The sequence below is a fragment of the Rhinopithecus roxellana genome, chromosome 13 (genome assembly GCF_007565055.1).
Source record: "Rhinopithecus roxellana isolate Shanxi Qingling chromosome 13, ASM756505v1, whole genome shotgun sequence".
In the NCBI taxonomy this organism is placed as follows: Eukaryota; Metazoa; Chordata; class Mammalia; order Primates; family Cercopithecidae; genus Rhinopithecus; species Rhinopithecus roxellana.
Genome location: NC_044561.1, coordinates 36,691,247 through 36,914,621, shown reverse-complemented (window position 1 = coordinate 36,914,621; position 223,375 = coordinate 36,691,247). Strand labels below are relative to the sequence as shown.

The following is a 223,375-nucleotide window of genomic DNA, read 5'->3' as shown; positions in this document are numbered from 1 at the left end:
AAGGAATACGCAACAAGTTACTTTGAGGCAGATACTTGACACATGATGTATGTCATTGGTTTGATGAAGCATTTTGTTTTATTTGGCACCTGAAGCAACAAAAGAGGGAGAAATATTAGAAATTCCTAAATGTGAGGATAAAGATAAGGCCATGTAATATTTTACAAGGATGGATATTATACTTCAGGACAAGGAACTTTTCGTCTACTGCCTGGGATTTATTTAACTGGTAGATGGAGAGAATGGAGGATTTAGGACAGGAGAAGTCCTGCTTTCTGGAGGAAGGGGCATGAGTCCTACCTGGGGAAGTCTGGGCTGGCCATAGAATGGGTGAAACTGAGGAACCAGACAACTTCCACAGATGAATTCGACCAGAGGATACCTTATGGATCTGAAGTCCTGGGGAATGTTTGGAACACAATTCTTTGTCTTCCTCTCTTAACACCATGCTTGCTTGGCCCTACGCAAGGAGGTAGTTGTAGGTTTAACTTTAAAATCAACATGTCTGTGAAGAATTAAGGGTGCAGCTCAGGACTCAGAAACTTTGTCTCCTTTCCACAAATATGTGCACCAATTTGGGAACACCTCGCTCTCGCTCAGCAGCCACAGCCTAAAGAACCCTCCTCTTATCTGCACTTTCAAACTGCTCACTCTGTGGATTCTCCACGGAAAATACAAGGTCTTCTAGTAGAATGGGCCTTGCTTTTTCAGATATAGTTATGAGGAAAGAAACAACTTTGAACCTGTGCCAAGGAGGAGGAAGCCAGGAAGAAAATGAAGCCTAAAACCAACTCAAGCACCAAACCCAGCATTTGTCTTTGACCTCTAGGAATCAGTCCCCTCAGGTAATGTTGGTGCTAGCAACTGGAAGTAGTAAGATTTCTACATTTACTCAGCTCGGTAGAGATACCTGGCTCCTTGATTGGTGGGAGAAGGGAGGAATGACCCCCAAAATTGTGTAGAAGTTGGGGAGGGTAATAGATGTGTGTGGCAACTATAGTAAAGAAGTCCCTACCTAAGGAGATTGGAGAAAAAATTATCTGGGAATCCCTCAAAATGTAATAAAAATTAGGCCGGGCGCGGTGGCTCACGCCTGTAATCCCAGCACTTTGGGAGGCCGAGGCGGGCGGATCACAAGGTCAGGAGATCGAGACCACAGTGAAACCCCGTCTCTACTAAAAATACAAAAAATTAGCCGGGCGCGGTGGCAGGCGCCTGTAGTCCCAGCTACTCAGGAGGCTGAGCCAGGAGAATGACGTGAACCCGGGAGGCAGAGCTTGCAGTGAGCTGAGATCCCACCACTGCACTCCAGCCTGGGCGTCAGAGCAAGACTCTGTCTCAAAAAAAAAAAAAAAAAAAAATTACATTTTAATGTCAAGTTTCTCCATTTTATAGAAGGTGCAAGATAAGACTGTGCAAATGAGCAGGAAGACATGAAGGTTTGTAAGAAAAAACTGAGTTTTCAATGCCTAGTTAAGGAAAACTGGGTGAAATACTCAGATTTACCTAGGAAATAGAAAAATACAAAATAAGAGGATCGGACATTCACGAAACCTTACAACAAAGCTAGAATTCTGACTCGCTGATGTATCATGCTAGCTGGACTATGAAAGAAATACTTTTGTTTTCCAGGAAAAAGAAAATCATGAGAAGGTGTAATAAGAGGATATCTAGATTTAGTAATGGGTGGGGCATATTCTATGCCACAATAGTCAATGTTTTGGCTTGTTGGAAAGATTCATTCTGTTGATGCTCTACAAGTTTTGCAGGTATGGCATGTCATCCTTTCTGGCTGGTGGAGGAGAGCCTCATAAACAGAGTCAGACTGTGAGGCTGATGAGTAAGGTTGAAAGAAAGAGCTGACTCTTTTCCACAGTTAGTTGGGCATATCCCTGTCACTATGGCAGAGACAAGAGAATCTCTTTCTTCAAGACAATTGTAGGCTATGTTTTTATGAGGGGTGGGAAATTGGGTAGATGTAATTTTCATTGTTCTTGCTAACTTTGCTATAAAAATTAAATTAACAATATTATTCAGTTCACTGCATACTATCAGTATCATTTTGTGAAGTGACTTTCTATTTTATTTATATTTTTCATCTACTTATTTTCTAGTCCATTTATTTTCCCCATCAGAAGTCGTCTGGAGCAACTAGTAAATATCTTTCCAATTCACCTTCTACACATTTATTGAGATATTTGTTTATCCTTGAAAATATATGGTGCTGTTTTATGTGTCTTCAACATTTGTACAAGTGGTATTTTGCTATAAAGTCATAGCAATACAATTCTCGCCTGTCAAGTATCTTTGAAATGATTCCAAACATGTACTCTGCTATGTGAGTGATATATGTTTTGCTGTGATAAGAACTTGAAGTGTATTTCCTCAGCCTCTCAAAAATGTGACGTCTTATCCTACTCCATATGTGAGAACTTGGAGTGATCTTCCCCTGCCCTCAGGAATGTGACACCACACCTTGGCCTTATCATATGCCATATGTGAATTACTGGTTTCAACTACTGGACTTCAAAAAAAAGGAAAAAAAAAAATACACACACACACACACACGCACACACACACACACAATCTGAGAGCTTAAGATCATGTAGTCTACACTCTGTGAGCCACCTCCCTACACATGCTGACTCAGAGCTACACTGTCAGCTGCTTCTTGGAAGACTGAGCCCTCAGCCTTGACAGAGCCACACCTGCGAGCCTTTGAGCTAATCTCTGAAGCCAGCACCAGTCACCTTGCCTGTAATCTAAGATCTCTGCTTTGTCACTCATGACAGTCTCACCTGAGAACCACTTATATAAATATATACCTCAAACTTTAACTGGACTTTTCTTTCTACAGAGGCCTGTTTCCATCCTAATTGAGCAATTAGATTTCAGTCATTTTGGAACACACTCACCATGTGGTCCATGTACCTCATCTATCAGGCATATTCCCTGTGAGATTTGTTCTTCCTATTCTCTGTCTCTTTAAGCATTAGGAACCTAAGGGAAAAAAAAATTCTTCTTCTATGGCGTCTTGGTCCATTTTTTGCTACTGTAACAGAATACCACAAACTGGGTAATTTATAAACAGAGATTCTTTGGCTCACAGTTCTGGAGGCTGTGAAGGCCAACATGAAGGCACTATTGGTTTGGTGATTCTGATTTTAAGATGGTACCTTGAACACTGCATCCTCAGGAGGGGAGGAACACCATATTTTCACATGGTGGAAGGTAGGAGGAAAAAAGACAAACTGGGGTGTAACTTGCCCTTTTATAATGGCTTTAATTCCACCCGACCCTCACGGCCTAATCACTTTTAAAGATCTCACTTCTTGGCTGGGTGTAGTGGCTCATGCCTGTAATCCCAGCATTTTGGGAGGCCAAGGTCAGTGGATCACAAGATCAGGAGTTCAAGAAGAGCCTGGCCGACATGCTGAAATCCCATCTCTACTAAAAATACAAAAATTAGCCAGGCATGATGACAGGCTCCTGTAGTCCCCGCTACTCAGGAGGCTGAGGCAGGAGAATCGCTTGAACCCGGGAGGTGGAGGTTGCAGTGAGCTGAGATTGAGTTCCTGCACTCCTGCCAGGATGACAGAGCAAGCCTCCATTTTTAAAAAAAAAGAAAAGAAAAAAAGATCCTACTTCTTAATACCATTAAAGTGGCAATTAGATTTCAACATGAATTTTGGAGGGGATAGACATTCAAACCATATTATATAGCAATAAACTGCGATTTGTGACATACTTTGATCATCTCTTTATTTCTACCATACAAACCACCCCCCTCTTCCCACATTTTTAAAAATGACATTATTTGTAAGGCATCTACTCATGCGAGGCTATGCCGTCCTCACCTATTGTTTCTCACTATTGCATGCTGCTTTGCTCCATTCAAATACCGCACTCTAGAGGAACTCCCATAGCAGAGTGATTAAGCTCATAGACTTTAATGTAAGACTGTGGGCTTAAATTGTGGCCTTCACTATTTACCAGCAAGTCATGAACATCTCGGGGCTCACTTTCTCATTTATAAAATGGAAGTAATAGTCATGTCTTCCTCATAAGTTTGTTGTAATGATTACATGACTTAATCATATAATAAGCAAAACATTTAGAACAACAAGGGGATATGCTAAATCCTGCATAAAATATTATGATTATTATTTATCTAGTCACACGGTCATCAATATGTAGGCTAACCCTGTGGTCAGTGCTGTAATAAACACCTCTGTCTGAGGACTGACATGTGCATTTCTTGTTTTTCTTTTTCTTTTTTTTTCCTGTGTTTTGTTTTTGAGATGGAGTCTCGCTCTGTCACCCAGGCTGGAGTGCAGTGGTGCAATCTCAGCTCACTTCAACCTCCGCCTCCTGGGTTCAAGCGATTCCGCTGCCTCAGCCTCCCTAGTAGCTGGGAGCATAGGCGTGCACCACCACACCCAGCTAATTTTTGGTATTTTAGTAGAGATGGGGTTTCACCATGTTGGACAGGATTGTCTTGATCTCCTGACATCGTGACCCGCCCACTTCGGCCTCCCAAAGTGCTGGGATTACAGGCGTGAACCACCGCGCCTGGCCATGCCTGGCCGTGCATTTCTTTTAGATCATGGTTCTCAAAGATTTTGCATGTAGGATCTTTTATATTTTTCAGAATTGTTGAGGACCCAATTAACTTCAGTTTATGTATAATCTATCTACCTATATTTATCAAATTAGAAATTAAAATTTAAATTAAAATATATTTATTTGTCAATTTATTTAAAGATAAACCTATTGCATGCTGTCATAAATGATATATTACTTATTTTTAAAAATCTATGTTTTTCAAAACTTTGAGAAGGTTGCCATTGGTTTGATATCATTTTAACATTTATGTTTTAATATAATTTAACATTATAATGTCTGGTTTAGTAGATAGTTGGACTCCCATACCTGCTTCTTTATTCAATCTGTTGAGATATTTTGTTTTGATTGAAGTAGATGAAGAAAGCTGGGACGTATACACATATGTAGTTGGAAGAGGCAGACAATTTCAATTAGCTTTCAGGAAATTCTGTATACTTTTCTTTGAGATAACGCCAAAATTTTGGTAGCATCTTAAAAGTTATTTACAATGTGGACCCTGAAACCATATTGGTAAATCTTTTGTGCTTTATTATGTTAATACTGTTGGTCTATCTTTCATTTTGAGTGGATATTTTATTCTTTCCTAATCTTGTAACCTCATGTACTGGTAGCTGGAAATAGTAGTTCCCTGAGTTATAAATATCTTCCAATGGCTGTTTATTTGTATTATATATATCATAATTATATATCAATTATATAAATAATAAGTTGCTTTTGTTTAAAAATGTCAAATTATTTAAAGATGTTAAATTATTTAACATTGCAAAGAATCAGACGTTAATAGTGGTCCCCTCTGGGTGGTGAGATTATGAATGATTTTCTTTTTTTCTTTATTTTCTTTTATGCATTTTCAAAATTTTCTACAGCCATCATGCATTAGTTATAAAAGTAGACAAAAATAAATATTAACTGAGATTTCTCCATTAGGCTGATGTGTTTTTAAATACATACATAATTCTTCAACACATGCTTTAAGAATTCTTTGCCAGAACCTCCACCTCTATGCTTTACCAATTTCTCAGCATAGAGAGGAAGGAGCTGATCGAGGGCTTGCTTATAAGCAGGGGCGTAGGTGCAAGAGAAACCAGAGAGTGCAACTCATTTGGCATTTTCTACCTGTATAAAACAAGACAAATTTTGTAACCTCTTGTTTCTTTGCCTCAGTTTCCTCAGCCTCATTTTTACTTCACAGGGCATCCAAAGTACTGAAAAAGATACTTAATGTAAAATGCAGCATACAGACCCTGACGTGTTGTATGTACACAGTAAACGCTGCAATGATTATTTAGAGCCATGTCTTAAAAGGTATAGAGATGAAGACTCAGCTGAGGCTGGAAACCATAAATGTGAAGCACAGCAATTGGGCATAACTCTAAGGCCGTCGTCCTAGATATGCTTTAAACATGGGAGCAGTAGTGACAAAAGAAATGATTGGACTTAACATAGAGGATCTGTAAAATGTCCAAAAGAAGCAAGAATCAAAAGTGGCCATGAGGATGTCTGTCACTGAGGTCATTTTGTTTGGATAGAGAAAAAGCTGAAGCTAGGAAAGTGATAGGGAACTGAGGTCAGGGTCAAAGTACTGCAGGTCTCAAGGAGGATAAACTTTTATGAGTTATATTTAAACAATCAGTCAACAGAATGTAATTCAAATATGCCCTTGAAGTGACAAACCAGGCAATAGTCTACTCTCTCTGCCAAGAGTGTTGCCTGTTGAAGGGGGACTTGGCTGTCTTTTACTGGACATAAAGAGGGTCTTACGGGAAATCTATATGCAGGTCTGTCATTTGGGGATAACGGCTTTATTCACTGTTGAACATGGCTACTACATTTTTCCTAGTAATAAGCACGGCTGCATCTATTCAGAACTTCCAAACTCATCATAGTAAATACATTAAGCAGTGAAAGGGCAGGTGTTGATTTCCACAGGGAGAATTAAACATGTTTTTAAAATTAACTTCTTGGTTTATTTCTATTGAATATGGACAGGTTTCTCTCTGTGAAGTTCACACCTCAAGATCTGTCAGCGTTGGGAAAAATCACCAAATTTTTTTTCTCCCCAGTCCTCCTAAGATGAGAACTGATGGAGTTAGAAGAGCATTAGCAAAAGTCACAAAGTCACTTTGTGCTTCTATTTATTAAAAGCAAGTGGAAGTTGCACTGTTTTTGACTGCATTACAAAAGTTAAAAAACAGTACTAGAGAAACGAAAATCAAAGTAATAGTAGAAAAGACTGCAGGATTCTCAGGGTTTATTTCATATCTACCAGGTCACAGAGGAGGAGACAAGGCTGAGAGAGTTCAGTGACTTTGACAACATTACGATTGGAAAAAAAGTCAGAGAATAACGTCAGATTTCCTTGAATCCAGGATCATTGTGATTATTTTTCCACTACACCAATCTGGCACTCTCCCTTTGCCTCACATAATTGCTGATTTGCAAATGTGAGAGAGAGGATACAAACTCTGCTCATTTTTATATTAACAAAGGGTAATACCGTTTTTTAAAATCACTTTTTATTGTGATCCTAAAATTGTCTGGATATGATTTAGCAAAACAATTTTTCAAATATTTTTAAAGAATTTCTTCAAATCTCCTCAACTGTATTTTGCTGAACACTGTTCTTTATTTAACTGATGTATTTAACAACTATTAATTGACTACCTTTTGTGTGTCAAGCCTTCTGGTACATGCCGGAAGTGTACTAATTTGTTCCTGTCCTTACTAGATTCTACACTAGTAGAAGAAACCTGGAAGAAATGAGTATACCAAAATAGTAATAAAAACAACTAAAATTGAACAGTGCTATAGATAAAATGAATAGGATGTAATATTAGAGAATAATTTATCAAGGTTCCATGTATTAGTCCATTCTTGCACTGCTATAAAGAAATACCTGAGACAGAATAATTTATAAAGAAAGGCCTAATTGGCTCACAGTTCCACAGGCTGTACAGGAAGCATGAGTGGGGAGGCCTCAGGAAACTTACAATCATGGAGGAAGGCGAAGGGGAAGCAGACACCTCTTACACTGCCGGAGTAGGAGAAACAGAGAGAGAGCGGGTAGGTGCCACACACTTTTAAACAACCAGATCCTGTGAGAACTCAGTTGGGAGACAGCATCGGGGGATGGTGCTAAACCATTAGAAACTGTCCTCATGATCCAATTCCTTCCCACCAGGTCCCACCTCCAACATTGGGGATTACAGTTTGATATGAGATTTGAGCGGGGACACTGGTCCAAACCATATTACTCCAACATCTAGAGTAGTTGGGGAAGACTCTGAAAAAGTTAAACATGATGAATAAATTGGCCACAGAATAGTTGAAGGCAAACCATTTCAGGTACAGGAATAACATGGACAGAAGTCTAAACACCTTTCTTTATATTTGTTTTTTTTCATTCTTTCTAAAGTGTAAATTATTTGAAAATATGTCCTTCTGTCCATGACTAAATATTGCTAAACCTGGAGCAGGACTGTATTCTTTATTTTTCCATCTATTTTTCTCCACCACCTTCTGAATTATTTGGTTTCCAGGGAGACATCAATGGCGTAAATTCCACATTTATTCTATTTAAATGAATATGTATTGAGCCGTGCCCCATGAATCTGTCCTTTCTGTACACAATGCATTTCAGATAGATTTGAATATTTTGATCAAAGTAATGTAGAGTGCTAGAACAGAGCCCCGAGGACTTTAAGGTCAAAACTTAATAATAGTTCATATGTATAGTGCATGTATGTGTCAGATGTTATACTATGTTATTTATATTTAGTATTTAATTGAGTCCATATAACCAAATCCATGATGTTTTTCAGAAATTAAATAACTTGAAAAGAGTCATGTGGCTGATAATCCCAGAGTTGACCAGAAGTTGTTTTATCATCGATTTATTCAGAATGGAAGGAGATGGTGCACCCAAAGCCCAAGAGCTGTGGCAACTTGCATATGTATTAATATCAACAGAGCTATGAAAAGACGGTGTCAGCTAAAAGTGTCAGCATAGAATAGGGTTAAGAGAGAAATGAATTTTCTCAGTGTAAGTAGTCTGTCTTTCAAGGGAAAGGAGATTATTGTGAACTAGAAGAACTTTTCTGAATTTTCCGTAGTTTAGATGAATAGTCATTTATTTATCCATCATGTATTTACTGCATTCCTATTATAAGAAGGGGTAAGAATTGTAGGAAGTGCTGGAAAGAAAAAACAGAGGAAGAGAAATCCCTCCAACATAAAATGTATATTCTAGTGTGTTTGGGGAACAGACAATACACACCCAAATAATGAAAGATTTTCATGTCACATGACAATAAGTGGTGTTAAGAAGAATAATGAAGAGAAAAGGCATAGGAGTATGGGTAATGTTGTCACAATTTGTATATGGTGGTCAGGGAAGAACTCACTGAAAAAGAGAAGGAGGAAAGACTTTCCTTCTCTACCCTCGTAAGTTTGATAGCTGAGGCTGTGAAATAAACTGAAAACAGTAAAGTTAACAGGAGAAAAAGAATGTACATTTCTTAGTTTTTAGTATTATGTGTGCAGGGACATTGCAGAGAAAAGGTGAATATCCAAAAGAAAAAAAAAAAAAAAATAGAAAGCAGTGAGATTATGGAGCATATATACCATATACAAAGGGATACAATATGTAGGGGAATACAGGGAAACAGAGGGGGGGTAGACAACTTAGGGAAGGATAAATAATTTTTAGGAAAGGTGAGTGGACTTTACAGGAGGAAGGAGTGGGAAATATGACAGCTTGTGAAAAAATTCGTCTGGGTGTGGTGTCAGTCTCTAGTCCCCTCTCCTGTGATGAGTCAGTCTTTCCTGGTTGACGAAACTCCTGTAAAAGTGATTGATGACAAGTGTTTCATATGGAGGATTTATCTTTATGTAGATAAAGGGAGTTCAGCAAATGTATCTCCCTGCCTTTGCTGTTTTTCAAGAGCCTTCAGCTAAAAATAATCCATATACTAAAGCAGTATATTGTGAGGTATCATGTTCAGAATTCCTTCAGTGTGTTTAAGAAAACACCTGAGAGACAAGAGCAAGAAATATGGTTATTTGGTAATCAAGGGAACCCTGGCATTTAAACTTGCAGAACAGGTGTTAGAATTTGGAAGAAACCCAAGACCACAGCACTTGTTTAGACTTTGTACAGAAGTTTTATCCTGACTAAAGTCTAAACAAGTGATCTAAATAAGTATAAAATAACACATCTCATAGATAAGAAAGCATTGTTGGTTATAGTTTAATTTGTAGTATTTTTTTTTTCTTAGTAGTTCATGAAATAATGATAAGGCTTACAATCATTGACATCTTAGATTCAATGAATTATCGTATTAGGAACAGCAGATGGAATTCAGTCAAGGACAATGATTGATTAAAAAAATCATTTCAAATTAAGGCTAATATCTTTTAAGTATAGAAGTAGACACAGTAAAATCATTTGTACTTTAAAGGTTTAAAAAGAGGTCACAACAGGTTGGTACACAATTTCAATCTCATTTCCAGCCCCCTCCTTGGTCAATGTTCTCATACTTCGACTCACCATCGATCTTTATATATTAAAGCAAGGGTGGTAGTTGTGGACACAAGAATGTAGTCATTATCTTCCCATTAACATTAACTAGATGAATTTATGGGATAAGGATGAGCTATACAAGGAAGAGTTTCATTAATTTGGCTTTCAGAATGGCACATTAACGAGCAGAGAGAGAAGTCAGAAAAGTCTTTAAATTCTTCCAAGACTACCAGAGTGATTGACCTTCATTACGGTAGATTCCTATAAAAATATAGATACAGTTTCTCCCTCCAATGATTATTAATTGAGAATTAATTTAGGGATGAAAAAACTTTCCAAATTTGAACAAAAAGAAAGAGAAATCTGAAAACCTATATTATTTAATTTGTTGAATTTCTCTCTTTGAAATAGCTGAAGCAATTAATTAAAGCTCACGTTATTTTGAACTTAGCCAAATATACTTACATTTATATTTGGAAATTATAATTATATCCATGAATATATTAAGCAAATTGCCTAAATGTATTACCTCCTATTTTATAAATTAAAAAACATTTAAAAACATTAAAAAGAGCAAAGAAAATGATCGCCTAAACTCTATCCTCATCTCCACCCCATGACAACTCTCTGTGTAATTTTCTGTGCTCCAGTTCTTAAATAAGCTCTATTATTGTATTTAGTTACAACTTTACCATGTTTACATTTACTTTTTTCCATTTGAGTTTTCACAAATAGTTTTTCCTGCATTATCCCCATAATTATCATTAAAAGTAACTACCTAATATTTTATTATGCTAATGTAGCATAATTTAAATAATAATGTCAATTATTCAACATTTTATTATTTCCAAGTTTTTACTATTACATAAGCTTCTTTGTGTAGAAAGTGTTTTTACTCACTTCTTTTTATTACTTTGAAATGAATTACAAAGAATTACTAGTTCAGGAGGTTTCAGCATTCTAATGGTTCTGCTTAACCTTTGGCAACATTATCCAAAAGCATACTAGTAACATACATTGTCCCCAGAATGTTATATATCTATAAATTGATAAATTTATTTCACTTAACATTACAATCATCTTCCTGCTATATGGGTAATAATGACAGTGATGATGACATCACCACCACTAATAATAAGGTTATCTAGTCTAAAACATGCTGAGGACTCTTTTAAGTAATTTATGTAGAATTTTAATGAACAATTGTAGGTTTTATATTCAAATCAATTTGTGTTTGATTCCTTGCTCTTCTGCTAATTAACACTGTGGCCCGGGCAGGCCATTTAACTTTTTTCAGATAAACTTTTTCAGTCATACCACGCAAATAGTACTAAAAATCTTGCAGAATTTTTGAAAGGATTGGTTTTCTTAACATTTGATTTTTTAAAAATTGCCCTTTTAATCTTTCTAGAATTTATTTTTAATATGTTAAAGTGTGTGCATCTAGTTTTTTCTGAACAATTCATTTATCACATTATTGAGTAAATACTATTCAATTCACCAATATTTAATGTGTACTTCCTTATATTCTAAATTATCATAATCCACTGTGTCTATTTCTGAACCTTCTTCAGTTCACCAATATTTAATGTGTACTTCTTTATATTCTAAATTATCATAATCCATTGTGTCTATTTCTGAACCTTCTATTTTTTCATTGATATAATTTTAAGCCAATATAATAAATAAAATTTCAATGATTATTGCATCAAAATATGTTTAATTCTTTGGTAGACTATAATTTCCTTACTATACTTTCTCCTTAGTTCAGCTACAAATTGGGTTGTTGTCACAGGACCAGGAAAGATTAGGCTCACAGACACTTTGAAGGTTGAGGGGATTATGGGATATTTTGGGCAAAAAGGAAAACAATACAGTAAAGCGAGAGGGGTTCCTGTTAACAGGTCCCCATTTCACAAATAGAATCCCAGGTTACCACAGGGAAGAGGAGGGGGTCTAGGTTCCTTCCCCCTGCAAATGGGGAGAACTTCCCAAGGCTCCACTCTGTCCATCCTCCCAGTGCACAGGCCGGTTGGAGATTCTCTGGGGAACCCTTTTTAAATGGCTGTCTCAAAGTTGTCAAGGCTTTATTGACATGTTCTCAGCGTAGCACAGGTGCAGCAACCTCTGTAAATGAAACGGTTGGGAAGTTTCAGGGGTCCCATTAAAGTTGGCTTGAGCAAACTTTTAGAACTCGAATGAAACACATGTCTGATTGTAGCTACAGAATCAACGGAACTATATTGTAGGATGCCTTATTTGAAATCCATGGGGTATGAGTTCCGAAATATTTATTATATTTTAATACAAAATTTGGAACTATATTTAAATTTTCAAGAATATAAATATTGATCTGTTGAATCAGAATGTGTCATTCAGAGAAAAGAATGAGTAAATTGTCTGACTTACAAATTAAATCCTGATTTAATTGAAATCCATTCAAATGTAATTAAATATACTCTCAGTGTCATGCTGTTTGAATGGAAGATAGCGTTGCATTCTGTAACAAAGATGATTCCATAGATATTTTAAAAACACAAAAGACAAATTTACTGTAGATGAAAGGTCCAAATTACACATTAAAATTTTGATATTTTAGACATGAGTTCACAAAGTTCCACATTTGTTAAATAATGATAATATAATTAATATTGCTAGCGTTTATTTAGGACTTACATGCTATGCGTATTCCCAGTGATTTGTTTGTACTCATGTTATCTTAGAGCAAAGTTATGAGGAAGAAACCATTATTACCTGCATTATACAGCTGAGGAAACAAAGGTTCAGAATAAAATCTAAGAACTTTGTCCCAGATCATACAGAACAAGCATTGGAATTCAGATTTTTTTTCTCTCCAGAGTCTGTGCTCTCAACCATTTTGCCAAAAACAATTAAATCCTTTTACGTTATGACTTTTCTTCTACTTTGCTTAGCAAATGATTTTTATTACTATAGCTTTGTAAATTTAAACTGAAACCCTTTACAGTGTATTGACTATTCAATTGATGGAACATTCTCTATAAAAGATCAAACAGGGTGCTCTTGTTTAGGATTAAAGGCTAACACTAGGAAAAAACAGTGTGTGTAGTAGTGTGAATTTAAAATACAACACACTTTTCAAATAGCTTCTAAAATTAAAAATATGATATATGACTGTAAATTTTTGCCTTCATGTTCACAACGCTTTCTGATTTAATTTCAGAATATGTTTATTTTATGATTTCATAAAAACGTATCAGTAAAGGCCTATAAAAGCTCTAAGATAATAGTTTGACCTTTGTTCTTTCAATACCAAAAGTAAAACAAGCAATACCATCCAGTTTCAATATATAGGCAGGGGGCTGTCCAGCTGGCATTAGCAATTGCAAATGCAGACTTCACCTTTCCAAGGCAAAGAAGGATGGCTGGCTGTGGAAACAAAACATCTTGGAGTAGCCTGTGAGACTGCCTAATCATCTACGAATGTTACTTTGGCACCATCTACTGGACACATTAAATAACAACCAACTCACTGTGGATTTGGGAATATTCAAAGCTATTCCCAGAAATCCCTGTTTCAGATCTACTTCTTTGGAAGCCCTTTTTGTAGTAGCAATCGATATCCTCCTGATAGTCAGAATTAATTTCCCAGCCATAACATTCATTTTCGTCTTTGCCTGTTGATTTACTAGCATGGGGAGCTCCAAGTGGCCATGTGTGGGCTCAGCTTCCAGTTTAATGGAACCATATTAAAGCGTTCCTGGTGGAAGCATTCCTCCCTTGGAAACCAAGATCACTAAATTAGCAGAACCCCAAATCTTGGGGACATTAGGTCTCTGACACAATTCCTTAACTCTGTCATTGTAGTATGAAAGCAACCACAGATAATAGTAACAGAATGAATGAGGCTGTATTACTATAGTAAAAGTTTATTACAAAAAGAGGCAGCAGGCTGGAGGTGGCCTGTGGTCCATATTTTACCAACCTCTGATATACATATGATTTAAATCTCTACAATTTTTAATGACTTGCTCTATGACCTCATATAAGTTTCCGTCTCTAACTGTTCAGTGTTTTTGTTTGTGGGGTGGCAGTCAGATGGATACAGAAAGATAAACAAAGATACTGAATTTGCTAATTGCATTGTTCAATTTGTCTAAATCCCTTATTAATTTGTCTGTATGCTTGCTTTTTCCATTTGCATAGAGCTGTGTAAAATCTTTTCCTGTGATTGTGAATTTGTGTATTTTTCCTTGTGCTTTTGGCAATTTTCCCTTTATGTGTTTTGAGATATGAAGTACATACAACATTAAATTTATTTCAAACTAGTGAATTGAATCTTCAATTATTTTCAAGTGCCCTCTTTATCATGTGTGTAATAATGTTTGCTTTAAAGTCTCTATTTCCTGATATTAATAAAGTTATACCAGATTTTGTTTGTTTGGTTTATGTTTGCATGGTGTATGATTTTGTATGTTGTTACTTTCAATATTTCAGTATCTTTTTCCTTTTCCATTAGTTGGTTTATTGTAAGTCACATACAGTTGGTAGTTGGACTGTTGTTTTCTTTCTGTCTTTTTTTTTTTTTTTTTTTTTTTTTTTTTTTTTTTTTTTTTTTTTTTGAGACAGGATCTCTCTCTTTATCACCCAGGCTGGAATTCAGTGGGGCGAACATGGCTCACTGCAGCCTCGATCTCTCAGGCTCAAGTGATCCTCCCACCTCAACTCCACAAGTAGCTGGCAGGTACTACCACTACAGGCACGCACCACCACGCCTGACTAATTTTTGTGTTTTTTGTAGAGATGGAAGTTTGTAGCTGACATAACAGAGTTAGCTCTAAGAAACAACAGAGGACAAGCTGGCTGAGTACTAAAACTTCAAGATACAAAGGGTGTTTGAGTATTCAGAAGCTAAACTAGACCCATAATGAGAGAGAAAAGGGGACTAGAACTCAAACAACATACCTAGACGGACTTAGTTTCAAGAAGCAAGCTATGGAGTAATTCCCCGGGGGAAAGAAGGTGATACAGAGGAGTCTCAAGAGATCCAACTAGAGAAGAAAGGGAGGAGGTTAGATGTTTCCCAGAAGGAGCCAGAATTTAGGAAACTATCAATAAGTTCTATTTCAAAACTTCAGATAGAAACTATTGATACATTCTCCATCAATACTATAGGTAGTAACTATGAATAAGTTCTCTTTCAAAACTGCAGGGAGGGGCTGGGCACGGTGGCTCATGCCTGTAATCCCAGCACTTTAGGATGCTAAGGCGAGTGGATTGCCTGAGGTCAGTAGCTCGAGAACAGCCTGGCCAACATACTGAAACCCCGTCTCTACTAAAAATACAAAAAATTAGCTGGGCGTGGCGGCGGGTGGCTGTAATCCCAGCTACTCAGGAGGCTGAGGCAGGAGAATCACTTGAACCTGGGAGGCAGAGGTTGCAGTGAGCCGAGCTCGCGCCATTGCATTGCACTCCAGCTGGGCGACAGGAGCGACACTCAGTCTCAAAAAAAAAAAAAAAAAAAAGAAAGAAAAAAAAAAAAGAAAGAAAGAAAAAAAAAAAAGAAAGAAAAACTGTAGGGAGATAATCTATAATAAAAGCAATGAGGGAATGACCCAGTGGGGGACATGAAGCTGCACCACCCAGACCACCTTCAAGGAAGGATTTGTCACCCGGTTGGCGGGATAGGTGCTAGCAGAGAGTCTTTAGTTGCCAAACACTCACAGGATTGTCTCAGCTGCTGAGAACAGTCTGGCCCAAGGCCACACACACTTCTGTGGTGGCCTACAGTAAATGACTGGTAGAGGTTGGGGTATAAAGACCAGACCACTTCAGTCCAAAACAGGATAGCTCTGATTATAAGGAGGCAGTGGCCTCCTTCACTCTTCACCTTTTCCTCTGCCCATTGCTGCTCACATCTCTTCCTTGTCACTGGTGTTGATCCCAGGAGCATTCTCTAGGAAACGTCCTACACGCTAAAGTCCATCACAGAGTCTACTTCCTGTAAACCCAACCTGTGATACACCCCTTAAAGAGTGAGATAGCAATACCAAATGTTTGTATAAAGTATGGACAAATGTGAGGGTGGAAGGATGATAAGATCAGTAGTGTATTCATCTGTCTTCCTCAGAGAAATACAATCAATAGCTTATATGTGTATAAATATAAATCTACTTAGATTAATAAATGTATATTTATTAATATATTTATATTTATTTATGTAAATCTATTATGATATAAATTAACAGGTAAATCTAATATAAATCTCTATTTATATTATAGCTTATATAAATCTAACAGAAATCTACATAAATATAAATCTACTATGTAGATTTAATTATATATAGTATAAATACATTTATATTTATTAATATAAATTCTAAATATAAATCTCACAAATCAGTAAAGAACTTACTTATATAACCAAATACCACCCGTTCCCCCCAAAACCTATGGAAATAAAAAAATTTTTTAAAAAAGAATCCTTTTTGGGATATCCACAGAGTAGAAACAGGAGCAGAGGGAACAACATATTCCTTGTAACATCTCTAGGCCTTTTGTCCTCTTAACCCACTGTACTTAACCATTAGTTCAGTGGCCAAATAAGAAGAGGATAGTCCCCTTGAGAGGAAGAGACCAGCACTCTCAGGGCAAACAGCCTCCACATTTAAAAGCGAATCGCAGTGGCTCACGCCTATAATTCCAGCACTTTGGGAGGACGAGGCGGGCGGATCACGAGGTCAGGAGATCGAGACAATCCTGGCCAACACGGTGAAGCCCTGTCTCTACTAAAAACACAAAAAATTAGCCCGGCGTGGTGGCGGCGCCTGTGGTCCCAGCTATTCGGGAGGCTGAGGCAGGAGAATGGCGGGAACCCGGGAGGCAGAGCTTGCAGTGAGCTGAGATAGCACCACTGCACTCCAGTCTGGGCGACAGCGCGAGACTCTGTCTCAAAAAAAATAAAAATTAAAATTAAAAAAAAGCTAATTCCTCCAAAACCAAACACTACTCTTGGACTTTCTCCTAGGCCTGTTAGTAACCAGTTTATATTTTCTTCCCAGGAAGCCATGAAATGGGACAGAATGCGGAAGCACCATGAACCCAAAAGTGAGTTTCAAGGTAACAGAGAATTGCCCGGACTCTGAGAGATAGGCTCCGGATTTCTAAGGAAATAGTTCTCTAAGAGAATCCACAAAGTATCACCCAAGTGCTTTATGGTATACTGACTTCCCTAACTTGTAAGCGAAGTTAGCAACCCTTTAGATACGTTAGAAATTTTGTAAAGTGAAGGCTACAGTAACCAAAACAGCATGGTACTGGTGCAAAAACAGACACATAGACCAATGGGCCAGAATAGTGAACTCGGAAAAAAGGCCACACACCTGCAACCATCTTTGTTAAGAAACAACAGATGGGCCGGGCTCGGTGGCTCAAGCCTGTAATCCCGGCACTTTGGGAGGCAGAGGTGGGCAGATCACGAGGTCAGGAGATCGAGACCGTCCTGGCTAACACGGTGAAACCTGGTCTCTACTAAAAAATACAAAAAGCTAGCCGGGCGAGGTGGCGGGTGCCTGTATTCCCAGCTACTCGGGAGGCTGAGGCAGGAGAATGGCGTAAACCCTGGAGGCGGAGCTTGCAGTGAGCTGAGATCTGGCCACTGCACCCCAGCCTGGGCGACAGAATGAGACTCCATCTCAAAAAAAAAAAAAAGAAAAGAAAAAAAAAACCCAGATGCTGAAAATGTTGTGGAGAAAAAGGAAAATCTTTACACTGTTGGTGGGAATGTAAATTAGTTCAACCATTCTGAAAGACAGTGTGGCTATTCCTCAAAGATCTAGAAGCAGAACTAACATTTGACCCAGCAAACCCATTACTAGATATATACCCAAAGGAATATAAATCAATCTATTATAAAGATACATGCACGATTATGTTCACTGCAGCACTATTCACAATAGCAAAGACATGGTATCAACCTCAATGCCCATCAATGATAGACTGGATAAAGAAAATGTGGTACATATACAACATGGAATACTATGCAGCCATAAAAACGAATGAGATAATGTTCTTTGCAGGGACATGGATGGAGCTGGAAGCCATTCTCCTCAGCAAACTAATGCAGGAACAGAAAACCACACACCGCATGTTCTCACTTATACATTAGAGCTGAAAGATGAGAAGATATGGACACATGGTGGGGAACAACACACACTGGGGCCTGTCTTGTGTGGATGAGGGAAGGAGAGCATCAGGGAGCTTATGGATGCTGAGCTAAATAGCTAGGTGATGGGTTGTTAGGTGCAGCAAACCACCATGGCACATATTTACCTACGTAACAAAACTGAGCATCCTCCACATGTACCCAGGAAGCTAAAATAAAAGTTAAAGAAAAAAGTTGATGTTAGACTTCATAAAATTCAAAACTTCTGCCCTTCAAACAACACATCAAGAGAATGAAAAGACAAGCAACAGCTAGGAGAAAATATCTGCAAATTACACATCTTATAAAGGACTTATATATCCAGAATATAAAAAGAATTCTCTCAAAACCCAATACTAAGAATACAAACTACCATTTTTTTTAAAGGAGTTGAACAGACCAATGAAAATATATTCAGGTGCCAAAAAAGCCATGAAAAGGTATTTATCATCATTATTCATTAGTAGAATGTAAATTAAAACCACAGTAAGATACCAGTACATACCTATTAAAATGATTGACTTAAAAATAAAAAAGAAATTTTATAAAATGAAACCATTTTGATTACATTTATCTGTTTGATCCATATCCCTAGAATTAGCAACAATATTGATATGCAAATAGTATAGTTTTCTATCAAAAATGTAAATATAAATGGAATAGAAACAAAGGACACTAGCTAAACCCATTGGTGAGTGTGATGCACTTCTTGCAGATCCACCTGGAGTTTTAAAGCCTTGGTGTTGCTGCCCACAGGAGGAGCCCACAGGAGATGGGCAGAGGAAAACCAGCCCAGGGAATCCTTCTGCAAATAACCCAACAGATCACACTGGCAGTTGCTCCTGGATACTTCCTTATTCCTGATATCTGCAAACTCTGGGTCTAGAGTACCTTTATTGCTGCCCCCACTTTTAGGAACAGTGTATTCCATAAATGTATTGGGCTCTTCTTTCTTCTGGAACTTCCTATTGTTTCATATGCCTTATTTTTGGCATATGAAACAACACATATCTATATCTATATATAAAATATATGCATTATATATATTATACACCCACACATATACATATATATGCCAGAAATAAAGCATGTATACTTGTTGTTTTGTATGCCAAATTTTGCCTTATATATGTATGTATGTATACGACTGTTTTATCTGCCACTGTGAACCAGCAACCCTGTAAAAGCCCTGTGCTAATCTTTTCCTCAATAATTAAGGAGTGTTGTGTGTACTTGTGTTTAATCTACAATTTGTGATAGCTAAACTCTTCCTGCCACTTAAGATCATGAGATTGGTTCAAACCCTAAATTCATGTCTTGTGAAAAATTTAAGGGCATCTCCAAGATTTCTAGGAATACTCAGTATAGTCATTGCCATAGCCATTTTTATTTTCAAACTCTTGCTTCTACTAAGTTAATACAAATAATATATTACCACTGTTCCAAACATTGCTTACTGAGATGCCGACTTCAGAGGCTTCCTTATTGTCAACACACACACACACACACACACACACACACACACACACACACACCCCTTATTCACACAAGGCCTTTGCTGGCATTGCTGACTTTACTGATGCTCTGGACAGACGGTCTAGGTTGATATTGCTGGAAATTTGAAACTGAATTTTGAATACTGTCCCGTGGCATTTTCTGCTGACAATGGATCAAGTCTTGCACCATGTTTATAATTGTCTTCTCTCTTGCTCCTCTTTCAGTTTCCCTCAGTTTTTCTTCTTTGTTCTTTCCCACATCATCCTACTAATTTCTATCCAGTCCCGGTACATTTTACATTTCCTGGTTTTTCGCTAATCATTGCCCTCTAGTGGCTTTTCAAGGTATTTTTCTAAACAAAGATTTTACTTGAAAACGCAGATGCTAGTTTTTAAGATTAATCCTTTAATTCTTTTTTTTAACACTTCAATAGAAATAGACTAAGCTGGTTGTAGCAAATTTTTAGATAATATTTTAAAAATGTACTTAAGTTCTTGAGGAATTATAATTATATTAAGTATTTTTTCTACATATTTTGCAAAAGTGACTTTTCTGAAAAAAAATTCTATCAATGAACAATATCAAATAAAAACATCTTCCTTTTGATTAATTAACCTGGCCACATTTCACAGTGATTCATCCTGTTTTGTGTAGTAGAAGAAATCATTTAAAAAGGAGCTCTACTAAGGTTTTTGTTGTTGTTGTTTTGTTTATTTAATGGAACTGGCAACTGACTTTTACTACCCATCTGTGAAATTCTGTGGGCCAAAAAAACCTATTTTATTCTCAATGATCAGGTCTCAGCCAGATACCTGTACACACACAAGTGTGTGATTAAAAACATTTTTTTTAAAGCTGTCCATTGTCACCTCTGAGATACATCTCAAGAAGGGTTCCCTCCTTGAGAGGGAATTTAGGGAGGAGTGCTTAGTTTTTGAAGCAGAACTTCCTATTATTTTGAATCTCGGCTTTTCATCCCTCTGTTCTCCAATCAACAACATCCAATATCCACAGCTAAGGCACACAATAGACATTTTTGTCTAAGGAATTGGTATTCAGGGTGAGCTTGGGGACGGAATATGGACACAGGTGTGATTCACAGAGCTAATGGATGAGATATCGCCAGGCACCACATTACAACATTTCAGTCAACAACCGAACTATGTAACAGCATATATGGTGGTTGACCACATAAGATTATAATACTGCATTTTTATTGTGTTTTTTTAGGTTTAGATATGTTTAAATACACAGATACCACTGTGTTACAGTTGCCTGTGGTATTCAGAACAGTAGCGTGCTGTACAGGGTGGTAGCCTAGGAACAATAAGCTATACCATAGAGCCTAGGTTGGTAGTTAGTCATTCTACCTAGGTTTGTGTAAGTACACTCTGTGATGTTGGTACAACCACTAAATCACCTAATGACACATGTCTCAGAATATATCCCCATGATTAAGTGATAATGACTGTATTTTTGACAAAAAGCATCGTGAGAGAAGAGCAAAGAGTCAAGGAGAGCTATTGATCAGTCCTAAAATATACTGAATGCCCTTGACTGTACCTTTTACTAGAAGTTTGATGTCTACAGCTTCTTGAATTAAGGTTGTCAGAGTGAAGTTTGCTTACTATACAGTTAACTGGTTGTTACTCTCTACTGGATTTGATAAATCAGAAAAAAATTCTGCGCATAAGAATTAGTTGGATTAATAGCGAAACCCTGTTTTTAAGGGTTTTGTTTGTTTGTTTGTTTTTGTTGTCTTGTTTTACAAAATCTCAAAGGAAGTACTTATGGTTAGAATGCAAGACAAGGAGTCTTTTTCTGGGATTAGTGTTTAGCTTGCCTTCACAGTTCTTAGGTCTGAAATGATATGATTTCCTTAGCCTTCTGAAAGCTCCTAAGAAGGACTGATAATTCTATATAATGATTCTGTATTTATCAACTGCTATTTGTCTTTCAGAAAGCTGCAGGATTATAATATAACAATTCTCAGACACATGTAAAACATATATTGCCCTTTTCTATTTCTCACTGCAAAAATGAATTCTGCAAAGTGTTTTAAACATCATGATAGCAGACCAGATGATGAGTCAGAACACGAACATTGTCTTTGCGTAGAGAAAACTGTAGAATAAAGTAAGATGATATGTTGAACACTGAATATCTAGTTATGTCCATCATCACTGCATTCTGGGATATGAATATAGCTGCCTTGGATTTGCTAGGAAGAATTTTAACTCACTATTCCTACTGTATCACATTGTAGCAATGTATCCTTCACAATCTGAATATGCTAGTTAGATAACGGACTTAAAAATTGAGGAAATGAGGTATAGTCCTCTTCTAATCCTGTTTTCTACAGGGTAAAGAAATATTAAAATAGATTCTTGCACAAATAATTTGAATTAAAGGATGATATCAATTATCTGATTCATGCCTAATGGATAAACACAGGCATGGAGATATGGAGAGCTGAACATACTGTAGCATGTCGTTTTGTTAACATTGCAAGCTGTTAAACCACGCTGCTGTGTTAAGTGTTTTCTCATTCTTGGGGAACAAAGCTTTGCTTTTCAGTATTTGTATTGACAGAATATTGGTCCATTTCCAGGTGCCCTCTCATAAGTACAAACAGAACTCTTGAAATAAATGTGCCATAATTCTTGTGGTCTAGAGGGAAAATCATATTTACTAAGCATTTACATGGTACTTAGGACAATCTTAGTACTTTAGCCCCAACGTGGGGATAGATCGTTGTTTCCCACTTTACATGTAAAATTATGCAAATTGTATTGGTCCATGATTCTGTACTTAATATGGGATGGATATAGATTTTAGGTATACACCATTTCTTGAAGAAATATTAAAGGACCTGTTATATAGGGAATTTAGAACTATTAGCATATGGTAATTTCTGAAAATGTTCTAAGTAACCATATAAATCAAATTAAATGCATATGTACCTGCAATCAGATTACTTATCATTACACACTTGACTTAAGTATTAATAAACAATGAATCTTCAGGTGAGTGTTAAGAAGAATTAATACCCAGTTTATTTGATTTAAAGGTACCAAATAGCCCTCAAAAGCTATGGTGACAGGCCTGGCCAACATGGTGAAACCCTGTCTCTACTAAAAATGCAAAAATTAGCTGGGCTTCATGGTGCATGCCTGTAGTCCCAGCTACTCAGGAGGCTGAGGCAGGAGAATCGCTTGAACCTGGGGGGCGGGGGTTGCAGTGAGCCGAGATTATACCACTGCACTCCAGCCTGGGTGACAGAGGAGACTCCATCTCAAAAAAAAAAAAAAAAAAGCTATGGTGACAGAAAAGATTAGTTTACTTTCAGGATATCAGGCTGCCATTAAGATAAGTCATCAGCACTAATGTGATTTTTATGAAATGTTTATTTTTTATGTTTAAATAAATTGTGTCCCAGCATGCCTTTGTATGATTTTAGTTAAAAAAATGAAAATTACAGAAAATATCAGTAGTTTAAATTTACTTTTGAGATAATTTGAAAACAAAATCAATCTTTGTATGGCATTTTTCCCCCACCTGCTTGGTTTGATTTTTATTTTATATCTCATGAATAAAAGTGTTATTTAATAACTTCTTGTCATTTTAAGAACATGACTGTAATTAATTTGCTTCACTCAGCTTCTAAGATAACCACTAGTAGAAACAGAAGAAAATAAAACTCAGCCATGGTAGTATCTTGTCTGGGTCTGGGAGAATTTTCTGCAGACTGCCTGGTTGATGGAAGTAAGTGGCCAATTAGTTCAACTGTGGGAAACAGCAAGTCATCTATAGGGGAACCCACCCTCAATATTTCAATGTAGGTTCTTTCTATTTTTCCCTAAGTGTCTGCCAGTCTGAGAAATAAAGAGAAAGAGTACAAAGAGAGGAATTTTACAGCTGGACCACCAGGGGTGACATCACATATTGGTAGGTCCATGATGCCCATCGCATTTTTTTTATTAGGGATTTTATTAGGGATTCCAAAAGGGGAGGGGGTGTATGAGCAGGGAGTAGGTCACAAAGATCACATGCGTCAAAGGGCAAAAGACAGAGCAAAGATCACATGCTTCTGAGGAAACAGGGCAAGGTCAAAATCAGGAACTCCTGATAAGGGTCCAGCAAAGATCACAAGGCAAAGGGCAAAATTAGAATTACTGATGAGGGTCTATGTTCAGCTGTGCACGTATTGTCTTGATAAACATCTTAAACAACAGAAAACAGGGTTCAAGAGCAGAGAATCGGTCTGACCTCAAATTTACCAGGGCGGGATTTTTTTCCCCACCCTAATAAGCCTGAGAGTACTGCAGGAGATCAGGGCATATCTCAGTCCTTATCTCAACCAAATAGGAGAGCCACTCCCAGAGCAGCCGTTTATAGACCTCCCCCCAGGAATGCAATTCTTTTCTTGGGGACTTAATATTTAATATTCCTTGCTAGGAGAAGAATTTAGTGATACCTCTCCTACTTGCATGTCTGTTTATAGGCTCTCTGCAAGAAGAAAAATACGGCTCTTTTTGCCCGACCCCGCGGGTGGTCAGACCTTATAGTTATCTTCCCTTGTTCCCTAAAATCACTGTTATTCTGTTCTTTTTCAAGGTGCACTGATTTTATATTGGTCAGACACACATGTTTTACCATCAGATTTCATATTGTTCAAGCACACGTTTTACAATCAATTTGTACAGTTAGCACAATCATCACAGGGTCCTGAGGTGACATACATCCTCAGTTTATGAAGATAACAGGATTAAGAGATTAAAGTAAGACAGGCATAAGAAATTATAAGAGTATTATAAGAGAAGTGATAAATATCCATGAAATCTTCACAATTTATGTTTCATCGCCACGGCTCCAGCCGGTCCCTCCATTCGGGGTCCCTGACTTCCCACAACAGCCATCCTCTCTTGATTCTCTGCCACTTTATTCCTGTTTCTAAATTCAAATATCTTTATTGAATAGTAACCTTGACAGCCATTTATCTACTGCCTAGATACTACTTTGTCATGTCAACATCCAAATTTTAAGTGAACTTTTTCTATATTAAATTAAAGACCAAAATTCCTATTGTACAAATGGGATGGAACCAAGGGCTATCTAAAAGTAAATTGGTGGTGGTAGCTTACTATTTTCTGTAAGATGTAATAGGTAAAGCATGAGAAACAGGGAGGGGGTCAGGAAGACCTTCTCTCATGGTGCACACTGGGGATTTTACAGATCCATGTGTGTTATCTGATAGGAATGTTAAAATGCCAGAGGTGAACATAGAAAGAGCTCATTTAATTTCTGCAGAACCCAAACAGATAAAAGCCTTCACAGCAGTGAAAGAGCATATGAACTCAGCCCATGGTCCACACATATCCCTCTGATTCCAGGTAAGAATAGGATTTGTACCCCAGTTGAAATGCGATGGACATAAACTCATTCCTCACTTCATGTAACTGGATAAACACTGCATCTGAGAGAGTTCTCCTCATTTAGTAATGAGTGTACTTATAAAAGAGGGAATATTAAAATGTGTTATACAGCAACAAAGAACAAATCATGATGTTTCAGAGAAGAGGCAAACTCCAAAAATATTTACTTTAAGAAATGTAGTAATGAGCATGTTTATTATTCTCTTCAGGACACAAGATGTTTCAACATTAATTAAATATGAGAAGAAGACTACAAGGAAAGAACAAGTTAATATGAAAGTGAATAAGATGTAACTTAAAAAGAGATGGATGAGAACAAAAGTGTTTCTGTATACCCCATAAGTGGAAAAAAAGGCCAATTTAGAAGAATGAAATGTATTTCAGGTAAAATAAATGAGAAGAATGTCACATTTTAAATATTCTATAAATAAGATGGCAATAGTATTGATAGGGTTTGGATATGTGTCGCTACCCAAATCTCAGGTTGGATTGTAATCCCCACTGTTGGAGGTGGGGCCTGGTGGGAGGTGATTGGATCATGAGCGTGATTTCTTCTGAATGGGTTAGCAACATCCTCCCTTGGTATTCTATAGTGAGTTCTCAGGCGATCTGGTTGTTTAAAAGTGTGTAGTACCTCCCCGCTCTCTCTCTCTTCCTCCTGCTCCTGCCATGTGAGATGCTGGCTCCTGCTTCACCTTCTGCCATGATTGTAAGTTTCCTAAGGCCTCCCCAGAAGCTGAGCAGATGCCAGCATCCTGCTTTCTCTACAGCCTTTGGAACCATTAGCCATTAAACCTATTTTCTTTATATATTATTCAGTTTTTGATACTTATTTATAGCAGTGTGAGGACAAACTAATACAAGTATTGAGAAAAATTATAAAATTATCAAGGTAGAATAATTAATTTGATACAAAGAATAAAAGAATATTCATACTGGCTTCAGACTTCATCTTTGGGACTTTTTTCTTATATATCCATTGATAGTTTTTTTTTTCTTTTGTGAATCACTGGTTAATGTTACTTGCTATTTTTAAAACTAAAAGCTTTTAGCTACCTAACTGATTCATATATGACGGTTCTTATTTAAAAGTTCAAACAATACTGAATTATAGAGGGAAAAATAAGTCTTTTATCTCTGCAGCACTCACAATAATCATAACTCTTTAGATCAAAGCTAACCACTTTCAAATAATATAATAGTAGTACTAAAATGAATCCTTCTGAATCCTTTAACTCTTGGAGATATATGTTGTTGTATAATACATATACCAATCAACAATTTGCACAAAGATGTCTAGTATAGTATTATACACAGAGGTGAAAAATATTCAAATTTCTGAAAATAAAGTAGTAAAACAATTTTATGAAATGTGGTTTCTTTAGACTGCCTTAGCCTAGGGTTTAAAACATGATCATATCAGCTCTCACAATCTCTATCTTGTTCTTGTCCATATCTATTAGTGGAAAAATAGGAGGTGGTCAGCAAAGAATGGGATTCTTAAAATTTAAATATGGAGAAGTTGCATTTTTTATTGATGGGGCCAAGTCTTATGTACAATGATGAAAGTGAATGTATTAGGTCGGGTAAGAGTTGAAATCACTAGAGCAAAGTTTAGGAAATCAAAGTTCCAGTGATTTGGAAGGATCAGCTAGGTCTTACACTTGAAATCACTGAGAATTTTGGCAGGAACAGTGTTGAAAAGACTGACAGTGAGCCAGGTGTTAAATTCAAGACATGAGAGCACTATGAATGGTACAATAAGGAGGCATGGCTGGTGATAGTAACATATCGCAATGGCAGGAAAGAAGGAGCATGATCTGGAAGTAGCAATGTTGAGCAAAGAGGTAATTATCTCTCCTCCAGGCCAAGTTGTATGAGGAGGGTAGAAGAGAAAACAATTACTACTCAAGAAAGCTGCCAGGGAACAAGTGTCTTTAGGAGAGAATCTAGTTTCAGACTAGGAAGGTAAGAAAACAAGTTAAGGACACAGAGGATTTTGCTGTTGAATGACTGTGAGTTCTTAAAACACAGCAGAAAAGCTCCGAAATGGGAAGGGGTGGGATATGAATCTGTATAGGGATGTTCACATACATAATGGTGCCTATGGTATGGGAAATGAGGGATGACCTGTGTTTTTAGTAGTAGTTGAGGTAAATAAAGACAAACAGCATAATAAGATTGATCTTAATGGTCTTAAGGAAAATATTGAGGAAGAAGCTTTGAGTACAGGAGTTGGAGTTGGGAGAAGAGAGAGTGGCGAGTCTCTCACCAGAACACAGAGATATGGGGCTCTCCTTGACCCCTGCTGAAGAAAGCGTGAAGACCAAAGAAAGGGATGTCTTGTCATTACACACCTGTCCCTTTGGAAGGAACTCCCAAGTAATCCAAATGAAAGGTTTTTAGTGAGATAAACAGTGCTTTTGTAATCTTACTTCATCTAAGAAGATTAAACTAGGTTTGAAGCTTTCCAGGTTATGTGGCTTGTGGTAGCTGGGGTCTAGGTGTGAGGGAAGAAGTCCAAGAAATAGCTACCCAGATGGCAACCTTAGAGGAAACCAAAAGCCAACAATAAGCAGAAGTTGTGAATTCTTAGAACAGCTTTACTGTAAATTATTTCCTATGTCTTTTTCAGACTAAGTTTTAAACATATGGGTTTATGGATATAGCATATGATTAAACGGAATTTTTATGTTTAAAATGAAATGAGAGGTAAACAAATTTACAGAATAAGTATTAAAGCTCTATAATTTTACTCGCCCTTTAAATATAGAGAGGGATAGATGTCTATGTAGATATAAACCTCCCAGTTAACAGATATGTATCAAAGAGATTAAAGGCAGGTCAATTTGCAGAAATGCATTTAAATTGTTTAGAGAGCATATAGAAAGTTATTAGAGTTGGTTAATGGAACCTGACAAATAAATCAGTTCCTTCATATTACTGATTTTTAAAAGCAAATAAAACTAATCTGATTGCATTAAAATTCTGAATGTTGGGCTTGGCAGAAATACTGTATGTTGATGAAGTTTAGAAGGGGATGAAGAAAATACTCCTTTCCCTACTCCCATATCTACCTGAGTTCTGAAGGTAAGAGAAATACCCCAAAAGAGTATAGATGGAGGCCAAAACACAATTATTGCTGGTAAAGCTTGGGAGGGGGATGTAGGTGGGTGTGAGATACAAATGACTTCCAATTATTGGATTCCAGAGTTTAAAAAGCTTACTAACCCAGTAAGAATAGTGCTGGTAAGATTTACAGTACAGGGAGCAAAGAATGCCTGCACCTTGAGGCCAACTCACTGCCAGGAAGGCCAAGGAAAGGGGAAGTGCTTTGCCTTTGCCATAATAGAATGATAAGGAGGGCTTTTTTTCCATGTCAGCAGCTGAAGCCTGGGATGTCTCACATTGAGATATAATTTCAGTTATCTATTTCGCTGTAGTAAATTACCCCAAGCCTTATTTATTTATACAAACAAAAAATTATGTCTCATGAGTTGCTCCCTGTGATGTTGATGGGCATCCTGTGGTAATATTCAGCTGGTGGGCTGATTCAGAGGTCCAAAATGGGTTCGCTCACAGGCCTAGCCATAGCAAGAATTGTTGGAAGGCTGGGCTTACCTGGGCTCTTTTCCCTGTCCATGTAGTCTTAGAACTTCTCCACATGGTCCTTCTAGCAAGATAATTGTACTTCTTATGTGAAGACTCAAAACTACAAAGGCAAGTATTCCAAGATACAAAGTAAAAATGTTCATCTCTTAAGTCCTGGGCCCAGGGACTGACATAATATCATTTTGGCTGTATTTTATTTGCCAAAGCAGTCAAAGGGCCCATTTAGGTTCAAGGGGAAGGCATATATACCCCATAAGTACATGAGACGAATGTCAAAGAATTTATGGTCATCTTTAATGGGCCATTGCCTTCCCTATGACCATACACAAAATACATTCAACCCTTCCCATGAGCCTTGTGAAGTTCTCATTGCATTATAGCACCATGCTTAGGCCAGGTTTCAAGGGGCTATCATCTAATTCAGATCCAGGTATGGATGAGGCGTTCTGGCCAGTTGGCCCTGGTTCCTCTGTATCTCATAAGCTGTGAACTAAAAAGACTCTTTCTACCTCCACACAATGGTGAGATGAAGAAAGGTAAGTGCAGTAGAAGCTCCAGTTCAAAAGTGAAGGGAATACAGATGCACCGGCTGTTATTGGTCATTAGTAATTCTGATATTCAGGGTTGGGAACAGGTCTGCTTCCTACAAATGATTCCCCTTGTTTGTTGCTCCTGCCTTCTGTGCTATTGATTCTGACCTCTGGGTCCTCATCCACATAGAATGGCCATGTTTTGCAATCAAATAGCTCAATTGAACAGCTGAGCCACACCCCTGTCACATGTCCAGTAAAGGGGATCAGGGAACTCTCCTGTTTAATCCTTACAGTTTTTGAGGTCTCAACAAAGGGATTTATAGCAACCACATACTTGTGATTTTTATCCTCAGTTTCTTTTAGTGTGCTGGATTTTATATTTGCTGAAGCTATTTCTTTTCTTTTTGAGAATCTTTTGCTTGCAATAACTGGGGATGAAAAAACATTTTCTTTTCAACCCAGCAATTTCTGGGCCCTTTATATTTCTTCTAAATTCCTAAAATATAAATTAAAATGGAACAGTTTCTCTCTCTCTTTCCTAGCCTCTCTCCCCCAACCAATGTTGTACTTAATTACAGGAAGCTAGAAAAAGCCTGGTGGCATTTTTCTCATTCTGTCTGCAAAGCTCTCCAACTAAATAAAAAAGTTTGCTAGATATCCTATTTAACTTCCGTATTACAACAGGGAGCTTTGTGACCAGACTTTCCAATATATAACCATATCCTCAATGTTTTTAGCATCCTCATTATCTCGTGAAGCCCCTTCCAGCTTTAACAGTCTTCTCAAGTCCTTTTCATCTTCTTCTTGCTATCTTCTCCCAGAGCCAATGTGTTTTGGGTTTTTATTGTGGTAACACCTTTATTTCAGGCACCCAATTTTATAGGTTGCAACCAGGGAAGAAGACTTACCATGAGTGATAAGGAATCAGGATTTAATATAGGGTAGACAAATCATAGAAGAATGTTACCACTGCATTTGGTGGTCAGCCTGAAGTTTCTGTAGTTCAGTAGGGCCAGAAGTGGAAACACACACACACAAACACACACACACACACACACATGTGATTGGAGTGACCTAGGACAAACTGGAAACCATACCCACTTCTCAAAATATCCAACCATAATGATGTGAGTGATTTGTATGCGTAGGGGCTGTGTTTACTACAGAACTGTACACATGCCTGCTTCAGGACTCAGAAAAGCTAAACCAGGAGATCCAGGGGATGTGGAGGAGCTGTGGGCTTGCCTGCTGCCCCACACCAACAATGTGAGCCAGCAGACCAGTAACAAAGTTATTTGCGTTACAACACTGCCTGATGCCCTACACAGAACTATAAAACCCAATGGTGGCTGCTTTGGGGCCGCGTTCCAATTATCATTTCTCATATGGGTGGTCCTGGCCTGAAATTACAGAGAAGAGAATTCTGGAAAATGTAGCACTAGCCTAGCTATATTCACACTGTACAAAATCACTGAAAATGTATGTGATTTCTTAGAGACGAGTTAATTCATCCCTAAGTCTAAATTTGTTTCTGTTCTTTTTAAAATCATATTTATTTATGGGGTGCAACATGATGTTTTGATATATGTATACATTGTGGAATGATTAAATCAAGCCGCGTAACACATCCATCATGTACCTATATTTTGTGCTGACAACATTTAAAATCTACTCTGTAAGAAATTTTCAAGTATTCAGTACATTAGTATTAACTGTAGTCATCGTGTTGTACGATAGATCTTGAGTGAAGATCTTAACTGAAACTGTGTACGTACAATTTGACCAATCTTTTTTCATTTCTCCTCTATACCCCCATCACCGTGACCCCTGGTAACCCCCATCCTACTCTTCACTTCTATGAGTTTAACTTTTAGATTCCACACAGAAGTGAGATAATGCAGTATTTTTCTTTCTGTGCCTGGCTTATTTCATTTAATATAGTGTCTTCCAGGCTCATCCATGTTGTTTTAAATAACATTTCTTTCTATGTTACGGTTGAATAACATTCCACTGTGCATGTGTGTGTGAGTACATATATACCACATTTTCTTTGTTCATTCAGCCATTCATGGACACTAAGGTTGATTCCATATTTTGGCTACATTTTTTTCAAATGTTCAGAGCTAATAGGATGCTCATGAATCTCACAGCACTGACCAGCCAATTTAGTCAAAAGCCAATTCCTAGTTGTGAGGGCTGTTATTACAGAACCCAGTATTTAGCATTGCCAAGTCTATTGCAAGAAACATAGCTGTAAATAAGTGAGAAAGAGTAGATGGAAAGTAACCTGGTTTCAGCTCTGACAGAATGTTAGGGCTGTTTAATACCAGGTAATCAGTGCTCATTATATAGATACATAAATTGAAAAATTTAAAGTAATTTAAGGATGTTTCCTAGTAGAAAAATTATTCTGATGAACATATTTACCACATTTTTGGGGAAAATTCACCTAAACATATTCTCTTACTTTTCTGTAAGTGTCATTTGAAACATTGCTACTATCTTACAAAGACTAGACATTTGGAAAGGTGGATGTCTGTCTTTACAATCCAGAAAATGCTCTTAATTTGCATTTTCTGAAATTTCATTGCTGCACTAAAGGTGAGCTTTGTCAAGGAATGTTTCTTCTGTAAGTACAAAGTCATTTTTAACCTGCTGCCTCTATCCTTTGTTATAGATTTGCTTAGGCCTTATCTTAGTCAATTCAGGCTGCTATAACAAATATGCCACAATCTGGCTGGCTTTAACAGTAAACATTTACTTCTTACAGTTCTGAAGGCTGGGAAATCCAAGATCAAGGTGCTGATAGATCTGGTATCTTGTGAGGGCCTACTTCCTGGTTTGCAGATGATAGCCTTATATTTTCACATGGTGGAGATCAGAAAGAGAGAGGAAATAAGCTCTCTTATGTCTCTTCTTTTAAGGACAGTAATCTCATTCGTGGAAGCTCCATTCTCATGACCTAATGACTTTCCAAAGGCCTCACCTCCAAATACCATGACACTGAGTGTAAGGCTTCAACATATCAATTTTGTGGGGACACACTCAGTCTATAGCAGACCTACAAAACTTTCCGGCCTTCATGTTTGTTTCAGCTAGGAAAAACTTCCTCAGCAGATTTCTCAGTTGAAGCCGGATTGCTGTTTCTGGTGTTCATAAATCTAGCAGCCTAGGGAGAACAGATAACTCTGCCATGTGCTACAGTTCCTCCTCCATTTCAAGTACATGTTCACTTAAGACACAGTGGGTATATACACGTCTACCCGTAATAATTATACCACCTTGACTTTCTCCAATAAGACTTGGTATTTCCATTCTTTAGCCAGAGGCCATGTTATATGAATTCTAGAGCAGACTCTTCCTGGTTTCTAGATGCCACAGAGTCACAGAATAAAGCTCTCTACGTAGTAAAACACTTTTTTAACGTAAAGATATTCAATGACTATGGGATGTATAGCCCTTTTTTCAGTATTACATATCAATACCACTTGAAATAGGATTGGTCCATTTTTATAATTGGTAAAGAATATGCATAGTGAAACAGAAATTTCCATGTTACAAGAGCTATCGGTTGAACAAAGATGAGAGAGAAAAGAAAAAAGTGAGAAAAGAAAAAAGAAGAGTGATTTGGATTGTTCATTTTCCTTTATTATTTATTTCTGATTATATATTTACATAAATGTTCAAAAGTATGGATGCTGTTTTATCCTCTTCACCCTGAAGTCTATTGAAAACTAGTAAAATTGGTAAAAGTGTGAATTATATTGTCACAAAGGGCAATCTTTTCATATATATTTTTAAATGAATTGCCAGCACTGTAGATCTTTCACCTCACATTAGAAAAGAGGGGACAGGAATTCAATGCAAAGTTAACTCTTCAAAGTGATTACTTTGTCAGGTTCTTTATAAAATTATTGGTAAGAAGTTATTGAATTGAAAGTATTTTACATCAATCAAATAAAACAAGGAGAAAAACACATTTTAACTGCAACAAAATTTTATTAGTTTAAATGTTTTATGGAAATGAAAAAGCCTATGGAAACAGTACATTATTTGGAAGCTAGAGTAATTAAAACAATGCAGTATTGTTGTAAAGCCAGAGGGTTGAATGGATTAGAATAAAAAACACCGAGACACAAACAAGTAAGGATTTACTATACAACTGAAGAGTCTCTTTAACCAATTGGAGAATAAATGAGGATAGGCCCTTAACTTATACCACACAAAAACATTAATTCTAGGTAGATTAAACATTTACATGTGAAAGATGAAATAACATGCCAGAGGAAAAGCTAGAAATAGTCACATAATTTAATAATAAAAAGCCTTCCTGAGAAAAATCAAACAAGGCATACCCCAAAATAGAGAAAACAGAAAACAGACTTAGACTTGAGTACACACTGTAAATTCTCCAGCTCAAAGATATCTGAACAAAATAGAAAGCAAGTGACAAACAGGGAAACTATATCTGCAAAAATTACAGATGCCAATAATTGTTGCTCTTTCTATATAAGGATCGCTTAAAAGTAATTAAGAAAAACATGAGCCCCTAATAGGAAGAATGGACCAAGAATTTAATTCACATGAATCAGGAAATGATTAATAAACAAGAAAAAAGTCAACCTTATTTTCCTCAGATGTGTTATTTTGTAATAAGGCATATGAAAATGTAAATATCAACAAAGTAGCACACTTATTAGATTGGTGATTAGCAAATATTAAAGACATTAAATATCCAGTGAGGGTAAAACTGTTGGAAAATATCTCATAAACAGCTGGTAGAAATGTAAGTTACCATAATCATTCTGAAGAGAAAACCCAGAAAAGCACTATTAAGCAACTTCTTCTAAGTAAAAGATTAGAAGTGACGGAATTGAGATTTTAACAGAGAGATCTCTACCAGCTAGATTTATGATTTTTACTTTACAAAAAATATTTGTATTAAAGAGTATATTACTTAGAATCCAAATCAAATACCTAAGCAAAAAGAGGGAACGTATTGTAAAACTACTAGGTCTAAAGAAGTCTAGGATGCCTTTATTATTTTCTTTTTTCCTGCTTTCTCTGAATATCAGTGTTAATATATTCTGTAAAGGACTTCATGTTTCATTTATCCACAAGATAAAAACATGGCTACAGACAGCTCTTAGATTTACATTTTCTGAATATAGCCACTCATTCTCTTTCTCTTTTGTATTTTCCAGCAGAATCAAACATGATTGGCCCACTTTGGATTGAGCACCAACACTGATGTATCACTTTTGGCTAGAAGAGGAAGATTGCAAGGAAGACTAGCCTGATGCGGGTCATGTATGCTTAGCTACTTTAGAAATATGTGACCTAAAGAAGTTGTATCCTTTAATCAAAATGGTTGTTATAATGTCAATCATGGTGAGAGAGGGATTGGTTTGTAAATGAGATTATTTAATGTGAAGCAATCCATAATAGATGTGCAGATATAATCAGACTTCTGAACTTCAAAATGAAAGACTAGTCCCTGAACCATGCTTAATTCAGCAATTCCAACTTGTCAGGTGTCTTGTCAGGCAGCTGCTAGGCTCTCTGCTAGGCAACCCTGCCTTACACTGTCGCTTTCTTTCAAATTTCAATACAGTCACTCCCCAATTTCAGATTTCTTTAAGCAAGTTTGCTTAAAGTTTGATTCAATAAAAATTGAATCAAGCAAAAACAAAAAAGTGAAGTATTTAAAAATAGTTAAGAAGGTGACATTTCATTGTCATTCATCTTTGTAAAAGGTAGGTTATTTTTGCATTCAAAATGTATTTGCACTGTTTTGTTTTGGCATGGTACTTCTTTTCTTAAGCACACACTCACTTCATTTCTTTTGTAAAAAAATTTCCTGGGTCTATATTTTCTAAATAGTGCATATTATATCAAGAAAACATATTTTCTAAATAGTGCATATTATATCAAGAAAACATATTTTCTAAATAGTGTATATTATTGAAACTTGGGGAAATAGAGGGCTAAAGTAGGATAATTTAGGTGGTCAAAGAATAAAAATGCAGTTTTATCATAAAATGGTTCTCTTGCACAGAATATTGTAGGAAAGCCTCCATTTCATTTTCCTGAAGTAAGTTTAATAGATCTGATATTTACACTAAGCTAAGGCAGAATATTTGCATAGAGCTTCGTCCTTAGTCTAGTAGGCCCAGGATTATATCTAGGAGACTAGTGACAATGAAATCAGTTCTAGCAAGGGCTAATCATCATTTCTGCTAAGCACATTTTCATTCAAAATCACTTTCCAGTTATTGTAGACCCTGCAGATAAATCTTCAGTACCGCCAGTGTGGTAATAAATATTAAGGGCGCTGGAACCAGTCCCACAAGATTTGTATTCTGGTTTTTATTTGATGAAAAAAGATATGTGTTTTGGGCAACTGAACTGCAATTTCCTCATCTCTATGGCATTATTCTCAAGGCTAATATTTGGAATGCAATAGCCTGAATAAATAGTAGTTACTGTGATTATAAACTTCTTACAGCTTAGTCCCTCATTCATTCACTCATTCATTCACTTTCCTACTCCCAAAATCTAGTAATAAATGTTACTCAATTACTCAGCAATAAACAAAGAAAGCTTGATTAATATTATTTTCATACTATTGCCTGAAAATTTAGTTCTTTGACACAGTTCAGTGAATTCATCTTTAATGTTCTTCAGAAAAGTACACTATGGTATCCTGCACACTTTTTTTTCATGTGGTTCTCAATTACTCCTAGGGTACAGTGGATCAGAATGACTGTCTAAGTTCTACTTGGATGAACTTGGTGAGGGGGAAGAAGCTAGTGTGTAGGTGGCTGGATGTTCTGTGGGTAGAAGGTGGAGGTGGACCTAGTTTGCTGGAAAAACAGGTCTGGGATTTTCATCAAAGTAATGGCCTGTAACTTCACCTCTTCCATTTTCATGTAAAATTCACAGGCTGATCTTTTGGAGCTTCTTATATTGCTATTTTCTGAATGTGATATTTATTTTAATCAGGTTTTACTTGTATGCATTTATTTGAAAGGTGGAAATTGCAGGAAATGGCTGTTCTGATTTGCATCTTCATTAAGAAAAACAAATTACAGTTCCATAGATCCACAGTTTGAAAAAGAGATCCATTAATTTTTTGTGTCCATGGTTTCAAACACTTCCTTCTTATAATTGGATGTCCTGTAAGATGGGTCCCTTTGGAATCACCACTTGTCTTACAACAGGACCCGGCATAAACTTCTTACCATCCTATAGATGGGTTAAAGAATAGACTTCACTGGAGAAGTTTAGAGCAAGACAAGATAAGGCACAGTTTACCATTCTCCATTTATTCCCTCAGAGAAGCTTGCTGAAGCTATGTGCCTGTGGGTTTGTGTGCTGTTGCAGAGGCCACTACTGCCTTGAACGTGAAGACCCTGGGCACATGGGAAGTTTCAGTCCCCACTTCTTGTGGGTAGAACCGTGGAAGCCTCTTGTTCCATTGGAAATCGGGCTTGGATTTTACTTTCCTGGCTAGTAGAAGTGGGAGAAAATCCTCATTTCAGTTATTTCTTTGTCAAGAGCAGACACCTGGGTCATTTTCAGAAAGTCTTGCTCCTTGCAAAAAATGACAGTTTACTTTCCTTAGAGACTCACTCATCTGTTAAAAAAATTAAAGATAGCAGCCAAATTTCTTATATTACTTTAAAGTATGTCATATTTCTTCAGATTTTTCTTACTTAAATTTTATTTAGTTGGCTTTCACATTTCAAAATGTCTTTAACCATATCTTACTTAAATTCCTTGAATTCCCCCAATATTATTTTCCATGTCTGTATTATGCCTTTTATTTTTCTGCCTCTAAACTGGTCATTTAAATAATCTCCTCATTCCGGATGTTTCAAAATACCACTAATTTGTCTAAATTCAAGTTTAATGTGACTACCTGCATAAAACTTACTTTGTTACCTCAGGTGGAAACGGAATCTGCTTCACTGGAACCCCTTACTGAATGCGGTATGTATACTATGTAGAAGGCTGGCATCTCATTCCATGAACTCAGCTAAGGTAAAACCTTCTTTACTTCAACTTACTTTCTGCTTTAAACTCCCATTCCAATGGCTGAAGTGGGAATAAATTAAGTCAGTTGGAATATTCACTTCTTTCATCAAGACTGCATCCTCTGCAGGATTACCTAAAGTCAGAATATAATTACTTATTTTGGTGTAATAAGCCTTCAAGCAGGCATCCGGGAAAACAAACAAAAGAAAAACAAACTCAAAATTGCTTAAGTTGTACTTTTTGAAATCTAAAGATTTTACCTCTTTATATCCTAATGCAATAGTCCATGATCCAATATTTATATTTAATATTAAAAGTAATAAAATTATAAAAGAAAATATAATTGATGTTTTGCCTTAATTTTTGATTGTAAAAGAGTTTTCCAAGCATAATTATAAAAACCCAGAAACCATAAAAAACACTGATGTTTCACTACATATTCATTGTATGAAAATTAAACTCTTCTGTTCTTGAAAGAAAACAAAAAGCAAACTGGAAAATTTTGTGAAACATACACAAAGAACAAACAGTTAGTTTTCTTTCTTAAGACCTTAATAAAAAGGATTTTAAAAACAAGTGAATAAGTACACAGAACTTCTTTTTAAACATAACATATGAAAACCAGACAGTTTCCACTCCTCTTCCTCCAAAAATCCAATTACAACAAATGTAAAGAATTTTTAAAAAACTATAAAATCACAGGAAATGAAAAAATAAACCACAAGATATTAGAACTTCTTTAGGTCTTTAATTAAACAAACCCACCAAAAATCTTTCGTGATCATTTATCCTGTTTGAGTTATGGTACTACTTCTCTGCACCACTTCACAACAAGACATTTGAGTAAGTTGCCTCGTTTTTGCAGTCTTCCCCTTATTTACTTCTATTCTCACTTAAATAACTCCAATCATACTGTTGTCAGAATCAAGACATTCAAAATGTCTTAGGTAAAGGATCTTGGCTAAATTTAATGGTCAATTCTCTTATTTTTTTTGAGACTGATTTTCACTCTGTTGCCCAGGCTGGAGTGCAGTGACACAACCTCGGCTCACTGCAACATCCATCTCCCGGGTTGAAGTGATTCTCCTACCTCAGCCTCCCAAGTAGCTGAGAATACAGGCAAGACCCGGCATGCCCAGATAATTTCTATATTTTTTTGTAGAGATGGAGTTTCACCATGCTGGCCAGGCTGGCCTTGAACTCCTGAGCTGAAGTGACCCACCCGCCTCAGCATCCCAAAGTTCTGGGATTATAGGCATGAGACACTGCACCTGGCCAATGATCAATTTTGCATCCTTACCCTGCCTGACTTGTCAATAGAATATGACACAACTCACCGTTTCTTCCTCCTTAAAACATTTTTTCATTTGGTTTCACAGACATCGCATTCTGTTTGTCATTATACCTTGCTGGCTGTTCCTCATCTCCTTGAGGTACAAATACTGACTGGTAAGACCCAGGGCAATCCTTGGACTCATTTCCTTTCTATCTTCATTCATGTCTTAGGCAATTTCATCCAGTCTCTAGGTTTTAACTACCATGAATATGAAAATAATTCTAGTGCCTATATCTTCAACCTAGGCCTCTCCCCTGAATTCCAGACTTGTGTGTACAAACTCCTGTCTCCTATTAGATGCCTAATATGCAAATCAGAATGAACATGTCCAAAACTCTGCTCCTGATTTTTCTCCAAAACCTGCTCCTACATTGTTTCCTCCATATCAATAAGTAACTTCATTCTTCCAGTTGCTCCGACCAAAAACCTTGGAATCATTGTTGACGCCATTTATTCTTTCTACCTTTTGATCCAAGTAATTATCTTTTCTTGGCTGGCTAACTTCAATAGTCTCAATATTTCTATCCTTGTCACACTCTAACTCTCCACTCCCATTCACAAAGCACTCTCACTAAGAATATATGTCAAAGTCCATACAATAACTTCTAAGGTCCCTTAGTCAACTTCCTCCACCACATTGGCTTCCTTCACTTTCTCCCAGGAATGCTTCCTCCATGGACCTTCGTCTGCTGTTTATTCTGCTTGGAATGCTTTTCCCTCAGCTATCCATACGGCTTACTCTCTCTCCTGCTTTGGCTCTTTAATCTCTAAACCTTTCTCTGCATTATTTCCTCAGCATGTATATTATTAAAATATAACTTTATATTTTATTTATCTTAATTATTCTATCTTCCTGATAGAACGTAAGTTCCATGAGAGCAGGGATATTTATCTTTTTTTTTTTTTTTTTCTCGTACTGCCATATCCCGAGCCCCTATATTCTCAAGGCGACAGAGTGGTAACTAGCAAGTGGCAAGTCATTTTACTTGTACAGGCTTAAAACTTGATGCCACCTTTCTAAGGAAAGATGAAGTACAGAACTTAAGATATGAGAAAGGCCGAGAGTTTGTACAGAAAGCTGTATTCTTCACAGTCAGGTGATTCCCTCTTTTCTGCCCTGGACTTATTTTCTTGAGGAATGAAGCTTGTCTTGCACTCTCATTGTGCTCTGTGTTTACCTATATTACGTTATAGCATTATCCTGATGTCATCTATCTTTCCATCAATACCAGTAGACCAGTAGCTTCTCGAATGTTGGGACCATACGTTTTCAGTAATGTAGCCTCGGCACTAAAATTAGTGTTCAGAATTACATTCATTCATTGTTGATTGATTTGCTTAATGGATATTCTAAGCAGGAAATAAAGAGAAACTGAACAAGGTCACAATGAGGGGCTAATGACTTCCTAGAAATGTACTTGGGAAGTTGTCTAGAATAACTCTTAGGATTCTGATTGACAAGTTCTGATTGCAGAATGAGTCTTCATTGTTTTCCTTGTGATTAATCTCAGAGGTTGGAATAAAGTCAATGAAGACATAGTCAGCTTGGGGTATGTGGCTGGGGTGAGGGTTATTTTCCTATCCAGGATGTTACTCTTCTCATATGAAAATAGAAGCAAAAACAGTATTAGGATTCAAATAGTGTGTTGGACTGATCAACACTATTCACTTAGAGAATGTTTTGATTATGTTTCCCAAACAAGGTAAAGTAGTTGAGCCAACTATTGTTAGATTCAGATTCCTTGCAGTAAAACCTGTTATAAAGGTTTGGGATCAATCTTTCCGAATTTTTAACACAGAGAGTACATTAATTTGCATCTTTATATACTGGTTATATTATCTAATTACAATGTAAGTATGTATGTGTTTTTGTCAATCTGTATATAACCTGTTGGTGTGAAGATGGTATTAGAAGCTCAAAAGAAAATTTTACCAGGAACCAGATAAGAGATTGCTTGCCTTTGCTTGCTATGGTAGGTTCTGCATGTACATGAGGTAATTTTTGTGGTTTGGGAACGATTGATTGTGAATAAATAAACTTAGCCCACAGCTGGGGCATTGTGTGACTTTTTAGAACTCATTTTGACCAGGCAAAATAGAATCTTCACCAAGTACCTCAACAAATGTCAGGGCAAATTGGAAAAACCATACTCACTAAACTTACCTGGGTGAGGTGTGGAAGCAAATAGTATCCTTTGTTAAACAAACAAACAAACAAACAAACAAACAAACAAACAAAGCTTTCTGAGTTCTGTAAAGTAAAATAAGATAGAGATTTATATATTAGTGCTCATTTTCCCCAAAATCAAGCCCGGGCTATTAGTTGACTTTTCTTAATGAGGATTAAATTAATGAGAGACGGATTTATTTCTGAAATAACTGGCTTTACTAGGATGAATAGAAATAGAGATAGAATGTGGAAACTGTAAAGGATCTGAACTTTGACCACACACAAGAGCAGTGGGAGATGATACTCCATTAGTTCTTTATGAATCTATATTCCAGGAGCCAACAGTACTACTGTAACCTTCCTTCCTAAGGAGAGGGAAGATGAGGAATCCAACAGCCAAACCATCCTACAAGAACAGCCATTTAAACATGTGCCCTGAACAATATCCACCATGAGAAATATGGCCAGGCCTTAAGCAAGTACATGGAGATGGACTGAAGCAACTGGTGTCATGTCTATCTTTTTATTCTGTTAACATTCTCAGTAAATGGGCCCATTTCCATTTATTTGAGTGACTAACATCAAGACTGCTTCATTTTGTTGGAAGCATGCAAGTGGTCCAGGAAGGACTGAAATAGCTCTCTGAAGGTCATTGAAGCAAGGTCACTAGACTTGAGCAAATGGTCAATACTGAAACATTGGCTAAAACTGAGTAAATAAGTAAATATTTAGGGAGAAAAATTAGCAATGGAAAATGTTGAATTTGCAGTGCTAATGAGATACCCAAGTGGGTATGTTCAGAAGGCAATGGAGAAAAAGATGTGAACATAGTGTTAGAAGTTTTTGCACCTGGATAATGCTAATAAAAATGTAATAATTCTGAACTCTTTTTTTCTCTTTAAACTCTAAACAGGTAACAAAAAACGTTGTATCAGAATTTTATAATAATCATGCTACAACAAATTGCTTATAAAATTTCGTTTAATGCTGAGATTTCAAAGGTGATACCCTTGTATAAACAGGTACACATTTGAAACAATAACTCAGGATTAGTCACTTCATCAAATTTCAAGGGATTGTTTGGCACACATATCTTTTTGACCAATTTTAATTTTTCTCTTGTTTTGCCACTGCTTGATGCATTGCAGAAACTCATTTAAAAATAAATTAGTGAATATGAGAATATACAAAACATCTGATTTTGTTCTCAAATTCCAAGCTTCTTCTAGTAGCAGCAGTAGATTGGATTTATATGTAACTAAAAATAAATAGATTTCAAGACTGAGGAATTAAAATCAGAAGATTTAAATGATTTTTAATTATGTAGCATTGAGAAAACTGGTAAGTTAAAATTTCATAGGATTGTAGTAGTTTAAAAGTTTAACAGAAGTTTTATATATATTTTTATCAATAAAAGACATCATGCTCAATAGGTGAATCTCCTAGCCATCTGGTTGGTTCAAGTTGGTTGAGTTGTTAAAGTTGATATCTAGATACTCCTGCCTATGCTGGAAGGAGTTACAAGAATTTTTTTTCAGTTCTAACATTTTAGTTCATGTAACAATATTTCAAAATAATTTTCTTAGATGTATGTTTTCCTTAACTGCTAAAGACATTCCTTAATACATATTTCCTAAAATTCCAATCCCAGTGAAATAATTTAGGGCTAAGGTAAACTTCAGAAGAACTAAAGGAAAGGCTGAGGGGAAGTTAATATGTTGTGTAAGATTTATTATTTTCTAATTACTCAGAAACATATTTTTCCCTTTGGCATGATTCTAAGTTGCAAAAGTGTGAATTTTAAAAGAAAAAAATCTTGTATTTTCCAGCCTAAGTATTCAAAAACATGAATTATAGATAAAGCTACTGTATTAGTCTGTTCTTACACTGCTATGAAGAAATGCCTGAGACTGGGTAATTTATAAAAGAAAGAGGTTTAATTGACTCACAGTTCTGCCTTGCTGGGGAGGCCTCAGGAAACTTATGATGATGGTGGAAGGTGAAGAAGAAGCAGGCACCTTCTTCCCAAGGCAGCAGGATGAAGTGAATACCAGCAGGGAAATGCCAGATGCTTACAAAACCATCAGATCTCCTGAGACTCACTCGTTATCATGAGAACAGCATGGGGGAAACCATCCCCATGATCCAATTACCTCCACCTGGTCCTGTCCTTGATATGTAGGGATAATGGAGATTACAATTCAAGGTGAGATTTGGATGGGGACACAGACCCAAACTATATCATTCTGCCCTTGGACCTCACAAATTTCACGTCTTCACATTTCAGAACACAACCATGCCCTTCCAACAGTCCCCAAAGTCTTAACTCATTCCAGCATTAACCCAAAGTTCAAGTCCAAAGTCTCATCTGAGACAAAGCAAGACCCTTCCACCTATGAGCCTGTAAAATCAAAAGCAACTTAGTTACTTCCTAGATACAATGAGGATACAGGCGTTGGGTAAATACACTCATTCCAAATGAGAGAGATTGGTCAAAATAAAGAGGCTACAGGACCCATGCAGGTCTGAAATCCTATAGGGCAGTCATTAAACCTTAAAGTTCCAAAATGATCTCCTTTGACTCCATGTCTCACATCCAAGTCATGCTGATGCAAGAGGTGGGCTCCCATGACCTTGGGCAGCTCTGCCCCTGTGACTTTTCAGGATACAGCCCCCTTCCTGGCTGCTTTCACAGGTTGGTATTGAGTGTCTGCAGTTTTTCAGGTGCATGGCACAAGCTGTCGGCGGACATACCATTCTGGGGTTTGAGGGACAGTAGCCCTCTTCTCATATCTCCACTAGGCAGTGTCCCAGTGAAGACTCCTGTGGGGCTCCAACCCCACATTTCCTTTCTGCACTGCCCTAGCAGAGGTTGCCCATTAGGGCTCTGACCCTGCAGTAAACTTCTGCCTGGACATCCAGGTGTTTCCATACATCCTCTGAAATCTGGGAGGGGGGTCCCCACACTTCAATTCTTGACTTCTGTGCACCCACATGCTCAACACCACATGGAAGCTGCCAGGGCTTGGGGCTTGCAGCCTCTGAAGCGATGGCCTGAGCTGTATGTTGATCCCTTTTAGCCACAGCTAGAATGTAGGGCACCAAGTCCTGAGACTGTGCAAAGCAGCAAGGCCCTGGAACTGGCCCATGAAACCATTTTTTTCCTCCTAGGTGTCTGGGCCTGTGATGGGAGGGGCTGCCATGAAGACTTCTGACATCCCTTGGAGACATTTTCCCATTGTCATGGTGATTAACATTTGGCTCATTCCTTATGCAAATTTCTGCGGTTGGCTTGAATTTCTCTTCAGAAAATTTTTTTTTCTTTTCTGTCTCATCCTCAAGCTGCAAATGTTCAAATGTTTCAAACTTTTATGCTCTGCTTCTCTTTTAAACAATTCCAAACAATATCTTTGTGAATGCATAAAACTGAATGCTTTTAAGAGCACCCAAGTCACATCTTACAATGCTTTGCTGCTTAGAAATTTCTTTCACCAAATACTCTAATTCATCTCTCTCAAGTTCAAAATTCCACAGATCTCTATCTATAGAGAGCATGGACAAAATCCCAACAGTCTCTTTGCTACAGCACAGGAAGAGTGACCTTTACTCCAGTTTCCAACAAGTTCCTCATCTCCACCTGAGACCACCTCGGCCTGGACTTCATTGCCCATATCACTATTAGCATTGTGGTCAAAAGCTATGCCACAAGTCTCTATGAAGTTGCAAGTCTTCCCACATCTTCCTGTCTTCTGAGCCCTCCAAGTCTCTAAGGAGTTCCAAACTTTCCCACATTTTCCTGTCTTCTTCTGAGTCTTTCAAACTGTTCCAACCACTGCCTGTTACCCAGTTCCAAAGTCTCTTCCCCATTTTCCAGTATCCTTATAGCAGTGTCCCACTCCCAGTACCAAATAACTGTATTTGGTACAAATAAATACCTGATACTGGGTAATTAATAAAGGAAATAGGTTTAATTGACTCACAATTCAGCACTGTTGGGGAGGCCTTCAGGAAACCTATAACTAATGGTAGAAGGCAAAGGAGAAGCAGGCACCTTCTTCACAAGGCAGCAGGACGGAGTGTCAGCAGGGGAAATGCCAGATGCTTATGAAACCATGACATCTCATGACACTCACTCATTATTGCAAGAAGAGCATGAGGGAAACTGCCCCCATGATCCAATTACCTCTACCTGGTCCTGCCCTTGACATGAGGGAATAATGGGGATTACAAGTCAAGGTCAGATTTGGGTGTGGACACAGAGCCAAACCGTATCAGCTACAAAAGGAAAATTGTTTTGCATTTTGATTAGATAGAAATAGACTAATATTTATGTTTCAAACGTCACTATATTATATATTTATAACCAAGATTAAAATTCAGTTACTCCCTTCATTAAAAACATATCCTTTTTTTAAAAATAATAAATATCTGTAAAATGCTAGGCAACATGCAAAAGAAACATCCAAGCATGGCTTTTACTATTGAATTGGGTGGTTAATTCCCAACTGAGTTGCATGACTCTTTCAATTAGCTTTAGTAAATACATATTTTCATCACTCTAGTTTGTAATGAGCTATAAACAGAAATGCCCAAATAAACAACACATTTTATTTTTCTTTTAAAATAAATAAACCAAAAATAGGAAACTTGATTTAGACAATAAGCATTACATATCATACATTAATAAAATATTATTCTATTTACTTGCTCATTTTCATGATTTATATATGTTAATATATCATCTCAAAACTTGCTAGCAAAAGAGGTGAATAATACACACTGACATAGCCAACTTATTTTAATGACATACAATTAATACATGAGAAGAGGCAGGTATCCCTATAAATACGCAATTGTATAAAAAGGGAATGATCCAAAAGTTGGTTTCATGAGAATTATCTTTCCTTTGGTATCATTATCATATGTCCTCACTTTATAAAATAAACCTGAAGAAGAGTATGGCTCAGAAACAACATCTTTAGATACTAAAAGAAAGGGGTACTAATGTCTGTTTATTACATCCTCATTAGAAACAATATGCAATCCTTAAATATATGCATGACTTTCTTTCAGGAAATCCACCACTCCACATTGAATCCCAGCCTATTTGTAGTTGAGTGTTGGTTACAGGGGATAATCAAAGGGAGCATGGTGCTTTATCAATGTGTTCAATAAGTGACTTTTGATTAATAGTTTGGTGAAATGTCATCATTGGTACTAATAAAATGACAATAGTCTATTTATTACCAATGGGTCAAAAATATAATGACAAATACAAAAAGTGGTACATTATATTATTTTTAGAAAGCTTTTGTCATTCAAGGCAAAAATTGAACAGCAACCAGAGATAAGTCTTATTACTATATATTTCAAAAGACAAGATAGCCATGACATTGGTTATTTGATGGAATAACATCTTATTTTTTTCATAAGAGAACTAAGATCAGTATAGGTAAGTTTCATTTGTAGGTAATACTAGTATCTTTTCTTCTTCTTAGACTTTCGGAACTTTTGGCTACATTCGTTGCCTCTGTTGTTGTCTGTGCTACTATCACTATCGCTTGTTTGCTTTTGCCTCTTTCGTTTATTCATCTGATAGAAGTCAGAATCACTTGGTTGTTGGTGCGTCCATTTATATGAGGTGGGTCCAGCCTCAAGATCTGGAACGTGATTCAGTGAGGAAGACACGGATGCACTACCAGGAAGTGGAGCTGTCATCTGATAAAGGTCAGAGTCACTTGGTTGTTGGTGAGTCCATTTATATGAGCCGGGTCCAGCCTCAAGATCTGGAACATGATTCAGTGAGGAAGACACGGATGCACTATTAGGAAGTGGAGCTGTCATCTCATAGTAAGGAAGCTGCAGCACTGGATTATATGCATGCCACTGCTGTGAAAACAAAAGACATTCATCTACCAAAGCAAATCCAAAAGATTAAGGAAAAAAGTTAACAGTTTACATGTATTATACAATAGCCATGAATAAACTAAACTGTGTTTTGGTATAAGAAAGATAGTGACCTCTCATATTAGAAAGGTAGGTGTTTCATTAAAGAGTCAATATAAAGAGTTGAGGTTATGTATAGCTCACTACAATACAGATTAGTGCTATCCAATGGAAATAGTTTTTTGTTTGTTTGTTTGTTTGTTTTGAGACAGGGTCTCACTTTGTTGCCCAGGCTGGAGTACAGTGGCGCAATCTTGGCTCACTACAACCTCCACCTTCTGAGTTCAAGCAATTCTTCTGTCTCAGTCTCCCAAGAAGCTGGGACTACAGGCGCCCACCACCACACCCAGCTAATTTTTGTATTTTTAGTGGAGACAGCATTTCACCATATTGGTCAGGCTGGTCTTGATCTCCCAACCTCAGGTGATCCACCCACCTCGGCCACCTAAAGTGCTGGGATCACAGGCGTGAGCCACTGTGCCCAGCCCTCATGTAGTTTTAAATCTAATAACTGCAATACAAAAGTAAAAATAAATAGGTGAAATTAAACAATGTATTTTATTATCCCAATATATCAATTTAAATGATATAATTTTAATATGTAAATGACATAAAATTAATGAGATATTTTACTGTTTCTTCACATGAAGTCTTCAAAATATGAGGTATATTTTATACTTACGGCATATCTCAATCTGAATGCTAAATTTTTCTTGAAAACACCTGATCTGAATTTAGATTACATCAAATTTAGAGTTGAAAAAAATACACTCACATGCCCAAGTTGTTTCAAATATACCTAAAAGTTTTCTGAAAACTGAACCAAGTATCGGTTTTAAATTTTAATTTAAATTAATTAAAATTAAATAAAATTTTAAAACTGAGCGTCCTAGGTGCATATCTGGCTAACTGCCCCCATATTGTATAGCATAGTTATTTATTGTTTAGATAGAGAGATACTTCCTTTAAAAACAAACAAGCTCTTAACTCAAATTTCTAACTATTCAAAGCAGATTAAAGATTAATAGAGATACCATGAACTTGGGTCTCTCTCCTACCCCATCTCTACCCAAAGACAAAAAATGCTCAGATGAAGACATTTAGAGTTTCAGATGAGAACTGATTGTTTACTAATGTTTTACCATAATTAAGAAAAGGTTTTTTTTTGTTTGTTTGTTTGTTTTTACCAGAAGTTTAAAAGTATCATTTTACAGGAAAATTTCTTTCCATTTAAAAATTGAAAATGGATATTTAACAAATCTCAACCTCCCGTATACTTTGGGTATTTGCAAAAATAACAGTATGTGAGTCAGAAGACCTGGGTTAGTCCTACACCTATCACTAACAAGCTGAAAATCTTGGGACTGTTGATTAACAACCCTGGACTTCAATTTCTTATTTATGAGGAATTGAAAAAAATAAGTTCCCCTTTCACAATGAAGTCCATAATTAAGATTTCTGGGTCAAAAGCAATTTTTGGTAGTCTCTGGAAATAATTTAGTTTACTCGACCAATTGAGAACGTTCATATAGTTTTGTCTTTAATTAAAAAGAGAAATTTACTTTCAAAATCCATGTCCAAAAGCAATCTATTTAGGACTGATGACATTACATAAAAATACTTCATTAAGTGAAATTATTCAAATTATTCAATTCTGCAAACTTTTTTTTGGTCTTTTTTTTTTTTTGAGACAGAGTCTTGCTCTATTGGCCAGGCTGGAGCACAATCTTGGCTCACTGCGACCTCCACCTTCTAGGTTCAAGCAATCATGTCTGAGCCTCCTAAGTAGCTGGGGTTACAGGCGTGCACCACCATACCCGGTTACTTTTTTCTATTTTTATGATGGAGAGGGTTTCACTGTGTTGGCCAGGCTGGTCTTGACCTCAACTGATCCTGCCCTGGCCTCCCAAAGTGCTGTGATTACAGGTGTGAACCACCATGTCCGGCCACTGCAAACGTCTTTTAAAATAGTCATTTACATTAGAACTCTCTACTCAAATTTCACTTGGACTGCAGTGTGTCGTCACTGCCATCCACCCCTTTTCTGTTGACACCATGGCCATTTGCTAAGGCATTAGAAGTGAAATTTAGGATGATGGTGCTAGGGCAGGATAACACTGGAGGACAGTGCTGGGACATCTTGTGCCTTCATCCCAGTTTAGATTTGGGCACCATATGTTACAAATAGTCCTTCATGTTCTTCATAGTTTGTATCATATTATATACTGAATAAAATGCATATTAAGCTTACCATCTTCTGAAAGGGAAAATATTCTTGAGGTAAAGAAGTATTATGAATTGGTAAACACTGCATGGGAAAGGAAGATCTGCCCACCACCATTTCTTCATTCCTTTGAGGACATGAAAGAAGAAGTAATAAAATCTTAAAATTCCTCTTACAAATGTTATTTTCTCTTAAGAAAAATGTAAGTTCTTCATAATTACAAAGACAGAGAAGGCAAGCTTATCGGACAGCATTCAGTTAAACAGTAATTAATTACCTTAAACACATACACAAATAATCAGTTATTATTACTGATAACACAGTGACACAGCAATAAATCACTTACTAAATATTGAAGCCTTGATACTTAAAGTCAAATCTGGCTTTCTGATAGAAAACTGCTGGACAGTATTCTATTTATATAAAGACGAATAACACTTAGATATTGAAAGAGCAAAGCAAGTTGTTAGTATTTACAAAGGGTACACTTCAATCTTTTCCAGATATAAAAAAAATTTAAGAAGCTAGAAATTTTCATCAGTTTTTTTAAAATGTAATTTAATTTTTTAAAATTTTACCTTAAGTTCTGGGATACATGCGCAGCACATACAGGTTTGTTACATAGGTATAAGTGTGCCATGGTGGTTTGCTGCATCTAATGACCTGTCCTCTAAGTTCCCTCCCCTCACCCTCATTTATTTTTAAAGATACCTTTACTGTTTAACTATAAAGATTATGCTCTTTCCTAAACCGACTGCTAATGCTAACATGAACACATTTGCTGATGTCTTCCACACGTTAATTAATGAAACACCTAATTTAAAAACTGTACCAAAGTTTCATTTATACATTTATAAATGTTATATGTGCTTCTATGGAGAGGTTACAAATGCTAGCCAGATTCTATGGCTACTCTTAAATAGTCTACTTGTTAATTTTAATGCGAATATTAGTAATTCTTAGGATAGGAAGTGTACCATGAAGAAGGCTAAAATTAGCAGAGGAAGGTGGAGACAAAGATGAGTCAAGGAGAATGACAGGAAGCAGTCAGATGGCTAGGCAGAACCCCACTTACAAGTGGTGAGAGCACTACCATAGAAGTCAGCAGAAGCAAAAACTCCATTAAGAAAAGAATTAGGTGTCTGTTGTTACAGGAGAGTAAACTGGATAAGCACTGGGTCCTCTGAATTGCTGGTCAGAAGGTACCTGATAACCTTCAAAAAGAGCAGCTTCTATATAACAATGAGTTTGAGGCAAGAATGGGAAGAAAGGATGTGAAGGATGAAAGATTTTTCAGTAACAGAAAGAGAAAAATATAACAGCCTGTTAAGGAGAGAGTGCTCAGGAAGACCAGAACGCATGTGGGGAAAGTGACGGCAAGGAACAAGATGAAACGTAGAGCGAGGTTACCGAGTGGGGAAGATAGGACTCAGTAGCAGAAGTGGTGATATTAGCACCATGATGAAAACAGCTGCAGATAAAACCACTGTCTTTCCTCAGGGGATGCAAAGTTGTCTGCATAGAGGACCCACATGTAAATTCGGAAGTCTGATGGGCTGACATGTTTCCCCAAAATTTAAGTCCTAAACCCCAGTATTTCAGAATGTTACCTTATTTGGAAAAAGGGTCATTGCAGATATCATTAGTTAAGATGAGGTCATATTGGAACAGGATGGGTCCCTAATCCAGTATGAGTGGTATCCTGATAAAAAGGGGAAATTTGAAGACAGACTGTTTTACTCCATTTTCTGTTGTTATAACAAACTGGTATTATATAACAAACAGGTACTCTGTTTGTTATGAAGAAAAGAGGTTTATTTTGGCTCGTGGTTCTTCAGGCTGCAGAGTCCAAGATCAGGTAGCTTCTCGTGAAGGTGGCTATGGTTAGCTTCCGGTGAGCTATACTATGTCAAAATATGGCAGAAGTCCTCACAGGCAGGAGGAAGGAGCTCACGAGAGATGGCCAAACTGGTTTTTACAACAGATCTACTTGTGATAACAGACCCATTTCCTCAATAACCAATTAATCCAATAATCCATGAATGAATTAAAATATACATGAGGGCAGAGCCTTCATGACCCAGTCACATCCCAAAGGTCCCACGTCTCCACACTGCGGCACTGGGGACCAAAATTTCAACATATGAACTTTTGAGGGCCACATTCAAACTATAGTACAGATGCCCACAGGAAGAACGCCATGTGAAGATAAAGGTGATCTCTTGGTAATGCTTCCACAAGCTGAAAAACACCAACGACTGACATCAAATCACCAGAAGCTGAGGGAGAGGTATGACACAGATGATTTCTGATAGCTCTCATAAGGAAATGCTGCTGACACCTTTATCTTGGATGTCTAGCCTTCAGAACCATGAGACAATGAACAACTATTGCTCAAGTACTCCGTTTGTGGTACTTTGTTACAGCAGCCCTAGCAAACGAATACAGGAAACATTCATAAAAGCAGAAGGTACAATAAACAAGAAACAGCATAAAAATCCATTTCCAAGGAAGAGCAAAGACTGGTAAAAAAGCACCATTTTTCTCTGCAAATCACTTTGGGGACATGATAACCCATTTTTTTATACTTTCTTTATAATATCAGAAATACTAGAAGAATAAAGTATTATTAATGAAATGTCATATCCAATATATACACATAACTCAGGTTGTCTACTCTAGAATTTGTGATGACTTAGGGTCAGTGTACCAAGCATAACTAGAAAATAACAGAGTTTTCCTGCTATATTCTAGTGCCCATCTAGTCTTTTCTCTTCCATCTAAATCTTACCAATAGTTTGTTCCTTTCTAACTCCTGAGGAAGACGAGATATCTTTTCCCACTTGGTACTAGTAGAAAAAAGAAGCTCTTACATTATATACGTGGCTCGACACACGAGTCTATATAGTGCTTCCCCCACCAAAGTAATAAATCCCCCTTTATGCTAACATTTGCGGAACGTTGTATGCTCAGTCTTTTAAGCACCTTGTGTGAATTATAAAATTCAATTCTCACAGTAACCTTTTAAAGTTTTATCCTCATTTTAGAGATGGGGAACAGAGTGGTAAAATAACATATCCAGTTCTTGTCTGAATTTGCATCTTGCCTCTGCTACTTTATTAACAGTGTTAACAGACTGTTAATAAACTGTGAATTGATGTTAATAAAGTGGCAGAGCCAACATGCAAATTCAGGCAATCCAATTTTACCACCTCCTTTCCTAACTTCTGATTTCACTGATATAGAAAAGTTGGGGTGAATGAAGACGAGGAGCACACTGTTTTGTCTGGGGTGCAATACTGCTCTGAAAGGTAACCCTGCATATTTGACAGTCCCAAGGGGCCACTCTCCTATGTTCAGAGGGTTGATATAACAAAAAGGGATAGAAGGGTCAGCTATTGTTAGTTTACTTGAGAATATTCACTTCTGCTAAAGAAGACAAGAAAAAAAGCAGTATGGATGATATACATGTTTAATGTTTATCATAGACTGTAAACAAGCTGGCAGAGCAATACTTCTCTCTATATATATGATATCTATATAGAGATATGTAGATCTATATCTCTACTCTGAATAGAGTATATCTATTCCTCTCCTCTCTATATAGATATAGATATCTACATCATACATCTATATGATGTATCAGAACATAATATACCCTGACCTATTCTATCAGCCCGTGTAAGTTAACCGGACAGTACCAGAGAGCATGATGAAGCCAGAAGAAGAAATGCAAAGAGAATGCAAAGAGAATGCAAAGAGAAGCACTTTCCCTTTGCAAGAATGCATTGTTTTTGTTATTCATATTTGTTTTTAGTATAGCAAGAGAAATTTAAAAACCAACCAGTGATACATGAAAAAGCCTGAACCACTTAGAGAGGCTGCAGAAGTACTGCAGTCAGCAAGGGGAGGCTGATACAGCAGAGAGAAACAGGGCATGTGTTTATTAGTGTAACCACAACTCAGTTAGTTGGTCCTTCTGCCTGCTTGCACCTTTTCCTAAGTGTGCTAAGTTATCCAATATCTTTCTTCTTGCTTTTCATTGTTTTTAAAATGGATGTAATAAAAGGTGTAATTTGAACATTTTCATTTAGTGTGGGAGCCTTTCAGTTTCATGACCTCTGGGATAGCTTGCCAGATAGTGTACGTGGAGGCTACCATTGCATCAATAAATCAGGCTATACAAAATTCTAGAAGAGTTTGAAAATTAACACAGAGACGTTATTTCAAAGAGTAAAATAATTAATTGAATGGCTAATGTCAGAAGGCTTAGTTTCAAAGCTAGGAATTTATCATCCTGTGACCTTAAGAATTGGTTAACTTTTGCAACTCCATTTACTCAAATGTAAAGCATAAATAACAGTATCTCTATGATCCATGATGAAACCTTGTATGTCTAAATGATTTAACAGCTATGAAAAGCATGTGGAAAACTATAAAAAAAAAAAACTACAAATATAAGTCTCTACCCCCTACTACTGAAAATATTAAGACCGAACTTTAAATGAAAATATTTTCTATCACTTTTCATGGGCTCGGAAAAGCAGATATTCCTTAATTTTATCCTATGCCTAAAAAGTAAAGTTTTACAATAGCCCAAAATATATAAAAACTCCTCTTAGCATAAGAACATATTTGCTTCACATTTAATGAGAAATATTTTAAAAATTACCTGTAGCTGTATGAATTTATCTTAACACAGCTCTCAAAATTTTGGTTAGTTGGTTCAGAAGAGTGAGAACTCCCTTTAAAAGAAACAGAGTAACAGGTTACTTCATGGTGCATTTTTTTTGTTTTGAGTTCTAATATTAAACCATAAAATGACTCAAAATATTTTAGGACATAGTAGTGATTTAAAAATTCTATACTCAGAGAAGATATATGCATATCTGACCTCTCAAATCATATTTACAAATTGTTTACAGTACTATGTATCAATAAATTAAAATCAAGCTTTGTCTAAATCAATGACTGTAAATAAGAATGACACTGACATTGGACTTTGTAAGATACATGATGGTTTGTTCTAGACAGCTGTAAACTAAAAATGGCAAATAAACAAGTGTTATTTGCTTCCAGTGTACAAGGCAGGAGTTTAACCCTCATGGACAAAAGCCAATTCAACCTTATACATGATGTGACAAAACATAATATACCCTGGCCTATTCTACAGACATTAAAAAGTAATGGCAAAATCTCACTTACTTCTGCACCAACCTAATACCAAGCTGTGCAAGTTAACCAGAAAGTACCAGAGAGCGTGATGCAACCATGTATTAAAAAAAAAAATGAAAAAGAAAGGAAGAAAAAAAGAAAAAAAATGCAAAAACATGCACTTTCGCTTTGCAATAAAGCATTGTTTTTGTTATTACTATTTGTTTGCTTTTAGTATAGCAAGAGGAATTTAAAAATCAACAAGTGATAGATCAATAAGCCTGAACCACTTAGAGGAGGCTGCATACATTTTGCAAGAATTAACAGATGGCCTCTGTTAGTCTCCTGAAACATGAAAGGGCTGGCGTAATGTTATCACATTCTCTGGGCAGCTAAATCACGAATGATCTGTTCCTGACATGTGTGCAGGAGAAGTTGCTCAAGTCATTCATGTCAGGAAGTTTTTTCCACCACTAGGAAGGGTAACTCTACAGTTGCCTTTCGCCACTTTGCTCTTACAGGGGCTTAAAATTCTGGGCAACATGTATAGAAAGGTTTCCCCAGATGGACTAATGCCCTCTCTCTATCTTCCAAATAGTACGGATTCAATACCATACATTAGCAGTGACAAGATTAGTAAATACTCTTGCTATATAAATGCTACAGTTGTGTGACCCCAGTTCATTTAGATTTGATCAATTTATAAGGACCAATAGCAACCATCATAGCTACATGCTGGCTGATACTAAAACGAATACCTTACATTTTATTTTTAGAAAAGATGCTATAGGTTTGTCAAGACTAATTAACTATATAACATTATGAATTAGACATGTGTTCTGAGAAAATTTAACAATGACCAGAAGGTACTTTTTTTTTTTTGGTCTTCCACTATATAGGAAACAAATTGCTTACACCTCTGAGAATAGTACCAACCACAAAACACTCTGAAGATTAATCAGTGACAGGACCTACCAAATCGATACTGCACGTTAATTGGTCTTCCATATAAACGAATTCCATTCAGCAAAGCTATGGCATAAGACACCGATTCTGGGTGTTTAAAGCAGACAAATCCAAAAGACTTCGGCTTTCCTTCTCTGTCTTTGCATATAGTCACTTTAGTTAGTGGCCCCGCCTATAAGAAACTTAAAAATTATTTTCTCATAAATCCAAAGATTTTTTCATACTCAAATAATTCAACTTTAGACTAAAGAAATGTGTTAGCAATATCTTTATGTGGCTCTGCTGATAATGTATCTTTCTAATAATAAATATTGCACTTCCTCACACTTTCTTTGTATTTTCTGGCTCACTGGGGAAACATACATGGTGTTAAGAACAGGAAATTCTAGGTAAAAGAAATGGTAGACTATCCTTCTGTTAGGCTTAACAAACCCATTTAGAAAACACATGAATCTAAGATTAAAATAATACTTCGTCTCCATATATATTCACAGTGTTGAATTCAAAAATTAACTGAAATGAGAAATTCAATTTTGGTTGAGTTATCCTCAAAACAGCTGGCAATGTTATATCATAGTTTAAATTTTCTGTCATGAAGATTACATATCTTTACAAGAATAAATAAATTTATTACGCATTTTGATTTGGAAACTCCACTGGTAAATTTCCAAAGGAAAAATGTTTAAATATGTTTAAGACTTTAAGTATATTGCATTATTTGTAAGTGTGAGAAATTAGAGAGGCTCTAAATCTAACAACTGGAGATATTATTTCATGGTGTGTTATTAAAATGGAATAAAATATAAATTATAAATATTCAGATTATGTTGATAGAAAAACCTATAATATGCAATGAAGATTTAAAAACAGAGCCAAATATCATAAAAAATTGTTAATTACAACTAACAAAAAATTACATCACAGCCATGATAATGACGGGAGGAGGCACTTACAAACACAAAAACTGATATAATGCTGAATGGTTCGGACTTTAACAACTGATTATTTTTCTCTGTAGAGTTGCATACATAAAAAATTGCTTTTACTCTAAAGAAAAATATTAATGATCATATTTAAAATAATTCCATGTGTTAAGATTTAGTCTTTTCCTTTCATTCTCTGTGCTCTCCCAGGGATTAACTTCCCTTCCCTTCTGGCTTTCAGGACCACCTCAACAACAAATCTACTTTTCCCGCTATGTCTCTTTCATGGAGACATCTATGTTTTTGTACTTCAATCTCAACATATTTGAAACTGAATTCATTATATTTTCTCTAAATCTCAACTCTAGTATTAAAAGTGTAATGATAATAAATCTGATTTTCTCATTTCCAAGTATAATCAGAAATTTGAAAGAAAACAGTAAAAGGATAAATATACTGTAATATAAACAAAACCAATAAAATTGGTGATTTTTATACTGATATTAAATAGATGTAATCACTATGGGACAGAATATGCTTACGTGATTTGAATTTTGACATAAATTTAGATAATCCAAAGCATTTTTAAAGATAAAATTCAACATGAAGACTTATAGCAACAATCACATTACCTTATAGTATTTTTTAAACCACAATGAAATACATAGTGTGATAGTTGTCAAGTTTTACTGGGTGTTGGAATCCTAAAGTGGAAAAGAAACTCCACTTTGGCAATTCCTTTCAATACCTAGACAAAAATAAGAACTTACGCTTCTACCTGATCTATTAAATAAAATTTACATTTTGCTTAGGTGGAAGAGGGAAATTATAAAAAATGATAAGATAATATATAGTCTTGTGGATCCACACAACTGATATTGATCGAGTCCTGATTAACTAAAAATAACGGTTATTGTATAATGCAGTCCCACCCCAGTCTTTCACTTTCCTTTTTTTTGAGGCACAGAGTGAAAGAAGTCTTCTGGGGAAAAACAACTCTAAGTTTACTTTATATTTCTTTCGGTTTTTGGTGTTTTTTTTTTTTTTAACATAATATAGTAAGTTTTAAATGATACTGAATGAAAAAACTGACATGGATTAGAGCTGATAAAAAAGAGACACATTTACAAAGATGAATTAAAAGGATGAACCTAAAAGTCTTAAAATCAATAATATTTTTCAAATAATAAAAAAAAAAATTAACGTCCAGGAAAGGAAACTGTATTCCTGGAAAGAACCCTCTTTACCAAATTGTATCTATAATCAAAAGAGGGTTGCTTTAGTTGTTTAGAGACAAAAGTAAGTCCTTTCACAACCAAATAACCCGTATGACCCATTCAATCCTGAAAATTTAGTTCTGCAAATGACTCCCTCGGAACCTTCCCTTATTCTGATAGGAGGAAGTAACTATTGATTTCTCTTGATGTTACTCTTATTACTAATTGTTTGGGTGAGGGAGAAAGGACAAGATGGAGGAAGGTGAACAAGAAGGCACAATCCATGTTGCTTCCGGGTTCTTCATCACCAACTTACCCGCGCGTGGAAAAATGCAGATCAACTTGAGCAGGCGCCGCGTGACCTCAATCTGAGGAAACCGAAACTTACCTGGCCACGCCTATGGAGACGCCCCTATCACGCCCTTATCCCGCCCACTGCCCGCCCCCTTCCAGTACCAATGCATAAAAGTCTGCTGCCTGCAGGAGCCGGGGTGACTTCTTCGCCCAGGCATTCGTGGACCGGAGAACCTCACCCGAGAGCGCCGGCGTGACTTCCCTATACCCGAGGACCAGAGAACCTCGCCTGAGAGTGTGTGCATATTTGCAATAAAGGGCTGCCGCTTTCTTATCGTACTTTGGCCTCATGTTTAATTACTTAGCTCTCCTAAATTAAGTTACATTAAATTAAATTAAGACACTAATAACAGCAGTACCATTAGCAGTAGTAGCGGTAGCAAACAGTGAGTTATTATGGCTATCATAATGAGTATATGAGTGATAAATGATTATATAATGAGTGATAAATGAATATATCACTCATAAGTGAGTTAAAATGGCTATCAGCTGTAGCCATTTTACCATTAGGCCATCTATTCCGACAGCCACATTATACTGCAGATCCTATTACTCTCTTTTGACATATAAGGAAACTGAGGCACTGAGGAATTCATTGACAGGCTCAGAGTCACACTGCTGACCTCAGAACTCGCACTCGGAACCACTTTTCTATCTATGTCCCGTTCTCTTTTTATCTGTAATTTTAAGTTCTCCCTTTTAGGAAGATGAAAGGGTGTCTCTTCAATTTGTATTCCCAGCACCCTCCTTAGTATTTGGTAATTCCCGATCATTACATGGTTAGGGGAATGGCTGAATGAGGGTATCTTTCTGGCAAGTGAGACCTAGCTGTATAGGACAATACAGTAAGTGAGCGTGTATACAGGACACAGCAGGCTTAATCCTAGAGGTACGAGGTCTCAAAGTTTCAGAAGGTCCTCTTGGCATGAATGAAAGGGCCTTGGCCAGGGAATCAACTGATCACAGTCACGGTAAGTTGGCTGCAAATCGTCTCAAATCTCACTTCTCATGCTGGAATAAAAATACTCTCCGCATAAAAGCACTTGAAGGAAGAAGCAAGGTGTAAAAGGAAACATTATAAAAGCGTCCCCTCTCCTTTTGCGGGATGTCAGCGTGCTTACTACTTGACGAACAGTGACCAGGCGGTTTTCGGTTCTGCCTCAGCACACCCGAGGCCCAGGCAGCCTCGTGAAAGCCCTTAATCAGAAACTGGGGTTGAGGGAACCCTGTCCCTGCCCACCCCCAGGACTCTGCAGCGGGAATGGGGACGGGGGAACGCTCCATCACTTCACTCCCCAGACGCTCACCTGGAGACAGGTGCGCCAAAGCGAAACCAAATTAAAACCCCTGCTCAGGATGGGGCGGAAGGGGGCCGGGCTCCGGGTGGTCCAGGTGCGCGCTACGCTTCCGGCCCGACGGGCTCCGCCCCTCCGCCGCCCCTTCCCAGAGGACGGTACCTGAAGGAACAGCTCGTACAGAATCTCTTCCCGAACTCGGGCCTCTAAATTCCCCACAAACACGGTCCTGTCGGCCTCCTCCTGAGCAGGGAACATCCTCCGGTCTCGGCCCTAGAATGAAGTAGGAGCTGAGACCCCGCCCCTTCTCCGGCTTTACGGCTCCGCCCGGGTGAGCGGGCGCGGCCGGCGCCGGGAGCGCGCGCCGGGTGCCAGGCGAGGCCTCAGGGCCACGCCCCCAGCGGACGTGGGGAACCGCCCACCGCACGGCTCCCTCGCCTGCCTTAGGGCTGGGTGGTGGGAGAGTGGGTGAGAGTAAGAAAGATGAATGCAGAAAGGGCCTTATCCTTTAGCTCGTGGGGTGGCTTCCTTTTTTTCTGGCACATTAATTGATTTTGGATTTATTCAGTCAACATTTTAAATACAATGACTGTAGAGATTATTTAAATTGTAATAACTTCATTGCAGAAGCTCCCAGGCGAGTGCAGGGAGATTCATTTCTTTGTGTCCGAAGAATAAATGAACAAATCACGAAGATATTAAATTATAAATAATTTTTTTAAAGAATCGATGTTTGCATGGATGTGGATATAACAGAAAACTAGAATTAAAGTTTATTTTCCTAGAAAGTGCTCCCTAGATGAGTTTTTGAAACTGGTCACAGAGGTTTTAAGTGGACTCTGAAAGGAACTTGAGAAAGCGAATACCAAGGGATATACTGGTGAGACTGAGCAAGTTTTGTGTCTAAGCCAGGGTTTTTGAGGATGGCAGCTGGGGCTGTGCTTTGTTTCAGGGTTATACTTTGTATATGGTGTACCAGGCTAGAGGCTTAGTTCTTTCTTGGGGATAATTTTGTTTTTAATAAAACTCTTAAGAACAATAAAATTACAAGAAAGGAGAGAGAAACCTTAGAATCTCAGTACTTTGTTAAATCAACTGTCAACTGTTAACTTGGCTTCCTTTCTGAAGCTACCATACGTCTACATAGGACCTTGAGATCATCCCATGAATATCATATAGGTAATCAGAACATTATTTGACCTTTCGTTTCACATCGTGATAAAATTTCATTTTGAATTGAGGAAGCATGCTTTTATCTGGTCGATGGACCAAAAAAAGTCATCTTTTCTAATGAAAAGGTACACATTTTAGGAAATCCTAATTTCTAATTGATCTTTGACATTACATAGTTTTATTGCTTTGAACAAGTGATTTCTCTTTGGAATTCGGATTCTGTTTCTTAAGGAATGGATTGGACTAAATATAGTTACTTCATTTAATAGGTATTTTCTGAATGCTTAATTCATGGAAAACTAGGGTAAATATAAAAATCTGACCTCCTAAAGCTTATATTTTGGGAAAGACAGCCTTTCTACCCTCACAAATATAATATAAATGCTAGTGACTTCAGTAGTTACCTTCAACTGATATTAAGTCCTGTCTCCATTTTTTTTCCTTTTTCTTTGCTTATCATCAGTATAGTTGTGGTACAGTAAGAAGAAGTTAAGGAAACACTCATATTGTAGGCAAATAAATATATGTTGATCGAATGAATGGATACTTGCAGGTCTCTGTTATGTGTAGACCTCTCGATTTATTTGTATTCATTTGCTTCATAAATCTTATCCAACCAATAGATTTCTTCCTTAAATTCACCTCAGACACTTCTTATATGGGAGCTGCATCTTCAGGTTTCACTTTAAACCATTGCATGTATATGAGTGTGTATGCTACAAACCTTTAACTACACTTGTAATTAGTGTTCATATTATATTGTTCTATTGAAATTTGCATCCTTATTTGTCTACAAGTGTGCATAATTTTGGTGTTATAATATCCTCTTCTGGCTGTACATAAGTTTATAGTGCTTATAATTCTAGAATACTTAGTTAATATTATGAACTCTGAAAGTCAGCTCCTGTAGTTAGCAATTTTTCCAGAATAAGATCTCAATATATCATTTTTCTAATGTAAGCATACTGGGTTCCTTAACTCAAATTGAATGCATGCATGGTAATAAATCTAGTAGTAGGTTAAAAATAATTCACTTCACTTTTAGTATTTCCTGGACCATTAGTCATATATCAGGTTTTAATGGGTTAAATACATGTAACACTCTATAAAGAGCTAACCTTTCTTCATTTATATCAGGATGTCTGATGTCCCTAACTGAATGAACATATAATAAATGAAAATATATGTATATGTACATGTATACCTCTGTATGTCTATATATGTATAATTAGAGCTCCTTTATCTTCTTTTGCCCAGCCAACTCTTTTTTTTTATTTTGAGATGGAGTTTTGCTCTTGTCGCTCAGGCTGGAGTGTAGTGCCGCAATCTCTGCTCACTGCAACCTCTGCCTCCCAGGTTCAAGTGATTCTCCTGCCTCAGCCTCCAAGTGGCTGTAATTACAGACAGGTGTGTGCCACCATGTCGGGCTAATTTTTGTATTTTTAGTGGAGACAGGGTTTCACCATGTTGGCCAGACTGGTCTCAAACTCCTGACCTCAGGTTATCTACCTGTCTTGGCCTCCCAAAGTGCTGGGATTACAGGCGTGAGCCACCATGCCCGGCCTTGCCCAGTCAACTCTTACTCTCTTTTGTAGTTAAGCCCAGGCAACATGTCCTGCAATGCTTCTCTGAACTCTGCCTTCCAAATTAGCTGGCCACTCCACTTGTGTGGTTCCATAGTTCCCTTGGTACACTTCTGTCATGTCCTTCTCACCGGGAACTAGTATACAGTAAATATTTTTCAGTACCTAGGACAATCTCTGACACACCTGTGGGTGTATAATAAATAGCTGTTGAAATAATTAAGATTAAATAAATGAATGTCTTTACTTTGTATCCCCAACAACAAAGTCTGTGCCTGGAAATCAATAGGTACTTAATAAAAGCATAAATGAATGAACAACTGAAATGGAACAACTGAATGAACAAATGAATGAACAACTGAAATGGAAGGAAGGAAGGAAGGAAGGAAGGGAGGGAGGGAGGGAGGGAGGGAGGGAAGGAAGTCGGCCAATTACTATTAAGGGATTTTATTGGATGCTTTTTTTAAATTGAACTCATTTTTGTCTTCACTATTTTAAACTCATATTTTGTCTTTATTCTGATTTTTTCCTAACCATATTTTTGTCAAGTAAATACAGTTTTTAAATTGTTTTACATGTATTAGATGTTTATTATAAATAAATATTTTTAAAATTTAAGGAAATAAAGTAAAAATTACTGACAAATTTATCATGCAGAGATAACTATTTCAGAGGAAAATCTTCCAGACTTTGAAATATATATCACACTTTAGGAAAATAAACTATGCTATATAATACTGTTTTTCAGCTTGCCCTCTGCCTTCTAAAACTGTAATGAAGGCCTTTTACACCAATAAATACTGATATATCTGTATCATTAGTTTTAATCCATAGTAGATACCTAATTAGACTAATCTCTCATTGTTAGATTTTATATTGCTTTCATTTTTTGACTGTTATTGGAATGGTGAGATGAACGTCTTTGCTCATATATTTGTGCACATGTGGGCCATTTGCCACATATAAGGACCTTGGATATGTCTGTAGGAAAGTGTCTTGGATTTCTGTAGGAAGTATCTTTGATGCTTAATTGCTGAATCAAAGGGTAAGACTGTTAAACATTTTGACACACTGACAAATTAATAAAAGGTTGTGACAAAATATATTGTGATAAACAGTGATTTTCCATCTCAATAAACACTAATTAACTTACTTGTAAAGTGCTTGAAGAATGCCTGGTGCATAGGACTCAATAAATTTTAAATCGTCATCATCATCATGAACATCCCCTTTGAGTTAATGTTTATTGTAAGTGTGTATGTAAGCTACCTACAATCATTTTTTATATCCAAGGAGGACTAAACAAGTGCTTAAATAGATTATGTCTTACTAAATTATTAGCATTTTGTAACTTTGTCATCCCCCAATATTTTCCTATTTAATGCAATAAATGTTAATAACCTCATCTTTCTTATATTAGCAGTATGTAAAATACATGATAATGAAGAAGCGTAATTTTAAATTTTGAAACTCTGTATTATACTGCCTGATATGCCAGTATTTTTCAGTATGAACTCTTTAGAATTGTAAAGATGAAAGTAAATGTGCAAGACTCATAATGCTGCATCGAAAGGACAAAGAAAAAAGGAAGTTATAAGTGACGGAGGAAAGATTTGTATTTTAATTTATTAAGTAAAACTTGTTAGGAAAAATTTGTTTTAGGAGGTACGACACATTATCTTTCTTCCCATATTCTGAAATGATGTGGCTTATTTATATCTTTGTTAGAGAGGTGCAACTCTTACAGCTAAGTGCTGTGGAAGGACCTAGATTAGTTTTGGTCTCCAAACAAATTGTAGTGGTGGTATTGTTTTAAAAATGGAAATCTCGTGTAAAACACCAAGAGATCAAACGGTTCAAAATAGTGATGGAATTTCCTCAGCAGTTAAATTTTTGTGATTTTTTTAAAACTAATACCTCATTTTGTTTGTGAATTTTCTCAAATACTTCCCCAGACCTCAGATTAGTTTATGCAGATTTATGACATATAAAAAACACTTCTGTTCTTACTGTGCTTTTGGAGCTTTAGAGAAACTTGAATTTTTGAAAAATGAATTTAATTTTTAAACTTATAATTTACATACTTAGAACAACTCCCAATTTTTCTTGCTTACTGAAAGTCCATTGCTGGTAAGAAAAGAAGATAATTATGAAAACATGTAAAAAGAAAATGCACGCTAATTTTAAAATGGTCATCATATTAAAGACTTTTTTAAATATAATTTTCACCTTTTAGCCTCAAGTGATGAGCCAAAATTTTGAATTTTAAAATAGCCTCTGCTTTGGGGATGTAAAATAACATAAATATGAAAAGCTCATATTTTATACTTGACAGAGCTTGATGGATATGGATTTCATTATTGATTTATGGTATATAAAGATATCTTAGTTTGTAATCAAAGTGAATATAAACCACAACTTTTTCTGACTCTTTCCATTTCTAGCATTTTCTAACATCACATTTGCATATTTTTCCTGACCGCTTCTGAAATCCTGAGGTTAAAAGGATACAGAAAGATGTAATTAGATTTATCATTCCCTTAAATTCAACTTGTGTAGCTGAAGGTTTGTTTGTGACTTATTACAGAGTCTGTAACTTAAAAATCCTTCCCACAACCACAGGCTAAAATGGGAGAAAACAAACTACCTCACCTTTTCAACCAAGAGGGAGGAGCAAAAATCAGTGAACTTTTACAGTAGAACCTGCCAGCCTGTGACGATCCTACCAAAAAGAAACCTCAGTGAGTTACGGAATTTCTTTTTTGGTGAATTGAGTGCTGCTTTTGCTTTTCTCAGATTCCAAATGAGAGTATACATTTTTCTTTGTTTGATGTGCTGGGTAAAGTCTGGTAAGATATTAATAATTTGATTTATCTTTAAAAATTGCATATAAAATAGTGTGGTCTATATTCTGGGATAACGAATGTTATGATATAATGAGATAAAAATATGCTATGATTATTGGTACTAATTATAACAAACATTACTATCAAGAAAACTGTGTGTGTGTACATGTGTTTGTTTAATAAGTTGACATTTTGCATTTTATTTACTTGCCAGATAATTAGTAACTAGAAAACCTTTTTTTTTTTTAAAAGATGTACCTAGAGAATAAATAGAAATACTCAAGAGAAAAAAAATTCAGTAATGGAGAAATTAATTCGGTATTTAAAATTATGCCTTAAATATCTTGTTTCAATTTTATTTGTTTAACCAGCTCTACTTTTGAAGAAAATTCTTACTTGGATAAATTATTGATTGCAAAACAAAATAACCATATACTACAACTTTTGCTCTCATTCAGTATGACAAAAAACAAAGCTGTTTTATGGTAATGAGGTAGACCTTTATTCTGGTTTATTGGTGTATAGTAATAAAGTTTATCGATATTAAGACTATCATTTTCTACTCTATGATAAAGTAGAATTACTTGTTCAACTTGCTAATTTGTTCTGCTTTATGGTAATAACAGTGACAAATTTAAAATTCAACATGAATAGTTTTCCATAGGGGTTTTATGAGAGCAGATTATTTCCTTTATGTTTTAAATTTATTTGAAATTTGTTAATGCATACTTGAATAACTTTAAAAATTAACTAGAAATTAACGTTATTTCTTATGTTTTTAATTGGCTATTTGAGATAACCATAAATTCTGGAAATGTTTGAATTTTATATTTAAATATAGAATCTAAATAATACTGATAGGCAGTTTATACTTTATATTATTACTCTGAAGTTTCTTGATAGGGATTTTATGTTATTATAATGTATAATAGTGGCATCTTAGGTTGAAAGCCAGAGAAATTTGAAGTCTAGGCCCCTAATCTTATGTGTCATTTTTAATACAGTTATAAACATTTTAATATCATAGTTTACATTAAAAACTTATTTGGCAGACTTTATGATATTATTGTTTTGATTAGTATTTAGTCAGTTGCCTACATTTTCAGTTGGGAAAATTCAAACATAATTGCTTTGTATGTTTCTGTCTGCTAATTCTTGTATAATGGTGATTAAAATACAATAGTAGAACTTTTAGATACTAACAGTAGTAAATAGAAAATAAGTGATTTAAAAAGTTTACTGATCCTCAAATTCATTTTTAACTCATGTAGACTCTATGCTTTCTCTCATTTTCCTTGAATCTCTACTTCATTAAAATATTTTGTTGATTTTCAGTAGTTTATTTCATACAAGTGTGTTTTATTTATTACACATGCTCCTTTTTTCTCCACTAGAGATTCTGATATATACCTCCAGGAGGGCATGTTTCATGTTTGTCAACATGAAAATCATTGATTACATCTGCCTTTAATAAAGAAATGACATTCCGAAAAGCAAATTAGTCAGGTGTTTTTAAAACTTGTAAGTAGAATAAAATGGGAGAGAAGAGATAGGTCAAAAAACTGTATACAAATATACAGTACATCTGTGTATCTACATATTCAAATTATATGCACATATGCATATTTATTCTTCGTACAGTTGCCAACTTATTGTAACTATTTACATTGAAATTTTTGTTGTTGCTATTATTATATTGCAAGGGTCAGAAATTCTTTTTTTTCTTTGGACAGGGTCTCATTCTGTCACCCAGGCTGGAATATAGTGTGAAGGTCATGGCTCACTGCAGCCTTGACCTCCTAGTTTCAAGCAATCCTCTGGCTTCAGCCTCCAGGATACAGGCACATACCACCACGCCTGGCTAATTTTGTAATTTTTGGAGAGACAGCGTTTCACTATATTACCCAGGCTGGTCTCCAACTCTTGGGCTCAAGTGATCTGCCCGTCTCAGCCTCCCAAAGTGTTGGGATTATAGGCGTGAGCCACTGAGCCGGCCAGGAAATATTTTTGTAAATGACCAGATAGTAAATATTTTAGGTTTTGTGGGCCATACAGTCTCTTTTGCATCTACTCAGCTTTGTCACCAAAGCAAGAAAGCAGCAGTAGATAATGCATAAACAAGTAAATGTGCATGTGTGCTAATACAACTTTATTTATGGATACTCACATTTGAATTTGTTGTAACTTTCATGTCACCAAATATTATAATTTTGATTTTCTCCCAACCATTTAAACATGTGAAACACATTCTTAGCTTGTCAACCAGACCTGACCACAGGACACAGTTTCCCACTCCTGTGTGCTTTGAAAGAGATATTAAAGATAGATTAATTCAGGTTTCTCATTTCACAGTGGAGGAAAGTGAAATACAGAATAAAATGGAGTTATTTTTGTCAAGTCACACAACTTGGAGTATGTGGTAAAAATGCAAATTCTTATCCATAGGCTGGAGGTGAAGCCCAAGATTAGCAATTCTACTAAGCTCTCAGGTGATGCCCATGGGTACGCAGACCACCTTGGAGTTATAAGGGTAGAGGAAGTTATAGAACCTTAGAAGCCTGTGTGTAGGGCAGTAATCTTTCCAGAACCCATGGGATCCTGAGCTGACTGCCTCAACAAAATCATTATTTTTCTCTAAATTGTGTCAGTATTTTTCTGATATGATCCATGATTAATTTTTCTTGACTTACTAAAATCAGATGCCCTCAAGGAATTTTAATTTATTGTACCAAAATCTCTTTAAACAAGGATCATGTGAAAGAACATGAAATTTGGAACTAAAAGACCCAGTTTCATGTCCTGGTGGCGTGTTATCTTGTGCCAAGTAATTTAACCTCTATGAACCTGTTTCCTCATTTCTAGATGCAGTTAATACCCGTAATACTATCTTACTCTATCGTGAAGCTCAAAGAAGGTAACATGAATGTTGATCTGGTCACATAGAAAGCAATATAAATTAGGTTAGAATAATCCACTGTGTTTTCTTCCGTGTTTATTTTCTCTTTAATTCTTTTAGATAATTTCCAGATATAAGACTTCTCCATATGTGGTTCATGAACTACCATATGAGAATTCTCTGAGTTACCCACTTAAAGAGTGCCAATATATCTACCAAATCAGAATTTCTGGAGATGGCCCCAGGAAACTACATTCTGAAAATTCTGATGTTCCCAGTCATTTTTTTTAACATCCGTTTTTAAAATCATTCTTGAGAATTCCTGGTATAAAGACTTGTTAGACACCCTACTTTATTTTGCTTGTGTAGTCCGATTCATTTTCAACAGCTTTCCTAACATTTGCATAAATGAGTTGCTGACTGAATATCTTGTTTTTTCATTAAAAATTAATCGACGTAGTTGTGGCCTATTATTTCTAGAGTACATAGTAATATTTTGATAGATATAATGCATAGAGATCATATCCAAGTAATTAGTGTATTGATATCTCACACAGTTATTTCTTTGTGTTGAGAACACTCAATATCCTCCTAGCTATTTGAAACTATATATAATTGTTAACTATAGTCATTCTACGTGATGTAGAACACTAGAACTTATTTCTCCTATCTAACTATAATTTTGCATTCTTTCTAAATGTGTGTTTTTGATTGGTTCACAACTACATAATTAATGATATATTTGCCTTTTATTTTGCTTTCTGCCACTAGTGTTCAGGGATTTTAACATTTTACCTACAGTGTTTTGTCTTAACTGGCTCTGTGGCCATAGAAGCCACCGTCTTTGTAGCATAAAGTGGGTCAATTGTTTTGTACTTGGAATTCTGCTGGCCCAAAAGGGTCTTCCTTCATATTACAGATGAATAAACAAAGAGCTAGTGAACTTCTGATAGGGTCTTATTTATGTTACTCAAATGTTTACATAATAACTTGTGCCAAAAATATAGTGCTCATGCTTTTCAGTTGTCACCCAGAAATGTCCTGTGGCTTCTCATTGTGTGCCTGAGATCATTTAATCTCTTTTAACTTCACTTTCTTCATATATAAAATGAAGAAAAGAATAGGAAATATAAAACAACACTGGACTTGCCATGAAGTGATAGCTAAATATAAACTATTATCATATGGTTAATATTGTTGTTATTCACAAATCCATGTTTTTCCAGAAATGAGGAAAGAGATGGAAGGAGGTTTTCATGTAGGATTTTTGGGATGAGAGTGGGGGTTTAGATTATCAGAAAAAAAAGGGTTAAATCTTTCTAAGATGTATAAGGACTGTAGCTTTTTATGACTAAGTTTTAAGGCTCTCTTTTCTTGAGTCAGCAAAACTAGTGGTTTTTTGTTCATTTTGATTACAAACTAAATTGTCTTTATACACCATAAAATCAATAATGAAAACACTGAAAATTGCAAGACAAACTTGTCTCAGCAGCTTGCCCAGCATGAAAAAGCATTTGAAATCAAAGAATGTTGCAGTAACAGGAGACCATTTCTTTCAACTCCTTCTGTTTAAACATGAGGAAACTGAGGCTCAGAGATGAGAGGTAAAATAACTTGCTCAGAGTCGCAAGAGATGTTTGAGAGAGGCTAGAGGTACTTGAGTCAGCTGTTCACGTGCAGGGCACTATGCCTGCCCCTGGACTGTCTGTTTTAATCTCCTTGCTCTCAATTTCACAGACATTGTAACTGTAATGGAAATATGTTTCAGAGAGAATGCTGGACAACCTACAATGATTATTTATAACTTCACCATGTGTCTTTGGTATTTTTAACATTTTTGCTGCTTCTATAATTTGAAACCTAACAAGATTTTCAGTATTACTTCTCAGCTTACCTCTCTGTTGAGGTTACTGTTAGAGTCATTATCTTCCTACATCTTTGGAAATAAAGTACTATATTATGTACCTGCTAGTGAATTTTGAATCACAATAGAGTTACTTAGTCTATTTCTGAGATCCTCAATTTGTTAATTTTTCAAACAGGTACAAAAATTAATACTAATCTTTCTGTTTTAGATATATTCAGTTTTTTGCTGATACCATTCATTTTGGCAATTTTATTTTTAATTAACTGAAGTCTATTAAATCTATTTTCTCTCATTAAAAAACTAAGAAATGAATATTTTAGATATAGAAAACTAAAAAATATTAAAATAGAGACAATAGAAATCACACAGAGAAATACAGATAGAGAACACAATTTAATCAGCATCACTGCAAACTACATTTGTGTTGGTTAATATCTTACCCAATAAATATGTATGTGTGTGTGGGGGGGTATGTGTACAAATATATGCATGTGTTTATAGTGTATTATATATATGCTATATCATGGATGAAATGAGTATTATATAAATATGGGCTGTATATATAGAAATAGATATTTATATGGTTAGTGTGTATGGTTTTCATTATCTTCTTATTGTATTTCATTTTACATAATACATGTTTTCTGATGTTATCCTTAGTTTTCAGAAACATAATTTCTTAAATGCTGTATAGTCCCCATTTTAGAAATACATGATACTTTATTTTTCCAGTCTCTATTTTCCATGGATTTAATTAAATCCTAAATATTCTGTATTGAAATGTTGCGATATACATTGATGTTAGTAGTCAATGAGTATAAAGGTAAAAATGATATGGTAATTTTATTTTAATTAAAATTTATTGATTTTTTTAAGGAGACTAAGCATATGTTAATACATCTATGAGCTCTCTGAACATTTTTAGAAAATGTCGGTTTATATCCCTCACCTGGTGTTCAACTATAGTATTCTTTTTCTTTTTTCTCATTTACAGTTTTGTATATATATATTAGTTCCTTTCCTACCTTATATTGAAAACACTTCCCTAGTTCATTTTTTGTCTTTTGTCTAGTTTATAGTGTTTCTTTATGTACAGATGTTTTAAATGTATGTGCTATGAAACCTGTTGGCTTCATGGTTTCTTCCTTTGTTTTTATGCTGAAAAATTATTCTTCAGTCTGAGATCATATATATATTAACTGTGTCCTTCTTCTAGTTTGTATAATTTTACTTTTACATGGAATACTTTAATATAACTAGCATCAAATAATTATCCTAACATTTTTTATTTAAAAATCCATCACCTTTGACTGCTTTTAATTGCCATAATTATTTTAGCTAAATGGTATATTTCTGGGTGTCCCCATTCTATTTCATTAAACTGTATCAATTTTTGGTTCTGTTTCACAGGCCTCTTTTTAATTGGTTTATTATGTAAACATAATTTTAATCATGGTCCTATTATCTTCAAAATATCATTTATTTTTCTTATACACTTTCTGCCTCTCCTTAGTTATAGTATTGAGATGTTATTTTAGAACTGCACTGCACATATACATTAATTTGAGCAGAATTTACTTCATGATATTAATGCCTATATTCAATCATGATGTATTTCAGTACTGTATTTTTAAAATTTCTTTTTTCATTTTTTCCTTTTTTTCTCTTTTCCTCTTCTTTCTGTTTTCTTTTCCTTCTTTTCTCTCTCTCCTCCCCAATCTTTCCACATCTTTTTTTTTTTAAAACTAGTTAATTTGCAAATCATAGGAACCTAGTTTAAACCAGCTTAAACCCACTCACCCTTCAAAAAATAGGAATTTATTATATCATATAACTGAAAAAATTTGTATTAAATACCACTACATTTATTTATACCACTGCACGTATTAAGCCTAGCATCCATTAGCTATTCTTCCTGGTGGTGTCGCTCCCCCTAACCCCCATGAACAGGGCCCAGTGTGTGTTGTTCTCCCCCATGTGTCCATGTGATCTCAGCATTTAGCTCCCACTTAAAAGTGAGAACGTGTGGCATTTGGTTTTCTGTTTCTGTGTTAATTTGCTAAGGATAATGGCCTTTGGCTCCATTCATGTCCCTGCGAAGGCTATGATCTCATTTATTTTTAAGGCTGCATAGTATTCCATGGTGTATGTGTACCACATTTTCTTTATCCAGTCTATCACTGATGGGCATTCAGGTTGATTCAATGTCTTTGCAACTGTGAATAGTGTGCAGTGAATATGTGTTTTTTTAATAGAACGATTTATATTCCTTTGGGTATATACCCAGTAATCGGATTGCTAAGATGAATAGTTGTTCTGTTTTTTAGCTCTTTGAGGAATTGCCACACTGTCTTCCACAATGGTTGAACTAATTTATGCTCCCACTGACAGCGTATAAGTGTTCCTTTTTCTCCACAACCTTGTCAGTGTTTGTTATTTTTTGACTTTTTAACAGCCATTCTGAATGGTGTGAGATGATATCTCATTCGGTTTTGATTGACATTTATCTACTCATCAGCAATGTTGAGTTTTTTTTTCATGTAATTGTTAGCCACATGTATGTCTTCTTTTGAAAAGTGCTCGTGTCATTTGCCCATTTTTTAATGGAGTTGTTAGTTTTTATTCTTGTAAATTTGTTTAAGTTCCTTATAGATTCTGGATATTAGACCTTTCTCAGATGCATAGTTTGCAGAAATTTTCTCCCATTCTGTAGGTTGTTTAGTCTGTTGATAGTTACTTTTGCTGTGCAGAAGCTCTTAAGTTTAATTAGATCCCACTTATTAGGCCGGGCGCGGTGGCTCAAGCCTGTAATCCCAGCACTTTAGGAGGCCGAGACGGGCGGATCACGAGGTCAGGAGATCGAGACCATCCTGGCTAATATGGTGAAACCCCGTCTCTACTAAAAAATACAAAAAACTAGCCGGGCGACGAGGCGGGCGCCTGTAGTCCCAGCTACTGGGGAGGCTGAGACAGGAGAATGGCGTGAACCCGGGAGGCGGAGCTTGCAGTGAGCTGAGAGCTGGCCACTGCACTCCAGCCTGGGCGGCAGAGCAAGACTCCGTCTCAAAAAAAAAAAAAAAAAAAAAAATCCCACTTATTAATTTTTGTTTTAGTTGCAATTGCCTTTGGTGTTTTTGTCATGAAGTCTTAGCCTGTGTCTGTGTTCTGAATGGCATTGCCTAAGTTGTCTTTCAGGGTTTTTGTAGTGTTGGGTTTTACATTTTATGTTTTTAATCCCTCTTCAGTTAATTTTTGTATGTGATGTAAGGAAAGAGTCCAGTTTCAATCTTCTTTATAAGGCTAATCAGTTATCCCAGCACCACTTATTCAATAGGGAATCCTTCCCTATCGTTTTTGGTAGGTTTGTTGAAGATCAGATAATTGTAGGTGTGCAACCAAATTGTAGTTCTAATTTGATTACACTGTGGTATGAGAGACTTTTTGTTATGATTTCATTTCTTTTGCTTTGCTGAGGAGTGTTTTACTTTCAATTGTGTGTCTGATTTTAGAGTATTTGCCATGTGGCCTTGAGAAAAATGTATATTCTATTGTTTTATGTGGAGCTATCAGGTCCATTTGATCCAGTGCTGAGTCCTGGTACTGGATATCTTTATTAATTTTCTGTCTCAGTAATGTATCTCATATTGTCAGTGGGTTGTTGAAGTCTCCCATTATTATTGTGTGGGATTCTAAGTCCCTTTGAATGTCTCTGAGAAAGAGCATGCTTTACAAACCTGGGTGCTCCTGTGTTGGGTACATACATATTTAGGGTGGGTAGATTTTCTTGTTGAATGGAACCCTCTATGATTATGTAATGTCTTTGATCTTTTTTGTAATGTCTTTTTTGATCTTTGTTGATTTAAAATCTGTTTTGTCAGAAACTAGAATTGCAACCCCTGTTTTTTTTTTCTGTTTTATATTTGCTTGGTAGATTCTTCTCCACCCCTTTATTTTGAACCCATGTTTGTCACTGTATGTGAGATGGGTTTTTTGAAGACAGCATACAAATGGGTCTTGGCACTTTATTCAGTTTGGCACCCTGTGTCTTTTAATTGAGGCATTTAACCCATTGACATGTAAGGTTAGTATTGATATATGTGGATTTGATCCTGTCATCATGATATTAGCTCGTTACTTTGCAGACTTGTTTATGTGGTTGCTTGATAGTGTCAGCGGTCTGTGTACTTCAGTATATTTTTGTAATGGCTGGTAATGATCTTTCCTTTCCCTATCTAGTGCTTTATTCCAGAGCTCTTGTAAGGCAGGTCTGGTGGTAACAAATTCCCTCAGCATTTGCTTGTCTGAAAAAGATCTTCTATCTCTTTTGCTTATGAAGCTTAGTTTGCCCAGATATGAAATTCTAGCCTGGAATTTCTTTTCTTTAAAAATCTTGAATATTGGCTCCCAATCTCTTCTGGCTTGTAGGGTTTCAGCTGAAAGGGCTCTGTTAGTCTGATGGCTCCCCTTTGTAGATGACCTGGTTTTTCTCTCTCACTGCCTTTAACATTTTTCTTTCACTTCAACCTTGTAGAATCTGATGATTATATGTCTTGGGGATGATCTTCTTATAAAGTATCTTACTGGGGTTCTTTGCATTTCCTGAATTTGAACGTTGGCCTCTCTAGGTATGTTGGGGAAATTCTTCTGGATGATATCCTAAAATATATTTTCCAATTTTATTCTATTCTCCCTATCTCTTTCAGGTACACCAATGAGTCATAGATTTATTTGAGATCTTTACATGATCCCATATTTCTCTGAGATTCTTCCTTTTCATTCTTTTCTCTCTACTCTTATCTGCCTGTCTTATTTCAGAAAGGCAGTCTTCTAGCCCTGAGATTCTTTCCTTTGCTTAGTCTATTCTGCTGTTAATACCTGTGATTGCATTATGAAATTCAATCACAAGTAGTGTGTTTTTCAGTTCTAGCCAGTCAGTTACATTATCCTCTATACTGGCTATTTTGTCTGTCAGCACCCGCAACATTTTATCATGATATTTAGCTTACTACTTTTCAAATCTTAATGCTACGTTAGAATATTAAAAAATAATACAGTAGTGTGATAGCAGACACTTTTTATACTTTCTTAATTTTAATGGAAATATGCACTAGTGTTTTATCATTAGTATGATTATTCCAATTGGCATAAAATAAAAAAGCATTTTGTTATTTTATTAAGTTATACTTCTATTCTAACTTGTATTTAAAATAGTATAAATTAATTTTGTGTTATTATGCTCTGTATTTTTGTGATTTGGGAATTTTGCCTTTAGATTGTTGTATGGGTCAGAATGACATATCTAATTTATCTGGGGGGTGTGTGTGTGTGTATTTGTCCTATCTTTATGTTTGACATTAGGGTTATTCTAGCTTTTAAGAATTATTTGTTGAACTTTATATTTTTTCTATTATTTGAAAAAGTTTTGGATCTTTAAGTTTTTAAAAATTAATTTTATTGATGTTTAGTATAAATACAATTTAAATGTACTTTGATTATTTTTTGTTGTTGTTGCTGAGATAGGTTCTTCTTCTGTTGCCCAGGCTGGAGTGCAGTGGTGCTACCATGGCTCACTGAGCCTTGATCTTTTGGGTTCAGGCAATCCTCCTACCTCAGCCTCCTGAGTAGGTAGGACCACAGGTGTACACTACCAGACCTGGTTTATTTTTCACTTTTGTTTTTTGTAGAGACATTGTCTTACTATCTTGCTCAGACTGGTCTTGAACTCCTAGCCTCCAGCAATCCTCCTGCCTTGACCTCTCAGAATTCTGGAATTACAGATGTGAGCCACTGCACCAGGCCTAATGAGTTTTGAAAAAAAAAATAGGTGCATACTTCCTATGGTATATAACAACCATAAAGTCAAGATATAAAACATTTCCTGCACCCTTAAAATTTAGCTTTTTGCAATTAATCCCTTCCACACCTCTGGTTCTATATAACCCAGACCTTCTTTATGACACTATATTAAATATTGCTTTTGTAGAATTTCATATACATGAAAATTTAAAATATGTGCTTTTTTGTTTCTGGAGTCTTGGTGATTCATCAAAGTTTTTGCATGCATAAGAAGTTTATTTCTTTTTATTGCTGGGTAGTATTAATTTATTACAATTTAATTACCCATATACTTCTTGATTAACTTTTTTTTTTTTTTTTTTTTTTTTACAATTTGGTGTCGTTATATAAAAGCAAAACAAAACAAAATAAACACTATGAACTTGTAAATGTAGTCAGGACATGTTTATATTTCTCATGCATTAACATCCACAAGTTAATTTTTGGGATCATATAAGTGCATAGAACATTATAAGAAATTAGCAATAATTGTATCATTTTGTCATTTTCCCCAGCAGTATACAGTGGTTTCAGTTGTTTTACATCCTCATTGGTTGTGTCGGTTTTTAATGTTAGCCATTCTCCTGAGTATGTAATGGTAGATTATTTTAGTTTTAAATCACGTTGTTTTGATGACTAGTGATGTTGGGTATCATTTCTTCAGCTTCTTAGACATTATGCCATCTTTTGTAAAATGTCTTTAACTATTTTGCCAATTGAAACATTGAATTTTCTTATAATACATATACATGTTAGTCTAGATACAAGTGTTTTTCAGATACACAAGTCTGCATATTCATATTCTTAACAATGTCCTTTTAGAAGATACGTATTATCATGTAAAACTCCAATTTATCACTTTTTTCTGTTTCATGCTTACTGTGTATCTTATATGAGAGTCCTTTGCCTATCCCAAGATTGTTAACATTTTCCTTAAATATTATATACATAGCCTGTCCTTTGTCAGAGAATGAGGCTGAATGAAAGCAAGCAGAGCTTAGAGAATGAGAGAAGGATGATGGCTCTAAGTTCTCTTTTATTCTAGACCTGGTTTAGTGCCATTTAAACTAAAGTCTGACCATTCTAGGGATTCTGCTTAATGTTCCTACTGTTTATTAAGGTCTTCCTACTTTGCCTAGTTGGAACTTCAATCTCTCCTAGTCTAATGTAACTTCGAAAATTGTTCAGCTTTCAGCTCTTTGTGGTTCTATCCCATGTATGCAAAGGATCATATCCAGCAACATATGGATCCAGTAACATCCAGATATAAACGACCCCTATGCAGATTTCAGAGCTTTTCTTCTGCCTGGCTCCTTCCTCTCTGGCACTTTGCCTTTCAAATTCTAGTTGTCTCAGACTTCCCAGACTCTGATGTTTCTCCCCAACTTGACAAGACTGCTATGCTCCAATTAATTGAGCCCTTTTTACACAGCAGTCTGGAAACGACCTCCAAGCAGAATGCTATGAGTTTATAGGGTTCAAATAAATTGCTTCCCTTTCAGCAATCACAATTCTGTGTTTTTTGTTGTCCAGTGTCTAATTTTGTTTGCATATGTTTTATCCACTGTTCTCGTTGTTTACAGCAGTAAGGCAAATCTGGGATGAGAGGATGAGATATCTGTAATGACAGGAATTGGATTCTGAATGTTTTGTTTTGTTTTCTTTCAATTGTGGTCAAACACAGAGAAAAAATGATCATTTTAGCCATTTTAAAGTTTATAGGTTAGTGGCATTAACTGCATGCACACTGTCATGCAACCATGATCATCACCCATCGCCAGAATTTTTTAACTTTTCAAACCCAAATTCTGTACCCATCAACTCTATGCCTATTAAATGATTCCTCCTTTCCCCTTTTCCCTAGCCCAGAGCAACCACAGTCCTACTTTCTTTCTCTATAAATTTGACTGCTCTCGGTATCTTATTTAAATTGAATTATATGGTATTTGTCCTTTTATGTCCAGTTTATTTGCACTTGACATAATGTCTTCAAAGTTATTCTTATTGTAGTATGTGTCAATTTCACCTTTTCAAAGCTGAACAATATTCCATTCTAGATATCTACCCGGTTGTGTTTATTCATTCACCTGTTGATGGATACTTGTGTGGCTTCCACCTTTTAGCTATTGCAAATAATGCTTCTATAAACATGGGTATACAAATATCTTTTCCAGTTACTGTTTTCAATTCTTTTGGGTGTATATACAGAAGTGGAATTACTGGATAATACGGTAATTTTATTTTCAGTTTTTGAGGAGCCACCATACCATTTTCCACAGCAGCTACGCCATTTTATATCCCCATCAACAGTGTACAATGGTTCCAATTTCTGTACAGTCCTTACCAACAGTTGTTATTTTCCATTTTGTGTGTGTGTGTGTATTTTTAGCAAGTTATCATAATAGGTAGGAAGTGGCATCTCATTATACGTTTGATTTATGTTTCCCCAATTATTAGTGATAGTGATATTGAGCTTCTTTTCATAAGCTTAGGGAACTTTTGGATATCCTTATTGATATGTCTATTTAAGTTCTTTGCCCAGTTTTGATTGGGTTGTTTGTGTTTTCATTGTTGAGTTATAGAAGTTCATTATAATATTCTGCAATTAATCCCATATCAGATATATGATTAATAAATATTTTCTTATATTCAGTTGGTTGCCTTTTTACTTTGTTGATAATGTCCTTTGATGCATAAAAGTTTTATTTTGATTAAGTCCAATTTACTCATTTATTTGGTTGTCACCTGTGGTTCTGTTCTTGTAGCATTCAAGAAATCAGTGCCAAATCCAACGTATGAAGGTTTCACCTTTGTTTTCTTCTAAGAATTTTTACTGATTCAGCATTTTAATATATTTGTCTCTTGTAACAGATTTTAACTTAGTTAATTTGCTTGATACTAGTGCAGCATTTCTGCTCTCTTTTAGTTACATTTTGCATTGAATATCTTTGTTCGTTCTTTGAGTTTCAATGTATATGTCTTTAAATCTAAACTGAGTCTCTTGTAGATAACATATAGTTTGATCCTGATTTTTATTCATTCTGCCAATATGTTTTCAGTTGGGGGGGTTGTTTAGTCTACTTACATTTAAAATTATCATTGATAGCAAAGCATTTATTTTTACCGCTTTGTTATTAGTTTTCTGTATGTCTTAAAGCTTTTTGTCCCTCATTTCCTCCACTACTGCCTTTCTTTGTGTTTAATCGAATTTTTTTTGGTAGCAGCGTGGTTTGATTCTCTTCTCATTTTCTTAAATATTCCATAGATGTTTGCTTTGTGATTACATTGAGGGATTACAAATAATAGCCAAAAGTCATTATCTTTTTTAAATTGATACTGACTTAACTCCAATACCATAACAAAATTCTCTACTTCTTTACAGTTTCAACCTCCCCTGCTTAGTTTTACTGATGACACAGATTACATCATTATATATTGTGTACTCGTTAACATTAACATGCATTCATAATTATTTTTATGCATTTGTCTTTTAATTCTTGTAGAAAATAAAAAGTAAAGTTACAAAGCAAAACTGTTTTTATTTGTCATATATTTGTCTTTACCAGAGAACCTTATATTTTTATATTTTTGTATGACTTCTAGTTACTTGTCTAGTGTACTTTCATTTAAAGGTGAAGGACTTGCATTAACATTTCATGTAGAGCGGGTCTAGAGGTAAGGAATTCCCAGCTTATGCTCGTGTGGGAGTGTTGGAATGTTTTAATTTCTTCCTCATTTTTAAGGGATAATTTTGTTGGATATGGAATTCTAGGTTGATAGTTTTTCTTTCAACATTTAAAATGTATATTTCCATTGCCTTCTGCCCTGCAAAGTTTCTGCTGAAGAGTCCACTTATAATCTTATCAGGCATTCCTGTAAGTTTTTGTTGTCTAGAATTTTATTTCTCTTTCTGTTCCTAAATCTAGCAGAATTGAATCAATTTAATGTTCAAGAGTTTGACAATACATTAGTTTACCATTTTGTGTATCATTTGATAACTGTTTTGTTGTTGTTGTTATTGTTTGTTTGTTTGTTTTGAGACAGAGTCTTGCTCTATTACCCAGGCTGGAGTGCAGTGGTGTGATCTCGGTCACTGCAGCCTCCACCTCCCAGGTTCAAGCAATTCTCCTGCCTCAGCCTCCCAAGTAGCTGGGATTACAGGCGCCCACTGCCACACCCAGCTAATTTTTGTATTTTTAGTAGAAACGAGGTTTTACCATGTTGGCCAGGCTGGTCACAGGTGACCCACCCAGCTCGGTCTCCCAAAGTGGTGGGATTATAGGCATTAGCCACCGCACCCACTGTATCATGTGATGACTTTTGTTTTTATTCTCTTTACTTGATATTAATGTTGCTGATGAAATCGACAATATGATGTCACAGTGATGCCAAAATAAAATAAAACTCTTAACTTTCAGTGGGATTTGATGTTAAGCAGCTATTACTCACACTTATGGAGTCATATGGGAGTTGGTTAGGTAACCCTGTTTTTCCTGGTTCAGTTCATGTCTGGCTACTTGAATGACTGTCAGTCAGCTGGGGTGACTAGAACCTAGCACACTGGAGAACTTTGCACGGTTACACCTGTCTTTCCTTTTCTAACAGGCCAGACTAGGGATGCTTTTGTGGTGATAGCAGAGGTTAGGATGTCCAAACCCACATGCACAAGCTGATTTTAAACCTCTGCTTGCATTAAGTTTTCTAAGGTTCTATTTTCTAGGGCAAGCCCTACATTTGTGTCCAAATCAAGGAGTGGAACAAGTCACCCCACTTATGATGTAACTAAAATTTCCAAGAGAAATGAGAAGGATTCAGGAGTGGTAAATTGGTGCCATTACTGCACTATAACACACCAACCTATTTTATTTTTATTTTATATAGAATACGTTTAGTTCTCTATTTATTTAAAATTGCCTGTGTACCTCCTTTAAATATCTTGTTACTTTTTAAAAAATGTTTATTTTTATTTTTTGCTTTTTAATAGGCAGGGTACAGAACTGCTCACATATCATATATATTCTTTTCTCTAGTGTAATATCATCATTTTGTTTCATTCTTTCTGCTTTGTATATTTCCATTTTCACTTCTTCTTGTGTATATATATGTACTGTTTGCTATAACTTAATATTTTCTAGTGTGTAGAAATTTATGTGTACTCTTTTACATAGCACAGCATTTAACATTTAAGGTTTTTAATATCTTTTTTAAATCCCTACTTATGTATCTATGAAAGTCAAAAAATAATAATCTTGCAAACCCCTCAGTTGATGAATTTTTGCAACAAGCTTACTTTCCTCTGTATTTTTAACTGACATCTCATCTTGTTAGTATAATTTGGAAATACTGTACAAGAATGATTTTTGATACCACATTCATGTTTTACCCAGTTTCATAAATTTAAAATCAATATCTAATTTTATTCCATACTCACTTTGAATCTTTGTATACCGAAAGTTTCTCTGGATCTTGTCTTTGATAAATCTACATTTATTTAATAGTGACAATGTCAGGGACTTTACTATGCCTTTTATGAGTGGTGTACTTTAGGAAAGGTATAAAATTGTTAGGGCACAAAACATTCCACTTTATGACATTTTTATCTATCTCATGTTTTGTTTTAAAAAAGAGAATTATGAAGTCATTAGAACTTTTATTCCTTCATACAAATAGAGATTTGTAACTTGGATTTTCTGCCTTGATATTTTTAGGATATTTTTCTCTTTCATCGAAATCCAAACCAGTTTCTAGGAAGTCTCTTGGTGAGTCTGATTAACCGATTTTATCTAGATTATGGTGAGCCTTTTCCATGTGCAAATCCCTGTATACATTGATTTCCTTAGTTGTTGTAGCTGCTACTTTCTCTTACCCTCAAATGATTACCACCCCTACCTCAGGGGAACAGCAATCATTTTTAATTTGACTAAGCAGACCCTGTTCTCTATCTGTGTTTCCCTTAATAATTTTAATATCTTTCTTTCTTCAGTTCTTACTATAAGAAGAGCTTTCCATGGTTTGTTATAGCATTTATAATGCAGATTTTAATTTTGCAATTGCATTTTTGCTTTTTCTGAATTGGAATGTTTCATTACTGTGTTTTTCATCCGATCCTATTGCTGTTTTCTTGATTTTTTTTTTTTTTTTTTTTTTTTGAGACGCATCTCGCTCTGTTGCTCAGGCTGGAGTGCAGTGGCACAATCTTGGCTCACTGCAACCTCCACCTCCCTGGTTTAATGGATTCTGCTGCCTCAGCCTCACGAGTAGCTGAGATTACAGGCATGCACCACCATGCCCAGCTAATTTTTGTACTTTTTATTCCTGCTCCGGTTTTTGAGATGTAATTTTTCTTGCATTCTAATGAAAAATACTTTTGTATCTGTTAATAGATAATAGATATCTTTGTTGATTGTATTAGGTGATGATTTATTTCTGTTATATTTATCACCAGGATCCTACTGGTTTATTCTCATTACTCTTTCTAGGGCCAGATAAAATTGACTTTAGCTTGGAGTGGACCAGCACTTTGGATGTATTGATTGGTATTGATATGTATTAAATTCTTGTCAGAATTCCAGGTGGTGGGAAGGTGGATGTATAGATTTCCTACACAATTTGCACAGTGTAGCTTGCTTTCATATTGTATTGTGTTTCAATATATTTCTCTTCCTCATTCTCTGATATTTACAACAAATGAAATAATTTTTCCAAATATCTCTCAGCTGTTAATATAGGAATGGAATGCAAGTCTTACTTCTCCTTCATTGCCTTCCTTATTTTTCTTCATCTAATCAATTGTGACAATATTGTGAATATACTTGAAAATTAGAATTATTGTAGGAAATGCATGTTATCTCAGTATTAAAATAATACATGTTACCTCTTGTTTTGCTATGTTTTTCTGGGATAGATTCTTTAAAGTGGAATTACTGGCATAAAGTGCACTAATACTTTTGTTAATTTTTGGTATGGATTGAAAAATTATTTCCTAAATATTCTTATCAAATTAAAGTGCTAGAAGCAGTATGAACATATACTATCATCTGGAAAAAAACACTGTGGGAATTATTTGCTTATCGTGAAAAAAAATAGAATCACAAAAATCTGTGAAAAAGAAAACAAAAGGCAGTCATCATTTCATCATCTAGCAATGACTCTTACTATAAATCTGGTTTAGTTATTTTATTTTTTGCCCTAGTTCTTTCTAGGGTAGATAGATAAGTATATAGGGCAATATATAGACAGATAGTTAATAGTGATAGAATGCACACATGGATAAAAATACTATAAGGATGAGATTTAAGATGTTTTACATTTTTGTCCTATTATACATAACCCAGTGATTAATGTCTTTACACTTATTACAAATGGTAAGTCATAGAAAGAAAATTAAGAAAAAGATTTGTTAAGTTTATGTGTACAGTAAACACACACATGTAAAATTTCAAAGGAATGTTGTATCAACTTATGATCTCAACATTCATGTTATATTAATATTTATTATTTAATTTTCTAAAACATTTTAAATTTTATGAGGAAAATATTACTTTATTGTTTTGTATTGATGACCAGTTAGGTTAAATTTATTTTATTCTATTGCTTATTATACAAGGACTATTCTGTAAAACTTTTGTTAAAGCTTACTGATCAATTTATCGACTTTGATTAGTACCCATTGCACTTTATTAACAATCTTACTGTTTTCACTCACACCATTATTGTTATATTTTGTACAGATAAAAATCTCTTTTTAAATTTTTAAGCAATCACATTTGTATTTTCCATTACTTTTAGTTCAGAAAATCTTTTTACATAATTAATGCATTACCTTAAACATTGCAGTTGCTCAGTAAATTATGTTGAAGGGCTAATGAAATGAAGTCCTCCCTACACTCCACATTTAATTCTTTTCTTTGCAACAGCAACAGGAGTAAAATATTATCCCAGTACTTAACTTGATTGACATTTTTTTATTTCAGAGAATAAAAGACCATGCCTTGAATTCTCTCATCTAAGTATAAAGGATTCCTTCAGAGATTTATTTATTCCAAGAATAGAGATAATTCTGATGATGTATACAAGGAACAACCTAAACTGTGCTGAGCCACTGTTTGAACACAATAACTCACTTAATGTTAATTTCAACACACAAAAGAAAACAGTCTGGCTTGTTCATGGATACAGACCAATGGGCTCCATCCCATCATGGCTTCAGAACTTCGTAAGCATTTTGCTGAATGAAGAAGATATGAATGTAATTGTAGTTGACTGGAACCGGGGTGCTACAACTTTTATTTATGATAGAGCGGTTAAAAACACCAGAAAAGTTGCTGTGAGTTTGAGTGGGCACATTAAAAATCTTTTGGTAAGTCTTGGAATTTTATGTATTATACATGCTATACAATATACAGTGTGTTACATTCAATACCACAAAGTGATAATAAACGATATACTTTTCCCCATAAGCATTAACAATTACTGGTTTAATATACTAATGTATGCAGCCATCTTTTCTTTGTCTGCCTAAATGAATAATTCTATACCTATAAAAATATCCTGTGTTATTTTTAAAACATTATATTAAAATTTAGTAGTTATTATGTTTTATTTAAAAATCTTCTGAGATTTCTTTTAACTCTACCTATACCAACCTCAGAATAAAATAGTTATCCTATGTGGTGGGTGGGGGAAATAAACTTTACAATTATTACATTCTTCAAGTATCTTTAAAAATATATGGCTAAAATATTGGCATATAATTAAGTGTGAATCTGTAAAAGTAAAGAAAAAATCCTTTTTTCTTTTTCTTTTTTTTTTTTGAGACAGAGTCTCACTCTGTCACCCAAGCTGGAGTGCAGTGGCACGATCTTGGCTCACTGCAGCCTACACCTCCCAAGTTCAAGTGGTTTTCCTGAGTAGCTGGGATTACAGGTGCCCACCACAATGCCCAGCTAATTTTTGTATTTTTAGTAGAGACAAGGTTTCACCATGTTGGCCAGGCTGGTCTCGAACTCCTGACCTCAGGTGATCCGCCCACCTCGGCCTCCCAAATTGGTGAGATTACAGGCAAAAAATCATTTTGAAAAGTAGCATACATCTGTCAACTTTGGAGGCAGACCTCAGATTAATTCAAGTCTGCTCAGGATTTGAATGGATCAAATAAAGTTCAGGCCAGTTCTATGTTATCTGTATTGTGAATGATTTTTGTTTACAAAGTCAACCCTTAGGGAGATCCATGTCGATCCTAAAAGAAAGTAGGTAGTCGTGGGTATTTGAGAGAAGGAAGGGTGCTATCTGGTTTGGGGGCATTATTGGGCTTGAAATTTGAACTTGAGTTGTGTTGTGCTGAACTTTCCAGACTCTGCTAAAAACTGAACAAATAACAACATTTCCAAGAAGCAGTTATGTGTAGTGGCCAGGGGTCAGACTGGATGGGTTCAAAGTATATGTCCATTTTTTATCATCTGTAATTTTGAACAATTACATAGCCTCTCTGTGCTGCATTTCCTTATTTGTAAATATAGAATAACAAAATGTTACAAAAATATTTATATGAATATTGAATTAATATATATGTGCTTAATCAGTGGGTGACATTGAGTCATCGTTGAGTAAGATCAACTTTCATTATTATTTTTACACCCCCAAATTTGGACAAAACAATACCTTTGCTGTAGACAGACAGAGGAGATAATTGATTCAACCATCCCCACCAACAGACTTAATTACATCACTGATTTTTCCTGATGTTACTAGTGTTTTCTCAACTAATGAATGTGTGCCTCAAAGTGTGGAGAATGTGAATGTTAAATAGAAATATTTAGGAAAATTTGTAATATTAGATAAAATTCTAACAGTGCCTTTGCTTACAGAGGCTTCATATTACAGAGGAAGATTTAAATGACCAGCAGCATTGGAGTCTTGAGAGATACTCCCTCCTGGTTTGGGGCATGGCTGTGAGATCTGAAGGAAATCATAACCTTGTGCCTTGAAAGCCTGAGTGTAGTTTTTCATTAGTGGCAAGTGCTCCGCATCTTTCTGTAAGCCATCAGACATGTCACTGTGTGGACTGGACCATGATCTGCCCACAGGTCTCACACTAGCTCCCGAAGAGTGTGGTGGAAGTACACTCTCATGTAGTCTCCTATTTCCCTTCCTGGAGCTGAGACTAAGAGGTATTCAGACGTCGGCCTTGGAAGATTGGACACATCACTCCTTAGCTGGTGATCAGGGGAAGTCACCTAAAATCCATGAAATTAATTTTATCATCTCTGAAGTGAGAATTATTATTCAACTTTTGTGAATCTTCCTGAGGTTTTTGACACAACCTGATCAGATAAAACAAGAAAACAAATTAGCATAAATTTTGGAGTGAGATCTAGGCTTGTGTTTTAGTCCATTTGGGCTGCTATAACAAAATACCATAGGCTAGGTAGCTTATAAACAACAAAAATTTATTTCTCAGAGTTCTGGGGTCTGAGACATCCAAGAAGAAGGCATCAGCAGATTCAGTGTCTGGTGAGGGCCCAGTTCCTGGTTCGCAGATTATGCCTTTTCACTGTGTCCTCACATGGTGGAAGAGTCGAAGGAGATCCCTCAGGTGTCTTCTATCTGGGCACTAATCCCTTTCATGAGGGTTCCACACTCATGACATAATTCTCCCAACCCACAAGAAGGCCTCACCTCCAAATATCATCACCTTGAGGATTAGAATTCCAACATATGAATTTTAGGGAGATACAAACATTCAGTCCACAGCAAATTGGAATCTATCTTTTCGTCTCATGAATCCATGTGGCTTTGGGAAAGTTGTTACTTCTGACACTGTTTCCTTAATAAAATGGGAATTGATCCAATGTTATTTATTTAGCATTTAATAGGTGCTGCTGACAGTTTTAGGCATTAGGATAAAAATGAATAACTCATAATGAAGTTGGAAGTATTAAATATTAACTTTATAAGGTCCATATCGAAGTAGCTAGCAGAAAGTAAACACCTAGTAATGTTGATTATTATAAAATACTTTGCTTATTAATTGTATTTTGCATATACTGTTCTGCATGAGATGATACAATTTTAAAATAAAAATTGATATTGAAAATGAATTAAAAAAATCAAATATTTTAGGCAAAAATTGAACAAAGATATAGTCGTTTTGAAATTGTAAAGTCTCTTTCCCTATATCCTTAAAATGAATTAAGCCAGAAAAAATAATGAATTTTAAAATGTTGATATATGAGGGAGGCATGATTTGTTATTACTTGAAATGAATACTGTAATATTGCCTTTTTAATTGCAGAAGCATGGTGCATCTCTTGACAATTTTCATTTCATAGGTATGAGCTTAGGGGCTCATATTAGTGGATTTGTTGGAAAGATATTTCATGGTCAACTTGGGAGAATAACAGGTAAAATTATTTTTATAAAATTATTACTTTAGCATACTTTTAAGTCTCAGAAGTTACTTTGCTAATTTTTTTTTTCTTTTTTCTTTTTTCTTTTTTTTTTGAGACAGAGTCTCACTCTGTTGTCCAGGCTGGAGTGCAGTGGTGCAATCTTAGCTCACTGCAACCTCTGCCTTCTGGGCTCAAGTGATTCGCCTGCCTCAGCCTCCCGAGTAGCTGGGATTAAAGGCACCTGCTACCACACCGGCTAATTTTTGTTTTTTTAAATAGAGACAGTGTCTCACCATGTTGGCCAGATTGGTCTCGAACTCCTGACTTCAAGAAATCTGCCCACCTCGGCCTTCCAAAGTGCTTGGATTACAGGCGTGAGCCACTGTGCCCAGCCACTTTACTTAAAATTTAGTGGGTACAATAATTACTCAATAGAAATTATTTATACAAACGTTTATTATTTTCTATGTTATATTTAAATATTGGCTTTGTTTTAGTTAGACTCTGAAGTTTTGTTAAGCTCTCAACAGAGCTTAAGTTACCCAAATGGAAATAGGAGAAAAATATCTATTTCTGTAGTCCCGGCTAAATTTTAAGGACATACTATCCTAAGAATACAGTAGTAAATGTGACCTATTGAACAAAAATACTTTATGTATTAGCTAAGAATATAACTATTTACTTAGTTATCACAAACTGATGCATTTCAACTCTCTAAAATTTTTACTTGAATGCTACAAAGGAATCAGGAGTTGTATCCAATTTGAGGGGCTCTGGGTCCCCCTTCATACTTCTATAACAAAGTTACTGCATCCAGAAAACTCGGTCATCTAATAAGGCTGACATGGATTTTCATTCTTTCCTCTATGAGTGGTAGTGATTTTAGGAATAGGAGGATAATATTCCTTTCAACCAATTTACCTTTTTTGTTTTGAAAAAAAAAAAAAAGCAATTATTCATATATATGGCCATAAAAGACTTATAATAACTTTAAGTGTTGATAAAAGAAAATACTGTCTTTAGTTAAGTTTCAAAGAAGGGGGAGAGAGGTGAATAACATATAGATAGTTACCTTTACAAACCTTAAGCATATCCTTACTTAACTCTGTTTAGTTTTAATGTTAACAAACGTGTGAAAACAAATTAACTGAATGAATGTAGGAGGGTCAAGAAGTAGCAGTTTAGCCAGGATTTATTTATACAAAGTTCCCTAGTGCTTAAAGCCCATTCTATTTCAAAAACCACACTTGCTCAATTTGTACTTAAATTGTGTTTACACGTACTAGTCTAGTTTGAATGGCCCCAAATACCAGGCAATCATCAGGGACTAAAAGGCCACCAAACATGGAGGTTCTACATCAGAATAATTTATAGGAAGACAGATGATTCTGTCTCATTCAGTCAAGTGGGTTAAATAAAATGGGGATAATAGAGGTGTTTGAAATGAAAAATATTATATTTTACTTTCAAATATCTTTTTAAGATAATTGTTTCTTCATTGTATAGATGTTCTCAAGAAACTGAATTTTATCTTCTCTCTCCGCTTTTTGACAGTTCCCAGAAAGTCATGAGCCTAGAATTTTTATTTAGAAATTAGGATACCCCAGAAATAATATTCACACTCCATGGAATTTAAAATATATTTTTCTTTTCTTAAGAGTGTGTGAGAAAGTCTTATGAGAAATGGATAAGATAACATGGTTTATCCCATAGCCCAAATTATATTTGGCACCTGTAAAAGCTTTTCAGGTCTACGGATAAATCCGGAGTGAGCTAGTAAGGTACAGAGTTCAAGAAAGAACCAGATGGTATTCATTTTTTTTTCCTTCAGGAGAAATAGTTGTAGTTATTATTAAATGTAAACTACTGTATTACTCCTAATTCAGTCTCACATAAAAATTCTTCAAAAAATCCTACAATATTTTGTTGTGGCTTAACCTGAAAAGTTCTGAAGGTTAGTAGTAGTATTCAAATAATGAAATTACTTGCTGTTCATCCACTTTCATTTGTTTTTAGATATGTTTTTGGATAGGTTTAAACTAAAAGTATAAATGCTTTTTATGTTTATAATGTAGTAATAATGGAAGTATGCAATGTAAGGAGCTCTGTAGACTTGATTAGACTGATAGTTTCTTTCTTGCTTTCCAGGTCTTGACCCTGCTGGGCCAAAGTTCTCCAGAAAACTGCCATATAAAAGATTGGATTACACTGATGCAAAGTTTGTGGATGTCATCCATTCTAACTCCAATGGTAACAAATCAGGATTTGTTACCTAATTATTTGAAAATAAAAAGGAAAATGTAGACCCTGGGCAAGGGGATAGCATAAGAAGAAAAAACATCATGGATAAAATGATTTTAAATCTGTAATTATAGAATGATAATATTTCCTAAGTGATATTTCTTAGGGTTAGTGATTTCCTGCATTGTCAAATGGCACTCTTTGACTTCAGTTTGCCTCCTTCAGGTTTCAAGATGTGTCATATCATCCTAAAACACTGAAATAAATAACTAAGAGTTCATTCTGTTCATGCTGTTGACAACTTTATTGATTTGATCACATTTTCCCCCATGTTTAACGTTCCTGATGTATTTAGGTTACCATTCTACCCACTTATTTTCCTGCTGTGATATATATCAACTAGAACTGAACACAGCATTTCAGCCACAAATAAAGAATAGTCTTCCTTAAATGTAAGGAAATAATTTTTCTGTTGTTTTTAATTATCTTAGCTGAAAATCTCTAACAGGGTTTTGGATTTTTGGCCAGAGTAAAACTGAACAGACACTTTTAAGAAACAGACTGTCTTCATGCCTTTCCTGATTTGAATTTGTTGATACTAATATTTATTGAGCACTTCCTATACATTAAGCAGTGTAGTGTTTTGAGTGCTTGTATGAATTAATTAGTGAATCCTACTAAATTTCCATTAGATAGATAACAACTATCATTCCATTTACAGTTGAGGAAGCTAGAATAAAGGTTGTAAGGTCAGTAAGTGGCAGAGTCAGAATTTGAAATCATATGTTTTGATTCCAGATGATGCGCTTAACCAGTATATTATTATAAACTGAATCAGGAGAGGATATGATGCTCAGATAGAGACAAGGGCAGTGACACTAAGATTGCTCCTCTGAATTAATCTTGTGGTAATCTATACTACCATACTAGGGTGTGTGTGTGTGTGTGTGTGCGTGTGTGTGTGTGTGAAATACGTAATGCCATAGACGCAATTTTTCAACCCCCATGACTACATGTCAATAGATTGAGACTCCAGTGGTAATTCTGCTCCTTATTTGGAATCTATGTTCACCTACTTCTATAAGCAGTCAAAACCAAAGGAGTCATAGTTGTAGTGTTATCCAAACCTCTCATGTCTTTATTATCTCCAACTCTTTATATCAGCTTGGCACATCCACATACAATATACCTATTGGCCAATTAATCTGTAATCTCTTGTATGAATTTTTTCTGAAACTCTAACTTATTGGGGGAACCCACCCCCAATATTTCAACGTAGGTTCTTTCTATTTTCCATAAGTGTTGGCCATCTGAGAAATAAAGAGAGACAGTATAACGAGAAGAATTTTACAGCTGGTCTGCCAGGGGTGACATTACATGTCGGTAGGACTGTGATGCTCGCCTGAACCTCAAACCAGCAAGTTTTTATTAAGGGTTTTAAAAAGGGGAAAGAGGCTGGGTGTCGTGGCTCATGCCTGTAATCCCAGCACTTTGGGAGGTGGAGGCAGGCAGATCACAAGGTCAGGAGATTGAGACCATCCTGGCTAACACAGTGAAACCCCGTCTCTATTAAAAATGCAAAAAATTAGCCAGGCGTGGTGGAGGGTGCCTGTAGACCCAGCTACTTGGGAGGCTGAGGCAGGAGAATGGTGTGGACCCGGGAGGCGGAGCTTGCAGTAAGCCGAGATTGCGCCACTGCACTGCAGCCTGGGCAACAGAGCAAGACTCCATCTCAAAAAAATAAAAGGGGAAAGAGTGTAAGAACAGGGAGTAGGTACAAAGATCACATGCTTCAAAGGGCAAAAAGCAGAACTACCGATAAGGTTCTATGTTCAGTGGAGCACGTTTTTTCTTGACAAACATCTTAAACAACAGAAAATAGGGTTTGAGAGCAGAGAACTGGTCTGACCACAAATTACCAGGGCAGAGTTTTTCCCCACCCTAGTAAGCCTGAGAGTACTGCAGGAGACCAGGGCGTATCTCAGTCCTTATCTCAACCACATAAGACAGACATTCCCAGAGTGGCCGTTTATAGACCTCCCCCCCAGGAATGCATTCCTTTGCCAGAGTATTAATATTCTTTGCTAAGAAAAGAATTTAGCAATATCTCTCCTACTTGCACGTCCATTTATAGGCTCTCTGCAAGAAGAAAAATATGACTCTTTTTGCCCAGCCCCACAGGCAGTCAGAACTTATGGTTGTCTTCCCTTGTTCCCTAAAAGTCACTGTTATTCTGTTCTTTTTCAAGGTGCACTGATTTCATGTTATTCAAACACGCACGTTTTACAATCAATTTATACAGTTAACACAGTTATCACAGTGGTCCTGAGGTGACCTATATCCTCAACTTATGAAGATAACAGGATTAAGGGATTAAAGTAAAGACAGGCATAAGAAATTATGAAAGTATTATTTGGGAACTGATAAATGTCCATGAAATCTTCACAATTTATGTTCCTCTGCCACGGCTCCAGCCGATCCCTCCATTTGGGGTCCCTGACTTCCCACAACACTAACTTCAATTCTGCCTATGGCCTTTTGACTTAGCTCTTCATACTTCTTATTATTTTTGTTTGCATTTTTTACTTATCCTAATGAACTGTCTTGGATTTTCTTATATTCTCAACATCTTTTGATGATGCAACCTATCAGATCTAACCTGCCACTAGAGGCCACATAGTTGGAACATTGGATTGATCTTTATGACTATCACAAATAAGAAACACAGATTTTTGATATTGCATATGTACCTGTCCTGAGAAATTTCTGAATGATATGCGTGGACTCAGCACATACCTGGTGAACTGCCTTTTCCTTGAATACTAGACAATGACCACATCTTCTACTTGCCAATAATCCTCATTTTTACTCAGTTGTGAGTGTTCAAAAAGCCATGTGGCCTTTCAAATTTGTGGATTAGATAATTACGGCATACATTCTTGTTGAGATATTGGGGAAAATTATGAGTCCAATATCCAAAAGATAGATGCTTTTGAAACCCTCATATTGGGTTTGCAAAACATCTCATCTGTTATTCTTGTCTGGAACTCCAAAGGACATTACAGAATCATGAGTAAAGCTGAACAAACCAGCCTTCTTATGGTCTGCAGAAAGCTTCTAGTTATCTGAGTTGCCTCCGCCAAAATCACATTTACTGAGTTTTTGTTTAAGTAGATTCTGAATTGTTAGAGCTCCTAGTTATCTGACAGAAGCAAACAATAGCCTTCTTTGTAGGAAATTCACATAATTCAGTCTCAAATTAATTTTACAAAAACAGTTTAAAATAAATGTTTAGCATCCAAGATAGCCAGGTGCACTTGAAGCAAAAATAATAAAGATTAATCTTCATTTAGATGAATGATAGTGAATTGAAGAAAAGTCCATCATCAAACCATACAAGTTTATTTAAATAAGGTGAATAAGATTGACCAGAGTTACAATTGAGTTCTCATCAGAAACAATGGAATATAGGAAACAACAGAACGGTTGCTTCCATATGGTGAAAGGAAACAACTGCTAAGATAGTATCCCAATCTGTTTCAAGAATAAATGTATTCTGTTTCAGACAAATTTAAACTGTCTGAAACAAAATACATTTATTCTTGAATGTATTTATCATGAGCAGAAAGGTTACTCTTCAGATATTCGTGAGCAGAATGTATTCTTCAGGCAAAAAGAGAATTATTCTTAGATTGTGGCTATTTAGGAAGGAAGAACAATGAACTAGTTAAATCTAAGCATATACTGATGGCATAAAATACTGTTAATAATTTTTTATGGATTTGAAATATAGAGAAAATTAAAATAAGCTAAAATAGCATATGATTTTGGGCGATAAATGAATTTCAAGCTTTCTGTGTTCCTTTCATTGTATAGAAAGAAGGTGAAAATGACCTTCAATAACTGAGGTTCATAAGTATAGTATTCCTGTTGAATCTTTAGGGTATCTAGCAAGAAAAGAATAAAAGAGTACTTCCAGGCTAATGAAGGACAAAAATTGAATAAACTTTTTAACTGCATAATCATAGGGAATAATTTTAATTAACACAATTGATCTCATAGACATTTATAGAACATTACACTTGAGAACTGCAGAATTTACAGTCTTCTGAAACACACATGGATATTTTACCTAAAGTTAACCATATACCGAGCCTTAAAAAAATGCTGAAACATTTCGATATACCTAATGTAAATGACAAGTTAATGGGTGCAGCACACCAACATGGCACATGTATATATATGTAACAAACCCACAGGTAGTGCACAGGTACCATAGAACTTAAAGTATAATAATAATAATAATAATAAAAGAATACGTAAATAAATATAATCAGAGCTATGAGGGCATTAGCCAAATGTAACAAACAAACAAAAAAGAATTGAAAGCAAATAAAAATGTTTGGATCTGGAAAAAAAACAATATTCTCAAACATTTCAAAGTGTAGAAATCATAGAGTAATCTTCTCTATCTTTAATGCACTTAATCCAAATAAATAACAAAAATATAACTGAAATCCATACGTTTTAGAAAGTGAAAAATCACACAAAAATAACTAATGAATACAATAATAAATAATATAAATATGAAATATTTTGAATTGAATATTCACATTATTGCATATTAAAACTTTTTGGATTCAGCAAAAGTCATGTCTAGAAGTTAATGTATAGTTTTGAGTACAGCTATTTTAAAAGGCTGAAAATCAATCACTAATCTAATAATCTTGAAAAATTAAGAATTAAACAATATAAACACACAGAAATGAAGAAAGAAGCAAATATTAAACATACCAAAGAAATTAATGGAATAAAAATTATGAATTGCAGATGCTTTAAAAAGCCAAAATTTGCACTTTAGAAAAGATAAAAATTAATTATTATTTTAAAATTTATTTATATCACTTTTGCCTTCTTTCCATACAATGAAAGGAACATAGAATGCTTGAACTTCATACATCTCTTCTAAAAATAAATTCTTGGAGAGAAAAAACAGAACAAAAAGAGAAGACGCAGCTAGTATCAGTAATTACGTGGTTCTGTTTCCATCAACTGGATTCTGAAGCTGAAAAAAAACCTTGCACTCATGTAAAACACAAAAATTATTTCCTTGTGGTATGCATAAATGTGAAAGAAAAATAAATGGTTTACGATTATTTTTAAAGCCTTCGTAACACTGGGATAATGAATAATATTTTCCCAAAGTACACAAAAATCTCTAACCCAAATGAAAAGATTAAAATGTCAGATTATATAAAAATTGAGAATGTTATAAATATTTGAAGAATGTGAACAGCAAGCCATAAAAAAAAGCAGGAAAAGAGATAAAGACCCACTGTCAGTCAATAATAAAGACAAAGATAACCTAATTAAGAAAAAGGACATTAGGAAGGATACATCTGAATAGGCAATAAATGTATAAAAAGTTCTTAAAGTTAGAAACAAATACAAATTAAAACCCACATAAGAAGCCATATGCTTAAAATTCAAAAGTTTGACAAGAGCATTTATTGGCAAAGATGTGGTATAACTATTCAGCATTGTGTATTAAATCAAAGATACTCATATTCTATAACAATTCCAGTCCTAGGTATATAACCAACTGATGTACCTTCATGTATGCTTTAATATATATGTTCAAAATGTTCATAGTTCAAACACATTAGCCCCAAATTGGAAACAACACAAATGTACCACAATAGGATAATGGAAAAATAAACTGTGATATGTTCATACAATGAAATACTATATGACAATACATTACTGTTTTTACACCTGACAATGTGAATTAATAGCACAAACATAGTAATAATCTAAAAAGCCAGAAACAAAATCATACATAAAATATGAGTAAGTTCATATTTTTTTCAAAGGGGAAATCTAAACTATAGGGTTTTGGGAGTCATCCTTAGAAGGTAAAGAAGAAAAACAGGCTGAGTGCAGTGGCTCACACCTGTAATCCCAGCACTTTGGGAGGCCGAGGCGGGGGGATCACGAGGTCAGGAGTTCGAGACCAGCCTGGCCAGCATGGTGAAACTCCATCTCTGCTAAAAATACCAAAAATTAGCTGGGCATGGTGGCACGTGCCTGTAGTCCCAGCTACTCGGGAGGCTGAGGCAGGAGAATTGCTTGAACTCGGTAGGCAGAGGTCACAGTGAGAGGAGATCATGCCATTGCACTCCAGCCTGAGCGACAGAGTCAGACTCCATCTCAAAAAATAAAATAAAATAAAATAATAACAACAAATGATTTTATTTTAAAAAAGAGGATGGGTTAGCGATTAGGGGACAGAAAGAAACTTGTGGCTGGGTAAGGGCACAATGGGGGCTTCTAGGTGTTATTTCTTTACATGAGTGTGGTAGCCCCATGGCTGTTTGCTTTATAATAATTAGCCTATAGATTTATGTTGAATGTTCTTTTTCTGCATGTGCCTTATATTTTACAATAAAAGGAAAATTAAAAAGTCATAGCTGCTCTCCCCACCCTTCTTGAAACTAAGAGAATGAATGATCTAAACAGACCAAGCTGCCCCCCACCCATCTGATAAAAGGGAAATAACATGCCTGAATCAAGGGCTGCTTGTAAGTTAATGACAAATTTCTTTTTTTCCCCTCTGATTCCTAAGGAGCGCTGTTGGTTTGAGTCTCCTTCAGTGGCAGATTGGAGAAAATGACGGTTGCAAACTGGAAACCCCTAGTCTTGGAACTCCATGTGGAGTTCAAATATGAGGAAATTTCACAGATCTCTAACACTGTTTTTTTTTTTTTCTTATTTTTATAACTCCCCTCTCCCCAGCCTCAGTGTACATGCCCAGTGTTCTAATGTGCTACTAACAACTCATCAGAGGTTCTGTTACATACCAGAACTAAGTCAAGTTGCAGCATCTAAACCCTTACTGTCAGAATCATCTATTTATCTTTGTTTTATACTAAATCTATGATTGATCTCTTTCATGAGTTCACTGTGTTGTAGGAAATCTTTTGTGCCCCAGAATAAAGCATTGTAATCTTATTTGGCAGCACAATTTTGTATCAAATCACAGTCCTGAGTATTCTGGGCTTGCTAGCCCTTTTCACTGTTAAGGCTTCTCTGAGTTATGTGCTGGTAACCGGCTCAGAATCAGTACATTCGCCAGTGCTCCAATGATCTACAGGGCTACACAAGCCCTTGAATCAAAGCTATGAGTTTCATGTCACTCTGACTCAAACTGCTCCAGCCGAGGCAGCTTAGTTTTTAGATTTTTTTCCAGTTAGTGCATCCAGCACCAGCAGATCTTAAAAATTATGACCCAAAGTGAAAGCAAATCATCACACTGATCGAAAGGCTCTGTAGGACTTGGCTTCCTTTGCTCCGAAGCTCCCTGTTACACGTTAGGCTTCAGCCACGCTGGCTTCTTCCCCGAGCATATTCACACAAATATCCACTGGGCTCACCGCCTCACATCCTTCACATTTTTGCTCCACTCCACCTTCTTCAAGTAGCAAATTCCTTAACCAAATAACTTAAACATGCAACTACCACCCTCACTAGACCCTTCCTGTCCTCTTATTCTACTGAACCATTCTCCGTAGCACTTATTATTGTTTGACATACTCTGTATTTACTTGTTTATTATGGTTTCCTTCCACTATAAAATATTTGTCACTGCAAGTAATTTTGCTCTATTTCTTTTTTCACTTATGTGTTCATACCACAAAAAACTGTGACTGACCCATAGTAAACTGGTGACTGGCAAACATGTTAAATTTATGAAATATACTTTTCATGAAGAATTTATAGAAGTAAACCTTATCTTTATAAAAACACTTATTTTCGATTCTAATATTTAAAGAATAACTTTGAATGGATTTTATAGGATATTTTGTTTTATGCAAGCTATTCACCTGATTATATACACATTATGATCCTTGGGTGCTTTTCTTCTCAGGTTTAGGCATTCGAGAGCCCTTGGGACATATAGATTTTTATCCAAATGGAGGAAAGAAACAACCTGGCTGTCCTAAATCAATTTTCTCAGGTATACTGACAGTATTTTTGAATGAATTACATAATATTTGAAATGATGAAAGAAAATAACTTACTTTTCCCCTCTTCATCTGTAGGCAGTGTTTTGATTTCATCATCACTTGCCCATGACTCAGGAGAGTTATTGGTTAACAGTGGTTTAATTTGACCATGCTTAGTTCATAAAGGTTACTAGTAGACATCCATTTGGCCATGGATGAGACCTCTTATATTATATTTTAATAATTTTAGTTCATCATTTTAAACATTAGGAGAAGTTGTAAGTCACTGAGGAAGCACACATAGCTAAAGTATCATATAATAACTTTGATCTCAGGATTTAATCTTAACCATCACAATATTACTGTACAAAGAAATTTAAAATCCCTTGACACTTGATTGTTCTGTACATAAAGATAGCCGCGCAGCTTCCCTGGGTGTGGAATTTGGTTCACGTCAGAGCCATTGCAAGAAATGTTCTCAGGTCCACAACGGCAGCTGGTCAAATAACATGTGACCAAAGGCCTCTGTAGCAAAAGAAGTTTGGTGAAAAGGATGAGGATGTGTAAGGTTGGAAAAGAAAAGGAAGGTAATAAAGTTTTAATGTCACCTGGTTTCATGATCATCTTTGTCATTAGGTGGAAACATTAGGAGTACAGGATTAGAAGGAAAAGATGTGTACACTAGTGATTAAGTATAGTAGCACTGTGTAGAGCTTGTGAAACACTGAAATGAAACATTTTTGCTGTGTTAATTATTACTTTAAAAACTTATTATAAATCTCATGCAAAAGACATACTAAATTTAAGTTTTCATTGGTACTATTTATTTAGTAGTTTGACATAAAACTGTGTATTATAGTCAGTAATATTCATAAGGTACATAGTATTTAGCAAAACTTCATCTGTGTTTTTAAATGCACTTGAACATGGATTAATACATCTACAGTTCTTTGCTTTTTTTTTTTTAACTCTTAAGGAATTAAATTCATTAAATGCAACCACGAGAGAGCAGTTCACTTGTTCATGGCATCTTTGGAAACAAACTGCAATTTTATTTCATTTCCTTGCCATTCATACAAAGATTACAAGACTAGCTTATGTGTGGACTGTGACAGTTTTAAGGAAAAATCATGTCCTTGGCTGGGTAAGAGAGATAATTATAGTTACTATCATTCTTATTTAATATGAATAACATAATTGTTAGTATTTTCTACTGGAAGCTAAACTGTGTACTCTGTTTACTTGTTAATAAATGACCATTTATGGAAAAAATATCTGTAGAGATGTGGTACAGAGTAAATATATCATTCCCTACTAAACATTTTTAATATATTTAATGAGAGGAACATGATCAACTGCCTTTATATGTTCAGTGTAGTGGGCAGATTAGGTGGCTTTATAATGATCCTTGTTTCTGATGTACAAAAATATCTAACTATCATCCAACTATATTTTCACTTAAAGAAAGAAACTTGCACAGTCTTGGCAACACCGAGGTGTGTTTTTGTTTGTTTGTTTGTTTTTGTTTTGTTTTTTGGAGGTCTTAGGAACAAGTGAAGAGGTGTGAGCCATGGTTAGCTTCTCATTTGCTATCAGCAAGTAGACATGAAACATGGTTACATGGTTCACACCTTCTAAATGGATAAAACTTGCTAAGAGCAGTTCAGTATTGCTACTTCTGATAACTAAAACCTGCCAATAGGAAATTATAGAGAAAAAATCCGCATAAAAATATAATATTGAAACTGGAAAGAATTTCAGAGGCTGTTTACTCAGGGTTTTTCAAAGAGAGCACCAGATCCAAGCATGCCATGAGCATGTAAACATCTGGTCAGTATCGTGGCAGAATTCTCCAGAGATGTTTCCAAAGCCCAAGGGGTTCAAGGAATGGGTAGTGATCACAAAGGCTAAATTAAACCAAATTTTGAAGCACGATTAGCACGCATTGAGAACACCCTAGGAGGGGTATGCACCGTTCAGGCATTGCCAATTTGATTTTTCTCATAGACTTTTCTGTCTATAAGACATCATGTGGGATTAGTTTTCTTCAGACCTCCTGTTGTGGATTGCTTTTCTGGTCCCATCCTTCTTCCATGTTATGAGAAAATTGTAAGCCAGAGTGAATATATAAATTACGTAAAGGCATAAGTTAGAACTTGAGTAAAACCTCTGAATTCTTAATTTACTATTCTTTCTACCATATTCAAATCTCAAATTTGGAGGTAGCAATATGGGAACAAAGAAATACGTGAAGCATATAAATATATATTAATATAAAGTTTATTTTATAAGTAATTTTTATCAATATATCAACATATTATAATAAATATTCTACATGTACACATAATATATTTATCTGAAATATGTATATTATATGCACAATATATAGTACATGTAAAGTATACCTATACTGTATATATATAATATATATAACGTATGCACACGCATGCCATATCTGTATGTATTATACGTATTGGAGAATAAGGGAGCTATACTCATGGAGCTATATTGTATGTTTAAGTTTTATGTAGTCAATTTACTCTGCTGAATTTATTAGAAAGAATTACAGGTAAAATTCTGAATTTATAACAGTAAAACTTCTACAAATGGACTATAGCCATATGAATGGAGTATGCTAAGCTCTGATAAGATTTTGAGGGAGCAGATTTATTTGTGAATCCTGAATTTAAGAGTTGTTATTGTAATTAAAATAAATGAAATGCTGCATTATTTGAAAAAATGCTTTTTAAGCTATCAAAATCCACAACGATCATGATGATGATTATACACACTGATCTTTTAGTTACTTTAGTGATTTGACATTTTTGTTATTTGATGGAAATCCAATTTCTAATGTTCTATTTCTCAAATCTCAGGTTATCAAGCCAAGCTACTTAAAGATGTTTTGAAAGAAAGGATGAAAGGAGGACCTGTTAGGACCACTGTGTTTTTGGATACTAGTGGCATATATCCATTCTGTAGTAAGTTAACACTTTTAACAAATAAACAAATTTTTAGTTTTTTTACACTAATCTACATTTGATTCAAAGTATTCTTTGCACCCACTCAAATTCCATCATGTTCGTTCAGGCAAATTTAAAATTTGCTATAGCCCGTGGGACAAATTCAACTAAGGACTTGATCTTTTTTTAGATAAAATGGAGAGACGCTTGGGTAATATTTTCGCAAAGAAACAATCTAGGCTGCACTCCTTCATCCTAAATTTGCATATTGCTCTTTTCACCTCTAGAGTTATTTTGGCATGTAACATATCAAGGAGCCATATATATATATATATATAGAACACCCATTTGGAAATCAAAACTAGATTATTAATATATAAATATGAAAAAGGACAAGAAAGTAGTAATCCTCATAATACATTCAGAGTCAGACAAGAGGAGAAAACTTGTAGAACAAGAGAGAATCTCATAGAAATATAATAAATCATTAGATTTATAAGGAAGTATTAAAGCAAAATTATTCTGTTTGGAAATGAAAAACTAGAAGTGGTTTGCAAATAAAATGAGTCCTTTTATGTGAAGAATCTTATGGAGGAAGTTTTGAATTACTGTCATTAATTTTGATTACTGAGAGATAAGTACTTAAAATAGATTCTCATAAAATATTTTAGGTCATTTTTAATGTCTTCCAGTCACAGTCACTACCAACTTCAATGTATTATTCTCCAAACATTAGTGATATGTCCTATCAAACAGAATTGGAGCTGTCCATTTTTCAAATTAAAAGTTTTATTGAGTTAATCTTATTGAGTTAATTTTAGATTTACATGTAGACATAAGAAATAATACACAGAGACACTGTATATACTTTAGTTTCCTTAAATGATAACATTTTGCAATGCCATAGAGTAGTAGACATTGGTACAATCCACCCATCTTAATCGGATTTCCCTATGCACCTGCCTGTGTGTGTGACTATATGTGTATTTGGCTCCATACAAAATAGTCACATTTATAGGGCTCTGTATCTACCACCACAGTGAAGATGCTGAACAGTTTATCACCCCAAGGAATCTTTGTGTTGTGCCTTTATAACTACATACCCCATCCCCCACCTGTTGGTTTCCAATCCCTGGCATCCATTCATACATTTCTAGAACTTTGTTATTTCAAGATTGTTATATAAAGAGAATCATCCAGCATGTAACCTTTTTAATTGACTTATTTTTTCATTCAGCATAATTCCCTGGAGGTTCATCCCTGTAGCATGTATCAATGATTCACTATACTTTTAGTCACCGAGTAGTATTCCATAGTAATATATCCAGAGATATGATATAGATATCAATATATATTGATCTATCTATCTATCCTTAGAGATAGAGATATATTCCCATGGAATACTACTTGGTGACTAAAAGTATAGTGAATCATTGATACATGCTACAGGGATGAACCTCCAGGGAATTATGCTGAGTGAGATTATATATATATATATATATATATATAGAGAGAGAGAGAGAGAGAGAGAGAGAGAGAAATACATATATCTCTATATTATATATCTATATTATATTAATATACATAATTATATATAATAATATATAATATATATCTATATTGCATCTATATATTATTGATATCTATATAGTAGATCTATTTCTATATATAATATGTAATATATAGATATATCCATGTATATATAATATACATATATAACATCTATATTATATATCATATATAATAGATATATATCTATAGATAAAGATACATTACTATGTACATATATTAATATATTATGTATAACTATATATTACATATATATCTATAGGGATATATATCTATATATAGATACTATATGGAATATACATATACATTTCCATAGATATAGGATGTACCACCATTTGTTTAACCAGTCACCTGTTGAAGAGCAGCTGGGATGTTTTTAGATTTTGGCTATGACAAATAAAGGTGCTTGAATATTGTGTATTAGTTTTTGTGTGAATATGTCTTCATTATCTGTCATAAATTCCCAGGAGTGTTATTGCTGGGACAGAAACTAATTGCACATTTAGCTTTGAAAAAATTTGACCTTTTTTTTTTTGGAGTGACTGTACCTCTTTACTTTATCCCAATTAAAATATAAGTGATCTAATTTTTCTGATTTTTTTTTGAATTTGGTGTCATTATTTTAAAAATTCTTATGCATTCTGACAAGCATACAGTGATACTTCAGTGGTTTTAGTATTCATTGCCCTGATGACTATGAATGTTGACTATTTCTTCTACTTATCATCTTTGCTGAAATGTGTATTCATATCTTTTGGACATTTTTCGATTGGGCTTTTTTTCTAAGCTGTTGACTTTTGATAATTCTTTATATAATTTCTAAACTAGTCCTTGTCAATATTTGATCTACAGATATTTTCTTACAGTTTGTAACTTGTCTTTTTATTCTGTTTCACAAAAGCATTGGCAGAGAAAAAGTATTAGTTTTGATGAGGAGTAAATTGATCATTATTTTCTTTTAGGTATGTATCATGCTTTAGGTGTCAAGTCTAAGAACTCTGTGTTGAGCCCTAGGTCCTGAGAGTTTTCTCCTATAACTTTTTTTCTAAAAATAATATAGTTCTATGTGTTACATTTACATCTGAAATCTATTTCTATTTAGTTTTTTTATAGCTCCAGCATCATTTGTTGACAGGTTCTCTTTTATTAAGTGCTTTTGCATCTTTATCAACAATTGGTTAAAATGTATCTCTGTAGATAGAGATATATAATCTAGATATCAATATGTATCGATATATTTATTGACATATTTTTTGTACCTGTTTGTGTTGGGTCTATATTTTGATCTGTATACTTTTTTCATTTATGTATGTGTTCATTTCTTTTTCTAGTACCACATAGCTTTTAATTAGTGTAGCTATATAGTAAACATTAATATCAAGTAGACTGATTATTTCCTCTTCATTCTTCATCATGATTATTTTAGATCTTCTAGTGCATGTGCATTTCAATATAAATTTTAGCATAACCTTGTCTATATCTGCAAAAATTTGTCTGAGGTTTCAACAGAAATTACATTAAACATATCTTTCAATTTGGGGAGAGCTGATATCTTTACCATGCTGAATATTCTAATTCGTGAATATGATATGTCTTTCCATATACTTTGATTCTTTCATTTCTTCAGTCAGCATTTTATAATTTTCAACATACAGATCCTGTGCATCTTTTGTTATGTGTATACCACATATTCATTTTGGGGAGGAATTCTAAAATGTATTTCTAAATTTTGGTATCTCCACATTCATTGTTATTATATAGAAATGAGATTGCATCTTTTGTGTTGAATTTGTTTCTTGGGACCTTGCTGAATTCATTTATTGTTTCTAGGTTAAAAAAATAGATTCATTGGAATTTTCTATGTAAGCAATTATGTTTTCTGCAAATAAGAATGCCCTTATTTCTTCTATTACAATCTGTTTGCATTTAATTTTTTTAAATCCACTTATTGCAATGGCTAGAACTTCCAGTGCTATTTTGAATAACAGTAGTAAGCACAGATACCTTTGCCTTAGAGAAAAAAAAAATCCAATCTTTTGCCATTAAAGTGTGATGTGACTTATAGTTTTTTTTGTAGGTACACTATGAAATTGAGTTAGTTCCCCTCTATTCCTAACTTGCCAAGAATTTTACCTCATAAATATGTGTTGGATTTTGCCATATGATTTTTATGCATAATTGATATGATCATATAATTTTTTTCTTTAGTTTGTTGATACGTTGAACTACATTAATTGATTCTAGAATGTTGAAAAAGCTTTGCATTCCAGTAATAAATTCTACTTGGTCTTAGTGCATATTTTTAAATACATTGTTGAATTTCAGTTATTAATATTTTGTTGAGAATTTTTCTAAGTCCATAAGAGATATTTGTTAGTAGTGTTCCTTTCTTATTGTCTTTGTCTGGTTTTGGCATAAGAGTAATAGTGTATTCATATTACTATAGCAATACAATGTCATAAAAAAAAGTGAGCAAGTTTTCCCTTCTCTATTGTCTGTTCTGGAAGAGATCATGCAAGATTTCTGTTAATTCTTTAAATGTTTGGCAGAATTTTCCAGTGAAACCATTTGGGTCTGGAGATTTTTTGGGAGGAAGTTTTACTACAAATTTAATTTATTTAATAAATTTAGGACGACTTGGATTATCTATTTCAGCTTGGTTGAAGTTTTGTAGTTTGTAGTTTTTGGGGAATTGGTCCATTTATTTTAAGGTGTTGAATTATGAGCAGCAGGTTTTTAAAATTATCTTTTTAATGATTGCATTATCTTTAATAATGCCTTTTGTTTTATTTCTAACAGTGATTTGTGTCTTGATTCTTTTTATTTTGTCTGTCTTGCTAGACAACACGGTTTATCGATTTTATTGTTTTTTATTCAAGAATCAGATTTTTGTTTAATTTTCTATAATGTTCTTTTATTAAATTTCATTAATTTCTGCTTAATTCTCTCTCTCTCTCTCTCTATATATATATATATATATATATATTTCTACACACACACACATATATATATTTCTACACACACATCTTTTCTTCTACTCTGTTTTGGTTTATTTTGTTCTTTTTCTATTTTCTTGAGGCAGAAACAAACTATTGGCCTGAGATATTTCTTCATTTCTAATGTAAACATTTAGTCTATGAAATTTCCTCTCAGTACTGCTTGAGCTGTGTCTTATGTGTTTTGATATATTGTATCTTTTTTATTCTGTTCTATGTATTTTTTAGAGAACTCTTCTTTGACCATGGGTTATTTATAAGCATGCTGTTTAATTTCCACTGTTTAGAAATTTTCCTTTTGTCTTTCTGTTACTGATCTTTAGTTTAATTTTATTATGGCTGGAAATCAAACTGTATAAATTTTTTAACAACGTCCTGAGGTATTTTTAGTAGTAAAGGATTGATTGCTTTCGGCTCATGCTTCATGGGTACTGGCAATACATGTGTATTCTGCATTTTTGGGTATAATATAATATTTTGTTTGGCTGATCTCAGACATCATCAAGTCACTACAGCATCAACTTAAAGTAAAAGAAAATCTCCTCTAAATTCAACAGGTACAAAGATCTAAATCTTGTTGTCTAATTCATCTAAATCAGATTTGGCTAAAGCTGTGGATATAAGTACTTGGACGTAATTTTTCTTCATCTGTGAACCTGTGAATCTCAGGAATCAAGTTACCTCCTCCTCAAATACAATGATGAGATAGTTATAGGCATTCTTGTTCAAAGAGAAGAAAAGTAGAAGAAAAATAGAGTCAACACTCCATGCAATTTTTAAATTCAGCCAGGCAAGCTCCATTTGATTTAAAGACCTGGGAATAATTCCCTGTGGTTCTTGGCTCTGCTCCCTGGGTTCATGGCTTGATCTCTTAGAGTCCTTCTCTCTCTCTTTCACCCCCTTCTTTTTTAAATGTATAAATGGTAGCATATGCTTGCATCTGAGTAGTTTTTTCATCTTGCTTCTTGTTTGTAGAAATTTTCCAGGACTCAAAACTTTCCCTCATTTTATACTCTGTTGCTTGTAGTCCAAGTTGGCACTATTTATACCACTATAACCTTCACCAAAGTCTGGTGGATCTCTGTATATGTCACAGAGAGTCATTCATTAAAAAAGAGACTCCTCCATATTGTTTCTAGATGATCCTGCCTCTATTATTGGCCTCTGCTGAGATGGCTAAAGGAATCTGAGTTATATGCCTAATATTTTCAAAGACCCTTTTGTGTGACTAAATGCTCTGATTTTAAAAATCTTTCTGAGGGAAAAGGTTGTCCCAGCTATACCTTCAGCTTTTTCTCTAGAGCTTCATTTCCCAATAATAAATTACTTAACTTGAGCATCTTTAGTAAACTCGCTAGGCTGAGGATTTCCCAAATCAGCGAGTCAGGGTTCTTTTTTAATTTAACAGTTTCATCTCAATTTCTGTCTTTCCTCACACAATTCACAATGAGCACCAAGGAGAAATCTGGCCACACTTTCAACCCCTGACTTATAAATCCCCTTGGTTCAATTTCTGATTTCTTCATTTACAATTTCTGCTTTCCAAATAAATTGCAGTACGTAATTCCACTAAGCTACCTGCCACGATGTAGTGAGGATTCTTTTTCTACCAGTTTCCAATAATATATTTCTAATTTCCGTCTGAGTCCTCAACAACGGCAAGATTAACATCCTTATTCATTTCATTAGACATCCATATTTTTCACCAACAGCCTTTTTGCAATGTGGATTTTCTCTGCCATGTTCCTTATTTCCTCCTGTGTCCTTACTAGTACATTTCTACTAACAGTTTATTCAAGGAAATCTAGGTTTTCCTATTATGTTCCTAACAATTCTCCCAGCTTCTTCTCATTTCTAATTTAGAAGCCACTTGTCCACTTGTATATGTTTTTTATAGCTTTATCACATCATTTGTATCAAAATGTATATTGATTTCCTATAATGACCCTAACAAACTACCACAAAATTGGTGGCTTAAAACAACACTAATGTATTATCTTAAAGTTCGGTAGTCCAGAAGTCTAATACAGATGTCACTGTGCTAAAGTCAAGGTGTTAGCAGGTGCATTCCTTTCTGGAGGCTCAGGGGAGAATATACTTTCTTAACTTTTCCAGCTCTAGAAATCGTTTGCATTCCTTGGCTTGTGGCCTTTTCATTCACGTTAGTGGACTGAGTCTTCATGTTATATCATTTTGACCCTTCTTCTGCACCACGTCTCTTTTTCTGATTCTCTTCTTTTGTCTTCCTCTTCCTCTTTTAAGGCCCCTTGTAATTACATTAGGTCCACCTGGGTAATTCAATATAATGTCACTATTTTAAGAACAGCTGGTTAGCAACTCTAATTTTATTTGCAATCTTAATTATCCTTTGCTATATAAGATAACATACTTGTAGGTTCCAGGGATTAGGACAAGGATATATTTGGGGAGGTGGCGCAGGCCATGCAGGAGAGGGACGGCCCGGACCCTGATCGCATAAGGCTGCTCTCGAGCAAGGCTCAGAGCCCTCTGGATGTTGGCAAGGCCACTTCCAAGGCCTGTGCAGCAGGTGGCGCTGGTGGGCTCTTCTGTATCGCTGGAATAATCTATGCTATTTTGCTTTGCATTTGGCTGATCATATATATGGAGATAACTATTGGAGGGGATTCACGGTGAGGTCTGGGGAGTGTTACTCATTCGGTAATGGTACTGCCCACCCCCACTCCAGATCTTGGAAAATGGGGCAATACTCATGAGCTGGAAAGATAGAAGAGAGATCTTACCACATTACCCTCGGAAAATTTGGCCCTGGGCCTGTCCCTACAATATGGGTTAATGGCCAGTGGGGGTATGTGATGGAAACACATAAGGGAAAAAAGGAAATATGGTATTTCCCTAAAGGCAAAAATTCTATGCAAAATTTGTCATGGTTAAGTTCCTAACTTATTTCATATTCTGGGGATTATATAAATGGTGAAAAAATGGTGTGGATAGATGGGAGGTTAATTCTATAAAAAGATTTAAGTTTGTGGGACACAGTAAGACGACAAGGATATTAAATTTGGTGCCCTAAACAAAAATAAAAGTAAAATACTAAACTTAGAAAAAAGAAAAATTGTTGTACATAGTTATATAATCAATGTTAAAGTATAACCTTGCACTTAATAGAGACTGCTGTGCCAGTTCTAAACCTATAACCAATTGTGCTGCTATAATTGTCCCTATGACCATTTCCTCAAAGACCACACAATAGTCCCTTCTAGCACCTGTAACCGCAAGAGCCACCAAGTCTAATATAAGACTTTGTTATGTTAACCATTAAGCTTGCTTATTCCCCAAAAGGGTAACCAAGGAAAGAAGAACAAACTGACCATCTATGAAGAGAACTGTTCTTGATGTACTTCTGAGACTATCCTAATAATCAATATATAATTATGTAATCACCTGATGCTCTGCTGATTGACAATTGTTCTATAATTATGTAATCGCCTGATGCTCTACTAATTGACAATTGTTCTATAAAATACTATATAAGCTTGTAGTAAAAATCATTCGGGGCTGTCAGCCCTTTGCTGGGCTGCAGTCTTGTCTGTGTCTTCTTGTATGTTGTGTCTGGTGTCTTTATTGTCTTTCGCCACCTTGCCTCTCCCCTTTGGGTTACCTTGGACACGCTAGGGCTGGACCCCGGCAGGGAGGCCTACAACAATTACAATATACATACATTATTTATCACTGTTTAGTGATTCCAACATTTAACCATTTCAAGTAAAATGTGGAAACCTCACTTCCATGTAGGCCCGTTTACATTCCCCGCTTTTAATTATCATGATTTTGAATATCAGACTGTGTAATAGTTTTTGTTTCATTCCTCAACATTTACAAAATCAATGAGAAAAAAACCTATTGTATGTACCCATATTTATTCTTTTCCCATTGTTCATTCTTTTTTCATAATGATTCATGATTATTTCAGCAATTCCTTTCTGTATGAAGAAATTACTTCTGACAATCCCTAAGGATAATTCTGCCAGTGAGATTTGTTTGTTACTGTTTCTTTGTCTGAGAATGTCTCTATTTCCCCTTCATTCTCAAAGGACAGTTTTGTTGGATGTAAGATTTGAGGTTGGCAGTTATTTTCTTTTGACCTCTATGACTTTCAGATGTGAAATCCATATGATTCAAATTGGTGTTCTGTAGGTAATGCATCATTTCCTTCTGGCTGCTTTCAAGACTTTTATTTCTTTGTTTTTACTTTTGCAGTTTTATTATGATGTGTCTTGGTTAGAATTTCATGAGGTTTATTATATTTCAGGTTCACTTAGCTTTTTCAATCTGTGTTGTTTTTTTTCCACCAAATTTAGAAAGTTTTCAGCCATCATGTCACAGCCCCATATTCTCTTCTCTGTCTGACACTCTAATAGCACAAATATTACATCTTTTATTATAGTCCCACAGATCCCTGAGGCTTTGTTCATTTATTTTTCTCCATCTTTTTCTCTCTGTCATTAAGATTGATTGGCCCTCAAGTTCACTGATTTTTCTTTTATTATCTCCACTCACTATTGAGTATATCCTGTGAGTTTTGTATCTGCAATTGTATTTTTTGTTTCTGTAATTTTAGAAGTCCAATGCACTATTCATTGCACGATGGAGCCACTTTTGCTTCTGTAATTTCATTTTTTCTTTTACAACTATTTTCTTTGCTGAAGTTTTAATTCTTTTCTCATTTTTTCAAGAGACATGTTAACTTTGAATCATTATTGTGATGGCTCCTTTAAAATAAATGTCAGATAATCTCAGCATTGAATTTATCTCAGGGTTAGCATCAGGTAATTTTCTGAACAATGTTGTGATTTTCTTTGTTCTTGGCATTTTGGGCAATTTTTGATCATATCCTGGACATTGTATCTCTTGTGTCAAAATCTGAGTTCTATTTAAAACTTTTATATTAGCAGGCAGTTCCCCTGTTAGGTGTTGGCTTTAGATATTCTAAGGCTATGATTTTTAGTTGCGTAAAACTTTCAGGGCTATCATATTTTCTCAGCAACTAACTTATTTTTTTGCTTTTTATGCATTTATACATGAATATAGATCTTGCTTCACAAACTTTTATCGGACTCTGTCACAGCTACAAGTTGCCTCATAGAGCCTTTGAATTTTTTTCTTCTTTTCTATCTTCAATATTATATCCTGTAGTATTTTACTTCCATTTCTCATTTAATAATACATATTAATTATAAATAGTATCATCAAATACTTCCTTATATTTACCAATTGCAGTTGTCTACATTTTGTCTTATCCTCTCATTCAACTCCTTCCTTCTGGGTTTAACTATTTTCTTGCTGAGGTATATCCTAGTAGTAGCTTTTCAATAGTAGTCTCTCTCAGTCTTTTTCTTTTTCTTTTTTTGTCTTTCCTGAAAATGTCCTTATCCTTCCCTCACTCAGGAATGAAAAGATAGTTTAGGACAGAATTCTATATTGAAAGTTTATATGCTCAGCACATTGAAAATATGAATTCTCCTGTTTTCAGATACATTTTTTCATTTATCTTCAATCTAATTTTTCCATGAAGATAATCTATCATTTCATCAGACTGAATGTATTCATTGATTTATTTTTTTATATTTGTTATTTTCCAGTCTCAATGGTTTGTTCAAGTCTGGATTAAAAATTAATAAAAAAAACTATTTGTGCTATTTCAAAATAGAGATTCATGTCTATCTTTGATATAGAAAACTCTCAGAAATCAGCTCTTCTTCAAAGTTCCCTTTCAGAGCAAGTCAGATTTTCTTTTTTCAGAACCGTATTACCACAATCCTGAAGCATTTTAATGTATATTTGTGGGGGTCTTTTAACATGTAACTAGTGTAAACTTAAATTTCATGTTACCTGGAGTTTTATTTAATCTCAAGAAACAATTTATGTTTTCACCTAATACACTGAAAAAGTAGGAAGAATTTTCCTAGTTCCTATTTCAATGGTGGGTCAGGGAATTTCAATTATAAGGGTCATGGCTCTGTGCAGGGAGCTCCGTTTCAGCTTTGTCCTTTAACATCATGTCTCCTGTTCCTGCATGGAGGTTGACACTTCAGCCTCCATCTTCATGCCACAACAGTCTCTGAAGTCCCAGAGGGGTCCAGGGCTTCAGTTCTTCTGGCCTTGGTGCTAATTTATCTTTTTCTGCTTTCTGACACTTCCCCTTCCTTTTTCTGAGTTGGTTGCATATTGAAACAAGGATTGTATACGTAGCATTTCCATGTACTTATAGTGGGAGGGTGGCTTAATCTGTAACATCTCAATATTCTATGCTGTCAGAAATCATCTGAGCAAGCCTGAAAGCCCATTTTTATGGGCAAGGTGAATCAAAGTACCTTGCCTAAGGCTGTGAAGTAACTTCAAAGTGAGAAGTGCTTATTTATACCTCTTGTGTCAGAAATGGGGAAAATCCAATTATAAATCCATTGTGTTCTAGGAGATGGGTGCACCAAACTTGGGATAACTCCCATAGTCAAAATTTCCTGTACAGGCCTGGTAACATATAGAACTGAGTTCAGCATCCTTGCCTGTGAAAGATATACTCTACCAAAGTTTAGTAAAGGCAATTTGAATAAGAACTACTATGAACTTACCATATATATATATATATATATATATATACACATACACACACACACACACACATATATATATATATATGTATATATATTTCACAGTCATTCTTGAACAGCCAGTGAAATTAGGAATTACGTTTGGCAAGCAATAGCTGGTACTATTAATCAGATAATTAAGACATCTTATATTTACCTTAGAGCTGCTATCGAAAAGTAAAAGTTGCTTAATTGGCCTAATTTCTGGAAAGTTTTGGTTTTCAGACCAGCTAGTATTTAGGAGCTATTTGTTCAGTACTTCACCATAGCCATTACTGTCTGGCAGGCTTTTTCATCTCTCATGTTTAAGAGTAATCAAAAATTGACAAACAAAAGGTAAAATATATTACCCATTTACCAAATGAGTCCTCTCAATAATATTATTTGTGTATGTAATATGAGCCTAGATTACATATCTATCTATACATACTCACACATATTTATACACACACACACACACATATATATATCTGAATATGTACCAAAACCAAAATATTAAAAAATAATGTGAGTTGCATTCTAAATTTTTATTTTGTAGCCTATTATTTCGTTCTCAGTATAATTGTTCCGGATAAAACTATGATGGATGGCTCTTTTTCACTGAAATTATTAAACCAGCTTGGAATGATGGAAGAGTCAAGGTTTTATAAGTAAGTAAAATTTACTGTTTTCCTCTCTCATATATTCAGTGTTTGCTTTCTTCAGTATCCCATCCAACAGATAATTTAAAGAGTATAGTTTATTTTTAATCCAGAGAGTCTTAAAATGCTAAATATTAAAAGGATCTCATGTGTTATATTCTAATTCCTTTATTTTACAGAGAAAGATAACATATGTTAAAGACGCTCCCTTACTCTAAACAACTAGTGACTTTAAAAGTTATAGGAGTATCAGGAGATGGAAACCATCCTGGCTAACATGGTGAAACCCTGTCTCTACTAAAAATTCCAAAAAATTAGCTGGGCATGGTGGCATATGCCTGTAGTTCCAGCTACTCAGGAGGCTGAGGCAAGATAATCGCTGGAACCCAGGAGGTGGAGGTTGCGGTGAGCCAAGATCATGCCACTGCACTCCAGACTAGGTGACAGAGCAAGAATCCGTCTCCAAAAATAAATGAATAAATAAATAAATAAATAAGTTAAAGAGTAAAAGGCGACTTTGTTTCTTTCTCTCTCTTTTAACTCTCATTGCAGTGTTTTTCCTAACCTTATTGCCATCTAATTCTCTCTAGTTTTCAGGCAGTATCATGTTCACAGTGATGTGAATAAATGTTTAGTGACTTCTGTAAATAGAGTGACACAATTTTAGTGTTTCAGGGAACTATTCCCACCTACAAGGCTCCCAAATAATAGGGGAGGGTTTTGTTTTTTTCTCAATCTTTTATTTAACTCTTTATGTATGTACATATGTATGTGCAAGTGTGTAGACATATTTTTAAGGTTATATAATTATATAAAAGAATGTTCTTGGCTTCAGCTGGTTGAATATATATTTCTGTGTTTAATAAATTCTTAAACTAGAAAATTATTTTTTTCTTAAATAAAAGAATTATATAAACTGGCACACTACTATATAGTTGTGGTTTCCAACCTGCTGTGCTAGACTTCTAACTAGCCATTAAACAATGAAACAATTTTTAAAAGGCTCACAGGCACCATATCTAGTGATTAAAAGAAATATCAAAGTGTATTTTGTTGTGGATAGAGCAATTTGGCGTAAGTTTTGACTGGTTATTGAACACATTAGGATTTCAGGAAGCATGGTTGGTATTTCCAACATTTACTGCTGTCACAGTATAGGTAGTTACAGTGCATGAATTAGCTAATTAACTAAATTATTGTGTGATGGACCTTGGACCTTGAGAATATAGTGACATCCAAACTCTGTGAGCCAGGAGAAAGTCCCCAACTACTTATTTATTTGCACATTCACCAACAATGGCAGTGAAAATGTTTAATGTTACAGTATTATTAGCACAGGTAAAATCTGAAACGATATTAAAATATAAAAAGTAGCCATAGCTCATAACAGTATGTAAACCTTTCAAACATTGGAATCCACAAAGAAAATAAGAAAATAAGTTCTTATAAAAAGAAAGTAAGTTCACCATAACGAAAATATAAAATACCTGTGTACTGAAGTAACATAAAGACCATTCCATCATGGGATTCCATGATTATCCTTAGCAATAATATCCTGGGTTACAAGTCCTGCAAAATTTTTAAAATTTTGAATAAACATATGTTTAATATTAGAGTGTGTAAATGTAATTTTCTTAAAGTTAATAAAGACATTGCAGATGATTTAACAGTTGTATAGGACTGGTAGTGAAAGAGTAACAATTATCTGTTTTCCTTTCCCTTTTTAAACTAACCTTCAGTCACCCAAAGAAGATAAAATAAACAAAAATTCCAATCCAAATTCTTGACTTTGTCAAGACCCTTCTTTTATTGAGAGAAACTTTTTGGCCCTTTTCACCTAATTTTGAACACTGAATGTTTTAAAATAATAACTGACATTATTCCATAATTGTTCATTACTTTAAATTGCTTACAATTATATTTATGTATGTATATACATATACATTCACACAAGATCTATTAATTGTTCTTATCAAAAACATGATTTTTGGCTATTAAATTGATTCAATTACTTATTCAAGTTATTCAGAATCAAACTTATTCAGGTATTTCTCAAAATAATGGGAATCCAAATTGACACAGACAGCATTTTGTTCCCAAGAAAGTCACAGAATACTGGAGACTCATGCATAATTGCAGCATTTAGTAAAATGTTTTATAAAAGAAGATCACTTATTGTACTGTTGGAGCACAGAGAAGAATCAAGGAACTATTTGAAAGCAAAGCAATACAGTCAGGGAACAGAAAGGATGTAACAAAAACCTAGAGATATGAGAGTACCTGATATGGTTTGGCTGTGTGTCCCCATGCAAATCTCACCTTGAATTGTAGTAATCCCCACTTGTCAAGGATTGGACCAGGTTGAGATCATTGAATCATGGGAGTGGTTTCCCCCATACTATTCTTGTTGGTCCTGTAGGTTGCAGAAGACAAGAATTAGGGTTTGAGAACCTTCACCTAGATTTCAGAGGACGTGTGGAAATGCCTGGAGCTCCAAGCAGAAATCTGGTGCAGGGGCAGAGTCCTCATGGAGAACCTCTGCTAGGGCAGTGTGGAAGGGAAATGTGGGATTGGAGCCCTAAACAGAGTTCCCACTGGGGCACCGCCTCGTGGGGCTGTGAAAAAAGGGCTGCATTCCTCCAGACTCCAGATTGGTAGATCCACTGGCAGCTTGCACTGTGCACCTGGAAAACCTGCAGACACCCAACGCTAGCCATGAAAGCAGCTGGAAGAGGGGTGTACCCTGCAAAGCCAAGGGGTGGAGCTGCCCAAGGTCACGGGAGCTCACCTCTTGCATCAGTGTGTCCTGGATGTGAGACATGAGTTAAAGGGGATCATTTTGGAACTTTAAGGTTTAATGACTGTCCTATTGGATTTCAGAATTGGATGGGGCCTGTAGCCCCTTTGTTTCGGCCAATTGCTTTCATTTGGAATGGGTGTATTTACCCAATGCTTGTACCCCCATTGCATCTAGGAAGTAACTAACTTGCTTTTGATTTTACAGGCTCATAGGTGGAAGGGACTAACCTTGTCTCAAATGAGACTTTGGACTTGGACTTTTGGGTTAATATTGGAATGAGTTAAGACTTTGTGGGACTGTCAGAAGGGCATAATTGTGTTTTGAAATGTGAGAAAATGAGATTTGGGAAGACCATGGTGGAATGATATGGTATAGCTCTGTGTTCCTACCCAAATCTCACCTTGAATTGTAATAATCCCCGTGTGTCAAGGGCGGGACCAGGTAGAATCCTGGTTGAATCACAGAGGTGGTTTCCCCCATATTATTCTCTTGATAGTGAGTGAGTTCTCAAGAGATCTCATGGTTTTATATCGGGCTTCTCTATTTGCTCGATTCTCATTCTTCTCTCTCCTGCCACCATACGAAGTAGGTCATGTTGCTTTCCCTTCCACCATGTTTGTAAGTTTCCTGAGGCCTCTCCAGCAATGCAGAACTGTTGAGTCAGTTAAACCTCTTTTCTTCATAAATTACCAAGTCTTTGGTATTTCTCCGTAGCCACATGAGAACAGACTAATACAGTATTCAAATTAAAAAATTGCACATGAACACAGGCCTGGAACAGATGTTTCAAATTTGTTCAGAAGGCAAAGAAACTGTTGGTCTTGAGTTAATTTACAAACATTATATTCTATGTGGAACAGCATGAAATAGTGATTAATTTTATTCAGATACTTGGATTAGTGCATTGTCATGAAGGAATGTAAAATATGGGAACATATACACATGTGTTATAATCTGTCCACCTAATATTGTCTAATGGGTTTACTGTTTTTCTGTTAATAATTATTTGCTAATACAGTCATTCATCATTTAACAATGGGAATATCCTCTGAGAAATGCATGGTTAGGCGATTTTGTCATTGCTTGGACATTATAGAGTGTATTTACACAAATTTAGATGGTATAGCCTGCTACACATGTAGGCTATATGGAGTGTAGTGTAGGTTTATAACCTAGAAGCAATAAGTTACAAACCTGTACAGCATGCTACAGTATTGAATACTGGAAGCAATTGTAACACAATGGTACATATTTGTCTATGTAAAAATATCTAAGCATAGGAAAAGGTACAGTGAAAATACAGTGTCATAATCTTATGGGACCACTATCATATATTAAGTCTTTTGTTTACAAAAACATCATTATGCAGCACATGAGTATACATTTAATTATGTTTTGGGATTTAAATTGTCTTTAAGATGCCACAGGAGTGAAAGAATTTTAAATGATCTTTTATTTTCCTTGGTAAAATGGAAACAGGAATATTTACTCACTGTAGAAAATGTATATTATATAAAATAGGAATCACCTATAATTATACCATCCAGGAATACCTACACTTTGCATTTGGTTTATAATCATTCTTCCCCTTCCTCCTTCTTGTACATGCCCCTATGTGTAGACACATTATTTTTTATTTAGCAAAATTATGATCTGATTGAAATGTGTTCTGCATCCTGATTTTTATACTGAATGTTATTTTTTCTATGATACCAATGATTCATTGGACCAGGCATATTAATATGCCAATATAGGATGCTAAATGGGAAATATTAATATTGGATATTCAAGATATAAAGATGGCTCAGACATATGAGTAATGCAGAGATTAGAGGGAACAAGACATGCGATAGGAGGCTACTGAAGTAGTTACTTTGATAATTCATATGAAAGATAATGTGAGCCTGGATCCAAGTCAGTGGGAATAAAAAAAACAGGCTAAGGGAGATTCTAGAGGTTTTGGGGCTGTAGAACAGACGTGTTGTGTGTTTGCATGGTTAATTGAATAAGTGAACGTTAAGGAAAGAAACCAATCTAGAGTGACTTCGAGTTTTGAGCTTTGTGACTATTTAAAAAGTATAATGCTATTCTATACTGAGCTAAAAGGTACATGGAGAGAATCCAATTTAATCCGTTCATTACAAATTATTGAGTTCTTCTATAGACCAGGATCTGTGCTAGGAATAGGGGATACAATTCTGGACAAAGTAGATATCTGCTGTTATATAAATTAGATGTCTGTAGCGGATAGATTTTTAAAATAATAATAAAAATAAAACAATGACGCCCATCATTCTACTATTCAAACAATTTTTAATGAGCATCTACACTGAGCTAGGCACTGTGTTAATTGCTGGGGATACTGTGGTGAGGAAATCAGTCATAGTCTTACCTTCATTAAGCCTGTAGCATAATGAGACATATAAGGATAGTCAAATAATTATAAAATTATATAAGTAAAATCTGTTCATGAAAACATGTCGACATAAATCATAGTGTATATAGAAAATTAAAATAGGGGATGTAAATTAGTGGGGTGACTAAAAGTTTCTCTATTGATGCTTATATTGGTTGAGTCCTAAATGGTGAACAGGAGTCATTGCCCTCCTGCATTCCAGGCAGAAGGACCAATAAATACAGAAAACCTGAAGCATAGAGAAGCATGACCCACTTCAGGAGCTGAAGGCAGTTTAGTGTGTTTAAGAATAGAGGCTGGGGCCGGGCGTGGTGGCTCACGCTTGTAACATCAGCACTGTGGTAGTCCAAGGTGGGTAGATCACAAGGTCAGGAGTTCGAAGCCATCCTAGCCAATATGGTGAAACCCTGTCTCTACTAAAAATACAAAAATTAGCTGGGTGTGGTGGGACACACCTGTAGTCCCAGATGCTCAGGGGCTGAGGCAGAAGATTCGCTTGAACCTGGGAGTTGCAGTGAGCCGAGTTTGCACCACTGCACTCCAGCCTGGGTGACATAGCGAGACTCCATCTCAAAAAAAAAAAAAAAAAAAAAAAAAAAGAATAGAGACTGGGAAAGCAAGAGAGAAAGGAGAAATCTAGAGAACACTTAGATATATCATAGATATATGAAATTAGAACATAGAAATTAGAACTCAAAGACTGTGTTCCAGAATTTATATTTTGTTCACTGGGCACATGAAAACCACTGAAGTATTTTAGTTGTGGCGGTCAGGTTGAGGCCACAGTTGGATTTTTCTTTTGGAAAAAAAGTTTAACCACAGTGGATTGGAGAGATACAAAGCAAGATGCTGATGCAGGAATATAGACATGACACAATAGTATCCTGGGCTTGAAGGTTTATCGTTGAAATGGAAAAATGAGGGGTTCAAATCAGTTTTGATATTTCAGAGGTAAAGTCAACAGAAATTTCTGATAGATTGAATGTGGAGGTTGAAAGAAGTCTGCTATCAAGGGTGAATCCTATTTATTTGACTTGGGTAATAGGCGGTGGTGCCATTTAATCCTCTGAGACAATGTAAGTTTTAGTTTTAGGTTTTATTGTTGTTTTTGTTTTTGTTTTTTTGTTGGAGAAAGTGTTGGAGAAGATAAGTCATTTAGATTTGGACCTAGTGAACTTCAGGCATCATTACGATATCCAAATGGACTTGGTGAATGACAGTGGATACATGTAACTAAAACTTAGCATACAGGCCTTAGCTGAATGTAGAGATTTTGTAGTCATGAGCAAACTGTTGGTAATTGAAACCACTGGTGTGGGTGTGAGTTCGTATGGGAAGATAACACATTCCTGTCTGGATATGTTGAATTTGAATTATCTCTGAAAAATTTAGATACGTTCATGGAAAAACATTAGTGATATATCTAATGACATTGTAGTCTGTGGAATAGAAAGTGGTAACCCTGCCAGGAGGTAGCAGAGATGGACTTTGAGCAGAATGATCATGTCCTTTTTTTGGTGTCTAGCTGCTGCAAGGAATCAAAAAGAGAGCAGGAAAAAATATGAGATGGCAGGGAGTGCTGGGTGCCCCACTGGTTGCTCTTCAGCTGCTCTCTGTGTGATTGTCACCTTTGATTAACCAAGTTGTTGTTGACTCCAAAGAGAAACTTCCTTAAACTGATTTTTTAAAAAACTTTTCTTTCCTTCACTTCTTTCCTCTTCTTTAAGTCCCTTCCCTTTCTCCTCCTTCTTCTCCTCCACCTCCACCTTCTACTTTTCTTCCTCTTCCTTCATCTCCTCCTCCTACACCTCTCCTTCCTCCTTCCCCTTCTTTTTCTCCCCTTTGCCATCAGTTTTGTCTAGTGAGAAAAAGTGCAATAGAGTAGCTGGAGTTCCTCTTGGGGTTACGAAAGCCCATATTGAGATAAATGACTCCAGGGACCCACATTTCTGGCATGTAGGGATGAGAAATTGAGCAGAGCAGTGAGGAGCATTATTAGCTGTGTGGCTTTGGAAAAGACTTTTATATGCTCTGATGTTCAGTTTTCTTATCTGTAAAATGGTAATACTCATAGTACCTAATAAAAGAGTCTTTCAGGTAGTTAAATGAGGTTAAGTTTGTAAAGCTTAATTATATTGTAAATGCACAGAAAATTGTACTTATTCAACACTATATTTCTGTTTTGAATCTCAGGCCTTTGTAAGTTATTGTTCTAGATCAAAAATATTTGATAAAATATTTTTAAGTTATCCTTTAAGCATCTAGTCTATTTAAGGAAATACGATAATTGTAAGGGGTCTATAAAACACATATAGGATGACTTCTCTAATTCTAGTCAAATGTACAATCTAGACATCTACTCAGAAAGACATATCACTTTTTCCCAAAAGAAGCATTTTCAAAATAGTTCTATAAGGGAATGCATTTATTATTATTTTGCATTTATTATTTACTTCTGTTATAAATTACGGTTTTAATTATTTTAATAAATACCCAATAATATTTTGTTTGACCTTCTCCCTATAGTATTGTTCTCTGTGGCCTCCCTTATTAGGATTATATTGATTTTAGAATTGAATTATGTTTCAAATTATTAATATGCTAAGTGTATCAAATTTTCTCTCTAGAAAGAACAAACCACTTTGTAAACTTCAAGAAGTCAAGATTCTTGCTCAATTTTACAATGACTTTGCAAATATTTCAAGCATTGGTTTGACGTATTTCCAGAGCTCAAATCTGCAGTGTTCCACATGCACATACAAGATCCAGAGTCTCATGTTAAAATCACTTACATATCCAGAAAGGTAAGAAAATTAAATTTTGATTTCAACATGTTATCTTTTAAACTTGAAAATATTGGTTTGTTAAGTAATGGTTTAAGAATTCATGTATTCAAATATCTGTTTATTGTGTATTTCAGACTATATTTTACATAAATATTAGAATCTCAAAAAGGTTTAAAGGTTTTTTTTGGCTTTAATAAAATTTATTTGGGAATCTCATTGTCTAATTAAAGAAAAAATACACACAATCATTTCATAGACACAATAAAGATAAAAAACAAGTAACACCTATGCCTGCCTTAGAAGTTTACCAGTAATTTCTTTCATATACATACATATTAACAGAGTGGTGAGAGTCCTTTTCCACAATTTTTTAGATGAGGGTCATTGTCTAAAACTCTCTAAGAAAACATATGGTGACAGAAGATAGACTTTATCGTGACTTCCAGCAATATCTCCTTTCTCTCAACTTCATTGCTGTTTACTTAGGAAGGCGAAAAGCCCACTTTCATCTGCTGTATGTAATATCCTATGGATCACTTGAGATTCAACCCCAAGAATACACTGACAGGAGTGAGGTTCTCAGATGTTTACTATAACAGCGCGAGGAGAAGCTGACACTTTACGTTGCGTTTTATAGTCACATGTCTTGATTTGTCAGTATGTCACAAATATCTCCATTCCTATTAAAATGTAACACAGTCCTGACTGGGCACCATTTTCTTGAAGGCGATATGCTCTAGAAGTGTTTTTCTTATCACATTTAATATGTTTTTCTCAGTTCTACGTCCTCACAGAGGTTTTCCCACTGTCCTTGTTCCACATGGTATAGATGTACATGTTTGCTGTAGGAGAATCCATATTTCCATTGACAACACCCTGTGAAATCATTAAGAACGATTAAAAATCTCTTTTATAAGTTGGTCATCTGTTAATCTGCATGTATGAGTTGTCCAAACAGTAAGCATCAGCTGAGAGCCTATAGAAATGGGTGTGTAGATTGTTGGGAATCTCTCTTTTTTAGTTGACTGTGGGGTGCTTCCTCTTTATTTCTCTTTATATCCCTGTATTTATATATATTTATTTCCCAGTTATCTTCTTGTCAATGTTGAACATAGTACACAAGAACCTGTGGAGAGTAAAAATAAAAATAATAAATGATAATAATATACATTTAGATGAGGCCTGTATCAATAGAAGAGAGTTGGGAAGTCATTTTATAACTTTTGGTGTGATATTATTTAGTTACTGAAAAGTCAGTAAATCAGATGTTGTTAAAATGGCAAAAATCTAAGAGTAATTGTATTGTTCTGTGCCTTTGATTGAAATACTTACAAAAACACCAAAATATCTGAACATTTTCGGCAGGAACATTAGCAACATCGTTCCCTATGAAAGTACATAGTGGGGAGGGATCATGTCTTGAAGGACCAGAGCTGTAAGATTTTCAATCTTCAACTAATCTCAGTATCTATTATTATCATTATTATTATTGCTTCTCATCACTCTGTCTTTTCCAAAACATCTCATACTTTTAATGGTAAAGGGCTACTGTATTTGGGGACTCCATTATCTGGTCATTACAACAGCATATACAGTTATGGAGTAGGCATATTTTGCTGGATTTTTCTAGAGTTTCTATAAAACACTCTTACAGAGCAATTTTTACTCTATGATTCTGGTAAAAATTCAAGTAGCATGCTGATTAAAATTCACATCTTAGGGAACTTGATGTCAAGAAGGTACTTCTTAGGACAGATAATGCAAATAATTGAGTTGATAGGTATTAAAATATATATCAAATATAAGTGTAAGTTAATATACTAATTATAGTATAAATATAAAATCTAAATTATAAGTATGTAAATTGGCCAAGCATGATGGCTCATACCTGTAATCCCAGCATTTTCAGAGGCCAAGTTGGGAGGATCACTTGAAACCAGGAGTTTGAGACCAACCTGGGCAACAAGGCGAAATCCCATCTCTACAAAAGATTTAAAAAATTAGCTATGCATGGTGGTATGTGTTTCTGTAGTCCCAGCTGCTAAGGAAGCTGAGGTGGGAAAATCACTTGAGCCTGGAGGTCGAGGCGGCAGTGAGCCATAATTGTGCCACTGCACTCTAGCCTGAGCAACAGAGCAGGACACAGTCTCAAAAACAAAACAAAACAAAACAAAAACACTATATATATATATAATCTATTATCTATAATCTGTAACTATACTTATATAATACACAATTATTATAATCTATAATTAAACCATTGACCTAATAGGCTGACATTTTTGCTTATTTTCTTTAGGTTAGTTTATGTATTCATTTATCTATTCAATGTTGTTTCAATTTATTCTATTTTTTAATTATAATTTAAGTTCTGGGATACACATGCAGAACGTGCAGGTTTGTTACATAAGTATACACGTACGATGGTGGTTTGCTGCACCCATCAACCTGTCATCTACATCAGGTATTTCTCCTAATGCTATCCCTTCCCTAGCTCCCCAAGCCCTGACTATTATTTTGAAGATACAAAGCCTCCACTACACATAAGAATGGAAATTATATTTGTAGTCCACTAAGGCTAGGCTGTAAAGGGGCCAGGAGTTTTGCATCACTGTAACAGAGGTTGTTGTCCCCTAGTTGCCTTATTAAAACCTTCTAAATGTAAAGTTGGAGTATAAATAGAGATGTCTAGAAGTTATAGTGCATGCTTTCTTCCTGGGATTTAAATGTAAAGAATTTATATTATCCAGGGATAAAGTTTTCTTCCTATGGTATCATAAATACAAGAGAATTTCCTTCTCAGTCCAGAGGCAGCACACATTGTAAATCTTGGCCAGACATCAGAAATTTAGCTAAAATATTTGCACATAAAACAACATGTAAGCTCAAGATGAGAAAGAGAAATTTAGTTCCATTCATGTGGACAGTAAAAAGAACCAAGGATAATCCACCCTCTGTGTACATGGGCAAATGCCAGGTCAGCTGCCACTTTCATCATTTAAGCAGAAGCGAACAGGAAAAAGACAACAAAACAACAACAAAATGAGGCCTAATGCAGCATAGCAATGCAAGAAGAAGAAGCATAACAATCCAGATTTAGAAATAAGGTTGACTTTTTAAAAGATTTATAACAGGAAACAGAAAAGTTCCATAAAGCATTGCTCAGTGCTCTCAATGGTATTTAAGAAAACAAAAATCCGTATAAGAACTGATGAAGAGTGAGATGATGGGACAACTGATTGCAGTTAAAAGAAGGTTGACTGAGTTAAAAAAAAAAACCAAAAAAAAAAAAAAACCAAAGTTATTTGGTATCAACATCAAAATAGTAAATAATAGATTTGGCCAATAATGTAGAAAATATATTTATTGATAACTTATGGAATAAGGAGATACAAAAATAGAGAAAATAGGGTCTTAGGGTGAAATAACTGAAATGCAATATTTTGGATACCTAATGTTGCTGAAGAGGAGACACAACAGAAGAACTAACTGCAGATGTAATGAAAAAAATTCCCCTTCAACTGAGGAAAAGAAGACATAGATCTCAAATGGAAAGGATGAACGGAAAACTGGAAACTAAAAGAACAAACATTTAGTCCCATTCTTATAAATTTTACTTTAAAACTTTGATGATGAAGAGAACTCTGCAAATATTCAAAAAATTATCAAGGGAGTAGAAGATTCAATGTTGTAGCAATAGCAACTCTTGTTAAATGCACCTACAAGATTCACATGACTCCAGTCAAAATCTAAGGTAGATATTGCATGGTTCTTCCTAATCAGTTTTGAATTACAAATAATAAGATGAGCCAAATGGTCTGAATAATGAACGTAATGTTTACAGCTTTATGAAACAGTGATATTCCAAAACAACAATAAAGATATTTGATACTTGAGGAAGAATATAATGGAATAAATGGAAAATTCCAAAATAGAATTTTGTAGATAAGAATAGCATTACAGAAAATGATGCCGGAATAAATGGCAAGTGAAAAAGACTTTGATATGCATTATATCAAGATTAATTTTAGATATGGTAAAGTAATAAATGTTTACTGGTAAAAAAAAATGGAAGAAAATCTAGGCAAATGTTTATATTTGTACAATAATAAAAGCCAAGACAGAAAACTGAAAGGAAAATATTACGGTTGCCTATAAATATACAAAATTAAAACTGTGTGTCACAAACAGAATTAACAAAATTAAACTGAAAAAACTTTTGTAATGTGTATGACATAGATGGATTTAAATTATTTATATGTAAATAACTTTTACAAAAATATTTTTAAAATACATTCTAGTTGAAACATGGAAAGAAATATCCTTCCAGTTGTTTAAGCCAAGAAACCTGGGTTCATCATAGACTAGTCTTTTTCTTCTCACTCATCATCCAATCATGAAATCTCTTTGTTCCTACCTTCTGAAAATATCCAGAATTCTTCACCACCTGTATTACTACAAACTCATTAAGTTTTATCATCTCTCCTTGAATTATTAAAATAGCCTCTTAAGTGTTCTCTTGCTTTTAGCTTTGTGTCCTATAATTTGTTGTCAGTACAGTGTCCAGAGTGACCCTTTTAAAAGTGGGTTATGTCACACCTCTGCTCAACAATCTCAAAAGTCTTGCCTTCACATTTCAAATAAAAGCCAAAGTCTTCACAATAGCTTACAAACTCCACATGACCTAGCTAGTATCTCCACTGCCTGACACCTCCCAATCTCAATGCCTTGACTACTGTACTTGTACACTTAGCTATATCCTGACAGCCTTCTTTGCTGTTCCTTGAACACACTGGGTAGTATCCTCCTTAGAACCTTTGCAATGGATGTTCCCTCTGCCTAGAAATTTCTTCCCCTTGAAGGGCCAATGGCCAACTTTCTCACTTCCAAGCTTTTGCTCAAATGCCATTTTCTCAATGAAGCCTACTTTTATCATCCTGTTTACTGTTGTGAGCAGCAGCTCTACCACTCTCAATCGTCTTACCTAGAAATTTTTGTTGTTGTTCTGTAGCAGGACGAGCTGCAGACAAAACTCCTCAGACACCAAGTTAAAGAAAGAAGGGGTTTATTCGGCTGGGGGCATCAGCAAGACTCCTGTCTCAAGAGCCAAGCTCCCCAAGTGAGCAATTCCTGTCCCTTTTAAGGGCTCACAACTTTAAGGGGGTGCGCGTGAGAGGGTAGTGATCAATTGAGAAAGCAGGGGGTACGTGACTTGGGGCTGCATGCACCGGTAATTAGATCAGAAGAAAACAGGATAGAGATTTTCACAACGCATTTCTATACAATGTCTGTAATCTATAGATAACATAACCGATTAGGTCAGGGGTCTATCTTTAACTACCAGGCCCAGGGTGTGGCACCAGGCTGTCTGCTTGTGGATTTCATTTCTGCCTTTTAGTGTTTACTTTTTCTTTCTTTGGAGGCAGAAATTGGGCATAAGACAATATGAGGGGTGGTCTTCTCCCTTATTCCCCCACTTTGAGATGCTCACTCAATAGTGGGAGTTCTCACTTTCATTTTTACTACCCATGTCTTCTAGTAAGACAGATCGATAGTGATTCACATAGTACACTTGTGCTGAAGCATTTTGGTGAACTAAGGTAGTGATGAGGCTTTTTATCATTTGAAGAAGTACAGGTAGCAAACAAGGGAGTAAGCAAGTTCCTGTTACTACTATAACTCTTATTATAAGAGTTTTAAATCCTCCTAGCGCTGGGAACCATTTTCCCAGCATGGCCCCAGGATGAAATCCATGCCACACTTGCACAGTCACATGTGCCAGTTTTGTCATATCTCTAACTATGTCTTCAACTACTTGCCCTTGATTATCTATGTGTAGGCAGCAATTAGTAAGGTTAAATTTCTTACAGATGTCTCCTTCAGCTGCTACCAAGTAGTTGAGAGCTAATCTATTTTGATAGATAGCATTTCTCATGTGAGTTTCTTGCCAGACCAGAATAGACAAAACTCTGCTGGTTTTATTAGTGATTATTTTTAAGACAGCTTGTAACCGTATGATTCGGTTGATCATGTAAATGGGGGTCTGGTATCCCCATGAGCTGTCTTGTGCCTAAGTAGCAGGCCTATAATATTGTATGATTCTCTCAGGGTGCCGTTTATCATTTTATCAATTGCCTATAGCTATGCTTCTCTTTTTGCAGGAAGCACAGACAGGGAAGCTCAGGAATTTGCCTGTTTTTATGGACAGTAGGAAGAAAGATGTTTTAATAGTGCCAATAACACAACTACCTGCCCACTGGTCAGGTAATTTGGCATAAGTTATATGTCCACATATCCAGTATAATCCAGTGGGGACTGTCCAGTACCAGTGGGACTCCGAGTGGGTCCACACAGTTTGCAACTTTGGGAATTTACTAAATGGATTTCTCTCTGTGTGATTTGAACTCCAGCAAGTGACTGTTTTCGTGGTACCATTATACAACTTCTGTCTCAGACAACTGAGTCATCCTACTGGGTGAGTGAATTATTTTGCTTCTCTAGCTATGCAATATTGTCCAATAATTGAGGCTTTTAGGACCCAGAAATTATCAGGGTGATTCTTTTGAGCCAGGAATTCATCAGGAACTGGGTCTGTAGGTACTAATTCTCTGGCTTCCCATGGCCATCGATCTCCTACTACAGTTCCTCCACATACATAACATGAAGCAACATTGAGAGACTGGGCTACATGCTTGGCTAATTGCAAAAACAAATTTCTTGTTTTTCCTGGAATTTCTGGTACTGGCACATTTAGTTCATCATAGAAAGTTTGAAACACTGGCTCAGGAGAGATTTTGTAAACTTCTCCTCAAACCAAAATATTTACTCGAGGATCCAGTACGGCCCCATCAATTCCTAAGGTCACATGCTCCTCTTTTTTCCAGCGAGGATCAAGGGAATTGATTATTACTAGCTCTAATGGGTTACATTGTCCCTTAGTACAGGAAGGGCCATTTTTTCCTTTCTGAAGGTGGACTGGATCCTTTTCACTTTTTTTTTTTTTTTTTTTTTATCCAAGTGGCCTAAATGACACAAGACCAGTATTTATGTTTATTTCCACACTGTCCTAATTTATGACAGATGTATTTATTTTCTGCCATATAGTCTCTTTTCTAATTAAGAGAACCACATCTTATTCCTAACTTATTACTATTAATGACAGCACAGGCATCAAATTTTAAGGTAATTTGCTTGGGCACCTCTTTGTCTTCTGTTTTGGCTAACACTTTAGCTCATATCATTTATGAGCTCCCACCCATCCTCAATCCTTAATCTTATTTTAAAAACTGTGGTCATGGGAGGCTCAGATGGGTCATAACACACATCAGGTTGGTCATTTCATGGGCTACATACCTTGCATAGAATAACGTTATACAAGCAAGTTATTTTTACAGTTCCAGTACACTTATAATAACTACAAAATAATAGGACTGTAGCAACCTTTTGTCCTACCTCAGTGACTTGATGTATACACTGGGAACAGTCCTCAGTCTGAGGAAAGTCAGTTGAAGTCCTTACTGCAAAACTCCAAATTTTAAGGAAAATGAGTCCTGCGATGAGTTTCCTCATGCTTTGGCCATGAGTGGACCAGTCAGCTTCCGGATGTTACTGGAGCAGGGCTTGTCGTCTTCTTCAGAGTCACTTTGCAGGGATTGGCGAAGCTGCTCCCATCCATGTACCACTCGCAGTCTACTGATGTTTAAGGATGGTCTTGGAGGTTGGGCCTGCTAGAATAAGCTGAGTCCAAAACCTCTACACAGTTATGTTCAACTGGGCTCTCTGATACTGGGAGCAAGGTGGTGGGGTTTAGGGTGTGGCAAACTTCAATGGTTATGTGGGGATTTTCATATAGCAAGCTTTAGTACTTGGTTATCTAGCACTTGTTAACTAATGATGTCCTTTGGTAGTCATTAAAGTTACCACAGCATGGGGGGCCTTTATATTCAGGTTTTGCCTAAGGGTTAGTTTATCTGCTTCTTGTGCTAACAGGGCCATTGATGCTAGGGCCCTTGGACCTGGGGGCCAGCCTTTGGAAACCCTGTCTAGTTGTTTTGAGAGATAGGCCAGTGGCCTTGGCCAGGGCCCCACAGTCCGGGTTAAAACTCCAACTGCCATTTTTTCTCTTTCTGACACATAGAGTGTCAAGAGTTTTGTCAGGTCAGGTAGCCTCAGGACTGGGGCCGATACGAGTTTTTCTTTTAATTCATGAAAACTCGTTGCTGTTGGTTGTAATAGATGTAGTTTATCTAATCTACATTTTTATTAACTGTAACCCACCAAAATATTGACTCAAATCCTGCAGCTCTTTGATTTCAAGCTGTAGATTGATCTGGTATTCCTAGTGGGACTCCAGTTGTGTCTAAATAGACATGAGAGTTGAAAGACCCATAAGGGGCTTCTATCACTTTACAATGTCTTATGTTTTTTCCTTCTGGTTAATGAAATGCCAGGGTGAAAGGGATAGCCAATTGGACTAAAGTACAAGTGCCACTCCAGTTATTTGGCAGAGTGCCTACTAAAGGTCCACCACAATACCACCACACATCCACTCAGGGATGAACAAGGGCTGACTGATTGATAAGCTCTTGAAAATTCTTAAGGTCACTGCATCCTTTCAGGCCTCCAAGGCACGCTAAGTTTCCCTTCTGTCATGAGAGACATGAAGTGAACTTAATGTTGGGAGACAGAGGCTGGATGGCACTTGGGGGCTGACCCACAGGGTGCCGGACTTTGAGATATAACAGAGAGCTTGGCATGACTTATTACTCCGTGCTGTAGAATCCTGGAAAACAGCTACCATGCAGCCCACACCTGGTCGACTGCAGGACCACCTTAGTGGAAAGGGGACAATCTGGGCCTCTGGCTTGCCATGTGCACAAGCATAACAATTGCTTTTGTTTAACGTGTAGATGGAATACTTGATCCATTTTAACCAGGCATTTGCATCATGGTATCCTGTCTTAACTGCTAAAGTTTGTTCTAAGTCTTTAACTTCTATGATCCTCTAGTAAAATGAATGTATGATTTTAGGAAATTACAAAAACTGGTTGGGGCAGTCCATCCTTGCTCTTTAGTGGTCCACAGAACATTGGACTAACTATGACATGAAAGCTCTACATCGGGGGGCAAGACTCCTGGTTGGCACAGGGGTATTTATCAAAATCTCCCAGGATTAAATGGTCCTAGTTTACTAATGCCCAGTCTGAGGAGAGTCAGGAGGGACAGAGGTACTTTTCTGAAGGAGAAAGCTATCTTTGACTTGGCAAGTCCTTACAGGGTATAACAAGGAAAGCATTAAATGCAATAGTTTGAGGTGAAATTGACTTGGTTATGTTAATAACCAGAATGTCAGCAATAGAACGAGAAAAGAAGAAAGAGTAATAGAATAGATGAAAAGAATTAAATTTTTCTTAGCTTTAGTTTGGTAGGGTTTTCCCCTGGGACTATGGCGCATGACTCTGGAGGGGATGGCACTTTCTTGACTTGGGTGTGATGAGTCCATCCTTTTTTTTTTTTTTTTTCCTGTACAAACAGCAGTCTTGGTGGTTAGCAGGACAAGGTAGGGTCCTTCCCAGGCTGGCTTGAGTTTTTCTTCTTTCCACCCTTTGATGAGAACGTGATCTTCAAGCTGGTGCTGGTTTACCAGAAATTGTAGGGGTGGTACATGTGCTAAAAGACTTTTAGTTTTTGAGAGAAAGGAAAGCAGAAGACAAACCAAGTATATAATTTTTAACAAATTGACCTTTTGTTTTAAATGTGGGGACCTTTGCAGTGGACTTGATAGTCCTTAGTGCCTTTTTACTGAGAAATTTCCTTTAGCACCTATTTTTATTAGTTTTTAAACCAAAGAAAGCTAAATATCATTTTACATTTAACAATGTTTCTCATATGATTTTTATACCAGATAATCTAAATTTTATATTAGTGTGTTATTAATGTTCAACCTAATTTGAATAAAACCTTGTAGACATATTTATCTAATTTTTAATGTTTGACTATAAGGTAAGATTTTTTTTTTTTTTTTTTTTTTGAGATGGAGTCTCGCTCTCTCACTGAGGCTGGAGTGCAGTGGCCGGATCTCAGGTCACTGCAAGCTCCACCTCCCAGGTTCACACCATTCTCCTACCTCAGCCTCCCGAGTAGCTGGGACTACAGGTGCCCGCCACCTTGCCTGGCTAGTTTTTTGTATTTTTTTTAGTAGAGATGGGGTTTCACCGTGTTCGCCAGGATGGTCTCGAACTCCTGACCTCGTGATCCACCCGTCTCGGCCTCCCAAAGTGCTGGGATTACAGGCTTGAGCCACCGCTGCCTGGCCTTATAAGGTAAGATTTTGTAGACACTTTTTAACCTTTTATAATTTTTGCTGAAGAGCAGGTTCGTGCTTTAAGAAAAACCTGCTACGCTTTTACTTTAATGTCCAGTTCACAGAAAAACTGGATGATACTTCTTTAACTTTAGCTAATATGTTTATACACATAATTTTTTTACAATTAACATTTTAAAACTTGTTTAAACCTTCAAAACAATAATTTTTAACTATTTATTTATTTATTTAGCATGATGCCTCCAGCTTTGTTCTTTTTTTTTTTTTTTTAATACTTTTAAGTTCTAGGGTACATGTGCACAAAGTGCAGATTTGTTACATATGTATACATGGGCCATGTTGGTGTGCTGCACCCATTAACTAGTCATTTATATCAGGTATATCTCCTAATGCTATCCCTCCCACCTCTCCCCCATGCCACAATAGGACCTGGTGTGTGATGTTCCCCTTCCTGTGTCCAAGTGATCTCATTGTTCAATTCCCACCTATGAGTGAGAACGTGCGGTATTTGGTTTTCTGTTCTTGCGATAGTTTGCTGAGAATGATGGTTTCCAACTGCATCCATGTACCTACAAAGGACACAAACTCATCCTTTTTTATGACTGCATAGTATTCCATGGTGTATATATGCCGCATTTTCTTAATCCAGTCTGTCACTGATGGACATTTGGGTTGATTCCAAGTCTTTGCTATTGTGAATAGTGCTGCAATAAACATATGTGTTCATGTGTCTTTATAGCAGCATGACTTATAATCCTTTGGGTATATTCCCAGTAATGGGATGGCTGGGTCATATGGTACTTCTAGTTCTAGATCCTTGAGGAATCGCCACACTGTTTTCCACAATGGTTGAACTAGTTTTCCATCCCACCAACAGTGTAAAAGTGTTCCTATTTCTCCACATCCTCTCCAGCACTTGTTGTTTCCTGATTTTTTAATGATTGCTATTGTAACTGGTGTGAGATGGTATCTCATTGTGGTTTTGATTTGCATTTCTCTGATGGTGAGTGATGATGAGCATTTTTTCATATGTCTGTTTGTTGTATGAATGTCTTCTTTTAAGAAGTGTCTGTTCATATCCTTTGCCCACTTTTTGATGGGGTTGTTTTTTTCTTGTAAATTTGATTGAGTTCTTCATGGCTTCTGGATATTAGCCCTTTGTCTGATGAGTAGATTGCAAAAATTTTCTCCTATTCTGTAGGTTGTCTGTTCACTCTGATGGTAGTTTCTTTTGCTGTGCAGAAGCTCTTTAGTTTAATTAGATCCCATTTATCAATTTGGCTTTTGTTGCCATTGCTTTTGGTGTTTTAGACATAAAGTTCTTGCCCATGCCTACTGTCCTGAATGGTACTACCTAGGTTTTCTTCTAGGGTTTTTATGGTATTAGGTCTAACATTTAAGTCTCTAATCCATCCTGAATTAATTTTTGTATAAGGAGTAAGGAAAGGATACAGTTTCAGCTTTCTACATATGGTTAGCCAATTTTCCTAGCACCATTTATTAAATAGGGAATCCTTTCCCCATTTCTTGTTTTTCTCAGCTTTGTCAAAGATCAGATGGCTGTAGATGTGTGGTATTATTTCTGAGGACTCTGTTCTGTTCCATTGATCTATATCTCTGTTTTGTTACCAGTACCATGCTGTTTTGGTTACTGTAGCCTTGTAGTATAGTTTGAAGTCAGGTAGCATGATTCCTCCAGCTTTGTTCTTTTGGCTTAGGATTGTCTTGGCAATGCAGGGTCTCTTTTGGTTCCATATGAACTTTAAAGCAGTTTTTTCCAATTCTGTGAAAGAAAGTCATTGGTAGCTTAATAGGGATGGCATTGAATCTACAAATGGGCAGTATAGCCATTTTCACAATATTGATTCTTCCTATCCATGAGCATGGTATGTTCTTCCATTTGTTTGTGTCCTCTTTTATTTCACTGAGCAGTGGTTTGTAGTTCTCATTGAAAAGGTCCTTTACATCCCTTGTAAGTTGAATTCCTAGGTATTTTATTCTCTTTGAAGTTATTGTGAATGAGAGTTCATTCATGATTTGGCTCTCTGTCTGTTACTGGTGTATAATAATATTTGTGATTTTGCACATTGATTGTGTATCCTGAGACTTTGCTTATCAGCTTAAGGAGATTTTGGGCTGAGACAATGGGGTTTTCTAAATATACAATCGTGTCATCTGCAAACAGGGACAATTTGACGACTTCTTTTCCTAACTGAATACCCTATATTTCTTTCTCTTGCCTGATTGCCCTAGCCAGAACTTCCAACAGTATGTTGAATAGGAGTAGTGAGAGAGGGTATCCCTGTCTTGTGCCAGTTTTCAAAGGGAATGCTTCCCATTTTTGCCCATTCAGTATGATATTGGCTGTGGATTTGTCATAAATAGCTCTTATTATTTTGAGATACGTTCCATCAATACTGAATTTATTGAGAGTTGTTAGCATGAAGGGTTGTTGAATTTTGTCAAAGGCCTTTTCTGCATCTATTGAGATAATCATGTGGTTTTTGTCTTTGGTTCTGTTTATATGCTGGATTATGTTTTTGATTTGCATATGTTGAACCAGCCTTGCATCCCAGGGATGAAGCCCACTTGATCATGATGGATAAGCTTTTTGATGTGCTGCTGGATTCGGTTTGCCAGTATTTTATTGATGATTTTTGCATCGATGTTCATCAGGGATATTGGTCTAAACTTGTCTTTTTTTGTTGTATCTCTGTCAGGCTTTGGTATCAAGATGATGTTGTCCTCGTAAAATGAGTTAGGGAGGATTCCCTCTTTTTCTATTGATTGGAATAGTTTCAGAAGGAATGGTACCAACTCCTCCTTGTACCTCTGGTAGAATTCAGCTGTGAATCCGTCTAGTTCTGGACATTTTTTGGTTGGTAGGCTATTAATTATTGCCTCAATTTCAGAACCTGCTATTGGTCTATTCAGGGATTCAACTTCTTCCTGATTTAGTCTTGGGAGAGTGTAAGTGTCCAGGAAATTATCCATTTCTTCTAGGTTTTCTAGTTTGTTTGTGTAGAGGTGTTTATAATATTTTTAATGTAGGCAAAAATGTACATTCTTATGCTTCCTTATAATCCTTTTACCAAAGGTATATTTTACTTTTCTTATACGCCTTGAACATAAACTGTTTTCTTTTTTTGTTTTTTCAATAGTTTTACATTCAGGAGGCCTAGTCACTTTTAAATTATACAATTTTTTTTGCATGCATTCTTTTTTATAACATTTTTCTCTTTCATGACTTTCACAGACAATTCTTTGACATGCCTTAACTTTCTGACTTATTACAATTATTTCTTTCTTTAAACAACAAGTTAATTTATTTCAGGACAAGAACTTACAATATAATACTGTTTTTATATAAATTCCACCCCCTCTTTTTTTTCCCCCTTTTTCTTTTTTTTCCTTAGGATACTTCTGAACTGGTGAGGGGTGCTTACAATGAGGTTTCCTGTAAAAGTTATTTTTTTTTTTTTTTACTTTGTGGTGTTGTTGTTGTTGTTAGCAAAGCAGTTGCCACTAGAATGCATTTGGACATCCATGGGTTACTGGGTTGAGGATTTTTGATAGGAAGGCCTCAGTGTTTTCGGGATACACCCTTGTTTTCACTGACAACAAAGTGGTATTGGGTTGTTACAGGGTTAAGGAGAACACCTTCAGTTATCAATGATAGGTTTTAAATTTACCTTGGCTTTTAAAGGAATAGGGTACACTTATTTTTTTTCTTAACTACTTGTGTATCTCTCTCTTTCTTTCTCTCTTTCTGTCTCTCTTTGACTTTCCTTTTGCCTCTGTCTCTTCTTCTCTCTGCTTCTCTCCTTCTTTCTCTCTCTCTCTCTCTTTGACTCCTTTATCTGTCTCTTCCTCTCTCTCTCTTTGCCTCATTTCCTCTTTGTGTCTTTCCTTTCTGTCTTTCTGCTTGTCTTTACTTGCCTCTGACAGCTGCTTATGCTGCTGTTCTCTCAACCACTGTTTGTTGGGGGTGAGGGGTCTAAAACCAGCTGTAACCAAGTGTCTATGTATGGGAATTGGTCTGAGTTCCCTGCCTTACAGGTTACCTTGTGCCTTACCTTTGAAACAAGGGGCCTGTCCAGGCTTCCGTCTAATGGTCAACCTACCTCTAATGCTGGCCAGTCTATCTTACACAAAGTTTTAAGTTTTCCTGGTGTCATAGTACTGCATAGTATCCCTTAAATTGTTTTAGTAGCGTGGGCTTATTTGTGCCTGATCTATGCTTCTTCAAGACAAAACACCACTGCTCACACCACACGCACACCACGAAAAAAAAAAAAGAAAGAAGAAAAAAAAAAAAAGAATGGGTAAAAAGGGCACACACACACGCTTTTGCAGTTTGCACCAAACCAAAATCAAAACCACAATCAGAATATCCAGAAATCCAAGCCAGGTCAAAACCAAAACCAAAGTATCAAGCAATTCAAGTCAAGTCAAAAACAAAAACCAACGTTGCAGTACAGGAACACAGTGGGTGATCAGGCCATGCTTCCACTCAAATGGAGTAGGCAAATTCCCATGACCAATCCTGTCAAGCAATTCAAACCAAACCAAAACCAAAGTGCTGATAAAGGCATGCCCTAGGTGATCAGGCCATGCTTCCACTCAAATGGAGTAGGCAAGTTCCTAAGATTGGTCTTGTCAAGCAATTCAAACCAAGTCAAAACCAAAACTAAAACCAAAGTGCTGGTAAAGGCACGCCATGGGTGATCAGGCCAGGCTTCCACTCAAATGGAGTGGGCAAGTTTCAAAGACTAATCTTACCAAGTTTTAGATGTCCAGACTCCAAGTGCCCGTTCCTGTCCAGTGTTCAGCCACTACGTTGATCCTCCATGGGGACCTGACACACACTGCTCTGGAGAGGTGCCCTACTGGGGCAAATGCCTACCCCAGAGCACTCTCAGGATCTGCTTCAATGGGGCTGGTCAGAGTTCTCCGCAGGGATGTTCCAGAGGCCAGGCTTAAGCCGCCTAAGGAGCTGCCTCAGCCATCTGCCATTCACCTGGCTTCCCAGTCAGGGAACCAAGAAATGCAGTAGGACAAGCTGGAGACAAAACTCCTCAGACACCGAGTTAAAGAAGGAAGGGCTTTATTCGGCCGGGGGCATCAGCAAGACTCCTGTCTCAAGAGCCGAGCTCCCTGAGTGAGCAATTCCTGTCCCTTTTAAGGGCTTACAACTCTAAGCGGGTGCACATGAGAGGGTCGTGATCAATTGAGCAAGCAGGGGGTACTTGACTGGGGGCTGCTTGCACCGGTAATTAGATCAGAACAAAACAGGATAGGGATTTTCACAACGCATTTCTATACAATGTCTGTAATCTATAGAAAACATAACCGATTAGGTCAAGGACTGATCTTTAACTACCAGGCCCAGGGTGCCGTGCCAGGCTGACTGCTTGTGGATTTCATTTCTGCCTTTCAGTTTTTACTTTTTCTTTCTTTGGAGGCAGAAATTGGGCGTAAGACAATATGAGCCATGGTCTCCTCCCTTAGTTTTCGTAGGAGTTATTATCGGTACTGTCCTCTGTACTTATGTTTGCTGCTTATTGTTTGTATCTCTGCAGGTAGAAGATAAGCTTCTTGAGGACATTGAGTCTATGTATTTTCTTCAAAGACTTATTTCAAGTGCGTTGAACTGTGCCTGGTACATATTGAGCACTAAATGAATAGTTGTTGAATGAATAAATGCAGAAATAAATACACTGGCATGGAACAATTTTAAAAAGAAAGAAAAAATGATGAATAGACATGTTTTTAAATGCTTAACCCAATAGTATTGAAATATATTAAAATTAAGGCAATGAGACATAATATACCTCTTCCCAAATTGGAAAAGAAGTATTTTGTTGAAGTTATACTGAAATTGCCATCTTGTTTCTCCAATTGTAGGTATGTAAAATTGTATACATATACTGGAAATAAGGGAATAAAATACATTAATAATCCCCACTAATAATAAAATACACTAATATTACAATTTATTGTAATAAATTGTATACTGGATACAGTATACAATTTGGAAATAAGTAAATAAAATACTCTAATAATCCCCAACTGTTAATACTTCTGGCCCTATCCTCTTCTGGAATTTATACTTCACAGACATAACAGAAAGTAACATTTCAGAGTATCAGCTTTGGAACCAGAGTATCCTGGATCAAATTTCAGTTCAGGTAATTACTAGCTTTATCACCTTGAAAATATGATTAACCTGTCTGTGCCTCATTTTCCTTACCTGTAAAATGGGAATAGTTATAGTTTATTTTGCAAAATTGTTAAGAAGATTAAATAATGTAATATTTGTAAAGAATATAATATATTGCCTGGCATATAATAAGTGTTATGCAAATGTTTGTTAAATGAAAGGAAAGATCTAAAATGCACGTATGTCTTTCTATACAAGACATTTACAATTTGACATACTAAAATTATAAATAAATTTCTCAATAGGGTAATTTATAAATGATTAGGGAATAGCTGTAATATTAAATGTTACATAATCATTAAAATTGTAGAATTATCACAACATAATAATGGCTAAGGACAATATTTTCCAAATATATAATAAATATATAAATATTCCATAATTGGAGAACATTAAGTGACTTTTTCTTATAAAAATACCTTGATAAAAAAATTAGAAAAATGTATATGGATACCAAAATTTTGCAGCTTTAGTTTGAGTGCCTTGCACACTTGTTTTAACTCCTGTAGTTATTCAGCTTTAATTGGATTTAGTTCAATCATTTCGAGATTCTTTTAAAAATATTACACTGTTATTTAGATAAATGAGAGCACATATTCACTGAAGAACAGCCAAAAAGCTGTCTTTAATTTAGGGAATAAACTCAGACAAGCCAATATACATTTATAATATTTGTCCTGAAATCTTTATTTTTCTATCTATCTACCTATCATCTATCTATCCAGTTATATTATTTGTCCTGAAATCTTTTTTACATTTTTTAGTCTTTATTTTTATTTTTTATACATGTTTAGAGGGTTCTGGTGCAGATTTCTCACATGAATATATTGTGAAGTGGTGAAGTCTGGGCTATTAGTGTGCCCAAAACCTCAATGGTGAATATTGTAATCAATAGGGTCTGATATCGATGAAATCCCTCAGGTTTTGTTTCTCTGGGAAAGTCTTTATTTCTTCTTCAAGTCTGAAAAATATTTTCCCTGGATATACTACTGTACGGTAAACTTATTTTTCCCTCAGCACTTTAAATATGTTGTGCCACTCTCTCCTGGCCTACAAGGTTTCCACTGAAAGTCTGCTGCCAGGTGGACCGGAGCTCCATTTACATTTTATTTGTTTCTTTTGCTGCTCTTAGGATCCTTTTTTATCCTTGACCTTTGGGAGTTTGATTGTTAAATGCCTCGAGGTAGTCTTTTGGTTAAATCTGCTTGATATTCTATAACTTTCTTGTACTTGGATATTAATACATTTCTCTAGGTTTGGGTGTTATCCCTGGTTTTTGTTATTATCTTGGATCTGTTATTATCCCTTTGAATAAACTTTCTACCCCTATCTCTTTCTCTAACTCCTTTTTAAGGTGAATAAATCTTATGTTGCCCCCTTTAAGGCTATTTTCTAGATCCCATAAGCATGCTACATTGCTTTATATTCTTTTTTCTCTTCTGACTGTATTTTTAAATAGCCTGTCTTTAAGTTCGCTAATTCTTCTTTCTGCTATATCCATTCTGCTATTAAAGGACTGTGATGCTTTTGTTAGTGTGCCAACTGAATTTTTTTAGCACCAGAGATTCTGCTTGATTCTTTTTAATTATTTCAATCTCTTTGTTAATTGTATCTGATAGAATTCTGAATTTCTTCTCTGTGTTATTTTGAATTCCTTTTAGCTTCCTCGACACTGATATTTTGAATTCTTTGTCTAAAAGGTCACATAGTTCTGTTTCTCCAGGATTGTTTACTGGTGCCTTATCTAATTCTTTTATTGATGTCATGTTTTCCTAGATGGTGTTGATGCTAGTAGACACTCTTCGGTGTCTGAGTATTGAAGAGTTAGGTGTTTACTGTAGTCCTCACTTTCTGGGCTTATTTCTGGTCATCCTTCTTAGGAGAGCATTCCAGATATTTTAAAGGAACTGGGTCACAACTTGAGTGTTGTGATCTAAGCTGTTCCTGCTTTAGGGAGCACCCCAGGCCCAGTAATGCTGTGGTTCTTGGAGACTCCTAGAGGTACCACCTTGATGGTCTTGGACAAGATCCTGGAGAAATATCTGGATTACCAGCAGAGACTCTTGTTCTCCTTCCTTATATTTTCCCATACATACAGAGTCTCTCTCTCTCTCTGCTCTGAACCACCTAAATCTGGGGGTGGAGTGACACAAGCACACCTGTGGTTGCCACCACCACTATGACGGTGTTGGGTCAGACCTGAAGCCAGTACAGCACTGGGTCTTGCCAAGAACTACTGTAACCCCTTGCTGTAAACTGCCTATGTCCACTCAAGGCCCTGGTGTTCTACAGTCAGCAGGTGGCCAAGCCATTCAGACCTGTGTTTTTCCTTTTATGGTAGTGAGGTCCCCCAGGCCCTGAGTGGATCCAGAAGTATTGTCCAGGAGTCAGCAACTGCAGTAAAAAACCTTAGAAGTCTACCTGGTATTCTACTGTATTGCAGTTGAGCTGGCACTCAAATTACAAGACATAGTCCTTCCCCCCTTCCCTCCCCTTTCCAAAGACAGGGGAGCCTTACCCCATAGGCACCACCACCCTTGGATAGAAGAAGTACTGCCAGACTACTACTGATTTTCCCTTAAGTCCCAATGCCTCTTCAGTCAGCTGGTGGTGAATGCTAACTAGCCTGGGACTCACCATTCAGGGCAGTGTGTTCCCTCTGGATCAGGGCAGGTCCAGAAATGCCATCCAAAAATCAAGTCCTGGAATCGTGAACCCCATGAGCCCACTTGGTGCTCTAACCTTCTGTGGCAGTTTTGGTCCCTGAAGCCAACAAATCTCCGAGGCTCATCAAGACCCTTCATGTAGTATCTGGGTATTGCTATTAGTTATTCAGAGCCCAAGGACTCTTCAGTTAGCAGATGATGAATGCTGCCAGGACTGGTTTCTTTCCTCAAAGGCAGTGGGATCCCTTCTGGGCCAGAGCATGTCTAGAAATGTTTTCTAAGAGCTAGGGCCTGGAATGGGGCAGAGGGGCCTTCAGACTCTGACTGTTGCCTTATGCTGTTGTGGCTGAGCTGCTATGCTAGATGCAAAAAAAGTCCTCCCCACCCTTACCTCTCTTTCCTTCAAGTGGGAAGAAGGGGTCTCTTTTTGGAGCCAGGAGTTGTGCAGTCTGGGGTTAGGGAAGGGGTAATGCCAGAACTCCCTTAACTTCCCTAACTGATTTCTCAGTATGTCACGTGGCCCCTCAATCTATTGCCCCTGGGCCCGGTTCAGCCCTAGGACTCGTCTACAAGTTGCAGTCCTGAAGGCCTAGATTGCCTTTCACATTACTTAGAGGCAAAGAGTACTTTGGCCCTCAGTGGTGAGGTCATGACACTCAAGTTTAGACCACTGGGGTTGCTGTTTCCCCTCTGGCAAAGCGTGGTTTAAATGCTCCCTCTGTGGGCTAGTGTCAACTGAGTTTGGTCTGGTTTTTCCTTTTGCTCTAACAGAACAGCACAGAATTCAATGCCTCTCAGTTGCTGTGTTCTCCTTCCCCTAACACTCAGATAGGGTCTCTGCACCATGCTGCCACTCCTGGGGATGGGGGAGGAGAGGTGTCAGTGACTCAGGACTGATTTTTCTAACTCCTCAATTCTTCTTTTAGTAATACGAAGTTAAAACTAGGTACTATGAGTGCTCATCTGATTTTTTGGTTATGAAGGTTTTTATTCTATGTAGATACTTGTTAACTTGATGTCTTTGCAGTGGGGAATGGTGGAGCTTTCTATTCCACCATCTTACCCTGCCTCCCAAAATCCCACTATGCTTTTGATTTGCATTTCTCTGATGATTAGTGATGTCAAGTGTTTTTTCATATATTTCTTGGTTGCTTGTATGTCTGCTTTACAAAAATGTATGTTCATGTCATCGCCCACTTTTTAATTGGATTATTCTTACTCTTTTTCTTGTTGAGCTGTTTGAGTTACTTATAGATTCTGAGTATTAACCCTTTTTCAGATGCATAGTTTGCATATAATTTTTTCCCATCCTGTAAGTTTTCTGTTTACTCAGTTGACTTTTTTTTTTCTGTATGGAAGCTTTTTAGTTTAATTAAGTCCTATCTGTCTATTTTTGTTTCTTTGCATTTGCTTTAGAGGATTTGACCATATATTCTTTGCCAATGGCCAGAAGAGTTTTTCCTAGGTTTTCTTCTAAGATTTTTTTTTTTAGCTTCTGGTCTTATGTTTATGTGTTCAATTTATCTTAACTTTTGTATATGGTAGGAGACAGGGGTCCAGTTTCATTATTCTGCTTATGGCTATGCAATTTTCCTCTAGTATTTATTGAATTGGGTGTCCTTTTATCAGTGTATTATTTTGTTGACTTTGTTGGAGATGAGTTGGTTGTAGGGGTATGGCTCTATTACTGTGTTCTCTATTCTGTTCCATTGATCTGTGTGTCTATTTTTATACCGGTACCATGCTGTTTTGGCTACTCTAGTCTTGTAGTATAATTTGAAGTCAGGTAATATGATACCTCCAACTTTGTTATTTTGCTTAGGATTGCTTTGATTATTTGGGCTCTCTTCTGATTCCACACAAATTTTAGATTTTTTTCTAATTCTATAAAAAGTGACTTTGGTAATCCAACAGAAATTGTATTGAATCTACAGATTGCTTTGGGCAATATGGTAATTTTAATAATATTTATTTTTCCAATCCATGAGCATGGGCCATTTTCCATTTATTTGTGTCATCTATGATTTATCTCAACAGTATTTTGTTGTTCTCATTACAGAGTTTTGCTTTTTGTTTTGTTTTGTTTTTTTGACAGAATATCATGCTATCATCCAGGCTGAAGTACACTGGTATGACCACAGTTCACTACAGCCTTGACTTCCTGGGCTCAAGTGATCCTCCCACCTCAGCCTCACAAGTAGTCTGGACCACAGGCATGCACCACCATGCCTGACTATTTTTTAAAATTATTTTTGTAGAAATGGGTTCTCCCTATGTTGCCCAGGCTGATCTTGAACTCAAGCTCAAGCACTCCTCCAGCTTCAGCCTTCCAAAGAGCTCACAGCCTCTCACAGTGGCATTAGCCACTGTGCTTGGCCGAGAAATGATTTACCTCCTTGATTAAGTACATTCCTAGGTATTTTAATGTGTTGTAGCATTGTAAAATGAAATTGTCTTTTTAGTTTTGTCCTTGGCTAGATCATTATTGGTGTATAGAAACACTACTGACTTTTTTATGTTTATTTTCTATACTGAAATTTTTCTGAATTCGTTTATTAAATCTAAGAGTTTTTTTGGTGGAGTCTTTAGAGTTTTTGAGATATAAGAAAATATCATCAGCAAACAAATAAATTTTACTTCCTCTTTTCCAATTTCTGTGCCTTTTATTTTGTTTCCTTGCTTGATTTATCTGGGATGAGAACTTACAGTACTGTGTTGAATAAGAGTGGTGAAAGTGAGCATCCTTATATTTTTCCAATTTTTAAAGGAAATGCTTTCAACTTTTCCCCATTAAGTTTGCTGCTGGCTGTGGGTCTGTCATTTATTTTTATTATGCTGAGATATGTTCCTTCTATGTCTAGTTGAGAATTTTTCTCATGAAAAGATGTGGAATTTTATCAAATGCTTTTTCTACATCTATTGAGATGATGTCTTTCATTCTGTTTATGTGATGTGTCATATTTATTAATTTGCACATGTTGAACTGTCCTTGCATCCCCGTGATAAATCCCACATGATCACAGTGTATTATCTTTTTAATGTGCTATGGCATTTGATTTGCTATTTTTGCATCTGTTTTCTTCAGCGATATTAATCTGTAGTTTTGTTGTGTCTTTATCTGGTTTTCATGAGGGTGATACTTGGCCTCTTAGAATGAATTGTAAATGATAGAATTCTCCCCTCCTTAATTTTTGGAGTTGTTTCAGGAGGATATGTATTAGTTTCTTGTATGTTTGGTAGCATTTGGCTGGAATCCATCTGGTCCTGGGCTTTTTGTTGTTGTTGTTAGACTTCGTTATTGATTCAATCTTGCTACTCATTTTTGGTCTGTTTAGGTGTTTTATTTCTTCTAGGTTCAGTCTTGGGAGGTTGTATGTTTCTAAGAATTTACTCACTTCCTCTAGGTTTCCTAGTTTGTGAGCATATATTTGTTCATAATAGTCTCTCAAGATCTTTTGTATTTCTGTGGTGTCAGTTGTAATATCCCTTTTTTCTTTACAGATTGTGTTTATTTGGATCTTCTCTGTTTTTGGTTAGCCTAGCTAGTGGTTTGTCAATTTATCTTTTGGCAGAACTTTGTGGTTTTATGAGATTCTGTAGGGTTGCCATTTTATTCCTATATCTTCTTCCTTTGTGTGAGTGTTTTATAAGAACTGTGAGTTTTATATTTGTGTGTTTTTGTAATGGTGAATATTGACTTTTTGTTTCCATGTTTAGGACCCCTTTGAGTATTTTCTGTAGGACCTGTTGATTGGTGAAAAATTTTCTTTACATTTACTTGTCTGGGAAATACTTTACTTCTCCTTCATTTATGCAGCTTATTCTGGCAGAATATAAATATTTTGGGTAAAAGTTGTGTGTGTGTGTGTGTGTGTGTGTGTGTTTTCAGAACTTTGAAAATGTCATTCAATTCTCTTCTGGCTCATAAGGTTTCTGCTAAAAAGTCTGCTGTTATTCTGATGGGGCTTCCTTTATAGGTAACTAGAGAGATTTCACTTGCTAATTTAAAAATTCTTTCAGTTTGCCTTTAGGCCTCCTAAAGGTAATATGCCACAGTGAAGTCCTATTTGCAATGTATTTACTTGCTTCCTTTATAGGTAACTAGACAGATTTCACTTGCTAATTTAAAAATTCTTTCAGTTTGCCTTTAGGCCTCCTAAAGGTAATATGCCACAGTGAAGTCCTATTTGCAATGTATTTACTTGGGAAATAGTAGGACTCCTGTATTTGCATGTCTGACTCTCCTGTTGTACTTGAGAAGTTTTTATCCACTTTCCTTAAGTAGGTTTTCTAAGCTTTGTTATCTCTCTTCCTCCTTTGGAATACCAATAATTAATAAGTTTGGTCACTTCATGTAGTAAAAGATGTTAAAGTCTCTGTTCTTGTCTTTTTTTTTTTTTTTTTTTTTTTTTTTTTTTTTTTTTTTTTTTTGCCTGACTGGATTGTTTTAAAAACCTATCTTTGAGTTCTGAGATTCTTTCTTCCTCTTGGTCTAATTTATTGTTGAAGCTTATTGAAGTTTTTGGAGGTATTTTGTATTCCCTTAAATGAAATTTTTACTACTAGAATGTATGCTTTTTTCTTTCAAAAAACTTTGTAAATTTCTCATTAATATCCTGAATTGATTTTCTGATGTCTTTGTATGAGTTTTCAGATTTCTCTTAAATCTCATTGAGCTTCTTTAAAATCTATATTTTGAATTATTTACCTGGCATTTTGAGGAATTCTTTCTGGTTGGGATCTATTGCTTGAGTACTGTTGTGGTCCTTTGGTGGTGTCATATTTCCTTGCTTTTTCATGTTTCTTGTGTCATTCTACTGATATCTACACATCTGGTGTAGCAGTAGCTTGTTTCAGTTTTTTAAAGTTGCTTCTATAGGGGAAAATTTTTTCCTGAAGATGTTTGCAGATTGTTGGTTGAGTAGGATACATTGGTTTTGATTTTGGGTGCCTGTGGTAGTATAATTTTGTATGACTTCTTCAGCAGTACACAGAGTCTGTATTAACTGTGATTTCCTCAGTGATTTAAGGTAGTTATTAGTTGATGTTGTGGCAAAGTTTTGATGGGGACTTGGATGCTAACTGAATGAGGTTTCAGACCGCGGTGGTGGCAGAGTGGGGTAAATGTGCCTGTTTTTAGGCCCCAGAACAGCTTATACTGGCCCCAGTGCTAGTTGGTCCTAGAGGGCTGATTTTGGGGCCTCCAAGTCGCTTGTTTAAAAGTTAGTAGTGGAAGTAGTGAACCAGCCGTGTGGGAAGACTCTCAGATCTCTGAAGGCATGTGGATGATGACAATAGTGGTGGTGGAGCAATGCACTGGGACACAATTGCTCCATGTTGGTGTTCCTGGTAGCTGTGATGCGTTGGGCAGGCTAGACCTCAGTCCCACAGCTGCTGGCATTAGGGCAGTAGTTATTGTCTTAAGTGTGCTTAGAAGAGCTTGATCTCTCCATCCCTCCTCTGGCTGGTTAGCAGCTGCAGCTGCATCCCCTCAAACTTGGCCCAAGGGTCAGGCACAGCATATCATTAAACTCTCAAAATGATGCCAGGTGTGGGCTTGTGACCAGAGAGGGAGGGGCTCTACTCAGGAGTGCAGAATGAGCATGAAACTGGGCAGTGCAGTCTGCTCAAATCTTGGTCTCTCAGCAGCCCATAGCATGGTAGTGGGTATTATTCTAGATACACGGAGCAGAAAGAGTCTGGTTTCCTCTTCCCTCCTTGGTTAGGTGGTGGTTGTAGCAATGTCAACTTGAACTTGGTCCAAGGGAAGGGCACATATGCTAAAATATTTCATGTTTCACTTTTTTTTTCCTCTCCCTCTCTCTCTTTTTCTTAGACAGAGTCTTGCACTGTTGCCCAGGCTGGAGTGCAATAGCGCAACTTCGGTTCACTGCAACCTCCACATCCCGGCTTCACACAATTCTCCTGCCTCAGCCTCCCAAGTAGCTGGGGTTACAGGTGCACACCAACACACAGTGCTAACTTTCACTTCTGTCTCTTAAACATTATGGCTAAACTTTGTGAGAATGTGGGGATTGGGACTCTAGAACTCTGAAGAGTGTTTAAAAGTAGCAATTTTTAAAAAACTAACTTTACAATTTTACAAAGTTTGTTCATCAATCCTAAAATTTTTCACTGTCACTCTCCACCACCCCCCTCCCCAATTTTTCCTGGGTCCTCAGATGATGCTGTCCAGGTTTAGAGAAATGTTGAAAAGTGATACAAATAAGGAACAGGAACTTCAAACCAAATCAACAGTGAGAGTAGCATATGTATGTTTTTCTATGTTGTGTGAGTTGTGGCTCACTTAAGAAGAATCAAGTTATTTAAGGAAGGTGAAAAATAAGGTTTTTAAAAAAATACAGTTAGAGTCATTATTGAAAATAAAGATTGTTATACTTAGATATTTTTTAAAAGTCAACATTTTACTTATCATATTAAGGGATATTTTAATTCACAATCAACTTTTAAAATTATGATTTTTTTCTTTTTTCTTACTTCATTCTTCCATCACACTAAACTGTTTTTATTAATATTTTTTTCTACAGTTACATTATGTAAGAATTTTAAAATATAAATAATTAAAATAAATGATTCTCTCTTTAGTTTGCCTAAAAGTTGTTATGACATAATTCTAGGTGGTAATTGTATAATTGGGTACATAACTTAATTAAGAATTTTTTAGTTTGCAATCCTGAAAATTATAACACATATTTTCACTAACTGTTGTGGGACACAATTGTAGTTATTACCCAAGTATTCAATAATCAATATACATCTTAACCAAATTTGATTAAGATATATTGCAAATATATATAAATACCTTCAATAATTATCATTCATAAAATGGTTGCTTTTCTTTCTATATTTGTCTTGCCATTCTGTACATTTATTTTCAGTGGTATAATATATGTAAAGTGTTTAGTTAATATTAGGGGCTAAATCATTTCTTCTCATTTTTCTTCCCTTCCCTGATTGGTCCCCAATTTGACTTTCATTATGCCTTCTCTTATGTATAAATACACAGCTCAATGAACAGGCTGACCATGTCATACTTATATAAAACATACTTGTCTATTTTTTTTTTTCAGATTTTTATTTTTTTTATTTTATTTTTTTATTATACTTTAAGTTCTAGGGTACATGTGCATAACGTGCAGGTTTGTTACATATGTATACTTATGCCATGTTGGTGTGCTGCACCCATCAACTCGTCAGCACCCATCAATTCATCATTTATATCATGTATAACTCCCCAATGCAATCCCTCCCTCCTCCCCCCTCCCCCCTCCCCATGATAGGCCCCAGTGCGTGATGTTCCCCTTCCCGAGTCCAAGTGATCTCATTGCTCAGTTCCCACCTATGAGTGAGAACATGCGGTGTTTGGTTTTCTGTTCTTGTGATAGTTTGCTAAGAATGATGGTTTCCAGCTGCATCCATGTCCCTACAAAGGACGCAAACTCATCCTTTTTAATGGCTGCATAGTATTCCATGGTGTATATGTGCCACATTTTCTTAATCCAGTCTGTCACAGATGGACATTTGGGTTGATTCCAAGTCTTTGCTATTGTGAATAGTGCTGCAATAAACATACGTGTACATGTGTCTTTGTAGTAGAAAAATTTATAATCCTTTGGGTATATGCCCAGTAGTGGGATGGCTGGGTCATATGGTACTTCTAGTTCTAGATCCTTGAGGAATTGCCATACTGTTTTCCATAATGGTTGAACTAGTTTACAATCCCACCAACAGTGTAAAAGTGTTCCTATTTCTCCACATCCTCTCCAGCACCTGTTGTTTCCTGACTTCTTAATGATTGCCATTCTAACTGGTGTGAGATGGTATCTCATTGTGGTTTTGATTTGCATTTCTCTGATGGCGAGTGACGATGAGCATTTTTTCATGTGTCTGTTGGCTGTATGAATATCTTCTTTTGAGAAATGTCTGTTCATATCCTTTCCCCACTTTTTGATGGGGTTGTTTGTTTTTTTCTCGTATATTTGTTTGAGTTCTTTGTAGATTCTGGATATTAGCCCTTTGTCAGATGAGTAGGTTGCAAAAATTTTCTCCCATTCTGTAGGTTGCCTGTTCACTCTGGTGGTAGTTTCTTTTGCTGTGCAAAAGCTCTTTAGTTTAATTAGATCCCATTTGTCAATTTTTGCTTTTGCTGCCGTTGCTTTTGGTGTTTTAGACATGAAGTCCTTGCCCATGCCTATGTCCTGAATGGTACTACCTAGATTTTCTTCTAGGGTTTTTATGGTATTAGGTCTAACATTTAAGTCTCTAATCCATCTTGAATTAATCTTCGTATAAGGGGTAAGGAAAGGATCCAGTTTCAGCTTTCTACTTATGGCTAGCCAATTTTCCCAGCACCATTTATTAAATAGGGAATCCTTTCCCCATTTCTTGTTTCTCTCAGGTTTGTCAAAGATCAGATGGCTGTAGATGTGCGGTATTATTTCTGAGGACTCTGTTCTGTTCCATTGGTCTATATCTCTGTTTTGGTACCAGTACCATGCTGTTTTGGTTACTGTAGCCTTGTAGTATAGTTTGAAGTCAGGTAGCGTGACGCCTCCAGCTTTGTCCTTTTGACTTAGGATTGTCTTGGCAATGCGGGCTCTTTTTTGATTCCATATGAACTTTAAAGCAGGTTTTTTCCAATTCTGTGAAGAAACTCATTGGTAGCTTGATGGGGATGGCATTGAATCTATAAATAACCTTGGGGAGTATGGCCATTTTCACGATATTGATTCTTCCTATCCATGAGCATGGTATGTTCTTCCATTTGTTTGTGTCCTCTTTTATTTCACTGAGCAGTGGTTTGTAGTTCTCCTTGAAGAGGTCCTTGACATCCCTTGTAAGCTGGATTCCTAGGTATTTTATTCTCTTTGAAGCAATTGTGAATGGAAGTTCATTCCTGATTTGGCTCTCTGCTTGTCTATTACTGGTGTATAAGAATGCTTGTGATTTTTGCACATTAATTTTGTATCCTGAGACTTTGCTGAAGTTGCTTATCAGCTTAAGGAGATTTTGGGCTGAGACGATGGGGTTTTCTAAATATACAATCATGTCATCTGCAAACAGGGACAATTTGACTTCTTCTTTTCCTAACTGGATACCCTTGATTTCTTTCTCTTGCCTGATTGCCCTAGCCAGAACTTCCAAGACTATGTTGAATAGGAGTGGTGAGAGAGGGCATCCCTGTCTTGTGCCAGTTTTCAAAGGGAATTTTTCCAGTTTTTGCCCATTCAGTATGATATTAGCTGTGGGTTTGTCATAAATAGCTCTTATTATTTTGAGGTACGTTCCATCAATACCGAATTTATTGAGCGTTTTTAGCATGAAGGGCTGTTGAATTTTGTCAAAAGCCTTTTCTGCATCTATTGAGACAATCATGTGGTTCTTGTCTTTGGTTCTGTTTATATGCTGGATTACGTTTATTGATTTGCGAATGTTGAGCCAGCCTTGCATCCCAGGGATGAAGCCCACTTGATCATGGTGGATAAACTTTTTGATGTGCTGCTGAATCCGGTTTGCCAGTATTTTATTGAGAATTTTTGCATCAATGTTCATCAAGGATATTGGTCTAAAATTCTCTTTTTTTGTTGTGTCTCTGCCAGGCTTTGGTATCAGGATGATGTTGGCCTCATCAAATGAGTTAGGAAGGATTCCCTCTTTTTCTATAGATTGGAATAGTTTCAGAAGGAATGGTACCAGCTCCTCCTTGTACCTCTGGTAGAATTCAGCTGTGAATCCATCTGGTCCTGGACTTTTTTTGGTGGGTAGGCTATTAATTGTTGCCTCAATTTCAGAGCCTGCTATTGGTCTATTCAGGGATTCAATTTCTTCCTGGTTTAACCTTGGGAGAGTGTAAGTGTCCAGGAAATTATCCATTTCTTCTAGATTTTCTAGTTGATTTGCGTAGAGGCGTTTATAGTATTCTCTGATGGTAGTTTGTATTTCTGTGGGGTCAGTGGTGATATCCCCTTTATCATTTTTTATTGCATCTATTTGATTCCTCTCTCCTTTCTTCTTTATTAGCCTTGCTAGCGGTCTGTCAATTTTGTTGATCTTTTCAAAAAACCAACTCCTGGATTCATTGATTTTTTGGAGGGTTTTTTGTGTCTCTATCTCCTTCAGTTCGGCTCTGATCTTAGTTATTTCTTGCCTTCTGCTAGCTTTTGAATGTGTTTGCTCTTGTTTCTCTAGTTATATTAATTGTGATGTTAGAGTGTCAATTTTAGATCTTTCCTGCTTTCTCTTGTGGGCATTTAGTGCTATAAATTTCCCTCTACACACTGCTTTAAATGTGTCCCAGAGATTCTGGTATGTTGTATCTTTGTTCTCATTGGTTTCAAAGAACATCTTTATTTCTGCTTTCATTTTGTTATGTACCCAGTAGTCATTCAGGAGCAGGTTGTTCAGTTTCCATGTAGTTGAGTGGTTTTGATTGAGTTTCTTAGTCCTGCGTTCTAGTTTGATTGCACTGTGGTCTGAGAGACAGTTTGTTATAATTTCTGTTCTTGTACATTTGCTGAGGAGTGCTTTACTTCCAATTATGTGGTCAACTTTGGAATAAGTGCGATGTGGTGCTGAGAAGAATGTATATTCTGTTGATTTGGGGTGGAGAGTTCTATAGATGTCTATTAGGTCCGCTTGGTGCAGAGATGAGTTCAATTCCTGGATATCCTTGTTAACTTTCTGTCTCGTTGATCTGTCTAATGTTGACAGCGGAGTGTTGAAGTCTCTCATTATTATTGTATGGGAGTCTAAGTCTCTTTGTAAGTCTCTAAGGACTTGCTTTATGAATCTGGGTGCTCCTGTATTGGGTGCATATATATTTAGGAGAGTTAGCTCTTCCTGTTGAATTGATCCCTTTACCATTATGTAATGGCCTTCTTTGTCTCTTTTGATCTTTGATGGTTTAAAGTCTGTTTTATCAGAGACAAGGATTGCAACCCCTGCTTTTTTTTGTTCTCCATTTGCTTGGTAGATCTTCCTCCATCCCTTTATTTTGAGCCTATGTATGTCTCTGCATGTGAGATGGGTCTCCTGAATACAGCAGACTGATGGGTCTTGACTCTTTATCCAGTTTGCCAGTCTGTGTCTTTTAATTGGAGCATTTAGTCCATTAACATTTAAGGTTAATATTGTTATGTGTGAACTTGATCCTGCCATTATGATATTAACTGGTTATTTTCCTCGTTAGTTGATGCAGTTTCGTCCTAGCCTCGATGGTCTTTACATTTTGGCATGTTTTTGCAATGGCTGGTACCGGTTGTTCCTTTCCATGTTTAGGGCTTCCTTCAGGGTCTCTTGTAAGGCAGGCCTGGTGGTGACAAAATCTCTAAGCATTTGCTTATCTGTAAAGGATTTTATTTCTCCTTCACTTATGAAACTTAGTTTGGCTGGATATGAAATTCTGGGTTTAAAATTCTTTTCTTTAAGAACGCTGAATATTGACCCCCACTCTCTTCTGGCTTGTAGAGTTTCTGCCGAGAGATCTGCTGTTAGTCTGATGGGCTTCCTTTTGTGGGTAAACCAACCTTTCTCTCTGGCTGCCCTTAAGAGTTTTTCCTTCATTTCAACTTTGGTGAATCTGGCAATTATGTGTCTTGGAGTTGCTCTTCTGGAGGAGTATCTTTGTGGCGTTCTCTGTATTTCCTGAATTTGAATGTTGGCCTGCCCTACTAGGTTGGGGAAGTTCTCCTGGATGATTTCCTGAAGAGTGTTTTCCAACTTGGTTCCATTTTCCCCCTCACTTTCAGGCACCCCAATCAGACGTAGATTTGTCTTTTTACGTAATCCCATACTTCTTGCAGGCTTTGCTCATTTCTTTTTCTTCTTTTTTCTTTTGGTTTCTCTTCTTGCTTCATTTCATTCATTTGATCTTCAATCGCTGATACTCTTTCTTCCAGTTGATCGAGTCGGTTACTGAAGCTTGTGCATTTGTCACGTATTTCTCGTGTCATGGTTTTCATCTCTGTCATTTCGTTTATGATCTTCTCTGCATTAATTAGTCTAGCTGTCAATTCTTCCACTCTTTTTTCAAGATTTTTAGTTTCTTTGCGCTGGGTACGTAATTCCTCCTTTAGCTCTGAGAAGTTTGATGGACTGAAGCCTTCTTCTCTCCTCTCGTCCAAGTCATTCTCTGACCAGCTTTGATCCGTTGCTGGCGATGGGCTGCGCTCCTTTGCAGGGGGAGATGCGCTCTTATTTTTTGAATTTCCAGCTTTTCTGCCCTGCTTCTTCCCCATCTTTGTGGTTTTATCTGTCTCTGGTCTTTGATGGTGGTGACGTACTGATGGGGTTTTGGTATAGGTGTCCTTCCTGTTTGATAGTTTTCCTTCTGACAGTCAGAAGGACTGTCTGTTGGTCTGTTGGAGATTGCTTGAGGTCCACTCCAGACCCTGTTTGCCTGGGTATCAGCAGCAGAGGTTGCCGAAGATAGAATATTGCTGAACAGTGAGTGTACCTGTCTGATTCTTCCTTTGGAAGTTTCCTCTCAGGGGTGTACTCCACCCTGTGAGGTGTGGGGTGTCAGACTGCCCCTAGTGGGGGATTTCTCCCAGCTAGGCTACTCAGGGGTCAGGGACACACCTGAGCAGGCAGTCCGTCGGTTCTCAGATCTCAACCTCCATGTTGGGAGATCCACGGCTCTCCCCAAAGCTGTCAGACAGAGTCGTTCGCGTCTGCACCGGCTCCCGCTACTTCCCCTGTTGGTCTTCAGCTGTGCGCTGTCCCCAGAGGTGGAGACTACAGAGACAGGCAGGCTTCCTTGAGCTGCTGTGAGCTCCACCCAGTTCGAGCTTCCCAGCGGCTTTGTTTACCTACTTAAGCCTCAGCAATGGCGGGCGCCCCTCCCCCAGCCTCGCTGCTGCCTTGCGGATAGATCGCGGCAGACTGCTGTGTTAGCAGTGAGGGAGGCTTCGTGGGCGTGGGACCCTCCCGGCCAGGATTGGGATATATTCTCCTGGTGTGCCCGTTTGCTTACAGCGCAGTATTGGGGTGGGAGTTACCCGATTTTCCAGGTGTTGTGTGTCTCAGTTCCCCTGGCTAGGAAAATGGATCACCTTCCCCCTTGCGCTTCCAGGTGAGGCGATGCCTCGCCCTGCTTCAGCTCTCACTGGTCAGGCTGCAGCAGCTGACCAGCACCGATTGTCCGGCACTCCCTAGTGAGATGACCCCAGTACCTCAGTTGAAAATGCAGAAATCACCGGTCTTCTGTGTCGCTCGCGCTGGGAGTTGGAGACTGGAGCTGTTCCTATTCGGCCATCTTGCTCCGCCCCCCATACTTGTCTATTTTGTTGAAATAATTCATCAACAAAATTCCTTATTCCAAATAATTCTGTGAAAGTATGTCTCCTTTTCTAACTATATAAATACTCCTAGATTCTTGAAGAAAATGTATTATTACTACTTTCTAAACTTCTTGTTCAAACTCTTTATTCACTTCTACCCTTCTCACTCTGAGAACTACAATGATCAATACTCTCACCCAGGAGAGTTGGTGAGGATATAGGAAGGCTCTGAGCACAGTTGACTAAGAAAGTTAGATAATAAAATCTGTGTTGATTGCAATTTTACCTCTTAAAGTAGAATTTATCTTTACAGTTATCTGCCCCAAAGTGAATTTAATTATTTCCTGTAGAGAACTAATATGTAAGCAAGGAATTTTTAGTTTTCTCTAAGATGTATGCTTTGGATGACACACATGATTTAAGATATATTGTGTACCTAACATTGATGATTTCTTTGAGTATTTAGGCATATTTAAGGATATATCCTTGATAATTATTTTATAGTAGTGAACTGCTTTCTAGATGAGTAACAGTAGAAACATTTAATTAGTGTATATTACATTACAAATGCTATTTTTTTCAGTCCTTGCAACAAATCTATGAGCTATCCTCTCTATTAGTTTAAGAAATAGAAATCCAGAGTTGATACATAGGCTAAGGTTTCAGTTCAGAAGCACCTTTGCAATGATTTGAAACTAAAACCTTCCTTGGAGTTTTTAATTTCTCCTTGTTTTATTTTTCTTTTGTTTTTAGTTATTACTATTTTTACAATAATATAGGTTTTTCAATAAGAAATATAGTCAATTATTCCCATTGTGGAAGATTTGGAAATTTTAATTCATATGTAATTCTACAACTAAGAGATAGTAATTGTTAATATTTTGTTATATGTACTGATAAACACACGTTACGGTTGAAGCATGCATTTAATTTTTTACATTATATGACACAGTGTCTGTGACTATACATCATTCAGCTGACACTGCAGTATCTTCAAGGCTCATTATTCACATAGAAAACAAGGTGAACACAACGTTATTTGTTCTATGTTATATCATGAACTGGGTCGTAAGCATTTTTTTTCTAAGTTAATGGCTGCATCGTATTCTATCTTTTGTGGATTTTAAAATTTAGTTAGTTCTTTATTATTGGATCCTTCATTTTCCCCAAAGTTTGTTTTACCATAAATAGTTAATATCTATGCATATGTAACTATCTTCATTTTAGACAATTTTATTTTTATATATACATAGAAGAGACATCAAGGAGGAGGAACATTTTTACATCTTCTATCTCAGGTTATGATATTTACACCTTGGTACAAAATGTTGGTGAGCACACAACCATTGTTCTCTGCATACATTTGTTTTCTTAGCCACTTATAAAGAGAAAGGAAAGGGAAAAGACAAACAGGTCTGTCCATATTTTATTTGTCTCACTGTCTTCTTAATCATTTTTACATAGAGAAATATTACATTTTACTGATTCATATGTTAGGTTAAAAAAGGTGAAGTCATTTGGATATGCAACAGAGAAAAATAGAACAAGTATGTAATTTTAATTTTTATGTAAAATTTAAACATGGATAAACTATGAAAATGTATTAAATTTATGAGATCTGGATGGAATTGTTTCTACTCTGTGGAAAAAAGTACTAAAATACATTTCGTAGTTGTTGCGCAAACACTACATTCCCTGCTGGCTGGAGATGCTAACAGATGTTTGGATCAATGTATGCTTAAGTTTAATTACCTACATCATTGCTGAAACCATCTATTTGCTTTTCCTATTTAGATCTGTCCATACAGATAATGTGCAATTAGTGAGATTTAGTACTTCTAATTATTGGGAATGTGAGTTATAAAAATGTGATGCCTTATGGTCCAGATTAAACTATGTGTGCACTCAACAAGTAATTATCTTTCCATAACAAACTGTGATAGAGACAACAGAGCTCTCCTTCTAGGTGCTTCCAGTAGAGTAGGACCTCTGACCTTAGGCTGAGAGGGATTATGCATGACAGAGGTGACCTGAGATGACTTCTAGAAATATTAGGCTAAAGCTACTTTCAAAAATTTTATGTAACAGTAAAATTTATTCTTCTGTTGTATAGTTCTATGGATTTTCATATATACAGAGAGTTATATAATCACCATCCCAATCAAAATTTACATTTTCATCAATCACAAAAACTTCCTGATGCTGCTTTTTGTGTTTCAAGTCCACCTGCTGGCAACCACTGTGCCCAATTTTGACTTCTCCAGACATACACATAGAATTAGAGTTGCTCCTCAGTATCTGTGGCAGGTTGGTTTCAGGAACCATGCGTAAATAAAAATCCATAGGTCCTCAAGCACTGATATAAAATTATGTACTATTTACATATAGTTTATGCATATCCTCTCTAATACTTTAAATTATCTGTAGATTACTTATAATATTTAATGTAATAAAAATGATATTTAAATAGTTGCTATACTAAATTATTTAGAGGATAATGACAAGGAAAAAAGTCTGTACATGTTCAATACTGGCACAACCATCTATTTTTCCTCCAAATATTTTTGATCTGCTATTGGTTGAATCCATGGATATAGAATCCATAGATACAGATGGTTGACTGTATAGCATGAGGTCTTTTAAATATTGTTTATTTCACTTAACCATATACACATAACATTTATCTATGTTGTTACTTATGTCAATGGCATGTTATTGATGAATAGTATTCTATTGTATAGATATACCACAGTTTGTTTATCCATCCACCAGTAAGAGGACATATGGTTTGCTTGCAGTTTTTGATGTTTATAAATAATGCTGCTGTTAATATTGGACATATAGGTTTTTAAGTGAACATAAGTTTTCATTTGTCTTGGATAGATATTTAGAATTGGAATATCTGGGTCATAAGGTAAATGTGCATTGAACTTTATAAGAAACTGCCGGACTCTTTTCCAAAGTGACTGTAAATTTTGCATTCCTACCAGCAAAATGTAAGAGCTCCATGGTCTCCTAAACCCAAACTGCACCTTCACCAGCCTTCTTTAAAAAACAAATTTGGTTTTCATTTTATCTTTTCTAATAGGTGTGTAGAGGTATCTCATTTTTCTTAAAATTTTCATGTCTCAAATGAAAAATGATGATGATCTCTGCCATTTAATTGAGAATATTTACATCTTTTAATGTAATTTCACTATTGATATAGTTGGGTTTAAAACTATCATCTTGGCCGGGCATAGTGGCTCATGTCTGCTATCCCAGCACTTTGGGAGGCTGAGGCGGGAGGATCACGAGGTCAGATGGAGACCATCCTGGCTAACACGGTGAAGACTTGTCTCTACTAAAAACACAAAACACATACACACACACACACACACACACACACTACAGGCGTGGTGGCACATGCCTGTAGTCCCAGCTACTCAGGAGTCTGAGGCAGGAGAATCGCTTGAACCTGGGAGGCAGAGGTTGCAGTGAGCTGAGATCACGCCACTGCTCTCCAGCCTGGGTGACAGAGCGAGACTCCGTGTCAAAGCAAAGCAAAGCAAAACAAAACAAACAAACAAAAAACACTATCATCTTGCTGTTTTGTTTTCTGTTTGGTTCATCAGTTCTTTGTTCCATTTTTCCTCATCGTCTGCCTTTTTGGATGAACCAAGTAGTTTCATGATTAAATTTTTTCTCTTTTGTTAGTTTGCTAATTATTATTCTTTGTTTTATTATTTTATTGATTTATTTAGGGTTTATAACTTTACTTTATTACAGTCTAACTTCATGTGAGTTTTACCACTTCACATAAAAGATGAGAACTTTACAGTAGTATACATACATTTCTCTCATCCCAGGTTTTGTGCTGTTCTATTAAAGAGATATAAACAATTAAGTGAGAGCTTATTTATTTGCCCACGGAGTTACCATTTCTAGTGCTTTTCAAACTCTTATGCACATATGTATTTTCATCTGGTATAATTTAACTTCTGATTAAAGGAGTTTCTGAAACTTTTTTTTTGTAGTATAGTGCTGGTAGTGAATTTTTCAACATTTAGTGCCTAAAAATGTCTTCAAGTTATCTTCACTTTGAAAGCTAATTTCTCTGGGTATATAATTCTAGTTTGACGTGTTTTTTTTTTTTTTTTTTTGAGGCAGAGTTTCACTCTTGTTTCCCAGGCTGGAGTGCAATGATCTTGGCTCACTGCAACTTCCACCTCCCAGGTTTAAGCAATTCTCCTGTCTCAGCATCCCAAGTAGCTGGGATTACAGGCATGTGCGTGTCACCATGCCTGGCTGATTTTTGTATTTTTAGTAGAGACGGGTTTCACTGTTGCAGGACAATTAGAGATATGAGAGACCAAACAGAGTTCAAGAAAGGTCTTTATTAAAAGGTGATCACCTGGCTCAGTTGGACTAGTATCCAGAAAAGTCTGAGCCCCAGAAAAACAAAGCAGCCACATTTTAAGCATCAGTGGTCAGGAGCTACTTGATGCAGGAAGCATACATAGGCAGTTGATCAGTCGTTTACATTTGTTTATACTACATGTACATTTGTTTATACTACATCCCTTGGAAACCATGTTTCTGTATCAACTTTGTAACTTTACAGCTGCACTAGGGAGGTGGAGCAGGAACTCACTGAGCCTCAAGGAATGTGAAACTAGCAAGTACAGATAAGCCTCGCTGAGCACAGAAGGAAAAACAGGCAGTTAGTATTCTACCGGGGGTGAGGGAAGGTTGCTACACTACACTTAGCTTTTGAAGGAAAAATTAAAAATGTCTTGTTTGTCTTTGATTATACTTGTAAAATTCTTGAATTCCTTTTTCATCCCCCTTTTTGGTGCTCGCTGTAAACGTAGATTAATAAAGAGCACCACAATCGTTTGTCTCTTCCTGTGTAGGCACATATTCTTCCCAGGGGATTGGTTGGTATTTTTGTAGCACCATCATTTTGGTGGTAGTTTTATGGTCCACTATTGCTTCAATAGTAGACTGAATGCTTCTGATGAGGAGAAGTAAAAGACAAGGCAGTGTTAGACCTCCTCCAATTAAAGCCACAAAACCAATTATCAAAGTTTTAAAGCCTTCAAATCATGAGAACCATCCTCCAAAAAGTGAGTTTGGGCTCCACCTCGACCAAGTCTGGATTGGGACATGGGCCAACCTCTGCATTCTGGCAGTAATTTCCATAACAGCTCTTCCATTATCATTGATTTGTAAGCAACAGTTGGTCAAATTAAGCTTGCCACAACTTCTTCTGCGGCGAGGAGGTAGTCTAATGCTAGCCTATTTTGGTATATAACATCTCTCATTTGAGTGACTTGTATGGCTAACAGATCCAAAGCTTGGGCTGTCTTATTAACTATGATCTCTAGTACTGCTTTGCAATCTTACAATTCAGTTTTACATGTAAATAGGGGTGCTGTAGCCTCATGGTCCATCTTGAGCCCATATAGTTAGTCTATAGTATTTGATAATTATTTCAGGAGGCCATTCATTATCTTTCCAGCTACCTATCTTAATGTCCTACTTTATATTTGTGTTTATCTTTTCTACAGTACTTATCTGAGTAAAGATGTTTCTTGTGGTCCTTTTTCTTTCTTCAGTATAGACCAGGTAACTTAAATCTTCCCCTTGTTTCAGTGGGAGCAAGAAGAAGAATGGTCTTATTGTCCCTAACACACAGGCTTTGGTCCACTTCTCGGGCAATAGTTGGTATACCGACTTTTGTCTTACAGATCCAGTATAGTCCTGCTGGTGCTCTCCAAACAGTTGGAGTGTCTAGTTGATACTACAACTGATTCAGCATTGGAAACTGAGAGAGAGGGTTAAAATCTGGTACAGAGGAATTATCTATGAAGCTTCTCCACTGGATCTTGTTCTTAGACTCTTCAAAATATTGCTGACCTCAACAGGTTGTATCTCCTACTGGAGTTTGAAAGTCTTTTCCTATCATGCTATGCAGTATCTTCCAATGATAGGGGTTTCTAGTAGTCAGACACTTGGGTTTGCATTGAACCTTGTAACAAATTCCAGTATGGTAAAGTTATTTTGTGGCATTAGTTATTTTGTGGCAAGCCTCCAGGGCCATTGGCTACCTATACTGGTACCTTCACATACATAACATGAGGTGACTCCAAGATTAGTAGCAATACTTTCAGCTAGCTGAGCGAATAGGTTCTTGGCTGACATTGGTGGAATCAGAACTTTTGGATCCTTGGGGTTAAAATATTTATTGAAGGATTTGAAAAATCTGAACTGTGACATTGGACTGACTTGAACTTTAGCTCATTGAGTCTTTTTAATAATGACCAATGGAACACCTAGGTTTGCTCTTTCTCGATCAAAGCTTAGCTCTCCTTGATGTCCTTTTGTCCCAAAAGGCATGTTTGACTTTAATATGGTCAGATTGAGGGGCGGAGCAAGATGGCCGAATAGGAACAGCTCCAGTCTCCAACTCCCAGCGCGAGCGACACAGAAGACCTGGTGATTTCTGCATTTTCAACTGAGGTACTGGGGTCATCTCACTAGGGAGTGCCGGACAATCGGTGCTGGTCAGCTGCTGCAGCCTGACCAGCGAGAGCTGAAGCAGGGCGAGGCATCGCCTCACCTGGAAGCGCAAGGGGGAAGGGGATCCGTTTTCCTAGCCAGGGGAACTGAGACACACAACACCTGGAAAATCGGGTAACTCCCACCCCAATACTGCGCTGTAAGCATACAGGCACACCAGGAGAATATATCCCAATCCTGGCCGGGAGGGTCCCACACCCACGAAGCCTCCCTCACTGCTAACACAGCAGTCTGCCGCGATCTATCCGCAAGGCAGCAGCGAGGCTGGGGGAGGGGCGCCCGCCATTGCTGAGGCTTAAGTAGGTAAACAAAGCCGCTGGGAAGCTCGAACTGGGTGGAGCTCACAGCAGCTCAAGGAAGCCTGCCTGTCTCTGTAGTCTCCACCTCTGGGGACAGCGCACAGCTGAAGACCAACAGGGGAAGTAGCGGGAGCCGGTGCAGACGCGAACGACTCTGTCTGACAGCTTTGGGGAGAGCCGTGGATCTCCCAACGCGGAGGTTGAGATCTGAGAACAGACAGATTGCCTGCTCAGGTGTGTCTCTGACCCCTGAGTAGCCTAGCTGGGAGAAATCCCCCACTAGGGGCAGTCTGACACCCCACACCTCACAGGGTGGAGTACACCCCTGAGAGGAAACTTCCAAAGGAAGAATCAGACAGGTACACTCACTGTTCAGCAATATTCTATCTTCGGCAACCTCTGCTGCTGATACCCAGGCAAACAGGGTCTGGAGTGGACCTCAAGCAATCTCCAACAGACCAACAGACAGTCCTTCTGACTGTCAGAAGGAAAACTATCAAACAGGAAGGACACCTATACCAAAACCCCATCAGTACGTCACCACCATCAAAGACCAGAGACAGATAAAACCACAAAGATGGGAAGAAGCAGGGCAGAAAAGCTGGAAATTCAAAAAATAAGAGCGCATCTCCCCCTGCGAAGGAGCGCAGCCCATCGTCAGCAACGGATCAAAGCTGGTCAGAGAATGACTTGGACGAGAGGAGAGAAGAAGGCTTCAGTCCATCAAACTTCTCAGAGCTAAAGGAGGAATTACGTACCCAGCGCAAAGAAACTAAAAATCTTGAAAAAAGAGTGGAAGAATTGACAGCTAGACTCATTAATGCAGAGAAGATCATAAACGAAATGACAGAGATGAAAACCATGACACGAGAAATACGTGACAAATGCACAAGCTTCAGTAACCGACTCGATCAACTGGAAGAAAGAGTATCAGCGATTGAAGATCAAATGAATGAAATGAAGCGAGAAGAGAAACCAAAAGAAAAAAGAAGAAAAAGAAATAAGCAAAGCCTGCAAGAAGTATGGGATTACGTAAAAAGACCAAATCTACGTCTGATTGGGGTGCCTGAAAGTGAGGGGGAAAATGGAACCAAGTTGGAAAACACTCTTCAGGATATCATCCAGGAGAACTTCCCCAACCTAGTAGGACAGGACAACATTCAAATTCAGGAAATACAGAGAACGCCACAAAGATACTCCTCCAGAAGAGCAACTCCAAGACACATAATTGCCAGATTCACCAAAGTTGAAATGAAGGAAAAAATCTTAAGGGCAGCCAGAGAGAAAGGTCGGGTTACCCACAAAGGGAAGCCCATCAGACTAACAGCAGATCTCTTGGCAGAAACTCTACAAGCCAGAAGAGAGTGGGGGCCAATATTCAACGTTCTTAAAGAAAAGAATTTTAAACCCAGAATTTCATATCCAGCCAAACTAAGTTTCATAAGTGAAGGAGAAATAAAATCCTTTACAGATAAGCAAATGCTTAGAGATTTTGTCACCACCAGGCCTGCCTTACAAGAGACCCTGAAGGAAGCCCTAAACATGGAAAGGAACAACCGGTACCAGCCATTGCAAAAACATGCCAAAATGTAAAGACCATCGAGGCTAGGAAGAAACTGCATCAACTAACGAGCAAAATAACCAGTTAATATCATAATGGCAGGATCAAGTTCACACATAACAATATTAACCTTAAATGTTAATGGACTAAATGCTCCAATTAAAAGACACAGACTGGCAAACTGGATAAAGAGTCAAGACCCATCAGTCTGCTGTATTCAGGAGACCCATCTCACATGCAGAGACATACATAGGCTCAAAATAAAGGGATGGAGGAAGATCTACCAAGCAAATGGAGAACAAAAAAAAGCAGGGGTTGCAATCCTTGTCTCTGATAAAACAGACTTTAAACCATCAAAGATCAAAAGAGACAAAGAAGGCCATTACATAATGGTAAAGGGATCAATTCAACAGGAAGAGCTAACTCTCCTAAATATATATGCACCCAATACAGGAGCACCCAGATTCATAAAGCAAGTCCTTAGAGACTTACAAAGAGACTTAGACTCCCATACAATAATAATGGGAGACTTCAACACTCCGCTGTCAACATTAGACAGATCAACGAGACAGAAAGTTAACAAGGATATCCAGGAATTGAACTCATCTCTGCACCAAGCGGACCTAATAGACATCTATAGAACTCTCCACCCCAAATCAACAGAATATACATTCTTCTCAGCACCACATCGCACTTATTCCAAAGTTGACCACATAATTGGAAGTAAAGCACTCCTCAGCAAATGTACAAGAACAGAAATTATAACAAACTGTCTCTCAGACCACAGTGCAATCAAACTAGAACTCAGGACTAAGAAACTCAATCAAAACCGCTCAACTACATGGAAACTGAACAACCTGCTCCTGAATGACTACTGGGTACATAACGAAATGAAAGCGGAAATAAAGATGTTCTTTGAAACCAATGAGAACAAAGATACAACATACCAGAATCTCTGGGACACATTTAAAGCAGTGTGTAGAGGGAAATTTATAGCACTAAATGCCCACAAGAGAAAGCAGGAAAGATCTAAAATTGACACTCTAACATCACAATTAAAAGAACTAGAGAGGCAAGAGCAAACACATTCAAAAGCTAGCAGAAGGCAAGAAATAACTAAGATCAGAGCCGAACTGAAGGAGATAGAGACACAAAAAACCCTCCAAAAAATCAATGAATCCAGGAGTTGGTTTTTTGAAAAGATCAACAAAATTGACAGACCGCTAGCAAGGCTAATAAAGAAGAAAAGAGAGAGGAATCAAATAGATGCAATAAAAAATGATAAAGGGGATATCACCACTGACCCCACAGAAATACAAACTACCATCAGAGAATACTATAAACGCCTCTACGCAAATCAACTAGAAAATCTAGAAGAAATGGATAAATTCCTGGACACTTACACTCTCCCAAGGCTAAACCAGGAAGAAGTGGAATCCCTGAATAGACCAATAGCAGGCGCTGAAATTGAGGCAACAATTAATAGCCTACCCACCAAAAAAAGTCCAGGACCAGATGGATTCACAGCTGAATTCTACCAGAGGTACAAGGAGGAGCTGGTACCATTCCTTCTGAAACTATTCCAATCAATAGAAAAAGAGGGAATCCTCCCTAACTCATTTGATGAGGCCAACATCATCCTGATACCAAAGCCTGGCAGAGACACATCAAAAAAAGAGAATTTTAGACCAATATCCCTGATGAACATTGATGCAAAAATTCTCAATAAAATACTGGCAAACCGGATTCAGCAGCACATCAAAAAGCTTATCCACCATGATCAAGTGGGCTTCATCCCTGGGATGCAAGGCTGGTTCAACATTCGCAAATCAATAAACGTAATCCAGCATATAAACAGAACCAAAGACAAGAACCACATGATTGTCTCAATAGATGCAGAAAAGGCTTTTGACAAAATTCAACAGCCCTTCATGCTAAAAACGCTCAATAAATTCGGTATTGATGGAACGTACCTCAAAATAATAAGAGCTATTTATGACAAACCCACAGCTAATATCATACTGAATGGGCAAAAACTGGAAAAATTCCCTTTGAAAACTGGCACAAGATAGGGATGCCCTCTCTCACCACTCCTATTCAACATAGTCTTGGAAGTTCTGGCTAGGGCAATCAGGCAAGAGAAAGAAATCAAGGGTATCCAGTTAGGAAAAGAAGAAGTCAAATTGTCCCTGTTTGCAGATGACATGATTGTATATTAGAAAACCCCATCGTCTCAGCCCAAAATCTCCTTAAGCTGATAAGCAACTTCAGCAAAGTCTCAGGATACAAAATTAATGTGCAAAAATCGCAAGCATTCTTATACACCAGTAACAGACAAGCAGAGAGCCAAATCAGGAATGAACTTCCATTCACAATTGCTTCAAAGAGAATAAAATACCTAGGAATCCAGCTTACAAGGGATGTCAAGGACCTCTTCAAGGAGAACTACAAACCACTGCTCAGTGAAATAAAAGAGGACACAAACAAATGGAAGAACATACCATGCTCATGGATAGGAAGAATCAATATTGTGAAAATGGCCATACTCCCCAAGGTTATTTATAGATTCAATGCCATCCCCATCAAGCTACCAATGAGTTTCTTCACAGAATTGGAAAAAACTGCTTTAAAGTTCATATGGAACCAAAAAAGGGCCCGCATTGCCAAGACAATCCTAAGTCAAAAGGACAAAGCTGGAGGCGTCACGCTACCTGACTTCAAACTATACTACAAGGCTACAGTCACCAAAACAGCATGGTACTGGTACCAAAACAGAGATATAGATCAATGGAACAGAACAGAGTCCTCAGAAATAATACCACACATCTACAGCCATCTGATCTTTGACAAACCTGAGAGAAACAAGAAATGGGGAAAGGATTCCCTATTTAATAAATGGTGCTGGGAAAATTGGCTAGCCATAAGTAGAAAGCTGAAACTGGATCCTTTCCTTACCCCTTATACGAAGATTAATTCAAGATGGATTAGAGACTTAAATGTTAGACCTAATACCATAAAAACCCTAGAAGAAAATCTAGGTAGTACCATTCAGGACATAGGCATGGGCAAGGACTTCATGTCTAAAACACCAAAAGCAACGGCAGCAACAGCAAAAATTGACAAATGGGATCTAATTAAACTAAAGAGCTTTTGCACAGCAAAAGAAACTACCATCAGAGTGAACAGGCAACCTACAGAATGGGAGAAAATTTTTGCAACCTACTCATCTGACAAAGGGCTAATATCCAGAATCTACAAAGAACTCAAACAAATATACGAGAAAAAAACAAACAACCCCATCAAAAAGTGGGGAAAGGATATGAACAGACATTTCTCAAAAGAAGATATTCATACAGCCAACAGACACATGAAAAAATGCTCATCATCACTCGCCATCAGAGAAATGCAAATCAAAACCACAATGAGATACCATCTCACACCAGTTAGAATGGCAATCATTAAAAAATCAGGAAACAACAGGTGTTGGAGAGGATGTGGAGAAATAGGAACACTTTTACACTGTTGGTGGGATTGTAAACTAGTTCAACCATTATGGAAAAGAGTATGGCAATTCCTCAAGGATCTAGAACTAGATGTACCATATGACCCAGCCATCCCACTACTGGGCATATACCCAAAGGATTATAAATTATTCTACTACAAAGACACATGTACACGTATGTTTATTGCGGCACTATTCACAATAGCAAAGACTTGGAATCAACCCAAATGTCCATCTGTGACAGACTGGATTAAGAAAATGTGGCACATATACACCATGGAATACTATGCAGCCATAAAAAAGGATGAGTTTGCGTCCTTTGTAGGGACATGGATGCAGCTGGAAACCATCATTCTTAGCAAACTATCACAAGAACAGAAAACCAAACACCGCATGTTCTCACTCATAGGTGGGAACTGAACAATGAGATCACTTGGACTCGGGAAGGGGAACATCACGCACTGGGGCCTCTCATGGGGAGGGGGGAGGGGGGAGGGAGGAGGAGGGAGGGCTTGCATTGGGGAGTTATACAAGATATAAATGATGAATTGATGGGTGCTGACGAGTTGATGGGTGCAGCACACCAACATGCATAAGTATACATATGTAACAAACCTGCACGTTATGCACATGTACCCTAGAACTTAAAGTATAATAAAAAAAAAAATATGGTCAGATTAAGGGGGTTGCATATGTTAGTCACACAACCAATCTTTACATTTTGGCTGGCAAGCAGAGCTACTCTCCCTGTATATAGGTGTTGATTGAACTCATGTGTAGTCCATTGAAAGTTACAATCAGGACATTCTTCTTCTGGTTCTCCTATTATGGTCTTAGCAGCCTTAGTGCTGACTCTTTCTTGTCCTAAGTTCTTGCAAACTTCTCTTAGATTAGGTTGCTGAGGTGTGCAGCCTGACAGGCATCAAAATATATAGAAACAGATTCTTTATGTGAATAAAGGAATACCTGTGTTTTGCTTTTGAGTTTCCCAGTTCCAATGTCATTAGGATTGGCATATGTGGGTAACAAAGGTTTCCCTATTTGTTTTTCAAGCCAGAAGTTATAGGGTAGGAGGCCTGGATCATAACATACTTGAGGTTGCCCATGACCTGGGTCACAGACAGAGTAGCTGGTTTGCTTATAAACACAAGTCCCCAGGGGAGTTCCTGTACACTAATAATAAGTTTGATATAACAGGGTTTTTGTTATACCTTTACCAGACCAACCTTCCACTATATAATGATGACAATTATCTTGCATTCCTCCTGTGCCTTTTAGCATTATTGTCACTCGTGTGATCAAGTTTACACTATGCATGGGCATCCTCCTGGGCAACAAGTTTGATAGCAATTGCAAAGATAGCATGACAGCAAAACAATCAGCATAAGCGATAGTATAACTACACTTGCAAATTTAATTCACATTTACTTATCTGGCACCAAATTCCTCAGGCTTCAGTCGTGTGTAGACTAGTCAGCTTCTGGTTGTGTGACTAGAGCAGGGCTTGACGTTTCCTCAAGCTTCATCCGTGCATTGATCGACCAGCCTCTGGTGTGGTTGGAGCAGGGCGGTCATCTTTTCCTGCTGTGCCTTGGTTCCTCCACAAGGTCAGTCGAGTTGGATGATCTGGATCTTGCTGACTCGTCCACTGATTTTGAACTGAGGCTGCAGGTTTCAGTCGGCTATGATGGATTCAAGGTGTAATACTTGCAACTTTAACAGTGGTAGGGTTAGACATGATTACAATATGGGGGCCATTGCATAAGGGCCCGAGGGTGGTAGGATTCCAGCTGAACCCATTCAGAGTCACCAGGTTTAAAGGGATGTGTTGCATCTGTAAGGCTAACAGGTATTCTTTCTCTTACCCACCCTTGAACTTCTTGCATTCCCTCACCTAACGCCTGCATTTGTCTTCTTAGGGCCAGTTCTCCAATTTCCTTTAAATTTCCTTTTACCTGAGATGTAAGTGGGGGTGGTCGGCCGTACACTGTCTCATAGGGTGAATGGTGAATACCCGTTTAATTTAGTAGGGGTACACCTGACTCAGAGAAGGACCATGGGTAATACCTGGTCCCACGTTAAATGAGTCTCTTGGCAAAACTTCTTCAACAGTTGTTTCAGTGTCTGGTTCATTCTCTCAACCTTTCCAGAACTTTGTGGGTAATAGGCTGCATGCAGTTTTCATTTAATCTTTAACATCTGAGTCAGTTGCTGTACTACTTCTGCCACAAAAGCTGGTCTGTTGTCTGAGCCTAAAGTTAGAGGCAGTCCAAATCTAGGAATAATGTCTTTTAATAATATCCTGGTTATTTCTCATGCCTTTTCTGTCCTGGTGGGGAATGCCTTGACCCACCCTGGAAAGGTGGAAACGCTAACATGTATCATAGTCTCCAGCCTGAGGCAGCTTTGTAAAGTTTACAAGTAGGTTTTCACATGGCACTGCTCCTGTTTCCTGAATTCCTGGGTCTGAGTAGGCCCTTGCTTTAGGTTATTCTGGGTGCAAGTAACACACTGCTCACAGACAGCTCGAGTGATGGCAGTTTAGTATGGCACATAGAAATATTGCCCTATGAGAATTTCTAAAGCTGTCTTCCCCATGTGTGTTCTTTGGTGAAACTGCTTTATAAATGGGGGGCAATGGCTTCTGGAATGGCAAGCCTCCCATCTGACAACTTCCACCAGTCTCCTTTTTGATAACTCCCATTTTCTTGCGTGAACCACACCTTCTCTTTGGATGAGTAGTTAGGAGTCTCTGCAAGGGGAGGCTCTAATAAGGGCATAGCATAAATCTCTTCTTCCTTTGTTATTTCTGTCATTGCAGCCCTTTTCACTTCTTTCTTTTTCTGTTTCCTGTAGCCCCATCACTTCCTCCTGTTTGATGTCCCTTACAGTGGATGATTGCTACTTCCTTTGGAGCCCATACAGCCTCTAGGACCTGCTGTATTTCCTTCTTGTTCCTTATTTCCTTTCCTTCAGTAGTCAACAGCTCTCTTTCTTTGTAAATGGCTCCATGAGCATGCAAGGTGGCAAAAGCATATCTGGAGTCCGTATAGATATTCACTGACTTTCCCTTTGCTAGAAGCAGCAGTCTTGGGAGAGCTATTTGGCCTTCTGTGCTGAGGTTCCTACCGCTAGGGGGCGGGCCTTAGCCACCGAGCTTAATGTGACTATGGCATATCCGGCCTTTCTGACACCGTTGGATGTGAAGCTGCTTCCATCAGTAAAATATTCAACATCTCGGTCTTTTAAGGGTTGATCCTTTAAGTCTTTCTGGCTTGAAAAGACTTCATCCACTGTTTCTACATAGCAGTGGTACCCTGGGGCACATAATGGGGGCTTCCCATGTTCCACATATTCTATTGGTAACAGTGTGGCCAGATTTAGGGTATTCACAGTCTCTAAGTTGATGTATGGATTCTCACATAGGAGCCCTTGGTATCTCAGCATCCTAGGGTCAGAGAGCCAATGATGTCCTCTCTGTTCCATCAGGGTGACAACTGTGTGGAGCTTCTGTCCAGATGTGAGCTTGTTAGCATCCTCAGCTAACAAGGCAGTGGTGGCCAGTGCTTTGAAACAGGGTGGCCATCCCTTAGCCACAAAGTCTAGTTGCTTGGACAAATATGTTACCGGCCAATTCCATGACCGCAGTGTTTGCACTAAGACTACTGTAGCCATTCCTTTTCTTTCATGGACATAGAGGTAAAAGGGCTTTGTCATGTCTGGCAGCCCTAGTGCTGGTTCCTGGATTAAAGCTTTCTTGATATCCTTGAAAGCCATATCCTGTTCTTTTCCCCAAAGGAGGGGCTCCTTTTCCCCCCTTTCATTGCCTCATGTAAAGGTTTTGCTAGGACCCAGTAGTTGGGGATCCGTGTGTGGGAGAAATCAGCTGCCCCTAGGAATTCCCGCATTTGCCGCCTTGTGTCTGGCTGAGGAATGCTACAGTCTCCTTTTGCTCCCGCCCAAGCTCATGCTGCCCTTGTGAGATGAAAAAGCCAAGGTACTGAACTCCTTGGCCACAGATCTGTGCCTTTTCTTTGGACATTTTATAGCCAGCTTTCCACAGCACTCAAAGGAGACTCTCTGTTCCTTGGATACATTCCTTTCTGGTGGGTGCAGATGGCAGCAAATCGTCTATGTAGTGCAGTAAGACTCATCGGTCGCTAGGTGGTGTGAAAGTCTCTAAGTCTGAGGCTAGTGCCTCTTCAAAGATAGTTGGAGAGTTTTTAAATCCTTGGGGAAGTCTCTCTCTGTCACTCAAAGGCAAAAATGTCTCAGCTTACAGGGGCTAATTGGATGCAGAAGAACACATCTTTTATGTCCAAGCATGTGAAGCAAGCAGCACTAGCAGGTATTTGTCTAAGCATAGCATACAGGTTAGGCATAATAGCATGCAGTGTAGCCACCATCTTGTTGACTGCCCTTAAGTCTTGTACAGGCCGGCAGTCAGTAGAAGGTTTTAACACCAGCAAGTATGGGAATATTCCATGAGGAGACACACCTCCATATTATTCCAAATTCAAGGAGCCATTTTAAGTGCTTTGCAATCCCTTGGTTAACCTCTTTGGGAACAGTATACTGACAGATCTGCACCAGGTAGGTTCCTCATAGTAGCTCTACTATGACAGGTGCTTGATTTTCTGCCAGCCTTGGGGGATTGTCCTCTGTCCAGACTCCTGGTAACTTAAGAAGTAAGTCTGTGAATAGTTTTTCTCCTTCAGTCACACTGTATCTTTTTCCATACTCCTGGCAACTACTTTCATAAAGTCTCCATTCCTGTTTTGGGGATTGTGTTAATACCATAACCTTTCTTTGCCTTAGGCTTAAGGTCATATCTCCACTAAAGGAGATCTGAGCCTGCAGATTTTGTAGTAAGTCTCTTCCTAGTAGTGGCACTGGGCAGTTTGACAAATATAAGAATTTATGTTGGACTTTTCAGTCTCCAGTCGTACATCTCTTTGATTTGAAAAAATGTGTCTTTTCTGTGATACCTGTGGCTCTGATAATATTAGCATAGTCTTTTGACAATGGCCCAATTGTTTGAGTCACAACCGAGCGTTCTGCACCTCTGTCTACGATAAAGTCTATTTTTCAGCCCCCTACTACCATTGAGACCATATGCTTCTTGGGGCCTAATGAGATGGAGCCCAGTCTGTGTCAGTCTTCAAGGTAGTCATTGGCTTCTGCCAGCCCAATTAGAACCATGTTGGATCTTACTTTGCCTTGCCCAGTGGCAGAAGGAGGCTCTATCCAGTCATTCTGTCTCTGGTTGTTGCCCTTGTCCTTTTCTTTCTCTGGACATTAATCTTTCCAATGCCCTCTTTGCTTGCATCTCGCACATTGATCTCTCTCTAGTCTAGGCCGACCTTCCTGACCTGTCCTTGTCTTCTGATCTGGCCTAGCTTGTCCTCTACTGTGACCACATCCATGACATGGTCACATCCTCTTGCAAATCCAGCCTCTTTCAACCAGGGCTGTGGCCAAGAACTCTGCCTTTTCCTTCACTCTACACTTGGCCTCCCACTTTGCTTTTTCACCTTGATTTACAAACACTTGGGTTGCCTCCTGGATAAGCTGGGGAATGTTCATACCTTCAAACCCCTCCAGCCTCTGCAACTTTGCTTAATGTCATTTTGTGCTTGACACACAAATGCTGTATTAACCATGCACTGATTCCCTGCCGCTTCTGAGTCAAAAGGTGTGTAGAGTTGCTAAGCCTCACAAAGCCTCCCATAGAACTCACTGGGGCTTTCATCTGGTTTCTAATGAACCTCTGAAACCTTTCCAATGTTTGTTGCCTTTTCCCCTCCAGCCTTTATTCCTTATATCAGAGTCTCTCAGTATCTCAGAAAGTTTAGCAGCCCTTGGGCCTGATTTCAGTCCAAACCTAGATCAGTTTCTATTAGTAAACTCTGTTGTGCATACTGTTTGACATCTGCCATGCCTACTGGGGTGTTGCTTTCTAACCACTTATTAGCCACTTGTATTACTCTGCAGCGTTTTTTTGTATTGAACAGTGACGGAAGGAGCTGCTTGCAGTTAGCCCAGGTTGGGTTGTGAGTTAAGAAGATGGACTGCATTAGATCAATAAGAGCCTGGGGTTTTTCCGTATAGGAGGGAGTATGCTGTTTACAGTTGAAAATGTCTGTAGTAGAGAAGGGCTAATAAACATAAAGCCATTCTCCTCATAAAGTCTTTCTCCTCTTTGAACCTCATTTTGTGCATCTAAATAGATCTGTCGTCTAGTTTCTCTGAGGGGCATCTGCATGGCTTGAGTGCATCCTGACCAGAGATGGGCAACCTCATCCTGGAGTTCCTCCTTTGGTTTATCGGGCAGTGGCCCTGGCTCTTCCTTACGTGGTGAAGTTTGGGGGGTACTCTCCTCTGAGTCTTACCCTCCATAGGTAGCTGCTGGAGCAGCTTCCTGCCTAAGCCTTGCCAGAGATGGATAAATTGGAAAATAAGGGGGTGGAGTTCTAGCTCCTCTGGCAGGGTCTGTAGGACAGGTTTTTCCTGCTTTCCTTGCTGCTCTTTCTCCTGGGCCTGTGCTTTGTGGGTCTTATCTGTGGTTCCTTGTTTTGTTTGAGCCCTTAGAGTCTTGCAGTAATCTTCAAAGCAGGCCTGTAGCCATTTTGGACAGGTCTGAATCATACGCAGCCAGGAGTCTATATATGGGAACTGATCAGGGTACCCAGGCTGTTGTCTGACCCCAGTGACCACCCAAAACACTCAGCCAATTATTTCCCTATCTATGGTTCCCTCAGCTGGCCACCCTACATTAGAGGGCCAATCTCAAAAAGGGTTCTTATCCTCTGCGGTGTTAACTTCATTCCATAATCACCATCAAAGCCTTTCTTAAAGTTCTTCAACATACATTTTAATGGAGTTGGCTTCAATGCTTTTTCTTCCATTTCCTCCCTCACAACACACTTCACTCTCACTTTCACTCTCAGATTCACCAGACCGAGTCCTATTATGGGAGGTCCGGACCCTGCTTGGCCAGGTCACACCCAAGTATTGCTGTGAAACTATGACACTAATCCTGTTGGCCTTACACAGTGACCTAGGTCTGGCTCATCCCACACTTGCTTTGGAGGACACAGTCTGCTCTAAGAGATCTGCATCTCCCCCATCACTCCCCACATTGGCCTCTCCTGAGACCATCTCTTTCACACACTGTCACACACCTCCCCTACCCTAGGACTCCTCATCGGATGAAACGAGCCTCTCCTATGTCCCAGGTGAGCCTAGTTAGGCTCCCACATTCACACACATACACATACCACTCCTACCCCAGGACTCCTCATCGGATGAAACAAGCCTCTCTCGTGTCCCGGGTAGGTCCACACACACCAACACACTCCCAGTTGGAGTGGCAAGCCACTCTTGTCAGCCTGTTAGCAAGCTCTACCTTGCTGCACTTGCCACTCTTTTGGCCCATTTACTCCCTTTTTCCAGTTCCAGTGTGAGTGGGGACACGAGGTTCATCCAAATTGGCAAGCCACTCCTGCCACCCCCAGCTGCTCTGGGTTAGATAAATGGTCAATCCCTGGGAGGTGATCAAGCTCCCCTTCTGTACCTATGGGACACGCTTTCCTAGAAACCACCCTTACTGTGGTTTAGTAGTCTGCCTGCGCGCTGCTCCAGTGACTCTCCTGCAACTCCTGAGTGGGTTCCGTTTGTGTTGTCAAGGGAAGACTCTAAGACACGGGAGAGCTGTTCTCCTTCTGGGCTAAGTATTACCCAGTGGTGCCAAGAGGCCCAAATCTCCCACATCCTGGGGCTCTAACCCATAGTCAAAGGATACAATAACCTGCCATCTCCAATCCCAGATGAGCCCCCAGAAATGTTGTGGGACAATCTGAGATAAGAGAGACCGAACAGAGTTCAGGAAAGGTCTTTATTAAAAGGTGATCACTGGCTCAGTTGGACTAGCATCTGGGAAAGTCTGAGCCCTGGACAAAGAAAGCAACCACCTTTTAAGCAGTCAGTGGCTGGGAGCTATGTGAGGCAGGAAGCGTACTTACAGAAGCGAGAACAAAGGCAGTTGATCAACCTTTTACATTTATTTATACTATATGTTCCACATCCCTGGGAAACCATGTTTCTGTATCAACCTTGTAACTTTGCAGCTGCTCGAGGGAGGTGAAGCAGGAACTTGCTGAGCCTCAAGGAATGTGAAACTAGCAAGTACAGATAAGGCTTGTTGAGCACAGAAGGAAAAACAGGCAGTTAGTATTCTTCTCTAACTTAGACTACGGGTGGGAGGGGGCAGGAAGCTTGCTACACTACACTTAGCTTTTGAAGGAAAAGGTAAAAATGTCTTGGTTGTCTTTTATTATACTTGTAAAATTCATGAATTCCTTCTTCACCACTATGTTGCTCAGGCTGGTCTATCAATTCTTTAAGGATTTTTTTTGCCATCTTCTACCATGCACTGAACCTAATGAGAAATCTGTTGCTATCCTTTCTTTGTTGCTCCAAAGATAATCTACTTTTCTGCTTGGCCGCTTTTAAGATTTTTCTCTTTGTCACTGATTTTGAGCAATTTTATTATGATGTACCATGCTATATTTTTTTTTTATTATTATTATTATTATTATTATTATTATTATTATACTTTTAAGTTCTAGGGTACATGTGCATAACGTGCAGGTTTGTTACATATGTATACTTGTGCCATGTTGGTGTGCTGCACCCATCAACTCGTCAGCACCCATCAACTCCTCATTTACATCAGGTATAACTCCCAAAGCAATCCCTCCCCCCTCCTCCCTACCCATGATAGGCCCCGGTGTGTGATGTTCCCCTTCCCGAGTTGAAGTGGTCTCATTGTTCAGTTCCCACCTATGAGTGAGAACATGTGGTGTTTGGTTTTCTGTTCTTGCCATAGTTTGCTGAGAATGATGGTTTCCAGCTGCATCCATGTCTCTACAAAGGACACAAACTCATCCTTTTTTATGGCTGCATAGTATTCCACGGTGTATATGTGCCACATTTTCTTAATCCAGTCTGTCACAGATGGACATTTGGGTTGATTCCAAGTCTTTGCTATTGTGAATAGTGCCGCAATAAACACACGTGTGCATGTGTCTTTATAGCAGCATGATTTATAATCCTTTCGGTATATACCCAGTAGTGGGATGGCTGGGTCATATGGTACTTCTAGTTCTAGATCCTTGAGGAATCGCCATACTGTTTTCCATAATGGTTGAACTCGTTTACAATCCCACCAACAGTGTAAAAGTGTTCCTATTTCTCCACATCCTCTCCAGCACCTGTTGTTTCCTGACTTTTTAATGATTGCCATTAGAACTGGTGTGAGATGGTATCTCATTGTGATTTTGATTTGCATTTCTCTGATGGCCAGTTATGATGAGCATTTTTTCATGTGTCTGTTGGCTGTATGAATGTCTTCTTTTGAGAAATGTCTGCTCATATCCTTTGCCCACTTTTTGATGGGGTTGTTTGTTTTTTTCTTGTAAATTTGTTTGAGTTCTTTGTAAGTTCTGGATATTAGCCCTTTGTCAGATGAGTAGATTGCAAAAATGTTCTCCCATTCTGTAGGTTGCCTGTTCACTCTGATGGTAGTTTGTTTTGCTGTGCAGAAGCTCTTTAGTTTCATTAGATCCCATTTGTTAATTTTGGCTTTTGTTGCCATTGCTTTTGGTGCTTTAGACATGAAGTCCTTGCCCATGTTTATGTCCTGAATGGTATTACCTAGGTTTTCTGCTAGGGTTTTTATGGTATTAGGTCTAACATTGAAGTCTCTAATCCACCTTGAACTAATTTTCGTATAAGGAGTAAGGAAAGGATCCAGTTTCAGCTTTCTACTTATGGCTAGCCAATTTTCCCAGCACCATTTATTAAATAGGGAATCCTTTCCCCATTTCTTGTTTTTCTCAGCTTTGTCAAAGATCAGGTGGCTGTAGATGTGTGGTATTATTTCTGAGGACTGTGTTCTGTTCCATTGGTCTATATCTCTGTTTTGGTACCAGTACCATGCTGTTTTGGTTACTGTAGCCTTGTAGTATAGTTTGAAGTCAGGTAGCGTGATGCCTCCAGCTTTGTTCTTTTGACTTAGGATTATCTTGGCAATGCAGGCTCTTTTTTGGTTCCATATGAACTTTAAAGCTGTTTTTTCCAATTCTGTGAAGAAACTCATTGGTAGCTTGATGGGGATGGCATTGAATCTATAAATAACCTTGGGGAGTATGGCCATTTTCACGATATTGATTCTTCCTATCTATGAGCATGGTACACTCTTCCATTTGTTTGTGTCCTCTTTTATTTCACTGAGCAGTGGTTTGTTTCTCCTTGAAGAGGTCCTTTACATCCCTTGTAAGTTGGATTCCTAGGTATTTTATTCTCTTTGAAGCAATTGTGAATGGAAGTTAATTCATGATTTGGCTCTCTGTTGGTCTGTAACTGGTGTATAAGAATGCTTGTGATTTTTGCACATTAATTTTGTATCCTGAGACTTTGCTGAAGTTGCTTATCAGCTTAAGGAGATTTTGGGCTGAGACAATGGGGTTTTCTAAATATACAATCATGTCATCTGCAAACAGGGACAATTTGACTTCTTCTTTTCCTAACTGAATACCCTTGATTTCTTTCTCTTGCCTGATTGCCCTAGCCAGAACTTCCAAGACTATGTTGAATAGGAGTGGTGAGAGAGGGCATCCCTGTCTTGTGCCAGTTTTCAAAGGGAATTTTTCCAGTTTTTGCCCATTCAGTATGATATTGGCTGTAGGTTTGTCATAAATAGCTCTTATTATTTTGAGATATGTTCCATCAATACTGAATTTATTGAGCATTTTTAGCATGAAGGGCTGTAGAATTTTGTCAAAGGCCTTTTCTGCATTTATTGAGATAATCATGTGGTTTTTGTCTTTGGTTCTGTTTATATGCTGGATTATGTTTATTGATTTGCGTATGTTGAACCAGCCTTGCATCCCAGGGATGAAGCCCACTTGATCATGGTGGATAAGCTTTTTGCTGTGCTGCTGGATCCAGTTTGCCAGTATTTTATTGATGATTTTTGCATCGATGTTCATCAGGGATATTGGTCTAAAATTCTCTTTTTTTGTTGTCTCTGCTAGGCTTTGGTATCAAGATGATGTTGGCCTCATAAAACGAGTTAGGGAGGATTCCCTCTTTTTCTATTGATTGGAATAGTTTCAGAAGGAATGGTACCAGCTCCTCCTTGTACCTCTGGTAGAATTCAGCTGTGAATCCATCTGGTCCTGGACTTTTGTTTGGTAGGCTATTCATTGTTGCCTCAATTTCAGAGCCTGCTATTGGTCTATTCAGGGGTTCAGCTTCTTTCTGGTTTAGTCTTGGGAGAGTGTAAGTGTCCAGGAAATTATCCACTTCTTCTAGATTTTCTAGTTTATTTGCGTAGAGGTGTTTATAGTATTCTCTGATGGTAGTTTATATTTCTGTGGGGTCGGTGGTGATATCCCCTTTATCATTTTTTATTGCATGTATTTGATTCTTCTCTCTTTTCTTCATTAGTCTTGCTAGCGGTCGATCAATTTTGTTGATCTTTTCAAAAAACCAACTGCTGGATTCATTGATTTTTTGGAGGGTTTTTTGTGTCTCTATCTCCTTCAGTTCTGCTCTGATCTTAGTTATTGCCTTCTTGCCTTCTGCTAGCTTTTGAATGTGTTTGCTCTTGTTTCTCTAGTTATTTTAATTGTGATGTTAGAGTGTCCATTTTAGATCTTTCCTGCTTTCTCTTGTGGGCATTTAGTGCTATAAATTTCCCTCTACACACTGCTTTAAATGTGTCCCAGAGATTCTGGTATGTTGTATCTTTGTTCTCATTGGTTTCAAAGAACATCTTTATTTCTGCCTTCATTTCATTATGTACCCAGTAGTCATTCAGGAGCAGGTTATTCAGTTTCCATGTAGTTGAGCGGTTTTGATTGAGTTTCTTAGTCCTGAGTTCTAGTTTGATTGCACTGTGGTCTGAGAGACAGTTTGTTATGATTTCTGTTCTTGTACATTTGCTGAGGAGTGCTTTACTTCCAACTATGTGGTCAATTTTGGAATAAGTGTGATGTGGTGCTGAGAGGAATGTATATTCTGTTGATTTGGGGTGGAGAGTTCTGTAGATGTCTATTAGGTCTGCTTGGTGCAGAGATGAGTTCAATTCCTGGATATCCTTGTTAACTTTCTGTCTCGTGGATCTGTCTAATGTTGGCAGTGGCGTGGTGAAGTCTCCCATTATTATTGTATTGTATCTCTTTGTAAGTCTCTAAGGACTTGCTTTATGAATCTGGGTGCTCCTGTATTGGGTGCATATATATTTAGGAGAGTTAGCTCTTTCTGTTGAATTGATCCCTTTACCATTATGTAATGGCCTTCTTTGTCTCTTTTGATCTTTGATGGTTTGAAGTCTGTTTTATCAGAGACTAGGATTGCAACCCCTGCTTTTTTTTGTTCTCCATTTGCTTGGTAGATCTTCCTCCATCCATTTATTTTGAGCATATGTACGTCTCTGCATGTGAGATGGGTCTCCTGAATACAGGAAACTGATGGGTCCTGACTCTTTATCCAGTTTGCCAATCTGTGTCTTTTAATTGGACCATTTAGTCCATTTACATTTAAGGTTAATATTGTTATGTGTGAACTTGATCCTGCCATTATGATATTAACTGGTTATTTTGCTCATTAGTTGATGCAGTTTCTTCCTCGCCTTGATGGTCTTTACATTTTGGCATGTTTTTGCAATGGCTGGTACCGGTTGTTCCTTTCCATGTTTAGGGCTTCCTTCAGGGTCTCTTGTAAGGCAGGCCTGGTGGTGACAAAATCTCTAAGCATTTGCTTATCTGTAAAGGATTTTATTTCTCCTTCACTTATGAAACTTAGTTTGGCTGGATATGAAATTCTGGGTTTAAAATTCTTTTCTTTAAGAATGTTGAATGTTGGCCCCCACTCTCTTCTGGCTTGTAGAGTTTCTGCCAAGAGATCTGGTGTTAGTCTGATAGGCTTTCCTTTGTGGGTAACCCGACCTTTCTCTCTGGCTGCCCTTAAGATCTTTTCCATCATTTCAACTTTGGTGAATCTGACAATTATGTGTCTTGGAGTTGCTCTTCTCGAGGAGTGTCTTTGTGGTGTTCTCTGTATTTCCTGAATTTGGATGTTGGCCTGCCCTACTAGGTTCGGGAATTTCTCCTGGATGATATCCTGAAGAGTGTTTTCCAACTTGGTTCCATTTTCCCCCTCACTTTCAGGCGCTCCAATCAGGCGTAGATTTGGTCTTTTTACATAATCCCATACTTCTTGCAGGCTTTGTTCATTTATTTTTCTTCTTTTTTCTTTAGATTTCTCTTCTCACTTCATTTCATTCATTTGATCCTCAATCGCTGATACTCTTTTTTCCAGTTGATCGAGTCGGTTACTGAAGCTTGTGCGTCTGTCACGTATTTCTCGTGTCATGGTTTTCATCTCTGTCAGTTCGTTTATGGCCTTCTCTGCATGAATTATTCTAGTTATCAATTCTTCCACTCATTTTTCAAGATTTTTAGTTTCTTTGCGCTGGGTACGTAATTCTTCCTTTAGCTCTGAGAAGTTTGATGGACTGAAGCCTTCTTCTCTCATCTTGTCAAAGTCATTCTCCGTCTAGCTTTGATCCATTGCTGGCGATGAGCTGTGTTCCTTTGCAGGGGGAGATGCGCTCTTATTTTTTGAATTTCCAGCTTTTCTGCCCTGCTTTTTCCCCATCTTTGTGGTTTTATCTTCCTGTAGTCTTTGATGATGGTGACGTACTGATGGGGTTTTGGTGTGGGTGTCCTTCCTGTTAGTTTTCCTTCTAACAGTCAGGACCCTCAGCTGTAGGTCTGTTGGAGATTGCTTGAGGTCCACCCCAGACCCTGTTTGCCTGGGTATCAGCAGCAGAGGCTGCAGGAGATAGAATATTGCTGAACAGCAAGTGTAGTTGTCTGATTCTAGCTTTGGAAGCTTCCTCTCAGGGGTGTACTCCACCGTGTGAGGTGTGGGGTGTTGGTCTGCCCCTAGTGGGGGATGTCTCCCAGTTAGGCTACTCAGGGGTCAGGGACCCACTTGAGCAGGCAGTCTGTCCCTTCTCAGACCTCAGCCTCCGTGTTGGGAGATCCACTGCTCTCTTCAAAGCTGTCAGACAGAGTCGTTTTCATCTGCAGAGGTTTCTGCTGCTTTGTTGTTGTTGTTGTTGTTGATTAGCTGTGCCCTGTCCCCAGAGGTGGAGTCTACAGAGACAGGCAGGGCTCCTTGAGCTGCTGTGAGCTCCACCCAGTTCAAGCTTCCCAGTGGCTTTGTTTACCTACTTAAGCCTCAGCAATGGTGGGCACCCCTCCCCCAGCCTCGCTGCTGCTTTGCCGTTAGATCGCAGACTGCTGTGCTAGCAATGAGGGAGGCTCCGTGGGCTGGCGTGGGAGGCTCCGTGGTCTGGCGTGGGACCCTCCCGGCCAGGTGTGGGATATAATCTCCTGGTGTGCTTGTTTGCTAAGAACCCTTGGTACAGCGCAGTATGGGGGTGGGAGTTACCCGATTTTCCAGGTGTTGTGTGTCTCAGTTCTCCTGGCTAGGAAAAGGGATTCCCTTCCCCCTTGCACTTCCCAGGTGAGGCGATGCCTCCCCCTGCTACAGCTCTGGCTGGTAGGGCTGCAGCAGCCGACCAGCACCAATTGTCTGGCACTCCCTCGTGAGATGAACCCAGTATCTCAGTTGAAAATGCAGCAATCACCTGTCTTCTGTGTCGCTCGCACTGGGAGCTGGAGACTGGAGCTGTTCCTATTCAGCCATCTTGCTCCGCCCTCCCCATGCTGTATTTTTCTTCATACTTCTTGTTTTTTGAAGTTTGTTGGCTTTCTTGGACCTGTGGGTGACATGGTTTCACCATGTCCCCTCCCAAATCTAGTTTCTCTGAGGGGCATATGCATGATTCAGGCACGTCCTGACCAGAGACGGCCAACCTCATCCTTGAGTTCCTCCTTTGATTTATCAGGCAGTGGTCCTGGCTCTTCGCTATATGGTGAAGTTTGGGGGGTACTCTCCTCTGAGTCTGACCCTCTGGAGGCAGCTGCTGGAGCGGCTTCCTGCCTAAGCCTTGCCAGAGAAGGGTAAATTGGAACATAAGGGGGTGGAGTCTATAGCTCCTCTGGCAGGGTCTGTGGGACAGGTTTTTCCTGTTTTCCTTGCTCTTTCTCCTGGGCCTGTGCTTTGTGGGTCTTTTCTATGGTTCCTTGTTTTGTTCGAGCCACTCGTCTTACAATAATCTTCAAAGCAGGCTTGTAGCCATTTTGGATGGGTCTGATTGTAGTTCTCATAATCCCCACATGTTGTGGGAGGGACCTGGTGGAGATAATTGAATAATTGATTCACTGTGGTGGTTCCCCCATCCTGTTCCTGTGATAGTTAGTTCTCATGAGATCAGAACTTTTTTTTTCTTTTTTTTTTTTTGAGAGAGAGGTCTTGCTCTGTTGCCAAGGCTAGAGTGCAGTGGCGTGATCTCGGCTCACTGCAACCTCTGCCTCCTGGGTTGAAGCGATTCTTCTGCCTCACCCTCCCAAGTAGCTGGGACTACAGGTGCATGCCACCACGCCTGGCTAATTTTTTGTATTTTTTGTAGAGACGGGGTTTCACTGTGTTAGCCAGGATGATCTCAATCTGCTGACCTCATGATCCACCTGCCTTGGCCTCCCAAAGTGTTGGGATTACAGATGTGAGCCACTGAGCCCGGCCAAGATCTGAAAGTTTTTCAAGTGGCTTCCCCTTTGCTGGGCACTCATTCTCTCTCCTTCTACCCTGTGAAGAGGGGCCTTCTGCCATGATTGTAAATTTCTTGAGGCCTCCCAAGCCATGCTGAACTCTGAGTCAATTACACCTCTTCCTTTATAAATTACCCAATCTTGGGCAGTTCTGTATAGCAGTGTGAGAACAGACTAATACAGTGGGTTTATAGTTTTCATCAAGTTTCATCTAAATTTCCAGCCATTTTTTTTTTTAGTTTTCTGTGTTCCTCTACAACTTCTCATTTGAGGATTCCAATTTTAAGTATTTTTGGCTACTTGAAGTAATATCTAATATTTGACAGTACAACAGTGTGACAATAGCTTTGTTAATTTTAAAATTCTATTTTCTTTTTGCATTTTATTTTGAATAGTTTCTGTTGCTATGTTATTAAGTTCACTGATTTATTTCTGCAATATCTAATCTGCTTTTAATCTTTAATCTCATAAGTGTATTATTCATCTCAAACATCATAGTTCTCACCTCTTTGTATCTCTCATGTCTCCACTTTTGAACATCTGAAGTAAAGGTATAATAACTGTTTTAATGCATTTATCTGCTGAGTCTCACATTTGTGCTAGTTCTGGGTTGGTTTCAATTGGTTGATTTTTCGTCTCATATGGGTCCATTTTCCAGCTTTGCAATGCTTAGTAATTCTCAATTATATCACAGATGCTGTGAATGTATCTTATTGAATGTTCTATATTTTGTATTCCTACAAAATGTTACTGGGGTTAAACCTTTCAGGTCTTGCTTTCAAAATTTATTAAGCTAGCTTGGATAAGTGCTCAGTCTAGGTGTAATGATTCCCACTACTTAGAGAAGACCCTTCTGTGTGCCTTATCCAGTGAACTATGAATTGGGTTTTCTCACATGGCAGGTGGAAATAGGCACTATTCCTTTCCCTGGTTATTGCTGGAAACCTTATCCAAGTAACATTTTAAAAGAATATTAGGAATACGTTACGTTGCAGAATACAAAATCAATATACAATAATTAATTTTTCTTTTTTATATATTTAAATGTTTATTTATATTCATGAAAAGATTCATAAGATATTGCCTGGTGAGAAAAACATGATGGTTTATAAGAGTATGATTCCATTTTTAAAAACAAAATACATGAATATGTATAAATACTAATATAACATTCTCAAAGATAGCTTTGAAAATGCAATATAGCAAAGTATCTGAAAAATAAATCAAGAACACAAATATATTTACATTAGCTATAAGATGGTAAGATACCTAGGAATAAATTTACCAAAAAGGTTAACAATTCTTACACAGAAAACTGTAAAACAGTGATGAAATAAATTGAAGACACAAAGAAATGAAAGATATCCCATGTTTGTAGCTTGGAGGGGTTAATATTGTTTAAAATGTCCATAATAACCAACGGGATCTAAACATTTAATGAAATCTCCATCAAAATACCATTGACATTTTTCAGTGAAATAGAAAAAAAAATCTTAAAATTTCTATGAAACCACAAAATACTTTAAATAGCTAAAGTAACCTTGAGCAAAAAGAACAAAGCTAGAAACATCACATCAAATAACTTCAAAATATATTAGAAAGTTATAGTAACCAAAGTAGTATAATACTGGCATAAAAACAGAGATGTGGACCAATGGAACAGAATAGAGAGCCTAGAAATAAATTCACCCGTTTAAAAATTAATTTTCAACAAAGGTTCCAAGAGCACACAGTGGAGAAAGGACAGTCTCTTCAATAAATAGTGTTGGAGTGGGTACACATGGAAATACAGAGGGAAATCATCAATACTGGGATTCTAAAAGAGATTACGGTGGGAGAGGGATGTGGATTAAAAAATTACCTATTGAGTACAACATTCACTATTCGGGTGATTGGGTACACAGAAAGCCCAGACTTCATCATTCCACAATATATTATTGTAGCAAACCTGCACATGTACCCCCTGAATCTACTACTTTAAAAAAATAATAAAAATAAATGGTGTTGGAAAAACTGTATATCCACATTCAAAAGAATAAAATTAGACCTTTATGTCATACCTTATACAAAAAAAAAAAAAAAAAAAAATCAACTCCAAATGTACTAAAGACTAAAATCTAAGACTTGAAACTATAAACTTGCTAGAAGAAAATATAGGGAAAATCTTCTTGACATCAGTCTGGACAATGATATTTTGGATATGACCTCAAAAGCACAGGCAGCAAATGCAAAGATAGACAAATGGGATTACATTAAACTAAAAATCTTATGCTCATCAAAGGAAATAATTAACAGAGGTAAGAGACAATCTACAGAATGGGAGAAATTATTTACAAAGTATATATATGATAAGGGATGAATCTCCAAGACATATAAGGAACTCAAACAACTCAATATCAAGAAAACAAATAACCTAATTAAAAATTGGGCAAAGGATCTGAAAAGACATTTTTCAAAAGAAGACATACAATTGGCAAACAGGTATATGAAAAAGTGTTCAATGTCACTAACCATGAGGGAAATGCAAATTAAAACCACAAAGAGGTATCACCTCACTACTGTAAGAACGGTTATTACCATAAAGACAAAAGTTATAACAAATGTTGTTGAGAACATGGAAAAAAGGAATGGTTGATAACTACCGATAAGAATGTAAATTAGTATAGTTGTTAGGAAAAACAGTTTGGAAGTTCCTAAAAACATTAAAAATAGAATAAATATATGATTCAGCAATTCCACTGTTGGGTATATATCAAAGGAAATTAAATCAGTATGTTGAGGAGATATCTGCACTTCCATGTTTATTACAGCATTAGTCACTATAACCAAGATAAAAAATAAACCTAAGATTTCAATAGTGGATGAAGCAGTAAGAAAAATATAGTATATATGTGTGTATATATACATATATCACCTATATAGAGACAGATAGATGATAGAGATCTATAAATTGGAATGCTATTCAGACATAATAAAGAAGGAAATCCCGTCATTGGCAACAACATGAATGAACCTGAAGGACATTATGTTAAGTATAATAAATCAGGCACAGAAAGACAAAGACTGTAGGATTTCACTCACATGTGGAATCTGAAAAAGTTGATCTCATAGAAGCAGAGAGTAGAATCATGGTTACCAGAGGCTGGGGAGTTGGGAGGGGAAGGTGTTAAGGAGACGTTGGTCAAAGGATAGAAAATTACAGTTAGATAGAAGGACTGAGTTCAAGAGATTTATTGTGCAGCATGGTGACCATAGTTAATAACACAATATTATATTCCTGAAAAATGCAGAGTAGGTGTTGAATGCTCTTGCTATAAAATAACTCTATTAAGAAATGTGTATTTTAATTAACTATATTTAACCATTCCACAATGTGTTTATTCTTCAGAACACCATGTACACAATGAACACATATAATTTTACGAATTTTAAACAAGCAAATAAATAAAAAAATGAAGTCAAATTTAGGGGCCTCTATATTAATGGCAAAAAAAAAAAAAAAAAGAATACTAAATGGATAGATGTGGTGATAGGTTGAGCAAAAGCCTTAAGGAGATTTTTGAAGTAAAGAAGCTTATATATTTTTTGTACTTTGATATAATATATATGGATTAAAACAGAAAACCAGACTGTATTTGAATTAAAAAAAAATTTTATTACTTGATTTATTTTTTATTATTTTAGATCAATCTTATACTTTATCAATGTAATGTGCTCATTTTTGGTAATGTGTGGTAAGCAAAGCATCAGAAGTACAAATTCAGTATGCATTTTGAAATTAGAAAGAGAAATACATAATATTCTTTTCCCTTGGTAATTCAAAATATATCACAAAATTATAGTGTTTTTATTTTTATTGCCTGGGAGAAGGAACTGTTAAACATAAGATAAAAAAGATATCAAAATTCATGACAGTGACACTAGATGAACTTTTACAAAGTAAAAGGACAGCAAATTATTTTTTCTCAAAGGTTTTGGTAAAATTTAACATTGATAGGCATTGTGTACCTGTCTAAGCTGTTTTGTAAAGCTTGTAGAGGCTTTGTAAAATATAGAATATTTCAAAAAATATGTATTTATTATATATGTATGAATAGAAGATAATTCAATGCTATGCTAATAAGGTCATGAGCTTTTAGTCGATTGTAGAAAAAAACACACTTGTCTTACTATTTTATTATAAATATGTGAACAGTGCTGCAGTGACTTGGCTTCTTGGAAAGCCTGAAATATTAAATATAAAATCTGTCCAAGATATAGAATACTTTAGGACTTATTATTTCCATTTTAGTAGGTGGCATAAGAGGATTAAGTTGCTTCAGCAAACTTTGTCTATGCGATTTACCCTGACTCTCTTCTGGTGACCATCATGATGGAAGGAATGGCCTGGATACTGAGTTGAGTTCAAGTTTCAACTGCATCAGTATCTAACTGTACCTCTCATACAATTAAGTTTTCTCATACAATTACGTTTTGCAATAAGGCAGCAAGAAAAGAAGTTGAAACGGATTTTTTTCTTTCTTATAAGCATTATGTCTATTTCATCCCTACACAGCCAAATGAGATAGAATGGAAATGATCCCATAGATTTGTTCCAACTCCCTACATTTAGAGAACTAGCTAGTTACAGGCATGGACTATTCTAATATTTATGAGAGAAGGACATCAACTCTGTTGTTTTACTAATAGTTATTTTTTTGTTCTTTCCCTTTTTCTCTTTCTCAGACCACCTCTTTGCAAGTATAATATTGTACTTAAAGAAAGAGAGGAAGTGTTTCTTAATCCAAATGCGTGTACACCAAAGAAAACATAAGATGCCTTCTTCCATCAAATGCACTTGTTTATGAATTAACGGACTTGTAAACGAAACAATGCAATCAGTCTTTCTTTTATAATGCACTGTTCAATTTGAGATTGAGGTATTTCTATTTCTTAAAAAAAAAATTGAGAATCAAAAATAAAGAAAATAAAAAATGCATAGTTAAGCATTCCAAATACATTTTGAAAATTGTTTATTTGTTTACTTTTTCTGCTTCCTCATTTAACACTTATCATTGACTGTTTAATTATTTATTAATAATGAATAAATGTCTTTTGAAAAATAGGCAAGTTTAGTGAATTACTTCAATTCTCTGTTTTCAACAGAACATTTATTTTACTACTAAGGTAAATAGTGAACACATTATTTTATTTGTAAATTTTCATTTGGAGAAGTCACTTGCATTAATGTGAACCTAGTAAATATATACACTTATTTAATCATCTACTTGGCATCATTTTTAGTCATTTGTAAATAATGGCTTTGTTTCTATGGAGTACAATAAATAACGTATGGGTGAAATACTGGTTCCATTACTTATTAATGGTGTGATCTTAAGTTAATTTATCTCGCCATATCTCAGTTGCCCAAGTAATTTTTGTGAAAATTGCTCCTAATAAAGTATTTTGAGCAGTGTCTGTTCATAATGACAATTAAAAAATGATAGCTAACTCTTATGTATATCACTGTGTTCCTGGAACTGTTTAAATGCTTTATACATATTATTTAATCCTTATGAAAACCATATACAGTTAGCCATATTATCTCCGCAGATGCAGAAGCCAAGAGACAGAGGCCAAGCAACTTATTCAGAATCATGCACAGGACCAGAATTCAAAACTAAGATGTCTGGGTCCATATTCTTAACTCCTATGTTAAGTGAATCCCCTAAGTTCAATATGTGTTATCTGTTTACTCAATTTACAAATGATCACATTCAAAATCATAATCTAAATGTTCTTAGCATTCTCTAATTCCCCTGTTCAGTCCAGTAAATTCTAGTGCTGAGCTCTCTAACTTGTGTCTGAATACCCCAAGGATTTATGTGTGTTTCTAACACACTGCCAACCACAGTCATAGCCTTTGTGTTTTGATTGCCTGTTGAATTAGTTTGCTTGAGCTGCCATAACAAAATACCACAAACTAGGTGGCTTAAGCAGCAAAAATTTATTTTCCCACAATTCTAGAGGCCAGAAGTCCAAGTCAAGGTGTCAGCAGGCTTGTTTTCTTATTGACATGGTTTGGTTCTATGTCCCCACCCAAATCTCATCTTGAATTGTAATCCTCATGTGTCAAGGGAGGAACCTGGTGAGAGGTGGTTGCATTATGGGGGCTGTTTCTCCCATACTGTTCTTGCGATAGTGAGTGAGTCTCATACAATCTGATGGTTTTAAAAGTGAGTTTTCCTGTGCTCACACTTCACACTTCTGTCTCCTGCCACTTGTGAAAAAGGTGCCTGCTTCCCCTTCTGCCATGACTCTAAGTTTCCTGAGGCCTCCTCATGTGAGTCAATTAAACCTCTTTCCTTTATAAATTACCAGTCTTGGGTATTTCTTTATAGCACTGCGACAATGACTAACACGCTTATGAAGCCCTTCTTTTTTCCTTGCAGATGGCTGCCCTCTTGCTGTGACCTCACATGGTCTTTCCTCTGTATATGCACATCCCTGGTGTCTCAGTAAGTCTATATTCCCTCTTCTTTTAAGGAGACTAGTCAGATTAGATTAGGGCCCACTCTAGCAGTCTCATTTTAACTTAATCACCCACTGAAGGGCCCTATCTCCAAGTATAGTCACATTCTGAGGAACGAGGGGTTGGGGTTTTAAAATATGAATTTTTGTGGGGACACAATTTATAACACCTGCCATGATCTGTTAGTATCATACTGATGTATTTTGATAATAATCCATTTGAAGATGAATTGAGGCCATTGTTGGTGCTCACCTGGAAGTAGGTGAAGGTGCTTCAGGTATTAGATACAGGTTCTACACAAAAATACATTCTTCTTTTTCCCTTGGGATTTAAGCAGTGCTGCCTGTACCTCTGCTGTCTGACAGATTTTCATTAAAACAGTTTCTTCAGTTTACACCGCAGCCCTTCCCTCCACAGTACTTTCTCCAGTCCACAGAGATATTGTTGCTGTCTTCTCCACCACTTGGGCATCTACTCACAATCTTCATACATTCTTTAACACACACACACACACATACACACAACCTCATGCTATTTTACTGTTCTAATGCCCCCCATTAATTTTCCATATATCCCCAGAAGCTTTTCAATCTCACCCTGTGATATTAATGAAACTTATGAAATGCACTGCAAACGTTACCAAGAGCAGAAATTTTCTTCCTGTCTTCCCGATTGCTTAGGGCCTCCAGGTAACAAACAAGGCAGTAGTCAACCGTTTCATGTACATTACAACCCGTTAACCTCCTAATGAAACTTCCTTGCCAGAGGTGATGTCTTCCAGAATAACTCAGACATAAACTTGTGAAATGTGTACATGTTGCCACACTGCAATATCTTAGACCACATAGCACATGTGTGTGAATGAGTGTGTGTGTGTAATGTTTATTTTGTCTGTTTCTATATATAATGTATATTTTATCTATATATTATAATATACACATAATATATAGGATATAAAAATATACACACACACACACATTACATGACTGAAAACATGTATTTTATTTATTTTACTTTTTCTTTTATTATACTTTAAGTTCTAGGGTACTACATGTGCACAAAGTGCAGGTTTGTTACATATGCATACATGTGCCATGTTGGTGTGCTGCACCCATTAATTCGTCATTTACATGAGGTATATCTCCTAATGTTATTCCTCCCGCCTCTGCCCCTCCCAACAATAGGCCCGGTGTGTGATGTTCCCCTTCCTGTGTCCAAGTGATCTCATTGTTCAATTCCTACCTATGAGTGAGAACATGCAGTGTTTGGTTTTCTGTTCCTGCGATAGTTTGCTGAAAATGATGGTTTCCAGCTGCATCCATGTCCCTGCAAAGGACACGAACTCATCCTTTTTTATGGCTGCATAGTATTCCGTGGTGTATATGTGCCACATTTTCTTAATCCAGTCTGACACTGATGGACATTTGGGTTGATTCCAAGTCTTTGCTATTGTGAATAGTGCCGCAATAAACATACATGTGCATGTGTCTTTATAGCAGCATGATTTATAATCCTTTGGGTATATACCCAGTAACAGGATGGCTGGGGTCAAATGGTATTTCTAGTTCTAGAATCGCCACACTGTTTTCCACAATGGTTGAACCAGTTTAAAGTCCCACCAACAGTGTAAAAGTGTTCCTATTTCTCCACATCCTCTCCAGCACCTGTTGTTTCTGGACTTATTAATGATTGCCATTTTAACCGGTGTGAAATGGTATCTCATTGTGGTTTTGATCTGCATTTCTCTGATGGTGAGTGATGATGAGCATTTTTTTCATGTGTCTGTTGGGTGTATGAATGTAATATATGTATTTTGAGATAGAGTTTCGCACTGTCACCAGGACTGGAGTACAGTGGCATGATCTTGGCTCACTGCTACCTCCACCTCCATGCCTGGCTACTTTTTTTTTTTTTTTTTTTTTTGTATTTTTAGTGGAGATGGAGTTTCACTATGTTGGCCAGGCTGATCTCGAACTCATGACCTTGTAATCCACCTACTTCAGTCTCCCATAGTGCTGGGATTACAAGCATGAGCCACCGCGCTTGGCCTGTATTGTATTTTTATTAGTGTTTAATTTACTGGTGCCCACAAGAAAAAAAAAGAAAATACATTTTACAAGTAAAATCAAAGCACTAGTTATTAATCCCTGCATCTAGCCTTTTTTCCAAAATGAGGGCCAGTGTAATTGAATAACAATTAAACTGGGCCAGGCGCAGTGGCTCCTGCCTGTCATCCCAGCACTTTGGGAGGCCAGCCAAGGTGGGCGGACCACTTGAGGCCAAGAGTTGAAGACCAGCCTGGCCAACATGGCGAAATCCCGTCTCTACTAAAAATACAAAAAATTAGCCAGATATCATTTCACGAGGCTGTATTCCTAACTACTAGGGAGGCTGTGGTGGGATAATCACTTGAACCCGGGAGGCAGAGCTTGCAGTGAGCAGAGTTCAGGTCACTGCACTCCAGTCAGGGTGATAGAGCAAGATCTTGTCTCAAAAATAAATAAATAAATAAATAAATAAATAAATAAATAAATAAATAAATAAAATGAGCATGATCATAATTTATTTTTTGTATATTTCTCTATTGTTTTTTGCATCAGGTTTCAACCTTTTTTAGAAACTTTTGCCATTTTAAAGATCTATTCCACACTCTTCTGCCAAACTCTCACTGCCAAAACTTTAGCTTTCTGAAGTTTTTTATTTTAGTCCCTGACTCCTGCATAGCACCTCTGAACCAACCTAGGGCCTAAAGAAACTTGCTAAACTGAAGGCAGTAATCTAGGCCTGGCTGACTTTTTCATCTGCTGATTGTAGAGCCACAGTGCCTTGAATGAACATAGACAGTTGTTGTAACAGCGAGTTACAGAAAAACACCACATGCTGAGATGAATCCAGGAATCCTTTATTAGCTGGCAGCGAAGAGATGGTTAGTGCTCAAAATTCTCTCAGCCCTGAAGAAGGGGCTAGATTTTCTTTTATACTTTGGTTTAGAAAGGAGAGCAGAGGGAGTCTAGTTAAAACAATCTTACAGAAGTAAAGCGGCAAAAGTTAAAAGGATAAATGGTTACAGGAAAGCAAACAGTTCCAGGTGAAGGGGCTTTAAATCAATTACAAGGTGACAGACGCAGGGCTTTGGGTGTTATCAACAGGACACAAATGCAGGGACTTTGGGTGCTATCAACTGGGTGAATTCCTAGGAACTGCAGATATAGCTTGCCACAGTATCTTATTAGTTAATTGCAACCTTGGATGTGCTGGATGTCTGCTTGCACAAGTTAAATCTTTGAGGAAGGGGGTGGGCAATGGGCTGTAAGTGAAGGTGCCAAGATGGAGTCTGTCTGGCTCTCTCAGCTAAGGGAGAGTCAATTCAGGTTAAAACAAGGTTGGGTATTACACAGTAACCAGGAAACTGTGATGGCAGGCCTTGGGTGAGATCAAGCACTCTGCTGGATTCAGGTCTGACCCAGTGCAGTCATAGTGGTCATGGCCACAGAGATGTTTGTGTCACTCCACTTCACTTTTGTGTGTCTCAGAACACACACACACAAACACACACAAAGACTCCATTTGTTTGGGAGAAAGTAAACGAAGAAGAAGAGCCTTTGCTAGATAATTCAGAAAATTCTTGAAGACCATGTTGTCCACGACCATCAAGGTAGTACCTGTGTGAGCCTGCAAGAACCACAGTGTTACTGGGCTTGAGATGTCCCCTAAAGTAGAAAGAGCTTAGATCACAACACCCAAGTCCTTTTGAATATCTCTAAAGCCTTCCCAGGAACAATGACTACTCTCTGGGGAGAATGCATTTTCATTATCAAGACTTTTAGGCTTTTAATTAAGAAACCAAAGAGCAGTGCCTGGAGCGAGGATGCAGGGACTCTGCGTGACCCACACACTCATTTCCACCTGGTGCAAAGGACCCTGGAGTGCGGGTGTAGTGCCTGCTCTGAGTCACCAGCACACTCGTTGTTTCTACATAAAGAACCCTGTGAGTCTGTTCTAGGACTTTTTAGCCTAGACCTAAAAATTTGCAGCCCAGGAAACCCTAATCATTTTAGGAACCTGAGGGGTGGGCCAAGGGGATCTCACAGAGTTTGGTGCTGGCTGTGGGGCCAGAAAAGGGCAGATGGGGCTTCCCGCAAGCACTCCCGGGAGGCCGTGCACTGGCCCGAGTCTGGATCCGCCCCCTGTCCTCGGTTCTCATGCCCAGCCGTGAGGGGAACCCCCATTCAGGAGTGGTCACTGGCTCCAGGCCCTAACGTCCATGTCCAGGCCCCCGGTGGGGCTGCTTCTACCCCAGGGAGGCTGGGACTGGAGACAGCCTGGAGCTCTAGGCAATCCTTGCAACCACCTGCTCCCCAAAGTGGCTGCAGACAAACTCCAGCTTCCAAAACCTGGCACAGGTTGTGTGAGGCCTGGAACGCGGGAGGCGCACTGCGCAGGGTCCCTGGGTCAGATGCAAAAGCAAGACTAAGAGCAGGAAAATTGTTTAATTACCCTCTCATGGTTATCAAGTAAAATCATAGTCACTCAGACCTATGTGTGACTGAAAGTATACACATTATAGAAGTGTATATAAATGTAAATACATACATGCTTATTTTCCTTTTATATACCTTATATATATGTGTATACATGCATATGTTTAAAACAAGGATGGCAAACCATAGTTAAGATTTCAAATCTCAGTCACAAAGATCTCAGAAGCAAATTACTATCCTTAAATTCTAAACAAAGATGTAACATTTTACATTCTTACAAACAAAATGTTCTTTATTAGCATTTTACTTTAAAAACTAAGAACGCATTGTACTCTCTCAATTTCCATTTTAAATAATCACCTTCACTGATTCTAAAACTTGCTACACCTTGAAGATTTCCAACAATAGCAGCTCATTAGTTTAAGCATTAGGAAGTTTGTTTTTAAATACAATCACTGATTAAGAAAAACTGCTCTACAGGACTTTCGCTATTTTAAAGCGTAATGATGTCTCTCTCTATATACTCAAGAACAGAAAGATGCCCGTGCAGATGCTTCCAAAGCAATCCAGATGAGATGGTCTAGAAATAGATTAAGACAATCACATTTTCAAGGGCAGAAGATCAAGACCAAATCCGGGATATTCTGAACATGTCACCTTATATTTAAATTATTTCATATATTTGTAATTTGGATGGAACATGATATCCTTAAAGATAACCAAATAATGCATCACAGCCTTAAAAACCCACAGCATATCTCTTTTGTTTTAAATACACATAATTTTGTCACATTTTCATTTTATAATTTCAAAATTTCTAAACCTCCTAAAGCCTCAAATCAAGATAGAATTTGACTTTGGCAATTCCCAAGTCACAAGCAGGTTGTATGTCCACAGCTATTCGGAATGTGGTTTCTGATGGAAGCTTTTATGAACACACATGAAATCCCTCTGAACTGCAGCGTGTCTCAAAATGAATACATACATTTGTGATGGACAACAGAACAGATACTAATTACTAAAACAACAGGAAAGTCTACAGCACTTCTCATACAGAACGAATGCAAAGTGTTTGAGGAAAAGTCTTTCCAATTGAAAATATCAGAGCTGATTGGAACAAAGAAGCTTCTGAAGAAAATCCTGGCTGCTTTATGAGACTTCAGAATTTTCCTCATCTGCAAGTGGAAATGAACCTCCTGCTTGCCCACTGAGGACAGGGAGAGAATAGGGTAGGATAACAGGACTTCAAATGATTCACAGGGGGAGAAAGGAAGATGGGCCAACCCCGTACACCCATCAACACACCCACACCAGCTCTGCAGATGACTCAGCTAACTGCGATGGCTGGGCATCTCAATGAGACAGCCAGGCACGGGTGACCTGCCAAGCGACAAGATGGCCAAGTTTGGGTAGAATCCCTGGAGGGTGGTCACTCCAGGGCCTCTCAGGTCTGTGCCCAGGAATCTGCATTTCCAAGTAGCCCAGGTGAGCTGCTGCCCAGACGCCCTCACCAGTCATGGCTTGCACAGGCAATGGAACCCCGCATGCCTGCTCCTCCTGCAACGCCTGGCGTGGATTTTCCTTAATTGCCGACACCGCGCTCCTCTACGCCTACTCTCACCATTGGTCCCGAGTTTACTGAACTGGTCCCGAGTTTGCTGAACTGGTCCCGAGTTTACTGAGCTTACGAACAGAAGAAGAGAAGATAACTACAAGGGAAAACATCCACCTGAAACAGGACGGACCAGGGCTTGCGTCAGCGGACACAGCAAACGCAGCACATATCTGTGCACAGCTCACCACTCACAAAGCCCACAGCAGCGCAGTTTCCATTCAGAATGTCCGGTGGCTGTGGACAGGGAGAGCACGCTGTTTCTATGTTAAATACTTAAAGGTGTGAATTTTATTACATATAGAAAAATGTGTGTTTAGCATACAAATGTGTGCATTTATGTTAAATACATGAAAACACATAATCCAGATGTTTCGGTTTATACCACTGTGGAGACTTTTCAGTTTCTTTCCATACAACTGCCCAACTGTGGCCCAGAACGAACACCCGCCAGCTGTATCACTCCATCTGCTGTTTTACTGTCACACATCGGCCCTACACCCCCCCCCCCCACACACACAAAAGCCATGGCACTTAATAAAAAATTAATTTTATGTTATTAGACACAACTTGTGGTCCTCTTTGAAGAGATTGCAGCACATGAAGGATTTCAAATACAAGTATGTGCTGGGTCTCCTGATCTGAGGACCTTTCTACACTGGTGGCTTTAACAGTGCTTCGTGGAAACTTCCAGAAGGCATGTGTGTCATGTCTAAGAGCAAACTAGAGTTCACACCTCAGCACTGTGTGCCTCTTCTTTCTTCCGTACCACGGGCACCGTCTTCTCCCAGGGAGCTGGTGCTGTGCTCTGAGGCCCTGTGCCACCCGACAGAGGCATGGTCCCTGGTGCCATTTTGGAGAACCAGCCTCCGTCTGTCCAGGTGTGTTGTGCAGAAAGCAACTCATCCAAATCTGTTTAAAAACCACACATTTGCAACGCCTGTAGGCCTCAGAAGGTGGAGGCAGACAGGATAAGGGCAACTGTCATGAGGGCTGAAGATCAAGGGCGTCTGTCTGGTGATTGATGGGCACTGTCTGCAGCGAGCCACCGCACATTTAGCGAGACTGTCTGGCTCCTCACCTCCACCAAGCCTCCACCCGTCACGTCTGGCCTGGATTCTCTGACACTTGCACGGCCTTCACCTGGTTCATAACTCAGTTCACAAAGGCCCCTGTACCGTGGCAAGGATGGCAGTGGTCACACCTGTGGCCATTTATCCTCTCTTCATCTAGCTCCTCTCCCTGACACAATAGTACCTCTGAAGTCACAGCCTGGCCTCCCAACTCTCCCCCATCCCGGGCTGCGTGGTGTGTTGCTCTGCTGCACACACCTCAGCAAATACTGCTGATTAGCCAGAATCACCCAGAAATCTCTTAACCTTGATTCTGGCTGCTTTTGTAATTTGTAATATTTGTACTTCTGGTGTGATCTGAGGAACAACAAATTTTAAAATTAGAGAAGATGTGGTTTTTATTCTCTCCTTTCTACTTGCAAACTTGAAAATTCAAGTAGCAGCAAGGGTTTGTTGAAAGTAACTTCCACCAAATAGAACCTATTATAAATGTACTACAGAGTGTCAAATAACCACACAGATGTAAAATAGAGATGCAGACACAGATATAAAATCCAATGGTTAAACCAAATTGAGAAATGCTCACCAGGTTGTAGGACTTCTAAAACTTGACAAAAATGTTGGCTAATATAAGATGTTATGAGATGAGTGAGATGCTTGGCCTAGAACCACAGGTTCTCTCCTCTTTACAGCAGAAGATCCATAAGGAAGTCAAATCTGAAAGAACCAGGTACCGTTGAATGACATAATCAGTGGTCCTTCCCATCCCTGGGCCAGCTGCGGTGAGTGCAGCCAGTCATTCACCAACATCCATCATCCATTCTCCAGGCCATGGCTACACTTTACTCCCAGCTCCCTGCCATTATGTAGATTAGGTAAATCATGGCCACTCTCACCTTAAGCCTCCCCCTGGCAGCATGGCAATCACCCACCCCAACCACAGCAAAGACAGCTGTGTCCTTGGGAACACAGAGCAGGGGTCTGGAACGAACCTGGATCCCTGAATACCTCATGGAGCAGTCACCAGCCTGGAACATCCTCCCTTATGGATTTCCAAGAGAGAAACCTTGGTTCCTCAAGCTACAATACTGCAAGAGTCTCTGGTCACAGCATCCTTACCTACCCTCGTCAGGAGCCGTTCATGCTCATCAAGACATGAGAATAAAACTGCAGTGGCACAGTCACACACACCCAGAACACAGACCACTTGCTGCTCACATTCATCGTATTAACACCAAAAAGCCACCGTGGTGGATATCCTGGATGTAGACACTCGGCGGCTTTTTGCTGGAGATGCGCTTTGTGTGTTTATCACATGACCATCTTGGCATCAGGAGGGGCTGCGCAGATGGCAGCTGTGCTCATCACAGGGAGTCTCACTTGCTGGACTCTCGGTCAGCTCCCAGTATCAACGCCCGCAGGGTCCTCTCCTCCAGGAGCACGTGCTTGGACGCCACAGTGTCCTGTGGATCCACATAACCATGCTGTGTGTCCCAGGAGCTTAGAAAGTACCACTGCATCAATGCGTCCACAGGTGAGGCCAGGGCAGAAGCCAACCTCAAGCAGTTACAGTCCTCTGTGGGGCTGGCGTCCAGGCAGGAAGGTGGCTCAGCAGCCCTCCTCTCACTGTGGAACTTCCTAGGTCCCCACATGAATAGAACCTAAATAACACGCAACAAACAACAGGAGCGAGAACACTACCAGCAGCTTCTGAGATGAGCAAGCTGGGCTGATCATGAGACACCTGATAGGGACAGTGCCAGAGCCCCTCCCAGTGACCTGTGAGGACAGAGCTGCCAGCATCTCCCCAAAACCAGCCCAAGTTGATTTAGACTCGAGACTTCCCAGGAGTGGTCAGATCCATTCAATCCCACAGTCTGAACCTTCTAGGCTGTCTCATGACCCTCATCTCACAGATGGAAACCAGGACACTGCACCATAGGCCCAGCCCCAAGCCCCCATTCCTTCTTCTACACCACACACCAGTACAGTGAGCACTTAGGGACTGGGCATTCAGGTAAAATACTGCTTACCTAAACCTTCTGATTTAGAAAATGTTTAATTCCTACTCACAGAGCTGAAAGTGTTCTGTCCTAGTAGGCGGCAGCTGTAATTAAGCATGAGAGAAGAAGAAGGGATCAGAGCGGTGCCAAGTATTAGATATTCCTCTAAATCTATTTACCACGTTGCCACGCTCCTGTCACCTGCTTCATTTCTGTCCTTAAAAGACACAATAGTTACCTTTCAAAATAGACAACATGTTTTACTGATGCTTAGCTATAAAGTAGCGAGCTACATATCCAAAAGGGAGATATGGGAAAACAGAAAATGTCCACAAGCAATCGGGTGGGAGGGCAGCTGCAGCAGCATCAGGCTCTGTTCCGTTGTGAGCCAGCCACGTGAGCTGGACAGCTCACTTAGCCACTGAAATTACATCATCTAAGATTTTGTTGCAGTTACTTTGATAAATTATCCCTCCTGCTATGAAGAGTAAGGTTTAGCTGACTTGTGTGTGTGTGTGTGTGTGTGTGTGTGTGTGTGTGTGTGTGTGTGTGTGTGTGTCGGAGTCTCGCTCTGTCACCCAGGCCGGAGTGCAGTATTACAATCATGGCTCATCGCGGCCTTGACCTTCTGGCTCAAGCAATCCTCCCACCTCAGCCTTCCAAGTAGCTGGCACCCACAGGCAAGTTTGATTTCTTTGCTAGTGAATTCCTAATTCGCCACGCGGCGGGCCTGTCAGGGCCATCTGCCTGGACGTCCACCTTGCCGACCAGCTGTGTGGTCTCTAAGGTGGATGCACTCCAGTTGCCCGGGCTCTGCACGCAATGCTTAGTCTCCAAGTCTGCCACTGTCTAAGGGACTGACAGCCCGGAGCATCCCAATGTTCCACTGCGAGCTGGTCTTTATTCCACAGGGCGACTCTGCTTCCCGTGACGAGATGCAGCACATGAGCACAGATCAAAGGGTGTCAGCAACTAACCCATTCCCCAGGTACTAAGCAGAGGACCAAGGGTTTAGTTCCTTAATTGCTATAGGCTTGATTCAAAACAGCTTTCTGGGATCTTGGGGACAAACCTCTCTAACTGGTGAGAATCCTGGCTTTAATAACGGAAGAATCACCTAATGCCCACTTTATAACTGCTGTTCTCATCAGAACTTGAAGCCAAAGGGAAAAATAAAAGCGGGGCCAAAATCATGACACCCCAGTTTGCACAAGGCCATCCAGCCTGCTTGAGGGGGTGAAATGAGTAGGGTTTTTAAACTGCTGAGTTTTAAAAACATGGCTGTAGGCTGGGCATACTGGCTCACATCTATAAGCCCAGCACTTTGGGAGGCCGAGGTGGGAGGATTGTTTGAGGCCAGAAGTTTAAGACTAGCTTGAGTAACACAATAATACCCTATCTCTTTAAAAAGAAAAAAAAGGTTATTAAAATAGTAATAAAAAGGTTAATACAATAAATTACTATGTCGACATGGCACCTCCTGCTGTCAGACGAGGTGCACTCTCTGTGGCTACCATGAGGCCCGGAGAGAAATGTAACCGGCATCACAGGGAGGAAGGTCGAACCCAAAGCCCCACGGCACTAACTCCTGTAGAGTTTGTTAACCAGCATGAAGTCTCCTCTGCAATCAGACAGAAGCCTGGTTTAGAGGAATCCTGTCCACGGGACCTGGGTGGACTCCCGATGCCAGCCACCCAGACAGCCCCACCCTGGGACCCTGCCGGCAGCCCCGACTGGACAGAATGGCCTCGTGAGTGTCCTTTCCCGCCACAAGCTGCAGACCCTGAGCCAGTCCTGGCTGTGACTGAGGCTGCACATAAATGTCTGCGCCCAACAGCTCACCTTTGTACATGACACGCTGAGTCCACCTCATTTCAAATGTTACACTCGTCCCAAGGCAAACATGGATGTTACAGGTTAACTCACTGCGCGTGTGCTAGACTTTCCCTGTAAGTGTTCAGACATTCCACAAACCGGATGAACAAACCCCACTTTCCCTGTAAACTTTCAGACATTCCATGAGTCCGATGAACACACACAGTGAACAAACCCTGGAACGTTTAACGCCGCGGCCTCCTCCCCTCCTGAGGAGTGCATGCTTACAGCTCCCCCAAGACCACATTTCCCAAAGCACAGACTGTTACTCTGAAAATTAAACCTCTTTTTTCCTTCCTCTGTACGTCTCGTGGTCATGTTAACAACTATTGCTACAAATGCAGAGAAATGGGGTATCATCCGTGCTGGTCACCGAATTCCTAGCACCAAAGCTTCAGGGCCCCCCAGTCTGACAGGAGCTTCTATCGCCCTAAAGCCAACTCTGGAGATGAAGGCCGAGCTGGGGAAAGGCTGTGTCATCTGCAAATCTACACCACGGGGCCCTCTGCAGTTGTGTGTAATTCTTGGCCTGTCCTGGGGTGTGGGGAAATCAGGATGCAAGCAGATACCCTACGCTCTGCCACGGGACTGTGAAATCTGCGGAACCTCAGAGGAACACGGACAAATGGCTGCACGAGTCCCACAGGCCGAGCCTCGACAGGCGCCCGTGTCAAGAACACAGACACGCTGAGAAGGGCAACCGATGCAGGCAACGCTTGCAACCCCAGCACGCGGCAGCATCCGAGTGTGGGAGTCTCTGGCCAGGCTCCACCACAACTGCCATATTCTGTGGCAAAATTTTAAAAATAAGTTTTAACTAGTTATAACTCTAACTTGTTTTACAGGTAAACAGAACACAGGATACCAACAGGCTCCAAAATTCTTCGCCTAGAACCAAGTCTAGAATGCAGATGGCTGCTGCTCCAAGTGTGATGCCCTGTAGTGCCATAAATCCTAGATTGAGGTGACTAAGTGCTCTTCCTAAACCAGAAGATACCCTGAGGCTCTGGGGGCACCCTCTGTCCCCAGGTCAGTCCATCAGCCCCAGCAGAAGCTTCTAGAGTAAGTCTGTGGATTTGTACTGGACGAATGTAAACCAGGCAAAGTCACAGGGGCTCATCCTAGAAGCCTATCCGTTTACCCACTCATGCCCTGGAAAGCCCTGCCCCCAGCTCCACACCCGCAGTCATGCTGAACCACAGGAACTGGCTTCTAGGCCCTCAAGCCACTCCCTCTTGCCCCTGGACAGACCCTTCTCAAACGATGAGGCCCAGAGTAGTCTTAACAGGTGGTCCCAGCAGAACTGGCCACTGCATGAATTGCTATTTTGTGTGTGTGTGTGTGTGTGTGTGTGTGTGTGTGTGTGTGTGTGTACATGTGTGGTGGTTCTTGTTCTGTCACTCAGGCACAGTGCACCATAAGTACAGTGGTGCTGTCATGGTTCACTGCAGTTTCAACCTGCCAGGCTTGGGTGATCCTCCAGCCTCAGCTTCCCAAGTAGCTGGGACCACAGGTGCACATCACCACTCCCATTTAATTTTTTGTAGAGTCAGGGTCTTGCTATGTTGCCCAGGCTGGTCTCGAATTCCTGGGCTCAAAAGTGAACTGCCCACCTCAGCCTCACAAGGTGCTGGGATTACAGGTGTGAGCCACTATGCCCAGCCTAGAATTGGTATTTCTTAAACCTGAATTTGACACATGAACCTCACTTACATAGACATCAGCACACTCTCAGAGCTCGAGGGTTTTTTCTGAATCTCAATTCTGTCCATTCAAGGTCAATATCTAAGAAAGGGCCAGAACTGACTCTCCCTCAATGAAGCCTAAGGGCAAATGCAGCAGCATCTCAGGGTATGAGGAGAAAAAGTAAGAAGGGTGAAAAATACACACTGAAATTCTATTAGAATTCTATTAGATTCTGTTAGAATCATAATCACCAACAGTTTAAGAGGCAATCTGCGTTCCAAAACATGTAGCTGCTGGATTAACTTCAAAGTCACCAGATTCCACAGGCAAGAGCTCAGAGGGGCATAGCTTTCTAAGACCACATAGGCTGGGGCAGCCTAACAGCCTCGGGGCAAACTAAACAAAGGCTTGGTTCTCTCAAGGACGAAGGTGCTCAAGTCCTTCCAAATAGATTCTTCTTCTAAGTAAGTTAGATGCCTCCTACAACACTGTTTAGAGTGTTCAGAAGCGTGAAGTTGAAAATACATCTCAGGACCCCAAAATCACTAAGCTAAAGGGACGTCAAGGTGGGGAACAGCTTAGGGCAAACCTGCCTCCCATGCTCTTCCTAATAGAGACAACTACTGGGGAAAAAAGAAAAGCCATGTACCTCCCTCACAACCGGTCCACAAGGAAATTCCTCATGGACAGAAGACAGAACTCAAAGTCACCATCTGCACACGGAGATAAATGCGGATCTTACTGCTTCCTCTGGAAAGGTTCACCAGAAACGCATTTGTCTGATCTACCTGTGACCTGGAAACCCCTCCCCACTTGGAACTGTCCCTCTGTCCTGGAAGAACCAATGTACATCTCACATATATTGATGTCTCACGTCTCCCTAAAATGTGTAAGACCAAGTTGTGCCCCAAACACCTTGGGCACATGTCCAGGACCTCCTGAGGCTGTGTCTTTAACCTTGGGAAAATGAACTCTCTATGGGCCGAAAACCATCTCAGAGATGCTTCTGGTTTACAGGAAACATTCTCTCCTATGGGTGTAACGATGAAATCATGTGGAATTACAAAATGCCACTTTAGTAAAGACTGAAGGAATTAGGGTTCGATGTGCTTAAAAAAAAAAAAAAAAAAAGTAACGTTCTATTTATCAATGGACCATGAAGCCCACACCCCTTTCTGCAGTGAAGATGTCAACTGGGATGAGGGGACCCTCTTGTGGATGCAGCAAAAGCTACCCTCTGACCCCACTTCCTAAATCCCAGCTCCTGCTGCTCAGGGAACAGCAACCCCAGCTTCACGGCACTCAGACCTCCAAACCCAACTCCCACCTATGCTGGAGAATCACCCCAGGGACCTGCGAAATGGCAGGTGCAACTCTCACCTCATCCCCTTAAAGGGGAAAAGGCACCTTCCCGCTCCTCTTCCTGCTGGTGGGAACAGGGGCAGGAGCCGGAGGGGCAGGAGCTAGAGGAGCAGGAGTTGGGCGGCAGGAGGGAAGCAGCCTGGGTCCCTGCTAGTCACAGATGGCAAATGCCAACCAGCCCCAACCTTCACATTGCAGAGAAGAAATCCTTCTCTTTTGTCAGGTCCCTGTTAGAAGTTTGCACCCATTCCTTTAAAAAAAAAAAAAAAAAAAAAAAAAAAAAAAAAAAAAAAAAACCTCAGACACAACATGGGTGTTTTGGTGACAATATTTCAATTATTTGGGGTCCTTGGGTCAAATGACGCCAAAACACGAAACTGAACCCTGTTATTCAGGAAAATACCTTCCAGCCCCATCTACCCTCCCAGGCTGTCACCTTATGGTGTTGGTCTGCTAGATGATTAACAGTAACTGCTCTTAAGAGCTAGGTGTACAGAACAGAAAGAAGTCAGCTCGGGTTGAGGGGAAGCAGGAAAAGACCCCTCTCCCTGCAGGATAGTGCAGGAGGAACCTTCAGCACCTGGGTTTGCAGGATGCTGGATCTTTGAAAGCATCTCTCACAGTTAAAGTATGGCCAGACCCTCCTCTGCCACAGTCTATTCAGAAGAAGGTGGCACCTGCCCTAGAGACCCACAGCACTGTGCGGGGCTCACCTGGAGCTGAACTTTTCTCCCTCGGTTAAGAGTCAGGGCCAGGGGTGGGGAGAGAAACAGCAGACCTGAGGGACACTGTGGAAACTCCATGCCATGCTAACTCTCGTCTGACGTGCTCCAGCCAAAGCCACGCTTCTCGGAAGGCACTTCCCTTCACACATCCGGAAATCATCAACGTCTAGTCTCCCCACAGAACAGATCATTCCCCAGGAGGCAGAGGCTTGGCTGTACCACATGGTAATGAGGGGCGCAACTTCGTGCCCATTCAGTAGTGTTTCCTGTTACCTATTTTACCTTAAGCTAAAAATGGTTCCCGTTTACACTCTGCAGTGACAAAGAGAGCAAAACACATGATATTCCGTGTGATCCCACACCTGTCACTGATGATCTCAAGTTCTTTATTCGTTTCTTTATTCTTTTCTTTATTTATTTGTTCATTTTGCTTCTAGAGTTTGTACTCTCTCCCGGGGTTCCAAGGCCTGTGGATTCAACCAACCATAGATCAAGAATTTTTTTTAATGTGTTTGTACTAAGCATTCAGACTTTATTATTCATTAAACAATATAGTTTAACAACTACTCACATGGCATGTCCATGGTATAGCTGTTACGAGCAACCCTGACATGACTGAAAGTCTGCAGGAGGATGTGCATACGTCATATGCAAACACGATGCCATTTTATACCAGGGACCTGAGCACCAACAGACCTTGGATTCCATAAGCAGTCCTGCAATCCACCCCCATGGGCACTGCAGAATGGCCTATAATAGAAAATATAGAGGTTTTAAATAGTTATGTACTAAATCTAATCTTTTCTTAAGAAATTACTGTGTATCATGTGTATTATTTGGAAGTCCTTCCTGGCCCAGAGACTTGACATGTTTTATCTTTTGTCCACTGATCTAGTCATTCCAGTAAGTTTGTTGAACACAAATCAATTTTACAATTAAATTCTTACAGGAATCACACTCATACTGTAAAGCTGCTTTGGTTTTTAAAGTGAAATAACCAATAGTTTTGCAAACCAGCTATATCATAGAATAACAGGATAAAGCAGCCCCATGACATGCAAAAACATGGGGTTTCAAAGCTAACCAGTATAAAACACGTTACAAACCCCTAAATATGAAAATGTTTTACACCACAACAGATATTCCAGAAAAACACAAGATGTTCAAAAAAGCCCTTTGCAGAAAAGCACTTTCCCCTTCATTGTTCACACGGTTTCCAGAAGCTTGTATTTGGCAATGATCATGAAACCAGAAGTAGTATCTGCTGCAACTACTGCTACTGCAACATAGAATATTAAGGCAAATAAATAAATAAATAAATAAATAAATAAATAAATAAATAAAAATAAAAAGACACAACGTATTTCCTATTGATGAGAACAGGTAGAGTGTTATAAAAATGAGTGTGTTCTAAAGTCAACAATATTCAAATTCTAGGTCTCTCGCAGACACTAGACGGTAACCACCAAAGCTTATGTACTTGGCAACGTTCAAGGAGACCAAGTTCAGAGCTGTCACAATGCAGCACCATCCTCACGAGATTATCTCAGGTGGGTTTGAGGGCAAGTGCCCCCATCACAGCGGGAAAGCTGCCCAGCCCGGCACTTCCTGAGATCATAGACCTTCGCCTTCCCACGTTTTCAATAGCTCCTTTACACTGGGAACCAGAGAGCAAAACCTAAAACACATACTCAAATCTCAAGACAGTCTTGAGAGCTCTTCTCCTTGCCCCTTCTCTTACTGAGAAAGCCTATTTTGCAAGCAATCTGTTGTGCTTACCAGAGCTGGGGCAGGAGGAGAGCTACTGTTTGGTAGACTGAGTTTCAAGCGTGGGGAGACCAGGAAATTCTGGAGATGGATGGCGGTGATCGTGGCATGATAGTGTGAACACACTTAATGCCGTCAAACCATACACTTAAAACTAGAGTGCTATGTAATTTTACCACAATAAAAAGACAGAGAAAAGTTACCTATAATTACTGTCTCCAATATCTTACATCTTATAATTTGCATTTGCTTTTGGAAATCCTCAAAGCAATCATGAAAGACAATACCCTGTCATCTCTGAAACACAGGCAAAGTCAAGGGTTTTGATTATAGGAAAGTAGCTGGAAAGCAAAGCGTCCATTAGACATGGCAGCCGCGGTAGGACAAACACATGGTAGGAAGGTGGTGGTCATGCTACACGCACACGGGAAGGGTGTGGGGAGCCACAACATCCGATGCTCTGGAGGCACCTGGGCAGTAGCTGAGAATGTGCCAAACACGTTCGATAACACAACATTCACTGACCCTGAGTCCAGCCATGGCCACTGATATACACCGTGCCTGGGGTGTCCTCTGCCATAGACATACATACCCTGCCGAGGATAGTGCACAGATTAAATGTCAAAGCACAGACATGCTCACATTCAGCTTCTTAGATAGAAGGAAAAACATATTTCCCAGACACCAGCAGCATGACTCTCCACCTGACTGCACCCCTTCCCGTGCATCTCCAAACCTGTGTCTCGGCCCTCACTCACTCACTCCCTCGTTGGGTCAGGCACCAACAGTCCACTGTGTGCCTGGTGCACTAAGCCTTGTCAGGGGCTTCTGGGCCGCATGCCAGGACATGAACTGGGGAACTCCCAGTGCACACGTTGGTCTCCTGCAGGACGCTTGGCTCTTCTATCTGCGGGAGCCGACACCCACCCCTACAACTGGCTGCACTCTCAGAAAAGTCACAAAAGGACCCTCACCAACCCAGCAGCACCCTGAGGCCACATCCCACTCACCTGCTGGCTCCTGAACCTCCCACCCTGTGACGGCTCGCTGCTTCCTGAGCTCCTTCGGTTTCCTGCCTTGAATCCACTGGTTTCTCTCCTCATGGGCCTCTTTCCTGTCATCTGTCAGGGTTCCACCAGGACCCTCTGGCTCTCACGCCACCCCAGCTCCACAGACCCACCCACTGGGTGGAGCACATGCATCCAGCCTGAACTTGCTGATATGTTGCAGCTGGCCCTGGACTCAAACCACGCTGCGGCGGCTTTCCATCAGTGTGGCATCTGTGAGTTACCTCCTGGGTAATGCCAGGCGATGGTAACATCAACCAGGAGGTACCGCTGAGAAGCAGAATGCATGGTGCATTGCCCCGAACATCACATCCCTCAACAGATGCTCCGTGTCTTCTTCTCTCCTGGCAGAGCTTTGCTGTAGGAAGAAGGCCATTCCTCCAGTGCTGCTACTTCCAACGGGGAAAGCAAGCTTCAGAAATGAATGGTGTCAAAGAGGCAGGACCCACCAGCAGGGCTGCCGGCGGCCGGACAAACACAGCCCCAGCATTCCCCAGCCACCACGGCTGACAGCCCAGGCTCCAGAAATGCACAGCTTCAACCTAAGGAGTAAAAACCCTCCCAAGCCAACTATTATTTTCAACAATCGGATTGGGGAGTGGGGGGGTTCTAACCCTGCCCCCCTTGATAGAAAAGAACTGGGATCTGATGATCTGTGCTAAGTCAGCACTTTGCTTCCACCACATGCAGTCATCCTCAGCACCAGGAAAGGTCAGAAGCGTTGAGTGATGACACCAATACCAACACATGTATCTGGCGGCTCCGGTAACTGGCTGCACAGATACAATCCGACAGCGGTGAGATCCGTGGACATCACCACTCTTCCCAAAGATCATGTTCCTGAATCTTCTGCATTTGGAATAACTGTTTCCTTTGCCAGGGCTGAGCCATGCTTTCCTCTCGCCTGTCGTCTGCCTTCACCAGCTTCGTGTGTGTTTCCGGGCAAGTGTTTGTGCAGGTGCTATCACTTATTTCCACAGCGAGAACATACAAAGACACCACACAGAAATGGGCAACCCTCTTAGGAGCTGTGCAGGGAGATCTAACTCATCAGATGTGCCAAATTCCTGTTGCCATGGAAATTAAACTAACGTTGCTATGACTGCATCTCTTGCTGCACCATTTAAGACCATCCACGTAAGAGGAATGTGCCTCTGCATAGCATTCAGCTCATGTTTACATGTCCATTTTCCCTGAATATGGTTATGTGAGCTAGAAATCAGTAAGATGGGCCGTAACATATTGTATAGGATTGTTGTGTCTCCTAGGCTCAAACACATCCCTTAAGATCCTCAGAAAATGAAGTTTAACTCTCTGGGGACGTGAGTTACATAGTAACATGTTTTGGATACTGTCTCTTTCACAATCTAACTATCAACACCAAAGAAGTTCTGGAGTTCCTTTTTAAATTGAAAAGCAATTTACAAACCATAAAAGCCCCAATATTAAAGGATACAATTCAGTCTTTTTAGCATATTCTCAAAGCTGCACATCAACCACTAGTATGTAATTCCGGGACTTTTTTACCATCAGCCAAAGAAACCTTGAACCCATTAAGAGTCAGCACCTGCTCTTTCCTTCCGCCAGACCCTGGCAATCGCCAGCCCACTTCCGTCTCTCTGGATTTGCCCATTCTGGACACCTGTTGTGAGGAGAATCAAACAGTGCGTGACCTTTGGCGTGACCTTCGGTGCTGGCATCTTTCATGTCCAAGGTGAGCAGAACCTCACAGTGCATGACCTTTGGCGTGGCCTTTGGTGCCGGAATCTTTCACGTCCAAGGCTCATTCAGGTTGGAGCACATGTTCCTTTTTACGGCAGAGTGATATTCCATTGTGTACGTATTTTCTTCATCCATTCATCTGTTGACAGACACCTGGCTGTTTCTGCTATTACGAATAATGATATTATGAAGATTCTTGCATAGGACTTTTTTTTTGTAAAAATGTTTTCAGTTTTCTTGGGCATATGCCTAGGAGTGAAATTGCTGGGTTGTACGGTGATTTTACGCTTAACTTTTCTGAAGAACTGCCAGACTTTTCCAAAGCAACTGTACCATTTTACTTCCCCTCCCACTAGCAATATATCAAGATTTCAGTTTCCCAAATTCAGCAACATATCACTGTCCAATACTGGCATTTTACCCATCCCAGTGGTTGTGAAGTGGTATCTCACAGTGGTTTTGATTTCCATTTCTAAGATGACAAATTCTGTTAAACATCTCATGTGCTTTTTAAGGCATTTATGTGTTTTTCTTTGGAGAATGTCTATTCAAATCCTTTGTCCATTTTTAAATTGGATTTTTATTAAGAGTTTTTAAATATATTCTTGATATCAGGCCCTTATAGGGATAATGTATCCTGTTCTGTGGGTTGTCTTTTTACTTTAATAGTATCCTCTGAAATGAACATTTTTAATTTTGATGCCATCTTTTTCCTGTCAGTTGCTTGTTATGCTTTAGACGTCTCATCTAAGGACACATTGCCTAATCCAATGTAACAGTTTCACCAGGATTCTCCCCTAAAGGTGTCATGGGCTGAACTGTGCCCCCACCCCCCAAAGATTCCCATGTTAAAATCACAACCCCAGAAACTCAAAATGTCACTGTGTTTAGATAGAGCGCCTTTAACTTGGCAATTTAAGTCCCATAAGATCTTAAGAGGAGGCCCTGATCCAGTATGACTGGTGTTCTTGTAAGATAATTTAGACACAGTCCTCAGTACTGGACGCACATAAGAGAAACCTGTGAAGACACAGAGAAGACACTGCCTACACAGCATGGGGTGGGGCCCCAGAGAATCCAACCCTGCCTGCACCTTGACCACAGGCTTCCAGCCTCCAGAACAAAGGAAATAAGATGCTGTTGTTTAAGCCACACAGTCTGTGGTGTCCGTTATGGTACCTAGCAGACTGACAGAATGGGTCTCACAGTCGGCTCCTTATCTGGATCCATTTTGAGCTTTGTGTGTAGGGTGAGGAAAGGTCTAGTCCATTCTTTTCCATGTGGATACCCCAGTTGTCCCAGCACCATTGAGTTGTGAAAGGAAAAAAGTAAAGCAACCCTTACGTCCTTTCTCCAATCAACAGATTAGAAGATACACTTAAGAATTGCGGACAATTTTGTCACTTTAAGCCAGTGGTTTTCAAACTTTTGGGTGTCAGGAACCCTTTGCACTTTATGAAAGATCACAAAAAAATCTTTCTCATGAGGCCAGGAGTGGTGGCTCATGCCTGTAATCCCAGCATTTTGGGAGACAGAGGCAGGTGGATCACTTGAGGTCAGGAGTTCGAGACCGGCCTGGCCAACACGGTGAAACGCCATCTCTACTAAAATACAAAAATTAGCCAGGCATGCTGGCAGACACTTGTAGCCCCAGCTACTAGGGAGGATGAGGCAGGAGAATCACTTGAACTCAGGAGGCAGAGGTTGAAGTGAGCCGAGGTCACACCACTGTACTCCAGCCTGGGTGGCAGAGCAAGACTCCGTCTAAAAAAAAAAAAACACAAAACTCACAATTTAGTTCATTTTACAATGATAAAGTCATTACATCTTAACACAGTCTTAAAGAAGAAACCATTTTCCAAAATAAGCTGCAGGGTGGCAACAGGTTCTGCTGCTGTGAAAACACCTAACATCTCTGCACCTCAGACAGCGGGTTCTCATGCCTGCATCTGTGTTCAGTGGGCTGCAGAGCCATGGCTGAAGTTTATGAAGAAAGTCCGACCCCATATTGATATACAATTAGGAAGAAGTATTTTCATTGTGTTTTCAGATGGTTTTAGGTATTCTCTGCTGTCAAATGTAACAAGTGGCACTTCCATACAGGCTGTCTGCAACACGGAGTCTGTGCTCTGGTCGACCGGCCTTTCTGCCCCAATTCCTTCTAAGTCTACTGGTCCATCCTGCACTTGAATGGCTTTTACCAGCACACGATTTTGTAATCACACATTGGTTAGAAAACACTGGTTCAGAGTTATGAGCAGCTTCCACATTTCGTTATATGTCAAAAATAAATAAATAAATAAATAAATATCACCATTGATCACATGAGAAAGTGGTAGACAAAAGATTTTCATATTTTAATACTCAATGGAAAGCTCAAATGTCTATCACTGGGAATAATGTAAGGTACTTTCCTTGAGATGACTCATTTTGTTCATTTTTCAGGCCACACCTGCAAATATCTCCATCTGAAGTGGCATCATTTATTATAAGATTATAAAGAATATATATTCTTTATATAAAGGTGGCTGTTAGTGGAAGAATTGGTTCTGCAGGTTCATAGCTCAGAGGCACCAGTGCTCTCCCAAGATAACCATAAAATCCGCAGAAGACGCACCTGTGCACATTTCCTGTTTCTCACTCAGAACATTCCAGAAGGAACCCTGAATCCCAGTGCCACAGCGGGACTGAAGTTTGCTCTCACCCACACAATAAACCCAGGGAGATCCCCCAGTCGCCACCCCGAGGCCATAGCCTTGGTCCTCTGTCTGGTCTAGGAGGGATCCTGCAGCTCCAGCCTAACAGGAAAAAGCAGGCACCTATATGTCAGAAAGCCCTCCCAAGGCCCGGCAAACACTTCTGCTTATGTGCCAGCCAAGTGCATTTGACAAGGCTACAGCCAGCTGTACGGCAGGCAGCGAGGTACCCAGCAAATACTCAGGGCTCACGTTACTGAGGAAGGAAGGTGGACAGCGAGGTACCCAGTAAATACTTCAGGGCTCACGTTACTGAGGAAGGAAGGTGGACAGCGAAGGTACCCAGCAAGTACTCAGGGCTCACATTAAGGAGGAAGAAGCCAGGCAGACAGTGAGGTACCCAGCAGGGTTCACGTTACCGAGGAGGAAAGGAGGGTGGAGACAAAGGGGCTGGAACAGTCTGTCATAAGCTTTAGCATTTACAAGGCTCGCTGAAGATTACCCGATTTGATCTTCACAGCTCACAAGATAGGCAGAAGAATGACTGTTTTCACTTCCTAAAGAGATCCCAAAAACTGATGGTGACCACATGCTCTTCCCACAGGCTCCCAGAAATCATCCTCAAATCATTTCTCAGTTGTATACATGTGATAATATCTCAGTCACGTCCCGTCTGCTGCAGGGGGATTTTAATGCTGCCCTGCTGTTCCTTCATACCTCTGCCCTCTCCTGCATTTCAGTCATGTCCACCATCCTTGGGGAGTTCGCCCCACCCCACCCCTCACTGCTGCTGATGCCTTGGGTCACCCTTATCTTCCATTTCCACCTGCAGGGACCTGTTCTTCCTTCAAATGCAGTTCAAACTCACTCATTGTGTGAAGCCTTTTCCAGCCATCACAACTGTCATGTGTAAAATCAATCTGTAGAATGCTTCATTTAGGAGGTGCTTATGTTTCCTCATTGGCTTTGATCAGGACCAAATTCTGAGCAAACCAGGTGGTCCCCTCTCCCCATCTCTGCTCCAGTGAGCTTAAAACAAGAATTCCTGGAAGCACCTTTTTAGTCCAATTCACCCATGGGTCTGCCCCACACCCTGCAGAAAAGCCCTGGTGGTCAGGACTCAAGGCCCCCAGGTGGGTAAGGAGAGCTTAGTGCCTTCTCTGGACTTGTCACCCAGAGACCCACGGGTGGAAGGGAAGAAACTTGCATCTGTGAAACATCCAGGCCCCGAGACCCACTCAGGAGCAGAAAACGGGGAAGGAGCCTCGAACAGACCCTCGGGAGGGCAGTCAGCAGGAGCCACGGAGGTCACCAGGAGGGAGGGAGGGAGGCAGGCAGTGAGGCCAGAGGTGATGTGGCTGGGAGGGAGGCGATGTGGCCAGAAGTGACGTGGTGGGGGGATGACACAGCATGGTGGGGGGAGGAGACATGGCCAGAGGCAACGTGGCAAGAGAAGAAGACACGGCTGGAAGGAAATGACAAGAGGGGTCTCCAGGCCTCAGACTGTGCCTGATTTCTGGATGACATTTTAATAAAGATGTTATATCTAACTTTAAAGAAAAGTAGAAATTTAGAACCATTGTGTACATTTAAAGCACAGTACAAATATAGCACATTTCCCAAACCAAAGAACAGTGCATTGAAGGAAAAAACAGCAGCTCACCAAAAAAAAAAAAAAAAAAAAAAAAAGAGTAAAAAAAAATTCATTTAAGATCAGAAATAAAGAGATCCTACAGCTCTTCTAGTCCAATCCCCACCCTAACGTGAATGAGGGGGAAAGGTAATTAGATTCCAGTCAGTCAGAATTAAAGACAAAACCGATCCACTTTACTTTCTACTTGACAGAAAACAAGAAAAGCTCCTCAAGGAATCCCAACAAACAGGAGCTTTAGGAGTCCCCAAAATGCAAAATTCACCTTCAAATTAAATCAACTGCTAAGTGTGTATAAAGTTATTTTTTTCATTATTGCCTTCCTCATCCGCAGGGGCTTTTTGAGACCTTGTTTCCCCTTAATTGCCTCCAACACACAGGAAATTTAAACTCCACAAGTAAACCGTGTCTCGATTCACACACAGTGTCCTTTGGAGCAGACAGTCTGTTGCTCTAAGACATTCTTGTCACCTAAGCACCAAGTACAGCCTGAGAACGCACAACACGCACACACACGAACTCGGACAGACAACAGGTGAGATACGGCACATGAGGAGGAAGACGAGACAAATGAGCTTCACGGACTTCACCGACACCCCAGATCCATGAAGAAGTGACACACGCAGCCTGCTCGGGTGCCGGTGACTCCTGGAAAACAGCCAGGGGCAGTATTTGGAGAAGCAGCACCGCAGGCCAGGAGGGTCTGTGGGCTTTAGAGGGAAGGGGCGCCCCTACGAGGTGCTGGGGGCTTCAGAAGGGAGGGGCGCCCCGACCAGGTGCTGGGGGCCTTCAGAAGGGAGGGGTGCCCTGACCAGGTGCTGGGGCGTCAGAAGGGAGGGGTGCCGCGACCAGGTGCTGGGGGCTTCAGATGGGAGGGATGTCTGACCAGTTACTGCGGCTTCAGATGGGGAAGGCACCCCGAGCAGGTCCTGGGGCCGGCAGGACAAGCCCTGGGTCCCCTCCTCACTTTTCACTCTCTACTCCCGAATCTCACCCTGAAGTTGCAGCAAGTCCAGGTATTCATTTACCCACAAAATTAAGTATCTGTGAGTAACACAAGTCACTAAACCACACAGATCTGAGTCCACAGATACCTCCCAGAGTTGCCACCATCTCTTCTGGTAGAAGAACAGCCCAGGGACCCATGCTGCTAGGAAAGGAGACTGTCTCCAGCCTGACACTGCAGAGTCCTCAACACAAAGTTTACCTTCTGGAACCATGCTGTCTCCCACAGAAGCACCTAGGGGCATGTAGGGTTTTTTCAAATCTTTTTTTTTTCTTAAGACAGAGTCTCCCTCTGTCACCCAGGCTGTAGTGCAGTGGCACAATCTCGGCTCACTGCAACCTCTGCCTCTTGAGTTCAAGTGATTCTCCTGCCTTGGCTCCCAAGTAGCTGGGATTACAGGTGCCTGTCACCACACCCAGCTAATTTTTGTATTTTTAGTAGAGACAGGATTTCACCCTGTTGGCCAGGCTGGTCTCGAACACCTGACCTCACGTGATCCACCCGCCTCGACCTCCCAAACTGCTGGGAATACACGCATGAGCCACGGTGCCCGGCCCATATAGCTATTTAAATTTGACTAAAATTAAATAAAATTAGAAGTTCAGTTTCTCATTTACACTTCAAGCATTCAGTTACCCACAGGCGGCCACTGACCAGAGGCTGGTAGAGATGTCACACTCCACACTGCAGAAGGATCTAGGGACGAAATGGCTCTAAGATCATCTCGACATCTTTATGTTGAAGCTACTGAAGTTTTACTCTGATTATTATAGACATCAGCATTCTCCCACTTAAAAATGTCAGTGCTATTGCAATGATCAGATCTGTGACTTCCCAGCAGCTCTTCTCTTCCTGGACAGATAACTGTAGAGCATCTGCACTCTGCCTCCACACTAAGGGATAGTAGAAGCCTCCGTGTAAAATCAGGGGGAGAAAAAAAAAATGAATCCCTAGTCCACCTCTCCCCCTACGATTTTGTGAAACTCCTCTTAATATGCAGAATAACTGCCAGAGTTGCAATAAAGAAGCATCCTTGACCAGGAAGCAACAGGGAAAAAAGAGGAGGGAGATGCGAGGACCCTCCGTTCCCTCTGAGACCCCAGGCCCAGCCAGGACTGAGAAGGGCAGCACAGCCCGGCAGACTTGCACACCTGATGCGAACCATACACACGGCTTCCCTGGTCCTCGGTCCCCTGCTCTGCCCTCACTGGCCACTGTGGCTCTGGGTAGAGGCAGCTCCCTGAGCCCCAACACCCACAGCCAGTCCCCTCCTTGCAGGTCTCAGCTCTGCTCTCACTGCCTCCCTGACGCTTCTCATCATCATTCGCGTACCGTGTCGCTTCTACCCCACAGCCCTTGCTACCGCCCACCCCACCACGGAGCCTAGCACACAGCAGGTGCCCGAGACGCCCCAATGGTCAGGCATGCCAGGGTAGGGCTTGGAGTTCCAAGCGCCTCGTCCCGCATAGCACCACAAGCGCCACGGAGGCTATGGAAGGGATCCAGGCTTCAGGCCTGCACTCAGCTTCTCCCGGCCCCCGAGGCCAAGAACCTAGCAAGGGAGCGCAGCCGGAAGCAGGGTCCCAAACCCCCTTCCTGCTCCTCAAGAGGAAGGGGGCCTCGGGGTACAACCCCACGAGCGCCTTCCTCCTGCCAGGCTGCCTGTCACAGCACCGACACCTTCACCGCAGGGAAACCCACTCCTGTGAGGAGAAAACCACTAAGTACAACAGGAGCCATGTCCCCCGCAGCGTCTGCTGAGCCCAATAGCGACAGCAGCAGCCGGGCCCCCACTCAGCACGCACCGACTCCGAACCCGCCACGCACACCACAACGCCGACCATCTTGAAGCTCAGCTTCCACTCATCAGGGCCCTCTTCCAGGAGAGCTCGGCATGTCTATCTTCCCTGGGCTCACAGAAAGGAGCGGGACTCGGCCCCGAGTGTGCACAGAGTTAAGCTCCCACTAGCTGTGCAGACAACCTCCCTAGCCCTGGCCTGGGAAGGGGCCAAGCGCAAACAGCCATCTTTTGCCCGCACAGGTACAGAATTCAGCCAGCTCTCTCAATGGAATCGTGACAGGCTCCTCAGTGCTCTGGGGTTCACCTCGGGCCACTGCGCATTTGAAACGTGGCTGTGGACTCCTCTAGGCTGCTCAGTGTCACGGCCCATTTCATTCAGACACTGCAGGCCCCTGCCGTGGTGTCAATACCCAGGACACCCCTGCCGGCATCCTCCGAGATGCTGCTGCAGCTGCTGTGATCTGAGAACAGCCATGCACAGGCATCAAAGGGAGGGCTTCTCAAGTCTCCTCCAAGAGCAGTGGCTACAGCTTTGGAAGATGTTGCACTGAATCCTGGGTGAGGCTGGCTCGGTCCGCAATCTAAGCCTAGTTGCTGGGGAGACACACTCTGTTGTAACTGACAGAGGCTGTTGGTGGCAGCTCTACCAAGACCGAGAATGGCAACTAGTCTGAGATTTACTATCCATACTTTCTATTTGATGTTTAAAAGGAAAGCATCGTGAAGTTCCAGTAGCAAGGAATTTTCTATCATCTATCACATCAAGATACAGCAGAAATGTAGCTAAAATGTTCATAGGGTCTATGCAGAGGAAGAGACGGGTCTATTTCAGGAAAAGTGCTTGCTGGCTTTTCAGAAACATAGTGAAATCCCTGCCAAGTAAAAGGTTGTTTATACTTTTGCTTTGGAAACAGAGGGAAAGTTCTTCCTTATTATTTGAATACATTAACTATATTTAAGTGTTCTGGTAGACTAAGTATTAAATATTCAAAAGGAAGTAATTCTGTTCGGTCTATTTCATTCTTTAAATGTAGCTTTCAAAAACTGACAAATACCTGGCCAGGGTGCGGTGGCTCACGCCTGTAATCCCAGCACTTTGGGAGGCCGAGGCGGGTGGATCACGAGGTCAGGAGATCGAGACCATCCTGGCTAACACGGTGAAGCCCCATCTCTACTAAAAACGCAAAAAACTAGCCTGGTGTGGTGGCGGACACCTGTGGTCCCAGCTACTCGAGAGGCTGAGGCAGGAGAATGGCGTGACCTGGGAGGTGGAGCTTGCACTGAGCCGAGATCACACCACTGCACTCCAGCCTGGGCAACAGAGCAAGACTCCGTCTCAGAAAAGAAAAAAAAAAAAAAGTGGCAAACACCCCATGTCTGCCCTGGCTCCGGCCATCTCCACGGAGTGGACAGAGCTTGGGAAAAGCTCACTGTGGAGGCCCAGAAGGCCGGGCCTGGCCTTTGCTCAGCAGATGAGCAAGAGGGTCAGCCACCCTAGGAAGAAGCCCATATTTGCTCTGTTACTGATGATATCCACATAAATTTCTATTTTGTCTCCCACACAGAACTGGGATCTATGTTTGAGCAAGCAGCTCATCCCAACAGTCCCTCCATGCCATCATTTCCCTGACCTCCCCCAGAAGAGCCAGGCCAGGCAGCATCCGCACACGGGCACTGGGGCCCAGGAAGATCCTGGTCCTGCCCCTCTTCTCTCTCATCCCTGCAGCACCCTGGCTTGCTGTGGAAGCCCAGCAGTGCTGGCTGAACCCACGTTCACCTGGGGCATTCAGGAGAAGCCTCTGTGCAGAAATCAGCTGGGAAGCAGGGCTGTGTGTGCTGGCAGGTCACGCGAATGGATTTGCAGAACTCAGTTTTCAACACAGGTGCCGCCACCAAGTCCCTCAAGCCCTTTGTGAGCCTAGAGCCACAGAGTCATTTGCGGCACTCTCACAATCTCTAACCACCCTGCACAGAGGCCCTGTTTATCCAAAGGACCATGAAATTTTCTGTGTAAACAAAGTTTGACATAATGAATTAAAAGTGAAGTCACCACTTCTATTTTCCATTAATCCATTCATTCAAACAAGTATCTCTTGAGTATGTGCATCAAATACTGTGGAATTAGGATTCAGTCCATGCCTTCAAGAAATATACATCACAGAAGAAAAGGTATAGCTTGTAACTAACACTGGTGAATGGGCAAGAAATACACATTGCAGAAGGAAAGGTATAGCTTGTAACTGTAACAGTGGCAAACAGGCAAGAAATAAACATCATAGAAGGAAAGGTAGAGCTTGTAACTAACATCATAGAAGGAAAGGTGTAGCTTATAACTAACAATGGTGAACAGGATAGAATGTCACAGGCTCATCAGGAGCCACCGAGGAGGAAGCCATGATTCACATCCACCTGCAGTAGATAAATGTTTCCTGGATAAAGTAACTTTTCTACAGTGATATCTGCTCCTTATTGTTTAATCTTGCTCGATAGGGTATTAAATTACCACTTTATGTGCTGCTTATATAAAATACATCATTGTCAGGGGAGGTTATAAAATAATACTTCACACAAGCTTGGGCTGTGAATGGTGCGAGGCAATGGGACGATGTGTTCCCGTGTTCTCGAGACGCAGAAGGGGCAAGACCCTGCTTCCCTTCTCCTCCCCACCGCCCTGTTCCCAGATGAGGGGTGGAGGCAAGGCCGCCGTGCAGTCCTAGAGCTGGCTCCAGGGCCAGGACACCACGCCCAGGACTCTCTGCACCCCATGCGAGAAATACAGCCTGGTGGGCAATCACCAATTTACCTGGCAGTGGGGAGAGTCCTTCATCAAAAGCCTGTGCTTCCAGGAGCCAGGACAAAGCAGGAGCCCCCAGGAAAAACTGTTCCAGGTGCTCCTGAAACCTGGGCAGAGTCACAGCCTGGCAGGAAGCACCAGTGATGCAGGTGTGCCCAAGACTGGGAGGATGGCCAGATGCCTGGAGACCAGACCGGCCTGCAGGAGATGACCACTTCTCTCTGGTTGGTTAGAGATAGACAGTCTGGGCTTCGCTTTTGTATGTGGAGTCTCACAACACAGAAATATCACAAAGGGATTAGACTTCGTGTACCTCAACTTTTTAATTTAAAAAAATCACATTTAATGCAACTAATTGTAAATCCAACGAAGAAAAATAAATAAGTATAAAAATGCATGCCTCCAAAATGTAAACCACAATTTCTTTCCCCATAGGAGACTCAAAATTTAGTTTACCTTTTCTTCAGTATTATCTCATTTTTTAAAAGCCATTACTGAGGTGTCTCCTCACTGCCCCATGACGAGGTTCATGGGCTTTTTGAGGCTCTTTGCTGTTTTATCATTTTTTAGGTTTAAGGGCAGGATCATTTTCCCACACTTGTTTGCTTCCTTGATCACCAATTTTTCACAAGGACATCATTGTGCATCGGAAAACCTAGTAACTGAACTTCATTAAAAGTGAAAAAAATAAGGTCATGTTGGCTGCTATGACAACATCCTCAGTCACCGAATCTCCCTGGGGGACCAGACACACCCCCAATCTCCTTGTAACCCCAGCAGGCATGTATCGCTGCAGCTGAAAGGACTGGCCCACCCTGGGGTAGGCATGAAAGCAAAGAGAAGAGAAGGCAGGTGACTCATTTAGGAAACTCGGGTGATCCTCTCGAGCCATGTATCTCAGGGCGTCCGGAGACCAGCCACATGCAGGGAACCTCCTGGTCTGGCAGGTGGCAGACTCCTGGGACACACCTCAGACACATTAATCAGAGAATCCAAAGGCGGGCAAACTCTGAAAAGTATCTGTAAAGGAAGGACTTAGCTCTGCTGTGAGCCCACTACACGTGGGGTTATGGGGGATGCTGCTGCCAGCATCCACTCTCCATTCTACCCTCCTGGGAAAAACACCCGTCAAGTCACAGAGCATGGTCTTCAGCGAACACCTTCCTGCATGACCTCCACTGTTGCCCAGCCCTGCAGGAGTAGCCGCTGAGTAGGGGAAACAAGTCTTTGCTTCTGACCCGGCCACGTCGACACTGGGCACAAAACCAACACTCCTACTCTCTGGGGAAGGGAGCGGCCCTGGGCAGGAATGCACTTGGCAGCCCCAGGGAGGGGCCAGGTGTGGAGGACCAGGCCTTTGCCCGCAGACACATCAGCACAGCATCCTAGAGCAGAACCTCCAGCCCAGCTGAGCATACAGATGGCCGCAGCCCTGGACAGCATCTTCATGGTGACCAGGGGGCCTGTGCCAGAGCTGCTCAGCAGGGCTGCCCTGAATTTGCAACCTGAAGAAGCTGTACAGTCGTACGTGTATGTTGCCTTAAGCCCCCAGGTTTTGGGGTCACTTGTCACACAGCGACAGACAGTGGATGTGCATGGGCTCCCAGGCCACGATAGCCTCTGCCGGCCTCACCTGGGCTGTCTCATGTGTTTCTGCGACATCACGTTTCTCAGAGCCAGAGGCTGCCAGGACCCCTCTTTTCTTCACAAAGTCATTACAACCTCACGATACACACTGAAAAAAAGCAATCTGTAAAATACAACGTATGACACAATACAGGGTGAATGCACAGGCACATATACATGTGAAATAGGCACACGTGCAAAACAGGTGCATGCACACACGAACAGGTATACACGCATGAAACAGGTGCATGCGTGAAGGTGTACACGCGCCAAACAGGTGTGCATACACATGTGAAAGCACCAGAAATGAAGGGCTGTCTTTGGGAGCCTGTCTTTTAGCGATCTCCCTCACCTTTTTACATCTGCATGATCAAACACAGTACACCACACTACTGAGGGGAAGCCCCCACTTCTCATGGGGGCACATGAGGGTATTTATGCCACAGGTTGTATCACTACATTCTAGAACTGCAAGGTCCCCCACTGCCAGGACTAGGTCAGGTCCACCCTGCGCTCCAAGGACCAGGCCGCCTGCCAGCCTACACGGACCTGCCCCTCGGATGGTGCGGCTGCTTCCAAAACAGAGGCTGAGCGCCACCCAGAGACCTGCAGTACCTGTTATTAAATCAAGACTTGGCTGTGGGTAAATGTGAAGATTTTTATTAAACATGACTCTGAAACATTCAAAGGATCATAACTGAATGCTCCTTTCGCAGCCATGGTGTGTCCAGACGCTCATGGAGAAGGCCAGGGTGTGGGAACCCACAGAGCCCTGACAAGGCACACTCAGAGCTGTGTGGCATAGTTAGCACCGATTTTGTTTTGACACTTGCCTTTTATATTCAGATTAAAATTAAAAACAAGATGCAAAAGTAGCTCACATTCTATTTCAATTCTCTATTTTTGTAGTACCTGGGCCCCTTTCCCTCTGGTTTCCCAGCCAAGCGTTAAATAGGCCCAGCTGGGATTTGTCAAACTCTGGGCCTCTGTTGTAGAGTAAGTGAGGGGGGTAGAGAGGGGAGCAGGAGTGTTAAGGAGGAGTGGGGGATAGGGAGGGACAGAGGGAAGGAGAGAGAGAAAAACCGCTGAGGGCTGGAGACAGGAGATATGCTCCCTGGCAGCCTCAGGCTTCCCCTTCCAAGGTAACTGAGCTGGCATCATGCACGTGGTGCCGTCATATGACTTGGCTGACACACATCAGAATTACAACAAAATGCTTAAGGAGAAGAGTAAGCTTCAGATTAGGGTAGTGTCCCAGTTTCACGCTTGCCTTGTATGACATTCTATAAATTATAAAGATAACGCATTTTCTTACCAGCCACGCTGTTCCCCAAATACTAACTATAATAAAGACCAGACAGCATCTGGGTACTGAGCGTGTGTCAAAGCCTGGTGAGGTAGGTATCATTTACTTTGCTAGAGAAAGAACAGGCACTGAGAGAAACTTCCTGAGGCCAGGGAGCTGTCTCCAAATCCACTTCACGCCTCCTGACCCTGAACACAGAGAGCCCTGCCCAGTCACACAGCCACCCTGCCATGCCAGTGCAGGGGCCGCCACCATGTCTCAGTGAAAAGCACCTTCTCCTGCACAGGAATCTACCCCTGACGAACCCATCCCTTCTGTTCTCATCTCTCCCTCCTGCCCCGTCACGGCCACCCACCACTGCGCCCAAGGCCTGACTCCCAGTTTCAAGGGGAATCCAAGACAATTAGGATTTTGAGAAACTGGGAGCTACTCAGAAAATGAGTCGGTAAAGCCAGTGTCCACTGATCCTCCACTCCACACAGCGGAGAGCTGTCCTCGGGATAAAACCCACAGGGCGGGGAATACGCAATCAAGGCGGGCACGACAGAGAAGCCACAAAGCAGGTGGTTCAGAGAACAAGGTCACGTGAACACAAAGTGCTCAGCGGCTGGACGACAAAACACAGGAGACAGAAACACTGACCGCTTAAAAAGAAAAGAAAAGAAAAAAAAGCCTCACTGTTAAGAGTGCATCAAGATTTCAGTTCTCAAGTCACAATGTATCAGCACAGACTTCTCATAATGCCTGAAACTTGGGACAGTAAACAGGTGAATCAGTTCTTTCAAGTCCATCGTTTTCTTTGATGAGTCTCTTGATTCTCAGGCTGGTTTCAAAGTAAGCCCTTCTCTGTTTGTTGATGACTTAATAATTAACATACTTGAAAACACATTGATTTCCAAATTAATCTGCTAATAAAATATTCATTACCACACAGACTGTCATCCACAGAGAAAACACAATCACTTTCTGATTGTAAAAACATGAGAATTCGAAGTTCCCTTGGCCATCTGAACAGCCTCTGCTTTTGACCAGGGCATTCCAAAGCTAATCTGAAAAACTAGTCCAGGCCATATCTGTGAGGGGTCGGATTGCCTCATCACCCCACCTCCCTTCTGGAATTAGACAGAACTTAGACTCTTAGTCTGATGGGAAACATTTACAATCCTCCGAAGCTACCTGGAGGATTCCCACCACATGACAAAGCCTTGGTCTCCACAACCCCTTATCTTACAACTCTCTCGACAAACTGTCAGTCAGGAAATTTTTTAATCTACCTATGACCTGGACACCCCTGCTTCCAGTTGTCCCACCTTTCCAGACCAAACCAATGTACATCATAGATTTATTTGATTGATGTCCCATGTCTCCCTAAAAGCTATAAAACCAGGCTGTGCTCCGACCACCTCAGGAATACGTTCTTAGGATCTCCTGAGGGCTGTATCAAGGGTCATGGTAACTCATTTGGCTCAGAATCAATCTCTAAATGCTTCACAGAGTTTGACTCTCTTTGCTGACACAGTACCTTTCATGGGTATTCATCTGGGGGACTCAATCAACCAGAGGCAGCAGTTGCCCACTGTACAAAAGTCTCTGCAGGACTGAGCCTCCGGCATGGGGACTCCAACCACTGAAGTAGCAGCTCTCCCACGTCCCACGGCCTGATAGACCTGCACCTCCAGGGCTTCTCACTTCAGAGTCTCAGCAACAAATCTACCAAATGTGGTCAGCATCACAGAAGATTCGAGGCTTTTGGCTCTTGCTTCTCCCCAGGTTTACTCTAAAACCACAATGGGAACACTTGGAACAGGATGGTTCTCAGTCACTGACCCTCCTGGTAACACACTGTCTCCAAGGCCCTTTCCCGCCAGTCACAGCTTCCTTCGAGTCAGGCTCAAAGGCCACCTCCCCAAGAAGGAAACCTCTTCAATCCAGCAACCACAGCTCCTGGTCCCATCCAGAGCTTGTTTGCCAGGAAGGGAAGACTCCTCATTCCAGAGAGAGCAGGTGCCACAAACTCAGGGTTTTAGCCATTGTGAAGGCAAACACTCATGAAATTAATACACTTTTTCTTCCTTGAATACTGACGTTTCCTCTTCTGGAGGTCAGCCTAGGCCATCTTCATGAGTCACAAGCATGAGGTTTCGAGCCCCTCCTTCGGTGTCAGGAGTGTGGCTCCGCTCTGTGACCCTCCTGCACCAGCCAGGCCATGCACCTATTCCCACGACTGCTGTCAGCAGACTACAGCCATACTAGAATAATCAGCAAGTTGATGTTCCGAAGGATGCATTTTAAAGAAAAGTGTATGTTTTCCTGCATGAAATCAGCTACATCTTTTTCTACTCCAGAGGCTTTTTGTTTGTTTTCTCAAGGTTCTCTACAATGATCCCGACAGTCAAGGTTCTCAGTTACAGGCAGAGGGTTGGGCAGGCCATGCCTGATGTTTAACACACACAGAAGGTCCACGTCAAAGGATTTTCCCTGTTCACCAACATCATCAGGACAAGCTTTAAGCTGTAAAAATCTCCCTGTCTAGAAAACTGAGCTCACTTGAGAACCAATGCAATAGATGTGTTTGATAAGGTTGCAGGTGGACATTTTAGTGAATGAATCACTATTTCAATTAGGATAATGGCTCACTATTCAATAGGATGTTTTTGTCAATTTTTATAATTTCAGCTTCATGCATTTGAATCATGAAGTGAGAATTGTACCTGATACATTACAGAATGTCTACAAAATAGACAAAATTCCAACTCTGTACATTCACTCTTTTTCCATATGCATACGGATGGTCACAATTTAAGTTGGCATTCCAACAGGATTTCTCAATTAAAATGTCTTCTACTTTAAAAACTATGTGTTAAACATTACACAATCCATTCTTAAACATTTATAACAGGGTCTGTATGGCCAGTTTTAAAGAGTTCTTCCTCACTGAAAACAAGTGTTTAACCAATAAATGGTCTACTCTAAAATATTCTAGAGACAGAGATACATTTCGAGAGTGGACACATTCAACACAGAAATCCGGAACATCAAACAGGCACAACCAGCAGTGAGGGTGGAAGGGGCGCCATGTGAGTGCCCCTGAAAACACACACACAAGCCTGGCTGCTTAAAAGGAATGAATATAGCTCAATACTCCTATGTGAACCTTGACGTGTCTACTGTCTTACAGAATCCTCCTAGCTGAACTGCAGGAATCTTCCTTGGAGCCTTTTCTCACCTACACTGCCTACAGGTGCCCACTGGGCTCCCTGGGCAGTATTGTGCCTTTGTTTAGAATATCACAGTATTTGGAGGCCTGTTGAATCCCAAGTCAGAGCCTTATCATAACTCAGACACCATCCCTCAGGGCTTGTGGGCCAACTTCAGCTAATGCAGACTGCTCCACAGTACCTTGCAGGTGGGCTTCATGCATCCACACGATTTTAAGATTTGGGGCTACCATTTTCTGCAGTCACAGATGCAGACTTACATATTCATAATGACTGAAAGCAGCACGTATTTTTATGTTCCTTCTGTGATGGTAATAATAATGGCAACATTTCCCTGATCCTTAAAAAAGCCTCCTAACAGCAGTTGTATTCCACCCCCTTCCTTAAAATTAATAGAATTTACCAAACTAGGTGAAATCAGTCTTCATGAGAAAGTGACAAATCAGTGTTCACACAATGGCATAGTAGCTGGGCATACAGTGTACATCAACATCCCAAACTAAGCACCCATCACAATTATTCCCAACTCTCAGGAAAGCTAGAAAAATCAGAAGGCTTAAAATATAATTATAAATGAAAATAACAAGAAACCAAAGTTTCTGAGGAGCATTTGTTAGCCAAGCAAGGAAACCCATTAACCAGTGCTGATTACATTGCATTTGATTACAGCAGCCAAAGATGTGTCCAGAGGAAAAGAGACTTTTAAAGATTAGTCTTTCTGTAAGAATGGTTGCTTAACAAGTTCAGACTACTGGGCTACATCAATTGTCAATTAAGAAGCAAGGCAAATGAGTGTGAGTCATTTTCCTTAATTCTTAATGTGTTGAAAATCCCAACACTGCTAAGGTCATTCAGGGAATTGAGGCTCAATTTGAAGAAACTGAAGACTTAAAGTCTATGAATAATATGAATGAACCAATTATCTAAGAGAAGATTTCAAAGCTGAGAACACACTAATTCCACACAACCTGAAGTGGAATCTGCTAAGATGTGTCATAACTAATAAAAAGACTTCAGGGAGCAAATTCTCAGACTCTGTGAGAATATGAAGTGTCTTTTGAGTCCATGGTGCTACTCTCATTACTCAGTGGCAGGCCCTCAGGGGAGAACATTCCCCCTTTTGCATGCAGTTGAGGCAGCAGCATCCGGGTGAAAGTCACTAGCTCTCTTGGACATAACCTCATCTCCTTGGTCTCTCCGGCACACACCTCCATCTCCTCAACCACCGATCACCCTCCTCACACCCACAGCCTGGACGCCACCTTGGGGCAGCCTTACTCACTTCCCTTCTCACCCACAGCCTGGACGCCACCTTGGGGCAGCCTCACTCACTTCCCCTCTCACCCACAGGCCTTCGCCGCCTGACGTTTAAAGTCTTAAGAACCATCCTTCCACATATTTTCTCCAGGAACAGGGGCAAGTCTAGTACCTGTTATTTCATCTCAGCCAGTAACTGAGGGCCAAATGCAGCAGAGCTAAAGGTCTCCACACAGAAGGTGAACATTGTGTTCTGATCCTGGTTCTGCTGCTCGA

At 38.5% G+C, this 223,375-nt stretch overlaps 2 protein-coding genes and 1 long non-coding RNA gene across 8 annotated transcripts; 1 reads left to right on the top strand and 2 right to left on the bottom strand.

Annotated features, from left to right (window-relative positions):
* Positions 1–45,340: 45,340 nt before the first annotated feature.
* On the bottom strand, positions 45,341–59,319 carry RBM11 (RNA binding motif protein 11). The gene is made up of 5 exons (XM_010360382.2): positions 59,194–59,319; positions 55,252–55,414; positions 53,795–53,867; positions 49,150–49,249; positions 45,341–46,841 (listed from the first exon to the last, which is right to left on the bottom strand). Exons 1-5 carry the CDS (start codon positions 59,287–59,289, stop codon positions 46,428–46,430), a joined length of 846 nt encoding a protein of 281 aa, XP_010358684.1. The 5' UTR covers positions 59,290–59,319; the 3' UTR covers positions 45,341–46,427.
* Positions 59,320–64,486: 5,167 nt separating this feature from the next.
* LIPI (lipase I) lies at positions 64,487–184,855 on the top strand. Of its 6 annotated transcripts, none has more exons than XM_010360377.2 (10): positions 64,487–64,636; positions 83,205–83,590; positions 86,525–86,633; positions 88,770–88,871; positions 96,790–96,879; positions 97,845–98,012; positions 99,745–99,831; positions 111,564–111,675; positions 119,510–119,686; positions 184,586–184,855. In XM_010360377.2, the coding sequence occupies exons 1-10, from the start codon at positions 64,591–64,593 to the stop codon at positions 184,671–184,673; spliced, it is 1,365 nt and encodes a 454-aa protein (XP_010358679.2). In that variant the 5' UTR covers positions 64,487–64,590; the 3' UTR covers positions 184,674–184,855. The 6 variants fall into 6 exon arrangements, with proteins under 6 accessions (XP_010358679.2, XP_010358678.2, XP_010358680.2 ...); XM_010360376.2 differs by having other exon boundaries at positions 99,745–99,849; XM_010360379.2 differs by having other exon boundaries at positions 64,553–64,636; positions 97,950–98,012; positions 99,745–99,849; positions 184,586–184,776.
* Positions 184,856–192,999: 8,144 nt separating this feature from the next.
* On the bottom strand, positions 193,000–206,264 carry LOC115892627. The gene is made up of 3 exons (XR_004052485.1): positions 203,966–206,264; positions 194,124–194,254; positions 193,000–193,636 (listed from the first exon to the last, which is right to left on the bottom strand). It is a non-coding gene; the product is annotated as an uncharacterized LOC115892627 (long non-coding RNA).
* Positions 206,265–223,375: the final 17,111 nt, after the last annotated feature.

Bases quoted from the DNA above. Each gene is read 5' to 3' on its own strand.
- RBM11 (XM_010360382.2), bottom strand. From the start codon at position 59,289: ATGTTCCCTGCTCAGGAGGAGGCCGACAGGACCGTGTTTGTGGGGAAT. The intron at 53,868-55,251 runs GTAGGTCCTGTC...TTTCTTTTAAAG, and splicing joins TAACGTGCAGTATCGATTTG to GGAGTTCTCACTCTTCTGAA. The intron at 49,250-53,794 runs GTAATTTTTAAA...ATGTCCTCAAAG, and splicing joins ATAAATTCATACAGCTACAG to GAATGAAGAAATGGTGGTGG.
- LIPI (XM_010360375.2), top strand. From the start codon at position 68,493: ATGTTACTCAAATGTTTACATAATAACTTGTGCCAAAAATATAGTGCT. The intron at 86,634-88,769 runs GTAAAATTATTT...CTTGCTTTCCAG, and splicing joins TCAACTTGGGAGAATAACAG to GTCTTGACCCTGCTGGGCCA. The intron at 88,872-96,789 runs GTAACAAATCAG...TTTTCTTCTCAG, and splicing joins CATCCATTCTAACTCCAATG to GTTTAGGCATTCGAGAGCCC.